At 43.8% G+C, this 288,358-nt stretch overlaps 3 protein-coding genes across 6 annotated transcripts; 1 reads left to right on the top strand and 2 right to left on the bottom strand.

The window, feature by feature from the left end:
- Positions 1-143,084: 143,084 nt before the first annotated feature.
- TBC1D4 (TBC1 domain family member 4) lies at positions 143,085-245,170 on the bottom strand. 3 transcript variants are annotated; one of them, XM_087967418.1, is made up of 20 exons: positions 244,243-245,170; positions 202,234-202,824; positions 200,673-200,762; positions 197,451-197,555; positions 191,212-191,344; positions 183,910-184,001; positions 183,255-183,365; positions 181,128-181,247; positions 178,227-178,301; positions 175,710-175,936; positions 170,172-170,321; positions 163,816-163,976; positions 160,009-160,218; positions 154,774-154,932; positions 153,312-153,470; positions 152,267-152,511; positions 149,914-150,073; positions 149,003-149,172; positions 146,875-147,051; positions 143,085-146,332 (listed from the first exon to the last, which is right to left on the bottom strand). In XM_087967418.1, the coding sequence occupies exons 1-20, from the start codon at positions 244,696-244,698 to the stop codon at positions 146,120-146,122; spliced, it is 3,804 nt and encodes a 1,267-aa protein (XP_087823544.1). In that variant the 5' UTR covers positions 244,699-245,170; the 3' UTR covers positions 143,085-146,119. The 3 variants fall into 3 exon arrangements, with proteins under 3 accessions (XP_087823544.1, XP_087823546.1, XP_087823545.1); XM_087967420.1 differs by having other exon boundaries at positions 244,592-245,083; XM_087967419.1 differs by lacking the exon at positions 170,172-170,321.
- A 5,474-nt stretch (positions 245,171-250,644) lies between these two features.
- COMMD6 (COMM domain containing 6) lies at positions 250,645-258,146 on the bottom strand. Its single transcript, XM_026691832.2, has 6 exons — positions 257,989-258,146; positions 257,721-257,786; positions 255,902-255,978; positions 254,817-254,985; positions 252,392-252,544; positions 250,645-251,288 (listed from the first exon to the last, which is right to left on the bottom strand). The coding sequence occupies exons 1-6, from the start codon at positions 258,073-258,075 to the stop codon at positions 251,238-251,240; spliced, it is 603 nt and encodes a 200-aa protein (XP_026547617.1). The 5' UTR covers positions 258,076-258,146; the 3' UTR covers positions 250,645-251,237.
- A 48-nt stretch (positions 258,147-258,194) lies between these two features.
- UCHL3 (ubiquitin C-terminal hydrolase L3) lies at positions 258,195-285,457 on the top strand. 2 transcript variants are annotated; one of them, XM_087967417.1, is made up of 9 exons: positions 258,197-258,328; positions 259,968-259,979; positions 260,140-260,268; positions 261,097-261,253; positions 263,399-263,484; positions 266,699-266,746; positions 280,178-280,253; positions 284,803-284,861; positions 285,248-285,457. In XM_087967417.1, the coding sequence occupies exons 1-9, from the start codon at positions 258,287-258,289 to the stop codon at positions 285,329-285,331; spliced, it is 693 nt and encodes a 230-aa protein (XP_087823543.1). In that variant the 5' UTR covers positions 258,197-258,286; the 3' UTR covers positions 285,332-285,457. The 2 variants fall into 2 exon arrangements, with proteins under 2 accessions (XP_087823542.1, XP_087823543.1); XM_087967416.1 differs by lacking the exon at positions 259,968-259,979 and having other exon boundaries at positions 258,195-258,340.
- The last annotated feature ends 2,901 nt before the right edge of the window (positions 285,458-288,358 follow it).

The following is a 288,358-nucleotide window of genomic DNA, read 5'->3' as shown; positions in this document are numbered from 1 at the left end:
CGAGTTTCCACTTATCATTTTGAAGGTGTCTAACTTCTTTGAAACAATTCTGAAGGTGGTTAGCAAAGGAAGTGCAAACATAATGTTCTTTGAAGGTTCCAGCTGCCCCTGGGCAAGAATGGCAAATTCTCTTCCCTGGTTTTCCCATCCTCTGGACACTCACTTTGTAGTTTCTTTGTGAGAAGCAACCATATGGGATGCCACTTGGGCAATCTCAAGTCCTCTCTTTCACCCATGAGGCCCCAAGGAGCCAATCTACTCATCAACTCCTTAGAAAAATATTGAGCCCTCTGTTGTCTGTCATCCCCCCACCCTCAAAGTCCATATAACCTAGCACCTGAATCTCTTTTCCAAGGCTACCCAGGGAAATATTTCTTGATTTCTGATTCTTTTACTATTGATAGTTGATCCTTAAAAGCAGAAACTATCCACCATTTCCATGTCTTCATTGTTAATTCTAAGACTGGTTGCTGTACCTATGGTTATGCATTTGATCTTTAAAGTTAATGTTAGTACATTTTTACTGTGCTCCTTGACTTTTATTACTAAAGCTTGCAGAACATTTGTGTTTTCGGCTAACAGGGTAATATCATCAGCACAGTGAGGCTACTGTTGTTTCTTCCTTTTGTGTCAAAACCATGGTTATTTTTTCCAATTCAGCTTCTTTGAACATATACACACAAATATACAAATCTGCAATAGGACACATAAAACGTAGGGAAAGTGTATACAGCCTTGTCTTAATCCCTTGCCCGCCTGGAGCCAGTCTGTTTTTCGATGTTTTATCTGCACTGTGGCTTCCTGACCTGTATATAGATTTTGCATGAAGACAATGAAATGTTTTGGGATCCCCATTTTTCTAAGCACATTCTATAGCTTGACATGATTGATATAATTTAAGGCCTTTTTATAATCAACGAAGTTCCTGTTGAGCTTTGTGGGGGGAGGGAGTATTCTTTGGCTTTCTCAATTTTCTAGTGTGCATCAGCAATAACAAGACTCAAGTTCCTTACTTTTTCTAATGTCAACTTAAACATCTAGCACCTTTCTCTCTCTCTCTAAGTAGGCGCAAATCTTTTGTTGGATGATTCTAAGCATTATAAGCCACAATATAGTGGCCAGCAGGTTTCAATACCAAAACAAGAAGAATTAATAGAATGAGTAAACTATCACACTGTATCTTAATTTCACAAGATAGCAAAATTGAAATTTACTTTGTTCGAACCCTTACTGATTCTTCTTGTTTGCCATATTTTTGTAGATATTCTATCAGTTCTTATAGCCTCCTGATCTGGTAATGAAGTCATTGAACTTTAACTCCTACCGTAGTAGTAAATATCCTTATATTTATTCTATTTTCTAAAGTATCTTGGATGTTGACATCTCTACTGTATAGAATACTAGTACACTCCTTCCATCTTCTTTGAATCTGCTATGATCTGTCCTCTGAATTGTGGTGTAGAAAGATAATAAGGCCTCATCCCCATGATGATTGAAGCAGCTACATGGTAAAGGATTCAGGCTATGATTGAAGCAGCTGCATGGTAATGGATTCAGGCAAGAGTGTGGGAGCCTTCCCCGACCCAACAAGGGTCAAATTAGTGACCAATCCAGATTACAGATGTGACCACATGACATGGACTACATTTCCCAGGATACCTTAACTACATTTAGCATGATGCATTCCCTTAAGGGAACAGCTCACAATTCCTAACTAACTGTCCCAAATCCCATTAACTCTAAACTGTCTGGACAGCACACTTAGGAAGCTCTTATCCAAGATTGTGGACACTCTTGGATGGTCCTATGACCTGGAGAATCACCAGATAAAATGCTGTTTCTCAGACAGTTCTGGTCACCTTATCCACATCCAGTTCAATGTTTTCTTGAGAGTCTCTGTTCGGCACATTGAATGCTGCCCTCTTCATATTTTTTTTCCTGTCTCTTTCTTCTATTTTGTAATGGATAAAATATTATTTAGTGTTTTTTTTAATGGAATAGCAGTTGTGGTATTTGGCATCCTGTCAAGAAGAAGTGCTAACAAACGTCAAGATAATATCCGTGGCAAAAGTGCACTAAATTACATTTAAATTTGACTGGTTTGAAATGTCAAAGGTAGCTACTCTCTTCCAATGACAGAAAACGAGCTGGGTTTTTTCCCCTTTAAATATTAGGAAATGGAATGGCTAGGAGCACAAAGGTTTACTTATTAAATGCCTCCATTTTCATCTGAACTGGATAAAAAGGTCCAGGTATGGCTAATGGAGCTATCATTCTGAACTGAATTGAAATCATACACCATATAGCTTTTAGAAATCCTTACTTGATTCTTACACCTCACATATTATGTTGTTAACGTTCATGGCACGTGTACCATATTGGTAGGAGATTACAAAATGTCAGGGAAAGAAAATATTTTCCAGTCCAGTTTTTCACCAAAGTGGACTATCGGTGCCTGTACTCAAACCAATAGATATATGTGAGACTTAGTAGTGGGAGAATTTCTTGTCAAGTAGGAAGGAAATGTCTATCAAGTTTCTCATCATCCAGGTTATCCCAAGAGTGTGTTTTCAAGAGGCAACTGGACTTTCTTGGTTTCTTTGAAGATGCTTCACTTCTTTGAAGATGTTCTAAACAGCCCTCTGCACCTGCTGCCGGCTAACCACAACACTCACGCTGATGTATTGCTTGTGAACACCACTCCTGAAGGGGATCCAAATGGGGAGGTGAATTTTGATAACCAACTATAGATGGATATTTGGCTTGAAAAATCAGGCCACTGTATGCCAGCTTTTAAAATTATTTTCCATAAAAGTTCCCAAATGGAACACTTTGGAAAACTCTGGGCAGCCCAAATGAAAAATTATTCTTTTGTCTGTAAAAGCTTTAATTTTCTCTCCTGATTATTTCCAAATCTGTCTCTCACCGAAACCAGTGCACATGTAGTCCTCGGCTTATGACCATAATGGAGCCCAAAATTTATGTCGGTAAGTGAGAAATTTGTTTGACTCGTTGGATGACGTTTCTTTGTGTAGTGAATCACTGCGGTTGTCGAGTTAGTCACCTGGTTGTTAAGTGAGCCTGGCTTTTCCATGGACTTTGTTTGCCAGAAGGTTGCAAAAGAAGGTCACATGACCCAAGGAACATTGCAACTGTCATAAATAGGAACCAGTCAGGGGTGGGATCCGACAGGCATAACAACCGGTTGTTGTGGTTAGCTGGCTGCAGGTGCAAACGGCTGAGGAGAGCGAGGACTCAGATGAGGGGCCAGGACCATTAGGGAGTGGACTGCTGCCTTCAGAGATTGTGGGGGCCGGCAGCAGCGATGAGGAGGTTCCTGAGGACATTTTTATATTTTAAAAAACATCTCTGGGTGAACAATGTGGTTCCAGGTTTTTACATTTCAATACAAACATGACCAGGATTACATATTCAGCTTTCATATCCAATTTCATATCATATTATTACTTGTTTCATTTTTCTTTAAATATTCTCATGCCTTATTTTACAATATTATCTATATTCTTATTCAATTTCTATATTCATTACACACATTTTCTTATTGCAAGTTTTATCACATATTATTATTCCAGTTCATTGTTTAATAAAATTCATCTTAATTTTTATTATCCAAAAGTTATCCCCTTTCATTGTCAATTCTAGCTTGCCACCTCTTTACCTTATACATTTCCCCCATTTTACTGCTTTTGCCCCTTTATAAAAATGTATAAGAATATAGCCATTTTAATTCTACATTAACAACAATTATCCCTTAACTACCATATATCATACACATATACATATACATAGCTAAGTTGAAAATTACAGACCAATCTCCTTATGCTGCGTCACCTGTAAAGTCATGGAATCAATTATTAACCAATCCATCATCCTCCACTTAGAGACAAACAACCTACTCTCCAATAAACAATTTGGTTTCAGAAAAAAACTATCCTGTAATCTGCAACTCTTACACTGCAAAAACATATGGACGACACAACTCGACCAGGGCAAAGCAATAGACGCAATCTACATAGACTTCTGTAAAGCCTTTGATTCAGTGGTACACGACAAACTACTCCTAAAAATAAAATCCTATGGTATCTCTGGACAACTGAATAACTGGATAGAAGCATTCCTGGCAAACAGACAACAAATGGTCAAAATTGGGAGCGTCCTATCAAATTCTGTACCTGTCAATAGTGGTGTCCCCCAAGGCAGTGTTCTAGGACCAACTCTCTTCATACTCTACATAAATGACCTCTGTGATCATATTAAGAGCAATTGCGTTCTTTTCGCTGATGATGTAAAGCTGTTCAATACCACAGACAATACTGCTACCCTACAAAAAGATCTTGACTATGTATCAGAATGGTCAAACAAATGGCAACTTCAAATCTCAACAAATAAATGCTCTGTCTTACATATTGGCAAAAAAAATCAGAAAATAAAATACAAGCTGAATAGTCAAGATCTTGTTGATGACCCAAGCTCTGTAAAGGACCTTGGAATACTCACCTCTAATGATCTAAGTGCTAGAGCCCACTGCAACTACATAGCCAAAAAGGCATTAAGAGTTGTTAACCTAATCCTACGTAGCTTTTTCTCTGGTAATATCACACTACTAACCAGAGCATACAAAACACTTGCTAGACCAATACTCGAATACAGTTCATCAGTCTGGAACCCACATTACGTATCTGATATTAGCACAATTGAGAAAGTCCACAAATATTTCACAAGAAGAGTTCTCCACTCCTCTACTCGTTGTAGAATACCTTATGCCACCAGACTTGAAATTCTAGAACTAGAAAACCTTGAATTACGCCGTCTTCGGTCTGATTTAAGCATGGTATATAAAATCATACATTGCAATGTCCTACCTGTCAATGAATACTTCAGCTTCAACCATAACAACACAAGAGCACACAATAGATACAAACTCAAAGTTAACCGCACCAAACTTGATTGCAGGAAATACGACTTCAGCAATAGAGTGGTCAATGTCTGGAATACTCTACCCGACTCTGTAGTTTCTTCCCCAAACCCCAAAAACTTTAACCTTAGACTGTCTACTATTGACCTCACCCCTTTCCTAAGAGGTCTGTAGGGGGCGTGCATAAGCGCACCAACGTGCCTACCGTCCCTGTCCTATTGTTTCTCTTATTCTTCTTTTATTTTTCTTATATGTACCCATTTCATGTATTCACAACTATGTATACACTTATACTTATTATCTTGTAAACAATTGGCAAATCAAATAAATAAATAAAAAATAAATATAAATAAATAAATACACACACACATCCATATATACCTATATCTGTATCTCTCTCTCTCTCTCTCTCTCTCTCTCTATCTATCTATCTATCTATCTATAAAATCAGATTCCACATGGTATTCCCTTTTTACATATCATATATTGATTCCATACTCCATATTTACTTTATTAATCATATTGTTAAAAATTAATTAATATTCTTATGATAAATTCTTATTTCCATATCTATTCCAGTTAAATTTGTATCTAGTTTAACAATGATTCTTCATAAAATATCAATTCCAATCTTTTCCATTTTTATATCTATATTCTTAAACACCGTGATATGTTTCCATGCAGAATCCCTTTTCCTAATCATCTTCTACTCATTGTCTCTGGCCCTCCTGACTAATAAGAATATAAGTAGGCCTTGATTTGTGCAAGCCGCCCTGTGAGGCAGCAGAGACCTTGGTTGAGATGTCTGTTCTATTAATGCCAGAGGTAAGTTTTCACGTACTTAAGATTTCCAGGGAAAACGCGGTGGTGGTGGACAACTCATTCAGCACCCTGGCCAGCAACTCAGAGTCCACATCCCCAGCTTTGGCCTTCTTTGGAAAAGTGGTGGCCCCTTTACAATTGTTACTCACAACTGGATCATCCTAAGAGGATGCCCACAATGCCCACCTTAGACTATCTACCATGGACCTCACCCCATTCCTAAGAGATCTGTAAAGGGGTGTGCATAAGCGCACCAATGTGCCTACTGTCCCTGTCCTAATGTCCCCATTTATTCGTACCCATTTCATGTAATCATAATCATGTTTTAATTATATCTGCTATCTAATACATACTTGATAAATAAATGAAAATAATAATAAAATAAATAATGCCTGGGCCACTTTAGCAAGATTCTAGTTGTGTCCTCATTCAAACACAGCGAATGAATGTCTCACTCAATGCTCTAATTCACAGAGCTTGTTGTTGTTGTTAGTCACAAAGTCATGTCTGACCCATCACGACCCCATGGACGATGTGCCTCCAGGCCTTCCCTCTACCAGATGTGTCCTCTACCATCCCTCAGAATCCATTTAAGCTCACGCCAACTGCTTCAGTGACTCCATTCAGCCACCTCATTCTCTGCCTTTCCCTTCTTCTTCTTTTGCCCTCAATCGTTCCCAACATTAGGCTCTTCTCCAGTGAGTCCTTCCTTCCCATGAGGCGGCCAAAGTATTTGAGTTTCATCTTCAAGATCTGGCCTTTTTGAAGAGCAGTCAGGATTGATCTCCTCTAAGACTGACCAGTTTGGTCGCCTTGCAGTCCAAAGGACTCGCAGGAGTCTTCTCACAGAGCTAGGAAGTCTTAAAGGCAGAAGCTCACCCTTGTAATGAGCAAAATAAAAAAATGGCTGCTGAAAAATACCAGCCAAGGGGGAAAGCCACCACCCCCTCCAGGGTACCCTGGAAGAGTGAAGAGGCTCCCATTTTCCATCCCAACAAAGGGAGGTTCCAGGTTGCAAGGGTGCCTCCTTCTCCCCCAGCCTCTAAAACTCACTCTTGGGTTTTTGTTTTTGTTTTTGCCTACTTTGTATGCACCATTAATCCCCTGAATGGTGTTTTTGGCCTTGTGCCATTTCCTATTAAACCTGGATCTTAATGAGCGTTTGTCTCGAAGGGTTCTTTTTTCCTCCTTGCCATGTGTGCGTGCTCCAATCTCACCCAGCGCAAGGAGCATTAGCAGACTTGATTTCCGACTGCTGAAAGCTGGGGATTTTGCTAGCGTTGTCTTCCCGTACATCTGTCACACACTGCTTCTATTTATCCTGCTGCACACAGCTGCAAAAGGGAAGGAAAGGGAAGCTGGAGAGAACATGCCTGCACACTGGGGTGTGATTTAGCACTGTTGCCTAAGCACAGTGTGCTGCCAAGGGAGGGGCCTGGTGTTGCCCTCAGCTTCTGTTTGGAGGACACCTGCAGGCAAGCAGGTGAGCGACTGGAGGCAAACTCTGGGCAGAAATCCTATTGCCTGCTAATTCGACCCAGGGCACACAAAGGATTCAGGAGAGAGAAGAGACCATGACCCAAAAGGCGAAGGGCTCCACTAAACCATCAGGGAGTCTCCTCTTGCAACCAGGCATTTGCACCCTGATTTTTCAGGCAGAACAATGGAACAAGGGTGTAAGCCAACATCTCTAGGAAGATATTGGCCACTGCATCACTTTCACAGAAATTATGTGGGTATATTTTTGCTCCTGGTATGCTGCGGATATCTTCTGCTTTCTCAAAAGTATATTTATTGAAAGCAGTCATGCCCTGCCTTTCGAAAAAGTTCAACGATAAATCAGCTTTTTCCCATACGTGCAATCGAGCTTTTATGAGTGCAAAAAAGTCATATATTCTTGCTTAATAAATATATCTTTGCCTTTATACTTGCCATTGGGGAATATGACCATTTTTCCTTGAACAAGAGCCTGGAGGAAGAAAAAAACACCCTGAAATGGATTTCAGAAAAGAAGTGATAGCAGTCTGTTTTTAAAAAGGGGGTTCCTCTTTTTAAATAAGCACTTTTGCTAATCTCAGCAAAAGATATTTTTATTCCGCTTTCATGGTGGTTGGTTTTTTTTAAAAAAAAACATAAACCGAATGCTTGTAAAATGGGAATAATTTGAGAGGGGTTTGCTGGTGGAGATTAGAGATGTTGTAAACGACTTCATCAGTACATCTTCAATTGTGTGCTGCTGTCACAAAAAGCACTACTGAAGGAAGAAAGATCTGAGACGATACCAATAATTCTGTCTTTCCAAGGCATGGGAATTCGGATGGGACAGCAGAGAGTTTTTGTGAAAGCAGGGATATCAAACTTGATTTAATTGAGGGCTGCATCAGGGTTGGGTTTGACCCCGGAGGGTTGGAGGGGGGCTGCCTGGGGGGGCATGGTAGGCATGGCAGGGGTGGGCATGGCACTGGACTCGTGTCGGGGGACACCTGTGGTGGCCAAGTGCTAAGGCAGGACTTCCCTCAGACCCTCCCTCATTGACATTATAATCTCCTTCCTTCCTCTCTTTCCTTATTTTTCCTTCCTTGCTCTCTTCCTATCTTTCCTTCTTTTTCTTTGTCTTTCCCTTTCTCCTTCTTTCTTCCTTCTCCTTTCTTCTTCCTTCCCCTCTTTCCTTATTTTCCCTTCCTTGCTCTCTTCCCATCACTTCTTCTTTTTCTTGGTCTTTCCTCTTCCCCTTTCTCCTTTCCTGTCCCTTCTTGCATGCTCAAATGCAAAAGGGGGGAACGTTTCTCCTCTTGTTTTGTTTTTAGTTTGTTTTGATAGCCCTCTGCCGGTGAAAAGGAGCTCAAGGGGGGCACATATGCTGGCAGAGGGCTGCAGGAGGCCGTCACACCCAAAAACAGAGCTCCATTTTTGCTGGCAGAGGCACGGGGGGCTGGTTCTTTGCTGTTTCCAGGCTGGCCCTGTGGCCCTAGGCACCCCGTGGGCTGGATCTGGCACGTGGGCCTTGAGTTTGACACCCTTGTGTTAAAGGCTGTCCATGTCACCTCTACCATGTAAAGTGAAACATTACAATCTCAATGGAAAGATGGACCCATTCTGATGCTTTCTTCCACAAAGGTAAGCCCATAATTTTTCATGTAGTTCAAAAGAAAAGGGCACTTTTTCTTGAAAATAGATGGGTGCAAGTTGGTCTGAGTGCCAAGTGGACCTGCTTTTCTTTTCTTGATAGACATAACTTCCTCTATCCCACCAAGCATCAAAGTTTGATGCCTCGTTCAAAGAAAACTGTACATACCATACAAAAGAGACAATCAACAAGCCAAAAAGGGAATGGCAGCAAGATTACTTTATGTACAAAAATGGAAGGATGCCAAGGATAGTGTGACAATTGGCTTATCCCTTTGCCTCTGTTGTCTTCTTCTTCTTCTTCTTCTTCTTCTTCTTCTTCTTCTTCTTCTTCTTCTTCTTCTTCTTCTTCTTCTTCTTCTTCTTCTTCTTCTTCTTCTTCCTCCTCCTCCACCACCACCTTCTCCACTTTCTTCTCCTCCTCCTCCATCTTCCTCTTCCCTGCCTTCTTCTCCTTCTCCAGCCTTTGGCTGTCTACTTTACTCTCCAGCCTCAGCGTGCAAGAAAGACCTAGCAGACAAAACATTTGCTTTCATGATCAATAAGCTGTTGGCTGAGTGGAAACATTTAACTTCAGTCCCCAAAATCTCTTATTTCCAAGCAGTTAAAGAAATTTGTCCAACCGATGCAACAATGGCAGTGGACTGAAATCGATGCTTACAGCCCTCCATGGGATATGGTTTTTTTCAGTGAACAATCCGTTAAAATTTATATAAACAAGAAACAATATGGTTATGTCTTTGTTTATTTCCCTTTTTCTCAATCTAATGTAGTTTTCATATTGCCTTCAAAATTAATAACAACTTGTAATATGATATGGATGTACAGGTGTGTTGCACGGACAGGCTCCTATAGGAAGGGGCTAAAAGGCTGGAAATCTCACTGTTGCCACTTAGATTGAACTTCAGCAACGTGACGAAGGGGTGACATTTTCTGATCTAGTTGACTTTTCCTAGTCCGCTTACCAGTGGTGGTATTCTACTGGTTCGGCTCAGTTCGGCTGAACTGGTACTAAAAAAAATGCTAGTTAAAAAAAAATTAGATTTAGATTAGTTAGAAATCAGGAAATCATCAGATTTCTTGCTTTCTAGCTAATCTAACTCATGCAGCACAGCTGATCCCCTCCCTCGTTGTTGTACTTACCTTCAAAATGCTTCTTTTTTCAGTACCCAGGAGGCTTCCCTGAAGCCCACTAGGCCAAAAATGGGGGTGATGCAAAAGAAAAAAGAAAGAGGAAGAAAGAGGAAGGGATGAGAGAAAGAAAGGGAGGTAGGGGAGAAAGAAAGAGAAAGAAAAAGAAAGAAAGAAGGAAGGAAAGGAAGGAAGGAAGGAAGGAAGGAAGGAAGGAAGGAAGGAAGGAAGGAAGGAAGGAAGGAAGGAAGGAAGGAAGGAAAGAAAGAGAAAGAAAGAAAGAAAGAAAGAAAGAAAGAAAGAAAGAAAGAAAGAAAGAAAGAAAGAAAGAAAGAGGGAGGGAGGGTGGGTGGGTAAAAGGAGAGGAAGGAAGGACCACAAACCTTGGCACGAGACACAGCTTCAGATGATGCTTTGAAACAGCACAGCAATCCAGGGCTTGAAGGTACCAATCCCCTGCTCCAGAAAGTGACTTTCTGTCTTTTGACCCCCAGTCACATGACCATATAGCCATGCCCTCCCAGTCAATTACCACATAGCCACACCCACCCAGTCACATGACCACATAGCCATGTCCATCAAGCCACATCCACAGAACCAGGAGTAAAAAAATTTGAATTCCACCACTGCCTCCTACCAATAACTTTGGCTGTGCAATAGTCCTTAGAATAATTCTTCTGAACCTCAGAGGCTATTCAGATTTTGCATTTAAGATGCAGCATACACCGTCCATAAAACATTAATAAACCACACAGCTCACAATCTCTCCTGTGACTTAAAGCCAATGATTTCTATAGGAGGATACAGGATACAAATGGATCAATTTATTAAATCACTCATCATCCTTTTTGGAGGGGAGGGGCTTAATGCATTTGCCTTAATCTAATCTAACAAAGATTTTTTTTCTTGTCTGCTTTTAGTACAAATTGTAGTAGTTCATTTTTATCCCCCTCCAGGAATGAAATTGTAATTGGCAATTGAATGCATAAATAATTATATGGTCAGCCTCAGTTCCCTGAACAAATGAACTGGTGATGGGTCACACAATTTGTTGGCACTGGTTCTCATTTCTTCTTCTCCTGGAAGAATCTTTGCAATGGAAAATAGCCACTGAACACCCTGAGGTATAAATTAACCTGTAGATGCATATTAATAACTTCGTTTAGGATGGGGCTTCTAAAATTCCAAGGTTATGAAGGAAAAGGCAAAAATGTTACATTCTCGTTTCATTCTTGTTCATTTCCTGAACATGATTAGAAAATGTTAGTAAAACAGCAACTCTGTTGTTATCTCCATTGTTAGGAATGTTTCATATTCTTGTTGAGAAACTGGAAAACTATAGACTATAGACTAAAAGGCTCCAACTACAGGACTGATGGACTGTATCAGGGTGGGCTTCAAAAATTTTAGCAATGGGTTCTCTGCCCAGTTGCTGGGTGGGCGTGGCCATGGTGGGTGTGGCCTAGTCTGATGATGGCGAACCTATGGCACGCGTTCCACAAGTGGCACGCACAGCCATTTGTGTTGGCACACGAGGCACAGGCAAACTTACCTCACTGCATATGTGCACACCTCACAGCTGATTTTTTTTGTTGTTGTTGCTTGGTTTGAGGCCTTTTTCGGCCTCCCAGAGGCTTGGCAAAAGCCTCTGCAAGGCTTTTCAGGATGATTATAGGCCTGTTTCATCGCTTCCTGTAATACCGGAAGTGACCAAATGGGCCTATAATTCATCCTGAAAAGCCTTGCAGAGGCTTTTTCCAAGCCTCTGGGAGGCCGAAGAAGGCCTCAAACCAGCCGGAAAATCAGCTGTGAGGCACAATGCAGGTAAGAGAGTGGCAGGAGGGTGGAGATTGCGTGTGCATGGGCAAGAGGCATGGGGTGGGGACGCGCATTGCATTCTGGGTGCTGGCATGCAAGTGCCTGCACCCTGGTGCAGACGTAATTTTTGGCACAGGAGCCCAAAAATGATTAACCACCTAGTCTGGCCTAGTCAGCCTCCTGCACCACTGCATGGAGGCATTTTTGCCCTCCCCGGGCTCCAGAGGCTTTCCTCAAGGTGAAAATGACCTCCCCGGGCTCCGGAGGCTCTCTGGAAGCTGGAAAAGGGCCCATTTCCGGCCTTCCCAAACTTCCGGGAGGCCCATTTTTCGCCCTCCCTGAGCCTCCGCACATACCCGGCACTTACCTGCATCCAAAACGGGCCACATGGGGACTCCTGGGAGGGGTGGGATGGGCAGGGCCAGCCAGGAGTGGGATTTGGGGGTTCTCCGAGCTGCACAGAATCTTAGCTAGGGGCTCTCCCAAACCCCTGCGAACCCCCAGCAGCCCAGCCCTGGACTGTATCCAAAGTACCCATTGAAGTCTCGCTGCAACTAGGAGATAAGGAAAGTAGTATCTGCCAGGTTTGGGCAGAGCCATCTTTATAAATAATTCAAAATAAGAGGTGAGATTCTGCATTTCAGTTTTACTGGCACTATTAAAAGAGGAATTAATATGAATTAAGACTGGATCAACATTCAAAATATTCTTGGCAGGGTTCCAAACGAGCACATTAATTTCACCATAGATAAATGTAAAGTTTGCTGATCTAGGAAATATTTGTTTGATCTGTGCAATACATCACTTGATCACAGTCCGAGTGAAAAGGATCTTGGGATTTAAAAAAGACTAGAGGAATGCAAGTTGCAAGAGAAAACAAAACAAAATCAGGTTAACTCAATAAAGAATCATATTCAGATCTCAAGAAATATTAATAATGTCATCTATGGTTTATGCGGGTCTCATTCAATGCAATGTGTCTAAGTTCTCAGGACCACAAGTTGAAGACAATATTGACACCTGGAATCTGGGCATCAAGGATGCAAGACTGAGAGAAAAAAAATAAAAGACAGGTGATTGTCAACCTCAAATACATGAGGAAATGTCCAAAAATAATGAGGTTGTAGAATATTTCTCATCAATCATATAAGACGTGTAGAAGTTTACACTGGGGTCCTGAATATAGGAGAAAGGATTTATTAGGGAAAAAAATTGGAGATACCAGAAGTTTCATGATGGAAAGATCATGAATATGGTGGATTCCTGTAGATATATTTTGGGATGCTGAAATAAAAGACCACATTAATAGACAGCCTGATGATGATGTGTCACAGAAATTGTCATGCCCCAGCATATAATCTTTATATACTGTTGTTGCTCTCTAGCTCCATCTAGTGGTTGGAGGGACAAATACCAAGTATATTGTTTGAAGCTGACCCAACCCCAAAGCCCATCAGCCCGCACTCTCAAAGCAAGTGCACACTGGGAAGCCAGACTCCATTTCCTTTAGCATTTGGAGAAGGCAGAAGCAAAAAGAAGAATACATCTTAATCTGTGGGCACATGGTCATCCAAGGACAAATCCACATCCCACACACAGAGCATCACTGGTGAGATTTAGATTGCTTGTATTTATTCACTGTTATGTTCAGCAGTAACTTAATACTGTCAATCTTGTATTTGGTTCTCATTGTATGTATCCTTATTTTCCACAGTTTCACCACATCCTGTTCTTTCAATAAAGCATTCAAATCTTTGCACATAAATCTCTGTTTTATTGGAGGATAGGTGGGCTTAGTTGCATGTCAAACTGCACACAGACTAACATACAGTGAGGACAGAACAGAAGTTTTGAGAGGAACATAACCTTGGAGTTCCCTTTCAACCGTTGGTTATCAGAAGATTGGACACAGATATTTATCCATAAAGAAGATATCATCTAGGAGGAATCTAAAAGAACTTTGCTCTCACAATGTAGCAAAACAGAACAATTTTCTTAAGTCCCCCTGCCTCCAAGTGAAGGACACATTCCCTCACAGGAAGAGAAAATGAAGGGAAGTAATTAAGAGGCAAATTAAACTTGTACTCTGTTTTGCTTTCTCAATCTCAGTTATCTTTCTTGGCCACAAGAGCATAGGACTATGGTGGGGAAGCTGGTGGCTTGAGATCTAGTTTTTATAGCATAAATATAAAAGGACAACTTGCACTTCGGCTAACAGAATCCATCTGAGTGACATTAACTGAAAGGCAAGGTTTGTTCCTCAATCCAGAAATTTTGTTTTATTTAAGTCAGATGGCAACTTCATTGAGTTTTTATAACTCAATGATGTGTCAAAGTTGAAAATGAAACAAATGAATATGTCATAAAATTAATTGCCATACACTGACAATCAGGAAGTGAGACATCAAACAGGGAAGCAAATGTCTGGATTTGTTTAATCTCCATTATACATGTTAATTATGTTGCCTGCAGTTGGCTGATAATGAGCCACATGCAGAAGAGAAGAGCTACTTGATTGGACAACTCATGAATGGAAGACTCCAGGGGTCTTCTAAGTTGGTTTGTCACCGTTCTTCATTAGTTTTTACAAAGACTAATTAAATGAATTAAAGGTACACGAGTAGAATCAAAATAGATTCATTGAGTAGAAATACTGACAAAGATTAGAAAGGATATCCTTGCTGATCTGTGTCAATCTTATTGAAATATACTGAAATCAAAGGCATGAATTCAAAACAATGTAACTCTCATTTAGTCCAGGGGTCACCAACTTTTTGGACCTCAGGGACCATCAAACTCATAATTTTCCTAGAGGCCCTGGGAAAATCCCCCAAAAAGTGCAGGAAAATTCCCACCCCGTTTTCCTACCGATCAATCATTCTTTATTTAGGATCGCAGGATACCATCTCCAGCTCCATTCTCAGGGGGAGAGAGAGAGAGAGAGAGAGACTTTTGGCTTCATGCAAGGAAAGCAGCAGAAGCAGCAGAAGTCTTTCTTTCTCTCTCCCAAAAGTCTGCCAGAAATGAGTCTTTGTGAGACTTGTTGCACCGCCGCAGCCTCTTGGAGCAGGATGCCTTGCAGGGTCCCAAAGACTAATTTCTGGAGAAGTTTGAGGGAGGGAGAGAAAGACTTTTGCTGCTTTCCTTGCGTGCAGCCAAAAGCAGAAGAAGAAACAAGCGGAAAAAAGCAGCCCGGTGGCCAGGCAAATTCCACCCTCCGCCCTTTCCCCTCACTACCTCATGTTGTTCGCAATGCAAGCAACGCAAGCCTTGTGTTCCCATGGACCATGTGTTCCCACACAGCCTGCATTAATTGCTTTGGGGAGTGCTTTGGGGGTGATATTTCTCTGCGGACCACCAAAATTTTCTCAGGGAGCACCAGTGGTCCCTGGCCCACAAGTTGGTCACCAGTGGTTTAGTGTCCCTCTGAAAACAGCCAGGTTGGAATAAAGCAAACATTTCTAAAATTTCCACTCCAGGTTTCTAAACATTATGTTAGATATAATATAGATCAGGGGTGTCAAACTTGATTTCATTGAGAGCCACATCAGGGTTGTGTTTGACCTCGGGGGGGCTGGGGTAGGTGTGGCCTGGGTAGGTGTGGCTTGGGTGGGCGTGGCCAGCTCAACATCACTCGTGTCACCTGTGGTGGCCAAGTGCTAAGGCAGGACTTCCCTCAGACCCTCACTCACTCTCATTATAATCTCCTTCCTTCCTTTCTTCCTTTTCTTTTTCCTTCTTTCTTCCTTCTCCTTTCTTCTTCCTTCCCCTCTTTCCTTATTTTCCCTTCCTTGCTCTCTTCCCATCACTCCTTCTTTTTCTTGGTCTTTCCTCTTCCCCTTTCTCCTTTCCTGTCCCTTCTTGCATGCTCAAATACAAAAGGGGACACGTTTCTCCTCTTGTTTTGTTTTTAGTTTATTTTGTTAGCCCTCTGCCAGTGAAAACGGAGCTCGGGGTGGCCGTGCACATTCCTCCCCAAGCTCCATTTTTACTGGCAGAGGTACCATGGCCCCAAGGGCAGATCTAAGCACCCTGCGGGCTGGATTCAGCCTGCAGGCCTTGAATCTGACACCCCCGATATAGATAATATCACAAGGGCAGAAGGCTTCTCGCTTTCATGGACATCACGTTTTCCAAGCATGTCTTGGAACATCAGATTCTGAGTATCATTTAGGGCTTCCACCTACCCTCTTGTTGATGTGCTTTTCATGTCACTCCCTGCTCCTTAGTTTAGGAGACTTTCAGCTGAGCTATATTGTGTTTCCGCAGACACAAAAGTGTCAAGTTAGAAGAGAAATTCAACAGGGTTCCTCCACTGAGTTATGACTTCTGTTAACTATCAGTCCCTCTGTTTTGGGAACTATACCAGCCTGAAGGTCCTATCCTTGGTTTATCACATGTCACAAAACAAAGTTGCTAGATTTTGTTGTTTATTCATGTCAGAAGCGTCACAGTTGAAATAAGGCATCTGTGGACACGGAAAAGGTCCTTTGTGGGACACACATAGTACCAGAGGTTGAAATGAGCACTCCCTACACTTCAGATGCTTCTGGATCAAAAGGATTAGCCAGCTATAAGCTGATGCCCAGAGGATGCCCGAATATGTTAACAGCACACATTCTTCACGAAGGCTCCTTTCATGTCTCCTGATCTTGTTGCTAAGAGTCCATGTCATCTAAATAGGTCCCTGGATCCTTCTTTGATCCAGCCCTGATCCTCCCAAAGCAAAGATAGCATTGGAAGCAAGAGAATATATAGGCACGTGCCCCATCTTCTCTACAATCAATGCAGCTGTTTCCACCAGATCTTCTGAAGTAGACGGGAAGAGCACAGAACTGGAAAGTTTTAGGCATGGAAGGCAATAGGTTCGGCGAACGAGATACTGAATTGCCTGTAAATTCTGAAGAACTCCAGCATGTCAAAGATGACACTAAAAAGTCCAGCTTTTGTTTGTCTGTCTGTCTGTCGTTTGTTTCAAATAGAATGTAGCTGATCCAAAAACAAATCAGCACTGGCTCTCAAATGTCATGGGTTCAGGAGGTGATGGATTGCTTTCAAACTCCTGCAACAGACTTGTGTGGCAGGCCACCGGGTTATTATTCATCATTATTTTATTATGAACAACACAGTAAAAGATGAGAGACAAAAGACAATGAAAAAACTCTGGTAATGTTCTGAGAGAACCCCCTATGGAATGGTAGACTACACTACACACAGGGGTGGGATTCTACCAGTTCGGACCAGTTCGGGCAAATAAGATGTTAAATTTGCATCTGGTTTGCCAAACCAGAATTTGAACCGACTGTCTCTGCCCACTCCACCCTTCCCCTCACAGAGTCTCCACATGGCTCATTTTCGATGCAGGGTCCATGCAGAGGCTCTGGGAAGGGGAAAAATGGGCCTGTTACTTTTGAAATCCTTGAATTGCAGGGATCTTTTCAAAGAACAGAATCCATTTAGCAGGTCCATGAAGAATCAAAAAGCTTTTGCAATCAGGACCTTCAATCCTGTTAAATTACAAGTGAGAATTTTCAAGATGGCGAGAGAAAAGCATCCCTTCAGATTGTACTACTTATTTTTTTTACAAAAATCTGCATTACATATCCATTTCAGGTCCATGCACTCGTGTTGTTTCTTGTTAGTTGTAATTAATGGCACAATAATCACAAATCTACCATGACTCAGATATTTCCCCTTTAGCATGGCTGAAGGGGGAGGAAGGCTGGGCTGGAGACAGAAGGGTAGGAGCAGATCTACAATTATTCAAGAAGACAAGATGTCTTCCCACTGTGATTTAAGATGTCCTGATTTCTCCGGGTAGGAACATAATGAGAAGGAGGTGACCACAGAATATCAAAACAGAATGGGAAGAGAAGTACAAATCTGAGGAGAGGAGTAAACTGTGCCCTTCCTAAAGCATACCTTGAGGCAAACATCTTGAGGTCCTACCTTGATGATTCATCACTAGGATTTCTGAAATTGGGTGTTTCTCATTAGCTTGCTTAAACACTTTTCTGTGTCTGAATTTTAAGAAGTGCTAAATTTCAATAATGATATTCTACTCAAGGAATAACAAACTCAACTGATGTAAAATAAACGTCAGTTTTAATCTTGTATCTACTCATTTGGGAGTCTATCTTTTTAGCTCAGCAGTAATAGACATTTATCTAAAAGTGGCAAAAATAATAGCTATGATTATAACATGGCAGGCTTTTCAGGACCAACTCCAAGTGAGACACTTCTTGGATCAGGTCATGCCATGAACTTAGAACATAGAACAATAGAGTTGGAAGGGACCTTGGAGGTCTTCTAGTCCAACCCCTGCTTGAGTAGGAGACTCTATATTATTTCAGACAAATGGTTGTCCAGTCTCTTTTTGAAAGCCTTCAGTGAATAGGCACCCATACCTTCCAAAGGTAAGCTATTCCGTTGGTTAATTGCTCTCACCATTAGGACATTTCTCCTTACTTCTAGGTTGCGTCTCTCCTTACTTAGTTTCCATCCATTGTTTCTTGTCTTGCCTTTGGGTGCTTTGGGGAAATAGTTTGAATCCCTCTTCTTTATGGCAGCCCCTCAAATATTGGAACATTGCTATGATATCCCTCCCCCCCAGTTTTTCTTTTCGTTAGGCTAGTCATACCCAATTTCTGTAAGTATTCTTTCTATATTTCAGCCCTAATCATTATTGCTGCTCTTCTCAAGACTCTTTCCAGAGTCTCAACATCTAGGACTGAAGATGTTACCTAGTTTGGGTAACGACACACTTGCAAGAAAACCACCCAGCTCAGAGAGCACCAAGGACCCCAAAGTCTCAAGAAGAAGAAGAATTCTTTATTGGCCAAGTGTGATTGGACACACAAGGAATTTGTCTTGGTGCAAATGATCTCAGTGTACATAAAAGAAAAGATACATTCATCAAAAGTCAAAAATCATAAGGTACAACATTTAATGATAGTCATAGGGTACAATAAGCAACCTGATTGGTTGGGAGTCTTGGTCTGTGTCTATTGGTCTTGGAGGTTGCTGTGTTCTGCTTGATTGGTGTTTCTAATATCTTCTGTCTGTTTTGTGGCTTTTTTTGTCTTGATTGGCTGGCAACATTGTGTTCCTGTATTGGAGGCTTTTAGTGCAGCTTGGCTCCGAGTAAACAGATGGCTATCATTTATTAGGAAGCTAGGTTTCATCTGGGTGCCTGGTTGGGGTGTGTTTGAGCTGGAGGTATCAGGGGGAGTCTGTTTGTGCCCAGGTGTTTGCCTGGCTTGTGGTGTGGAGATTTTTTTTGTTTGTGAGTGCAGGCTTCCAGATAATTGACAGTCTGGTGGAATCATCTCTTCTATTCATGCTTTCAGATCTTTTTTTCAATCTCTATGGCTTCTCTAATAATTCTGTGGCTGGGGTTTTCTAGAGTGGCTAGGGTTTTGGTGCCATTGAAGTCGATGCTATGACCTGTTGCTTTCATGTGTTGGACTAGTGAGGAAGTGTGTTCCAGCTTTTTTACTGCATTTTTGTGTTCATCTAGGAGGGTGCTTATTCTTCTATTGGTCTGTCCAATGTATGTGGCAGTAGTAGTCAGACTTTCACAGCCATTTCTGTTTTAAATTTGATGTTTTAAGTTTTAAATCCGACTCACAGACGAACACAATACAGAAGCCTGATGACGGCAGATGAGATTCTGCCGAAACATTGCTACAACTTTAAAAGCACAACTATAATGATGTGGGAAAATACCCGAACAGAGCATTCAGCTTTGTTCGGGTATTTTCCCACGTGTCATAGTAGTGGTGCTTTTAAAGTTGTAGCAACGTTTCAGCAGAATCTCATCTGCCATCATCAGGCTTTTGTATAGTGTTCGTCTGTGAGTTAGACTTTTGAGTGGTTTCAGATTTAAATTTGGGGCAGCCTATTGCTGTGCCAGAATGGTTTTTCTTCATCCTGATTGGTTGAGAGTCTTGGTCTGTGTTTATTGGTCTTGGAGTTTGCTGTGTTCTGCTTCTAATATCTTCTGTCTGTTTTTTTGGCTCTTTTGTATCTTGATTGGCTGGCAACATTGTGTTACTTTATTGGAGGCCTTTAGTGCAGCTTGGCTTCGGGTAAATGGACGGCTATCATTTATTAGGAAGCTGGGTTTCATCTGGGTGCCTGGTTGGGGTGTGTTTGAGCTGGAGGTATCAGGGGAGTCTGTTTGTGCCCAGGTGTTTGCCTGGCTTGTGGTGTGGAGATTTTTTTGTTTGTGAGTGCAGGCTTCCAAATGATTGACAGCCTGGTGGAATCATCTCTTCTGTTCATGCTTTCTGGTCTTTTTCAATCTCTATGGCTTCTCTGATGATTCTGTGGCTGGGATTTTCTATAGTGGCTAGGGTTTTGGTGCCATTGAAGTTGATTCTATGACCTGTGGCTTCCATGTGTTGGACTAGTGAGGAAGTGTGTTCCAGCTTTTTGACTGCATTTTTGTGTTCATCCAGGCGGGTGCTTATTCTTCTATTGGTCTGTCCAATGTATGTGGCCGGGCATGATGCACAGGGACTTCGTATATGCCTTGGTTTTCCAGGTCAATTTTGTCTTTGGGGTTTCTGAGGATGGCTGCTATTTTTCTGTCTGTTTTGAAGGCAGTCTTGATGTGGTGTCTGTATAGTATCTTACTAATTTTGTCTGTAGTGCCTCTTATGTAGGGCAGGACAGCTGTTCCATGGGTCTGTTCATCTTCTGGGTCTCTATTATGTCTCAGTGTGTTTTTGTGGATCAAGTTGGTGATTTTGCTTTTGTGGAAGCCGTTGGCTGTCAATATTTTAGTCAAGGTGCATAGTTCAGTCTTAATGTGTGTCTTGTCTGCCAGGCGTTTGGTTCTAGTAATTAGTGTTTTAGCCACGGAGTTTATCTGTGCTGGGTGGTGGTGGGATTGGGCATTGAGGTAGCGGTTGGTGTGTGTTTTCTTCTGGTATATGGTGTGTCCTAGTGTGCCATCTGTTTTTTTGTAGATTAGTACATCTAGGAATGGTAGTTGTTTGTTTGTTTCTGTTTCCATGGTGAACTTGATTTTGGGGTGTGCGCTGTTTAGGTGTGTTAGGAAATTGTTTAGGTTTTCTTGTCCATGGGGCCAAATCACGAATGTGTCATCGATGTATCTTAACCATAGTTTTGGTTTGAGGATGGCATTGGCCAGGGCTCTGGATTCGAATTCTTCCATGAACAGGTTTGCAATGACAGGTGACAGTGGTGATCCCATGGGGGCTCCTTCTATTTGTTTGTATCTTTGTCCTTTGTATATGAAATATGTGTTGGTTAAGCAGTGTTCTGTTAGTTCCATGAGGTGTTTAGCTGGTTGGTATTTATTTTTGATGATTTCAAGGGTCTCTTTTATTGGGACTTGAGTGAATAGTGAAACCACGTCAAAACTTACAAGCAGATCTTCTTGCTCCACGTGTAGATCTTTGATCATTTCCAAGAAGTGGTATGAGTTTTGTACATGAGAAGCTGCTGTTTCAGCATGGGGCTGTAGCTCTTTTGCTAGGTGTTTAGCTAGGTTTTGTAGTGGTGCTCCTCTGGAGCTGACTATGGGTCTGAGAGGTATGCCTTCTTTGTGTATTTTTGGGAGGCTGTATAGTTTGGGGCATCTGGAAGATTTCTCTCTGGGTATGATCGTGTGTTGGATCTCTTTGCTTATGTGGCTGGTTATAATTTTCTTCTTGGTTAATTTTTCCAGATATGTGGTTGGGTCTGTGTTTATGGGTTTGTATGTGGAGTCTTGGAGTAGGTCTGTCAATTTTGTTTCATAGTCTTTTCTGTACATTACTACAGTGGCATTCCCTTTATCTGCTGGGAGGATGATTATGCTGCTGTCTCTTTTCAGGGTTTGTAGCGCTTTAATTTCATTTTGCTGCAAGTTGCTTTTGGGTGGTTTGCTTGTGCATAGGATGTTGGTAACTTGGTGTCTTATTTTATCAGCTTCATCTGTATTTAATTTAGTTAGGCTGGATTCTACTGCACATATGATGGATTCTGTGGGGATTTTTTGGGTGCTATAGCATAGTTGAATCCTTTGGTTAGGACTTCTGTTTCTGTTTTGGTGAGTTCTCTGTTGGAAACATTGTACACTAATTGTTTCAGGTGTTGTTGTGAGTTGTTGGGGTTTTCTTGTCATGTTCTAATTTCTTTAATTTTTTCAAGAGCTTTTCCTGTTTGTAAGTGCTTGCAGATTCAGCTCTCCAAGTTGTGAGTTGTTTTATCTTGTCCCAAAGTAGAGGGTGGATTTTGCTGCTCAATTCCAGGTGTAGTGCTAGCAAATCTTTGTTTAACTGATCTAATTGGAATCTCTTACTGTGGAGCTCGTTCCTTAGTAGAGCCATTTCAGTTCTTTTCAGGATACGTTTATTGGCTGCTGTGCTTTGATGAAATGTTAATTTGAAGCAGGTTGGTGTAGTATTGTTGTCTCTGCAGCTGCGTAGGAATTGGAGGTCACATAGTATTCCTGCTCTTTTAATTTCCAGTTTCTCGTAGGTTTTGATCTGGCTGTTTAATCCCTCCCGTAGAGGTTTGATATTTGTTTTCTTAAGTTTTCAGGGTACTTACATGTATGGCATTCAGCTTTGTTCGGGTATTTTCCCACATCATAGTAGTGGTGCTTTTAAAGTTGTAACGTTTCAGCAGAATCTCATCTGCCATCATCAGGCTTTTTGTATAGTGTTCGAACACTATACAAAGCCTGATGATGGCAGATGAGATTCTGCTTAAACGTGCTACAACTTTAAAAGCACCACTACTATGACGGGGGAAAATACTAACAAAGCTGAATGCCATACATGTATACCACAAAAACTTAAGAAAACAAATATATATATATATATATATATATATATATATATATATATATATATATATATATATATATATATATATATATATATATACACACGCACATACATACATATATACATACTATGTTCATATACTTAATTTCTAATTTCATTTTTCTTTTCCAACCATTGATAAATAATTCCCATATCATATAAAATTCAGTTTGTTCTTTTTCTTTTATTGCCAGTGTTAATCTATTCATTTCTGCACATTCCAATATTTTCCTTATCACATTCTCTTCTATCGGAATCTTTTCACTTTTCCACTTTTGAGCAAATACTATTCTAGCTGCAGTTAATACATGAATAATTATATATTTCTTTTCTTTACTATAACTTTCAGGTATCATCCCTGACAAGAATATTTCAAGCTTTAAATCTATATGTTGCTTTATCATCTTTTCCAAATACATATGTATTTTTGTCCAATATCTCTTAGCCTCTACACATGTCTACCACATGTGGTAATATGAACTTTGCATTTTTGAAATCTGCATAGTTATGCCAAAAGCAAACAAAACTCAAACTCAACTTTATTTTGTGACTCAAAACAAAGAAGAGATAGAAATGGAATTGGGATGGTGGTGTCTATTTGGTTTCCTTTTTGGGGTAGTCTCATTCAGACTTTACAAGAAGACAAACCTCTGTCTCAAGCAGAGTTTGTCACTGTATAAGAGTTCATGAATTGGAATGGCCATGGTAACAGGTCAGCCAATGGGAACTGTTTGGTGACTAAGAAACAGCACCTGTTGTGAGCCATGCCAGACAGCTTGGAGACTGGATGTGGCTTAGGGTCACATCCATTCTGGTCGTTCTGATTGTTTCTGCTTCTTGTCCTTGTACTTGCTACTGGTTGCAAGAGCTGCATGGGTATTGTATACATGCATCCTGTTTTGTATTATTGTATATAAACAAGTTTCTTCTATAAATGAATCCTGCTGAACTATGCTGGTTGGATTGCTGCAAATTCTGACAGAGTTCTGAGTTTCTGTCAGACAGGTGAGAACAAGTGAGGTTGCTGCATTCCAGTAAAGGCAAGATAACACATTTAACACTAAAACCCTTTTTACATCTTTCATGTTTTTTCCCCAGCAAAGGAAATATTGCTCATAACCTTTACAAGACAGGGATGTAAAGTATAAGTGTTCATAGCATGGCAGTAATTGATCTTGGTCTCAACCTAATTGACATCGCTTAGTGACATCAAATATATGAAAGTATTAATTAATTGATGCAACACTACCAGAAGATGTTCTACATCCAACAGGGATAATGCATTATTCATTTATCCACTATGTTAACAAATGCATTTAACTAGGAAACAATAATGCTGCAACATGGCTTTATTTTTAATAGCACTGTTTCATCAAATCTAAGTTTAAAACCATTTGCAAATTTATCTTTTAAGGAAAAACAAAACAAGACAAATGTGAGAGAGAAATCAGAGTGGAGAAAATGCTGGGAATATGGTGTTTTCAGCGTGGTTCATGTATGCATAGGTGGTTAAACAATGCAAGTTTCTTCTCTGACTTGTGTACAGATGATCAGAGTACAGATGACCTACAAGGAAGGGACCTTGTAGGTCATCTAGTCCAGCCCCCAGCCCAAGCAGACCCTACACCATTTCTGACAGATGGCAGTCCAGTCTCTTTTTGAAAGCTTCCAGTGATGAAGCCCCCACAACTTCTAAAGGCAAGCTGTTCCATTGATTGATTGTTCTCACTGTCAGAAAATTTCTCCTTATTTCCAGGTTGAATCTCCCCTTGATCCATTATTCCTTGTTTGGCCTTCAGGTGCTTTGGAAAATAGCTTGACCTACTCCTCGCTGTAACAGCCCCTCAAATGTTAGAACACTGCTATCATGCCTCCCTTGGTCCTTCTCTTCCCCAGACTAGCCATGCCCAGTTCCTGCAACTGTTCCTTGTTCAATTTAATACTTCTCCACATAAAGATTTCCACACATCCAAGGCCCTCGTAAAGTAATTTCATGCCAATTTCTCTCTCCTTCTCTCCAATCCTTGTGCAAAGGCTGGGATTGAGGGAGAAGGTTTTTGTTTTTTTTAAGAGAGGTGCCAGAAAAGGAGGCTAAGAATTTTGGTGAAGAATCCAAGTTTTCAGCAGTGAAATAAGCAAGACAGGATGGCTGTAGGTGGTAGGATCTTCTGAATTTACTTGTTTCTGAAGCGAGTAACAATGCCTGCCATGGAATGGATGGATGACCTTGAGAATCAGGGAGAGAGATGCTGCTCAGGAAGCAATTAGAGAAGGGAGGCATGAGCCTCCAAGGGGTTAATGGAGAAAGGAAGAAACCCAGGAAGAAGTGCAGAGAAGAGCAACCAGGATAATTAGGGAACTGAAGAACGGTTGCAGGAACTGGGCATGGCTAGTATAGTGGAGAGAAGCACCAGGGGAGACATGATAGCAGTCTTCCAATATTTGAGGGACAACACGTGAAGACCCAACGTTGCTGTATTCCTCCATGAGATGCCTAAGTTTAACCCTCTGGCTGTGAATCTCTGTGCCTCCCCTGGATGATATGCACTCTGAGAATCCATCTCCAGCATAAAGGTCAATTCGTTAACCCTTTAGAAATGACACGAGCTTGCTTAAAAACCCTCTGAAAATAATGAGACCTGACAATAGCAGTTGATTTCTTCTCACCTTGGACTCTCCTCTTGTTCTCCTTCTTCACCTCCTTGGTAATTCTTAATGATTGCCAGATAATGGTAAGGTTGAAAAACAAAACCAGACTTTCCAGCCCCTTTCTCTAGCTTTAGAATTTTGGAAGTTAAAACCCATCCCACTCCTAGGAAAATGAAATATTTAGGATATACTAAAAAGGCAGAATATTTCTCCTAAAGAGAGAAGTGGAAACTCAGAAGCAGAAACTTACCTCAGAAGCAGAAGTTCACCCCCCACCTTTGTTAATGGGTGGGCCATTAAGGCCTGGGCCAGAGTATTCCACATAACAAAGCCCTCTACCCATCTCACCACCTGGCCTGGGAAGATTGCATCAGCCAGCACTCCGGGGAAGCCATGTGGTCCAGCTAAAAACCCCGCCCCTGGGAGTCTGACAGCCAATGGGATACATTTCTTGTACAGGAACAGGAAACACTAAGGTGGTACCCTACAGAGGGTGTATAACCAGAGGTGGTATTCAGCAGGTTCTGACCAGTTCTGCTTCATGCTTAATGTGGAAAAGAATGTAATTTTGACTTTGGGTGTTACAGGTTAGACTGGTAGATCTTTATAGAAATGACTCGTTCATATTATTATGGAAAAACAAAAAGCTGTGATTTGAAGTTAATGCCCTATTCTACTGCAACAGGGAGAGTCGAAACTCAATGCTTCTTTTTGTTTTCTTTTCCCTACCTTTCCTCACTTCTCTCTCCCCCTTCCCCTCTCTTTTCACTGCTCTTTTATTTCCTTTTGTATTTTGCATTTTATAATATTTTATAATCTGATTAAAATGTTTGGGGGGGTGGAAAGGAAATCAGGAATTTCAGCACGGAAAACTTAGGGATGCTTCCATCTGTTCTGTTGGCCATGTTATATCATGCCATTGTCTACATCTGGGCAGGGTTATTTCTGTCTCATCTACAGGGTGCCAAGAAGACTCAAAGGCCATTTTTCACCTGCTGTGCTGGAGCTGCTGTATTCGTTCATTCATTCATTCATTCATTGACTTACTTACTTAACTTACATTCATTCAACACACAACTCCAGGCAGCTAACAGTCAACTATTTTTTTAAAAAAGAAAGAAACACAATTTAAAATAGCCAAATGTGGTTGGAGTAATTGAACAATTTACATCCAGAAACATCAGGGTCTTTGATGTCTTATGAACAACTGGCAGAGTCAGGGCCATTCTGGATGACAGAGGTGGATTGTTCTTTCTTGAGGCTGGGGCCACAACTGAGAAAGTCAGCTTCCTAGGCCCCATTGGATGGCCTTCTTAAGGGACAGGACTCGAGAGTGTGCCCTACCTCCCAGAACTTGTGGGGCAAGTGGGAAGGACTGTAGAGAAGCACTCAAACAATGGCTCCTTGGATGTTGTTTAAATTTCATTGTGTATTGTTATTGTTTTGAAATGCTGTAAGCTGCTCAGAATCTCTGTTGTGAAATGGGCAGCTGTATAAAGCAAAGGTAAAAGGAAGGAAGGAAGGAAGGAAGGAAGGAAGGAAGGAAGGAAGGAAGGAAGGAAGGAAGGAAGGAAGGAAGGAAGGAAGGAAGGAAGGAAGGAAGGATAATGAAAGGAGGGGTAAAGAAAGGACGAAGGAGGAGGAGAAGGAAGGAAGGATAATGAAAGGAGAAAGGAAGGATAAATGAAAGGAAGAAGGAAGGAAGGATAATGAAAGGAGAGGTAAAAAAAGGAGGAAAGAGGAAGAAAGAAAGGATAATGAAAGAAGAAAGGAAGAATAATGAAAGGAAGGAAGGATAAAGAAAAGAGGAGGAAGGGAGAGAGGCTTAAAAAGCCCAAATCAGATCTTAATGTTCCTGATCTCAGGCAGCTTTAATCATTAACTGAGATCTGGAACATGAAAGATAGAAATAAATACACTTGAAGAATAAAATAAATAAGATGAAGCCTGAATAATAATTTCTCATTCTCTTTGGAAACCACTTCTCTTCAGCTGTGGAAATAATTTTAGCCTCATCTCTTGGGATGTGGATGCTCTTACAATCCAATCTTTGGGATGGAGAGGGAGACCTTTTCTGCTATTTATGGTCTCCTAGAGAAGAAATCATCACAGAGCTTTTATCATCTTCAGACAAGAGAATAAAAAGCTATCTCGTGAATTCATTTTATAATGAAATTGTATCTTTCATGAGAGCTTTAGAAAAATAATTGCAATGAGGGCGTTCAGCTAAAAGTCTATTTCAACAGAAAAGGACATCTTGTTTTCTAATTCTGTTATGGAATCCTGTCCACCAGTAAGAATCTCTTTCTTTTGCACAATCTTTTCAACTCTCTTGCACCTATACTGGATAATAGTTCTCAAATACATACTGAATCTCTCTCTCTCCTTCCCCTCTTTCTTATCCATCCATCCATCCATCCATTATCTATCTATTATATATATAAGGGTCTTCATCACTTGAGACGTTCAAGAAAGATATTGGACTGCCATTTGTCAGAAATGGTGTAGGGTCTCCTGGTTGAGCGGGGAAGTTGGACTAGATAACCTACAAGGTCCCTTCCAACTCTGATTAATTGTTTTCTGTTATCTGGTCAGTGTTTTCAGAAATGACAAAGGAATCATCAGAGAGTTCAAGACAACCAGGACTGAATCTAACTGAAGACCAAACCTGAATCTAGAATGAAAAGAATTGAAGTTGTGAAAACCCAGTGAGTCCTTCCTAAGAAATGGAGAAAAGACATATCCCTCCTTTTCATTCATGGCCTGCTTGGAGAGCTTCCAGAAACTAGCTGAAGATCCAAAGCAGAGCAGTTCTGCTGCAGGGAAATGGCCCGTCCCAGTTGGTTGAACAGCTCCACTTCCTTCTCAGAATCCCGGGATAGTTCCTCCATAATCAAAACACTACCCTTCACCTTCTCTGTGCCCATTAGACTTCTCCTGTCAAGAAGATGCCACTTAGCAGAAAGATAAAATGATCAGTTCAGGTGCCGGATTGATTTACTTGGTTGCAACACCTGATTCTGGCTAATGGATTTTGTTTGTTGTCAGCCATGTGCGTAAATCCTTTCCATATCCAATCTTGCATGCATTCCTCCTCGGAGTCGGAAGTGACCAGGAAAAAAATCCCCATGAGCTCAAAGCAAGGGCTGTCAATTTTATCTGTGCTACATCATTCGCATAGTAAATCACTCAATACTTTCCACTCACTCAACTGTCGCAGCCGCTTAGATCTTAATAAAGCATGAAAACATTATTGTTTTTACATGCTTCTTTCTTGCTGAATTTATTTCCAGAGCTGCTGTGGCTGCTGCCACAACGTTAGACTGAATAATTTGATATGTATCACTTGTGTTTTTCTCAAAGCTGGGAGAATGAAGAGGAACACAAAGGAGAGGCGGCCCAGAAACTCATAGGATTCATTCAGGGCCTGTTTAAACTACAGCCTCCGCTGTAGTTCTCTCTCTCCTCCCGTGGCAATTGTTGTCTTCTTTCTTTCAGACTTCTTTCTGTTCTTCCTAGAGCAGGGGTGTTAAACTCAAGGCCCAGGGGCGGTGGGGTGCTTAGATCTGGCCTGCAGGGCTGCCCTGGAAACAGTGAAGGACCATCCCACAGTGCCTCTGCCATTGAAAACAGAGCTTGGGAGAGCTGTGTGTGGCCCTCCTGAACTAGGTTTTCGCTGGCAGAGGATTGCAAGAGGCTGTTGAAGCCAGAAATGGAGCTCACGAGAGCCACATGTGGCTCTCCCAAGCTCAGTTTTTGCTCTCAGAGGGTTGCAGGAGGCCATCACAGTTGAAAATGGAGCTTGGGAGCCCGATTTCGTTGACAGAATGCTCAGGCCACCACAGGCACCCCGACATAAGTGAGGTCAAGTTGGCCATGCTCATCCTGGCCATGCCCACCCCAGCCATGCCCACCCCGGCCACGCCCACCCTGGCCATGCCCACCCCAGCCACGCCTACCCCAACCCCCTCAAGGTCAAACACAACCCTGATGCGGCCCTCGATGAAAATCGAGTTTGACATTCCTGTCCTAGAGCAACCAACAGCTCCATCTGTTGAACAATGGATGGATAGGGCACTAGCTGTTAGGAAGGCTGCCTTAAGCAAAGGGTTTCAGGTTATAACCATAGAGCTTTTAGAACAGTTGCAGCCTTTGAGAACAGTTCAGCCCTCCGGGTCCACCCCTTGCTCAGAGTAGTGCTATTAATTAAGGCATTCTATGCAGAAGCTCCCTGGTCAGTGGTGGGATTCAAAAATTGTTACTACCGGTTCTCTGGGCGTGGCTTGGTGGGCGTTGTGTGGCTTGGTGGGCGTGGCAGGGAAAGATACTGCAAAATCTCCATTCCCTCCCCACTCCACTTACCTGCTTTCCAGCTCCATTTTCCTGTGCAGGGCAACAAAAGAAGACCCAGCCAATCAGCTGGAACTCAGGAGGCAGAGAATAGATGAATAGGTGGGGCCAATCAGAGGTGGTATTTGCTGGTTCTCCGAACTACTCAAAATTTCCACTTCCGGTTCTCCAAAACTGGTCAGAACCCACTGAATACCACCTCTGTCCCTGGTGCTGTCAGAGCTGGCTTGTTTGTTTGCCAAACCAGACAACATCATCTGTGCATGTGAGTGTGTTACCTAGATGGGTTATGAAATGCCTGCAGACAAAACACCAAGTTCAGCGAGGACCAAGAAGTCCACTGATTAAGCCTGAAGTACATATATTCTCTTGCATCTGCCAGAAGACATGCAGCAAAAGAGACTTCACTTCTCTGGGTCATTGGCTGCACTACCAAACTAATTTTACTCTTAAAACCTTTTTCTCTTTCCCTCCCTCCTTCCCTCTCTCCCAAGAAGCAACCTAGAACTAAGGAGAAATTTCCTGTCTGTGAGAACAATTAATCAGAAGAACGACTTGTCACCAGAAGTTGTCGGTGCTCCAAGCTTTTAAGAAGAGATTGGACAGCCATCTGTCTGAAATGGTATATGGTTTCCTGCCTGAGGAGGTAGGACTAGAAGACCACCAAGGTTCCTTCCAACTCTGTTCAGAAGATGTTGGTATGGTTTCTTGCTTGAACAGAGGGTTGGATTAGAAGACTTCCACAGTCCCTTCCAACTCTATTATTCAACCATTTTATTATTCTCCCTCATTCCCTCCCTCCCACCTCCTCTCTCTCTCTTTGCCTCTTTATAGGGATCCCTTCCTGAATGAGGCCATGAAGATCCTTGAAGATATTAGTAGGAAGATGATCCATGTGAAGAACTTTTCACTTGCTTCTATTGAAATGTCCCTGTGCTGCTTTTAATATTATTTTCATCTAAGATATTAACCATCCTGCACAATTTTGGGATGTCTACAAATCTGATTCCTTCCACTTCTCCGACTAAATATTTCATAAGAATATTGGACAGTAGATGATCTAAGATGGCATCTTTTTGATCTTCTCTACACTGAGGATCCACTGATGAGGATTTTTTTTAGTAGGATTTTTAAGCCAAATATGTACCCAGTTAATGGGCATTATAGCAGTAGCACTTCTGGGGAAAAAGTTATCTCCACAAAGACAATTCTGGGCATAAGACTATATATTACCTTACATTCTGCCTTTTTGACTGTCAGACCATTCCTTTCTGGATATCAAATATTTAAATCACCCACAAAATCTTGAACTATATCTTCTCTCAATCAAATACTTTCATAGCATTTAAAAAGCATCCCTTTCTGGCATATTGAGTTTCTAGAATATTTACAGCTCTGGGCAGTAATAGAAACCTCTGGCCATTTAAAAGTAAATTCCAAGTAATTGATAATTTGATGTACTATTGATGTCATTAATATTAATGTTTACTCTTTTAATCATAATTTCTAAGCATTCTGTGCCCTAATTTGAAGATAAGTCAAATGTATATATCTGCCAAACAATGTTTTATTTTATTTTATTTATTTGATTTGTCAATTGTTTACAAGATAATAAGTACAAGTGTATACATAGTTGTTAATATATGAAATGGGTACATATAAGAAAAATAAAAGAAGAATAAGAGAAACAATAGGACAGGGACGGTAGGCACGATGGTGCGCTTATGCACGCCTACAGACCTCTTAGGAAAGGGGTGAGGTCAATAGTAGACAGTCTAAGGTTAAAGTTTTTGGGGTTTGGGGAAGAGACTACAGAGTCGGGTAGAGTATTCCAGACATTGACCACTCTATTGCTGAAGTCGTATTTCCTGCAATCAAGTTTGGTGCGGTTTACTTTGAGTTTGTATCTGTTGTGTGCTCTTGTGTTGTTATGGTTAAAGCTGAAGTATTCATTGACAGGTAGGACATTGCAATGTATGATTTTATATACCATGCTTAAGTCAGACCGAAGACGGCGTAATTCAAGGTTTTCTAGTTTTAGAATTTCGAGTCTGGTGGTATTGCCATCATAAATAAATGACCAGAAAAACAAAATTTTAAGTGATGGTCAAAGTTTGAAAAAGATTGGAGTAGAGTACTGCCAAAGATGCTTTTTTTTCAAAAGGCAACTGGAATTTCTGGTTTTTCTTTGAAGATGTTTCGCTTCTCATCCAAGAAGCTTCTTCAGCTTCAGAGGGTTGGTTGCTTCTCCCTTCACACTCCAGACCCCAATTCTTGCATTTTTGGTTATTTTGGGTTGAGAAGCTAAATTCAAAATCACTGGGAAAATGCTTGCTTTGATTGAGTAAAGGGAACATACAACCTGATAGTGTGCTAGCAGTGTGTGGCACCAGCCAAAAAACCTAATGCAATCCTATATTGCATTAACAGGGATAGATTCAAGATCACATGAAGTGTTAGTATTGCTTTAATAACGCCTTCTTAACACCACACTTAGAATACTGCATCCAGTTTTGGTCATCACAACACAAAAGAGATGTTGAGACTCTGGAAAGACTGCAAAAAAGAACCACAAAGATGATTAGGCATACTGTATATAGTTATACCTATACCTATAAAAGTCCTCAAGGTTAAAACATATGAAGAACACTTGCAGGCATTGGGTTTGTCTAGTCTAATGAAAATAAGAACTGGGGTGACATGATAGCATTGGTCCAATATCTGAGGGGCTACCACAGAGAAGAACGGGTCAACCTATTTTCCAAAGCACCAGAAGGCAAGACAAGAAACAATGGGTGGAAACTAATCAAGGATAAAAGCAACATAGAACTAAGGAGGAATTTCCTAATGGTGAGAACAATTAACCAGAGGAATGGTTTGCCTTCGGAAGTTGTGGGTGCTCCATCACTGGAGGGTTTTAAGAAGAGACTGGACAATCATTTGTCTGGCATGGTATAGGGTCTTCTACTTGGGCAGGGGGTTGCACTATAACACTTCCAAGGTCCCTTCCAATTCTGTTATTCGGTCTGTAGGAGATGCACATTTACAATCTGCGCTATTTCTACCATGTCTTCAAGGCACAAGTAGCTAGTATATAAATGAAAGTGCCTAATACTTGATAAGGTCATTAACCTGGCAATTTTCATTATACATGACACCAAACCAGGAGGCCTCAGGAACCTCAAGCCATATATCTCATGAAGGCCACATTTTTATGTGTTGAAGAATAGATATTGGCTGCAAAGATCATCTGATTTATGGCTGTTTTTATGGGTCTTCTGCTATGTTAGCACGATGGTTCCTTTCATTAATATCCCATGATAGAATATTTACGATGCCACCATTGATTCACGGAAATGTATTTTATATCTCTGCATAGAAATTTAAAATGTAGGTAAACAGGAGTTTATTGCAGGGGAATTATAATAATATTAACAACAATAATTCCATTTAATTAGACAAGCCCAAGCAAAGAATATGTTTTTTTTTAAAAGAACTACAGGAGACACTCAAAATATACACAGAAAGGTAGCAAGTCAAGAACTGGAGATTACAGAATGATCCCAACCAGGAAAATAGGAATTCATCCAAGGCTGCACACCTTTACCTTTTACAAACATTTTTTTTTAACAAAACACAATCTGATGCATGTTTTTGCCCAAAACAAGAACATCCCATCAACATGCTTCCCTGTGATTGAAACCCTACCGAGAAATAGGGGCATTTCCATGAGGTTTCAGCTATCATTTAAAGCAGAGGGTTTTGCTCATAATCTCTGTTCTTCAAAAATACAAAGAAGGGTTGTAGATACAGGAATAGAATAACAGAGTTGGAAGGGAACTTGGAGGTCTTCTAGTCCAGCCCATTACTCAGGTAGGAAACCATATACCATTTCAGACAAATGGTTGTCCAATCTCTTCTTTAAAACTTTCAGTGTTGGAGCATTCAAAGCTTCTGGAAGCAAAAAGTTGATCTTGTCAACTGATGAAATTGTTCTGTCAAGAAATTTCTCCTTAGTTCTAGGTTGCTTCTCTCCTTGATTAGTTTCCATCCATTGGTTCTTGCTCTGCCTTTGGAGAATAGCTTGACTCCCTCTTCTTTGTGGCGGCCCCTGAGATATTGGAACACTGCTATCTTTTCATCAAACTAGACCTACCCAATTCCAGCAACTGTTCTTTATATGTTTTAACCTCCAGTCCCCTAATCATCTTTGTTGCTCTTCTCTGCACTCTTTCTAGAGTCTCAGCATCTTTTTTACACTGTGGTGACCAAAACTGGATGCAGTATTCCAAGTGTGGCCTTACCAAGGCATTATAAAGTGGTATCAACACTTCATGTGATCTGTGTTGGCTTTTTTGGCAGCTGCAGCACACTCTTGACTCATATTTAAATGATTGTCCACTAGGACTCCAACATCCCTCTCAAAGTTACTATTATTGAGCAAGGTACCACATATATTGTACCTGTGCATTTTGTTTTTCTTGCCTAAATGTAGAATCTTACTTTATTCACGATTGAATTTCATTTTGTTAGATAGCACCCAATGTTCAATACTGTCAGCCATGGGGCATTTCCGAAGGCAGAGCTTTCCCCCCATGGCATCTTTACATGCTAATCTGGAGCTGCCAAAGTCTTGGAAACTAAACGCTGAATTCAGCCCTTTCTTTAGACAATTGGAGAACTGAACACCGCAAGACAGACTAAGCAATGACTCCAAGTTACCTTTTTATGAGACTTGGAGTCTCATTTCTGGATTAACAGAGGGCTGACATGATAGCAGTGATCCAATATTTGAGGGGCTGCCACAAAGAAAAGGTGGTGTCAACCTGTTCTAAGGACAAAAGCAATAGATGGAAACTAAGCAAGGAGAGAAGCAACCTAGAACTAGTGAGACATTTCCTGACAGTTAGAACAATTCATCAGTGAAACGGCTTGCCTTCAGAAGTTGTGAGTGCTCTAATGCTGGAGGTTTTTAATGAGAGATTAGACAGCCACTTGTCTGAAATGGTCTGAGGAGGTAGGACTAGAAGACTTCCAAAGTCTCTTCTAACTCTGTTCAGAAGATATTGACATGATGCTCCTCTGATCAGAGGCACATCAAGCCAATACTTTATTTCATTTAAGTGATTTAATATTTTGATGGCATTTTTATTTCATACATTTAGTGAAAGCCTGATCAAATGGCTCTTCCAGCTGCTGTAAAGAATATAAGAAGGGGTGGGCTTTAAAAAAATTTAGCAGCCAGTTCTCTGCCTGGTTGCTGGGCGGGTGTGGCCTAGTCGACCTCCTGCACCACAGTGGGAGTAGGTGTTTTTGCCTCCCCAGGCTCCGGAGGCTTTCCTCAAGCCTCTGGGAGGGTGAAAACAGCCTCCCCGGGCTCCAGAGGCTCTCTGGAGGCCTGAAACGGGCCCATTTCCAGCTTTCCGGAGGCTCGGAGAGAGGCCCTTTTTTCACCCTCCCTGAGCCTCCACACAGGCCCTGTACTTACCTGGGATCCAAAATGGGCCATGTGGGGATTCCTGGCAGGGGCGGGGTGGGTGGACAGGTCTAACCAGCAGTGGGATTTGCTGGTTCACCAAACCAGACATAAAATTAGCTACCTGTCTGGTATCAGTTCGCCTGAACTGGGGAGAACTGGTAGCAGCCCACCTCCAGATATAAGAGCATCCCCACAGAGGGTTTTTTTTACTGTATACTGCTCCAAAATCGGTTTTGCCTCAATTTCACTTCCATTTGCAGTGGATTAGAATATACTGTAAGCATAATGCTCTATAATCTTTTCTATATATTTTATTTATACATTTTTTAAAATAAACATTAAAAAAATCAATGTTTACATGAACAGTGTGCTGTCTGGGCACAGTTAATTTTGAGAAATAGTCATAGTAATAATAACGATAATATTCATAATTGATAATGATCACATAACAATCCTATTTGCTTTTCCATTTTAATAAACCTTCATTATATAATTAATCATTATCTTAAGCTTTTAAGTTTCTAACTTCTGTTTCTGTTAATTAGCCACTGGTAGAATGAATCCCCTGTTACAAAAATATACTGTTTCTTCCTTCTGTTTAATTTTAAGTGTTCAAATGATCAAATGGGATATAATCTGTGTGTGTCGCCCATAAGATTAACACTGTGATTGTTGTTCTGCTGTGGCTCCTTCTCTTGGTAATAGTGAAATTTAGTAAGTGCCCAAGTGAACAATCACATTTTCAGGATCCTGAAAGTGCAGCGCTTTGAACCAGGAAGAAAACTGAATGTATTTAAATGCTTTCAATTATTTACATGGCAATTTTGTTTTGAGGAAGGTGAGATGCATCAAGGAGGGAGAAAGGGTAAAGTTTCCAGGGTTATTGAGAAATATGTGGTAATGCATTGCCGCCCCGGTTCCTAGAATACACAGGAGAAATGTTGGGCATATCTGGCTTCCCCCTCCACACCGGAGAACTGGGAGGGGTTGCCATAGCAACCCCGTCTGGGTAGACACAAGTCCAAGGCAAGGCTTCAGGTATCTTGACTCAAACAGGTTCATCTTTCTCTGTGGGCCTCAAGCAGATTCACCTTTGTTAGAACTGCTTGCATTTCTCAGGGTTAAAGCTGCCAGACTTTTCATTCTGCTAAGGCCGAGGGTGGCTTTGTTTTGGTTACACAATGAGACACCACATCAAGAGCAGACGAAAGCTTTGGTGGGAAGCCTTTACACCCTCAGCCAAGAGGAGGTCCTGCTGAAAATTATCAGGCTTATCTAAAAATAAAATAAAACTTGCAAAGGGAAGAATCTCTGAGAAGATCACATTCTTTATACATGAGTACAAGTCAGAGGTAGTATTCAGAGGTTCTGACTACTTCTGGAGAACCGGTAGTGGAAATTTTGAATGGTTCAGAGAACCAGCAAATACCACCTCTGACTGGGGATTTTACAGTATCCTTCCCCTGCCACTCCCAACAAGCCATGCCCACAGAATCGGTAGGAAAAAAAATTGAATCCCACCACTGGTACAATGAACATAAATCCCTTCGGGGCGTCTGCTATCCTGTGTTTCTGGGGTGAACCAATCCAGATGTTGGCGAAGTTTACATCATCCATCAACTTCGACTTTGACTTAGAACTTAGAATAACTTTACTGTGACTTTAAATGCATACTAATCGGCATACATTAAAATGAAATTTCATTGTATGTAGCTCTCATATAGGGTCTTCACCTCTAATATACACTATGTAAACATGACTAAATAAATAAATAAAAACTGTGCATATACGCACATATATTATGGCATGGAGAAACAACACAGTCTAGTGTACATGTACATGTCGAGAAAAACTAATCTCATGAGTTTACCAGACGGATGGCCTAGGGCAGGAGTCTCAACCTTTTGGACCTCAGGGACCACCAAACTCATAATTTTAAATCCTGTGGACCACTAATATGAATTTTGACTGAGGGTGGTTTGCTGATGTTGGTGGGAAAGTCAGTCCCATATTCCAGAGCTGCAGTAGTCACAGGACTTGTGCTTTGGTCATCCCGGAGCAGCTGCTCCTCCATCCGGGTGCACCAGTCTGCCATGGACTGGAGGAGCTGTTACTGCAGCTCTGGAATATGGGACCGACTTTCCCACCAATGTCAGCAAGCCACCCCAGGGCAGATTTCCCTCCCCCGCCATTGGTCTTACCTTCCAGTCCCAGCTCGCATGGCTCTACTCAAGGTAAGGTTTGCACTTGGCCAAAGGGTGGGGGCCAGCAGGTGGGCAGGCCATGTGGGTGGCACAGCCTTGTGTTCCCGCACAGCCTGGATTAATTGCTTTGGGGGGAGTGCTTTGGGGTGGACATTTCTCTGAGGACCCCCAAAATTTTCTCGTGGACCACCAGTGGTCCCTGGCCCACCAGTTGATAACCACTGGCCTAGGGAACAAAGCTGTTACAGAATGTGGTAGTCCTGCTAGAAACATTTCATGAAACAAAAAGAAGACGTAGTATCTTCACATAAACTCAGGAGATGGATGGTGACAAGAAAAACCTTTCATGCCCTGGTCCTCCATATGATAGAATTGGACTGGAATGAGAGGAGAAAAGAGTTAGTCCTCCTGCAGCACAATCTTATTCGGATCAAACAACAAAAGACAATGCAGAAGGCCTTTAAAAGAAACCTCCTTACAGAGGGGAGCAACAGAAACAGACCGTAAAGTGGGTGTGTGGGGTCTCTAACAATGCTTTGAGCTCTAAGCACATAGAACTTCTAAGCAGTATCCTAAATGAAGCGAAGTGAGCTTCCTATAGTCTTCTCCATTGTCCTCACCACTCTCTGTATGGAGTTTCTATCTGAGGCACTGCTGCCACCAAACCAAATAGTGATGCAGTTTGTAATCATGCCTCTGTAAAAAATGGCCAGGACAGAAGGAGACACAGGAAATGCTCTCCTCCTCCAACACAAGAAATGCAGATGCTGGTTTACACGCTTCACTAAGGATGATGTGTGGAGAAACCAGTTCGGATTGTTAGTTATCTGCACCCCCAGATACTTAATACTGTTGATCACCTCTATAGCTGCATCCTTGATACTGAGTGGAGTATGACCATGCTGATTTGGACAATAGATATAATTTTTAATTAGTTTGTCAGAATATAAACTACAAAGAAAATGAAAAAGAGAGGAAAAGTGGAAAGGGAGAAAGTATGGGGTAGAAGGAGAAAAAGAAAAGGAAGGCATTGACTTCCGACTCTTTTTAGCCCAGTCGAAGATAATAACATTACAGTTTCAATGTTTTACTTTCACACAGTAATATAAACTAGCCATTTCTTTGACAACAAGTCTATCTAATCAGCAAAACCAAAATCAAAGTGTCATTTTTTCCCTCACAAGCATAAAACTCAGAAATGGTTTCCAAATGTAAACAAAATTAGATATGTTCTTTTCTTTGAATAAAGCAATCAATTTAACCATTTCAACTCTTTTTTTCTTGCTGTGGGAAATAATAGATATTCTGTTTACACTTAAATAATCTTTATAGACTATCGTAATTTATGTTGACAAAATTTACTATGCTCTCTCAGAATCTTCAAACTTAAAAGGGAAAGGCCAACTTGCAATAATAGAAGTTGCATCTGACAATATCTGGAATGCCCTGTAATCTCCTGCAGGTTTACTTAGAGACAAATGAAAATAATCACTTTTTTTCCAGATCAATGGGCAAAGAAATGCTGAAAGTGAGCCTGCAAGTATCTTCCAATGACCTTCACTTATGCCAAGTTCTTTGTTCCTTCTTCTTCCTTCCACTAATGTCATTTGAAGAAGTTTTCCTCAAATTTATGCGAGAAAAGAAATGCACATGTTTATTTTGGCAAACTTGTGCACATGAAGACCATCTTTCTTACCCAGGCATATTGTATTGTTGGCACTATTTTTTTGGATTCAGGACCCTCTTCCATTTTGGAGACTTCATTCTTACCAGTTGCAATCCAACTGGAATCCCAGATTCATTCTTCTTCATGATCTTTGCATTGGTTGGCATGTCAATGAGACTGTGAAGAATTTGTAGACTTTATGGCAGCTTGGCGCTGTCAATGAATACTTCAGCTTCAACCATAACAATAGAAGAGCACACAATAGATACAAACTCAAGGTAAACTGCACCAAACTTGATTGCAGGAAATACGACTTCAGCAACAGAGTGGTCAATGTCTGGAATACTCTACCTGACTCTGTGGTTTCTTCCCCAACCCCCCAAAACTTTAACCTTAAACTGTCTACTATTGACCTCACCCCTTTCCTAAGAGGTCTGTGCATAAGCGCACCAGCGTGCCTACCGTCCCTGTCCTATTGTTTCTTTTTTTAATTTTTCTTATATGTATCCATTTCATGTATTCATAACTACGTTTATACTTATACCTGTTATCTTATAATCGCTTGACTAAATGAATGAATGAATGAATGAATGAATGAATGAGATGTTGAAAGATGTGAAACTCAATAATGGACTTGAAACATTTTCCCTAAATGAAGCTAGGCTATCTTAATGTAGGAAAAAATCCCACTTGAATATAGTGAATAGTTCTGTGTAGTCCAATGTTCTACTAATAGTTAGCTTTGGCTAAGTTCAGAAAGTCAGTGCTATCCTCCTGTTTTCCACCAGCTCTTCATGTTTAGATTCCCCTTCTGTTGAACTTGATGATCCCATTTAGGCACGATGAAGGATTGTACCAATCATCAATCTCTTTCCCACAAAGAACATAATTTTTCTAATCTTGTCTTGGTTGCAGCACTGAGTTGTGAATATATTCAGTAGAGATGTGCTTTCTTATCTCTGTCTAATGGGGCCTCCATCTCCAAGTTCTAGCATTATGGACTGAATGTATACTTAGTCATTCTCAAAATAATACAGATTCAAATCAGTGGGATTCAAGCTTATAATTAATTAAATTCCATTGGTTTCAATAGGCCTTCTCTATACAAGGTTCTACTCCAAAGGTGTCAAACTCATGTCATCACGGCAGCATCATGTGATGTATTGGGACTTTTTTCCTCTTTGCTAAACAGGGTATGGGTGTGGTATCCAGCCCAGGGGCCAGGAATTTAATAGCCCTGTTCTACTCAATGAGAAAAAGATAGCATCTTAATCAATGGTCCTCCTTTTCATGACGGTAACACATTAGTTACACACACCCACACACCCACACACACACAGGGAGGGAGGGAGAGGCAGGCAGGCAGATCCAGGAGAGATGATAAATAGATAGATGATAAATAGACAGATTATACATAGATGGTAGGTAGGTGGGTGGGTGGGTGGATGGATGGATAGGAAGGTAGGTAGGTAGGTAGGTAGGTAGGTAGGTAGGTAGGTAGGTAGATGAATGATGGAAAGACAGACAGATAATTCACACACACACATATATGCTTACTTACTTATCTTTGGCTACATAGAAAGGGGGAGAACACATTTTTATAGATATGACATGGACATGTATTTTAAAAGTGAGCTTCTTGGAAGTAAGGAAGAATATTCATTTGGAAAAATGAAACAAGATCTTTGTTATAGCTCTGTAAAACTAGCAATTAGACAAGATGCAGAGGAATGGCAGCCTCCATCACTTACTCCTTTTCTTTCCTTTGATCCCGCTGCTGACTGCAAAACAAGCAGTCGCTGGAGGTAAGGTCCCTGTAATCAGTGGCCCTCCAGAGACAAAGCTATTGTCTGGACTGTGTCCTGATTGTTCTACTCAGAAGACATAACTTTGAACTACAACAAATCCTGCACACCAGCAATAGAAGAATTCCATCAAGGGTTCAATGCAAGGATGGGCTGCTGGGGGTTTGCAGAGGTTCAGGAGAGCCCCTAGCTAAGATTCTGTGCAGTTCTGAGAACCCCCAAATCCCACTCCTGGTTGGCCCCACCCACCGCCACCCTGCCCCTCCCAGGAGTCCCCACGTGGCCTATTTTGGATGCAGGTAAGTGCAGGGCACTTGCAGAGGCTCAGGGCGGGTAAAAAAGGGGCCTCCCAGAAGTTTGGGAAGGCTGGAAATGGGCCCGTTCCCTGCTTCCAGAGTGCCTCTGGAGCCCGGGGTGGCTGTTTTTATCTTCTTGGAGGCTCAAGGAAAGCCTCCGGAGCCCAGGGAGGGCAAAAACGCCCCCCCTTGCCATGGTGCAGGAGGCCAACTAGGCCACACCCACCATAGCCACGCCCACCCAGCAACTGGGCAGAGAACCCTTTGCTAAAAATTTTGAAGCCCACCCCTGGTTCAATGCTGTATTAAGAATAATTCGTTTGCCTTGTTTCTCCCCAGACATCAAGGCAGTGCCACAATCCAAGACTGAAAAAACCCACTGAACTCCTCTGGGAATAATTTGAATGCACAATTGAATGATGAGATAAGAGCTGGGGAGGGGAAAAAGCAAAAACAGATTCCAGGTAGAAAATATTCAGCAGGGAAGAATTTTAGCTAACCTAAAGAAAGAAGAAAGAATTGTCCAAAACACAATGCAATGAAATGAAATGAAAACGAAATTGAGCTTGCCCAAGACTGGAAGCGTGATAAGATAGCAATAGAGGGGGAAATAATTGAAAAACTATTTGAATACACAGAAATGAATAGATTGACACTAAAAATTAAAGAAAAAGAAGAATCTGAATATTATATAGTATGGAATTTGTTTTATCAATGGATAGAAACTTGTGATGACCCAGGAAGCAGCATATATGTAATAAATTCCCAAAAGTAAATAAATTTCCTTTAATGCCTCCAACTTGGCCTCACTGTTCAATTGTTCGCAGATGGAGATTAAACTCTTTCCAAAATAGTCTCCAAATGAAAGAAATGCAGTCCAAACTCAAAGAAGAGATAACGGAGAAATAAAGAACCAAAACAAACCGCACTGAAGGAATTTCCACAACAGAGCAGGATAACTAATTACAAACTTCCAGAAGATAACAAGGCACAGTCCGTTGGAAGAATGCCAACTAAGGTAAACCTCAGCCAGAAATAAAACACACTTTGCTTCTAGCAACGCTGTGTTTTAAACGACCCTCCTTTATACTCTTCCCCCCAGCTGCAGCCAATGGGGGGATCATGGCCGCTTCCTCTCCCGTAAGCCGTGTTGTTCCCTTCTCCGTTCCTCCCTGCATGCCCTAGGATGAAGAGAGGATGAGCCTGGGTCTTCCTCTGACTGCCAGCTGGCCTGTGCCCTTCCCCAGCCTCCTCCACAACCTCTGGAGCCGAGCTTCCACTCCCTGTCAACTGTTCCTCCTGTCCCTCAGAGTCAGCCTACAACAGGGGCTTGACAGAAAATAGAATAAATTAAAAGGGATTAGATGTATTCATAGAATAATGGGAGGAATGAATGTAATAGGTATATTGGATTTCATTTATACTATGTATATGGAAATGTGATTATTGTTTATGTTGTTAAGATGAATAAGAAGAATGCTATTAATAATGGACAAGTAATTTCTAATATGTAATCGACACACGATTGATATGGAATGGATATTTTTTGTATATAAAAAATTAAAAGAAGAAAAAGAAGAGGAAATTGAGCCAAAAATGCAATTGAGTCATCATGCAAGCTGCAGACTGAAAGACAGAAGGCTCTAGGAAAATGAGTCTTGCAGATCTGGGGTGGCAAAAAATAAAAATAATAATACCATTAAAAAAAACAGAATTTGGTCCTGGCAAATGGAACAAAAAGTATCTGCGTTAATGGCAGCTCTTTTCTCATAATGAAGTGCTCTAGCAAGCAAATGTGTTTTAAGATAACACTCTCAATAAACCAGCTTCAGATAAGAAATGTTAATTACTATATCGCCTCCTGAATTAAGTCCATGTAGCTGTTTATCCCATTATCACTGTATTTTTTTTTTTTTTTTGAAAGAAAAGCAATAAAAATCGTGATTTAATTTTTTTTCCTTTTCAATGTATAGACTGCACCGACATCTAAAGTAAAATCGTGCAGGGCTTTTGAAGACCTCTTTCCAAACCCATTAGAGAACACCAACTTTAGCCAAAAAAAAAAAAAAGAAGGAACGTGACCAATCTGTGCAAATTCCAAAGCAGATTTTGAGGAGGAGTGCATAGCAAAAAGCATAAATAAAAATATTGGTATTATTTCCTTGTTTATGATGAGGGCTTCCATGCTGTTTTACTCACTGGAAATCAGATGATCAATCTGTCGGACAAAAGACATAACATTTTTGCAGAAGGAGAACAGGGAAATTGCAGGAAAAAATGAATGAATCTTTCACACACACACACACCCTCGCTTTCTCTTTCCCTCTCCCTCTCTCCCCTTCTGCCTCTCTCCCTCTATGTCTCTGTCTCTCTGTCTCTCTGTGTGTCTGTCTGTCTGTCTCTGTCTCAGTGTGTGTGTGTGTGTGTGTGTGTGTGTCTCTGTGTCTCTCTCTGTGTCTCCCTGTCTCTCTCTCTGTCTCTGTCTCTCTCTCTCTCTGTCTCTCTCTGTGTCTGTCTCTCTATCTCTCTCTTTCTCTGTCTCTCTGTCTCTCTCTGTGTGTGTCTCTCTCTCTCCATGCTCAAGCTGGCTTTTTCAGGAGGCAGATATATAAGCCGAGACAGATATAGGTGCCAAGAGATTAAGTGACAGGTCTAATGCACAAATGAAAAATAAATGAATGCCCAAGCCCAGTAATATCCATCCAGTAGTTATATTTTTTTTAACCAAGCTTGTTGAATTAAGAGCCTACCTGTGCATCCTTTTCCTAGTTTAAATTAAGCTCTGGTGTCCATCGTGGGCTCATTTTGTTAAGGCTTTTATGCTAATTCAATTGTTTCAACCCCAAGCAGCAATATACAAATACACAATAATGCAGCAATCAAAGATACATCATCCCATAAAAATGTAATCAACAGTCATAATGCTATAATCACGCTATTGCATAAATCAACTCCCAAGTTGTTTGGGATCGTAAATGCTGTGGATTTACGTCCAACTTTCCAACAGCTTTTCTCGCTATTAGAGGCACACTATATCATTATTTTTTGAAGAAATTTTGTCAAATCTGGTGAAGATTTTCCGCAATTTCAAGGGATTCCTTCATGACATACGGTTCACAGTAAAATAACTTTTACTAGAAGCACATAAATGTGTCCCAGCATAACGTGGCAGGATCCAATCTGGGTGGATCACCAGAACCAGAGGTTTAATCTTCTGAGCTTTCAGGTGCATGCTGGATCCCATCCTCAGGGAACTTCTCTCTTGACAGAATGTGCATTTGGGGCTATTCTCTTCCTTTCTTGTGAGCGCCCTACTCTTCACTAAATGAGATTGGCTGAAAAGATTCCCGTCTGGAGAAAGAAGAAAAGGTGAGAAAGAGACTGGAGAGACTGGCACGGGAGGGATTCCTGGCACGATCTCAGTTACAGGCAGGTAGAATCACAGAATCTTGAAACCTGCCTTTTCCCCCTTGAGGCCAGGTGATTTTGAGGTGTTATTTTTTTCTTGTCCTCTTCTTCAGTCTCAGGACTGAGCAAATTTTATATGAAGGCCTCTCTTTCCTTTCTCTCTCACAGTTCTCTTCCCTATCCACAAGATCTTTTCTAAATCTGTCAGTCATCCAAGTCATGGTTGTCCCAAAGGTGCTTTTTCAGGAGGCAACTGGACTTTCTTGTTTTTCTTGGAAGACTTTTCACTTCTCATCCAAAAAGCTTCTCCAGCTGTGGCTGGATGGTGGGGAATGGAAGCAGTGATGGTATGCTACCGGTTAGGCCCGGTTCAACTGAACTGAGAGTAAAAATAACTACCAGTTGAGCCAAACTGGTAGTAAAAAACACTATCCGTTTTGGCCAAATCAGTTCCTCTGATGATCAGCTGAGAGGATAAAAGAAGCAACAAGCGCATGGATGGGTGTGTCGTGGTTCGCCAGCAGCAGGTACGGATGGCTGAGGTCTCAGAGAACGAGGACACAGATGAGGGGCCTATGTGTGAGGCAGGGATGGGGCCAGGACCATCAGGGAGTGGAGTGCTGCCTTCGGAGATTGTGGGGGCTGGCAGCAGTGATGCAGAGGTCCCTGAGGAGCCTGTGCCCAGGGCGTGTGCATGCAGGGCTGCTCAAAGGAGAGAACAGCTGCAGCAGCACGGGCGACTCAGGAGTAAGGCTGCAAGGTAATGGCCCCTCCCTTAAGAGATAAAAGCCAGCTGAGAAACTGGAGTTCTTTGCAGGAAGCAAATAAGTTTTTTGCACTCAAGCCTTGTGGACATTCAGAATATCTTGGAGACTCTTTGTGTTTGAAATCTTTCTTGGTAACTTTATGTAGTGTTCTTGGCAACCTTGCACCACCTTGGCAAGGCTTGTTCTTATCAGAGATAATTAATTTGAAACACCCTTTTAACTATGAAGGAATGGAATTCGTAAAGAATCATTAAAAGGTTTTGCTGTTACCTCTGTTTCGTGTTTGTTTCCTTGGAACAAGGTTTGGGTCAGAATAGGGTGGGAGGGTCACTCCTAGCTTTTTGTTTGTTCATTCTCTCATTAGCGTCGTGCACGCACACATGTTAGGGGTGCATGCACGCACAGATAATCACCACTAAACCGGTAGCGACCAAGGTTGAAACCCACTACTGAATGGAAGGAGTTATATTCCTTGAAGACAGCTTGTCATTTGCATTCTTTTTAGAGTCGTTGAGGCCACTTGGAGGTCTATCTGTGTCCTCAGGATCACCTGAGGAGTGCAAATGGGTGTGGAGCCTTCTTGGCTGCAGGATGTTTTCTGCCCTGTGTCCCTTCGCCCCAAGCAGGACCCAACTATAGCTAAAGTCTAGAGCACAGGTATGATTGTCCAAAGGTGTTTTTTGGGGAAAAAACCCCCCCCCCCCCCCCCAACAAAAAAAAAACCTTCATTAAAAAAAAAAAAAACTCATCCAAAAAAAAAAGAGCAAGTCCAGTTGAGCTGAGACTGTTTCCTCAAGAGCCCCTACATTGAGATCATCGTGACTTGTTGAATGCCTCTCTTGTGTAAGATTTCTCATTCTCAACCAGATCCTTGCCTCAGAAGGCTGGTTTGCTAGGAACGTCCGCTGACCTCAAAAAGTATTATATAACTTTGTCAATTGCGGTGACACTGTTTTGGAATTCTATCTCTACTTTGTACAAGTGAAGTAAATAGGGAACAGATTTTGCAGAAGTGAAGCATATAATTCAGAGGTGGCATTCAGCCAGTTCTGACTAGTTCTGGAGAACTGGTAGCAGAAATTTTGAGTAGTTCGGAGAACCGGCAAATACCATCTCTGACTGGCACCATCCCCATCTATTCCCTGCCTCCCAAGTCCCAGCTGATCAGCTGGTCTTCTTTTGTTGCCCCGCACAGGAGAACAGAGCTGGAAAGCAGGTTAGCGGGATGGGGAGGAAATAGTGATTTTACAGTATCCTTCCCCTGGAGTGGGGTGGAAATGGGGATTTTATAGTATCCTTCCCGTGCCACGCCCACCAAGCCATGCACACCAAGGCACACCATGCCCACCAAGCCACGCCCACAGAACTGGTAGTAAAAAAAAAATTGAATCCCACCACTGATGTAATTCAAATGTGAGAGTGTGAAGGTTCATTCTCCGAGCTTGAGGGTTGGTTTCCAAATGTTTTGTTTACCAGGCTCGGTGGGCATGGAGTTTAGGGGAGGTCAGTGTCAGAGTTCTTCTGTCACAATTAAACACAATTAAACACAATTAAACTGCAGGGCTTGGTGAAGCACGATTTGAAGGGTAACATGAGTTTAATGGGGTTGAAAGATTCATATAAGCTCTGTACAATGTCATAAATGTTTCTGTACATATAGAAAGTGGTGGCTACAGAGTCATTAGAAGAAGTTCCTTTGAAGCTCATGCTAAGTGTTGCAATTCCTCATGCACCAACATTAGATGACGGAGGTGCAATTTTACAGCAGGGCGATCTAATTGTAAAGTAGTGACTGGAAACCCCTTACGGATTTTTTTTGCTGAAAAAAGGAAAAGAATAAACTGATGATTTATGGATTTGATCATTCGAAAGGGAAAGAAGGAATCTTTAATGTACTCTTAGCAAGAGAGAGGGAGGGAGGGACGGAGGGACGATAAAATTGAAATATACTTATAAGAGTTGTTAAGAATAACAGACGCCACTTCTTTATTGCTTTTTCTTTTTTCTATCTCTTTTTCTTTATTTCGTCTACACCTTTCTATTACTTTGCTCTGTTCTCCTTATCTTTAACTTATTAGTATTGTTTTTATTCTGTGGAAAACCTCATTTTAATAAGAGTGTTAATCTCTTTGTAAGGTAATAGAGATAAGCATTTGCTCAGAGGGCCTAATCATTTTTTTTCTGTTCTGTTTGGCAAATGCAAGTAGAAGTTACCAAGTGAAGATAAGATACCTGGACTTGTTTTACCGAAGAAAGCTTCATTATGGACAGACAGCAGCATAAAATAAACTGTGTTATCTGTGTATTTGGTTGTAAATACTACCACATGGCTAAAATCTCATGGTCTGCCCAAGATCTCTATGCCTATAAAACAAGATGTCCACAAAGGGCTACTTGAACAAGAATGTGGCCTTCAAACTCTGATGGAGTGGAGAAAGCACCTTCATTTGAATCCACAATTGGCTGCCTGTCCAAAATTATGCTGCTGCTTGTAATCTATTAAATTGAGGCACAATGGTTAGAGTGTAGTACTGCAGGCTACTTCCACTGCCTGCCGGCTGCCTGCAATTTGGCAGATCAAATTTCACTAGGTTCAAGGTTGACTCAGCCTTCCCTCCTTCTGAGGTGGGTAAAATGAGGTCCCAGATTGTTGGGGTCAATAGGCTGACTCTATAAACCACTTAGAGAGGGCTGTAAAGCACTGTAAAGTGGTATATAAGTCTAAGTGCTATTGCTATTGCTGTAGTTGATTGGATGTTGAATTAGGAGCCCTGGTGATGCAGTGGTTAGAATGAGGTATTGCAGGTTGACTCTGCCTGCAATCTGGAGTTTGATCCTGATCGGCTCAAGGTTGACTCAACCTTCCATCCTTCCGAGGTGGGTAAAATGAGAGCCCAAATTATTGGGGGCAATAGGCTGACTCTGCAAACTGCTTGAGAGGGCTGTAAAAGCACTATAAAGCGGTATATAAGTGCTATTGCTATTGCTATCCCTCTGTCCCAGCCAGATTTGATTTAAATCAAGTACAGGAGTTCTCAACTTATGAACATTTTGCTTAGCAACCCAGAGTAACACTGGTGTGGAACACAGATAGTCCTCGACTTACAACAATTTTGTATAGTGACCGTCCAAAGTTACAACCACACTGGAAAAAGTGACTTATGACCATTATTTCACACTTACATTGCAGCATCCCTGAGGTAACGTGCTCAAAATGTGGACACTTGGCAACTGATTCATATTTGTGACGGTTGCAGTGTTCGGAGTCACATGATTCCCCTTTCGCGGCCTTCTGTCAGGTCATTTCAATGGGCAAGCCAGATTCCCTTGTCAATCGTGTTAGTCATTTAATAAGCACCACGGTTCAACGACTGAGGCAAGAAAAGTCATAAAATGGACCCAAACTCACTTTACAACTGTCTCACTCAGTAACAGAAACTTTGGGCTGAATTATGGCCGTAAGCTGACGATTTACCTGTAAGGCCAGGTCCTTGCACTTATATTACTACCTCATAGTGGCCACAATTCACTATCAGGTGACCAGAATTCAGGCACTTGGCAACCAACTCTCAATTATGACCAATTGTATGGTCCTGTGATTGCCATTTGTGATATATTTTGCCAGTTTCTGACAAAAAAAACCCCCACTCAATTTAGAGAGGGCTGTAAAAGCACCGTGAAGCAGTATATACAGGTGAAACTTGAACAATTAGAATATCGTGCAAAAGTTCATTTGTTTCAGTAATGCAACTTAAAAGGTGAAACTAATATATGAGATAGACTCATTACATGCAAAACAAGATAGTTCAAGCCGTGATGTGTCATAATTGAGATGATTATGGCTTACAGCTCATGAAAACCCCAAATCCACAATCTCAGAAAATTAGAATATTGTGAAAAGGTTCAATATTCTAGGCCCACTCTACTCAACTAATTAAGCCATAACACCTACAAAGGGTTCCTGAGCCTTTAAATGGTCTCTTGGTCAGGTTCAGTAGGAATCACAATCATGGGAAAGACTGCTGACCTGACAGTTGTGCAGAAAGCCATCATTGACACCCTCCATAAGGAGGGAATGCCTCAAAAGGTAATTGCAAATGAAGTTGGATGTTCCCAAAGTGCTTTCAAACTGCTAGGTGAGAAGTAGCTGGAGCAAGGAATGGGAGTTCACGCCATTGCACAGAGCTTGGGTCTTGAATCCAGCCTATCAGCTTTCCAACTGACAAACTCAGCATCTTTAACCACAGAGCCATCTATAAGAAACAATGGATAGAAACTAATCAAGGAGAGAAGCAACCTGGAATTAAGGATAAACTTCTTAACAGTGAGGACAATTAACCATGGAACATTTTGCCTTCAGAAGTTGTGGGTGCTTCATCACTGGGGTTTTTAAAGAAGTGTACAGTCACTTGTCTGAAATGGTATAGGAGGTATATCCTGCTTGAAGAGGGGTCTGGACTAGAAGACCTTCCAGCTCTGTTCTGGTTCTGATTCCTTTTTTGTATGCATAATGTGTTTTATTAGTGTTGTGTATCAGGGATTGCAAGACCTCTGTAGATGCCACATGCTAAATAAAACAAATAAATATCCTTACCACCATTCAGAAATACATTCTTCAGGGATGGACCTCTCCAGTGGTGGGATTCAAATTTTTTTTACTACTGGTTCTGTGGGCATGGCTTGGTGGGCATCACAGGGGAAGGATACTGTAAAATCTCCAGTCAGAGGTGGTATTTTCCGGTTCTCCGAACTACTCAAAATTTCTGCTACCAGTTCTCTAGAACTGGTCAGAACTCATGTCTGAGCCTCTCGCTCTATAAATCTTCAAGTTTTTCAGTCTCAATGCCCCAGACATCTTAGACTATGAAACATAGTCTTGAGGTAGATAAGATCTGTCCTTCAGATTCTAAGGAGATCAGAAGGTTAGAACATTATTATTTTTTCTTTACCAAATATTTATTCAGTCTCCTGACTGTCCCAATCTGATGAGCAAAGAACACAACAGTATTTTGCTGTGGCTGATGATGATGTCTCATTAGTAGAAAATCCAATACAGCTTCTGGATCACAACCCTTGACCCAGGACTTATGATCAAGTGGAAATAATCATGTCACTCCTTGGAAAATAGTATATTTTCTTGGGTAACTTTGTTCCAATTGTTATAAATGGAGGGTTTCAATTGTTTCTAGACTCCATTGGAAAGAATTTGCCACTGATTTGGTTTTTCTTTATCCTTCCCACAAGAAGGGCCATAAACTCTGGTTGATTGATTGCACATTTAACATTATTGGAGGCAATGCTTTCTCACAGATGTCAGGCAACTAATTTCTCCAATTACTTCTGTATCAGTGTCATTCTTCTCATGTATAACTGTCATTGACTACAATATGCCTTCTAATGTTGCTTATTATCAACTCCAAGCACAGTTAGCTCATTTGTTTCTCCTGGTTTAATCAAAACCGTCTTGGGTTTTTCCTCTGACTGACGTTTCCTCAGCACCCAGATACATTATTTTGGATTAATTTCTGCTTTGTTAGCCATCATCTCTCTGTCAGATTGTTTTGCTTTCTAAATAATGGCTAATCATTTGTGCGCTGCCCCTGGGATTTAAATTAGATTATTCAAATTGGGTGTTTGTTTTTCCTCTAGCCTCTCCCTGGTTAAATTCACGGTGTCCAGTTTTTCCTAGTTTTCAATAGAAGATGATGTTTTCCTTTCTTATAATCTAAGTTGTGACATCAAATGACTTAAATAGTAGCAGAAAATACTGAGGAAATTGTCAAATTGACTACTAAGACTGTATTAGCAGTCTTTTTCTCATCCTTACTAGCACCTATCTCTTCCCACTTATGGCTATATTCATGTTGCTTGTATCTTTACAAAACTTATATTGTTTTTATTGTTTCCCAGTAAGATTTGATTGCCTATTAGTATCCTATGGCTATTACTATGTGTTGTATCTTATGATTCTTGATTAATATGCTTTCTTTTTTCTTTATGTACACTGAGAGCATATGCACCAAGACAAATTCCTTGTGTGTCCAATCACACTTGGCCAATAAAGAATTCTATTCTATTCTATTCTATTCTATTCTATTCTATTCTATTCTATTCTATTCTATTCTATTCTATTCTATTCTATTCTATATATTGCAGGGGTCAGAAAGAGGGCTGAGAAAATATCAACAGACCCCTCACATCCTGGACATAAACTGTTTCAACTCCTCTCCTTGGGACACCATTATAGAGCACTGAACATCAAAACAAAGAGAGGTGGTTTTTTTCCCTTCTTTTATCCCTCTGCTGAATACCTAGTATTCGCATAGTACTGTCTTATCTCTAAGTATATTTACTCATGTAGTATGACTGCATTACTTTAATCCTTCTCATCTTTTCCACTACCTTCCCTTATTGGCATTATTATTACTTTGATATAATCACCATTACTTTGTTGTTTTGAATATACACTTAGAGCTTCTACTGTACTCTTCTATTCTATTCTATTCTATTCTATTCTATTCTATTCTATTCTATTCTATTCTATTCTATTCTATTCTATTCTATTCCATTCCATTCCATTCCATTCTACTTCTTTTGTGTTCTGTTCTGTTCTGTTCTATTATATTTATCCTATTCTACTCTATTCTTCTGGGAATCAAGCTGATGTTCAATCTTGGGAAAGAGAAGAGATTGTTTCCTAATGCAAAGGGCACCAGCAGTTCCCAGGTCAAAACATAAGAGTTGAATATTGTGAATCCTAGCTATATTTCATTGAGAAGAAGGAAATCTATAACGATTCTAGCCAGCCTATCAGATACACATTTTCTCTGTTTTTCAGGGGTTCGTGGACATTCTCTTCACTTCTAAGCCCATATAGATAAGATACCACATAAAGGGTTCGTCCTATTGCTTATTTCAGTGTTTGTATCACACTGTGAGTTTACTTGCTAAACTTTTCCCACTGCTAGTTTTATTTCTTCATTCTCGAACCCCAATCTCTTGATGTTGCTTTATAGTATGCTATCAATTCCGACTGGTTTGACTGAACCGGTAGTACCGTGTTTCTCATATAATAAGGCCGGGTCTTATTTTTTTTTGAGCCCCGAAAAAATGGCTAGGCTGTCTTTTCGGGGTGACTTAATTCCCCCCTTGCATCTTTGGGTGGGCGGGCAGCGACAGCTTGGATGTTGACCTCGGCATTGGTGAGGCACTTAGTATCGGGTCAACGCAGGCAGCAACATATCCGGTGTGCAACAAAAGTACTTCCTAACGGCAAGCCCCCCACCATTCCCCCCATTTCGCATGTTTTAATATAGGCCTTAATTTGGGAGGAGGGGCTTAATTTCATTTCATGCCTATAAAACATGCTAGGACTTCCTATTGGGGGAGGCCATATTGTTGGAGAAACAGGGTAAAAAAAAGCCTCCCAGCTGAGAGGAGAGAAAAAAGCGTCGGATCAACGATGGGAAAAAAAGCCTCCAACGATCAGCTGATTGGAAAAAAGGACCGAAAAGTCCATGCGAGGGTGGAAGGGGTCACGCCTAGCTTTTCATTTCTTCATCCTCTCATCTGACTGGCTTGTTGGGCTGCATGCATTAGGGGTGCACAGGTGCACGCGATCACCCACCGAACTGGTCGCGATTAAGGTAGGATCCCACCATTGCTTCAGAGGTCAAGTCAACTTCTCTAGCAGTGATCCTGAACAGAAGAATCCTAGGAAGAGCAGGTGACCTAGTGGTCACAGAAGGAAGAAAGCCACATCTCCTCCTAACTAGTAACACCCGATTGGTCAAAAAGCAACAGCATAAGAGAGCTTCTTCTATCACGGTGCCCATTCTTTGGAACATCAGCCCTCGGGAGATTATGTCCCTGATCCTGCTGGCTTTTCTTAAGATCTTAAAGATGTGGTTCTGTCACTTTGTTTGGGGATCCACACATATCATAATGCCTCTGCAGTGGTTATGTTGATTATGGTTGATGGGTTTCGTATCTTGGCTGCAGTTGGCTGCAATGGATTTTTTTTATATCCATCATTGTGTTTTTGTCGTTTTTAAATAGCTCTTAAGTGTTGATAGCCACCTATACTCATGTACCTGAGGTGGTGGCCATAAAAATTGGAATAATATATAAATAATGAATTAATCCCTGGGACTTTTATTATGGGCTCCGGAGAACTGTATTGTCACAGAACATTTTTTTACTGCTAAAACAACACCCAATGCTGGTTGCTTTATTGTTGCATTTTAGGTGTTGACATTTATAATTGTTTTTGTTATTATTGTGTGATTTGACTAATGTAGCATTAAGAATTTAACTCCTGTGCTATTTCTGCATTGGCTTTATTTTATATTGTGTAAAATGATTTAGCTGATTTGTATGCTTCTCAGAAAACCAGGCAGATGAACAGTATAATGCATAAACATTATCTAAAGTGAGTATCACAGATCTACATAACATGATAAACATAAATAACAGGAGTACACCAGTAATTGCTACTTTATAAAACAAGATTGTGCACATCAATTGTAAGTCCTATCAAAGCCATCTAGATCTCATGGTGCTGAAATTCTCCCATGAACAGATAATTAATATTTTAACCATGAATAAAAGGTGAAAAACTATATCTGACAAGAACAGAAAGAGTGTGGGTCTCTCTCCCTCCCTCTCTCTCTCTCTCTCTCTCTCTCTCTCTCTCTTCTTCTCTCATTCTAACTGCGCTCTGAAAAAAGAAGCAATTTATTTTGAATGGATGTGAACCAGGTATTTTCTTCTCTGTGGTCTGGGATAATTTTCCTCTAGCAAATCTTATTTGTGTAGCTGCTTATTGAATTCCTGGGTAAAGAAAGATAGACCTGAGGAAATTTGCTCTTCAAGCAAATATTTGATGCAATTGGCCAACCCTTGACTAGGTGGGATCAACAGTCTCATAATGATCCATAAAATACATTTGGAAGCAAAGAAATGTTAGGGCAAGTAGATTTCACCCCAATTCCTGGATATTCTAGATTGCCAGAGTAAATTTGTAAATGGTGCCTTAGACACAACACTCTTCTAGGGGATTCATGGAGATCCAGATTGGAGAGATATGTAGGTCATCCTGTTATTCATGTTCAGGTTTTCAGGCAATGTAACTGACAACTTTAAGACTTGTGGACTTCAACTCCCAGAATTACTGAGCTACCATGACTAGAGGAGGAATTCTGGGAGCTGAAGTCCACAAGTCTTAAAGCTGTCAAGTTTGAAGACCCCTGCTTTAAGAGGACCAACCAAGGAATCTTGGCTGATTGTATGCTGGGTTCCAGCTGTTTTGACAGGCTGAAGGAAAGTTATCTGGTGGCACAGTGGTCAGAATGCAGTACTGTAGGCTACTTCTGCTGACTGCCAGCTGACTGCAATTTGGCAGTTCAAATCTCACCAGGCTCAAGGTTGACTCAGCCTTCTATCCTTCCAAGGTGGGTAAAAATGAGGACCCAAAATTGTTGGGGGCAATATGCTGACTCTGTAAACTGCTTAAAGAGGGCTGTAAAGTGGTATATAAGTCCAAGTAGAGTTGATTATGGGGAGAAAACATATGTGTAAAAGAGACAGGCTTTAGCAGGAAATGAGAATATATTATGATATCAGCCCACGACAATTTACTGAGGTGGGTGACCGGAATCAAAGAGTTGTAAAATGGAATTGAGAAGAGCATTGCAAAGCATCATCTCTGGAAATCTGTGGAACATGCCTTCAGAAGTTTTGGGTGCTCCAACACTGGAAGTTTTTAAGAAGAGTTTGGACAACCATTTGTCTGAAATGTTATAGGGATTCCTGCCTGAGCAGGGGATTGGACTAGAACAGGGGCCGCCAACCTCTTGGACTTCAGGGACCACCAAACTCATAATTTTAAATCCCGTGGACCAGGGATCATGGGTAAAATCCCCCCAAAAGTCTGCAGGAAAATTCCCCACCCTGTTTTCCAACCGATCAATCATTCTTCATTTGGGATCGCAGGATACTGTCTCCAGCTGCATTCTCAGGGGGGGGAGAGAGAGAGAGAGAGAGAGAGAGAGAGAGAGACTTTTGGCTTCATGCAAGGAAAGCAGCAGAAGCAGCAGAAGTCTTTCTTTATCTCCCCCAAACTCCACCAGAAATGAGTCTTTGTGAGATTTGTCATGCTGGCACAGCATCTTGGAGCAGGATGCCTTGCAGGATTCCAAAAACTCATTTCTGGTGGAGTTTGGGGGAGAGAAAGAAAGACTTTTGCTGCTTTCCTTATGTGCAGCCGAAAGCAGAAGAAAGAAGCAGAAAGAAGCAGCCCGGTGGCCAGGCGAGGTGCGTGGGGTGAGTGGGGCAAGTTTCCCCCTCCGCACTTTCCCCCTTCCCCTCACTACCTCGTGTTGTTCACAATGTAAGTGATGCAAGCCTTGTGTTCCCATGGGCCATGTGGGCGGTGCAGCTTTGTGTTCCCGCACAGCCTGGATTAATTGTTTTGGGGGGTGCTTTGGGGGTGATATTTCTCTGAGGACCACCAAAAAATTTTCACGGACCACCAGTGGTTCCCAGCCCACTGGTTGGCAACCACTGGACTAGAAGATCTCTGAGGTGCCTTCCAACCTTGTTTTTCCATTCTGTTCTGTTCTATTCTGTTCTATTGTACTCAACTCCACTTCTATTCTATTCCATTCTAGTCTATTCTACTCTGTTCTACTCTACTTTAATTCTATTCTATTCTATTATTTCTGTTCTGTTTCTATTCTATTTTATTCTGTAGTTTGGGCAGGCATAAACTGTCTTGGAAAGCAATGTGTGTTCATGTTCCTGGTCATCTATGAAGCCAACTGGGTGTGGTTAACTCAGGTGTTGCATCTTCTGAATGCTTCTGGGAAGGCAAAGAGACAATTGGATGTGGATTACCAGGCCTGGAAGAATGGAAGAACATAATGATCCTAAATATAAAAGGTTGGCCTGCATTTCAAACAAGTTATTTCTTTAGTTAAGAACAGGAAAATAAAAAGGGATGGAATCACTTTGAAAGAGAGGGAAACAATTGGCTTTGCATTAAGCATTTGCTTGAATCTCTAGCAATAAATAATTTAATATAATAAAGCTATCATTAAGATACTGTGGTCATAAATCAGTGTTTTACTGTTCAAGGCTAAGCGAACTTTTAAAATTTATTTACTGCTCGAGTGTTGTTTTAAATTAACCGAATAAGATTTAAACACTTCCCTTGGGGAAACAAGAACAAGTACCAAGCTCGGTTTCCAGTGTTACCATAAAAAGGCTATTCCCAGCTGCTTTGAAATAGCTGTTATGTGTGAAATGTGGAAAAATTTCCTCTAGAAAATATGGCAGTTCTAACCAGCCCTGCAGAAAGACAGAAATGAAGGTACAATAGACAAACGCCAACAGTGACTGCCTTTCTGCACAGAGCATACCGAGAGATATTCAGATTGACAAGTCATCAGAAGGAACTCTGACCAGGCTGAGAAGTTCGCATTCCCTAATGCTCCAGAGATGAAAGATACAGTGCTGTCAAAGTGAGAAAAGGCAGGACCAAAGATCCTGTGTAAATATGCAGATGGGACCGTGTTCTCCAAGTCTTCTTCTTCTTCTTCTTCTTCTTCTTCTTCTTCTTCTTCTTCTTCTTCTTCTTCTTCTTCTTCTTCTTCTTCTTCTTCTTCTTCTCCTCCTCCTCCTCCTCCTCCTCCTCCTCCTCCTCCTCCTCCTCCTCCTCCTTCTTCTTCTTCTTCTTCTTCTTCTTCCACTTCCACTTCTGCCACTTCTGCCGCTTCTTCTTCTTCTTCTTCTTCTTCTTCTTCTTCTTCTTCTTCTTCTTCTTCTTCTTCTTCTTCTTCTTCTTCTTCTTCTTCTTCTTCTTCTTCCAGTTCCAGTTCCAGTTCCAGTTCCACTTCCACTTCCACCTTCTGCCTTCTTCTTCTTCTTCTTCTTCTTCTTCTTCTTCTTCTTCTTCTTCTTCTTCTTCTTCTTCTTCTTCTTCTTCTTCTTCTTCTTCTTCTCTTCTCCTCCTCCTCCTCCTCCTCCTCCTCCTCCTCCTCCTCCTCCTTCTTCTTCTTCTTCTTCCACTTCCGTTCCACTCCAGTTCCACTTCCGCCTTCTGCCGCTTCTTCTTCTTCTTCTTCCTTCTTCTTCTTCTCTTCTTCTTCTTCTTCTTCTTCTTCTTCTTCTTCTTCTTCTTCCACTTCCAGTTCCACTTCCGCCCTCTGCCGCTTCTTCTTCTTCTTCTTCTTCTTCTTCTTCTTCTTCTTCTTCTTCTTCTTCTTCTTCTTCTTCTTCTTCTTCTTCTTCTTCTTCTTCTTCTTCTTCTTCCAGTTCCAGTTCCACTTCCGCCGCTTCTGCCGCTTCTGCTTCTTCTGCTGCTTCTGCTGCTTCTGCTTCTGCTTCATCTGCTGTTTCTGCTTCTTCTTTTGCTTCTGCTTCTTCTGCTTTTTTCTTCTTCCTCTTCTTCTTCTTCTTCTTCCGCTTCCACTTCCACTTCCACTTCCACTTCTGCCGCTTCTGCTTCTTCTGCTTCTCCTGCTTCTCCTCCTCCACCAACACCTCCCTCCTCCCTTCTTTCTTTTGGTGGTGTTAGGGAGTGGAGGAGGATAACAGCTCAATATTATGTTTCTTTGTCATCCAGAAGCCATCTCAACTTTCGGTCAACAGATGTTGGCCTTGAAATCCAACCTGAGATGTGACGCAGTGGGATTCAACTTTTCTACTAATGCGTGGAGGGTGCCCTTTTTCCACTTACTTAAAATTCCGGCCAAGCTACTCCCATGCACAGAATGGACTGAATGCATAAATTAAAGTTGTGGATTTTGTTGTAAGGAATTACTTAAAGACATATATCAATAATTGGCTCACAATTGGGCCACTGTATTCTTTTCATCAAGTAGAACTATGAGTAATCATTCAATAGACCTTGGCAAGAACTGCAGGGTTATGAATCAGAGAAAATTAAAAATAAAAACACAGTCAGGAACAGCACATTTCTTAATGCTATCCCACAATGACTCAGTTGGGAACAAATTGGCATTCGGTGATTCACCAATCCATCTCTAATATTCCTGCTTTCTCTTGAGAAGATTTTCCAAGTGGTGATTCATCCAAAAGTAGGCCGCCAGCAAAATCTGATCTTCCAGAATTGTATCTCCCACTTCTGAGACCTAATATCTTGAGTTGGTGTGGCCCAAAGCCAACATATAATAACATACACTGAGAGACGTGTGTGTGTGTGTGTGTGTGTGTGTGTGTGTGTGTGTGTGTTTGCCAGATATGCCCTAACCAAGTATCTTTTGTGGCTCTGAAACATTTTTTGCTCCTGGGTGTCCATGAAGACTCTACATTCTGTACTACCATCTTCAGTTGTTGTTGTTGTTGTTTTGTATCACCTGTTCAGGAGTGCTTTCAATCTTGTGATCGAAAGAGCAGTTATTCACTTACCATCTACCCAGTTTCACCCCGGGAATGTCTGGAGAGAAGAATGGTTCAAGGTACCTTCTTTGTGGCCTGACCATTGGTGAACCCTCTGCCAAACCACCTGGTTTTGTCCTGCCTCACTTTGTCTGGTTCAGGGGCAGGGAAACTTGGCTCTTTTATCACTTATGGACTTCAACTCCCAGAATTCCTGAGTGAGCCATAAAAGGTTCCCCATCCCTGGCCTACTGGTTTTTCAGTTGTGGGGGAAATCAATTTTTGACTTGAATGGGACTGTTTAATATACAAATGTAGGACATATAAAGAATAATGGGACTGTTTAATATACAAATGTAGGACATATAAAGAATATATCCTACATTTGTATATTAAACAGTCCCATTCAAGTCAAAAATTGATTTCCCCAAATGTAGGACATATAAATGTAGGACATATAAAGAATAATGGGACTGTTTAATATACAAATGTAGGACATATAAAGAATATGTCCTACATTTGTACATTAAACAGTCCCATTCAAGTCAAAAATTGATTTCCCCCTCAACTGAAAAAACCAGTAGGCCAGGGATGGGGAACCTTTTATGGCTCACTCAGGAATTCTGGGAGTTGAAGTCCATAAGTGATAAAAGAGCCAACTTTCCCTACTCCTGGTCTGGTTGAAACTGAACAGGATTCGGTGTGACACTGGAATAAGTGCCTCTGCCCCATATCAGTGGGGATGGAAAGATTCCCCTTGTTGCAATTGTGGTGGTGATATAAATACTGTTAAACCTATTGTGCAAAATTGCCCACTCTCTGTCCATTCTCTGGTTCCCTAGAAGATCTGCATAGTCATCTGGATAACTGATGATCCAGATTACCCATAACAATAAGGAAACTTCAATCCAAAAAGAGATCACTCTGGGAAAAACAAATCTGGTCACGTTGCCAATTTCAAAAGCCGATACAAAAATTTATGCCACCAGATAAAGACCGAATGCATCAATTATCACATTAAACAAGAGAAAACCTTCTAAGCACCAATTCCACCCGTGCTTTTTACAATTTTGTAAACAACAAACTAAAAGACTCAAGGTCCATCCCACCCTTGATAGGACCTGATGGTAAAGACTGCAACGACACCACTAAAGCCAACATCTTTAACACATTCTTCAGCTCAGTATTTGTAAACAGCAATGGATCATGCCCAGTATTTCCTAGCCGTACCACAGATAACAACAATGATCTAATACATATCGATTTTACAGAAGACAATGTTGAAAAAGCACTACGCAATCTAAAACCATCTCTATCTATTGGACCGGATGGAATATGTGCCTACTTCTTAAAAAGCTATCCACTGCCATAGCCAAACCTCTAAGCATAATCTTTGAAAAATCTTTCAGGACCAGCTCCTTGCCAAAACTATGGTCACAAGCCACAGTCATCCCCATCTTCAAAAGGAGACCCAAGCCTAGTTGAAAATTACAGACCAATCTCCTTATGCTGCGTCACCTGTAAAGTCATGGAATCAATTATTAACCAATCCATCATCCTCCACTTAGAGACAAACAACCTACTCTCCAATAAACAATTTGGTTTCAGAAAAAACTATCCTGTAATCTGCAATTCTTACACTGCAAAAACATATGGACGACACAACTCGACCAGGGCAAAGCAATAGATGCAATCTACATAGACTTCTGTAAAGCCTTTGATTCAGTGGTACACGACAAACTACTCCTAAAAATAAAATCCTATGGTATCTCTGGACAACTGAATAACTGGATAGAAGCATTCCTGGCAAACAGGCAACAAATGGTCAAAATTGGGAGCGTCCTATCAAATTCTGTACCTGTCAATAGTGGTGTCCCCCAAGGCAGTGTTCTAGGACCAACTCTCTTCATACTCTACATAAATGACCTCTGTGATCATATTAAGAGCAATTGCGTTCTTTTAAGCTGATGATGTAAAGCTGTTCAATACCACAGACAATACTGCTACCCTACAAAAAGATCTTGACTATGTATCAGAATGGTCAAACAAATGGCAACTTCAAATCTCAACAAATAAATGCTCTGTCTTACATATTGGCAAAAAAATCAGAAAATAAAATACAAGCTGAATAGTCAAGATCTTGTTGATGACCCAAGCTCTGTAAAGGACCTTGAAATACTCACCTCTAATGATCTAAGTGCTAGAGCCCACTGCAACTACATAGCCAAAAAGGCATTAAGAGTTGTTAACCTAATCCTACGTAGCTTTTTCTCTGGTAATATCACACTACTAACCAGAGCATACAAAACATTTGCTAGACCAATACTCGAATACAGTTCATCAGTCTGGAACCCACATTACGTATCTGATATTAGCACAATTGAGAAAGTCCAGAAATATTTCACAAGAAGAGTTCTCCACTCCTCTACTCGTTGTAGAATACCTTATGCCACCAGACTTGAAATTCTAGAACTAGAAAACCTTGAATTATGCCGTCTTCGGTCTGATTTAAGCATGGTATATAAAATCATACATTGCAATGTCCTACCTGTCAATGAATACTTCAGCTTCAACCATAACAACACAAGAGCACACAATAGATACAAACTCAAAGTTAACCGCACCAAACTTGATTGCAGGAAATACGACTTCAGCAATAGAGTGGTCAATGTCTGGAATACTCTACCCGACTCTGTAATTTCTTCCCAAACCCCAAAACCTTTAACCTTAGACTGTCTACTATTGACCTCACCCTTTCCTAAGAGGTCTGTAGGGGCGTGCATAAGCGCACCAACGTGCCTACCGTCCCTGTCCTATTGTTTCTCTTATTCTTCTTTTATTTTTCTTATATGTACCAATTTCATGTATTCACAACTATGTATACACTTATACTTATTATCTTGTAAACAATTGGCAAATCAAATAAATAAATAAATAAATAAACTGAATTGAACATCCAGTCATGAGACCACTGTGATACTCCCAAAAAAGATTTACTGATAATTACGTAGACTGGGTATATATAGTATGTTTACTTCTCTTCTGTCGTGTTCCCATCATATGCTAAATGATAAATGATAAAAAGTAGTGCATTAAGCATTATTATCCACAAAAGTCTGTTGAGATTCTCAGTCATCCAGGTCATGGTTGTCCCAAAGGTGCTTTTTTTTTTTTTTTCCAGGAGGCAACTGGATTTTCTTGTTGTTGTTTTTTTCATTTTTTGATTCGACAAACTTTTGTACAATTTGGGATGAACATTCTTTGAATGGTGTGGGAGTAGGAATGGATTTCCAGAGAAAGAAATTGCAGACTGCAGGAACTATTAGAACTACTCAGGTAACCCTGAGGACACAGATAAACCTCCAAGTGCTTCAACTACCCTCTAAAAGGATGCAAATGACCAGCTGTCTGCAAGGAATATAAATCCTTCCATTCCCCACTATCCTGTCAGAGCTGAAGAAACTACTTGGATGAAAAGCAAAATGTCTTCAAACAAAAAAAAAACCAAGAAAGTCCATTTGCCTCCCAAAAAAGCACCTTTGGGATAATCATGACTTGGATGACCAAGAATCTCTACAGACTTTTAGCTATACAATTTGGGATGAACACCCTTTGGATGGTGTGGGAGTAGGAATGGATTTCCAGAGGGAAAAATTGCAGACTACAGGAACTATTATCACTACTCGGGTGACCCTGAGGACACAGATAAACCTCCAAGTGCTTCAACGACCCTCTAAAAGGATGCAAATGACCAGCTGTCTGCAAGGAGTATAAACCTTTCCCACTATCCTGTCAGAGCTGAAGAAGCTTCTTGGATGAGAAATGAAACATCTTCAAAGAAAAAAACAGGAAAGTCCATTTGCCTCCCAAAAAAAGCACCTTTGGGACACTGTCAGAAGTTGCACTGATGCTGTCCAAGGCATGCTCTTGCTGGCACTGCCAAGCCCACTGTTATGATGACAGGCAGACAATAGGGGGTCTCTCTTAATTCTACTTCTGGGTCTACATCTTTTGGTGGAAGATCAGACTGCTTCCCCAAGGTGCAAAAGAATCCATAAGTCATAAATTCCCAGATGCAGGCAGTCAGCAACTTTGTAAGAGTACATAACTTTGAGCTATCTCTTCGATCAGACTAAACTTTAACTTGTTATTTTGCACAAGAAGGAAGTCGATCCAGCCTAGTAGAAGGTGGACTTAAGACTTGCCAGTCCAAAGAATGTTTCTTTTATCCCACCTTCTGCAGGACGAGGGTTATTTATTTCTCAAGTGGTTTTCTTTTGTTTATCCTGAAAGATTCATAGGGAGGTGGAATTTCCAAGACAGAAATGTAAATAAGGAATTGCCTCCAGCACAAGCCTTTTTAGAAACACAGAGCAGTCCTTCCTGATGTATTCAGGAGGGCAAGGAAGGAAAATCTGTTGATTCAAAAGCTTGGTATAAGTTGTTGGTAGTGCCCTTTCCTGTCAGATATCAATCAGTTCTTTGAAGTGGCTTCCGTTCTCATACGCCAGGCATTTTCTTGACAAGCCCTTCTGCATCAGGTTTCTGAAAAGCTTCTGCCAAGCAGGAGCCACTGAGAGAAGCCTGATAGCTTGATTTATGTCGTGCAGGGTTGGGGAATGTAAACAGAAAACTGCAAATAAATTCAGTAGGTAAATGTGTTGTCAGCTTAGGGACAGATTGTCCTGGAGAAAATCTATCTATGTGCTTGTTAAGAGCTGACACTGACTCAATGACATACAATTAATCTATCAATCAAATCAATCAACATGCATTGGAAGGTAAATAAATAAAAGTTATTTTCTGGTGCACCTGTCAAAGGATTTGCTCTGGAGTGAAACATGCCAAATTTCATTGCAAACTTAATCTCCTAACCATTGAGACAAGAATTAGAACGATGCATTTCATGAAAAGTCAATTGCAAGTACGGCAAAGGACCTTTTGAGCTGGTTGGTCATCGTGTCTTCCTCTGCGGAAACATCCTTCCCTTTGATTTTTGTTCTTTTGCAACACATTGACAAGCCATCCAAACAGCTCAAAGAATCTCTGCTGTCTGCAAGGAGTATAAATTCTTCCAGTCCCCGCTATCCTGTTAGAGCTGAAGAAGCTTCTTGGATGTGAAGTGAAATGTCTTCAAAGAAAAACAAGAAAGTCCAGTTGCCTCTTGAAAAAGCACCTTTGGGACAACTCTAGCCAAAGGACCCAGCATTGTCCAAAGACACTTCCATGGTTGTGTGGCCAGCATAACTATACTGTGAGGCACATGGAATGCTGTTACCTTCCCACTAAAGTGGTACTTATTTATCTACTTGTATTTGCATGTAGAATCAGTTGCATTAAGGAATCAATTCTCAACAAATAAACCAGCAAACACGTGGAAAATTCTTAAAAACATCACTGGCTACAGCAAACCTCCTTCCCAGGCAGAAGGAAGTCAACAACTAGCAGATGACCTGAATGTGTTTTACTGCAGGTTTGAAAGGAAACTACAGCCACCTATCTCCACAACCCACATCTCAAACACAACAACAACAGCCAAGCCTCCTACAACTGGCCCCAACCCATTGGGTTCACAACCTCTGGTGATCACAGAAAAAGAAGTGCAAGATTATTACACAGAAAAAAAGCCAGGTAAAGCACCAGGGCCAGACAAGATAACTCCTTCTTGCTTAAAATAAGTCTGTGCTGACCAATTGGCCCCCAACTTCACCTGAATCTTCAATAGAACACTAGAGAAGTGCTATGTTCCTTCTTGCTTCAAATGCTCTACTATCATCCCAGTGCCAAAGAAGCCCTCCATCAAGGAACTGAATGACTACAGACCAGTTGCTCTAACATCTGTAGTTATGAAAATCTTTGAAAGGCTTGTGCTGTCCCACCTGAAAACCATCACAGATCTGCCGTTAGATCCCATGCAGTTTGCATACCGAGCAAATAGATAGATAGATGATTCTGTTAATATGGCTCTGCATTACATCCTATAACACCTTGAATCTCCAAATACCTATGCAAGGGTCCTCTTTGTAGACTTCAGTTCAGCATTCAATACCATCATTCCAGACACTTTTCTAAGTAAATTAAACCAACTAGCGGTACCTGAACACACTTGTAAGTGGATTATAAGCTTCCTAACAGACAGGAAGCAGCAGGTGAAGCTAAGCAGAATCACATCTGATACCTGTACAATTAGCACAATCCTTGCCCCTAAGGCTGTGTGCTTTCTTCACTTCTCTTCTCCCTATATACCAATGACTGCACCTCAAATGATCCATCTGTTAAAATGCTGAAGTTTGCTGATGACACAACAGTGATTGGTCTCATTCGAGACAATGACGAATCCACATACAGACAGGAGGTTATACAACTTGCCTCGTGGTGTAACCAGAACAATCTGGAACTGAACACACACAAAACCGTAGATATGGTGTCTGTAGACTTTAGAAGAAACCCTCCTATACTACCACCTCTTACAATATTTGACAACACAGTATCAACAGTAGAGACCTTCAAATTTCTACGTTCTACTATATCACATAACCTAAAATGGACACCTAACATCAAAAACGTCATCCAAAAAGCACAACAATGTTTTTTCTGCGCCAACTCAGAAAGCTCAAACTGCCCAAGGAGCTGCTGATACAGTTCTACAGAGGAATTATTGAGTCTGTCATCTGCACCTCTATAACTGTCTGGTTTGGTTCTGCAACCCAACAGGACAGACACAGATTTCAGAGAAAAATTAGGACTGCAGAAAAAACAATTACTACCAACCTGCCCTCAATTGAGGACCTGTGTACTGCACGAGTCAAAAAGAGGACTCTGAAAATATTTACAGACCCCTCACATCCCAGACATAAACTGTTTCAACTCCTTCCTTCAAAATGACGCTACAGAGCACTGCACACCAGAACAACTAGACACAAGAGCAGTTTTTTCCCGAAAGCCATCACTCTGCTGTACAAATAATTCCCTCAACACTGTCCAACAATGTACAAAGTCTGCACTACTATTACTGTTAATCTTCTCATCACTCCTTATCACCCATCCTCTCCCACTTGTGACTGTATGACTGTAATTTTGTCGCTTGTATCCTTACAATTTATATTGACTGTTTCCTAGTATGATTTGATTGCTTATTGTACCCCATGACTATCATTAAGTGTTATACCTGATGATACTCGACTCTTGACAAATGTATTTTTTCTTTTATATATAGAGAGAGTATTTGCACCAAGACAAATTTCTTGTGTGTCCAATCACACTTGGCCAATATTCTATTCTATTCTATTCTATTCTATTCTATTCTATTCTATTCTATTCTATTCTATTCTATTCTATTCTATGCTTTCAAACTGCTAGGTTGGCAGGAGCTACAGCAGGATCAGAAACTCATCCCATCCTGCAATACTTGGTTTTGAGTTGCCAACCTTTTGGTCAATAATCCCAACACCTTCACCATTAGAAAAAGTGTTGCTTTTACCTGGGCTTTTAGTTCTGGGCTTTATTTTTAACTTCTATAGTATATCTTGGGGCCAAGGTCTAAATATTTGTCAACCACATTAGCTTCTCTTCTCCCCAGATGATGGTGTGACTTGTTTTATTCATCAGAATGTTTGAACAGGCGTCTCCAACTTTGGGCACCTTTAGAATTGCAGACTTCAACTCCCATGCTGGCTGAGGAATTCTGGGAGTGGAAATCCACAAGTCTTAAAGTACCTAAGGTTGGAGGCCCCTACTGTAGAACATGGGACTCTGTGACTCTTTAGAAGATCTTATTTACATCAAGATTGTCAAGATATTTGGTGAATAAAATTTAAAAGTCTACCACCAAAAGCTTGAGGGGGAGGAAAGTGTGACTCAGAATTCACTCCTGGCAGGAGCAAAAAAGAAATACATACAAGCCATCAAATTCCTTGTTATGGCATAAATGTAACATTAGTCCAAGTTTGACATAAGTTTGAGTTGCACTTGAAACGAATGGCAAGAATTGTGGCAAGAGAATGCTTTTTCTGCCATGAGTGTCAGAGGATGTAAGTTCAAAGCAATGGAGAACCCACTATAACTTGGGTTAAGCTTTAATTATGCCGGTTATGATCCAGCCTTAAATAGTCAAAGAGATACTGTCCTCCTGTAAAAATTCTCTTACATTGAAAATTGTAAAGATATATCATTATGTCAATATCATCTTACAGTCTTCCCAGTCTTCTTTTTCTAAATCCAAACCTATTTGGTTATTTTATATTTTGCTTTATTGTATGCATTTTATTTTAGTGTAAGCATATGAAACAAAAATGAATTTATTAAAGTTGCTTTTTCTGTGATAACAGGCGGCAGTTGGGTAATCAGGGAAGTATATCCTGAAGTCCAGGGCCTGCAGTAAAGCTTGACACTCCTCCATAATTCTCATTTATGAACTGCCAGGAAATTATCTTCCTGGAGAGTGGATCGTTATGTATCATCTCTCCTGTCATCCTGCTGCCCTACCCTTTCCATCCACGCATTATCAAATATTGTATATCTATGTGACATCAATCAGTGATGTCTGAAGACATGAGATACATCCAGAATTAATACTTCTACTTATACAAGGAGGAAAAATGTCTACACACAGTTTAAAAAGTGGGATTTTATCACACTTGTATTTTGATGGTATTTGAGAGCGCCCACATTGGCATTGCATTATTCCTATTCTGTTCTATTCTATATCATCCCATCCTATCCCATCCTATCCTATCCTATTGGCACTGGATTCTCTTGGGAAAGAGAGACAAGAATATCTTCACTGACATTACCCACTCAAAAGCAGATGAGTATTTTCTGTTTTCCGTGATAATAATTGACTTTTTCAGTGATGTGTATCCCACACTGGCAGTAGATTTTTGGTTGATGTGGAGCTGGTAGTTCTGAGGTTTTGAGTGCCTCCATTGCCATGGAGAGATCATTCCTAGATAAGCGTCCAATGCAAACCCTGCAGGACCAAGATCCAGCTCAACTGATTGATGGAGCCAGTTGGTTCTTGTATGTAGCAGAGAAGTTTCCTAGCTTGTTGGTCAATGACTCTGAACTCTACAAATCAGGAGAATATGGGAGAGCCCATGGAGAGATAACCTTATTGGCAATAGCGCTTAGACTTATATCCTGCTTCATAGTGCTTTACAGCCCTTTCTAAGTGGTTTACAGAGACAGCCTATTGCCCCCAACAATCTGGGACCTCGGTGCACCACGGTGGCTATTACTTATTAGAATTGATGGTAGAATTGAACCAGACTTTTTAGTAGGCCCTGTGATGGATGAACTCATGTGGAACACAATGGGAAGAACTGCCAAAACATTATCAGATGATCTATGGGAGCAGGTCCATTTAGAAGGCCTACCCTTTGCCTACTTGATGGAAGCAAAGAGCTACCCTTTGAGCAGCCAAACATGCCAGGATCCATACAACCTATAAAGATTGTGGCAGAATAATTTCCTCATTTTCCACATTGATGGACTTTTTAAAAAATCCTGCAATTGATTATTTTTTCTCTCGTATCTTTAACCAAGGGTAGTCTCTTGCTACCTTATTTTACTCTGTTGTGGAAGACTCGAGCCCTGAGAGAGAGGGGGGGGGTGTTGATTATGCACAGCATGTGATGAAATCAACATCAGCTTCGTTTCATGGTGAGACTTACTGCAAAGTATTTACCATAATCATACAACAATCATTTCCAGAGAAAGAGAGAGCTTGATTTTTGACTGGGGGTGTGTGACTTCTTGAGATTGCTCTTGTTTTAGTTCAAGCACTTGGGAAATAACCCATTTATCTTATTTAGCCATATTGCTCCCACAAATGTCATATAAAAACATAATAGGAAAAGCCAGATGTTACATTTCAAAAAATGATAGTGAAACTTGTTCACATTAAAAACGATAGGAAATAATGTTCACCCTATTCTATATTTCAGAGTCCTATATGACCAGGTTATACGATGACAGCACTGGCTTCTATATTTATGAAAAGCCAAATTGTTTGTTTTCTGTAGTTTTCCCCACAGAGACTGTGTTGTTTGCGCCCTCAGAATGAAAGATTTTTCTCCAAAATTGCTGCAGGCACTTTTAAGTGAAAAATGAAATTGGGGTGTTGCCAAATTCACAGACTTTTCGGTTGCAAAGTCGCAGGTGAGTATTGACAAAATTGAAGAGATTATAACAGAAGTTATTTCAGACAGACAAAGAGGGGTTAAGATAAACAGTTACTCCTCGCACTGCACGTTGTTCCAGAAAAAAAAAAAGTTTCATTGGGAAAAATAGTTATGTAAACGCAACATTACATTTTGGATAAATGATCGGGATATTTTCAATCAGTTCCTGAACCGCTTTCAATGTCTTGAATAATCATTGAAAATGGAGCTAATACATATTCCCCGCAAGCAAGGAAAATAATTTCTTTTCTTACATGAATGAAGGCAAATATACATGTCCCAGGATCCAATCTGGGTCAGTCTGTCAGAGTGTGCACAGTGTGACTATGTGCAAATACAGTAAACAGAGGTTTGCATTTTAAATCATGGTTTTTATCTACAAAGAATATATTCATTCGTTCTTTCTGCGCCAACTCAGAAAGCTCAAACTGCCCAAGGAGTTGCTGATCCAGTTCTACAGAGGAATGATTGAGTCTGTCATCTGCACCTCTATAACTGTCTGGTTTGGTTCTGCAAGCCAACAGGACAGCACAGACTTCAGACAGTAATTAGGACTGCTGAAAAAACAATTGCTACCAACCTGCCTTCCATTGAGGACCTGTATACTGCACGAGTCAAAAAGAGGGCTGTGAAAATATTTACAGACCCCTCACATCCCAGACATAAACTGTTTCAACTCCTACCCTCAAAATGACACTATAGAGCATTGCACATCAGAACAACTAGATACAAGGACAGTTTTTTCCCTGAACGCCATCACTCTGCTAAACAAATAATTCCCTCAACACTGTCCAACTATTACAAAGTCTGAATTACTATTACTATTAATCTTCTCATCATTCCTATCACCCATCCTCTCCCACTTGTGATTGTATGACTGTAACTTTGTTGCTTGTATCCTTACAATTTATATTGACTGTTTCCTAGTATGGTTTGATTGCTTATTTGTACCCTATGACTATCATTAAGTGCTGTACCTTACGATTCTTGATGAATATATCTTTCTTTTTATGTACACTGAGAGCAAATGCACCAAGACAAATTCTTTGTGTGTTTAATCACACTTGACCAATAAAGAATTCATTCATTCATTCATTACATACACGTATTTTAGTCAGACCTCAAACAAACAGCAATCAGCAATTACAGGACGGAAGCACACAAAGAGAGAGAGTTACAACCCAATAGGGCCTCTTCTTATTACAGATTACTCTTAAAGTGATATCAACCCAAAAACCTTGCTGACTCATTCCCAGCATTACATCACCATAGCAGCTGGTCAGCTCTTAAATCATTATCTTGACACAGTCACAGGGATCAGAGGTTTTGTCTTCTGAGCATTTGGACTTGTTCTGTAGCCCATCCTCAGGGAACTTCTCTCTAGCAGAATCTTTTCTTCAGTGTTCATCCTGGCGGCAATTAACTTATTTCTCTCAGAATAATTTGTTCTGAATAATGCAGGACAGCTTCTTAAAATCCAAAACCAAATAAGTGGAGAAACATTTATTAAGAATAATATTCTATCTGCAACATATATTTTACAAACGTCAATCTATTTATCCTGGCAAAAAGTCATGCCTTCCGTTGCAGATGTTGTGTGGCCTACCCTTTTCCTAATGACCAGTTTTCTTATTTTTTTAAAAATGGCCCCGCATGATCATAATGAGGCAAAGTAATTATGAAGAACAAGAGTGTGAATTGAAATGATATGTTATCCATCTTCTTGGAGTCAAGAGGCACGTTCTTTAGAGGATGTCCTTAGCAAATGTTTACAGCTCATGGAAAGGTCAAAATGATTGTGATGGCAACCAAGTCTATCCTTAAAAAGGCTTTTAATAGAAAGAAACTTCAGCAGTGATTCTAAATAACGACAACAATAAAAAGAAACCATATCCCCAAAGCTAAGAAAAATAAGGGGTCAGTAGATACCTTCAGAAGTAAAATCCCTTTTTGTTCTTCTGATCTTCTACTCCAATAAGCATTTTCCAGAAGACAAACTGTGGAGGCTCAGAGTATGTGCACACACACACACACACACACACACACACACACACACACACACACACACACAAAGAGAGAAAGCTCAAATCACCCCAAACATCAAAGACACAGCCCATCATCACACCTCTTCCAACCCTATTTCTAAAAGTATCAGAAATACACTTTTAAACTAAAAGATGTTACTCTCAATTCAAGTTCCATGCCCCTTTCTTTTTAGGAAGGATTCTCCTGCCTAAAATCACCAATGGGTTTTTATTTTGTGGGGTGTTTTGTTCTTTAGCAACTAAATTTGAGCACGCTAATTAATTTTATTTGACTGCTCTATTTTTATTTTAAAACTTTCCCAAATTCAATTTCCATGACAGAACAGCAGCAGAATTCCACCCTTTCCTTACTCTCCAGTTCCACTTTTGGTCCTGAGATACTTTTTTTTTTTTCAGACAAGCCAGGATTCCAATGTTAAGTCCTTTCCTACCAAAGGTGTTTGATTTAGCATTGCAACCACCAGGGAAAAAAAAACTTTTGCAAAACAATAAAATTTCACATCTAACAGAACTTTGCAGGACATTGCCTGCAGAGACATGAAAGTTATTATTTTTTAAATGTCATTATTCATTTTACGTTATATGAACTCAAACATTTCTAGTAATTATACATTCTATGATCTTATTAGCCCTTTCTCTATTGTTAGTGGCTGGCTGGTAGCAATACACATACGTGAGAAATTATTATTTCAATCTCTTCATTAAACCATTATCTGCTTAAGAGTGATTGGATCTGGGCACAATTCAGTCTTAGATTATATGCCCAAGAATGCACAACAACTGGAAGTCCACAACAATATTGCATTTCTGCATTTTTCCAGATCCCATTTCTTAAGAAGAAGATTATGCAATGCATAAAGTCAAAGGTCAGCTGTTGTGAACATGGAAAATCAGTAAAGAGATTCTTTTTTAAAATGCTTTGTCAGCATGGGTGAATAGGGTTCCCTCTCTGGAAAAAGCTTTTGCCTCATCCTACCTCCCAACCAGTGGTGGGATTCAAATTTTTTTACTATTGGTTCTGTGGGTGCGGCTTGGTGGTCATGTCTTAGTGGGCGTGGCAAGGGAAGGATACTGTAAAATCCCTGTTCCCACCCCACTCCTGGGGGAAGGTTACTGGTAAATCCCATTCCCTCCCCCACCCCACTAACCTGCTTTCCAGCTCCATTCTCCTGTGCAGAACAACAAAAGAAGACTCAGCTGATCAGCTTGGACTCCGGAGGCAGGGAATAGAAGTGGGCAGGGCCAGTCAAAGGTGGGATTTGCTGGTTCTCCGAACTACTCAAAATTTCTGCGACTGGTTCTCCAGAACTGGTCAGAACCTGCTGAATACCACCTCTGCTCCAAACCTCTGGCTTTTAGCATCCCTTCAAAGGGGAAAGGTGGCTTGGTGACTTGGCAGCTTCTCCTTGTAGGAATTCCTGTTATTTCTGATGATGATAAAGAAGGAGGAAGAGAAAGAAAGAAAGAAAGAAAGAAAGAAAGAAAGAAAGAAAGAAAGAAAGAAAGAAAGAAAGAAAGAAAGGAAGGAAGGAAGGAAGGAAGGAAGGAAGGAAGGAAGGAAGGAAGGAAGGAAGGAAGGAAGGAAGGAAGGAAGAAAGAAAGAAAGAAAGAAAGAAAGAAGAAAGAAAGAAAGAAAGAAAGAAAGAAAGAAGAAGAAAGAAAGAAAGAAAGAAAGAAAGACCCAGATAAATACCACCAACAGAATGTGGCCAAGACTTACATAATATGCACGGGTGAACATGGTTTTTTCTTTAAAAAGAGTCCATTTATTGATTTTTTTTTCATGTACACAGCAGTGAAACCATCCAGATATGAAGAAGCTCAGCTATAGAATGAAAATAATCCCATGAGATGAAACGGGTATGAATGGATGTTATATCAAGCAAATCCCCCATTGAAGTGTTCAATTCCTGAAAAATGGGCCACTATCAATGGCATCACTCCTATTCTTCCATGTAATTATTTTTGTTGCATATATGTGTTGTGGTCCATAGGCAGACTGTGGAGACAGCAGCAGAGTCGGACAGTGGGAAGGAACTTGGACCAATCTGGGAGTCTGGGGAGGACTTGGATGAGGGTTCTGTATCTGAAACAGAGATGGGGCCAGGGCCAACTGGGAGTTATGTGCTGACTCCAGAGCCTCCAGAATCTGACAGCAGAGAGGCAGATGAACAAGGGGAGCCTGTTTCCAGTGCACGTGTGCCCAGAGCTGCCAGAAGGCAAGAACAGTTAAGACAAAAAGGGTGACTTGGGAGTAAGGCTTGGAGGTGATTGGTCCTCCCATAAGACATAAAGGAGGAGCAAAAGGACATGAATCTTTACAGGAAGCATTTCAAGGAAGATAAAGGTGCGTGCTTATCAGACTTATCCTGAAAGACTTTGGCAGACTTCCACGAGACTGTTTAGAAACTGTTTCAGACTCATTACGGGCTGTGAATGACTAAAATTCACAGCTGTTGAAATAAAACAAAAGGTTTTTGGGACTAACATGTATTTGTTAGTGTCTCCATAACCCTTGATCAGAACAATATGAGTGTCAGTACTCCCTCTCTATCTTTGTCAAGTATGCTTTTTATTTGTGTATAGTACATCTGGATCTTTGAGTTTATCTCCTTCAATTCCTCCACCTACTGCAATGAAACTCTATGTTATTTCCTGGAATAGAAGTGTCAGAAATAATAATGATAATGCACCTTTGGGGGCAACCCCAAAACCACAGAAGTACCTCTTGAATACCATCGGCATTGACAAAATCACTATCGGTCAATTGCAAAAGGCAGCTTTATTTGGCACAGCTTACATTCTTTAACACCATCAAGCCACAACGTCTGACTGTCTCAGTCCTTGGGAAGGACTCGAGAGGTAGATTAAAAATGCCAGCTCCGGTCTAATCTGGTTGACTATGCAGCCAACCATAATAGACATCTGTTCAATGAATATTAATTTCAAATATTTGCCCTGAAACGTGCTTGAAACATTGCAAGATCATATATATATTTTCACGCTGTGGAATAGTTCTGTGACAGCTTCAATTTTTAAAATGGACCTGATCTGCTATTTGTGAAACTGTTGAAGAGCCGGAGACACAAAAAAGGGGAATCTCATAATTTTCCTCAAAGGGCTTTCCACAGCCCACACATTAGCAACTCATTCAATTACATCTTCCTACCGAGCTGCTAGTTGTGATTAACGGACTGATGGGGATCAATGCACACCCTTGAATGTCAGGGTCTTGTGCAGCAGTGCATGAGAACTTGGGCCAACATGATTTAGACTTTGAGACCTTCCTTTTGTTCCAAGAAATCATCTTGTTAACGATACCCAATTATTTTATTGTGACACGCTTATGATAGGCTCAAGGTGAACTCTTGGGGCGCAATGGTGCAGACTCGTGAATCAAAGGATGGAAAATGTCTTCTTAATCATAACAAATACAAAGAAGAAAAAGATTTGATTCTGAGCCAGCCAGGAACTAAATTTGCATGAAAGCAGAGCATTTTTACAGCCCCGGCAATTAACCTCCCTTCTGTCAGCCTTGAAATGGCCAGATCATGTAAAATAACCTCCAGCTGATCAGTAAGAAAGTGCAAAATATAAAACTCCAAAAAGTTAAAAACACAACCCTCCCCTTTGGCTTCCAAAGATCTTGAAATAACAAGATGGCTGTCATCTCTCAGGAAAAATAAAATCAATTGCTTTTTGTGTGTGTGTGATTTTAGGTATTTTACAGCTGGCTCAGAAATAAATCGTCTCCCTTTCTATACCGCTTTTATTTCCACCCCCCACCCCACAAGGAGTTTGGAAGTTGGCCGTGCAACCAACTTCATCCCTGCCAATCCTCAGTTTCTGGAGACAGACAGGAAACTCCTGTTCTGAGCTGCAGCAGCATCTGAAATAATAGAAATTCTGTCCCCCAACTACAAGAGCTATCAGAGAGGTTTCTTGAATTCAGTTAGATTCCAGGGTGTTTAAGGAATATATAGCTTTATTCATTGGTGGGCTTCAAATAATTTAACAGCGGGTTCTCTGCCTGGTTGCTGGGCGGGCATGGCCTAGTTGGCTTCCTGGGAGCAAAAACAGGCTGTGGAGAGCCCATTTTCCACCTCCCCAGGCTCCAGAGGCTCTCCGCATGCCAGAAATAGGCCCATATTTGCCCTCCATGAGCCTCTGGGAGGCCCGATTTCCACCTCTCCTGGACTCCACACGCCCCTGCACTTACCTGGGATTCAAAATGGGCCATGTGGGGACTCATGGGAGGGAAGGAGAGGGGTGGGGCGGGGCTAGCTAATCGTCAGAACTACCGGTTCACCAAACCAGATGTAAAATTAACATCCAGTTCACCTGAACTGGTGTGAACTGGCTGAAGCCCACCCCTGGCTTTATTTCAATCATATTTGTGCTTTGGGGCAACTCTGTGAAGTTGGCGCTATGGAATGAATGAGAGAAAATAAACTCTTTGGGGGGTTTCCCTTCCAGACAGAGCTGAGGAAGCTTCTTACATGAGAAGCAAAACATTTTCAAAGAAAAAAACAAGAAGAGTCCAATTGTCTCCTGAAAAAGCACCTGTGGGACCGCCATGACCCGGATGATTGAGAATCTCTATAGACTTTTAGCCTGGCCCTTTGGGATGAACGCTCTTCGAATGGTGTGGGAATATGAATGGATTTCCAGGAATAAAAGATTGCAGGCTACAGAAACCATTTGCACTATTCGGGTGACCCTGAGAACACAGGTAAATCTCCTAAAGGTTCTGTCCTGTCCTTAGAATTTGGGTGAGGGAACGTAAATTCTTCATCCCATCAGCTCCAATGGGAACTGTGGCTGAAAGCATTCTGTTTATGAATTGATTGGCCCGGTCTTTCTGAATGGATACCAAATCTGCATTCCTAAAGATCAGCCTCTTCAAGCTTCTTAGTTTGACGCTGTTTTCCTATGGCAGGAAGGCTGCGGCTGCTTTCTGCCTTTGTTTTAAAAAAAATTCTCCTTTGGGGTAATACTCTGCCTCTTTTAATATTCCCCAAAATATTTCATTCTCTTTGGGGTGGGGGGAGTTTCCCACAAAACCAAAATCATTGGCAATGACAATCCATTGATTTAGCATAATTCAGCCAGTCTGGCATGCGTCCATCTGGTGCCCTTCAACCTCCAAAGTCCTCATCAGTAGGATTGTGGGCAAACCGCAGGAACATTCAGAGTCGGTTTTCACCAGCCTGTGCTAATATGATATGTCCAGAAAAACTAATGTTTGAGGAACCTGCTTGCCTCAGAGTCCTGTTTGCTATGGGCATATTACTTGGAACCCTGACAATCCCATCAACACATCTGAAGGACTGATGTGGTGCTGAAGCAGGGGTGGGATTCTACCTGGTTGGACCAGTTCTATAGAACCAGTTGTTACAATTCTGTGCAGTTTGGAGAACTGGCAAATTGTGCCACTGGTTGGCCCCTCCCCACCCACTCACTCCTTACCTGGCATGCACCATCAAACTTGCCTGTGTTTGGTAAGTTGCTATTTTTCCTTTTTTCCCCCCCCACCATCAGCTGTTCTACTGTGCAGGGGGATTTAAATTAGCTAGAAAGCAGGAATTCATTGGATTTCTTGCTTTCTAGCTAATCTAAAAGTAGAGCTGAACCTTCCTTAGAACTGAAGCTTCTATTTTTCAATGCAGACTCAGGTAGCAGATTGCAGAAAGATAGATCTCTGAATGAATCTGTGATTCTGCAAGCAACTCAATCTGCCTGCTTGCTTTGCCTGATTTTGGGAAAAAGTTGCTCTTTTTTTTATAACAAATTCAATATTTACATAAATATTTATAATATTTACATAGAAGCCATGTCCAGCCAGTCGAATGACCACCAAGCCATGCCCAGTCAGCAAGCCATGCCCAGCCAGTCACATGACCACCAAGCTGCACCCACAAATTAGGCCACACCCACAGAACCAGTTGTTAAGAAATTTGAATCCCACCCCTGTCCTGAACATACTCGAAATCTGGGCAAACCCAAGTCCTGATCACATACCTGATCATATATTCCTGATCACATATCTTTCATCTCTGCTACAATGCAATTTTCATACAATTTTCTGGACTACCTCAAAGCTGACATGGCTCCTCCACTGGATCAAGCCACCCTTTCAAGCATAGTGTCAGAAGTCTGTAGATATTCTCAGTCATCCAGGTCATCGTTATCAGGAGGCAACTGGACTTTCTGGTTTTTCTTTGAAGACGTTTCTCATCCAAGAAGCTTCTTCAGCTCTGACAGGATAGTGGGGAATGGAAGGATTTATAGTCCTTGAAGACAGCTGGTAATTTGCATCCTTTTAGAGGGTCGTTGAAGCATCCTTTTAGAAGGTCGTTCTTGAATGAGAAGCTAAACATCTTCAAAAAAATAATCCAGGCATGTTTGGGACAACCACGACCTGGATGATTGAGAATCTCTATAGACCTTTAGCTATACAATTTGAGATGAACACCCTTTGAATGGTGTGGGAGTAAGAATGGATTTCCAGATGAAAAATTGCAGACTACAGGAACCGGGAGAAATACTCAGGTGACCCTGAGGACACAGATAAACCTCCAAGTGCTTCAACGACCCTCTAAAAGGATGCAAATGACCAGCTGACTGCAAGGAATATAAATCCTTCCATTCCCCACTGTCCTGTCAGAGCTGAAGAAGTTTCTTGGATGAGAAGCTAAATGTCTTCAAAGAAAAAACAAGAAGGTCCAGTTGCCTCCCAAAAAAACACCTTTGGGACACTGTCAGAAGTTACACTGATGCTGTCCAAGGCATGCTCTTGCTGGCACTACCAAGCCCACTGTTATGATGACAGGCAGACAATAGGGGGTCTCTCTTAATTCTATTTCTGGGTCTACATCTTTTGGTGGAAGATCAGACTGCTTCCCCAAGTTGCAAAAGAATCCATAAGTCATAAACTCCCGAGTGTAGGCAGTCAGCAACTTTGTAAGAGTACATAACTTTGGGCTAACTCTTTGATCAGACTAAACTTAAACTTATACCTACCAACATGGAGTAAATCTGCATAGATTTGTTTTGTTCTCAATATATACAATATCGCAGTTCCAATATTTGATTTCTGTAGTAGTTAGAGCTTTACACTTAACCGCTCAACAAAAAATGTTGAACTGTGAGCTTCGTAGTTCTAGCCCAGATTTAACCACTATGTATACAGTACATTCACTGAATCTCTTCTCCAAATTTGCAAGCTTTTTTAAGCACTAACATAAAGCAGATTTCCTTCTGTGTGATATTATCTGACTCCAGTTTGAGAAGGATTCAGTTCCCATCTGTCTGCTTCTAAAAACAGCAAAAGATAAGTCACAATGACTAATATTTTCAAAATCTCTCCAAAAAGAATGTGGGGGTTTTTTTTTTTGTCTGGAAAAATAGTTCTCCCCCCCTCAAGTCTGCAAATCCAAAATGGACTTCCTCTCCTCTCTGTGTCCTGCTTGTTCTGCCTCTAACGACTGCTTTAATATGCGCACAAAATTGTTGTGGATTAGAGGATTGCAACAGATAGACTTCCTGTGTTCAAATAAGACTAGAGCAAAAACTTGACTGATTCACTGCAGGTCAGCATACTGGGCCAAACTTGGTTAAACTTATGGTTACTTGAGAGTTGAGCTAGATCAGTGGTGGCTAACCTTTTTGGGCTCCCGTGCTGAAAATTGCATGCGCTCTCGTGCTCACATGCCAGCACCCAGAAGGCAATGCATGCAAGCCCCCCCCACACACACACACCCTGTGCATGCGTGCAAGACCCCCATGCATCCCATGCATCTCTACGCATGCACTCTCATCTCCCATGCATTCCTGCCCCCTGCGCATGCATGCCAGATACCCGACAATTAGCTAGTGGGCGGGCGGTGGGCGTGCATGCACAGTGAGGATCTTCCAGGTGACCTCTCGCATGCCCGCAGAAGTGGCTCTGTGTGCCACTTCTGGCACGTGTGCCATAGGTTCACCATCACGGAGCTAGATTATGAGTAAGCATGCTATATGAAATAGGACTATTTAATATATAGGTTGCAAGCATTTAGATGGTCACTAGATGGCAGCAAGGAGACATCACTTTATGCCACCTAGTGGTTGCCGTGACATCTGCATCCCTGGTGCGGTAATGCTAAATTTGGCACTGTTGATTTAAAAGATTATCAACTTCCTTCAATGGAAACTAATCAAAGAGAGAAGCACTAAGGAAAGGATTAGTGAGAACTAAGGAGAAATTTCCTGACAGTTAGAACAATTAATCAGTGGAAGAACTTGCCTCCAGAAGTTGTGAATTCTCCAACACTGGGAGTTTTAAAGAAGAGATTGGACAACCATTTGTCTGAAATGTTATAAGGTTCACTGCCTAAGTAGGGGTTTGGATTTGAAGACCTCCAAGGTCCCTTCCAACTCTGTTATTCTATTCTATTCTATTCTATTCTATTCTATTCTATTCTATTCTATTCTATTCTATTCTATTCTATTCTATTCTATTCTACTCTACTCTACTCTACTCTACTCTACTCTACTCTACTCTATTCATCTTGACTCTATCAGCAAGTGTATCCTAACCAACCTTTTAAATGATTTTGCAATATTATTGATAGCAAATAGAAATGGCTGAACATTTACAGCCAAAAATATCCATTTGTTATTCTCATGGCCTAGATGACAACTTTTGGTTTGTCTGGAAATTCCATGAGGGTTTTTGTGACTTTCTGCTATTAGCATCCTTCCAGCTATAGCTGACCTCTCATCTAAAGCCAATCCAGGTTTTCGTGTCCCAAAATATACAGCTGAAAGCAAGATGGTTAATGTCAACTTTGGCCATCATGCTTTTCATTTGTCCATGAACACCAGCTGCTTTCTAGGTGAGAGGCCAGCAATGCTGCATTATAAGCTTAGAATTTCTTTGCATCCATAAGCAGCCCCAGAGAATTCTCCAAATTCAAGAAAACTCAATGAAATCTGGCATTAAGAACCACAGACGCCATTGTGCTGTGGTTACCATAATTAGAAGATGGGGATAAAGACAATTAGATAGCCGTTAACACACCTTCAAATGAAAGTTGATCTATTCTTTATTCCAGGGAAATGGGATGCCGTTTTGCATAAAATGGTGTGGATATGACTTATCGGTAATCCTCAGTCTGTTTACTCTGTAATATTCTCATTAATTCTTAATTACGTTGCAGAACAGAACTGCTGAGAAATCTCTGCTACAAAATTACTTAATCCAATTTGCAAATATAGGTAATTCGGCTTTAAGAACCACGTACTGTGGCTGAACTTCACGGAAATAGTTTCCGCAGGCTGATAGCAAAAGGAAGTGTCAGAATTGCATTGAATCAGTTTCCCTTCCAAGCAAGAAAACTGCCCTGGGATGACAATTTCTTGGGGATGCAAATGGCAGAAAAATCTCTCTGCCCACCAAACCAAGAGTTAGAATTAGAATTCTTTATTGGCCAAGTGTGGTTGGACACACAAGGAATTTGTCTTGGTGCAAATGCTCTCAGTGTACATAAAAGAGAAGATACATTCGTCAAGAGTTAAGAATCATCAGGTACAACACAATGTTAGTCATAGGGTACAATAAGCAATCAAATCATACTAGGAAACAGTCAATATAAATCGTAAGGATAGAAGCAACAAAGTTACAGTCATACAGTCACAGGTGGGAGGGGATGGGTGATAAGGAGTGATGAGAAGATTAATAGTAATGCAGACTTTGTAAATAGTTGAACAGTGTTGAGGGAATTATTTGTTTAGCAAAGTGATGGCGTTCAGGAAAAAACTGTCCTTGTGTCTAGTTGTTCTTGTGTGCAGTGCTCTATAGCATTGTTTTGAGGGAAGGAGTTGAAACAGTTTATGTCCAGGATGTGAGGCATCTGTAAATATTTTCACAGCCCTCTTTTTGACTAGTGCAGTATACAGGTCCTCAATGGAAGGCAGGTTGGTAGTAATTGTTTTTTCAGCAGTCCTAATTATCCTCTGAAGTCTGTGTCTGTCTTGTTGGGTTGCAGAGCCAAACCAGACAGTTATAGAGGTGCAGATGACAGACTCAATAATTCCTCTGTAGAACTGGATCAGCAGCTCCTTGGGCAGTGTGAATTTTCTGAGTTGGCGCAGAAAGAATATTCTTTGTTATGTTTTTTTGATGACGTTTTTGATGCCTGGTGTCCATTTTAGGTCTTGTGATATGATAGAACCTAGAAAATTGAAGGTCTCTACTGTTGATACTGTGTTGTCTAGTTTTGTAAGAGTTGAGATGACGTGTACCAATTTGCATCCTATTTCCCATATTGGCAAGAATCAACATGCCACATCAATCATTTCCCTCCAGGCTATGCTGATTGGACCCATTAGATGTGGCTCTGCCTGGCTCCAAGTGCAGGGACCTACTTTTGAAATAACTGTACTGGTAATCCTAACATCGTCCAACCAAGCACTTGTCAAGGCTCCGACTAATGAACCCAAGCAATTCAGAACTCTGAGACTGGGATCCTCCTCAAAGGTCTTCTTTACTGAGTATATCATAACAGCAGAGCTTCCAAGGAAAACCAATTCCAAGTCTTTCCGGCAGTTTCAGTATAATTAAACTAGGAAATAATCCCATCCCCAAATGTCACAGGTCATGTTAGTCAATTGGGTTAATTGGTGGGCTCTTCAGGCACTCCTTCCCCAACCTTATTCATTGCCAGTAGTGATGACCTTGGTTCTCAAGAGAAAGTTCTCTGTTGTGTCTAAGATATGCATTCCAACCTCCTTCCCTCCTTCCCCCTCTGTGTGGCAACAGAGGAACAGAAAGATGTCTGCTGCCAGGTTTGCTTCAAAGTTGACAGCATTCTTTAAAGGTAGCAAGCTCAGCTCCCATCATCTCACACCTTGACATGACACCTGGCCTAAGGTGATGGGTAGCAGCATCTGGCACAATTAAGAGGGCACTGGAAGCAGCTGTTACAGGTAGTCTTGGACTTAAGATCATAATTGGGATTGGAACTTCCATCACTAAGAGATAGTCATTAAGTGAGTTGCTCCCAATTTTTTTTTATTTTTTGCCATGGGGGTTAAGTGAATCACTGCCATCATTGAGTGAATCCACTTTCCTCTACTTATTTAACTTGCTGGAAGCCTCCTGGGAAAGTTGTAAATAGCAATCATATGGACATTGCAACCATCACAAATACATGCCAGTTCCTAAGTGCCCAAGATTTGATCCCATGACAGTAAAAACACTGTGACAGTCATAAATAATCAGATAATCAGAGTTGGAAGGGACCTTGTACGTCATTCTAGTCCAACCCCCTGCCCAAGCAGGAGATCCTACACCATTTCTGACAAATGGCAGTCCAATCTCTTCTTGAAAGTCTCAACTTCCGAGGGCAAGCTGTTCCATTGGTTGATTGTTCTCACTGTCAGAAAATTTCTCCTTATTTCCAGGTTAAATCTCTCCTTGTTCAGTTTCCATCCATTTTTTTCCTTGTCTGGCCTTGGTGCTTTGGAAAATAGCTTGATCCCTTCCTCTCTGTGGGAGCCTCTCAAATATTGGAAGACTGCTATCATGTCTCCCCTGGTCCTTCATGAGTTCCTTTTTTTTCAGTGCTGTTGTAATTCTGCATAGTTGTTAAATAAATGGTTGGTAAATGTCTTTGGAGATTCTCACTCATCCAGGTCATGGTTGTCCCAAAGGTGCCTTTTCAAGGGGCAACTGGACTTTCTTTGTTTTTTCTTGAAAACATGTCACTTCTCATCCTCAATTCTGACTGAATGCTGGGGAATGGAAGAATTTTGTGCTAAAATAGCAATAGCACTTAGACTTATATACCACTTTATAGTGCTTTACAGCCCTCTCAAAGCAGTTAACAGAGTCAGCCTATTGCCTCCCACAATCTGGGTCCTCATTTTACCCACTTTGGAAGGATGGAAGGCTGAGTCAACCTTGAGCCTGGTGGGGTTCGATCTGCCAAATTGCAGAAGAAGTAGCTTGCAGTACTGCACTCTAACCACTGTGTCACCGAGGCTCTTTATGGTAACAACTAGATGACTGCAAGGAATATAAAGCTTTCCATTCCCCAGCATTCAGTCAGAACTGAAGAAGCTTCTTGGATGAGAAACAAAATGTCTTCAAGGAAAAACAAAGGGAGTCCATTTGCCTTTTTGAAAAAGCACCTTTGGGATAAATGATGGTAAGTTGAGGGCTATCTGTCCACCCTGTCCTCTCAGTACTGTAGAAAGTTAGCACCCAACCCTCTCCTAGAACAGGGGTCGCCAACCTTTTGGACCTCAGGGACCACCAAACTCATAATTTTAAATCCCAGGGACCACTAACTGGTTCTGTGGGCGTGTCCTAATTTGTGGGTGTGACTTGGTGGTCATGTGACTGGCTGGGCATGGTTTGTAGGTAAATATTATAAATATTTATATAAACATTGATATTTCTTTTTATTAAAAAAGAACAACTTTTACCCAAAATCAGGCAAAGCAGGCAGGCAGACTGAGTTGCTCACAGAATCATTCAGTGATCTATCTGTCTGCCATCGGCTACCTCAGTCTCTCAAATTTGCTTGCCATGAGTCTGCACTGAATAATAGAACCTTCAGTCCTAAGGGAGGTTCGGCTGTGCTTAAAAGCAGAACTGAAGATCTAAAGACTAGCTAGAAAGCAAGGAATCCAACCATTTCCTGCTTCCTAGCTATTCTAAATCTCCCAGCACAGCAGAACAGCTGATGGTCGGAGAAAGCAAAAATAGCAATTTAGCAGGCAAGTTTGCCGGGTAAGGAGTGAGTGGCCAGGGAGGGTTCCCGCGGGCCATGTGGGCGGCGCAGCCTTGTGTTTCTGCACAGCCTGGATTAATTGCTTTGGCGGGGGGTGAGATTTCTCTGCGGCCCACCAAAATTTTCTCACAGCCCACCAGTGGGCCGCAGCCCACTGGCTGCCAATTGCTGTCCTAGAAAAATAAAATATTCTAGGAAATATTAAAAAGGCAGAACATTATATTTCCCTGGATGAGAAAAGGAGAAATATGTTTTAAAGACAAAACAGCTTCCTGCAGCTCCCTGTCCCCCCCTCTTCAGCACCAGGGTGATGGGATCAGGGCCTGATAGGATTAGCCATTTACCCATCTCACCACATGGCACCACATGGCACCAGCAAAATTCAACCAAGCTAGCCCTGCATGGCCCCATGGGAGTCTGACAACCAATCAGGGTACGTTTCTTGCCACAGAAGCAAGTTCAAAGCCCAGAGAGGGCATAAAACCTAGGGATTCTTTTTTCGCTCAGGAGCTCCAAGGCATGTGGTCCCGTCCCACCATTCTTCTTTCCGAGCAACTTCCATGAATCCAGTGTCTTTTCCCCCACTTGGAACTGAACTCAGAAGGATATTTCTTCCAACAGTACCATCCCAGAGGTTGTACTCTCAACTCTAGAAAGGAATCCCAAAGGTGCTTTTTTTCATAAACATATGGGAGAACAAACACAACCTGACCAGATTCAGGACTCTACCTGCATTTAAAACATACAGGCTACTCTTTTGAGGACAGCAAAGTCTACATTTTGGACAAAGAAGACCACTGATTTCAAAGAGGGCTCAAAGAGGCCATCTATGTCAAAATTAAACAGCCTTCTCTTAACAGAGGAGGAGGGATGTCTGTCACCAATCTGCAACAGAGTCTTGACAGCAATTCTAAGACAGCTCCACACCCATTTGCACCATTCAGGTCCCTGAGGACATAAATAAACCTCCAGGTGACCTTAACAACTTGCTAAAAGAATGCAAATAACCAGCTGTCTGCAAGGAATATAAATCCTTCTATTATGTAGTGGGCTTCAGTAGGTAAGAACCAGACCAGCATAGATACAATAACATTAATTGACTCAAAACTAGAAACTGAGGAACAGCAGGCAAATGCTCGTAATTTATACTCTAGGCCCACAGGGTTTTAACCAATCATAATGCTTGAAAAACCTGCCCAAATATTAATGTTCAAAGTTTCCCTCCAAAAGCGGAGCTAACAGTGAGGGACACCTAAAGGTTAGTTTCACTTTAGCAGGGCTTAGCACAACTATATATATTCAATACATAATACCTTCAGAGGTGGTATTCAGCAGGTTCTGACCAGTTCTGGAGAACCAGTAGCGGAAATTTTGAGTAGTTCGGAGAACTGGCAAATCCCACCTCTGACTGGCCCCGCCCACATCTCTTCTCTGCCTCCCATCGAATCCCAGCTGATCATCTGGGTCTTCTTTGGTTGCCCTGCACAGGAGAACAAAGCTGGAAAGCAGGTTAGTGGGATGGGGAGGGAATGGAGATTTTACAGTATCCTTCCCCTGCCATGCCCACCAAGCCACGCCCACCAACCCAGACCCACAGAACTGATAGTAAAAAAATTTGAATCCCACCACTGAACACCTTCTATTCCCCACCATCCAATCAGAGCTGAAGAAGCTTCTTGGAAGAAAAGTGGAAGTTTTTTTCAAAGAAAAAAAACAGAAAGTCCAGTTGCCTCTTGAAAAAAAAAAAAAAACACCATTGGGACAACCATGACTTGGATGACTGAGAATCTCCATAGACATCTAGAAAGTAATGTTGGTGCCATGGTCAGGCTGATCTTCCAGGTCAGGAAAAGGAACTTAATTAAATGAATTTGAATCGCCAAACAAAGAATCAAGATGATGATGATTGTTGATGATGATGATGATGATGTTATCCATTCAGTCGTGTCCAACTCTTGGTGATTCTTTGGGCCAGGTCTTTCCACATCTTCCCATCTTGCACTACTTCTTTGTTCTATGCTCTGGTTGGTGTCAGCTTTGATAGTGTGCAGCCACCATGTTCATTGGCAGCCTGGTTTCCTTTTACCGCTTACTCTTCCAAACATAATTGCTTTCTCTAGTGAATTTCCCCACATGATAGTGTTCAAAACCTCTCACTTTTGAAGAGGCAGCTGGCCTGCAAACATGCTCCTTCCCTCCATTGCCTGTCCTTGATTTACAAGGAAGCAATTACCCCCAATGACCATTCTGTCCTCTCCAAAGAGCAAATATTGCCATTGCCAACACGTCCTTCAATCCATTCCACCTTCAGCCGAACCTCAGCTGACTTTCCAGCCCTGCTATTAATCCTTTCCAAAATGCTGCAGATTGAAAACCCCCAAAATGAAAATCTTTGTGTGTCTGTAGGAAGACAATCACCTCGCTGGAGTTTTGACATTAAACAAACTCCACTTCCAATAATATAACAATAATAGAGACTTAAGAAAATCAATGGCCAACTTCAGTAGCACTTAATCTCCCAGAATTATGATGTCATTCACGGTCACCTTGCCAGAGAAATCCCAGAAAGCAATTTCCCAAGGCACAAGAGCACGCTGGTTTATGCCTTTTCTATCATATTGGAAAGCAGTGACTCTTTGTTTAATTTTTAAGGAGTTTCCACTGGCAGCATTCAGTCTTTCTGATGGATGTTGGCTGAGATTCCTGGGACAGCGCAGATAACTGTCAACCCTGCGCCAGATTCAGCCTTTGAATCTCAGGAGCAATTCCTTTTCCTTCACCCCCACAACTGCAGCCTGCCAGTTTCAACCTCACTTGGTCAGGAACATGATTTATGCATTGCTTTGACACATTTATGCTCTCCTCTGCAGCCAAACACCTCGGGGTGGAAACTTTTTGGGGAGCAGAAAAAACACATTTTTATTTCCTAAAACCCATGTGTAACAAACGAACACAGCCAAAGGAAAGGGGATAGATTGAGGGGGATGAAAGAAAGAGCATCTGCACATATATTTAATCAAAGAATTAATAAGTGGGTACAGTAATGTCTTTAGCTGTTTCCAGTGTAATGTTTCCAAGAAACAAACAGAATATGCAGTTAAGACAAACATTGAATAGCCATCTGCCTTGGAAAGATGGACCAGGTCCACCAAATTAATGTGACAAAGGTGAATTTCAGAATATCTGGCTAAACGTTGATCTGTAAGGCTTTCATCCATATCATTCTGGATGTTTTTCATGGTTTCCTTTTATTAAATCCAAACGTAACATTTCATAGAGAAGGTTTCCAGAAAATTACTGATGAGGTTGGATGGCCAGTTACAAAACCACTACATTTCAGTGGCAAAGGAGTCAGGCATTTGCCAACAGTTGTTAAGCTAACAAATTATTTTGGAGTGGGAGGAATGGGGGGAGAAAAGCAGATCTTTGTATCTCTATCTCTATACTGCATTGATGTTTCAAGAAATTCTTTATTAGACCAGTGTCAATATAAGATTTTTTTTTTGTCCAGAATATAGTTACAGTATGTGCCATTAAAACAAGACAGACAACCTCTGTATTCTGCTCTCTATTTTAACTTTAGGGCATCTTCATTTATTTTTTTATTTCCTGGAGCTTCTTCAACCTTTCAGGAAAGGGAGGGATGGAGGGTGAAGAAAGGAGGAAGGGAGAGAGGGAGGAAGAGAGGGAGGGAGGGAAGGAGGGAGGGAAGAGGAGAGAGGGGAAGGAAGGAAGGAAGGAAGGAAGGAAGGAAGGAAGGAAGGAAGGAAGGAAGGAAGGAAGGAAGGAAGGAAGGAAGGAAGGAAGGAAGGAAGGAATGAATTTCCTGAGTTCGTTTCCCAGCTGGGAAAAATCACGGACACTGAAAAGAAATGAATTCCAAAGCCGCTGCCAGAAAGTGGGGTTCTTTCATGAAGGAAGGCAAAAAGCAGGTGTGACACTGATGCGTTGCTGGTCCCACTGCAGGGATGGGGAGTCAGCTGGCAGCCCACGCCCGGACCGACTGCCCGGACGGGCTTCTCTCGCAGATGCAATGATGACAAAGACACAAAGGCATGTCCTTGGGGGAGAGGAAGCCCCGAGCAAACTTTGCTCCTCTCTTTTATTGTGCAAGTTTAGGGTGGGGTTTAGGGTGTATGAGGAAACATTCCTTTTGGGTACATTTGACCATATAAGGCTATGTATTTGCATAGTTGACCATATAAGGTAACTGACCATATAAGGCATACTGACCATATAAGGTAATACCTATGTTGACCAATCATAGCTTTACACATGTTGTTGGTTGTTTTGTTACCTGGCTGACTATGTTGACCAATCATAGCTTTACACGTTACCTGGCAGGTATGGTATCATTGGATCATTGGGTGATATCGCAACATCTCCTCTGTTTTTATTTTATTTTAAGGGCTATATACTCACCATCCTCACTATTATGTCCAGTCTAGGTCCTCCGACTCATCCTGTCATAGGTTCATGAGAATTCGTGGTTCCCCTTTAGCAGCATCTTTGGTGAACTCGTTATCAGAGTTATCGGAATCCGAGGAGAATTGTAAGAGGGCCTTTTTCTCTATTAGCGCATTAATTTGTTTTTGTTTTGAGTTTAAATCCGAATCAATTTGGCCAAATTTTCTTTTAAGGATTTCTAAGAATTTACCTATCACACATGGTCCAATGGTACATACCAATAAGAGAAGGATAAGTGGACCAGCTATAGCAGATAACAATGTTGTTAACCATGGGGAAAGGTTAAATAGTCCTTGATACCAGGTATGTTGTGAAGCTCGTTCCCTTTCTCTTTCCTTTAATCTGGTGTCTAGTTCTTTCATGGAGTCTAGGACAACTCCTGAGCTATCAGCATAGAAACAACACTCTTCTTTAAGAGCAGCACATAGTCCCCCTTGTTTTAAAAACAAGAGGTCTAGGCCTCTGCGGTTTTGCAAGACCACCTCAGATAAAGAGGTAAGAGAAGTTTGCAAGGCAAGAATGGATTTTTCGACCCTTCTAAGATCTTCATCTATGGTGGCACTTAACTGTGTTATGCTTTTATCATTTACAACCAAAGCTGATATGCCTGTTGCTGCACCTGTAGCACCTAAACCTAGCAGCACAGATAAGGTAAGAGCTGTGACAACTTCTCGTTTAGCTCGTAGGTGGTATTGTTGAGGTTCTAAAATGGAAACAAAATCTTCGGAATCATATACATCAATTTTTGGCAACAGCTGGACCTGAATACAGAATGATTTTTTTGCTAATAATACATCTCCGTGGACACATGCAGTTAAACCTGTAGAGCAAGCCCAAACAGAGTTATTTCCCGGAATAAAAAATTGGCCTTGGAGGCGTTTTGTGATATTGCCACCAGATGTGGTGAATACCTGGTTGTAACCTCCAATTGAAAGGCCGGTTCTTTCTTTGGGTAGATAAAGTTCACATTTGTGTCTGTGGGTGGCATTAAGGCAGTATTGTGAATAATTAGTAGGTATGTGGCCAAGACAGCAACCTTGACCAGTGATGGCCGTGATAGTGAGAGAGCTATTCCTCCATCGGCAATTATTATCAGAAGTAGAATTGGAAATAGGTTGGGAAGAGCCGATGGCTTCATAAAAAGGGGGTTTGAAGACAAGCAAAGCCAACAGTGCTGAGAAATGGAGGAATCTTGAGAGTGATTCAATAATGCGTGAGCAGAAGCAATGAGGATACCAGTGGGTTCTGGGCATTTGTTAGGGGTTTCAAAAATCCAGATTGGATTTGGTTAGCATTGGGTCCTATAGATAGGGATGGGGAAACATGAACATGGCGTTGTATATAGAAGACATTCCCATAATGATATCCAGGCCACCTGGCATAAATGCGACCTCCCACTTTGCCCCAGTGTCCCAAATGTTACTTCGTTTTCCTTCGGCCGTAAAGGAGACAGTCACTGGATTACATTTGGACCATTTGTTTTTGTCTGCCGTACATCGTATATCCTGGGTGGTTCTGGTAAGTGTGATGAGATCATTGTTCAAAGGAGGTGTCCAAGAGATGTAACCAGTTGAAACACAGGACCAGGATTTACAATAGTAATCAGAAATTCCTCCACAGGTGTAAATATGTTCTGCATCAGCAATATGTCCTGGGCATACATACAGGTAATGGTATTTAACAACACTATGGCTAGGGGTAGGGGCATCAGTGAGACGAGAGTAGGCAATCTTACCTAGAATCATTTCAGCAAAATCAAAATGTAATTTAGGAAAATAGGAAAAAATCATAGTGTAGTTAGTTGTGGAGCTGAGTATTTGTCCATAAGCGTCCTTGATTGTCCATGTAATATTGTAGGGGCGATGAGCGTTGTCATGAGATGATGAAAGTATGACTTCAGGAAGGAAGCAGCAGCAAAGAAGCAAGAGGATCTTCATCCTGGTCAGTGGAGGCGCCTTTTGGAGAGGAAGTGGAGAGCGAGGGGTCACGGTGGTAGGGACGAACACACCTGGCAGGGATCCAGAGTACTCGTTCAGGGAGTTGGACAGCGGCGTAGCCTCGTCCCCAGGTGATCAGCTCAGCAGGTCCCTTCCACGCAGGATCAGGCAATTGCCTATAATAAACAAGTGGTCTCGAAGCGGGAACAGGTGGTTTAGTAAAATGTCAAGATGCAGCAGACAGGGGAGGGGTGCCAGTGAGATTGAGGAAGTTAAGTGTATACAGACAAACATTCAAAACATTTTGTAATGCCGGGAGGCTAGGGGGGCCTCTAAGGCCTTTTGACCCCATGTATCGTTGTAATGCCAATTTTAAGGTTTGATTACCTCTTTATGGATAATGGACCAATGATGGCAAAATTCAGAGAATTGAGAGCTGATATAGGCTGGTCCATTATCTGTTTTTAGAATTTTAGCGATCCCAGCACTACGAAGGTCCGAATACAATGATTAATAACATGCTTTGACGCCTCTCCCCTTTGAGGGGTGGCCATAATAAACCCTGAATAGGTGTCAACAGACACATGAAGGTATTTCCAGGGTGCAAAAGGCTGAAATTGCGTGACATCCATTTGCCAGGTGTCACAAGCATCAGTCCCTCTAGGGTTGATACCTTGGGGGTAGTTCTTTGCTTGAAGACTACATGTGGGACATTGTTGTATAATTGCTGTCGCTTCTGCCAAAGAAATGCCAAATTGTTTTACCAGAGCCTTTTTGTTTTGATGAAAGTAACTATGACTTTCCCCTGCAGTTAGAGGAAAGGTTGGGGTGACTTAACAGTGATAGGAAGTAATTTACAAGCAGCATCAGCTACCTGGTTTCCTTCTGAAAGGAAACCCGGAAGCTGCTGGTGACTGCGTATGTGGGCCACGAATAGGGGGTGCGCTCTGGATTGAATGAGTGTTTGCAGTTGAAGTAACAGTGTCATTAATGATGGTTGTAGAGAAGGAGACAGATATGCTTCAAAAATATGCAAAACCAATTGGGAGACATATAAACTATCCGTTATGATATTGATTGGTTGAGTGGGAAATGACTCTAAGGCTAAGTTGAAGGCAGCCAATTCAGCTTGCTGTGCTGATGATTGTGGCTTAGTCAATTGTTTGTGCCAGGTAGTTTGATCGAACCAGACGCAAGCACCATGAGTTTTAGAGCCATCAGTAAAAACTGTGATGGCTTGAATTAGTGGAAAAGCAACTACTGGAGAGGAAAAGGTAATAGGTACCGTTTTAATTAGCTGTAGACGGGGGTCAGAAGGGAGATGGCAAGAGATGGGACCAATCCAATTCTCCAGGGCGTCCTGTAAGACATCAGATGTCTGAAAAAGGGGGTCCCATTGAGACAGTTTGAAAGGAACATGTATTGCCTGGAGATCATGGCCGATTAGGGCCTTAGCCCGGTGACGCCCCTTAGTACAGAGCAAAGCGAGCTGAAGGGCCCGAGAGGTAATAGTTGCCCTAGGAGTATGGGGAAGGTGAAGCCATTCAATGATGCACAGCTTCTTTGTTTTGGGGGGTGTTTGGAAGAGAATAGCTGTGAGAAGAGCTGGTGTGGGCAAGATAGCCAAAGATAGCAGACAGTTGGGGATGATGCGATCCACCCACACTTGCTTTAAGGTATTGTTTACTTGGGCTAGTGCCTCCAAGTGCTGGCTTGTAAGATGGACCACATCTGAAGGATGTTTCAAGCCCGTGAGGGCATGGAATAGAGGGGAAAGGGTTGCAGTAGTGACAGAAAGATAAGGCCGTGCCCAATTGAGCGTGCCGAGATATTGTTGAAGTTGTACAAGGGTTGGAGAGGGAGGGAGAGTCAGAGAAGGTAAGGCAGGAGTGGCAGCAGAAGACAGGAGTTTGTGACCAAGATATTGAAAGGGATAGTGAGATTGTATTTTTTCAGGGGCTATGTGGAGGCCTGCTGTGGTCAAGAGTTTGGTGAGAATGGGAAGGGTTTTTGCAACTGTGCCTTTAGGGCCTTCAGCTGCGACCAAGATGTCATCCATGTAATGATATACAAGAAAGGAGGGATATAGGTTGCGATATGGTTGGAGAGCCACGTCAACATAGTGCTGACACATAGTGGGAGAGTTTAGCATCCCTTGAGGAAGGACTTTCCACTGATACCTTTTGGTGGGTCTGGAGTTATTCAGTTCTGGGACAGTGAAAGCAAATAGAAGCCTATCTTGGGGTTGAAGAGGGATGGAAAAGAAGCAATCCTTAAGGTCAATAACTAAAAGGTCAAAATGCTGTGGGATAAGGTTTGGATTGGGAAGTCCACATTGCAAAGCACCCATTGGTTGAATGATAAAGTTCACGGCCCTTAAATCCTGAAGGAGGCGGTATTTCCCAGATTTCTTTTTTATAACAAAAACTGGAGTATTGTAGGGGCTGGTAGAAGGTTCAATATGACCAGCACTTAATTGTTCAGAGACAAGAGCAGTCAGAGCAAGCAGTTTCTCTTGGGGGAGTGGCCACTGATCTACCCATACAGGAATGGATGATTTAAGGGTAAGAGGGAGAGAAACAGACATGATGACAATCAAGGGATGTGAAAGGTAGCTCCAAGCTGTTCTAAAAGATCCCGACCCCACAGATTGTAAGCAAGGGGAAGGATATAAGGTTTGATGAGAGCAGAAGCAGAAGCATTAGGGGTAATGGCCGTAAGCCAATTAGAGCTGACCTGAGCGCTTTGAACTCCACCAACACCTTGGACAGAAGGTGATTGTTCAAGGGGCCATTCTGGGGGCCATTCAGTCGTTGAAATAACCGAGGCGTCTGCTCCAGTGTCCACCAGTCCTGTAAAAGGACGACCATTAAGAGACACTGTTAGCAGAGGTTTTGAGGCTTCTATAGAGCAGTCAATAGCCATGAGGGAGGGGGAGGAGGAGGTGGGGATGGAGGAGGGAAGAATAATAAGAGTGGCTATGATAGTGTTAGCAGGCAATGAGAAAGGTCTATCACCTACTGCTGTAAGAGAGAGGCAATTAAGAGCGGATGAGTCATAAAGAAAGGGGGCGGCGATCACCCCTTCCATGATCAAAGAGGAGTTTGGGATGAGCAAGATGGGCGTGTGAGGTGAGAGTGGGCGGGGAAGTGTAACTTTGAGGGGAGGGTAAAGACAGATCCAGGATCCTCATAGATAATAGCAGTTGAAAGCAGAACAGGGAAAGCTGTTTGGGACGAAGTAGGTGCAGCCTTGGGGGCGGGGCTAGCTGCTGGCCCCGAAATTAGTTTTCCGAGGGGGCATTTGGAGAAGGATGTGGATTAGAGCGACATTGGCTAGCCCAATGGAAACCTTTACGACAGCGAGGGCAAACTGTTTTTGGCTTAACAGAGGGAGGAGGAGGTCTCCTTCCCTTGGGTGCACTGCCACCTCCTGGCGAACGGCACTGAGACTTAAAATGACCGGGTTTGCCACAGTTGAAACAATTCCCTGCACGGGGGGTGGTCATGGCAAACGAGGAGGTAATGGCTGAGGCAAGGGCAGTGGCTTTATGCGCCTCAGTTCCCACGTTCTGGCATGCTTTAATATAGTCAGCAAGGGTCTGATGTGGAATGGACTGAAGAGGTTTCAGGATTTGTTGGCAATCATCATTAGCATTAGTCACTGCAAGCTTTGAGAGAAGCTCAGCTTGCGCTTGGGGGTTTTCTATCTGCCGGTTAAGTGCATCTGATAGACGGTCAATGAAAGAGGTATAAGGTTCAGAAGGACCCTGAAGAATTTTATGAAAAGACAAAGAGGGTTGAGATGGGTCAGGAACCCTACGAAAGGCATTAAGAGCAGCATTACGCATGATAGGATAGCCCTCAGTAGCCATTTGAATCTCATCTTGTGGGGTGATCACAGCTCCTTGGCACAAAAGGTGATCCAGGGTGACACCCTGGGGAAGCCCTGCTGCAGCAGCCATGGAGACGGCCAAGCGATAATCGTTGTGCCAAGCTGCAAGCTGGGAGGATGTCAGGAGCATCGAAGCCATTGTTTGCCATTCAGAAAAGAGAATATTATGGTTGTTAGAGATATTCTCCAGCATGGCACGCACATAGGGTGACTTTAGACCGTAGTTGGTGGTGGCAGATTTAAGATCTTTCATAAGATTCCATTCCATGGGGGCATACTGAGCAACTGGATTGCCTCCTGCCGCTGGGACTTGAAGGATCATGGGGAAGCAAGAAAGATCTTCAGCATTAATCTTCCCATTAGCTAAAGCTTCCTGAAAGGTGTTACGAAGCAAGGGGGGAGGGGTATTAGAGGGGATGGAGTCAGGTTTTGTAAGGGAAGATTTTGAGGCTGAAAGGCTGTAGGGAGGGGGAGGGGGGGAGGAGGGGGAAGAGGAATGCGAGGAATGTAAGGCAGGATATAAGGTTTTTGTTGAAGGGGAGGAGGGAGCGGGGGGAGAAGAGGAGATGGGTGAAATTTCTGCTGGAAGAGGAGAGGGGGAATTAAGGGGGGAGGAATGAGAGGAATGTAAGGTTTTTGTTGAAGGGGAGGAGGGAGGGGGGAGGGGGGGAGCATTTGAAGACAAAGAAGAGGTGGGTGAAATTTCTGCTGAAAGAGCAGGGGGGGAATTAGAAGGCAAAGGAGGAGGAGGGAGAGAATCCTGTTGATTCAAAGTTGAATCAGAAGGATAAAAAATGTCGATCGCAGCCATGAGCGCTCTCCAGGTACAGAGAATATGTGGCGCTGCCCGAGGAGGTTGATGGATCCATTTCCCAATTTTCTCCCATGTGGAGCGTTTAAGAGTGCCATCCTCGGAGTAGGCTGGGCAATGTTTTTGAAGATAGAGGAGGAAAGATATTATAGCTTTCCTTGAAAGAGGAAAGACTGTCATGCCATTAGTTCTTTGCAGAGCATTGGCCTTCCTGACTAAAAAATGAAGTTCATCCACATGCTTGGACAGAACTTTGGAAATTGGAGAGCCCATACTTACAAATGCGCTTTACCGTTGCCCGGTGTTGTAGTACAGGAGTCAGGGCAACGCCTCCCTAGAAAAGGAGCGCGTTGTGAAGGGGACGTATCGTAGAAGCGATCACGTCGGGGTCACCAGTTTGATGCGTTGCTGGTCCCACTGCAGGGATGGGGAGTCAGCTGGCAGCCCACGCCCGGACCGACTGCCCGGACGGGCTTCTCTCGCAGATGCAATGATGACAAAGACACAAAGGCATGTCCTTGGGGGAGAGGAAGCCCCGAGCAAACTTTGCTCCTCTCTTTTATTGTGCAAGTTTAGGGTGGGGTTTAGGGTGTATGAGGAAACATTCCTTTTGGGTACATTTGACCATATAAGGCTATGTATTTGCATAGTTGACCATATAAGGTAACTGACCATATAAGGCATACTGACCATATAAGGTAATACCTATGTTGACCAATCATAGCTTTACACATGTTGTTGGTTGTTTTGTTACCTGGCTGACTATGTTGACCAATCATAGCTTTACACGTTACCTGGCAGGTATGGTATCATTGGATCATTGGGTGATATCGCAACATGACACAACTCCAGTGTTCCTGGGTTGCAATGTAGCTTGGGGTGTAGGAATCTGAGCTTTTTATGCTTAATTCTCCTTTGAAGCTCCTGCAGCTTTATGGGTTTATTTGTGTGCCTCTAGTTAAAGTGATTGCCCTGGATCCTGTCTCCCTGCCTTAATGAATTAATCCTGTCCCAGGACCTTTGTTTTTCCTGGGGGTTAATCTTGTCAGGGGGCAGGAAAAAGGGAGTTTAGGTTTTGCCTTGATGAGTTATTGTTAGCCTGATTCTTCTTATCTTAATGGTTCTACTAAGTATTTCTATTCTCAGTTCTGTTAGCAGGGCTGCTCTGAGTTTTCTCTTTCAGCTGGTGATTCTTGGTTTTCTTAAAGGGGGAACGGCTGGCTTGAGTTTCTTGGCACTGTTTTCTGAGGTTTCTGGTGCTGTGAGGTTTCTGGCACTGTCCTTTTGGGGTATACTTCCCACAGAAGAAAGGAAAAAAGAGGTTTCTACCACTTGCACATGATATGATTCCAAGAGAGCTATTGCTCTTCGAATGTTCTTCAATTGCCTTCCATGCCCTGCAGTCCACATTAACTGACTGCAGACTGAATTATTGCTGCAGTAATGCATGAGAAGTGGTCAAAATAATCTTGTTTACAGCTAGTTCCAAAAAATTGTTTAAGGGAGGGCATTGTTGGCTAAGAAGGGGCATTTCTGTTCTAGTTTAAAAATAAACTATTCTTGGATAAAGTCATTGATTTAAAGATTTCTGTAAGAAGTTTTCCGAAATGTTTTCTCTAGCATGCCATTTTATTTTTTTGAATAAATTTTATTAGACTTTTATTAAATTAAAAACATAAAAAATATATTACTCAATAACAACAATTTGTAGTGCTTATCTTATAACAATAATCCATGCATTATTTACAGGTGTTAAGCTATGGTTGATGACATTCTTATCTATTACTTATATTTGATAGCTATCTAGCATGCCATTTTAAAAGGAAAGTGGATGTCAGTTTTAGCAGCCTGAGTCAGATGAAAGGGAATATTTTGAGCTGCTTGGTGAGTATCTCGCCTTCTTGAGAAAGAACATGGCCAATCTTCAGCTGGCCCTGTTCCTTGGAGCAGAAGGGAGAGTTAAGTGGGACAAAAACATGCTGAGACAAAGAAGTTCAAGGCTAAGATGCCAAGAGATCTCTCATCAACTTCCTAATCAGGAAAATGCTTTGATGTATTGTTGGATAGGATTCAGTGACTTCAGCCAGACCAATAGAGAAAATGGCTGTCTTCATGAAATGCTGGCATGAAACGAAGAAGCAGAGGACACCTTAAACACCAAAGAGAGCAGTTGACAATGCAGATTCTCAACCATCCAGGTCATTGTTGTCCCAAAGGTGCTTTTTCCCATAAGGAAACTGAACTTTCTTGTTTTCTTTTTCCCCTTGAAAACATTTCGCTTCTCATCCAAGAAGCTTCTTCAATTCTCTCCTTCAGTTCAGTTCAGAACTGAGGAAACTTCTTGGATAAGAAGGAAAAGATTTTCAAGGGAAAAAAGCAAGAAAGTCCAGTTGCCATTTTGGGAGGAGGGGGAAGCACCTTTGGGACAAAGAAGGCAGTTCCTTCACTACAAGAGTCACATGCAAGTAAGATGCATGGCTTGAGTTGGGTAGAAAGTCAACAAATAAATCAACACCTTCAGGAGCTGTAACTGCTCCTACCAATTGTTGGAAGCTCTTGACCCAGCCAAGATTAGCTTCCTGTTTCCTTCTTTCTACCATTCCAAGACCATTCACAAAAACCCTCTTTCTCCTGAGATGGCCTTGCCAGATTTCCCCACCCTCACATGGTCACCTGGATATGCCCAAAGGAGTATAGGAATCTTGACTCATTTGGTAAGGCAAACTCCCTCCCTCCCTTCTCCCTCCTTTTCTTGTTTGACCTTTGGTTTCTTTGCTCTGCCCTGCTCACCTGACCTCTCCACTACCATCCAGATAGTTTTTCTCCCCCCCCCACCAAAAAAAAAATATGACTGCTCCAGGGGAGCTCATCCTTGCAAATCCAAGATCCTTATTCTTCCTGCTCTTTCAAGTGCATCAAGAGTGCTTTGTCCCTTACATATATAGCACAGAAATCGCTAATCATGCTACCAGCTAAGAATCATAGAGTTGCAAAAGACTATGAAGCGGTATATAAGCGTAAGGCTTATTGTTATTGCTATCCAGTCATGTAGAATAGAATGAGCTGGAAGGGACCTTGGAGGTCTTCTATTCCAGCCCCCTGCTCAAGCAGGAGACCCTATCCCATTTCAGATAAGTGACTGCCCAGTCTCTTCTTAAAAACCTCCAGTGATGAAGCACCCATAACATCTGAAGGCAAGCTGCTCCACTGGTTAATTGTCCTCACTGTTTAGGAAGTTTCTCCTTAGTTCCAGGTTGTTTCTCTCCTTGATTATTTTCCGACCATTTTTCTTGTCCTGCCCTCTGGTGCTTTGGAGAATAATTTGACCCCCTCTTCTTTGGGGCAGCCCCTCAAATACTGGAATACTGCTATCATGTCACCCCTAGTCCTTCTTTTCTCTAGGTTAGCCAAACCCAAATCCTACAGTCTACTTGAGGAAATATCTCACCTTGATGGGACTGGCTCACTTCACTCGAATCAGCAAAGGGGGCCTACTGCAGATTCTGTCAACCAAGGAATTTCAGCTGGTGGGATCCAGAAACAAAGCCTTCTCTGCTGTGGTTCCTGCCTTCTGGAACATCTTACCCCCTGAGGTGAGATTGGCTCCCGCCCTCCTGATGTTTCAAAAGAGATAGTTTGGGGATCCAATGATGGAGCTTCATACCGAGGTAGTTGATGAATTAAAGTTCAATAGCAATAGCACTTAGACTTAGCAAAAGCTTTACAAAAGTGCTTTACCGCCCTCTCTAACTGGTTTACAGAGTCAGCATTTTGCCTCCAACAATTTTGGGCTCTCATTTTACCCACCTCGGAAGGATGGAAGGCTAAATCAACCTTGAGCCTGGTGGGATTTGAACTGCCAAACAGCAGGTAGCCAGCAGGCAGCAGAAGTAGCCTGCAGTACTGCACTCTAACCACTGCACCACCGAGGCACCACCAATGCCACTTTTCCTCCCTCCTTGTGTCTGGCTCCCTTCTTTGCCTCCTTGATTTTTTTTCTATTGATTTTTTTTTATTTGCTGTGCTTTTATAATGAATGATTTTAATGTTTTTCAATGTTTTTATTTTGTAAGTTACCCAGAGTCATTGCATACGAGGTGGCCAGCAAATAAACTTTATAAATAGATAAATAGAAAGAAAGAAAGAAAGAAAGAAAGAAAGAAAGAAAGAAAGAAAGAAAGAAAGAAAGAAAGAAAGAAAGAAAGAAAGAAAGAGAGAGAGAGGGGAGAGAGAGAAAGAGAGAGAGAGAGAGAAAGAGAAAGAAGGAAGGAAGGAAGGAAGGAAGGAAGGAAGGAAGGAAGGAGAGAGAGAGAGAGAGAGAGAGAGAAAGAAAGAAAGAAAGAAAGAAAGAAAGAAAGAAAGAAAGAAAGAAAGAAAGAAAGAAAGAAAGAAAGAAAGAAAGAAGGGGGAGGGAGGGAAGGAGGGAGGGAGGGAGAGAGGGCATCTGAGGGTGGGATTGGGGCCTTCAGGACCAGGATAAAGATCCAGGACAGGAATCTAACTTCTGCTTCTTTGCATACCCAGTAGAAAACAGAGAACAGGGAAATGCTAAGATAGAGCGTGCTAGTCCTCAAAGAGAAATGCAGACCTTTGAGACTTCTTTGCCGAGGCTACTCTATAGGTTGGCATGTCTTATGGTTTAGGGAAGTTAGTTGACGCTGCCCATCTGTGGAAAGAAGACCACGGAGCCCACCCGATGCAGAGCAGAAGCTCTACCGCCCCATGAATAAACTCTTGAACTGAAAAAGAATCAAGGAACAAAGCGAAATGATGAGCAGTGGCTGGGAATGAGGCAAAAAGACCCTCCACCAACTTGTGTGCCCTTAAAACAAGGGGAGACTTCCTAAGATTCTCCCCGACCACCATCTAACGTTGTCGCTTTGCAAAGGCACGTTTATTGGCTGATAACAAGAGGCCCGTGGGTGTGAGAAAAAGAACAAGCCTGACAAAACTCTCAAGGTTTGTGTTTTTGGTCACAAATATGACATCCATATGGAAAACGTCATCTTGTTGGATGTCTTTTCTGGCTCTGGAAAGGCATGTCAATGAATTAAGAGGCTGCTGGAAGGAAACAAGATTGAGTAAGGGAGGGCAGAGGAATAAATACCATTTCACAGGGAAAGACTTAATTGTTGTTAACTATTTATGTAATTCCAAAGTAAGTCGCTTTCTTTCTTGTGTCAGAATGTTTGAAATCTGATCAACTTTGTTAGGTATAACATTGATACCAAATATGGTTTGGGTGAATAAATATATAAAACTTAGATATCATGGTTTAAGTGCTTATCACTTTAAGCACAATGCAGCAGGCAATTAGCCGATTAAGGGTGCGGTTAGAAGTTACAATATAAGGAAGCATTAGAAGCAGGAAAGCTTACTGTGAGTTTACTGTCTGGCTGTAACTGTGTGCTGCTGCGACTAACTGATATTACTGACTGTGAGTGCCTGTTACTGAACTGTTATTGTTTGCTACTGTTTGCTGAATATCCAAGGTTTTGTTTCTCTGGAGAGTGAAACCGGAGGAGGAGAAGATATCTTTATCGGCTGATAAAGATATTGCAAGGACTCTTAACTTGGACTATACTAGTGAGTCTTACTGGATGGAAATACTGTGAATGACTTAATGGACTGAATGACAATGCTTAAACTCTAACTGGATTAAAAACTATTTAAACTACAAACAGTGTTTGTGTTCAGTGTGTGTATACTCTGGGGCCCTTCCGCTCTCGTTTGGTTGCCTGGCTTGACTACTGCTGCAATACTCTGCTAGGGGTTTAATTCTCCAAACCCTAACATTGGTTATGGGCCCAGCAGCATAGTCTAACTAACCAGGATATAGCAGAGAGAGTTGGTGTGAGTTGCACATTACTGTAAAAACAAACTGTTTTAATTAGTTTAAAATAGTTAAAATATCTGAAGAGTAATGGCACAAGTAAATTTGTCACAACTGTCCATGATATCCAGGCTGGATGAAACAAACTATGTTTCATGGTCAATGAAATGTAGTTTACTTCTACGCAGAGAAGGATTGTGGGACATTATAGCAAACCCACCAGATGTGAGTAGCTGGGATCCTGCTAATGATGATGATAACGAAAATTACAAGACTTTAAACTGAAGAATGAGCAGGCTTTATGCATCATAGGACTGACTCTCTGTGATCAGCAGCTTGTCCATGTTCGTGGAGAAGAAAATGCTGCAACTGCTGGGAGAACCTCAGGAAGATTTATGTTCGGGACAGTGTAGGAGCACATATAAATCTTACACGGAAGCTTTTTCGAACGCATCTTCAGAGGAATGGAGATATGTTAGTTCATTTAAACTGTATGAAGAGCATTTTTCAAGAATTGCAAGAAAAAGAGCTTATATTTAATGAACTGCAACAAGTCTACATAATATTATCTTCATTAGATCAAAGCTATGATGACTATGTGACTTCGTTAGAGGTATTGCCAAAAGAAAGCCTCTCATTAACCGAGATTACAGGCAGGCTACTAGAAGAAGCCAGAAGAAGGCGTGAGCGTGACGAGCTGAGAGAAGATAAGAAAGAAGAGAAATTATCTTCAAAGATTGAAAGAAACCAGCAAAGCAAAGTAAAGCACCGGAAGAAGAGAATTTATCTTCGACGGCATACACAATTAAAAAGTGTTTTAATTGTGGAGGCAGAGGACATTTGGCAAGGTTCTGCAAAAAGAGAAAAAGCCAGAATGTAAAAAAGCCAAAGAAAGCATTTGAACTAGCCACGATTAGCAACTCTGATGTGAAGAATAATTTATGGGTGGTTGACAGTGGCGCATCCCACTGCATCACAAGAGATAAGACAAAATTTATAAAATGTCTACAAGTTCTCAACATATATCACTTGCCAATGGCTGGAACCTGAAAGCGAAAGGTCAAGGTTTTGCACGTTGTCCGTACATAAACCAGGATATAAAAATGTTGTATGTACCGCAACTAAAGTTTAATTTGCTTTCAGTAAGGGTATTAGATAAATTAGGTTATGTAATTACTTTTAAGGATAATAATTGCATAGTTGAAAAAGATAACAAAAGGGTAACTGCAGCTTTAAATGGAACATTATATGTATTAGATAACAGTAAGAAAGGGGAGGCTCAAACTGTATTTAATAATATTAAGCCTCATGATGAATGTATCCATTTATTGCATAGGCGCTTGGGGCATGTAAATTTTAAAATGCTAAAACGTACAGTTGAGTTATCTGAAGGAATAAGGTTAAAACCTTGTGATAAATATTTACGTTGTAATGTTTGCTGTGAAGATAAGAGCAAGGTATTGCCTGCAAATAGGCTAAATGGTTTCAAAACAAAAGAACCTTTAGAAGTAGTATTTGCAGACATAATAGGTCCAAAGAAACCCAGTATGGGGGTGCTAGATATATACTGAGCATTATGGACCATTATTCTAGATATGGGTTTTGCTATTTAATGAAAAGCAAAACTGAAACATATCAACATTTTTTCAATTGGCTTAGGTTTGCTGAAAGAAAGTCTAAACGGCAACTGATAACCCTGGTGACAGATAATGGCACGGAATTTATTAATAACAAATTCCAGAACAGACTTAAGATAGCTGGAATAGAGCATAAGAAGTCTGCTCCATACAGGCCAGAACATAACGCTTTTATTGAAAGAAGAGGCCAAACACTACAGGCAATGGTTAGAACAATGTTAAATGATTCTGGGTTACCTGATACTTTGTGGGGGAGGCTACAATGTGTGCTAATAACATATTGAACAACGTTGTTAATACAACAACAGGTGAAATACCATTCACCAGATGGCATGGCAGGAAACCTGATCTAAGTTACCTGCACACATTTGGTGCACCAGCATGGGTGCATATTCCTGCACAACTCAGAAAAAAAGGGCAACATAGAGCTAAAAGATTTTTCTTCGTTGGTTATCAGGCAAACCATAGGGCATATAGATTTTGGGAGAAAGGCACATCTAAAGTGTTATGTAGTGCTAGTGCCCAATTTCTAGAACATGAAGGATGGGAGAAATTAGAACAGGATGCCAATAAAGATGTAATTATTGAATCCTATAGAAATCCCATTAGTTATCCCTGTAACTTTAAAAATGAAGTAAAGAGACAAATACAGGATGAAATAGTGCCCATAAAGGAAGAAACAGATTCAATAGCTGAACAGGATGAGGAAGATGAACAGGTAGTAGTTCAAGAAAGTCCTCCTGTAAGCCCTGTAATTCCCAGAAGAACTACACGTGTATCTAGACCGCCTGATAGGTACCAGGCTAACACAGTGTGCCAGATTAATCAAGTTCCTAATTCTGTTGAAGAAATTAAAAAGTATCCTAATAAGGAAAAAGAAAAATGGTATGCAGCAATGAATAAGGAACTGAAATCATTAAGTGATATGAAGGTGTATGAAAATGCTAAATTACCTGTAGGAAAGAAATCCATTGGCTGCAAATGGATATTTAAGGTAAAAATAGATAAAGATGGTAATTTAATCCATAAGGCAAGGTTAGTAGCCCAAGGTTTTAGGCAGAATGCTAATGACTATGATGAGGTGTTTGCACCTAGTCTTAAGGCAGCAACCTTAAGGGCAGCTTTAGTGTGGGCAGCTAGTAAAAACTATATAGTTAACCATTTAGATGTGGAAACTGCTTACTTGCACGCCCATTAAAACATATTATTTATATGAAGAAACCTGTTGGTATTAAAAGTGAAAATAAGAATAATAATGATTGTTGGTTGTTAAAGAAAAGCCTCTATGGTCTTAAACAATCAGGCTATGAATGGAACCAGTATATTGTAAAGGAACTAGACAATATAGGATTTAAAGCTGGTTTAGCCGATCCATGTCTGTTTAAGAGGGAGACAAATGGGAAAGTATCATTATTATTACTATTCACAGATGACATTGCATTGATAACTGAAACTAATGATGAAGCAAATAAAATAATAGCATCATTAGGAAAGAGAATAAAGATCAAGCAATTAGGGGAGATAAAGAAGTATCTCGGTTTGAATATAAAGAAAACACGGAAAGGTTTTAAGATATCTCAGGAAGATAAGATAAGCAAATTACTAAAAGATTACAAGATGGAGCTTTGTAAGCCAGCTAAGACTCCAATGAGTCAGGAGTTTAGCAACACTGATGTACAAAGCCCTGAGTTTGATAAGGTGATTTATCAATCTTTAATTGGTAGTTTGAGTTATATTAGTAATTGGTCTAGACCAGATATATCGCACTGCGTGAATCAGTTGGCTAGATTCAATTCTGCACCATGTGAAAGACACTGGAATGCAGCTAAGAGGATATTAAGATATCTTTAAAAAGACAATGAATTATTCATTGTATTTAGAACCAAAGGGTGATTTAATTTTGAGTGCTTATGCAGATGCTAGCTTTGCATCAGAAAAAGACACTAGAAAGTCGACTTCAGGAACAGCCATAATGCTGGGTAATACATTAATAGGCTGGAAGTCAATAAGACAACAGCATATAAGTTTGTCTACTATGGAGGCAGAATTCTCCTGTTTATCATTGTTATGTACAGAATTAATAATGTATAAACAAATGTTAATTGATATAGGTATAACTGTAGATTATCCTATAATTATACATGAAGATAATCAGGCAGCAATTCAAATGGCCACAAATATTGGAGTAAAAACAAGGAGCAAGCATACAGATCTAAGATACCTAAACGTGAGACAATCTGTAAGAAGTAAGATGATTCAGCTAGAGTACTGTATGTCGGAGGACAATTTAGCTGATAATTTTACTAAAGCCCAAGGTGCCAGTAAGCACCAGGAGAGTTGTGAAAAATATGGGATTAGATTGTAAAGTATTATATATTTATTTCACCCAAAAGGGGAGTATGTTAGGTATAACATTGATACCAAATATGGTTTGGGTGAATAAATATATAAAACTTAGATATCATGGTTTAAGTGCTTATCACTTTAAGCACAATGCAGCAGGCAATTAGCCGATTAAGGGTGCGGTTAGAAGTTACAATATAAGGAAGCATTAGAAGCAGGAAAGCTTACTGTGAGTTTACTGTCTGGCTGTAACTGTGTGCTGCTGCGACTAACTGATATTACTGACTGTGAGTGCCTGTTACTGAACTGTTATTGTTTGCTACTGTTTGCTGAATATCCAAGGTTTTGTTTCTCTGGAGAGTGAAACCGGAGGAGGAGAAGATATCTTTATCGGCTGATAAAGATATTGCAAGGACTCTTAACTTGGACTATACTAGTGAGTCTTACTGGATGGAAATACTGTGAATGACTTAATGGACTGAATGACAATGCTTAAACTCTAACTGGATTAAAAACTATTTAAACTACAAACAGTGTTTGTGTTCAGTGTGTGTATACTCTGGGGCCCTTCCGCTCTCGTTTGGTTGCCTGGCTTGACTACTGCTGCAATACTCTGCTAGGGGTTTAATTCTCCAAACCCTAACAAACTTCAGTCATTTTTTTTTTTAATCAACTGCCTACTCTACTCACGGAGAAAAACAGATACTTTAAATCTAGAAGTTCCATGGAAGAAAACACACTAATGCTGAGTCAAAGGAAGAGCAAGTGACAGGATGGCAATTTCCAATCATGCTTCCAAATCCAAGGAAAATGAAACTTAAGAAAGGCATCTTTTTGCTCAATGAATTGTTAGAGGTTAAAACCCACCCCTCTCCTAGGAAAATGAAATATTTTAGGATATATTAAAAAGGCTGGATATTTCCCCTAAAAGAGAAGTAGAAACTCAGCCCCCCCTCCCCCACCTTTGTTAAAGGGCCATTAAGGCCCGGGCCAGTCTATTCTACATAACAAAGATCTACCTCCTTCAGGCAGAGCCATTTAAATACCCTTCATTGCACCACCCACCAAGTTTCAACCAAACTTAGCACACAGACAACCTACAAAGCTAGCTATGACCTCTGAGAACAACCAATCAGGATATTCTTCCTGTGCCCCAGGAAGTTCAAAGCCAGAGAGGGTATAAAACCCAGGGACTCTCAGTGTCTCTTCCCTTTTTCTTCACCCAAGAGCTCCAAGGCGTGTGATTCTGTCCACCATTAAACCATCTTTCCAAGCAGCCTCCATGTTTCCAGTGTCTTTCTCCCCACTTGGAACTGAGCCCAGAAGGATAATTATTCCAACAGTATGCATTATTCAGAGATTCGCGAGCGAAAGGTCAAAGATGTTGGTCTCAAAAGCTAATGAAAGATTCAGAAGGTCACCCTTCCCTCTAGCTTTCATCAGAGCCCTCAAGACTCTTCTGGCAAACTCCAACACGAGTTTGAAACTAAACTTGGAATGGATCTCTGCTCCAAGAAGTTTTGAGGCCAACCACCAACCACTTTCCCAAGCATCTTGATAGAAAGTTATTTACTGTAGCTATATAGGAAGTTACTCCTTCTGTCTCATAGGTTCTGTTCTGTTTGAAAGAGATCAGACTCACCTCCTTCAAGGTAACAGATACCATGCATGACATAATAAAGTCTTCTCCTTCTCTTGCCTCTGTAACCCTTCAGGGGATGGAATGGACCAATTTAAGTACCTCACGCAATTTCTTCTGAAGGAACAATGATGGAACCTGGGATAGAAAAAGTGTCTCAGCTGAAGAGGTGGCATTCAGACAGTTCCGGCATCCGAGTAGGGAAAATTTTGACTTGGTTCAGAGAACCAGTAGGAAAAATTTTGACTAGCCCCGCCCACCCACCCCCATTCTTACCTCTCACCTCTTTTATATTATGTTGTTTATTACCTCAGCTGATTCGCAGGGCAGAGCAGATGGCTGTGCCTCAGCTAAGCTAAGAAACAGCTGACATCCAGGCTTAAGTCTCATTTGCCCACACGTGTGAATCACACATTTGGTGCGCCTCAGCAGTTGTAAGAAACAGCTGATAGTCAGTGTTTGTCTGATTTGCACACATGCGAATCGCACATTTGGTGCACCTCAGCGGTGGTAAGAAACAGCTGATAGTGTTTGTCTGATTTGCACACGCGTGAATCGCACATTTGGTGCACCTCAGCGGTGGTAAGAAACTGCTGATGGTTGTTGTTTGTGTTATTTGCTCGTGCGCGAAGCGGCGGTAGGAAACAGCTGATCATCGGAGTGTTGGTTAGAAACAACGAATGGTCGGTGTTTGTGTGAATTGCATGTGCACATAGAACCGTGCATAGAACTGTGAGGAAAAAATGTGGAAACCCACCACTGCTCAGCTGCTATCTTCTGGATAACTCCTGTGCTACAACCATGACTTTCCAATCCATCTGGGCATGAGTGGATCCATTCAGTATTTTTATGTTGAACAGAGATATCGGCAAAGATGTATTTTCTAACTTCTAGGCTATTTGGCCAGCAAAACTAGCATCTAACTAGCATCACAATATCAGTTCTCAGAAAGAATAGCCTCAAGTCTTTGGTGCACTGCAGATGTTTTGGGACTACAGCTCTTTAAATTCTTGAATGTTTAGTCACAAATAAATGGCAGTGGAATGAGTTGCTACCATCTGCTTGGAGCTGTCCCTCTCTACTTATATATGGGAATGTTGCCATGACTATGGATAGTTGAGCTATAGGATCACTCTGGATGTTTTATAATGTACTGGAAATTGATGTTTTATAATGTACTGATGTAATGTATCTCTGGGAAGAAAAATATTTCAGTATGACTGAACAATCTAATTTGATGCATTTGGACTATAGTGGGGCTGCATATTCTCCAGGATAATTTTTCTGCTCAAACCAAAATGTGAAGATTTTGACAGTAGCTGGTAGAAGCCAAAGCTTTGTTCCTTCACACAACTTCTTCAGGTCATTCCAGTATTTCTGGCACCAGAAAGGGCAATGAAGTCAGTGTTGGTTCTGAGCCATTTCCCTCATTCATTTGGCAGTTCAAAAACAGATAATTACTCTTACAATGAACTCTGAATGTGCACCTATTTATTTATGAATTTGGCAATTGACATAGCTACCTCTCTCACCAAGGTGACCCTAGCCAGTGTACAGGATTAAACCTAGTAACGATTCCTAAAAACAATATTTGGAAGCCATTTCATAACACAGGCCTAGTGTCCATTCCTTTGGAAACAACTGAAGCTATAACAGTCAGACAGAAGGATTCGCTTAACTTCTGGCCCAAATGCCTATGAGGACAGCCAGTCTTTAAAGGTTTGGGAAAGGCTGACAGGATGGGAGGCCAACTAGATCCCAGATGCCAGAGGAAGGACAGCAGCAAAGAAACATGAGTCTGACTCCCACAAAGTGAGGATGCCAAATCAATAGGATCTGGAGAACGAAAACAACTCTGCCAAGTCTGTTGAGATGAAAAGAAAGACATTTCCATCTTATCTTCAACCTACCCTTAGCTTGAGTGGCATTCCAACAATGGATCTGAGGTGCAGAAGAATTCAAATGTTCAGGAGGGAAATAGTTTTATCCACAGTAGAGATCTAGGTAGCCTTCATTGACAATTATTTTTATTATTATTATTATTCGAGTAGTCATGATTCAAAAACAGATGAATCACTTTACATCTAAGAGAGGCATTGTTTTGTTTAAATGAGGGACCACAAGACATGGTCAAAAGGTCAAGAGCTTTGATCACACCATTGTGTGTGGCTGCCATCTTGAATCTTTGGGTCACATTCTGTGGACTCCTCTGAGGGGTCCGTGGTGCTCTCTGAGCTTGTTTGTTTTCCGGCAGATCTTTCATTATCCAAACTAGGTAACATCCTCAATACTCTTTCACCTCTGACTCTGCAGATTCCTTTGGGATTTGGTTCTGGTTTATGTTTAAGTGATAAATTCAAAAGGTGGTCCTCAGTAAAAGATTTAAATCTTCAACTTTTACTCTCCTATCTGTGCTAGTGCATGTGTGATCATTCGCAGACAGAAAAAATAAGTATATGCAGGATTCATATATGTCTTTCAAAACATTGTGTAAATCATAGCAATGGAAATACAAAGCAATGTGACCAATAAAGCACAATAAAAATATTATTACGTTTGGAATGAAGTCAACTAACTTGACATAGCAATTGTTCTCTCTCTCTCTCTCTCTCTCTCTCTCTCTCTCACCTTCAACAGAAGTCCAAGAAACCTATTTTTTTGAACAGTTAAAAGTGAGCTCTTCAGAGCATTTGCAGTAGTTCTAACAGGCAAGCTTTTCTCTTTTGTAAATTGGGCTCCATTTCTTCTGACAGAATTCTAACCTTTTACCAAATCAAAGCTGTTCTTTTCTTGCTGTCATTTGAATTAAGGTCCTTTCTGTGTGCTGAGAAATCCTATTACCACAGAATTTCAATCTCTGCTGTTCCTGGAGGTTTCCAGAAGTTCAGAATGATAAAATGCAATGTATTCTCAATTAAAGGATTAAAAGATGTAAAATGTATTGGTGGCATGAACAACTGAACCGAGAACACTGCCATATGAAAATATTAGAAGAAAAAGAAGAAAGTCCAGTTGCCTCTTGAAAAAGCACCTTTCAGACAGAGATGGGGAAAATGTTTCAAATATTTAGTATCAACCTGAGCTAAGGAAAGACTGCTAATCTAATGGATCATTCTGAGTTATTTGCAGGTGTCTCAGCTACCAGGAAACTGGGTCTATCTAACTCAGCTTCTTAATGCCAGGTGCCTTCCCTACCTCTTCAGACAAAAAGGTATATATTAGATTTGATAGGAGAGGTTGATAATAATACCTTCAATAAAAATGGTGAGTAGCATCCATTATGGTCAAAGGAGAGTGAAGAAATAACTGCAATCAGTATTTAAAGCACCTTGGTTGTGATAGGCTGAGGTATAATTTGATCTGAGATTTACTTAGAAAATTGCGGGTTTTCACACAACAGAGTCGTTCGGGTAACAGGAATACCGTATTTCACACCCGAATGCTTTCTGGACAGAGAGGAAACATCACACATATGTTTCTATTATTAATCCAAACTATCTGAATAGGATGGTGAGTGGATTCATTGCCTTCCGAGGACAGCCTGGTTCATTTAAGGTGAGGGCAGCAAGGCAGAAAAAGAGACTTTACAGGGTATCTCACCCTTCAAGTCAAGGTGTCAGGGTTGCAAATAATAGATCCATAGCAAGCAAAATTCCGAAGCAGGTAGATTCCTCAAAGAATAGCTTTATTGGATATATCATATTGGCACAGATCTGGTAAAAAACGACTCTGAAGATTCCTGCAGTTTTCACCTAGTTAAAAGAGAATTTTTTTCTCCCATCCCAAACCATCAATCCCATGGTCCAATCACAATGCTGTCTGGTTTCTGGGCAACATCACTTCTCTTTCCATGGTCCAGGTGTGGGAATGTCCTTGATTCTCAAGAGAAAGTATTTTGTTTTGGCTACACAAACCCCTCGATCTCTAATCCCCCCTCCCTTTTCCTCAACTCCAGTATGGCAGCGGCACTGAAGCTCCAATATGGCTCTGGTCAGGTCAACTTCAGAGTTGACACCAGGAATGGTACCCAATTTTGGGGAATGGATTCTGTCCAGGTACTGATCAGCCTTGGTCCTGAAGAGGTTGCCTGGCCATTCCCAGAAGTGCCAGTCAATGTTAACAGCAAAAGTTACCACAGGTTCTGCTTAAACAATCAGGGAGTTTTACTCTTCCTAAGCTGAGTGCAGCTGAGAAGACAAATCTTATCCATGCCCCAAGAAAGAAATATGATAAGCTGACATCTCCATATTGAGTTTCGGGGAAAGAAAAAGTAAATTGTGTTTCATCAAACATTCAAATTAAGACTTTTTCCCTTTCCTACTAGTTTGGATTTTTAAATAGCAATAGCACTTAGACTTATATACCATTCCATAGTGCTTTATAGCACTGTCTGAGCAGTTTACAGAGTCAGCATATAGCACCCCCCAACAATCTGGCTCCTCATTTTACCAACCTTGGAAGGATGGAAGGCTGAGTCAACATTGAGATGGTCAGGATTAAACTCCAGGCTGTAGGTACAGTTAGCCTGCAAGACTGCATTCTAACCATTGCACCACTATGGCTCTTATGAACTGCTGTCTTGATTGGCTGGCGGGTTGGTTGGGTTGGTTGGGTTGGTTGGGTTGGTTGGGTTGGTTGGGTTGGTTGGGTTGGTTGGGTTGGTTGGGTTGGTTGGGTTGGTTGGGTTGGTTGGGTTGGTTGGGTTGGTTGGGTTGGTTGGGTTGGTTGGTTGATAGGTTTTCCTACCAGTCTGGAAAATGGCTAAAAATCTGAAATGGGGTCCACTAAGGACCCCAACTTCATCAAGAGAAGTAAGCAAGTCATACTTCTTTGTCCTTCTCCAAGCTAGTTGCAACTAAGGGACAACCACAAGAGTCAAACAGAAAACAGAAGGCAGAAAGTTTCTCTGCCATAATCTCCAGAATAAAATAAACTTCTGTAATCTTTCTTCCTTTCATTGAGGTTGAGCTGGAAATGAAAAGGTGAATCCTTATTTTCAATACAGCTGTTCAAGTGACAGATTCACCAGTCTATGTTGAGTTGTGGTTACAGGAGAAAGGAAGGTCTCTGGGGAAACCAGATCTGGCATAGACTTTTAAAGGAACCATAAGAACAACTTCTCAGGGTTAAGGAGACAGCAGCAGAGCACTCCCATGCCTATAGTGGCCTCCTGAATAGTTTCAGCCCAGAGATCTCCAGGAATGGCAAACCAGGAGTGGTCAACCTGTCCAGGCACAATTCCAAGCAACCAATGAGATGCTTGAAGGACTGCATTTCACCATATAGTCCTGCCTATTTTGCTTCCTAAATACTTCAGTTCCTAACTCCTTGGAGCACAGTAGTTTCAACAGTCATTGAAGATGAAAAAAAAAATCTTCCGGGACTGCTAATACTATTTATAATGGTTAATACTCCAGCACTGGGCACTCTTACACATTTATCCTCTGAAACACATGAAAAACTTTCCCTCTAACAACGAAGCCAAGAAAAATTCAGTTTCACAAGAAAGACAGTAAATCAGCGGAGGAAAACAAGGAGTTGCACATTTTCTTAAGTTCGACAAAATTAATTCATTCAAGAGTGATGCAGTCAATTGTTCAATCAAGTTAACATTGCTCATGTCGGCTTAACCAAATTATTCCAAACTGACTTCTCTGTCTAACGCATTCCCAATTGCATTACAAGTCACATCAGGGCAATTTTGGTCAAGAATCTTGGTCAATTGGCCCTCGCAGCTAATCTTACAACCTTTTTGTGTCCAAATCAGGACCCAGGACAACATAAGGAAGGTTACAGCAATGTGTGTTTGCAGGACTGTAGTGTTTAATTTTATGCTTCAGTTAATACATGGTAAGCCCAATGATAATTCTTCCTTGGGGAATTTATTAAAATGTGACCCGTATTTATATTTCTTTTGTGGTTTGGGTTAAAGTGTTGTATTTTGTGGGTCTTGGCAACTCATAGTATCAGGGCTGTGTCCAGGGGTGCGATTCAACCAGTGTAACAATCGGTTTGGTGAGCGTGTGCTTTGTGCACCAAATGCACACTTTGTGTTTGCTACTGACCTTCTCCAGCAATCTCTGTGTGTTAAACAGCAGGTGCATGGCAATCCACTGTGCCACGTGAATCAGTTGAGCTTGAAAACCAGGATATAAAGCACAGACTAGAGCCAGGGCGAGTAAGCCAACCAGTTCACTCACAGCTTATCCTCAGAGATACCGGTTCACAAGAGCTGGGCCGAACTGGTAGAATCCCACCCCTGGCTGTGTCTTGTTTGACTGGGAAGTTAAGTAGAGGTGGACGAGTTATTGTTGACATGGAATACCATCGGAGCTGGAAGCCAGACCAGGAAGTCAAAATGTTGTGGTCTACAGGAGCAGCGCACATCCACTGCATTGCTGAGCCATGAGGTCATTAGAAAATAAGTTCAACTCAGAGAGGCAACCAATGGTTTACTTGGTGGAAGAAGTCCATTTCTTAAATGCAACCTCAACTTCCCCAGGATTAATGTTCATTTTTAACACCACATGTTGTCACTTTGCCTTGAATGTGTGTTTCTGTTCACAAAAATAATTTACCTTCACTATAGTTAAAGGTGATGTTTCCTAGAGGAGAATCAAGAAAACCCATTTCCTTTCCATTTTTAGTTCTTTGTTCCCTCCAGTGTCTCTGGCTAATTCAATGGTGGAATGACTCCATGTGAAATTTATTTATTTATTTATTTATTTATTTGATTTGCCAATTGTTTACAAGATAATAAGTATAAATGTATACATAGTTGTGAATACATGAAATGGGTACATATAAGAAAAATAAAAGAATAAGAGAAACAATAGGACAGGGACGGTAGGCACATTGGTGCGCTTTATGCACGCCCCCACAGACCTCTTAGGAAAGGGGTGAGGTCAATAGTAGACAGTCTAAGGTTAAAGTTTTTGGGGTTTGGGGAAGAAACTACAGAGTCGGGTAGAGTATTCCAGACATTGACCACTCTATTGCTGAAGTCGTATTTCCTGCAATCAAGTTTGGTGCGGTTTACTTTGAGTTTGTATCTATTGTGTGCTCTTGTGTTGTTATGGTTGAAGCTGAAGTATTCATTGACAGGTAGGACATTGCAATGTATGATTTTATATACCATGCTTAAGTCAGACCGAAGACGGCGTAATTCAAGGTTTTCAAGTTCTAGAATTTCAAGTCTGGTGGCATAAGGTATTCTACAACGAGTAGAGGAGTGAGAACTCTTCTTGTGAAATATTTCTGGACTTTCTCAATTGTGCTAATATCAGATACGTAGTGTGGGTTCCAGACTGATGAACTGTATTCGAGTATTGGTCTAGCAAATGTTTTGTATGCTCTGGTTAGTAGTGTGATATTACCAGAGAAAAAGCTACGTAGGATTAGGTTAACAACTCTTAATGCCTTTTTGGCTATGTAGTTGCAGTGGGCTCTAGCACTTAGATCATTAGAGGTGAGTATTCCAAGGTCCTTTACAGAGCTTGGGTCATCAACAAGATCTTGACTATTCAGCTTGCATTTTATTTTCTGATTTTTTTTGCCAATATGTAAGACAGAGCATTTATTTGTTGAGATTTGAAGTTGCCATTTGTTTGACCATTCTGATACATAGTCAAGATCTTTTGTAGGGTAGCAGTATTGTCTGTGGTATTGAACAGCTTTACATCATCAGCGAAAAGAACGCAATTGCTCTTAATATGATCACAGAAGTCATTTATGTAGAGTATGAAGAGAGTTGGTCCTAGAACACTGCCTTGGGGGACACTACTATTGACAGGTACAGAATTTGATAGGACGCTCCCAATTTTGACCATTTGTTGTCTGTTTGCCAGGAATGCTTCTATCCAGTTATTCAGTTGTCCAGAGATACCATAGGATGTTATGGAGGTTTGTTGATCGATACTCTTAACAACAACCAAGTAAAGTCAATAAATGTTTTTGGAGCAACTGGTCCTGAGAAATGTCATGCTTTTGACACCAGTTTAAGATAAAGCCATTTTAACACATGGTTACAGTTGTGTTTGTCCTCCATCATCTTCTTCTATATATAAAAAATGGGTGGGTGGGTGTATGTGTGTGTGTGCTCCAGCATGCGTGTGTGTGTTCTGGAATGGCTCGAGCAGTTTCAACCAAACTTGGTACACAGATGACTTACCCTCTGGAAACAAATACTGCGGGGGTAAGACACCCCTAATACCCCTCGGGGTATGTGTGTGCCTTAAAATGGCTTCTACTGTACAGCACAGTGGACTTGCCATGGTAATGGCTTCACAGTACTCCAGCACCCCACAAGGGGGCTCCTCTCAGCCCTCCAAGGAAACGTCAGGCATTTGGCCCAGTGCAATAAAAAAATAATGAAACACCAGCAAGAAACTCCCTAGGAGAGGCATAGAAGACTTGCGACACTGCACGAGAGACAGTACAACAGAGTGAGTCCCGACTACAGGATTTTCCTGTCTAATACAGGATTGGGATAAATAAATACCCAGGCAATGCTGGGTTATCAGCTAGTTAATTTGTATAATCAACTTTCAAAGCCATCTTTTTGTCTTTGGGAGACAAAAAGCTCTTCAAAACCTTCATTTTTCTTTTCCAGGATTTCCTATTCAAGGACTTTGAAAGAAGGAATAAAAATGCCTCTTTATCACTTCTATCTTACTAGCTCTATTCCTAGACATACTTGTGGTTTCATTTACTTTCTGGGGCTTTTTTTGGTGGTTTCAAAGGCTGAAATATGCTGACTTTCTTCCAATTTGCTCCATGCCTCGATCATTTCAATTGGTCTTTTCTGCATCAGTTCTAGTTGCTCACATGAAATACATTTTTATTTTTGTGTTCTCTACATATTGTTCTCCTTTGCATTCTTTCTCTCTCTGTGTGTGTCTCCTTCCATGTCTGTGTATCCATCTATTATATTCTTTGAGACTGGCTGGCTGGCAATGAAAGATGTAATTCGACTGACCCCATGCGAAGCCATTACATGGAAACAAAATAAAGAAAAGATAAAAGCATCTTCTAACATTTTTGCGCTGTCTTGTCTTTTTTAAAAAAAATGTCCTTAATGGCCCTCCATGTGGGATATCCCTTTATCATGACAACCCCACCATGGATCGTGTTTTTTTTCCTGGGGTTTCCATCAAAAGAATTCTTTATCTGGTAATTTCCCATCTCCATTCACATTTTTGAATTATTGGTCTTCATGCTGTGAAGGACATAGTCCTCCTTGTCCCTTATTACCCCCCTTTAATCTATTTCTGAAGTTTGAATTCCTTTTTGTTTCTCCTTGAGGTAGACACCCATTCTCTAAAGAAACCTGTTTTATCTTATTGCTTTATTCTTCAAAGAAAGCAGTGAAAAAGAAACCATTTCCAGGAAGACAATGTCATCTCTAGAAGGAGCAGCCGGCCGCATCAGTCAATGGCTGGGCTGTTACAAGAGACTGTGACACAGACAGATTTTGACTGGAGACAGGGTACGCCTTTAAAGGGCTGTCTTATTGATCCCCAAATGAGAGGTTTGTTAATTTGGGTCTTTACCATTGCCTGCTGCAATCTCAATGGTGTTTTTTCAAAAGGCGACTGGACTATGTCTTTTCCTTGAGGAAGAAAACGTTTCTCTTCTCATCTAAGAAGCTTTATCAGTTGTGACTGGATAGTGGGGGGAATGGAAGGATTAGTTCCGAGAGGATCAGTGGTGGGATTCCAAATTGCGCACTACCAGTTCTGCAGGCTTCGCATGCGCAGCACTCAAATATCACCCTCATGCAGCACTGATAGATCGCTTGAGCTGTTTGTTTGTTTTTTAGCTTAGCTGAGGCTTGGCAATCCCCTCTGCCTCTGGAATCAGCTGAGCTAAGAATCAATGGAATAAAGCAGTGATCCCCAACCTTTCTTATGCCGCGGCCCGGTATCCCCAACCTTTTTTATGGCACGGCCCGGTACCGGCATTAGCTGGGTGCCGCCATCTTTTTTTGATGAAAAGTGCTTCCGGTGACCTCACCGGAAGCACTTTTTCATCAAAAAGATGGCGCACGCTAGCTTCGGTGAGCTTTCCGAGTAGAAATGGCTTTCTACCCGGAAAAGCTCACCGAGCGCTAGCGCCGCCATCTTTTGATGAAAAGTGCTTCCGGTGAGCTTTCTACCCGGAAAAGCTCACCGGAAGCACTTTTTCATCAAAAAAGATGGCGGCGCCCAGCAAACCAGCGGCCCAGTAGGACTTGTTCCACGGACCGGTACCGGTCTGCGGACCGGTGGTTGGGGACCCCTGGAATAAAGGACTGGAAAGAGCAAGGATGGGAAAGAGCAGTTCAGACTGGATGGTGGGTGGGTCCAGCCAGAGGTGGTATTTGCCGGTTATCTAAACTGGCTGAAATTTCCGATACCAGTACACCAGAACCGGACCGAACCGGCTGAATACCACCTCTTGAGAGGATGATGGGGTGGTGGATATTTCTTAGTAGTCATCTGGTTGTTAACACTCTCTCTGAGAGTCCTTGAGGCCACTTAGGGGTTTATCTGTACCCTTAGGGTCACCTAAATCAGAGTGAAAATGGGGGTGGGATTTTCTTGGAAGTACTGAAAGGACTGTGTTGTAGAGAGGAGATAGGTGATGTTGTATTCCTCCCATTCTGTTGAGAGAGGGGTTGTTCTATTCTAACATAGGTGACCCCTTTTTACCCCTTTTGCAAATGATCCTCTCTATCTAGAATTTGGACTTTGCTGTCTTCAAAAGGCCTTTGTCTTTCAAAGTAATCCTTCCATCCCAGCCACCGTCCAGTCCAAACTGAAGAAGCTTCTTGGATGAGAAGTGAAATATTTTTGAGAAAAACAAAAAAAGTCCAGTTGCCTTTTGGGGAAAAAAAAAAAACACCTTTGAGACAACCGTGACCTGGATGACTGAGAATTTCCATAGACATGCTTGCTGGGATGTTTTCTGTAGCACATCAAGCCCAAAGTTGAGTGGGAAAATCCGTGTTTTAATTTATGTGTTCAACTTCATAGCTCACCTTTCATGAAGGGGCCCAAGGCAATTCATATAACTACCCATTCATGTTATCTTTCCACAACCATTATCACATGACCCAGGCCAAGCTGGAGGACACTGAATGTCCCAAAATCCCACAAGGAGCTCACCTGGATGATGATGGCCTTCAACTCCAGTTCTGACCCAGGGATGATCACCTTCTTCCCCTGAATTCACTGAACTTCTTTCTCTTAGCATTCAATGTGGCAACTGTTCCTAAGCCATTCCAACCTTTTACTTCCTGTTCTGTCCTCATTACACATTAGTCTGTGTGCAGCTCAACATACAGCTAAACCCACCTATCCTCCAATAAAACAGACCGTGTGTGTAGATTTGAATGCTTTTTTGAAAGAACAGGATAGCGTGAAACTGGGGAAAATAGGAATACATACAATGAAAACCAAATACAAGATAGACAGTATTTATTAAGTTACTGCTGAACATAACAATTAATAAATACAAGCAATTTAAATCTCACCAGCGATGCTCTGTGTGGGATGTGGGTTTGTTCTTGGATGACCGTGTGCCACAGATTAAGATGGATTCTTCTTCGTGCTTCTGCCTTCTCCAAATGTTAAAGGAAATGAAGTCTGGCTTCCTAGCCTGCACTTGTTTTGAGAGTTCAGGCTGATGAGTAAAGGGGTGGGGTCAGCTTCAAACAATATAATTGGCAATTGTCTCTCTGGCCACTAGACGGGGCTAGAGAGCAACAACAGTATATAAAAGTTATATGCTGGGGCATGACACTTCCCTTTAGTTATGTTGAACTTGGCAGAGTCATTCACACTGAGATATCAGCCTCCCAGAAATCTTCCATCAGTCACACGGGGGTCAGTCTTGTACTTTTCCTAGACCAAAAGCAATTTTACAGACATTTTGGGATGAGGGAGGCCTAGAAAAAGTAAGGTGCCCATGATGTGACAGATAGAGACAGAGATAAGGAGACGCCCAGAGTTTCTAAATAACATTCTTCACATGACTCTGGGAAGAAATGCCAGCCATGCAAAGTAGCAGAATCTTTCTGCAAGATTACCTTATTTATGTTAACTTGCCTTCAGTTTTTATCCTCGAAGCATACATATTTAAACAGCCAATTTTCCTGCATGCCTTTATATTTGAACTCAGAATGACTAATATCCAAGTTTATATGCCATTTTCTGCCAGGACAACATGATAATGCTCAAAGAACTGCACGTCTTCTTCCTGTCATTTGGGGAGTAGTGACTGGGTTCCTCAGATCTACCCTTTTTATAACAATGCTGAATTTTGTTTAACAAACTGGTGGGTGACGCTTGGTAGGTTTTCGGCTTCATTATGCTTGGAAACATTCCTGTTACCAGAGCTATGCCTTTCTTCCACAGACAGGAGGAAAGCTGCATTTCAACTGAATTTGACCCAACTGTTGCCTTGTCCAGAAATGATGGTTGCAGATGCAAATCCTGCGCACCTTCAGAAAGACCTTTTGGGCTGGTCCGTGGGATACACTTACCCGTGGTTTATCTAATTCTCGATTTGTTAAACGAAGACCGTACAATTGATACAGATAGCACATTCAGAGGCAAGGAATTAGAGAAGAGTATCAGCTTTCTCAGACCTGGAAGGAATGGATGAAAGATTCTGCAGGAAGTTTGCCTGAGAAAAGTGTACATTCGAATGAAAGCATTTATTTTATTTAGATTGTTCAGGAGAGTTTACTGGAGTGTATGAACTGTAAACTCTCTCCTTCTATGAGGCCTGAAGATGAAACTGAAAGTGAAACAGGCTGTTTGCTGTTTGCTGCAAGGAGGCAAACTGACGGGAGGCAGAGGCCAAAGGGTGGAGCCCAGCGGGTTGACAGGGCCAGTCAAAATTTTCCCTGCTGGTTCTCCAAACCAGTCAAAATTTTCCCTACTGGTCCACAAGGACAGGTCAGAACTGGCTGAATACCATCCCTGACTAGGGCGTGACCTGATAGCAGTGTTCAAATATTTGGGGGAATGCCACAAAAAAAGAGAGGTTCAACCTATTTTCCAAAGCATCAGAAAGTAAGAGAAGAAGCAATGGATGGAAACTACTCAAGGAGAGAAGCAACCTAGAACTAAGGAGGAATTTCCTGACTGAGAGAACAACTAACCAGTAGAACAGCTTGCCTTCAGAAGTGGTGGGTGCTCCATCACTGGAGGGTTTTAAGAATAAACTGGACAGCCGTTTGTCTGAAATGGTGAAGGATCTCCTGCTTGAGTAAGGGGTTGGACTAGAAGACCTCCAAGGACCCTTCCAACTCTGTTATAAGACTCTGGGAAGTGTCCAAGGCTGAATGTGGGCTTCACACTATCACTATCACCTTATGATGCTTGATGAATGCATTTTTTCTTTTATGTATACTGAGAGCATTTGCATCAAGACAAATTCCTTGTGTGTTCAACCACACTTGGCCAATAAAGAATTCTATTCTATTCAGTCTGGGATGCCCCAGTCTTGGTCTAATCCTCTCGACCCAGGCAAGTTGCTCCATCCCCGTTCATGACAATTTCAAGAGGCCCCAAAGAGCTCCAGGCAAAGCCATTCATATCATCCTGAGGATGTCATTGCTCGATACAATAACAAGGAAAATGCAATCCATGTCTTCAAGTACGGATGGTGTCAAAAATAAACTGGATCTTGCAAAAGTCTTACTGTAATTGCAAACGGAGAGGTCCAATTTCATCCTGTGACAACTTAGCGAGAGTGAAGTCACTTTCCCAATGAGAAAACGTGTTCAGGTCAGGCATCGGCTCTGGATCTGGCCTTTCAGTTTTCAATGGTGTCCCAGAATCAGAGGGAGAATTTTGGGTGGACCTTCCTGAAGTCCCTTCTATTGGACAGCCAAAGTCTATGGTCCTAAACAGCTTTTCTGTTGCCTCCCAGCATCTCCCCCTGTCTTACAAAGATATCAACATTATCCATGTGTATTGCCAGGGGTATTTTAAAGAATATTAATGGCTATACCATAAGACAATGGTTTTATTGCCTGCCAAGGGTTCAGGGGAGGGGTGGGCTACAAAAAATTTAGCAACCGGTTCTCTGCTGGGTGGGCATGGCCATGGTGGGTGTGTCCTAGTCAGGGAGTGTTTTCACCCTCCCTGGGCTCTGGAGACTTTCTGGACGCTGGAAATGGGCTTGTGCTTCCAGCCTTCTGGAGCCTCCGGGACAGTGGTGGGATTCAAATATTGTTGCCACCAGTTCGGTGGGCGTGGCTTGGTGGGCACGCTTTGTGCACGTGCACACATTTTGTGTGCATGCATGCATAAATGCGCACTTTGCACAGGTGTGGAGGTGTTCTAAGTCACCTCCTGCAAGCCTGCACGATCCCGGTCACTTAAGTAGCTGCCGCACGGCACTATTCTGTGCCACACAAAGCAGCTGCACTTCAAACTCAGCAAATAAAAGTGAATATGGGAGCCAGGGCAGGTGGGTGGGCCCAACAGCAGAGCAGAGGAGAGAACCAGTTCAGTCTCCGCTGCTCATCGCTCCTACCAGCTCACCAGAACCGGGCCGAACCAGTTGAATACCACCACTGCTCCGGGAGGCATGTTTTTCACCCTCTCCGAGCCTCCGCGAGAGCCCTGCACTTACCTGGGATCCAAAACGGACTGCATGGGGACTCCTGGGAGGGGCGGGGTGGAGTGGGGCAGGTGGAGCCAGATAGTTGTTGCAACTACCGGTTTGGCCAACAAGTTGCAAAATTCATATGGTGCGAACCGGTAGCAGCCCACCCTTGCTTTAGGGGTGCTACGTTATTTTGTTGATGATTTAGCTTATGAAAATCAATAGGGGGAAAGTTCTCAGGGATTTGGATACAGCTTCCAGGGTCCAGGGAACAGTTACGGTTTTTAGGCGTCAAGCCATCCTATATTTGGAAGAATTGATAGTAAAAGGAAACCAGGTCATCAAAGAACATGGTGGATGGATGCCATCAAAGCTGACACCAGCCAGAGAATAGAAAAACTCAAAGGATCAGGATCAGAAGATGTAGAGGGAGCTTGGCTCATAGAATCGTCAAGAGTTGGGCATGATTGAATGGATAAAGTCATCATCATCATCATCATCATCATCATCATCATCATCATCATCATCATGCTATCCTAGTCGACTGTGGATCCAAAGTGCCTTCCTTCCTTACTTCCTCTTCTTCTGCTTCTGCTTCTTCTCCTCCTCCTTAATCTCCATCTCCATCTTCATCTTCATCATGCATCCTAGTCAACTGTAGATCCAAAGTGCCTTCCTTCCTTTTACTCTCTCTCTCTCTCTCTCTTTCCTCCTCCTCCTCCTCCTCCTCCTCCTCCTCCTCCTCCTCCTCCTTCTTCTTCCTTCTTCTTCTTCTTCTTCTTCTTCTTCTTCTTCTTCTTCTTCTTCTTCTTCTTCTTCTTCTTCTTCTTCTTCTTCTTCTTCTTCTTCTTCTTCTTCTTCTTCTTCTTCTTCTTCTTCTTCTTCTTCTTCTTCTTCTTCTTCTCCTGCTCCATCTCCATCTCCATCTCCATCTCCATCTTCATCATGCATCCTAGTCAACTGTAGATCCAAAGTGCCTTCCTTCCTTTTACTCTCTCTCTCTCTCTCTCTTTCCTCCTCCTCCTCCACCACCTCCTCCTCCTCCTCCTCCTCCTCCTCCTCCTCCTCCTCCTCCTCCTCCTTCTTCTTCTTCTTCTTCTCCTGCTCCATCTCCATCTCCATCTCCATCTTCATCATGCATCCTAGTCAACTGTGTATCCAAATAGCCAAACAAAGTTTCCCTGACTTCAAAACGTTTTCCAGAAACCTTGCATTCACTTGGAAATGTCAATTTTTATTTTTATTTATTTAAAACCTTCATACACCATAGCCGCCTCTCTGAAAAACAATTTTTGACTGGCTTACAACCAATACTGAGGCACGCAGAGTGGTCTCAAGATCCTGCTGGGTCCGATTATGGCAAGACTTGTTGACATAGAAAGGGGCAAAGAATGACATTCTTTGGCCTTTCAGGAGAGGCACCTTGTTTCAGCACCCTCAGTCCAATATGGCCAGAAACAGGAAGGCCAAATCAGAAGAGAAGTTTGTTCAGATCTTCATCAATCATGCAAAGAAAGACAAATGATGGGAAATGGGACAGAACACAAAGAAGGCCAATGCAGAGATGCTCATGCAGATCGGCTCACTGACAGCTGTCCAGCCCTGATTTACTGCCTGGGAAAAGAGAAGACCTTTAAGCACAGGATGGCAACTATGACAGCTTGAGCAGAAGAGTTGAAGATGCGACCAAGGTAGAGAAAACCCCATCAAAACCACCAAACAACTGAGAAAAACCTGGGATGAGCTGTAGTCTGTTGTCTCTGGAAACAATGCTACTCCACATCTAAACTTCCATGGAGTCTTGTCTCAATTAGGGCTTAAGGACACTTCCCCAAGACAGGTAGATGCAGCTCCATAAGGCTGAGGAAAAAACTTGGAATTAATTAAATTATTTAGTGGGTGTCTAAACCACTTGTGGGGAGGAGGGCAGCTGGCAAGGTCCCTGTAAGCCACCCCATTGGAGCCATCCTGTGCTTCAGAACGGCCAGATCTCCATGGACCTGCATGCAGGTGGCATCTCTATACTATAAACAATAAACTTGAACAATTATTGTCGCTCTTTGATCCTGCCCATTCATCGCATTGTTAAAATTCCACCTATTAACCAAGTGGTAGGATTTATGAGATCAATCCTCTGATTTTTCTGGCTTGATCCAAGGGATTTTGCAGGATCTTTGTGACTAATCTCTAACGTGTGCTTTCCAGTGCTGAGCAAGCCTGTCCCTCGATTAACAGTCAAAACAGCTCTTGGAGGAAAAGCACTCTGGAAAGGTTCACCCACTAGCTAGAAGTGTGTGTGTGTGTGTGTGTGTGAGAGAGAGAGAGAGAGAGAGAGAGAGAGAGAGAGAGAGAGAGAGAGAGAGAGAGAGAGAGAGAGAGAGAGAGAGAGAGAGATGGTATTCAGCAGGTTCTGAACCGGTAGCAGAAATTCTGAGTAGTTCGGAGAACCAGCAAATACCACCTCTGACTGGAGATTTTACAATATCCTTCCCCTGCCACGCCCACCAAGCCACACCTACAGAACCAGTAGTAAAAAAAATTTGAATCCCACCACTGGGGGGGGTGAGAGAGAGAGAGAAAGAGACAAGGAGGCAGACACAGAGAGAGAGAGGGCAGAGACAGAGACAGAAAGAGAGAAAGAGAGACAGAGACGGAGAGAGAGAGAGACAGAGAGAGAGAGGGAGAAACTGAGAGAGGCAGAGACATAGAGTCAGAGAAAGAGAGACAGAGAGAGACAGAGACAGAGAAAGAGGGAGAAACAGAGAGACAGACATAGTGTCAGAGAAAGAGGGAGAGACAGAGACAGAGACAGACAGAGAGAGAGAGAGAAAGGGAGAAACAGAGAGACAGAGACATAGTGTCAGAGAAAGAGGGAGAGACAGAGAGAGACAGAGAGAGAGACAGAGAAAGGGAGAAACAGAGAGACAGAGACAGAGAGTCAGAGAGAGAGAGTCAGAGAGAGAGACAGAGGGAGTAACTGAGAGAGACAGAGACATAGAGTCAGAGAGACAGAGACAGAGACAGAGAGAGACAGAGACAGAGAGAGACAGAGACAGAGAAAGAGAGAGAAACTGAGAGAGGCAGAGACATAGAGTCAGAGAGAGAGAGAGAGAGAGAGAGAGAGAGAGAGAGAGAGAGAGAGAACCACGGAGTTTGAAAAGAAAGGAACAAAAGCAGACAGCAGCAGTGAACATCCTAATCTAATGGAGCCAGGAAACTAGTCAGCTGTCAGTGCCGCTGCGTGACAACATGGGGAGGGAGGACCGGCCCTTTTCAATTCTACAGGCTCCACTCTGGGGTTAAAACCAAGACTGGTTGCCATGGATATCCTTGGATCCTGTAGCTCAGGGAGGCAGCCGTTAGCGAGGTTTCCTGGGGAATGTCTGGACAGAAGATGAAATGCAGGCTGGTGGGTGCGTGTTGGGAGTAGAGACCAAGAGGTCAGCTTCCAGCCATGCTGGATCTGCATTTCCATTTCCAGGCTCTTCCTTCTGACCATTGCATGCCAGGTCTCATTTGTCCCTCTCTGCCAAAAGGATGACTTTGAAGAACCTCAACCCAACCCTTCTCTCCGGATGTTCTCGGCTGTGAGCCAACCAATGTTCGGGCAATTCCCCCCCCCCCCAGTGACCTCCACACACTTCCATCTGTCCTGGGACACTGAAATCGAATTCCTAATTTTTAAACACAAGGCCGGCTCAGCACTACCTGGATTACAGCCACCTGGGATGCTCACATGTTTAGTGCGGAAAACAGCAGGCATGAGCTCCAAGGCTTTATTTGCTAGTTGTGCAAGACAGCAAAGGAGCCACGTTGTTTGTTTTGACAGACACAAGCAGGAGTGATAGATTCCTTTAAAGGATGAGCTACAGCCTCAGAAACACTTTTAGCGTGATTCATGCAGAGAGAGACTTGGGCAGATATTTGCAGTCTCTGCGTTTCTTCTCCCATTGTCAGAACCAGAGGGTTGTTTTTTTTTAATCCAGGGAGGCTCTCCATCTATACATGCAATTTTTCCAATATCAATAAGGTAAAGGTAAAGTTTCCCCTTGCACATATGTCCTAGTTGTTTCCAGCTGTAAGGGGCACTGCTCACCTTTGTTACAAAGCCAAAGAGCCAGTGCTGTCCGAAGACGACTCCACAGTCATGTGGCCAGCACGACTAAATGCCAAAGATGCATGGAACGCTGTTACCTTCCCACCAAAGTGGTCCCTATTTTTCTACTTGCATTTTTATATGTTTTCGAACTGCTAGGTTTAGTTTACTTTACTTTACTTTATTGTCATTGCACCTCGTACAATGAAATCAAACACCATCTTCAGTGCACATCATGACCATGAAAATAAACACAAACACACATCCTTCACCCTTCACACATTGAACCAGAAAGCCCCAACACCACACCAACACTGCACTATACAGCAGAATTCAAAAGAGCTACTGCCCTGGGATAGAAGCTGTTTTTCAGCCTATTTGTCCTTGTTTTTATTATTCTGTACTGCCTGCCAGATGGTAATAGTTCAAAAAAAGGGTTCCCAGGATGAGATGGATCTTTGAGAATGTTTTGAACTTTCTTAAGGCAGCAGGAGCTATAAAGCTCTTCCAAAGAGGAGAGAGGGCAACCCATGATCTTCTGGGCAATGACGTTAACCCTCTGGAGTGCTGTCCTATCTGCCACTGTGCAATTGGCAAGCCATACAAAGGTGCAGTATGTTAAAATGCTCTCTATGGTGCAGCAGTAGAAGGTCACCAGCAGTTTTTCATTCTTTGGTTGGCAGAAGCTGGGACAAGTAATCATTCTGAGCTCATTCTGTTATGCAGCGCTAGGGATTCGAACTGCCGAACTGCTAACCTTTCTGATCGACAAGCTCAATGTCTTAGCCACTGAGCCACTGCGTCCCTCCAACTATCAATAAAGGAGAATATTTGTTAGCTCAGAATTGAAATGAGGGGGTTCCTTGGGGCTCTCTGAGCTTCGTCGTTGTCTTGCAAACACTTCATTACTCAAACGAAGTAACACAATCAGTGCCGAGCACTGACGGCTAATGAATCATCTGCAAAGAAAAGAACCAAGCTCACAGGGCACCAAGGACCCCTCCAGTTTCTCCAATACCCCGCTATCGAGATGGGGTAAGAGGTATGATTCTGAGCAAGCTAGTTTCCCAGCTGATGAAGAGCTTTTATTAAAGTGGAGACCCCACCAATCAGCAGTTCCAAAACATATATAGAGAAGTGGAGAAGCGGGTGGAATTTTGGAAGGTAGAAATAAACTCTAGATCTTCATCCCAACACTCTCTTTTTTACATAAAACTTCCTATATTAATTTTAGGACAACTGTTTTCCCCTGCCAAATTTTACAGACGAGGAGTGATATTTATTTATTTTATTTATTTATTTTTACTTGATTTGATTTGTCAATCGCTTACAAGATAATAGGTATAACTATATACATAGTTATGAATACATGAAATGGGTACATATAAGAAAAATAAAAGAAACAATAGGACAGGGACGGTAGGCACATTGGTGCGCTTATCAGAAGATTCTGACCAGTTCTGGAGAACCGGTAGCGGAAATTTTGAGTAGTTTGAAGAACTGGCAAATACCACCTCTGACTGGATAATTTGCAGTATCCTTCCCCTGCCACGCCCACCAAGCCACGCCCACAGAACCGGTAGTAAAAAAAAATTGAATCCCACCACTGTTACAGACCCCAGAATATTTTGGGACATTCATATTCTAACCTCTGACATGTGGACATCAGGTACTCCTCCTTCCACAAGGAAAATGGGGTCAAGCAGGCAGAGGACCCCTCCCCGAATCATGAACAAAGAGGCCTTAGCTCAGTAGTGGAATTCAATTTTTTTTGCTACCGGTTCTGTGGGCGTGGCTTGGTGGGCGAGGCAGGGGAAGGATACTGCAAAATCCCCATTCCCTCCCCACTAACCTGCTTTCCAGCTCCGTTCTCTTGCGCAGGGCAACAAAAGAAGACCCAGCCGATCAGCTGGGACTCAATGGGAGGCAGAGAATAGATGGGGGCGGGGTCAGTCAGAGGTGGTACTTGCTGGTTCTCCAAACTACTCAAAATTTCCACTACTGGTTCTCCAGAACTGGTCAGAACCTGCTGAATAACCACCTCTGCCTGGCTCTCCTCTGCTGCAGAGTTAGGGGAAATTTAATTAGGGGATATTTCTTAAAATTAATTAACAGTTAATTATTTAACAATTAATTAACAACCCATTAATTGCATTTTTGTGTTGTTGTTTGTTTTTAAAAAGCTGCTGTCTCTGAGTCCCAGGGAAGCCCAGAAAATTTCTTCCAGAAAGGAGAAATCTCGAGATCATGTACTAAGTGCCCCTTTCCCTGATCCCAAGGGGTACACCAGGACTTCTGCCATGCAGACGCTGAGGGTCTTTGTTTGTGAATTCTGGGAACTGCTTTCCCAACACCCCTGCAGGGTGTGAGTTGGGAAAAGCTGTTCTCCCATGTTAACATCTTGCACAGCAGCTTCCAAAGCCGGTGTGCAAAGACGAGTTTTTCCCCAACAGCCAGATTGCGCCAAACAACAATGAGGTGCCACTGGATTTTGTATACAATTAGAGCCAGCTGTTCCCTGGAAATCTAGCCAGGTGCCCTCAGCGCAAAGTCGTGGCTGAGATGAGGTGTAAATGCTTTCCCTCCCCCCATCCAGCCCCTTCTCTAAGCAAAGGTTTGGAAAGGACCAGGAGATGGTGGGTGTCCTCCTACCATCACTGAACAAAAGCTCGGCAAGCCACACCCCTGCAAAACACACAATCCCAGAGTGAGGGTGTGGACAGAGAGGCAGTTCTAATATTTACATCTTTATGGGAGGGTTTCTGGAAAAGCAGCTGGAGAAATAAGCTTGCCAGCGGGGCTGTGCTGGGCATTGCTAGGTTGAGTAGGGAGGGAGGTTGCCATCTACTGGCGCTTCCTGTCTACATAACCTGTTCCCATGAACAGGTGAATGGACTGAAACAGATAGGAAGAGGCTTTCCGGATATCTTTGACTGCATCCTCCTTTTGAACCATTCAGGGGCCATTCTTTGTGTTTAGATCTGGCTTGTGGGGCCAACGTGGAACAAACGAAAGATGGTGCCCCTGCCAGCAAAAAGAAAGCTTTTTGCACGGCCCTTCCAGGCTCCATTTTCGGCTGCAATGGCCTCCTGCAGCCCCGTGCCAGCAAAAACAGAGCTTGTGTATGCTCCCCGCCAGCTCCATTTTGCCAGCAGAAGGCCGAAGGAGGCCGTCGCAGCCAAAAACAAGTGACATCGAGCTAATACAATTTACATTGAGTCGGCTACACAGCCCCTTGCCCCTCCCAAGGTCAAACACAACCCTGATGCAGTCCTCAATGAAATTGAGTTTGACACCCCTGGGCTAGAGAAACGAACCAAGGTTAAACACTTGGGCTTTTGCTGGTTTGGTTTTGCCTAAACACGGATTTATGCAAATAAAAAGAAACAGGATCTGACGTGTTAAAGTAATAATTAAAAAGCGGAGTTAAATGCCTAGTGAAAGATGATGGATGGTTTTGTGGGCTGAGTGATTGCAAAATGGAAGTCTGATGCTTTTCATCAGTCTGCAGATCACTTATCTCTAACCTCTTCCTGGTTGAGTCCTCTGTAAGAGTCCCATTAAGTCCTGTTTTAATTATTACGTTGCAGGGCAAGTTCTGGGAAACTTCTAAGGTGAAGTTGCTTAAACCAACCTGCAAAGATGGACAAATTATTCTTTTAAGTCTAAGTCAACTATCCAGACAATACTTTGCCCTTGACTGCCAGACAAGAGAGAGGAATACTCTGAGTTTATAGAATAGAATAGAATAGAATAGAATAGAATAGAATAGAATAGAATAGAATTCAATTCAATTCAATTCAATTCTTTATTGGCCAAGTGTGATTGAACACACAAGGAATTTGTCTTGGAGCAAATAGTCTCAGTGTACATAAAAGAAAAGATACTTTCATCAAGAGTCAAGAATCATAAGGTACGAACTTAATAATAGTCAAAGGGTTCAATAAGCAGTCAAATTATACTAGGAAACAGTCAATATAAATTGTAAGAGTACAAGCGACAAAGTTACAGTCATACAGTCACAAGTGGGAGGGGATGGATGATAAGGAGTGATGAGAAGGTTAACTGTAATAGTAATGCAGATGTTGTAAATAGTTAGACAGTGTTGAGGGAAATATTTGTTTAGCAAAGTGATGGTGTTTGGTAATTTATTTATTCTCATGCTTGCTTTTAGAAGATCCCTCCCTCTCTCCTTGTGTCTTGTTTTACAGATTGGGATTGTCAAAATTTGTCTTTTTCCAATTAATACACCAGGAAAATGAATGATACGGCACTGGAATAACCACAAAGAGATGTGCTGGTCAAACCAGGATGTTGTTGTTGTGGCTCGCCAGCAGCCAGTGGAGCTGGCAACAGATTCGGACAGTGAGGAGGTTTGGGAGGAACATGGGCCAGTCCTAGAGTCTGGGGAAGGCTCTGATGAGTTATCAGCTGCCTTCGGAGTCAGACATCAGTGGGGCAGAAGAACAGCTGGAGCCTGTTCCCAGTGTGTGCATGCACAGAGCTGCCAGGAGAAGGAAACAGCTAAGGAACAAGGGTCAACTCAGGAGTAAAGCCACAGGTGGATGGTGAATGGCCCCTCCCATAGGGAATAAAGAGGAGCGAAAGGGGAGTGATGTTTGCAGGAGACAATTAGTTCAATTCATTAGGATGAAGTTCTGTTCCTGACTCCTGGCCAAGTATTGTCTGCTACAGAGTGGTGTTTGGAAGATATTGGCCTGGCAGTTCTCCAAGCCTGATAAAGGTCTGTAGTTGTGAAATCTCTTTAAAGACTGTTGGCCAGGACTTTGCTGGAGAAGAATTTACTTTAAACTAAATAAAAAAGGTTTTATCGGGATGAGGAATCAGCTTTATGCTTTTGGGAAGTCTGGGTCAGAACAATTGTGTTGTTTTCCTTCAGGGGCCCACTCTTTCCTGGGCAAAGGGAACCCCAATTCAGACCTCTGAACTTTGCCTCAACCACACAAGAGTACACATACAGTCCAGATTGCAGAGACCTGGAACCTCCAGACTCCATAGTGCTTCTCCGTGTGCAAATAACAGAGCATCTCTCTTCCTGGGATAAGCCCATCCTTATTTCTCCTCCACTCCGTGCAAGGATCTCGTCCTGCTTCTGCAGCCCTCCCTGGTCAAAGGATCCACGTTTCACTTTAGCAGGTAAATGGTTGTGTGAATGAAGGTGGAATATACACGTCCCAAGATAACGTTGCAGGATCCAATTTGGGTTGCTGGAACCAGAAGTTTAGCCTTGCGAGCTTTTGGACTCAGGGTGGAGCCCATCTTCAGGGAGCTTCTCTCTAGCAGAGCTTGTATGCTGCCTTGCAAAGTGTACGTGGTTGATTTGCCAGAGCCCCGGGGGCAGATCAACCATCACCAAGAAGCACTGGATCTTTCCTCCAGATCCTAAAAAAACCACCTTCTGGTGTTTTGAAGGAAAACCTCCCCGAATAGTCAAGCATTCCACAGGCAACTGAAAGCTACACACACAGGATGAAACCGTGAGCACTTCCCAGTTCCACAGAAAGGTAGTCCTTAATTCCTGCCTGATTCAAAACTGCAGAGGGGTATTTCTACCAGGAATAACACTAGCCCAGAGATCTCATGGGGACCAGTCCAGTGGTGGGATTCAAAAAAACTTACTACTGGTTCTATGGACGTGGCTTGGTGGGCATGGCAGGGGAAGGATTCTGCAAAATCTCCATTCCCTTCCCATTCCTGGGGGAAGGTTACTGCAAAATCCCATTCCCTCCCCACCCCACTAACCTGCTTAACAGCTCCGTTCTCCTGTGCAGGGCAACAAAAGAAGACCCAGCCGATCAGCTGGGACTCGGGAGGCAGAGAATAGATGGGGGCGGGGCCAGTCAGAGGTGGGATTTGCTGGCTCTCCGAACTACTCAAAATTTCTGCTACCGGTTCTCCAGAACTGGTCAGAACCTGCTGAATACCACCTCTGGACCAGTCTATTTTAAGCTTGTGAGCAAACCTCTCCCCATGTTATGAGCTATATTTTCATGGAAGATCAATCCAATCTCCATTGCCATCAATAGTATTTTGAAGGAGGACGTTGCTCGACAGCCTGTGTCAAGCCCACAATATCTCTCTTTGTGGAGCTGACACTCATCAAAAGAGAGACTCAGTAAAGAGCTGCCTAAACTTTTATGGTTGACTCGATTCTGAAATGCAAGACGGAGTTGAGGACTAATGAAAGCAATGATGAAGGAGTTGAATAGCCCCAAGCCAGGCAGGTCCCTTCAATAAAGCCCAAGTTGTTGGTCATTACAGCCATATTAATGGCTTGCATTTTGAAGGGAAGAAGGCCAAGCGATTTAGCCAGATGCCTTGAAGGAGGAGGAGGACAATGATGGAAAAGGGAAGATCCAACCCCACAGCATCAATTGGTTCCTGCTGGACTCCGTGGACAAGGAAATGAGACACAGAATGATGCTGTGTGTATTCTAAAGCTTGAAAGTGAAAATAATGAGAAATAATGGGTGTTTTTCCTTGCAGCAGCCACTAGACAAGGTTATCTAGCAGATTGACCAAGACAGGGATGATTTGCATAACAAGAACTGAGGAATTAGAAAGACACACTGAAGTAAAGAAAAAAGAAAAAAATACCCCTTCAATCTACTAGCCTACGTTATTGTTTCCTTATAGTTTTCTTAGCAAGTGAAGGCTGGCTGAGCACAAGAAAATATAAAATTGTAGATGGCGAGGCTGACACTTCTGGGTTGTACAACAGCGGGAGTGCAATGCCTGTTTTTTTTTGCCAGCCCCCTTTTAAGGTTGGGTTCCCATGTGTGAAAACAAAAGGGAGGCAGTCTTGGGAGACCTCCTGCAGTAGGCCAGTTGGCCTGTGAAGAGGTCAACAGCCTATTCTCCTTTGTCCAGAGGACAGCTTCCCTCTCGGGGCTGTCTTGGCTGGCTGCTTTCACAAAGGCTCTCCTGCTGTATTCAGAAGATTTGGAAGGCAACGTGGAGGTTCAGCTAGGAAAGACCCCCCACCCCCTCTTCTGAATGATATTCCCTGTGTCTGTTCCCAAGCAGGTGGAGGAAGGAGCTCCGGGGCCAGAAGATCAAGGGAAGAATAGTTGTGCTTCTCCTACCTGACCTTGGAAGGAGTTTCCACCAGGCTCTCCGGCCCCCCTTTTCTTCCCCCCTCCTCTAAATTTTTTCATTCATTTTTTTTTTTTTTTTTTTTATTAAACACCCCACCCCCCCCCCCCCCCCCTCCCATCCGGTTTTTTCAGGTCTTCTCCCACCTTCCAAAACCCCAAAAACCAGGTAATAGGAGCTCTAAAAAACCCCCCCCCCCCACCCCCCCCTCCCCCCCCCCCCCCCCCCCCCCCCCCCCTCCCCTCCTCCTTCCTTTCCCTCCCTCTTGGCCAGGAAGGCTAAATGGGGTGAGGTGGGGGTTTGGGAGTTTATTTATTAGAAAAACTTTCAAAAGGATATGTGGCAGAGGAAGGATAGTGTAAAATCTCACAGCAGAGGTGGTATTTGCCGGTTCTCCAAACTACTGAAAATGTGTGGCGATTCTGTCTCAATATTTTTCCATAAGAAAAATCTTGCTTAGCACGTATACCTCTCAGAGCAAAGTTCACTAAACTGACAGGAAAATAACTGACAGGAAGAAGCTAAATTGATAAGATTAACACAGAGGTCTGTGTCAGATAAAGTAAAGACATATTTCACAAAAGCCTGTGAAAGGATGTATATTCAAAAGTCTGTCAGATAAGATGTGTATTCTGTAAAGACATGTTTACCGGAAAACTATTAATCAATAAGTTCGTTATTTGTATCACTTGTAGCCTGGTCTAAAAGATAAACTTTGTAACTTCTTTGTCTTTCTGTAAACCCCCTCACCCCCTCTTTTCAGCATAATAAAAGAGCACAGCGTAGAGCAAGCTAGCCAGCCTAAACATTCCATCTGTCTTAGGCTCAAATGAGGCAATCCCATCTGCCTCAAGCAATGCGCTGTCTCACCTAAAGAAATCTTCGTCTTGTGTTCTTTTTCTTTTAGCTTTGCAATCACTCTTGCGAGAGTCCCTCAATCACCCTGGCTAGGGTTACGCTGCTTAAACTCACCCTGGATAGGGTCCTGCTTTTGCCAAACTTCGCCCTTGCGAGGGCTTCTCTCTATCTCACCCTTGCGAGGGTCCCTTTCTGAGAGGAATTCAGCAATCAACCTGAAGATCTAAACAACAGACCGGTCGCTCAACGCAACAAATGGGGGCTCGTCCGGGATTCCTTGATTTGTCCGGGATGCCTTGATTTGTCAGGGATTCCTTGATTTGTCCGGGATTCCTTGATTTGTCTGGGATCTCTTCGATCTTCAGGTTCCAAGGTGTGACTTCTGTCTAGAGGTGCATCTCCTTCACTCCCATTGCTACGCACCTGGCATAGGTTTCGTACGAATCGTAAGTAATGGGCTCCTCACTTTCTCAAGTTTCGTCAGGGCACAGGGACGAACTTTATAGTCTAGTGAAGAAGGCTAATTCCTTTCAGAAAATTAATGGTACAACTGTGTACCCAATTTCGAAGAAATCTTTAAATAAATTTATAATTTATATTGAGGCGCACTGTCCAGCCTATCCATCTGCTGGAACTCTTAGCCATTCTCAATGGGAAAAATTAGGAAAATATTTACATGAAATTCCCAGAGCTCCCATGGATATACTTATCTCTTGGAGAGCAATAATGGCTGCTATAACAATTGTTTATCCATCTTCTAGTCTTCCTGAAAAATCTTTTTCTCTTGTTTCCTCTGATTCCCCTTCTTCTAATTTAAAAACTTCCAAGCCTCTTGCAGCTCATTTTGATACAAATTCTTCCTTATCTCCTTATCCAGACATTTCTTCCCCTCCTCCTCCTCCTCCCTACAACTCACCTCACATTCCTGATGTTAACCCTATCAACTCCACTGATTCTCCTGTCTCCTTGCCTGTTTGTAATACCTTTCAGAAGGCACTGATTAAAGGATTCTTTTTTCTGACATCTTCTCAACTTGCTGCTTGGCACAATGACTATCGCTTAGCAGTTCAATTTGTTGCAACAGCTGGCATTCTTCAAACTGTTACCCTAGACCATCTTCTTTGTCAGGGAGCCATCCCGTACTCCACAGGATGAGATTCAGATGGGGAAAGGGGGTTATCCCATCATGAGAAAGGTCCTTCTCAACCTTCTTTGTCTTTTAACAAAATTCTTCAAGGACCCCACAGATTTTTCATTCTTATTCTCAGTATGTTCCATCTTAGAACAAATCATTTAACTGTCTTTTATAACTTCTTTGTTGTGTCTGTTCAACATGTGGGGCCGTGATCTTATGTCTCAACTTAACACAAAACTTATTATTGATTAATGGAATCTTTTGCTAAAACTCTACCATGTGTCAATACTATGTAAATAATGTCTTGCTACTCTATTGTTCTGCTTTTTCACAATTTCTGATGTACTTGAGAAGACAAGAGTGGGAAGCTAAGATTATTTATTGCATGTAGATTTGATGATAAAGATGAAGGAAGGAAATGGAAGTAGGAAGGAGAGAGATGGTTTGTGGAAGTGTTGTTTGGAGGAAGGAAAGAGGCTTTGAAGAGGTCTCTGGAGTTAGCTGAAGGGATTGAAGAAGAGGAAAGATTGTGTATGTGTATGTCTGTGAATGCAATGAGGGAATTCTGGATGTTTGTTTGAAAGTAAACAAGAATTACTTATAAAATTGGCTTTTTCAAATGCAAATCAAGATTGTCAAAAAATTCTACAGCCAGTTGCTAATAAGCCAGGAGTGACTTTGGCTGAGTTTTTACAACTCTGTAGAATTGTAGGAACAACCACTCATAAAATGGATATGCTTGCTACTGCAATCACTGCTTCATTACCAAATCCTAATTCTGCTTCCACTTTTTCTCCTGATGCTTTTGCTGTAACACGCAATGGCAATTGTTTTAACTGTGGAAAGCCAGGACATTTTAAAAATCAATGTCGTTTGCCAGGGGGTGGAGCTGCCTTTCGTGGCCAAACCAGAGGTCCACCTTCCTCATCTAAGCCAAAAACTATCTGTCCTCGCTGCAGGAAAGGCTATCATTGGGCTTCACAATGTCATTCTAATCCTTCTCCTTCTCAGCCTTCGGGAAACTAATTGAGGGGTCTTCAGCTAGCCCCGCTACAAAGGCTGAATTACCTGTCACAACATTTCCTGTGGTGCTGTTAGAGGATCTTGTGTATGAGGATCCTGGTGCAGTTTTTACTCTTCCTTTAACTACAACATTTCTCAAACCTTTACCTCCTTCCACACCTGTCTTGCTTATTCCCAATTCTTCTCTTACAATAGAGGGTGTGGTTGCAGCTCCTTACTTATATGATTCTTCTGCTCTTAATAATCTTGCATTGGCTGCAATAGGAGATCGTTGCTTTACTTTAAAAAGGGAACAGTAGTGGCAACACTTATAATTTTGCCTCTTTTTGAACCACTTTCTTTGTTTGCATTACAGCAGCCTGTTCAAGCTTCAAAACCAACTCTTTCTGTTACACTCAATGGTCGAATTTTTGAAGGTCTGATTGACACCGGTGCAGATGTTTCTGTTATTCGTTCTTCTGAATGGCCCTCTTCTTGGTCTCTCACAGAAGCTTCTTCAGTGCAGGGTGTAGGTGGAGCTCAAGCTGCTAAGGTCAGCTCTCATTGGCTCTCTGCTTCTACTGAGCATTCAACTTTAACTGCTTATCTTAAACCCTATATCCTTCCTCTACATTGCAATCTATGGGGACGTGATTTACTTTCTCAATTTCAGGCTTATATTCAGATACCATAGTTTTTCTATTAAAATGTCTATTTCTCCTTTATCTCTTACTCTTAAAACCTCCCAACGTTGCAAAATATCTTAAATGTTTGTCTGTACACTCTTAACTTTCTCAATCTTACTGGCTCTCCTCCCTCCACAGCGGCTTCTCGCCACTTCACCAAGCCAGTAGTTCCCTCTTCCCGTCCTCTTGTTTATTTCAGACAGCTTCCAGATCCTGCGTGGAAAGGTCCTGTACAGCTCATCACCTGGGGAAAAGGTTACGCAGCTGTCCAACTTCCTGATCGAGTGCTTTGGGTTCCTGCTCGCTGTGTCAGACCTTACCATGGCAAACCTGACTCTAACCCTAATCTTTCTTCTGATATCAATACTTCCTGTCTTTTCTCAATTTAAGGCATCTCCTGATGCTATTTTTGCTTTCCTTACTGATACTGTTACTTTTATTTTTAAAGATAATCTTCTTTCTGCATGTAATTATGTTTTTCAACACAATGGTAGTTTTCTTTCTCCTACTTCTGACATAACTATTTACTATTACTATTCTCCTTGTTTAATATTTTTAACTATACATGTTACTCAACTTACTATAGGTTCTTATTCTTGCTTAGGATTTTTTCACAATCACACTTATTTCAATCACACTGTTCTATTGCTTTCAACTTCTTCAGTGGCATCTACTCCACTATCTTCAGTTTTACTTACATTGCCATCTCAAGCTAATTCTGAGAAAACTTTTCCTGGAGATAAACTACGCTGGCATCTTCGTTGCTGCTTTCCACCCTGTGATGTCACCAAATGCATATTGCATCATTCATCTTCCTGGGTTCCTGATCACTACAAACCACCTGTCGTGCGAAGACGCTACCTCATCCCTGATGACATCCATCGCAAAACTACAGCTCTCATTCGAGCTCGCTATTTTGGGTATCCTGCCTTCATCGCTGACAACTCCATCTCTAAGCAGTCTGCATCTCATGCTGTTCCAAGATTTGGCTATCATCGCATTCCTCGAAGCATGCAATCATCTTCTACAAATGAACATCAACCTCAAACTTACACCTGGACTATCCTTGATTTTCAAGAAAAAAATTTTAAACACCACCACTAACTATATTCATATTACTCGTGCTCAAGCACATCTTCCCTGCTCTCAATGGCCTTGTTGTGGACAGAGAATAAATCCACTCAGAATCACCTTTACTGCAAAAGGAAAGACACTTGCAAGAAAACAATGGATGGTTGGGTTCACTTGGGGAGGACGTCAGTGGGATGGTCAAGGAGATGAAGGGAATATTTTTACAATTCGTCTTTCTATATCTATGTCTCATTATGATGTTGGTCCCAATCCTAATTTGAAATCAACCTTTCTACAAAAACACAATATTCAGGTCAATTCTTCTTACACATTGTTAGCAACTACACTTAATGATTCATCTAAAACTGATAGTTTGAAAACACTTGACAATAAAGTTAGCTTTCTCACATCTGTAATTGAATCAAAAGACCTTGTCAAAAAACCTTTGCAGGAATGGTACTCTGACCAAGAGTCAGAAGAAGAAATAGACACTAATAACTCCTTTTCTCCAAAAGAAGTTAACTCTGCCAAGTCATGATTTGGGGGATGAGGACTTTTCCTCGTATGAGTTGAATCTGCAAAGCACCAACAAACTGAAGGGTTTGTTGTCACCTTGTGGGACTACTCGGGAGGAGAAAGGACTCTACCTAGAATCATGAGCACAAAAAAATAAAGAAAAGGAGGAATTGTGGCGATTCTGTCTCAATATTTTTCCATAAGAAAAATCTTGCTTAGCACGTATACCTCTCAGAGCAAAGTTCACTAAACTGACAGGAAAATAACTGACAGGAAGAAGCTAAATTGATAAGATTAACACAGAGGTCTGTGTCAGATAAAGTAAAGACATATTTCACAAAAGCCTGTGAAAGGATGTATATTCAAAAGTCTGTCAGATAAGATGTGTATTCTGTAAAGACATGTTTACCGGAAAACTATTAATCAATAAGTTCGTTATTTGTATCACTTGTAGCCTGGTCTAAAAGATAAACTTTGTAACTTCTTTGTCTTTCTGTAAACCCCCCTCACCCCCCTCTTTTCAGCATAATAAAAGAGCACAGCGTAGAGCAAGCTAGCCAGCCTAAACATTCCATCTGTCTTAGGCTCAAATGAGGCAATCCCATCTGCCTCAAGCAATGCGCTGTCTCACCTAAAGAAATCTTCGTCTTGTGTTCTTTTTTCTTTTAGCTTTGCAATCACTCTTGCGAGAGTCCCTCAATCACCCTGGCTAGGGTTACGCTGCTTAAACTCACCCTGGATAGGGTCCTGCTTTTGCCAAACTTCGCCCTTGCGAGGGCTTCTCTCTATCTCACCCTTGCGAGGGTCCCTTTCTGAGAGGAATTCAGCAATCAACCTGAAGATCTAAACAACAGACCGGTCGCTCAACGCAACAAAAATGTCCGCTACCGGTTCTCCAGAACCGGTCAGAACCTGCTGAATAACCACCTCTGGAATGTAGCCCTGGGTTTTCTCCATCAAAGTTTAGAAGCAACCTCTGTGCTGCATTGGTTCTCTGCGTAGATACATCAGGTGGACAATATACCTTCCCCAGTCCAAGCAACATGACCAAGGCAAACACAGAAGAGGAGAAACACAAAGTTACCCTAGGAGAAACGATAGGAGCAGGAATAAATCACAGCAACTGGAGGACTGATTGGGTCACATCTGCAAATGACTGAAAATTGGGTTCAGAAATGGCATTTCTTGTTTCTCAGTTGCCTGACAGATATTATGAGGCTCCTGCCAACACTGTGATGCTGGAGACATTCTGAGCAAGAAATTGAAATAATGTTGAGGATAACTGATACTGGACAAGCAAGAACAGGGAGGGAGGGAGGGAGGGAGGGAGAGAGAGAGAGTGTAGAGGTAGAGATATATAGGTATATAGTTATATTTTAATGTGTGCCAGTGTGCCCACAGTAAATAATGACAATAAAGCTCTTCTCTTCTCTTCTCTTCTCTCTTCTCTTCTCCTCTCCTCTCCTCTCTTCTTCTCCCTTCTCCCCTCCTCTTCTCTCTCCTCCCCTCCCCTTCTCTCTTCCCATCCCAAGCCTACCCCATTCCATTTTATAAGATTCCTGAACTAGAAGAAGAGGAATAAAATAACAAGGATGGAAAAAAGGGACATGGAAGGAGAGGAAGAGAGAAAGCAGGGGGAGGGAGGGAGGGAGAGAAAGAGAAAGAGAAAGAGAAAGAGAAAGAGAAAGAAAGACAGGGGAGTGAGAGCTGTGAATCTAGAGACCAGAACTGTCGGCTCAGGAAGTCCAACTAATGGACTGAAGCAATTTCTCTGGGACTTGCCCAAGAAGCAGGGCCCTCTAGTGGCCAACCTACAAGGATGAAGAGAGGCAGGAGACCATCCACTCACTGTTCTATATGGATGGGATTTTGCATCCATCACCCACCTAGATCCAGCCAGGTCTGAGGACAAGAAATGTAAGTTAAGTCTTAATGGCCATTCTTGTTTCAACAAGATGAGGGTCTGCCAAAAGAGTTTTTCCTCCTGACGAAGTTGTTGCCATCAGCAAATTAAAAAAATTACTCCAGAGAAGTTCTGGTCTCTAAGAGCATCCAGGCAGATCAGCCATACACATGGGGGACAAAGATGCCAGTGGACGTTTAATGGCACGGAACCACCTCAAGGAATGGACCAACCAATCAACTAACCAATATCAAATCAAATCAAATGTTTATTGTCAATGCACAACATGTTTACAAAAAAAATGTGTACATCTACTTCCTTTGCTCCAATGTTGTTCAACCCTGAGATATTCCAGATGAATTTCCTCTGAAAAGCAAAATGGTGCTATGCTTATCTCCAGGTGACCTCAATGGCCCATGGTAGGGCAGTAGAATTTGGTGGTCAAATTGTGGCACACAGGCCAGAGAGAAGCAGGGCGGTCTCCTTCGCTGTCAAGCTTTGCCTAAACAGACAAACTTATTATTAGGTCAACACTTTTTTTGCATCCATTATATAGTTTCAGAAACCTGGATTGGTAGTTACTGCAATCTGTTCAAGTTCCGTGCCATTAAACCCAAATAGAGCACCCAAAACCTAGCCTAGATCTGCCTGGTGTTTTTTTTTCCCCTAGCAGAAAACAGCTAAGTAAGGTTTTTTCAGGATCTGGGAATGAACTTTCCTTTCCTCATAAAACATGGGATCAAACAATCCTCCAAATTTGCTGAATCAGAACTGTCTATAAAAGCAACAGAGTTCTGCTTGATCGGGATTTCTTCCCATAATAAAAATAATAAAAAAAAAACCAGCATGTCCCGCAGAGCCCAATTGTAATGACTTCAAGCAGAGGTGAAATTCAAACTATTTTACTCCCCATTCTGTAGGCGCATGCTTTGTGCGCGCATGGAGCATTCTAAAACAGGCAATTTTAAGCATGAAAATTTACCTTATTGTCAGCGCTGGTGAGTAACAGCTGAGGCATGGCAATCCGCCCTGCCATGCCTTATCAGCTGAGCTACAAACAAGGAAATATAGGACAGGAAAAGGATGGGGGTGGTAGGTGGGGCCAACTGCTGACTGGCACTACCGGATCGCTAGAATCGTTGCGAACCGGCAGCATACCACCACTGACTTCATGGTGTAACGTTCTGGGAATGAGTTTGTGGTGTAACATTCACGGTGTAATGTTCTGGGAATGAAAGCTGCCTGCGATGACCCGGGGTGTGGCACAAAAATAACAAAGTCACAAAAGTAGATAAATTCCTTTTAATGCCTCTAACTTGGCCCCCAATATCCAGTTATCCTTGGTGGAAGAACAAACTCTTCCAAAAACAGTCTACAAAGGGAAGAAATGCAGTCCAAACCCAAAGTAAAGATAAATTAGAAATAACAAAACCAACACAAACCACGCTGAAGTAATTAACACGACAGACCAGGATAATAAATTGCAGACTTCCCAAAAAATAATGAGGCACACAGTTGGGAGGACACCAAAACTGAGATAAGCCTCGACAAAGATAATGCACGCTTTGCTTCCAGCAAGGTGTTGTGTGCAAACACCCTTCTTATATCCTGTTCTTCCAGCTGCAATTAATGAAAGAGATCAGGGCCCTTTCCTATCCCATAAGCCACGTTGCTCCCTTCTCAGTTCCTCCCTATGTGCCCTAGGATGAAGAGGGGATGGCCCTGGGTCTTCCTCTGAATGCCCTGTTGGACTGTGCCCTTCCCCCATTTCTTCCACAGCCACTGGAGCCACACTCCCTGTGAGCTGCTCAATCTCCCCCTCAGAATCAGACTCCAACAAGGTCATGACACTGCCTTAGAACCCTTGTCTTCATTCACAAAAACTGAAGGGATTGGTGTCTTTTCTGTTTATTGCTTCAACATTTGTTCAGGAAATCACTCGTGATGTTCCTAAAGGTTATGTCACCATCAATGCATCATGACATCAACTCTCTCAGAGAAAGGCACTTCTGGATGCTTTGGAACAGGGCTGTCATTGTGGCCCGTGAGCCACATGCATCACACATTGGCCACACCCACGCCTGGTTTAGCAAAGGTGAAAAAAGTCCTGATATGTCATGTGACACTACTGTGATGCCACAAGTTTGACACCCCTGCTGTCAGCCTTGGAAGCCATTTTTACTTGGAAGCTTAGAGGCTGCCACATTCAGTGCCTGGGAAATTGGGAGGGGGGGATTTCATAGTGGGGTAGAAGATTACACTCAACAACATTCTTTCTCAGAGAGTCAAGGACATGTTAGCCTGCACCTGCAGGGAAGTGACTGAGGGGGATATCTCTAGTTGGGACAGAGATTTGATTGGGCCGTGTGATGGACTGATGAAGGCAGGGGATGGATCTTTGATTTTCTTTTGGGAAGGGAAAGCCCGGAACTATCTGATTCGGGTTTTCCCAGATGTGCCAATATGACAACTTTAATGAAATGGAACTTTGAGGAATTGTTTGTCTCAATTTATTGGTTTGGAGTTGGTTAGTTGCAACGCTGACACCTGCTTTTGGAGCTTCTGCAATCTTTCCACAGAGAGCTTACCGTTTGACAGATTGTGCAACTCACAGTCTTTTGTTTTGGTTTCTGTTCAGACACAAGAAGTTGTTTTATTTTGTACTGTAATTTTTAGCAGGGCAGGCAGGAAAAGTGACAGCCCTTGTCTAATGACAATTGAGCCCCAAAATCCTGTTGCTAGGCAAGTTTTGCTTCATTTTCTAATCTTTCTTGCCACAGTTGTTAAGAAGTGAATCCCTTGTTAAGATAGTAACCTGGTTGTCAAGTGAATCTGGCTTCCCCCACATTGACTTTTTTTTTTTTGTCAGAAGGTCGCAAAAGGTGATCACGTGACCTTGGAACACGGCAAGGATCATAAATGCATGCCAGTTGCCAAGCATCCGAATTTTGATCATGTGACCCTGGAAGTGCTTGGAAGTGCAAAAAACGGTCATACAGTAGGCCAGGGGTTGGCAATCTGTGGCTCTGGAGCCGCATGTGGCTCTTTCATCCCTCTGCTGCAGCTCCCTGTCGTCGGTTGGCTCCACAATTGATAAGGCGTTCGATTAGGACAGGTAGAGGAAAAAGGCTAGTAGGAGACTCTATGGTGGGGGGAGCCAGATTTCCGGTCGGTAGAGGAAAAAGGATGCTGTGCTAGGAGGAGACTCTATGGTGGGGGAACCAAACTTCTGGTCAGTAGAGGAAAAGGATGCTGCACTAGGAGGAGACTCTATGGTGGGGAAACCAGACTTCCAGTGGGATCCAGAATTGAACGAGGCGGCTTCCAGTTAGGACCCTTGTAGTTCTTTGAGTATTTAAGATTGCCGACCCCTGCAGTAACCCCTTTTTTTTCAGTCTGTTGTAATAACTTTGAACAGTCATTACATGAATGGTTGTAAGTTCAGGATTACCTGCACTGGCACCCAGGTACATCTCTCAGAACATGAGTGTCAACTTGCCATGTCACGTTGCGGTCACGTGACATTTTTCCAATTTGCAGAGTGTGATGCATCTGGCTTGTAGGCCGCCAGTTTGACACCCCTGGGTTAGAACATCCCTCCAACTCCTTCTCTTCCACACAGACAGTCAAGGCTTGTTATCTGTGTGTCAAGCCCTAATTCCAAACCCCAACACCCATCAATCAGCCACTCAGAAAGGTCTGGTGGCTCGTCTGTTCAACTGGGTAACCCTGAGCTCTCACGTTACAAGAGAGCAACTCCAAAAGAACTCCCTGGGCAACCACCCATAGAAATACTCCGGCTGCAAATGAAAACAATACGAGGAAATGCAGCAATGGCATTTATTGGAAAAATTTCCACGTTGACAACATGAACAAGTCAGTGAAACCAACATGGCATGAAACGTTGTGATTTTCTTAAAAAAATAAAAATAAAACTCTCGCGTGCCTTAATAACTCAAGACCACCAGCGCCCAGTTCTCTGGGGCTGCTTCTCCGTGCACAAGGTGGCCTCAAATGAAACTGCAAAGAAACAGAGCACATTTTCCTTCCTTCCGAAAATGTGATGTTTCTGCAACTCTGCCAGGTTTGGTGTGATTCCGTTGATTTGATAAGCAGCAGCAAGAAAATAACACCAGGCACGCAATCTTTGGGAAATCTCCCATGCAAAAAGCTGAAATTAGGGCAGTGTTTTGTCATGCATTTGGCTTTTCCTTTGGGACAGTGCCCAGGAAAACTGAGAAATTATATGATCAAGAAATCAAAAAAAGGGGGGGAGGCGGGTTGGACGGATGCAGCAGCGGCTGGAGGAGAATGGCAACTGTGTCCTTCTTGGTTTTGCTTGTTGTCTGCATAACACAATTCATGTTGCAGTGGAAGCACTTTCGCCCATACCTGTGTCTTCGACAAGGAAGACACTTGGCTGAATTTGGCACAATTTCAAAGAAAGCAGCTGGAGAAATGCAAGTTGTCCCCAGTGCAGGGGGGGAGAACAACGTGTTCCAAAACATATTTCTTGTGTTGGCTGATTGCTATTTTCATCATTTTGATAGATCAAGTGTTGACTTCGGTGTCTGGTCTGCATGGCAGAAATAGCTTCCAAAAACAGAGAACGTACTTAAGAAATAGGCAGAGCAGCAAATGATGATGTTGTTGTTGTTGATGATGATGATGATAATAATAATAAAACCAGTCAACATCATCCAGAAATTGCTAGATTTTTAAGAAGCTGAATCTCTGCTTCTTAACGCTTCTTTAAAAAGAAGAGGAGGGAACAGACATGTTATGCTGAAATGTATAAACTAGCACACAAAGATAACCAGAGGAGTGGGGCTGCTGGGGGTTCGCAGGGGTTCGGGGGAGCCCCTAAGATTCTGTGCAGTTCAGAGAATCCTGCATATCCCACTACTCACTGGCCCCTCCCCTCCCCGGAGTCCCCACACAGCCTATTTTGGATGCATGGGCGCACGCAGAGGCTCAGGGAGGGTGAAAAACGGGCCTTCCTAAAGTTCAGGAAGGCCGGAAATGGGCCTGTTTCTGGCTTTCAGAGAGCCTCCAGAGCCTGGGCAGGCAGTTTTCGACATCCCGGAGGCTCGAAGAAAGCTTCCAGAGCCCGGAGGGGCCAAAAATGCCCCCCGCCATGGTACAGGAAGACGACTGGGCCACGCCCACCCAGCAACTGGGCAGAGAACCCTTTGGTAAAAAATTTGAAGCCCACCCCTGGATAACCACTCCCCTTAGCGTTAATTCTGTGGCCAACTATTTGTTTTCCCATTGCAGGTGCAACGTTGAAGGTTTATGGGATCTTCCCTGTGGAAGAAATGCTCACATTTGGAGAAAAAATACTGGACAACTCTGGAAGCAGGAAGATCTTACAGGGTTTCCTTGGCCAGGTGGAAACAGGTGTCAGGATTCGACCTTCGGCTGAAGGCCATTCCATCTATCCTGTTTAAATGATGGCCGTTCTCCCTCTCGGGCCTTGTAGTGCTTCACAGCATCTCTGAGCCATTGCTGAAGTGACATATGGGCTGTCTTCCTAACGGTGATCTCGGCACAACTAAATCTCAAGAGCCATGGAGAAGCTACAAGGTGCTAAGCTAAGGGCAGCGCTCAACGGTGAGGGCCCCTTCAACCGAAACGGATTCCTGTAGGTCAGAGGAAAGGACTCGATCCCAAGAGTTTCAGATGACTTTCCCCAAGAGAAGAATTTTCTTGGAAAGTCCTACCTGCATTCTGGCACACTCCCGTCCCAGCCACACCTCAAAGAGGGGTGGGATTCAACCGGTGTAACAACCGGTTTGGTGAGCGTGCGCAGCGTTTGCAACTCACCTTCTGCTGCAAGCCCTGTGTGTAAAACTGCTAATGCACGGCAATCCGCTGTGCCGCGCAAATCAGAGCTGAGCTGGAAAATAAAACCCGGAAATAAAGCACAGACTAGAGCTGGGGCAGGTAGGCCCAACAGCTGATCGTCGGAACGAACCAGTTTGCTCACAGCTGATCTACCGGTCTGAACCAGTAGAATCCTACCCCTGACCTCAACCACCCTTTGTTTTCATTCTGTCTCACAAGGAAGGGGGAGTGAAGAGGTCCCTGATACGCCTTCCTTGCTTTTCTGGATAGGGAATGGGTGACTTTTCAGTCAGGCACGGCAGCATCAACCATCATGAGCTCTCCCTGAAGGAGACAGGAGGAAAGGTCCGTTGTGTGTCTACAGGAACACAACTGTTCCTGCACAAAGGAAGGACCAGCGATCTTCCCTGAGGAACTTTAGAAACGGGCCCCCAACATGTAGCAGACCTGCACAGCACCGCCCCCCCCTCCCCCGCAACCCCAGCTATTCCCCTCAGCTGGGACCCGTGCTGCTTTTTGGAGGTGGAAATACATTCTTGATTTTTTTTTTTTTTCAAGTGTTGATCAGCGTATAGAAAAGACCCCGTTGCCTTCCTTTACCGAGGGAAGGGAAGAGTCTTCAACGTCTAAGTTACAAGCAGTCTCCAATTCCACTGGTTTCCCCGTTTAGATCAGTCCTAAATATACACCTGATCTTCTTCTTCTTCATTGGGTCCCATCTTTTGTCCTGGGCACTGCGAATTATGTACACGCGTCATTTAAACAAAAAAAAAAAGAAAGAAAGACAGACATGAACCTGGGATTTGCATATTGAGGTTGAAAAAAAAAGGCCCCTTTGCTATTGCGGCGGCTGCTTGCAGGATCCTGTGAAATGAGGTGGCTCTCCTTTCCAAGCAGCGGCCTCCCTTGTTTCTTTCGTTCCATCGGTGAGAAGAAACCATGTTCTCTCTCTCTCTTTCTCTTCTCCCCCCCTGCTTCCTCTCTCTCTCTCTCTCTCTTGTTGGTGGCTTTCTTCTAGAATTTGTTTGGAGGACAGTTGACTTCTTTCAGCAGCTCTTCACAGTCAGACAGGGCTTCCTGGGGCAGGTAGCTGCAGATCTTCTCCAGGGCCTTCTGATACAGAGCCTTTTCCTCTTCCAGGGACTGGATTAAAGTCATCATCTGGCTCTCCCTTTTCAAGGCCTCTTCCAAGTTGGACTCCACGCCTTGGATCTTAGCATGGGCCACCTAACAAGGAGCAGAAAGAGGAAATAAGAAACGGTCAGAGGAGGTCCTCCAGTTCTGCCAAATCTCACGACTCCTAGAGTGACCAGGCATCTTTTGTTATGAAGGACAGCCCTTCATTTCAGAAAGGGGTCCTTTAGATTTATTTATTTTAAAGAAATACATCGTATTTTATTTATCCCCTTTCTTACTCCCAGAAAGTCAGCAATCTAGCCCCAGGTCATGTTTGTTAATCAGTGATTCCCTATCTCCATCGTTTTTTAAAAAATCCATCTAAAGAATGAAATGGAATGGAATGTATGTAGTGTAGTGTTGTGTAGTGGAATGGAATGGAATGGAGTGGAGTGGAGTGGAATGAAATGGCATAGCATAGCATAGAAGAGAACAGAAGAGAAGTTGGAAACGAATGGCTGTAAGTCAAGGACAGACAAAAGTGTGTGTCTCTGGGGAAGAAAGGTGCCACTGGGTATTTCCTTTCCCTACTTTGATAATAGTCATCTGCTCCCCCAAATTCAGATTGAGCCTGGCTCTTTGTTGGGTTTTACCTGAAGTTTCTCCAAGAGATCCATATTCTGCCTCTTCAGCTGGCTGTTGGCCCGTTCAAGTTTCTCCGAAGCTTCAATCTCCTCACAAGGACTCAGGCTCTCTTGCAATTCGTCCTGCAGAACATGGTACTCCACCTCGTAGGCATGAAGCTGTTTGGAAATGTCCATCTCGAATACCTACCACGGGTAGCAAAAAAGAGGAGGGGGGGGAAAGTTGCCTTAGAATCAGAGGTGGGATTCCACCGGTATAACAACCGGTTCGGTGATTGCTCGCTTTGCGCGTGAACACTCGCTTTGCGAATGTTTGCGCCAAACATGCACTGCACACATGCGCTGTGCGTTTAGAAAAGCTCAAATTCCTACCTTGTAATGCAGTTTGTCAGAGTATATTCATGAACTGGAATAGAGCTTGGTAACAAGGTCAGCCAATGAATAGGCCGAGCAACTAAGTCAGCCAATGAGGACTGTTTTGGAAACTGAAACTAGAAGTAGCCTAGGCTGGAAACTGAAACTAGAAGTAGCCTAGGCGTAGCTCTATATCAAGCTCTGCAACTCTGCAGCTATGTTGAGCTCTGAGTCTCTCTCTTGAAAATGAAACTGCTTCTCTCCTCTGCTTGCTTGCTGAACTAAAGTGAAACTTATGTCTGTTTCTGTGCTGCTGTAAGTTGCTTGCAACCTGTTTCTGTCTGAGTTTGCTCCATGATGGAGAAATCTACAAATGGTTTGTAAAATTGACTTACTATGTTTATAAAGATGTTAAATGAAGCATCGGCCACCTTTGTTTATTTTTCTAGCGCTGAATTAACGCTGCAACAACTCTGAACAAAACTCTGAACAGTTCTGAACTCAGAATCAAACGGCTGAGGCATGGCAAACTGCTCTGCCGCGCCAATCAGTTGTGTTGTGAAAACAGGAAATAGAGGACAGGAAAGAACAGGGATGGGTGAGTGGGCAGTTCGGAGCTGACTGATCGTCGGAACAAGGGGGGTTGCCTGAAAGAATCCCACCCCTGCTTACAAATCCACTGGCTACTCGAGGAGAAGACAAATAACTGAAATCTTTGGACCTCAGAGTGAGAAAGAGGACTACCAACATGCCAAAGCAAAGAGGGAGAGTGGAAGCTTCTCTCACAATCATTTCTGGAAGGACTAAATCAAAACTTTCAATCGGTATGGACCAGCCACAGCCATTCTTTCAAGATGGAAAGAATAACTTAAAGTGCAACCATTGAATCTAGGACATTATTTGCTTTGATGGCCATGCCACCTAAAGGATTTCACTGGACAGATGACAAAAGGGGAGCCCGCTTGCTCTCTGCCAAGTTCCGCTTAGCAATTGTTGTTGTTTTTTTAAGCTCCATGTTTCAAAGAGAAACTACTTAATTCCTAAAACGCCTCAAAAGGACATTTAAATTCCAAAACTGGTGGATGAAGTTATCGCAGCAACTTATAAACACAGGGCGCTTTTCCGAACCAAGCTCATATCACCATTAATCAGGGACAGTTTTAACAGACATAGTAAAAACAATAAACTAAAAGAGAAAATAAAAGTAAGGAATAGTTTACATCTGTTAAAACCTTCATTAAAAAGTTATTTTTAAAAAAAAGAAAGAAAGGAACATTGTGTCAGGATTCCGGCAGTTACCCCCCCATTTAAATCATGAGTCTCAAGCCAAACTTCCAAAACTTAAAAAAGATTTATTGGGAGTTAACATGCTGGCACTGCCTGGGTATAGCTGACTCTGAGACACATCATTCATTGTCACCCTTGACCCTGGTTTCCCCCCATCCATTGGATGTATCGTAATTCATATTCTCCAATGGGACACTTCCATAGCTAAGAGTCATCCATCATGCTCTCCAGTTAGAATTTTGCATGGCAGAAACTTCAGTCACCTAGTTACTATCTTTGAAAACATTTATGGAATGCAGTTTTGGTTTTGCAAGCTGCTGCACTGCTCCCCCCTCCCTTTCTGTTGGCAACTCTAAAAAGACCAGAGAAATCACTTATGAGTTAACATATTGTCATATGTCAAGACTTGGCGCTGTCAATCAAGTGATGGTTTAACAGGATTTCTGCTCCTCAGAAAGGAGAAAGGAAAGGTGGGCAGGAATAAAACCTGTGTTACCTGGGCCATTATCTTCTCCATCTGGGGCTGTGTCATGTCTGGGAGAGTGTTCTTAAGAAACTCCACAATGCCTTCAAATGTCTCACACGACATGATGCTCTCCTCCTGGGTGCTAAGCAGGCATAGTGCTACCTTAAATATGACTTCTGTACCTTGAAGAAAAATAATATCTGTGGAGAGAAAGAGCAAAACGATAGATTACAGGCAGGCCTCAACTTACAACTGAGCCCAAAATTTATGATGCTAAAGAAAGGCACAAATCCTGTTCTGTTCTAGCTGTTCCTGTTGACATTCTCTCTCTCTTTTTTTTTGCAACCATTTTTATTGTTCTTTTTCACCTTTCACATATATTCATCTTAATTTTAACAGTTCTGTGTCATCGTTATTATACAAACCAATCTTATGTAAATATCTACATTTATATACCTTTATATACATTCATATACATTTATCTTTAATTTTCTTATCTCCTTTATCTCCTTTCTATTGTTCAACCATTTATACCATTTATCCCAAATTTCATAATACTCCGACTCTTCTTTAACTTTTAGTTTTAACGTCAATTTATCCATTTCAGCACAATCTAGAATTTTTTGAATTACTAATTCCTCTGAGGGTGTGTTATTTTGTTTCCAACACTGTGCATATACTATCCTTCTTGCTGTTAAAATATGTAGCAAAATATATTTAATCTTTTTCCTATATTTCCCTTTAATTATTCCCAACAGAAACAACCCTGGTTTCAATTCTATTCGATCTTCCACTATTTCTTGTATCCAATTCCATATTTTGGTCCAGTATTTTTGGGCTTCCGGGCATGACCACCACATATGATAGAAGGTACCTTGGTTCTGTTGACCCATTTTCAATGAATGTGTTTCTTAGGACTGCAAGGCAAAATGGATCCTTACCAAAGATTCTGGCTACGAATCCCAGGGGAAATTGCGAGGCAAATAAAGTGAGAAACCAGGGTGCAGCATACAGACTCGGGCTGATTTCATTTTCTTCGAGATGGTGATAAAGATCCCGGTGATAATCATGAAGCAGCCTTGACAGCTGGTACATCTGGATCTACATGAACATATGGACAAAGAGGAGGTTAGGAGGTCCGTACCTGCCTAAGAGCTCCATGCATGGCCATGCCTGGCAAACCATGTTCCTTCAGTAAGTGTTCCGATATCTCAGGGCCTGCCCCAAAGAAGAGGGAGTCAAGCTATTCTCCAAAGCACCTGAGGGCAGGACAAGAAGCAATGGGTGGAAACTAATCAAGGAGAGGAGCAACCTAGAACTAAGGAGAAATTTCCGGACAGAACAATTCAACAGTGGAATGGCTTCCCTCTACACTTTTGTGTATGCTCTACCACTGGAGATTTTTAAGAGACTGGACAATCATTTGTCTGAAATGTTATAGGGCAGTGGTGGCTAACCTTTTTGGGCTCCTGTGCCAAAAATTGTCGGTGAGCTTGCATGCTCGCGCTCGCGTGCCAGCACCCAGAAGGCAATGCGTGCCCCCCAGGCCCCGTACGCATGCGCACTCAATCCCCACCCAGCCCCACCACCTCCTTACCTGCACTGTGCCACACAGCTGATTTTTGGCAGGTTTGAGGCCTTATTCGGCCTCCCAAAGGTTTGAGGAATGCTTCTGCGGGCTTTGCAGGCAGAAAACTAGCTCCGTTTCGTCATCTCTGGTATTGTTGGAAAAACAGGAAGTGATGAAACGGGGCTAGTTTTCGGCCTGCAAAAGCCTTCCTCAAGCCTCTGGGAGACCGAAAAAGGCCTCAAACCTGCCTAAAATCAGCTATGAGGCACGCGCATGCACAGTGAGGTAACTTTGCTTGCAGTTTGCATGCCGGCACAAATGGCTCTGCATGCCACCTGTGGAATGAGTGCCATAGGTTCGCCATCTTGATTATAGGGTTTTCTATCTAAGCAGGGGGTTGGACTAGAAGACCTCCAAGATCCCTTTCAACTCTACTGTTCTGTTCTGTTCCTTTCCTATTCCCATTCCCATTCCCATTCCCAATTCCACTCTATTTAAATATATCTCTGGCCCTCACTCATGGCCAGTGTGAGCCACTCAAAATGTAGGACTTATCTGTGTACAGCCGTAAAGCCTAGTTGATCCTCAAAAAGTGGTCGCACTTCCTTTTGGGGAAGACAGAGTAGCAAGGGCACGGAAAAGTTTGGGGAAAATGAAAGTGAACACAACTACTGCAGTGCTTCCAAAGTGATGGGTGTGTTTTAAGAGAAAACCAACAGTGGGACAGATGAGGAGAGCCATCACCTATAATGACAAAGCAGCCAGGTTGTATCATAAAAAGTGTGGTTCATCCTGAACATTGTAGGTGCCACACAAGAACAACTGATAAACAGATAATCAGCGTTGGAAGGGACTTTGTAGGTCATCTAGTCCAACCCCCTGCCCAAGCAAGAGACCCTACACCATTTCTGACAGATGGGAGTCCAATCTCTTCTTGAAAGTCTCAAGTGATGGTGCTCCCACAACTTCCGAGGGCAACTTCTGTTCCATTGGTTGATTGTTCTCCCTGTCAGAAAGTTTCTCCTTATTTCTAGGTTAAATCTCTCCTTGTTCAGTTTCCATCCATTGTTCCTTGTCTGCCCTATAGGCGCTTTAGAAAATAGCTTGACCCCCTCCTCTCTGTGGCAGCCCCTCAAATATTGGAAGACCTCTATCATGTCTCCCCTGGTCCTTCTCTTCCCTAGACTAGCCAGGCCCAGTTCCTGCAACCGTTCTTCATATGTTTTAGCCTCCAGTCCCCTGATCATCCTGGTTGCTCTTCTCTGTACTTTTTCTAGAGTCTCAACATCTTTTTTATAGTGTGGTGACCAAAATTGGATGCAGTACTCTAGGTGTGGTCTTACTAAGGCTTTATAGAGTGGTATTAGTACCTCACTTGATCTTGATTGTATCCCTCTGTTAATGCAACTTAAGATTGCATTAGCTTTTTTGGCTGCTGCTGCTGCACACTGCTGGCTCATATTTAGCTTGCTGTCCACTAAGACGCCAAGATCCCTCTCACAGTTACTGCTGTTAACAACAGAGAGCCAACTGGCATTCCATGTTTCTTGAGCTCCTGCCTAGTCTTCCCCAACTAATTAAGTATTCAACTCCCGATCATCCAGCTAGCAGAACAGTCCTCCTTCTGCAGCGGGAATTACAGAGGTTTTGCAGGGAACCGGTTGAAGGAGGACCTCCAATTTCACTCTTTCCCACACAGCCTCCTTCCTTTTTTTTGGCCTTACCTGCAGTGACATCATGTCGGGCCTGTACTGTTTCCGGAATCCGAGATCATACATGAGGAATTTCAGCATTTCGAAGGCTTGCTCTTCACTCATGTGGAGGAGCAGCACGCCGGCCACGAAACTGATGCCTTGACAATAGCCCACTTCCTTGTCCAGCAAGGAGTAGGCCTTCAGCAGGTTGAAGAGCGAGAGCTGTCCTGCGCCCAGTTGAGCCGAAAAGTAGGGATGAGTGGGGAAAGTCCTCCCTGGGACAAAATAAGAAAGGGCGAGGTCAGAAGTGAAATGGAGTGCTGTGGCCTGTCGGCCGCTGGCCCCTCCAGTAGCTGAATCAGAGGAAGAGGAGTGGGAGTCAGGGCCAGCATCAAGGCAACTTGAGACCTCCGAGGGGAGGAGAGGGAATGGGGCTGGCATAGAGTGAGACAGAGGTGGAACCTGGGCCATCCGTCAGCCCTCAGATGGTGAGTCCACAGCCCCCAGGTCTGGAGGTAGCTGATGAGGAAGAGGAGGAACAGCTGGGTCTAGTGTCTGATGCACGGATGCACAGAAGGCAGAGGAGAGGAGAGGAGAGGAGAGCAGTGGAAATCTATGGGCTGATCCTTGGGATGGAAGAGCCACCGCTGCTAGCAATGCTGCACCCTATCTCTGGGGAATAAAAGGCAGGCGGCAGAGATGAATAAATGTGGCAGACCACTATTCATCTGCTGGCTGGCCAGACTTGTTTCCCTGCAAGAGAAACTTTTTGTGGGAACTGCCGGCAATCCTAATAAAGGAATCTTTTGAGTTCACGTCAGAGGGTTTGTCATGTTTGGGGTGCTGGGTCAGAAAATCAGGGCTCGGGGAAAGCTCAGGCTGCTTCCTAGAAGAAGAGCTCCAGGGAAAGACCATCATGGAATTCCAACTGGTTTTCCAAAAACAAACATTAGCCTGAGATCTCTTTGCACAATGACCGGCACCACCAATCAGTGCTGCAACCTCATTATTACAGGGGTGCCCTGGGACACCCCCAACCATCCCAGAGCATCTGCCAGCTGAGTCGTGCCCTCACCCAGGTCCACCAGGATGGCATGCTGCTGTGCCGTCAGCTGCTTCAGGAGGTCTTTGTAGGAGACGTCGGGAGGCTGTTGCTTATTGGGGAGCCGGTGTCTGACGCGGTGCTGCACGGCCAGAAACTGCCAAATTTCTCCCCGGCGGCTTTTGGGGACACCTGAACAAAATAATTGTAGAAAGTTAGCACCCACCCCTCTCCTAGAAGAATGAAATATTCTAGGAAATATTGAAAAAGGAAGAATATTTCCCCTAAATCTTTAAGGGACACAGAAACTCAGCCTCAGCAGATATTTTGGTGCCAACTTATCTACAAGACAAAAGACCTTCAGCTCCAGGATGATAGGATTAGCCCTCACTCAAGATCCAAACCAAGACAAAGCTATTAAGCCATAATAGGAATTGCCCAAAGCCCCTTCATTACATCACCCAGTAAGATTCAACCAAGCCTGGGACACAGACATCCTATAAAGTTAGCTAAGACTGCCACCCCACTGGGAATTTGACAGCCAATAGGATATAACAGGAACAGGAAGTTCCGGTTCAAAGCCCAAGAGAGGATGTGTGTGTGTGATGGACATTTCTTACAACACAGTGAAGAGTAGAAAGGTAGAGAGAGAGAGATGCATTATTTCTTTTTTTTCCTTGCAATCACACATATAAATACAGGGACAACCTTGAGTGTGTGCAACAGCTGACGGGGTGAGGCTATTTCTGAACTTAAGAAAATAAGCTTTGCCTTTGATTGGCCTTGAAAGCTGAGCAGGGCTGGATTTTATTAGGATGGTGGGTAGAAGCCAGAGGGGATAGCCAGGTTATATATAGTTCCATCCCTGGAGAAATGCAAGAAAAGTATCTCGGGAGAAGGAACAAATACACCCTGTTGGCAAACACCCACCCACCCACAAACACACAAACCCAACCTGGGTGTGTTCCTGAAGCACCAAGAATTTATCTCCATTCAAGGACATCTTTCCCTTTTCTTTCCCTCAATGGCTAAATCAGGGGTCTTCAAACTTGACAGCTTTAAGACGTGGACTTCAACTCCCAGAATTCCTCCTCCAGTCATGTTAGCTCAGGAATTCTGGGAGTTGCCAAGTCTGAAGACCCTTGGGCTAAATCAAAACTCAATGCCGTAATCAATTCATTAATCCACTAAAAACACTAGCCAGTAGATGCAAAGGAACCCCATTGAGATGTTGAGACACAGCAAAATTTTTGTGTAATGTTCCTCTCCTGCATGGGTGCCATTCCCCTTGAACAGGGGTCTTTAAACTTGACAGCTTTAAGACTTGTGGACTTCAATTCCCAGAATTCCTCCTCCAGTCATGTTAGCTCAGGAATTCTGGGAGTTGAAGTCCAAGTTTGCCAAGTTTGAAGACCCTTGCCCTTGAAGATGCCAAACCTTGGTTGTGACCAATGCCTTTTTTCCAGGCACTAAGTCCTCTCGACTCAAAACTTACCATCTTTCAGGGTGGTATGAATGTCTTCCACATCACATCTGATCTTGGCTCTGCAATTCAACAGTTTCTTGTCCCAGATGTTAATGACATCCTTCTGACAGGTTCCAACTTCCTCATAGTCCAGCTTTATTTTCCTGGATTGGAGCTCATCTCTGCTCGCTGCAAGAGAGAAGATCCATGACGCATCTTCAGATCAGAAGAATCACCACATTTAGATGTGTGTATCCTGGATCCCAGAGATCCCAAGCACAACAAAGATCCCATTCAATGATTCAGTCTAACAGGTTAAGCACAGGGTTCTGCTTTTTGCACTAGGCAGGACACACTGAAGCCTTCCCACAATCCAGTTCTCCAACTAACATTTCCCAAGATATTAAATAGCAGAAGATGGTCTTCCCTGGGCTGGATCAGATATTTCTTCTAGTCAAAAATCAGTCTAACATTCAGAGCTTAGTAGGTTTTCCACCCAATGGGAGCTTTGGTTTAATTCCTGTCCACAGGTATATACAGATTGTGCCACTCCTGTGAGAGATGTTCCTATTTCAGTGTTGATCGTTCGAGTCCCAGTGAATCACAAAGAAGAAGGGGATAGATACACCCACACCCACACCCACACACACTATTTTCAGGACAAAAAGGCTGTTTCCTCCACAATTCAGAACATCAGTCACAAACTGTCATTTGCAATTGACACAGTCAGTGTGAACTGGGTATAATATTGTCAACAGCAATTGAGATAGGAAGCATGCAGCTCCTTGCATGCCTGATTTCACTACATTGTATTTATTTCAGGCTTTACACTGATAGTTAATAAGGGAACTAAATCCATAAAGTCTAAGATATATCAGCAGCCATTTAGCAATTGCGCAACAGAGAGTGATTTTTGATCTTCTCTTAACCAGGGTTATGCCCACATTTAACAACATTGCGACAACTCTTTCTGAAGCAGGCAAATCAGATTAGTTTATCCAGAATCGAATCTTCATTCAGGGGAAGGGCGTGTCATTATTGTGTTCTTTTGCATTTCCACCCACCACTTTTGCACTCCCCTTTCTCTCAGGTTTAATCCCTCAATGGACCTTCAGGACAATGGCCATGTGTTTCATATATGCATGACCCAAATTTAACTGAGGTGCAACCAGCAAGTTGAACTTGAGCGGAATTATTACACAATCAAAAATGGCGGAGTGGGCCTTTTAGGGATGGAGTGTGAGGAAATGGAGTGTGCTTTATCCTCAATTTAACATGCCTCTAAGAATGCTAATAAGCAGGAAAAGGTGGATATCCTGCCCAACCAAAGGAATTCTAAAGCCCGGGTCAATTACAATGTCAGGAAATGTTTTAAGCTTTTATCAACAAAAGGCTACAACCTATTTTTTCTTTTCTTTTCAAAGTCATCTTCTGGACTAATGTTTTTCCTTGTTGGATTTGCTAAATATGGCATGCTTCTCGTGTTAAATGCAACACCTGAAGGACAGTGGTTCCTTTGTCTATGGTCAGAAGGTGGGAGAAGGTCCTCTTTTCCATCGCAGAAGGATGGATCTTCAAGGAGTTCTCTCCCATTACCTGGGACAGTTAGCAGTGGCTGGTCCGATTGCAGTGGTGCTTATAATTAATCACAGATGGGCAAATCCAGAATGGGAGAGGGACTTCCTAAAGCACCCTCGGGATCTAAACCAGGGTTAACACAATTCATTACTTGGTGCACAAGAAGCAACTGAGAAGCATGGCAAGTCCTTCAGGAAAGCATCTCAGGCGGAGCCTGTTCCTAACCATGGTCAGATAGATCAGGTAGCTTTGGAGCACAAATCAGTAGGCTTTTGAGGAGACCGATAGAGATCTTGCTTGGTTTTCTCCACCGATGCTTCAGATGTTGACACAACTCAACAGAGATCTTTAAGCAGTCAACCTCCCAAACACCTGGATGTGCAGGTATAGAATGTGTCTCTGTACAAACCCAGGCACAGGCTGGAATGGGACAACTCACCAATGCCAACTCGCTGCCGCCAATTCACCATGGCCAACTCATTGCTGAACCATTTGCCATGAGCAACTTGCCACGGGACAACATGCCACGGGACCAGGCGGGTGGTATTCTACCAGTTCGGCCCGGTTTGACCGAACCGGTAGTTCCGAGGATCATCTGTGAGCGAACCGGTTTGCTCCGACGATCGGCTGCTGGGCCTCCCCCGCCTGGGCTCTATACTGACCATTATTTCCTGGTTTTGAAGCTCAGCTGCTTCACGCGGCTCAACAGATTGCCGCACATCAGCTGTTGAACACACAGGGAGAGTGCAGGATTTCAGGAGGTCAGTATCAAACCCTCTGTGCGCGTGCAAAGCGCGGATGCACACACAAAGTGCGCCCGCCAAGCTATGCCCACAGAACCGGTGGTAAAAAAAAGTTGAGTCCCACCACTGCATGAGACCATTCAACAATTCAATTTAATGATTCAAAATAATGTAAAAAGTGATTTTCACTTTTGTCATTGACATTTTCCTTTGTCCCTCCTTTTGCATCCTTTCTCTAACGATTCTACCCCACCCTTCCTTTGATGTTAAGTGTTAACTCTCTTCTCGCAGTGAGGCAGTTAAGCTGCGCATCTTACTGTGGTGGCTCAAAAAAAACCACCCCCCTGCGGGGAATGATTAACCCCGAACTACCAGCAGAACAGGCTTCAACTGGGGACAACTTGTGGACCAGTGAAGAGGAGGGGGAGGAGCTGCCTGCTGTGATGGATCTCAGAGCATGCAGAGAAATGGAGGTCTGCCAGATTGCTCGGGAAAAGGCCCTGCTCCTTTTGATGGGCTGCAGCGGGAGCTATTTAGCACGGCAGGCAGAGGGAGGCGTTGCGTCATGGTTGCCTGTTCATTCGTGTTTCCTGAGAGTCTGAATTTCTATAACCTGTGAGCTAACGTGGATGTACTTTTAAATTTTGCCTGGGGGGCGTTATGTTCATTTATTAGACTCACTGTTTGAGCAGCTTGCGATCTATGTTATGGATTAATTGGCGTTTGCCTGGGGAATTAATCTGGGCTTGCTCATGGCTGGCCTCAGTTGGGACAGTATTAAAGCCAGGTAAAGAGAACTGCTGGGGGAAGACCAATTAAACCCTCCATAAACCACACTGATGTGTGAGTGTGAGTGAGTGGGGCAGCACACTTACCTTCTGTAAAACAAAGCTTCCTTCAAACTCCTCGATAGCATTAGGAAGAACAGGAAGCGTTAAAAAGTTGGTTAATCGGTTTCATTAAGGTGGATAAGGTTACAGAAGAAAAGCAGAGATGGGGGAAATTAGAAGAAAAGCAACTTCCAGCTACAGAAACTTTGTCGTTTTCCCACTGCAGCCCTTGGGTTTGTCCTGCACGGTGGTTGCCAAGGAAACAGCCCCGCTGGCCATCAACAAGAAGCCGAAATACCCAGGAGTCAAAATTTCAACTCAGCCAGAATTCCCAGCGCCTCTCTTGGTTATTTTCTCATTTTCCCCCTTTCACATTCATCACGGAGGGAAAGAAAATAAATGGCTTCATGCTTTTTAGTTCATAATGCCCGCCGATTAGAACACCCTTCATTCTCCGAATATATTCTCTGCTTTATTTCCCCTGGATCTCCCTCGACATCAGTTAAATGGTATATCACCCAAATGGTCTTATGCATCACCCAGGCGTTCAAGCGAGATATTAAAGGAGAAATAAAAGGAAGCAACGAACTCTGCAACAGAGGGGAACCAGGCAGAGGTGGTATTCAGCAGGTTCTGATCAGATCTGGAGAACCGGTTGCGGAAATTTTGAGTAGTTCGGAGAACCGGCAAATACCACCTCTGACTGGCCCCGCCCCCATCTATTCTCTGCTTCCCGAGTCCCAGCTGATTGGCTGGGTCTTCTTTGGTTGCCCTGCACAGGAGAACGGAGCTGGAAAGCAGGTTAGTGAGAAGGGAATGGGGATTTTGCAGTAACCTTCCCGTCACGCCCACCAAGCCATGCCCACAGAACCAGTAGTAAAAAAAAATTTGAATCCCACCACTGGAGCCACGGATGCTACGATCAACTTGGCTGGGAAGGCAGGGGAGGCAGAAACTACACTTAGGCTATTGCAAGGTCCATAGTGGGACTTTGACATCATCCCATGGTCAAACTGGGCATGTGCTGGGCATTTGCTGAAGCACACCTTCTCCAGAGTAACCAATTTGGACCCTGCCTTCTGGGAACATCAGAGTCTGGGGAAAGATGCTGGAAGGGCTGGAGAGTGTTCAGAACCCTGCGATCATTCTGTTTCCATCTCTTCTTCTCCCATCTTCAGGTGTGAAACTATCAGCAATAGCGACCATCAGTTTTCCCTTCCTCTTGATGACCAAGTCCAAATTATAATACGCAGGTGAAGCAGCTCTAAATCAAAGTTTCCCTGCTGCAGCTGGGAATGGGTCCAGGATGCAGAGGGGGAGTTTATAGGGAACATGTCCTAAGGAAGGTCAACCTGTGCCAACAACATGTTCTTGATATCTCCTCACTTCATTCTAAGCAAAGGAGGTTGAGAAACCTAAGCAGGTCCCTCATCACTCAACATCTTCAGACCGAGAATATTAAGGGGTTGTCCTCAAATCACGTGGCTGTTGGTACTGCGTTCCTGAAGGAATGAAAAACATCTAAAACAGCCTCTGATGTCTTCCCCTGCTTGGCACTGATGGCCAAGACCAACAAAACAGCCACAAGGACCTCTTCTGCCCGGGCCGACGTGCCCACCACTAAACTAAACATCTGATCCACTGAACCATGTTTAGAAATTGGTATGGGAAGAAGAAGCAAGCAAATAGGCAGATTTTACAGGAAGGAAGGAAGGAAGGAAGGAAGGAAGGAAGGAAGGAAGGAAGGAAGGAAGGAAGGAAGGAAGGAAGGAAGGAAGGAAGGAAGGAAGGAAGGAAGGACCATCAAGATAGAGAGAATAAATAACAGGGGAAGACTGTTTTCTTGAACAGAAACATAATTAAGAGGCAATAGGAAAACAAAAGATAATTTTGAGGTGCTGACCTCCTATAGAGAGATCATACCCAGGCATATCCAACTGCTTTCCATACTAAAATGGAAAGATGAGTTTGTGATTCTTGTAACTACTATTTAATGAGTCATTACAAAAAAAAAAAAAAAAAGATCTTGGAAAGGCCGAGTATGTCCACAAATGCCCCCAGGAAGTCTTCCATCCCCCTCGGGACCCCCTGGCTAGCCCACATCCTGCACCAACCTTCCAGTTTCTGGTTTTCCTTCTCCATCCGGAGGAGAAGGATCTGCTGGTGGATCGCTTTTCTCCACAGGCTCTGCAGCTCCTCCGAGTTCTTCTTCTCTCCGCTCTGATCTTGAACATCCTCATTTTGCAAGAGGGAAACCAGGGGCACTTCGTCAAAGGACGGTGGAAGCGGGGATAACGGCAGTAGTTCTTTTTCATCAAAGCCATCTGGGAAGAACCATTTGGTTAACCACGAATTCAGTAAATGGTATCCAGTATCTGTACTTGGGGTCGGCTTTAAAGAAACACAGCCCAACCCTAATTGTGTATTTTGGATGTTGCCCTATCCACCCCGTTATCTCTGTGTTACACTTCCCCCATCCTAGATAGATAGATAGATAGATAGATAGATAGATAGATAGATAGATAATAGATAGATAGATAGATAGATAGATAGATAGATAGATAGATAGATAGATAGATATAGATAGATAGATAGATAGATAGATAGATAGATAGATAGATAGATAGATAGATAGATAGATAGATAGATAGATAGATAGATAGATAGATAGATAGATAGATAGATAGATAGATAGATAGATAGATAGATAGATAGATAGATAGATAGATAATAGATAGATGATGATAGATAGATAGATAGATAGATAGATAGATAGATAGATAGATAGATAGATAGATAGATAGATAGATAGATAGATAGATAGATAGATAGATAGATAGATAGATAGATAGATAGATAGATAGATAGATAGATAGATAGATAGATAGATAGATAGATAGATAGATAGATAGATAGATAGATAGATAGATAATAGATAGATAGATGATAGATAGATAGATAGATAGATAGATAGATAGATAGATAGATAATATAGATAGATAGATAGATAGATATGATATAGATAGATAGATAGATAGATGATAGATAGATAGATAGATAGATAGATAGATAGATAGATAGATGAAATGATAGATGATGTAGATAGATGAGATAGAAAAGAGATAGATGATGATAATAGATGATGATGATAAATAGATACATAGATACATAGAGACAGACAGACAGATGATACATAGGCAATGGATGGATGGATAGACAAACAGACAGACGATAGATGATGCATAGGTGATATAGGATAGATGGAGGGAGAGAGAACTGTATCCTGTTCAGAAATTAAAAACAAGAAAGAACACTTAGTATTTTTGGATTTCAGATTTCTATTATTTTAGATTTATTCTGCTGTTTTGACCCCTTTTCCTTGCCATGCAGTGCTGGGTCAGCAAGAATGGGTCATTTTCTCACACTTAGTACCCCTAACAAGTACAGATATAGGTGACACCTTTTAACACCAAATAATAACACAAAAGGGGCTTTTTATAACTCTCTGCCTAAAGCGCTCCCTAGCAGGATCTTTTGTTTATCATCAATCAGGCTTTGAAGGAGTTGGAAATAAAAGGAAACCAAGCACACGCCTCTCTCTCTTGGCCAAGGGCCCTTCAGAGGTATGAGCTCATGGTTGAAAAAAGCCTTACATTATGAATCCCTTTCAGTGTAGCCTCCAAAGCAGCTGTTGGCAGAAGCTGTGGCATCATTGTCTTTTATGAGCACCCGCAGCAGAAACACTGACAGTACCCATGTTTTTCTTTATTATCCCAGAAAAGGGACAGATGTAAGATCTCTCACGCTTTACATTTTAGCAAGAAATATAGAAGCATTATTCCTTTTTTTTCTGAGGATCAATCCAGAGGTAAACCTAAGTTTAGATGGTATTCACAAGCTCCCTTCTAAAACTAAAGCCAAATCAACTCCAGGTGCACTCAAGCAGGTATTGTAAGCAGAAATAAGAATACGGATATCACACCTGGAAGAATGTTAGCGTACGCTGGACTTTATTAGGGAAATACCAGAGATGCTACTTTCTGTCCAGTCCTTAATTTAGAAACTACTCTAAACTTTAATGATTGGCAGCTTTGGCGAGAAAAGCATCTTGAGAAGAAGAAATCATTGCAATCATGAAAGCTGAATTTACATTTCAACTTCTTGTCCCTCCTTTGAGATTACTTGATGACTGGCACATCATTCAATTTATTTAACCTAGATCAATGTTTCTCCACCTTGGAGCTCTCGCCTCACAATCAGGAGGCTGTGAGTTCGATCCTAGGTAAGAGGCAGATATTTCTCTCTCTGGGCACAATGAGAATATATCTGCTGAACAAAACTCCACATTGGCAACAGGAAGGGCACCCGGCCATTAAAATGCTCTGCTCGATCCATTCAGTTGCTCAGACTCCACCGCGCAAGGGATAATGGGGGTTGTTAAATGATTATGATGTTTCTCCACTTTGTCAACTTGAAGTGGTGTGGACTTCAGCTCCCAGAATTCCCCAGCCAGCATGAAGTCCACAATGCTTAAAGTGTCCAAAGATGGAGATTACTGTTACGTATTGTAACTCCCAAATGGGTTTTGACATTTTCACTTTGGGAATGTTAAATTCAACCAATCCTAAAGATCATCGTCTTTCTCACTTTCAAATAAACGTGAAAACAGATGAAGGGAAATGGTGCGTTGCTGATCGACAGACCTACGTCTATCTGTTCTTGAATCCTGGCCATTGCCTACAAAGCTTCTGAAAAGTTGAAAGACTCCATCACCTGCAAACAAAGTGGCAGGACCACTTTCCTGGTATCACGGGAGAAAGAATCCATCCCTCATTACTTCACTTTGGTATTGACTAAATGGTCACCCTGGTCAATCATATACTCAGGTTGATGGTTTATACGAAGGCAACCAGGTATTCCACATCCTGGGGGTCATCTAATGAAAGAACACTTTGGAACCTATCCCAAAGGTGCTTTTTCAAGAGGTAAACTGGACTTTCTGGTTTTTCTCTGACGAAGTTTTGCTTCTCATCCAAGAAGCTTCTTGCATAAGAAGCGAAATGTCTTCCAAGAAAAACCAGAAAGTCCAGTTGCCTCTTGAAAAAGCACTTTTGGGACAACCATGAACCTGGATGACCGAGAATCTCCATAGACACTGTCATGCCCCTGTCGGAATCTGATTCGGAAGGGGAGGCCAAACAGCCGACAGGGAGTGGGAGTGTGGCTCCACTGGCTGTGGAGGAAACTGGGCAAGGGCAAAGTTCGGCTGGGTAGAGCAGGGGAGAGGTACAGCAAGAGAGAAGGAATTCAGAGGAAGACCCAGGCCCACCCTCTCTTAATCCTAGGACACGCAGGGAGAAACGGACAAGGGAGTAACGTGAGTTGCATGGCTTATGGGGGAGGAAGGGCCCTGACTCCCTTCATTAGCTGCACCTGGGAACACAGTGTTTAAAAAGGGAAGCTGCTCGCAGTAAGTTGTTGGGAGCAAATCGTGAATTTATCTGGTATCATCGTGGCTTATCTGTATTCCTGGCATCTTCCCAACTGTGTGAGTGTTGCCGTGCTTTCAAGTCTGAAAGTCTTTCTCCTGCCCTGTCAAATTAATTACTGCAGCTTTGTTTGTTTGGATTTTTAGTTACAGTCTGTATGTACCTTGTTTTGGACTGAATTTTCTACAGTTAAAGGCTGTTCCTGGGAGAGTTTTTCTCCAGCTGACGCTAACCTGGCCATTGGAGGCAAAGTTGGAGATAATAAAGGGACTCTTCTTGCTTATTTGACTGTGTTGCCTTTGTGCCACACCACGGGTCATCACAGACACTTCAGAAGCTAGATGTGAATCTTCAAGAGATACCCATCCCTTAAAAGAGAAAAGGCAGCCCAACTGTACTGCCTGAACCATTTTCTCCGAGGTAGACACCAACCTTGCATCTGCATGGCCGAAGGAGACTTCTTCATGGGTGATGCCACCCTTAGGAAGATCCTCTGCCGCCAGGAGATCCGACGGGAGGCCAGGGTGAGACCACCAGCATTTAGAGAGTCACTGCTGCACACCGAGGAAGTCCTCTTCCTTTTCTCCACATCGCTGCAGGAAGGACCAGGAGGAAGAAAACACAACACAGGTCACTAAAAAAAACAGCCCATCTTGGGAACACTGAGCTGTAGCCCATCCAAAGCCAGCAAAAGCATTCATACACCCAAGATTGCATTCAGTCACCAGGCCCAGAGATTTCATGGGGGGACCTGCCATCATTTCAACCCAAGAGAACCTCCAATGGCACATGACAACCACAAGAAAACCTGCTGGCTTGCCTTCTTCACTGCCAAGAGACCCTTCCTTTTTTTTTCAGCTCTTTACAGGGGTGGGCTTCAAAAATTTTAGCAAAGGGTTCTCTGCCCAGTTGCTGGGTGGGTGTGGCCTAGTCGGCCTCCTACACCATGGCGGGGGGTGGGGGGGCATTTTTACCCTCCCCGGATTCCGGAGGCTTTCTGGAAACGAGCCCATTTCTGGCCTTTTTGAACTTCCAGGAGGCCCATTTTTCACCCTCTCCGAGCCTCTGCACACACCCTGCACTTACCTGCATCCCAAATGGACCGCATGGGGAATCCTGAGAGGGGAGGGGCAGGGTGGGCGGGGCCAGCCAGGGGTGGGATTTGGGGGTTCTCTAAACTGCACGGAATCTTAGCTACGGTCTCACCTGAACCCCTGCAAACCCCCAGCGGTCCACCCTTGATTCTTGACTACAATTTCGTGTACTTGAAGTTAACCTACGTCTCAGTCCAGGATTTGATTTTTTCAGTCCTGGAGCTAAAACCCGTTCTATAAAAGGGTCTCAAACCAAAACTAAAAAAAGGAAGCGATCTTAAAAAAAAAAAAAAAAAAGATAATTGAGTTAAAAAGGAGGAGGAATACATGAGTTTGAGAGACGCAACATTTCGGGTATTTTTTTTGTTTTTAAAGGAAGCTGCACTGAAGCATCGAAAAGAATCACCTTTTTTGGTAATTGGAAGAGGGAATTGGTTTCCTCCTACACAATTGTGGGAAGTCGCCAAATAGACCGGGCTTTAACACTTTGGTGGCTCTTTCCATAAAGCAAAACACACTTGTGTTTATTTGCAAAAAGCGAGAGAGACCGGGCTCCCTCGCAAAGGTTATGAAAGCTGAGCGGAGAAACATAAACATTTCAAAAACCCCAGAGAAGCATCAGGGCTGGAAGAGATGGAAGAGATTCAAGGACCTTCCTTCCACGGTACTCCTGGGAGAACTTTTCTGGAGGCCTTTTTCTTTCTTCTCCTCCCTCAAGGGAAAGGCTGGACATGAATAAATAGATGGTTTAAAAAAAAAATAAAGCAAGTAACCAGGGCTGAACCGCCATCTCTAAAAATCTGTCTCTCCTGCAGTTACAACAAGTTGAAGTCCACCTCTTTAGGGGTAAAGGTGCCCAGGTGTGTCTAGGTAGAAGTGCTCAACTCCGTTTCTTAGCCGAGGGAGCCAGTGTTGCCTGAAGACAATTTCCATGGTCGTGCAGCTGGCATGACTATAGGCCAAGGTGCACCAGAACCAGTGATGGGATTCTACCAGTTTGGTAGGGAACCTAATGCACACAAACGCACAGGCAGCTTTCCAAACACCAGTTAAGGCTCTTCCGCACCAATTAGCTGAGAGGATAAAGAACGCGCTTTTTGCGCGTTGGAGATCCTGCGCTTTTCTCTTCTTTCTCCTTTCAGCTGATCATCAGAGCTTTTTTTTACTACTGGTTCAGCCAAACCGGTAGCAGAGGTGATATTCAGCAGGTTCTGACCAGTTCTGGAGAACCGGTAACGGAAATTTTGAGTAGTTCGGAGAACCGACAAATACCACCTCTGATGAGGGATTTTACAGTATCCTTCCCCTGCCACGCCCATTAAGCCACACCCACAGAACCGGTAGTAAAAAAAAATTGAATCCCACCACTGGCCGGTAGCTATTGATTTGGCCGAACTGGGCTAAACCAGTAGCATTTCACCACTGCACAGAATGCTGTTACCTTCCCACCGAAATGGTACCTATTTATCTACTCGCATTTGCATGCTTTTGAACTGCTAGGAGGGCAGGAGCTGAGAAATGGAAGGGGAGTTCACCCCGTCATGTGACACTCGGGGTCTTGAACCCTGGATGTCAGCTGACAAGCTCAGTGCCTTTAACCACTGAGCCATCAAGCCCCCACCAGCTTTCTAATAAAAGTTTAAATCTTCAACAGCCATAGGAATGGTTGAACAAGAACAATAAGGGAGAAAAAACCTATAGGCATAGCTCACCAGTCCTAAAATGGTTAGGAACAGCAAACTTCCAAAAAGGGAATTAGCAGTATCAACAATTTGGCTTTAAATTGCCCCTGAAGCTATAATTCAAACAAGCATTCAGATAAGCTCTTCTGGAAGTTAAATATGTTTACAGTTTAATCATTCTCATTTTTCCTCTGGCAGTACAAAAAAACTCTTAATAGTTGTTAACATAATGCAAAACATTCCTTCCCTTGGGAGCCTGGATCATGGTTGTTGTGTTGTTTTTTTAAAAAATGGTATTAAGTCAAACAGCAAAACCATTAATGCATTATAATAGTAATTACTTCCAAACACAACTTTCTTTGAATACCAGACAGCTCAACATTATTCTTAAGCAAGTGTGTAAGAGGCACAAGGAATTTCCAAAGAATTAGCTCACAATAAAACCCTGTTTTTATTTCAAACAGCTGCAAGACCCTGTTAGGAGTATGTATTCAGACTTGTCTACACTCAAGGGAGAAATTTTTGCAGAACTTTGCTATCCAAAATATATCATACTTACAAAGCTACTTTCTTCTTCCTGTTTCATGAGCTACTCTGAGCTTCTCCAAAAACAAAGTGGGCATTTCTACCACCCTCCATAGACCTTTGCAACAACACTCCATGCCTGTCACCCAAAATTATGTTGTCATTATTTTTCTGTGTTCAACAGCAATACTTCTGCTTTGATCCAGCTGACCCAAGAGAAATTTTTATGCCGATGCTAATATTTGCATTTTCTATTTTGCCTTTGCTTTCAGTTCAACTTCTCTTTTCCTTGGAGGAAAGGCATTAACTTAAAGCATCCAAACCAATGCTTTTGTCTGCACTCTTTGAAAAGAGTCAAAGCACACACATGCGCTGGAAAAAAAAACAGCAGGCAAATGTTCAGTGAAGTTGAGAAAAGCCATGAAAACATTTCTCCCAAGGCTGCCTGGTTAGAAGCAGCTTCAATTCATTCACCCGGCTAGCTTGGAGCTCTCTTTCATCCCCTTATGTTGTGGGGACTGGTGGCAACTGGTGGACTTCAATTCCCAGAATTCCCCAGCCAGCCTGGCTAGCTGAGGTAATTTTGGGAGTTGATGTCCACAAGTCAAAGTTTGCTAAGTTTGAAATCCCCTGCCTTAGCTTGTTTTAAGCTGTGGTATAATCCCACAGGTACATTCTGGGATTGCCCTAAAATTAAGCGGAATGCATGAACCTTCGGTTCAAAACCTAGGCACGTCTCAATCGTTAGCGAGTCCATCAACTTAAGGTGCTTGCAAAATACAAATGTTGTATTTCTTTTCCAAGGCAGGGTGGATCAGAAGGTTGGGTGCAAGGTTTTGCCTTGGATTTGGAAGAGCTGCTTCAGAAACCACAACTTCCTTAACTGTGTTACTAACTTAGCAACCACAGTGCTTCACTTAACAACAAAATGGGGGCAAAACTCACTTAACAACTGTCTTACTTAGCAACGGACATTTTGGCTCAATTTGTGGTTGCACTACCTGTGTTTCAAATGACCTGGAAGAGAAAGAATAATTTTCTACTGGCTTTGATCACCCCAGCAACTTTGGGACAGATGAACAGGCAGTTGGAAACTTTACAACGGGCAGCCAATCCACAATATGTTCTGAACTGCTTCTCCCTGAAAACTGGAGAAACCTTTTTAATGTTCTAGACCATCACCCGGAAGAAAAACGTAGGTTGGAATGACTGCTTGTGGCTCTCATCTTGATTAAATGAATAAAGTTCTTAAATCTTCCCTTAGACTAAAGGAGTAAGGCCCAGTTCAAGAGAAGGTACCATAGATCCCATGTTAAAAACAGAGGTGGTCTTCAGCAGGATCTGATCAGTTCTGGAGAACCGGTAGCGGAAATTTTGGGTAGTTCGGAGAACTGGCAAATACCACCTCTGACTGGACCTGCCCCCATCTATTCTCTGCCTCCCGAGTCCCAGCTGATCGGCTGGGTCTTCTTTGATTGCCCTGCACAGGAGAACGGAACTGGAAAGCAGGTTAGTGGGGTGAGAATGGGGATTTTGCAGTAACCTTCCCCCAGGAGTGGGGTGGGAATGGGGATTTTACAGTAGCTTTCCCCCAGGAGTGGGGAGGGAATGGGGATTTTACAGTATCCTTCCACTGCCACACCCACCAAGCCCTGCTCACAGAACTGGCAGTAAAAAAATTTGAATCCCACCATTGGACTTAAAACTTCAATTGTATGGAATTTTTATGGAGTCCAAAAGGCTTAGTGCAACGGTGAAGAGATTGGCTTACATCTAAACTCATCAAGTAAGGTCAGAGAGAAGCTTACATCTAAACTCATAAACGAATAGAGCAGACTGAATGTCTATCTTCAATTCTTGTTCCTTCAACTTTAACCTTGACACTATAAAGGTCATTCCACACTCCGGGAATGACCCAGAGGCATAAAACCCAGAGAGCTGGACTCTGCCAAGAGCTCAGAGTTGCTCTGAACCATGAGATGGGCAGTAAATAAATTTAATTCAAATCAACTTAATTTAATAGCTGGGTTCATAAGCAAGACAGCCAAGACACACTTTTTTAAAAAGATGAAGACATTACTTTCCATCACCACCATCACACCCCAATAAAAACATGCCTGAAATGTCCCATTGTGTCCTGTATGAAGCTAAGCTGGCTGATTCAAAAGTGCACTGTGAAAATGAGACCCTCGGCCCAGAGTGCATCCCTACCAGGTGGCTGCAGGTGGCTGAAATTGTGCTATTTGCAGTGTTAAAAAACAAAAACGCACACAAAAAAAACCATGCCAAGATTCATCACACTTTGTCACACAGCAAAAATACCAAAATGCTCATTAGTAGACCGTTAAAATGATCAACATTGCCAGTGCTTTCCGTACCCCAAGAAAACCCTGCACGTTTTTAAAAAAACTTTTAACGTTAACCAGCAATAATGTAAATTGAAATTATTTGTTTTTTTAAAATCAAATAGCTTTTTTCAAGGTCAAACAATTTTGCAAACTCTGGCAAGTTTACCTTCACTATTATAAGGTTGTCTCAGCCTTCCGTCCTTCCCAGGTCAGTAAAATGAGGACCCAGATTGTTGGAGGGCAATGTGCTGACACTGTTAACCACTTAAAGACGGCTATAAAAGCACTGTGAAGCAGTACATAAGTCTAAGTTCTATTGCTATTAAGCAACACGTGCTTAAATTAGTTGTGGGAGGGCTATTAGGAACCCTGCCAAATTGTCTGTCCTGACTCCAAACCCCAAAAGGATTGAAAAATTCTCTCACACTTGTCCAGGACAAGTGAGTAAACAAAGAAAGACTTATAAGAAAGCCACAAAGCCTTTAAGGTGAAGGTAAAGGTTCCCCTCGCACATACGTGGTAGTCGTTTCCGGCTCTAGGGGGCGGTGCTCATCTTTGTTTACAAAACTGAAGAGCCAGCGCTGTCTGAAGACGTCTCCGTGGTCATGTGGCCGGCATGACGAAACGCCGAAGGTGCACGGAATGCTGTTACCTTCCCACCAAAGTGGTGCCTATTTTTCTACTTGCATTTTTTTAACATGCTTTTGAACTGCTAGGTTGGCAGAAGCTGGGACAAGTAACGGGGAGCTCATTCCATGACGCGGTGCTAAGGATTTGAACCGCTGAATTGCCGACCTTTCTGATCGACAAGCTCAGCGCCTTAGCCACTGAGCCACCACGTCCCCTTACAAAACAAAGCCTTGCAGGGTAGCTTTAAAATCTGGGTAACCATGAATACTAGGAAGGACCTCCTATGTCTCACCCTACGGTGGGTACGGCAATGTTGATGTGTACCAAAGTGGCATCAGCGTTGATGAGTGGGAGGGTCATGTGAAGCCCAGCCTCCGCCTGCAGCTCTGAAGATGTGCATCAGGCAGGGATGTTCATGTGATGCATCCTAAGCAGCCAGTGAGGCTCTGACAAGCCAGACAGGTGGAAATGCGGTGGGCCAGGCAGGCAGGCAGGCACAATGCTCTCACCTCCTGGGGGGATCACCTTCAGGTAGAGAAGCCATCTTCCCAGAGCTCTGGTACAAGCTTTTCAGGAAAGAAGGGGCAGAGAAAGAAGAAGGGAGACTGGGCAGCACCGAAGACTCACTCTCACTGCGCGTACGTCGGGCAACTGCCGGCCTGGCAGTGGGCAATAAGAAAAAAGGAGAGCAGTAAGTTCTAGTCCAGTCTTTAAGAGAGGCCCAATCAGAGGTGGCCTTCAGCAGGTTCTGACCAGTTCTGGAGAACCAATAGCAGAAATTTTGAGTAGTTCCGAGAACCAGCAAATGCCACCTCTGACTGGCCCCGCCCCCATCTATTCTCCGCCTCCCGAATCCCAGCTGATTGGCTGGGTCTTCTTTGGTTGCCTTGCACAGAAGAACGGAGCTGGAAAGCAGGTTAGTGGGGTGGGGTGGGAATGGAGATTTTGCAGTAACCTTCCCCTGCCACGCCCACCAAGCCACGCCACGCCCACCAAGCCACACCCACAGAACCTGCTTTGAATCCCACCCCTGGGCCCAATCTCTCATCTACATCCACTGCAAAAAAGGCAAGAGTTAACCTGAGTTGCAACGGGGCGTTATCACCGAAAGAGCATGCCAATGAGGTTTAGGACAACTCTCCACAGCCAACTCACTGCGGTCAACACACCGCGGCCCACTTGCCATGGGCCAACTCACTGCAGGGCAATTCAATGCCGTACTGTTTCTTTCGGTTCCTTTTATTATTGGTGACTACATTTTCGTCGAAATTATTGTGAACGCTTGAATTTCTGGGTGGACTTTATTTTATTATTATCATTAGCTGTGGTTCCATTGAAATTAATTTAATTCTTCTGTTTACAAAGATGAATCTTTGTAGCTCAGGATTGAAATGAGGGGTCCTTGGCGGCCTCTTGAGCTTGCTCGTTTTCTTGCAGACGTTTCATTGCCCTAACTAGGTTGTATCTTCAGTGCTAGAAGGAGTGGGATTTGCAGGGAGGAGGAGGAGGAGGTAAGGGGGAATTGTGGAGTCCTTGGCTTGCCTGTTTTCTTGCAGATTACCCAAACTAGGCAATATATTCAGTGCCAGAAGGAATGGGGCTGGCAGAGAGGAGGAGGAGGAGGAGGAGGAGGAGGAGGAGGAGGAGGAGGAGGAGGAGGAGGAGGAGGAGGAGGAGGAGGAGGAGGAGGGAGGAGGAGGAGGAGGAGGAGGAGGAGGAGGAGGAGGAAAAGGGGGGATTGTGGAGTCTTTGGTGCCCTCTGAGCTTATCTGTTTTCTTGCAGACATTTCAATACCCAAACTAGGTTAACATCATCAATGCATACTTGTACTTGTTGAACTGTCCTATGGCGAATTGGCCACGGCAAGTTAACCATGGCAAGTTGGCCATTTGCGAATGAGCTGAACTGGGGATATGAGCGTTTGCTAAACCGAAGAGGGTGGGCACCCCACCAGAACGCAGCCAGAGGATTGATCCCACGTTTAGCTGTGCGTTCCTGAAGTAGAATTAAGAGTTGGTGGGTGGCTTCTTTCGCAGATCTTCAACTTCTCCTCAGCAGCAGAGTGGGTGATCAAATAAATGCCGCCAGGAAGGTGCAGTCATTGCCAAAAACGTTGGTTGAACCCTTGAACCCTCTTTACGGGAGGTTGTCTTGCACTGAATGGAGGACCCGTAAATGACTGCCTAGCTCTCAGATCCATCTGATCTGCAGTCCCTTGGTCATTACAGCTAATCTTCCACTTGCAACCATTCAAATAACGGCCATTCCAAGTTACAACAGCACTGAAAAAGTGACTTAAGGCTGCTTTACAACCCAGGGTCACCTGATCAAAATTCAGATGCTTGGCAACTGGCATGTATTTATGTGTCCTTGGGATCATGGGATCACCGTATGCAATCTTCTGACAGGAAGCCAGAATCCAGAAAAGCCAGATTCTCTTTTAAAAAAAAACCATGTTACTAACTTAACAAATGACTAAGTGATTCACTTAATAACGGTGGCAGGAAAGACCGTAAAATGGAGGAAAATTCATTTAATCACTGTTTCATTTAGCAATGGAAATTTGGCGCTCCGTTGTGGTTTTGGGTCAAGGATTGCGTGTAAATTACTTAGCAGAGTCGCTACCTGGCAGACAGCATATTTCTCAGAGATTTATGTTTATACACACACCCACACTTGGGTTTCCAGATATTGTGCAGTTTGCTTTGTATCGAACCAATAATGTTCGGTTGGGGGTTTTGCGATGTGTTGTGTTTGCAGCGTGCAGGGAGCTAAGCCTTGTTGAGAGAGAACGCACACAACATTCAGTCACTTTCGGCAGGGCGATGAGGTCATTTAATTCTAGGCATATTTACACAATTCCACAGAATAAATATTTCACCACAGGTTTAATTATTATTATTATTATTATTATTTTGCTGCAAAATGCATTTGTTGGGCTTTTTCTGGAGATAGGGCAATGAGATTTATTTCCACTTTTAAAATGAGGAATAAGTTTTTTGGGGGAGAGCATTTTCTTAGCTCCCCCCCACTCCCCCGCTGCTAAGCAATTCTTGGAAGGAACGGTTTCCATGCCAGAAAAACAACCCGTGGAAAAGCCACATCTGACACAGGAATTGCGGCTCTAATTAGGGAATTGGTTGAGCCAGCGAGCACCCAGCTTTGTTGTGACAAAGACAAAAGAAAGAAATGCTGGGCTATTGGGCTATCTAAGCCCTATTCTGGCTCAGGTTTCCTGTGGCGCTGCAAGACTGCAGCCTGAGCTTGAGAAAATATAAACAAAGCAGAGAGGCAGGACACTGACCAAGCGATCACATTTCAAATAAACCGATTTCTCAACTGTTCTGGAAGCAGCGTTCAGGAGAACTGAAATCTGCAGCTCCCCTAAAGTTCCTATTCCCTCAGAAATAGATTCAATGTTTTTTGGATCTGGATTGGACTTCCTTGTTTTTTCTTTTTCTTTTGAAGATGTTTCACTTCTCATCCAAGAAGCTTCTTCAGCTCTGACAGGATAGTGTTGTGTTTTTTTTTTCCAGGATCCTAACATCCCCCACTCTCCTATCAGAGCTGAAGAAGCTTCTGGGATGAGAAGTGAAACAACTTCGAAAGAAAGAAAAAAACCTTCAAAAGAAAAAGTCCAGTTGCCTTGTGAAAAAGCACTCTTGGGTATAACCATGACCTGGATGGCTGAGAATCTATACAGATTTTTACAGAATTTGGGATAAACACTCTCTGAATTCCAATATTTGAGGGGCTGCCACAGAGAGGAAGGGGTCAAGCTATTCTCCAAAGCACCAGAAAGCCAGACAAGGAATAATGGATGAAAACTGAATAAGGAGAGATTTAACCTAGAAATAAGGAGGAACTTTCTGACAGTGAGTACAATCAACCAATGGAACAGAAGTTGCCCTCGGAAGTTGTGGAAGTGCCATCACTTGAGACTTTCAAGAAGAGATTGGACTACCATCTGTCAGAAATGGTGTAGGATCTCCTGCTTGGGCAGGGGGTTGGACTAGATGACCTATAAGGTCCCTTCCAACTCTGATTATCTGTTATCTGAATGGTGAGAAGTACCTTGGATCCTAGTGGATGGTCATTTAAACATGAGCCAGCAATGTGCAGGAGCCGCCAAAAAAGCTAATACAATCCTTGGTTGTATAAACAGAGGCACAGAATCAAAATCACATGACATATTTGGACCACTTTATAAAGCCTTAGTAAGGCCACACCTGGAAGACTGCACCCAGTTTTGGTCACATCATCACAAAAAAAGATGTTGAGACTTTTGGGCGGGAAAAATGCAAAGAAGAGCAACGAAGATGGTTAAGGTCCCTTCCAGCGCTATTCTGTTTGATTCAGAATCTTCCTAGATACTTCTGTCTCCCAAAAGCTGTGTAGCACCTGAACTGCCAAACTCCCTGTGCACTCTCACCCATCCCTGCCCAAACGTGGGGAGATATTTCAGCCTGACAAGGGAGACAATTTTGCCGTTTTAGAGACAAACCTACTTCTTTTGGTACTAAGGGTTTGTGCCCTCCTGAGGTGTAAGAATTAAATATCCACAACGTCTCAGGTTTTCGGCTGACAAAGCCTTGAAAGGATCCCATTGAAGTGAATCCCACTGAAATGGAGATTCCCAGAGGAGACCACAATGTCACAAGAATCTTTGCATACAAGAGTCAACCCCTCTGGGTCTTGTGGAAGCCAGAAGGTGTGTCAACAAGGCAGGGATTAAAACTCCCGCCATATTTCCTCACACGGAGCAGCGTTTGAAAGTGTTCAAAAGTTGCCTCTGCAGCCTGACAAAATAATAGAATAGAATAATAGAAAGCTGACTTCTGGCCAGCTGAAACTGAAATTTAGGTAACCCTACCATAACAGGTGGCCATAACTGACCCCCAAAATTTCTGTTCTTAAGTGAAACATTTAACAGAATCACAGAGTTGGAAGGGACCTTGGAGGTCTTCTAGCCCAACCCCCTGCCTGGCAGGAAACCCTACACCACTTCAGACAAATGGATATCCAACATCTTTTTAAAAATTTCCAGTGTTGGAGCATTCACAACTTCTGGAAATTTCTCCTTAGTTCTAAGTTGCTTCTCTAACATTTTTCATGGCTGAGATTTAAATATATAGAATCTTGGAAATGACTGTTTCATTTTGAACTAGTCACACCTGGCTCAGTGCGTAGAGTCAACGATCAATGTTGAACCTAGACTAATTTTGACCAATTTTGGACTAGGAGACCTCCAAGGTCCCTGAGATTTAAATACATAGGATTTTGGAAATGACCTCTTTCCCCTTCATTTTAAACCAGTCACACCTGTCTCGGTGCACAGGATCAATGACTGATTTTGTACCTCGAAGACTAATTAATGCTGGACCCATTGCTATGTTAAATATTGCAGAATTAATATTAATGTAATGAAGGATGTTGTAATTCTGATTATTGTTTAACAAAGATATTTGTACCGAGACAACACACTGTTCAAAACTGAAGATGAAATGACTACATTAAAAAGTACATATACATATACATACACACACACACACATATATGAATGACTAATTTTGACCAATTTTGCACTAGAAGACCTCCACAACTCTGTTAGTCTGTTATTCGATACTTTCAAGTATCATTTTTATAAGGAGATTAACATATATCCCTCCCAAGAGAGCTGCTGGGAGCTGGGCAACATATATTATTATTATTATTAGAAGGGTACACCTGGCTACTTAAAATACATTACTTAAAATACATTGCAACCATCCCATCCCAACTTCAGGCTATCTGCATGTCTGAAGGCAATCCTGGCCTTCCTGAGCCAAGGACTTCAGGAGGCTTGCCAGGTGGGCATCTAGCCAGCCTATCTTCTAAACCAAGGGGTCTTCAAACTTGGCAAGTTTAAGACTTCAACTCCCAGAATTCCTGAGCTAACAGGACTGGAGGAGGAATTCTGGGAGTGGAAGTCCACAAGTCTTAAAGCTGTCAAGTGTGAAGACCCCTGCTCTAAAGAAAGTCCCTTGGCTCCCCCAGCCTAACTTACCTGCTCTGTTCGGCCGAGTTTTGCCTCAGGAGGGGCGACCGGACGCTTTGAGATCGTCCATTCTGGAAAGTGATCCTCTTCTTGGAGGCGGAGGGCGGGTGGCTGAAAGTATGGGCGCGTCTTCTGAACTGGGGAGAGTCGGAGTCCTCTTCGGGAAACGGGTGTCTGGCCAAGGCGACAGGAGACGCCGGAGGTGTGGAGGGTGGGGATTCCCCAGAGGAGCAGTCCTAGAAGCCCACAGACAAGAATGAGGTGCTTCCCTTGCCACCCACACCGTCTACGCACCTCCCACACAAAACATGAGAGGCGGCTCTCCTCACACAGGCGTTTCTTGAAGCTTAAGAAGAAAACACGCAAACCACTTTGCTCGCGGGAGGGAGAACTCTGCCCACATTCGACATAGCCCAGGGTGTCCAAACGTTTACTAGAGGACCATCTGGGGCGAGGAGAGGAAGAAGAAGAGGAAGCGAGCCAGAAGCCCACCTCCTCACCAAAGCTGGCCCCTCGGCCTGGTTCCTGGATCTGGGGCCCGAGAGGATTTCCCTGTCTTGTCCACACTGCACTCTGGTAAGAGCTCCCCTTCGAATAACCTGGCGGGATCATTGAAAACCACACACAAACAGCCCTGGATTTATATCCTGGGGAAGGGGAGGAGAATGGGAAATCCCTATTGTAGGAGTAACGGAGGAGAAAGCGTTTCCACAGGAAATAAGCGGAAAGGGTACCATTCACACCCTGCTTAGCACAAGATCGTCCCCCTCAGACGCTTTCCATGCTTATGCCGACAGGAGAAAGCCTGGAGTTTTTATGATTTACTTTCGTCCTAGTTATTCTCTTCAATGTTTTAAAAATAATAAACACAGGGAGTCCTCACTTTACAACCACAAAAGGAGCCTGACATTGCCATCTTGCTAAGTAACTCATTAACTGAGCATTTTACTGGTTAAGTTGCAAAGAAGCTGAAGGGGGCCAGACTCTTTCCAGTTTCCCTCAGAGCATTAAATAGCGTTCGGCCATTCCAATAGAAGCCTATGAAATGTGGATTTACTGGCGGCCTGTTACGTATAAGTTGGGCCGATAAAATCAAAAATGAGGAGACGATAAGCCGCCTGGGAAAGCCAAAGGAAATCATCAAAACCATAAAAAAAAAGCAAAAGTTAGAATATTTCAGACCTGTGATGCGACACCTGGAAAAATAAGGCATCCTTCACTTAATCCTCCACGGGAAGATCGAAGGCAAGTGAGGTCCAGGCAGAAGAAGAAGAGCATCATGCCTTCAAAATCTAAGGGACTGGTTTGGACAAAACTCAGATGCACTTTTTCATGGGGCTGTTGATGAAAATAGGATTGGCAACACGATCGCCAATGTCCAATGACAGTGTTGTGGTTCGCCGGCAGCCTGTGTAGACGGCAGCAGAATTGGACAGTGGGGAAGAATGGGGTCCAGTCCAGGAGTCTGGAGAGGTCTCAGATGAGGGTCCTGCATCCCATGCAGAGATGTGGCCCCATGTGGGAGTGGGGTGCTGACTCCAGAGCCTCCGGAGTCTGGCAACAGCAAGGCAGAGGAAGAAGGGGAGCCTGTTTCCAGTGCGTGTGTGCACAGAGCTGCTAGAAGGCAAGAGACAAAAAAGAGGCAACTCGGGAGTAAGGCTGGGAGGTGATTGCCCCTCCCACAAGGTATAAAGAAAGTGCAAAGGTAGAGAAACCTTTGCAGGAAGCAAAGTCGTTCACTCTGTTCGGATTAAACCTTGAAGCTCTGTGTGGACTTGGTAATTCAGTTGGTTTTTTATAGTTCATTTGGCACTTTAGTTGTTGGCAACAATTCAAAGGAGAGAAAGGTGGGTGCTTATCTCGAGGGGATTGTTTGGGACTCATTACAGGCTGGAAAGCGTTGAAATAAAACAAGAGTTGTTTTAACTAAGCGTGTGCTTAATTCCAGTCTCTGGAAGACTTGGTCAGAACAGACATAAGAAGTCCATTCCAGTATTGCTCATATAATACCAAATATAGATTTGGTCAAGTCAGTGAATCCTCCATAAACATATTTGCTTCTAGTCCTCAATTTTCAACCACAAGTGAACTCAAAATTTCTGTCTGTACACCAGACGGTCATTAAGTGAGTTTTGCCCCATTGTATGATCTTTCTTGCTACAGTTGTTAAGTGAATTGCTGCTGTTGTTATGTCAGCAATGTCGTCGCTAAGTGAACCTGACTGCCCTATTGATTTTGCTGGTCAGAAGGTCCTAAAAGGGGACCCCGTGCCCCCCAGGACACCGCTACCACCGTAAGCGTCCAGATTCTGGTAACATGACCATGGGAAGGGCTACGACAGTCATCACTGTGAAGAATGGCCATGAGCCACTATTTTTTTTTTTTAATGCCGTTGCAACTTCAAAAGGTCACTAAGGGAGCAATTGCAAGTTGAGGACTGCCTGTGATTAAAAACAAGGTAAACAATGCCTTTGGCTCTTCTGCAACGGGCTCTACCTTAGGTGCTTCCATCCATTAGGTACTTACTTTGTCGGAAGTGAGATGGTTGTACCTTTCAAAGCTCTCCGTGCTCCCCAGGCGACCACGCATGCGGCTGGCTCCCTGCAAAACACAAGATACCCACTCGGTGGCACCCATTTCCTGCCTCTGCGATTCCTGTGCTGGCAAGAAGGCCCCCAGGAACCAGTTGGGTCCAGTGGTTAAAACACCAGGCTCGAAAGCAGTAGTTATAGTCCCACCTTAGCCAGGGGTGGGATTCAACTGGTACAGACTGGTTCGGGCGAACCGGTAGTTCCAGCAATGAGTTGGCCCTGCCCCCCCCCCTGCGCTAGTCTGTCCTATATTTCCTTTGTTTGAAGCCCAGCTGATAGGCATGGGAGACCGGATTGCTGCGCCTCAGCTGTTTTACTCACTGGAGCTGCAGCGGAAGGTAAAGTTTTAGAGCCGTTTTCAAACGCACCGCTCACCAAACCGGTTGTTACACCGGTTGAATCCCACCACTGACCTTAGCCATGAAAGCTAAGTGGGTGACCTTGAGCCAGTCACTCTCTCACCTGAACCTAACCTCACAGAGATGTTGTTGTGGGGAAAGTAGGAGGAGGAAGGCATTTTGGGATAGGTTCGCCACCTTGAGTTATTTGTAAAAAAATAATCCTGTAAGGGCGGGATACAAATAAATAAACAAAAGTCCTCAAAACAACCCCAAATGGAACAGGGATGCCAACTGGCAGTTCTGAAGACCCTTGTAAATGCTGACTTTTTCATAAGTCTGGAGAGTCTCCCTTCTGGGAACAGAAAGCAAAAGCAAACAGCCACACCACCTGGTGTACAGTCTTGTGAAAAAGTACTTTTTCACAGAACTGTAGGCAGGGCCAAATCACGTCCATTGAGTGTAAAACACTTCCATAATGAATAACAAGAGTTGGAAGGGACCTTGGAGGTCTTCTAGTCCAGGGGTCGCCAACATTTTGGACCTCAGGAACCACCAAACTCATAATTTTAAATCCCGCGGACCACTAATATGAATTTTGACTGACGGTGGCTTGCTGACGTTGGTGGGAAAGTCGGTCCCATATTCCAGAGCTGCAGAAGTCACAAGACTGGCCCTTTGGTCATCCCGGAGCTGCCACTCCGGGGGCAGATTTCCCTCCCCCGCCATTGGTCTTACCTTCTAGTTCCAGCTTGCATGGCTCTACTCAAGGTAAGGTTTGTGCTCGGCCAAAGGGTGGAGGCCTGTGTGTGGGTGGCGCAGCCTTGTGTTCCCGTGCAGACTGGATTAATTGCTTTGGGTGGTGCTTTGGGGGGATGTTTCTCTGCAGACCACCAAAATTTTCTCATGGACCACCACTGGTCCCTGGCTGACCAGTTGGCGACTACTGTCCTAGTCCAACCTTCTGTACAAGCAGGAGACCCTATACCAGTGGTGGCTAACCGTTTTGGGCTCCCGTGCCGATAATTGCATGCACGCTGGCCTGCTCGTGCTCGCGTGCCATCACCCAGAAGGCAATGCGTGTGCCCCCCATGCCTCCTGCACATGCGTGTGCTACCCCTGTGCGCCGCATGCTTCTGCGCATGCGCGAGTGTCTCCTGCACACCGCCGCACATGCGGACCAGATACCCGACAATCAGCTGTCGGGCAGACGGCATGCAAGCATGCGCAGTAGACCTTTTCTGGGCGAGTGCTCGCGTGCTGGCAGTAATGGCTCTGTGTGTCACTTCTGGCATGCATGCCATAGGTTTGTCACCACGGCCCTATACCATTCTGGACAAATGGCTGTCCAATCTCTTCTTAAAAGCCTCCACAACTTCTGGAGGCATGTTGTTCCACTGATTAATGGTTCTCACTGCCACGAAATTTCTCCTTAGTTCTATAGTTTGCTTCTCTCCTTGATCAGTTTCCATCCGTTTCTCCTTGTCCTGCCTTCTGTTGTAGGTTTCTGCTAATTCAATACATTACTTCAAAGCTGGGGGTTGTCTTTCTAGCTAAATCAGCAATTAATGCCAAGTGTTTGGAACTTTAATATTTATTCATTACACTTGTTTTCCACTGTTCCTTTAGTGCCCTTAGAGCTTTCTATTCCTATAGAGACGCAAGGAGAAAAACCAAGTATAATATTTGAAGGAGAAAGGAATCTTGGGGAAAGCCAAATATAATCCATTAAGGAGAAAAGAAGCCAATGTTGTGGTTTGTCAGAGCAGATAGTGCTGTTCAACACTATCCTGAGTTGAGAAGTGCCCCGTTTTTTCCCCACACTCTTTTGAATTCAGAAAAACAGAATATAACAACAGAGTTGGGAGGGAGCTTGGAGGTCATCTAATCCAACCCCCTAGTCAGGCAGGCAATCTATACCATTTCAGACAAATAATTGTCCAATCTCTTCTTAAAAACTTCCAGTGTTTGGTGCATTCACAACTTCTGGCGTTCTACTGATTGATTTTTCTAATTGTCAAGAAGTTTCTCCTTAGTTCTAAGTTGCTTCTCTCCTTGTTTAGTTTCCACCCATCGTTTCTTGGCTTGCCTTCTGTTGCTTTCGAGAATAGCCTGACTCCCTCTTCCTTGTGGCAGCCCCTGAGATACTGGGAGACTGCTATCATGTCACCCCTAGTCCTTCTTTTCACTAGATTAGAGATGCCCAATTCCCACAACCGTTCTTTAAAGCTAAATTCTGAATTTACAGAAGTAGAGCCAAATTCCGAAGTTGTGATTTCAGAAACACTGAGCAGTTTGAAAATAGCAGTTTCAAAGGGAACGGAGCAATTCACAATTTCTAGGACATGAGAACTTTGATTTGGGGGGAAAAGGTGCCGTGAAACATTTGATGTGCCATTTGCTTCCTCATCACCCACAGAGGAACTAATCTGACAAGTGAAAACAGTTTAAAAATGACTTTATCCACCGTTTTACTCCCTCTGAGCAATTTATCTCACCCTGGAGAAGATGTTTTCTAGAGAGCTGGTTAAGGATTTCTTGGCCTTGTTCTTCAGGATATCCAGGGTGAATCTTCCACTGCTAGTGGTGTTTTCTGGGATTGTATTATTAGACGTGTTCTGTACGGTGAAGATAAACCATCGTTATCAATACTGGCAACTGACGGAGATCCAAAATATGCAACTGCCAAACTGATTCCAAGTAGAAAAAAATAATAAACACAGGAAGTGGTCAGGGTTGGGTTTCAAAAAGAGATAAAAGGCTGTTTTGTCCTGCCGTTTTCTCCCTCCATTTCAAATGAAATGGTTTTGTTTTGTTTTTTTGGCTGAGTCACCCGCTTAAATGCAACATCAGGATGACACAAATACAAATTCATTTAGTCATCAACTTTAAGACCAAACTTTGGACTGGAATTTTCATCATTAAGTCCTTGCCGTCAAATCAGTCCCTCGTTCATGACCATTTTTTTTACAATAGTCGCTAAATGTGAACCGTTTCTGCAAAATTGAGTGGGTTTTTTTTTTGGTCAGAAACTGGCAAAATATATCACAAATGGCAATCACGGGACCATACAATTGGTCATAATTGCGAGTTGGTTGCCAAGTGCCTGAATTGTGGTCACCTGATAGTGAATTGTGGCCACTATGAGGTAGTAATATAAGTGCAAGGACCTGGCCTTACAGGTAAATCGTCAGCTTACGGCCATAATTCAGCCCAAAATTTCTGTTACTAAGTGAGACAGTTGTAAAGTGAGTTTGGGTCCATTTTATGACTTGCTGCAGTCGTTGAACCGTGGTGCTTATTAAATGACTAACATGGTTGACAAGGGAATCTGGCTTGCCCATTGAAATGACCTGACAGAAGGCCGCGAAAGGGGAATCATGTGACTCCGGAACACTGCAACCGTCACAAATATGAATCAGTTGCCAAGTGTCCAAATTTTGAGCACGTTACCTCAGGGATGCTGCAATGTAAGTGTGAAATAACGGTCATAAGTCACTTTTTCCAGTGTGGTTGTAACTTTGGACGGTCGCTATACAAAATTGTTGTAAGCCGAGGACTATCTGTGTTCCACACCAGTGTTACTCTGGGTTGCTAAGCAAAATGTTCATAAGTTGAGAACTCCCTGTACTTGATTTAAATCAAATCTGGCTGGGACAGAGGGATAGCAATAGCAATAGCAGTTATATACCGCTTTATAGTGCTTTTACAGCCCTCTCGAAGCAGTTTGCAGAGTCAGCCTATTTCCCCCAATAATTTGGGCTCTCATTTTACCCACCTCGGAAGGATGGAAGGTTGAGTCAACCTTGAGCCGATCAGGATCAAACTCCAGACTGCAGGCAGAGTCAACCTGCAATACCTCATTCTAACCACTGCATCACCAGGGCTCCTAATTCAACATCCAATCAACTACAGCAATAGCAATAGCACTTAGACTTATATACCACTTCACAGTGCTTTACAGCCCCCTCTAAGTGGTTTATAGAGTCAGCCTATTGCCCCCAACAATCTGGGACCTCATTTTACTGACCTTGGAAGGATGGAAGCTGAGTCAACCTTGAGCCTGGTGGGATTTGAACTGCCAAATTGTAGGCAGCTGGCAGGCAGCAGAAGTAGCTTGCAGTACTTCACTCTAACCACTGCACCACAGAGGCTCCTACACTCAAGGAAATCTAGTCCTCCTTCCACCCTTATGGATCCCAGCAGCAAAAATTAACCCAGACAGACACTGCTAGTCTTTCCCCATTGGAATGAGCCATGGTGGCACAGTGATTGGAGCGCAGTACTGCAGGCTACTTCTGCTGCCTGCCGGCTGCCTGCAATTTGGCGGATCGAATCTCACCAGGCTCAAGGTTGACTCAGCCTTCCATCCTTCCGAGGTGGGTAAAATGAGGACCCAGATGGTTGGGGGTAACAGACTGACAATGTAAACTGCTTACAGAGGACTGTAAAAGCCCTGTGAAGCGGTATGTAAGTCTAAGGGCTATTGCTATTCCATCGGGATGCCTTCCCGCATCATCTGTTTCCAGGTAAGAATTGGGAACCGTTAGGAGAATGGAATCGCTGAAGGACCTCCTGGGCCTCTTTGGAAGCTCCCGAGAAGCCGGAGAAGACGGGAAGCTCACCATCGGGGCCTCGTCAATGTGGATGTGGGTCTTTTGCTTCGCCTCGCACAACTGGCGCAAGTGGAAAATCAGCAGCTCATTTTCTTCCTGGTCACTAACCGGTTTCATTTTCTGTCACGGAAGGAAAGAAGCAAATATTTTTGATTAGCCGCCCTGTTCTGACTGCCAGCCAGATTACCTCAGGGTTTCAGAAAGGTTAATACGCTAAGGGAAAGGACCCCTGAAGTGAATTTCTGATTATTTGATTCCCAGGGAGTCAGAGTGTCAGCTCTGGAAGCCGTATTGAGATCCGATGCTCCCACGCTGCTACAATTGAGCCTGGGAAAGTGGGACAGGGGAATTCACTGGAGTATAACTAGTTAGATATAAAAAACATTCTTTTTCTGATTCAAGGTCAGGTAGTGTTGCGCATAAGTGAGAGGAAGTCTTAACTTGGGATGGATGGTGATTGGGTACAGGGGATGGATTTGTAGTTTTTACTTATCGTAAGGAAACCCGGAACTTTCAGATTCGGGATTCCACAGTTGTGCCAATTGCTATCCAAATGAAAAGGAACTTTTGAGAGACGTCTGTCTCAGACTTATTGGGTGGGATGGAGGTTTGGTGGAACGCTGACGCAGAGATCATCTGAGTGGGGAGGGGGATCCCTTATTACCTGAACACGCTCGAAGATGTCCGCCTGCTCGTTGTCGCTGAGAGAAGACAGGTGCCTCTGAATGACAAGCTTGGCTCTTGGTGGATAAAGTCCTTCAGAGGGAAAGAAGAGAGGTCGTTGGGCTTCAAGAGAGGTTTTACTCACTGTAAAGCCCTCACGGGCTCTTCTCTGCAGTCAGAAAGACAAGATTCAGCTAAAGTGTGACCACTGAAATCCACGCAACCTCTACCAAACCTCCAACGCCTTGCCTTGCCCACCAATGCCCTTGCCTCCCAGATGCCCACCAGCCCTTTGAGCCAGGAGACCTTCGTCTCCCCACTTGGCCATTTGTTCTGACCCGGGTCCCAAACACGACTGTTCTGACCTAGGCTTCCCCCCAAAAGCACTAAGCAGGCTTTTCGTCCTGGCAAAACCCCTCTTATTAAATGAAGGTGTACTTATTGCATTCACATTCAGCCAAAGGCCTGGCAAACCAGTCTTTCAAAGGTGTAATTAGGAGCACAGACCTTATCTAGCTTGGAGAGCTGCCAAGTAAATATTTCCAAACGCAGTGCTGGCAAGGAAGGACTCAGCACAGAGTCTCTGAGACAGATCTTCATACTGCTGCAATGAACTAACAAATTAATTGTTTCCTGCAAAAACCCCTCTCCTTTTGCTCCTCTTTTAATCCCTGTGGGAGGGGCCATTCACCGTCCACCTGTGGCTTTACTCCCACGTCGACCCTTAGTTCGTAATTGTTCTTTTCTTTTGGCAGCTCTGCGTATGCGCATGCGTAAGCTTGGAACCGGCTCCAGCTGCTCCCCCGCCTTACTGCTATCTGACTCCAAAGGCAACTGATAACTGCCAGCCTGCCCTGGCCCCATCTCTGCCTCTGACGCAGAGCCCTCATCCGAGCTTTCCTCAGCCTCCAGGACTGGCCCATGCTCCTCCCCAACCTCCTCATGGTCCGACTCTGCTGCCAGCTCTGCTAGCCGCCGGAGGGCCACAACAATGACAAACCCTCTGTAGTTAAACAAATGTTCCTTTTATTAGGAGTGCCAGCAGCCCCGGCAAAAAAAAAGGCTCTTTCTCTCACACAGCAGGCTAACAAGTCGGTTCAGCAGGGAGATAAATAGTTGTCTGCCACACCTATTCATCTCCGTCTCTTGCCTTTTATCCCCAGAGCTAAGTTGGAGCTTCGCTAGCAGTGGTGGCTCTTCCATCCCAAGGATCGGCCCCTAGATTTTCACTGCTCTCCTTTCCTCTGCCTCCTATGCATCTACGTGTCAGGCACTGGACCCAGGTGTTCCTCCTCTTCCTCATCAGCCACCTCCAGACCTGAAGGCTGTTGACTCTCCATCTGTAGGCTGACGGACGGCCAAGGCTTGCCTCTGTCTCTATCTCAGACAGCTCCACTCCCGCTTCACCACTGGAGCTCTCAGGTTGCCTTGGGGCTGGCCCTGACTCCGTGCCTCCTCCTCCTTCTCTGATTCAGCTGCTGGAAGGGCCGGAGGCTGACAGGCCACCCCGCCATTCAAGGCCTCTGACCAGAGCTCTACGTCCCTCTTCCTCGATGGCTTGGTGGGAGCTCAACCCAACCCTCTCCCCTTCCTCGCTAGGTTGATTTGGCTACCAACAAAAGGTCCCCAGAGGTGGGTGGGCATTGCCCTAAATAGCATGGCACCTTCACTCCCAAAGAAGGAATTGAGGAGACGGTGATTGGGAACAACATGCACAGATATCTCCGCAGTATTGACCATCAACTCTGGAATGGAAGGGCCTCTGCTGACAGAAACCATCCAGATGAGCCTGATCAGGTCCTGGAACAGGTTTTAAGAAGATCTCCCACCCCACATGCATTCCTTGTTTATCTTTAAAGTCATCGTTTTTATAAATCCAATCAGACAAGAGAGGAGGAAAGAATATGGTTTTTTTTAATCGAGCTATTTCCATCTAAGAATATAACTGGACACCCAAAGAGCCCGAAGCCACAAGCTAAAGTTGCTTGTTTTACAGACCTCATCTTGGCCAAGGTGAACTCTGAGTTTGGCTTATACTGAAGTATCTTAATTATTTGGGGCATACTTCAAAAATCTGGGAGAGATTTTTGAAGTATGCCCCAAATAATTAAAATAGTGTTTTAATTGTGTTTCTATGCTCAGAGCCCTGCCCAGAAGCAGATATTCTTATTCCAGTCCTTAATTCAGAATACAAAGTTCTTTGCAACGTTTGCATACAGGTGAACACACCTGTCATCACTACCGCTCTTTGACAGAGGAGCCTTTGTCCAAGTAGATCTTATGTGAAATGACACAGTACTTTAAAATATCATTTAGTGCCAGCAACTGAAACAAGTTTTCAGAAGCACGTGAAAACTTTCTTAGATATTTTGGCATTCTCTTCCTCGGAGGCTGCAATCTATTTTAACTTTTTTTTTTTTTAAGAAAAAGAATGAAGCCCTAGCTTTGCATCTTTTCAAATCTGAGAAAACCTGGCTTTTCTCTTTTTTGTTGGAAATCAAAGAGAGCTTGTCACTAGTCTGTCCCTTCTGCAAACACATTTTATTGAAGAACAAAACATAATCCGTTTTGAACTCTGACTCACTAGTGCAGAGGTCTCCAAACTTGGCCACTTTAAGACTTGTGGACTTCAACTCCCAGATTCTACAGCCATGCTTGGCTATGAGTTGAAGTCCACAAGTCTTAAAGTGGCCAAGTTTGGAGACCTCTGCACTAGAGCAACAACTATTGTTTCTTTTATATATATATATTTATTTTTCTTATATATATCCATGTATTCATAACTATGTTTTTACTTATACCTATTATCTTGTAAGCAATTGACAAATAAAAATAAACTGGAAGCTTCGGTGGGGAACATTTTTCCCCTCTCAATGCTGGATTTTTACACAACCTGGGTGGCTTTATGGCTTTGCCCACCAGAGGGGGCTGATCACCAAATATGTGCTTTCCGAAATAAACATTGATAATTATAGGAAATAAAGGAAGTAAACAGAAATAGGTAAACATTCCTGCTTCATTGGCAAAATACTTTAGATGTAGTTTTATCACTGAGACCTGCTACCCATACAGTGGAAATATAGGTTGTTCTCAACTTAAAACCACAATTGAGCCCTGTTTTAAGTGAGTTTTGCCCTATTTTATGACATGTATCGCCACTTGGTTAAGTGAATCCCTGCAGTTCTTGAATTAGCAACACGGTTGTTAAGTGAATCTGGGTTCCCCATTGACTTTGCTTGTCACAAAAGGCAACCGTCATAAATATGACTCAGTTGTCAAGCATCCAAATGTAAGTCACGTAACCATGGGGAGGCTGCAATGGTTATAAGTGTGAAAATAAGTTGCTTTTTTTCAGTGTTGTCGTAACTTCAAACGGACACTAAATTAAACTGCTGTAAGCCGAGGATGGCCCGTATGACTAAAAGGCATCTCTCAAGTTGAATTAAGTGCTATTCTCACACTTTTACCAAAGAATGATGATGTCATGCCCTTGTTAGAGTCGGACTCTGAGGGAGAGGAGAAACAGCTGACAGTGGAGTGGAGCCGACAGTGGAGTGGAGGTGTGGCTTCAGAGGTTGTGGAGGAGGCTGGGGAAGGGCAGAGGCTGGCTGGGCAGTCAGAGGAAGAACCAGGCCCATCCCCTCTGCATCCTAGAACATGCAGGGAGGAATGGAGAAGGAAACAACTTGGCTTATGAGAGAGGAAGCGGCCATGATCCCCCTCATTGGTTGCAGCTGGGGAGAATAGCATATAAGAGGGACGGTTAAAACACAGTGTTGCTAGAAGCAAAGCGTGTTTTATTTTGGGCTGAAGTTATCTTGGTGGCGTCCTTCCAACAGACTGTGCCTTGTTATCTCCTTGCAGTTGGTAATTATTTATCTTGGTCCATTGTGGAATTTTGTAGTTTGTTTGGGGTTTTTATTTCACCTCTATTTGCTCATTAAGTTCAGACTGTATTACTTTCTTTTGAAGACTATTTTTGAATAAGTTTTATCTCCAACCGAGAATTATTGAACAGTGGGCCAAGTTGGAGGCATTAAAAGACAATTATTTATGTTCTGGATTTTGTTATGTTTGTGCACACTCTGGGTTATCACAGATGAAAAAAAATCTATTGATCCCATCACCCATCAGCTAACCAATAAAGAATGTTTTTACTCGCTCTGTGATGACCCCGGCTGTGGCACAAAGGCAACACAGTCAGATAAGCAATAAGAGTCCCTTTATTATCTACAACTTTGCCCCCAATATCCAGGTTACCTTCTGGCTGGAGAAAAATTCTCCTTTGACTGCAGAAAATTAAGTCCAAAACATGAGCAACACATACTGTAACTTAAAGTCCAAACAAGCCAAAGTGAAGTAATTAGTTTGGCAGGGTAGGAGCAAGAATTTCAGACTTGAAGGCACGGCAAAACTCACACGGTTGGGAAGACGCCAGGAACACAGATAAGCCACGACAACACAGGATAAAGTTACATTTGCTCCCAGCAGCCTGCTGCACGTAGTCTGTCTTTCTTATCAACTGTCTTCCCAGTTGTGGCTAATGAAGGGAATCAGGGCCCTTTCCTCCCCCATAAGCCATGCAACCCACGTTGCTCTCTTCTCCATTCCTCCCTGTGTGCCCTAGGATGAAGAGGGGGTGGGCCTGGGTCTTCCTCTGAACTCCCTCTCCCTTGTTCTATCTCTCCCTTGTTCTATTTCTCCCCTGCTCTGCCCAGCTGGACTTTTCCCTTCCCCAGCCTCCTCCACAGACAATGGAGCCACACTCCCGTTCCCTGTCAGCTGTTCGTCTTCCTCCTCAGATTCAGACTCTGACATGGGGCATGACACACTCTCCGAGACAAACCAATCAGCACACAAGGAAATTTCTGTGGACTGTAAGAGATAACCTTTCTCTGCACACTTCACACAAACTCAAGGCTCAAAAGGATATTTAGGATAATCAAACATGATAATGAACATTAAAGCCCTTGCATTAAATGGATGATGTGGCCGTATTTGGATAACATTCATGTTTCTAGTCCACAAAGCAAGCATGTCAGAACTGGGAAGGGAGAGCAAATCTTTGGGGACCTCTTAGTAAAAGAAAATAAAAAATAAACAATGGCCCAGTCCTTCACCAACAAGTCAAAAGAGGAGAGAGGTCCTTCAAAGAAAGTTAGGCCTTGATTTTTCGATTTATTCTGTTACAATTTTGAATGAAAGCTGTAAAAGCAGTTCATAAAAATGTACGCTATGCGTGTCACGCTGTTATTTAATTAACACAGCTAGTTAGTGAAGCCCAGACTAAAGCATGAACTGAGCTAGGAAGACCTGGTCTGATCTTGCAAGAAGAGCTTGTAGGGAGAGATTATCACACCGTCTGCACACAATTGCTGTGACGGTGTGAGAATGTTCTTGCAGATGCTGGACCCAAACACAATGGGAATGAAAGACATCACTTTCTTTTGCTAAGAGAGCAGAAGCACCTCTATTCTTCTTACATTTATCCAAACCAGCACCTGCATTTCCTGCATCGGATGAGGAGAGCACCTTTCTCCTTCTGTCCCGGCCACTTTTTATAGAGGCACATTTGATAGCGTTTTAACAAACTGCATCACTGTTTGGTGGCAGCAGCGCCTCAGATAGAAAGTCCATACAGAGAGTGGTGAGGACAATGGAGAAGTCTATAGGAAGCTCACTTCCCGTCATTCAGGATACTGCCTATAAGTGCTATGTTCTTGGAGCTCAAAACATTGTTACAGACCCCACACACTCACTTTAAGTTCTGTTTCTGTTGCTCCGTTCTGGGAGGGGAGGATTTTTCTAAGTATTTCTACCGTGTTTCTCCAACAATACGGCCTCCACCAATAGGAAGGCCCAGCATGTTTTTTGGGCATAAAATCAAATTAAGCCCCTCCCCAAATTTAGGCCTATTTTAAAATATGCAAAATAAGGGGAAGGGCGGGAAGACTTGCCGTTAGGAGCGCCGGCGGGCCGGAATTCCTCGCCACCAGCCGCTCCTAACGGGCGATCATGGCCAAGCACAGAGAGCTCCCTACTCCCACCTTTGCTGCAGACACCTTTGGCACCCGCCGCTGTTGCTTTCCTTCTGCCCATAACGCCGCCATGTTTGGAGCTGCCGCTTCCGTGTTTGGAGTGCCGTCGCCATTTGGAGCTCCAAACGCGAAGTGGCAGCTCCAAACATGACGGCGGGCGATCTTTTATTTTGGTCCGCGCAAGTTCAAAGCGAGCAAGAGAGGGAGACTGCGATGCCTCCATCCGAGATGGCAACCTCACTAGTGGATCACAACATGGCTGGAAGCCCGAATCGGCGGGATACGATGGCGATCTTTTGGAGCGAGAGGAAAGGGAGAGAAGAGTTGCGAGGCATAATTTGCAGGAGGAAGTGGGTGTACCCCACGGCAGGGAGCCCAAGGAAGAAGGGCTGGTAGGCAACGGAGAGCGTCCCGTAGCTCCGGAAGCAGCCTAGAGACGCGCCGGGAAGAGGCGCAGATGCTGCCTTGTAGTCCCCAAGCCAACTGCGTGCGCCGCCTTTAGTTATGTGCGCCCGCGCTTTGGGCATCTCCGTGTGATCGCGACCCTGTTCTTTCCACCTTGTGCCCTTGCTGCTTTCTGGCTCTTTAGCAACCAGCTTTGTGTTTGGAGCACTGCCGCTGTTTGGAGCTCCAAACAGCGGCGGAAGCTCCAAATGCGGAAGCTCCAAACATGACGGTGGGCGATCTTTTTATTTTGGTCCGCGTGAAGTTCAGAGCGAGCATGAGAGGAGACCGCAATGCCTTGCTAAAGAGCCAGAAAGCAGCAAGGCGCCAGGTGGAAAGGACAGGGTCGCGATCACACGGAGATGCCGGCGGAGCGCCATAACCAAAGGCGGCGCACGCAGCTGGCTTGGGGACTACAGGCAGCATCTGCGCCTCTTCCGGCGCGTTTAGGCTGCTTCCGGAGCTGAGGGACGCTTCCGAGAAAGCTCACCGGAAGCACTTTTTCATCAAAACAAGATGGCGGCGCGCGCTCGTGAGCTTTTCCAGGTAGAAAGCCATTTCTACCCGAAAAGCTCACAGAGCGCGCGCGCCATCTTGTTTGATGAAAAAGTGCTTCCGGTGAGCTCACCGGAAGCACTTTTTCATCAAAACAAAATGGCGGCGCCCAGCTGATGCCGGTACCGGGCCGCGGCATAAAAAAGGTTGGGGACCACTGACTTTGAGAGCTGTATGCCACAAAATGTCATTTTAATATATGCCAATTAGTGTGCATTCAAAGGGACAATCAAGTGACAATATGCAAGATTTAAAACCTGGCTAACCTTCAATCCTCTCGCATAGCTTGTGAAGGGAGTGCATCGGGCAGGCCTCGCAGAGTTTGACCTGGGTTTTGGCATTCTGCAAGGCAGCTGCCGTGCTAAAAGCTTGCTTCAGCGTCAGCATGATCTCATCCACCTAGAAAGAGAAATTTAAAGGTTAAATTTAAATCCTGGGTTTTTCTTAAGACCTAGAAGAGTGGGGTTCCCCCCAGGTCGAGCCAGGCTCTCAATCCAGCCCATAGAAAAGGGCACAATAGACCGGGCGGCTTTTTCTGCTGCTGGGGCCATGAAGTGGGCCGAGTTCCCGTGAATTTAAATGACGCTTCCCATTGGAAACCAGATCACATCCAGCCCTCCGCGCGTTATCTAGCCTGCAAAGAGGACCCTCTGAGGAGCTCCAAATAAACAGTTTGAAGCTAAAGCATGGAGCTCCTTGCGTGTCAGAATGTCCATTTCTTAGTTGTTGTTTTTGATCAGTCAAACTTTTGGAAGTTCCGCTGGTGTCCTGCAGATTGGAGGCAAACTCCCAGCCCCAGGCATACAATATTCCCACCACCTCCCGCTGGAGACGGACTTAAGCTTCACATGCTCGGTGGAAACAAGGGTCAGAGGTTGCAAGTCACTGGCATACAGATTCAAATCCATTTCAGGCCTGAACAGTAGATGAACAGATGGGACTATTGAAGGAAACCTGCTGAGAGTCTGGAAGGCATGTCAACAAGACAGGAAGCTCCAAGAAAAAAGCAACTTGGCTCTGAATCCTTTTGACTTCTCTGAAAAGATTTGGCATTCCTCCTTCGGTTTCTCATGGCAAAGGTTTTCAAAGAAAAGAGAGAGCGCCTCCTTCTTTATCTGCGACTGATAGTAGCTTGCAACAACATTCAGAAGCTGCAGAATATCTGCTTTTTCTAAAACCACTCACTGTAAAGGGTTGTTATCTAGTATCTGCTCAGACCCAATGGACAGAGAATTATTGCAGTCAGAGCTCTGTCAAAACACTGTGAGATGTTGGTCCCCACAGCTTTTCCAAAAGGCAACTGGACTTTCTTAAGTCCCGTCCCCGTCCCCGAAAACCTTTCGCTTCTCATCCAAGAAGCTTCTTCACTTTAGAACTGAAACTTCTTGGATGAGGAGTGAAACGTTTTCAAGGAAAAAAAAACCCCAAAAACTCCCACTGACTTTTGGAAAAGCAACTTTGGGACAATCATGACCTGAATCAGGGGTCTCCAACCTTGGCAACTTTAAGCCTGGAGGACTTCAACTCCCAGAATTCTCCAGCCAACTAAGCTGGCTTGGGAATTCTGGGAGTTGAAGACCTGGCAGGCTTAAAGTTGCCAAGGTTGGAGACCCTTGACCTGAATGATTGAGAAACTCCATAGATACTATGAGCTCCTGAGCCCAAGATGTAATAGAATAGAATTCTTTATTGGCCAAGTGTGGTTGGACACATAAGGACTTTGTCTCTCAGTGTATATACAAACAACAAAGTGATAGACCATACAGTACATCATAGATCATAGTTTCAATCATTAATCGTAAGATACAATGGCAATTCTGAATAATTGTTCAAAGATGACTTCTGGCTAGCTGAAACTGAAATACAAGTAACCCTAGACTTAGGGCTACAATTGAGCCCACAATTTCTGTTCTTAAGTGAAACATTTAACAGAATAACACAGTTGGAAGGGACCTTGGAGATCTTCTAGTCCAAACCCCTGCTTAGGCAGGAAACCCTATAGCACTTCAGACAAAAAGTTGTCCAATCTCTTCTTTACTTCCAGTGTTGGAGCATTTACAACTTCTGGAGTCAAGTGGTTCCACTGATTAATTGTTTTAACTGTCAGGAAATTCCTCCTTAGTTCTAAGTTGCTTCTCTCCTTGATTAGTTTCCACCCATTGCTTCTTGTCCTGCCCTTAGATGCTTTGGAGAATAGCTTGACTCCTTCTCTTCTTTGGGGCAGCCCCTGAGATATTGGAACACTGCTATCATGTCACCCCTGGTCTTTCTTTTCATCAAACTAGACATACCCAGTGTGATGGCCCAGGGTGGGATACAAACAAACACAGTCACAGAAAACAGGTGAAGCCCCTTTTATTCCTTCAGTTTGCTCTGAATATCTTTGAAGGAAGACAAAAAAAAAAAACTCCCACACAGTTACACGAAGAAGGAAAAAAGCAACACGAACAAGGCAAGGTAAGGGCTGGAGGATGTCCAAGGATAACACACACTGGGAAGGACGCCAAACTCAGAGAGGAACTATAAACTAGAGATATTTACACGATTTATTTCCAGCATTTGCCAGTACGCAGGTCCAAACTCTTATTCAGTTGTCACAGCTGCAGTCCGTGAAGAGGCTCAAGGCCCTCTCCTCCCAAGGGGACCACATTTTTCCCTTATCCTCTCCTCCCTGCAATGGGCCTGGGTCCTCCTCTGACTGCTCAGCTGGCCTCTGCCCTTCCCCAGCCTCCTCCACAACCTCCGGAGCCACACTTCCACTCCCTGTCGGCTGTTCCTCCTCTCCCTCAGAGTCAGTCTCCACCAGAGGCAGGACACCCAGTTTCTGCAACCGTTCTTCATATGTTTTAGCCTTCAGTCCCCTAATCCTCTTGGTTGCTCTTCTCTGCACTCTTTCTAGAGTCTCAACATCTTTTTTTACATCGTGGTGACCAAAACTGGATGCAGTATTCCAAGTGTGGCCTTACCAAGGCATTATAAAGTGGTATTAACACATCAACATTCATGAGTTTTGCCCCCATTTTACGACATTTCTTGCTGCAGATGTTAAGCGACTCACCGCAGTTCATAAGTTAGTAATCTGGTGGTTAAATGAATCTGGCTTATCAATTGATTTGGCTTATCGGGAAGGTCGCAAAAGTTGATCCCATGACCCCGGGATGCTGCAACAAGGGCTGGGCTGCTACTGGTTTGCCTCAATTCAGGTGAACCAGCATCATCGAACAGGTAGCTAATTTTATGGCCAGTTTGGCAAACCAGGAGTTGCAACAACTGGTTGGCCCGGCCTGCTGTCCCTCGGCCCTCCTAAGAGCCCCCACACGGCCCATGTTGGATCCCGGGTAAGTACAGGGTCCACATGGAGGCTTGGCGAAAAACAGGCCTCCCGGAAGTTTGGGAAGGCCATCAAGGGGCCCGTTTCTGTCTTCCAGAGGGCCTCCGGAGCCCAGGGAGGCAATTTTTGCCCTCCCAGAGGTTCGACAAAAGCCTCCAGAGCCCGGAGAGGGTGAAAAACAGGCCTCGCAGACGTTCCTGAAAGCCAGAAACGTGACCCCCCACACACACATTTGTGCAGGAGGCCAACTAGGCCACACCCACCATGGCCCGCCTACCCAGCAACTGGGCAGAGAACCTGTTGCTAAGATTTTTGAAGCCCGCCCCTGGCTGCAATGGTCGTAAGTATGAACCGATTGCCGAGCATCTGAATTTTGATCACATGATTGTGGGGATGCTACAAAGGTTGCAACTGTGAAAGGCGGTCATAAGTCACTTTTTTCAGTGGGCGTTGTCAACTTTGGTTGCTAAATGAAGTATTGTAAGTCAAGGACTGCGTATTAAAACTTCCCACGGGGAGTGTCTCAGTGCTGAAGGCTCTCCTGGATCCATAACCCCAGAGATAACTCCAGAGTTCTCATAGGAAGCAAAGTCATCAACCCCAAGCTCAAACTGCCCAAGGAGCTGCTGATCCAGATCTACACAGGAATTATTGAGTTTGCCATCTGCACCTCTATAACTGTCTAGTTTGGCTCTGCAACCCAACAAGACAGACACAGACTTCAGAGGGTAATTAGGACTGCAGGAAAAACAATGGCTACCAACCTGCCTTCCATTGAGGACCTGTATACTGCACGAGTCAAAAAGAGAGCTGTGAAAATATTTACAGACCCCTCACATCCTGGAAATAAACTGTTTCAACTCCTACCCTCAAAACGATGCTATAGAGCACTGCACACCAGAACAACTAGAGACAAGAACAGTTTTTCCCCAAAAGCCATCACTCTGCTAAACAAATAATTCCCTCAACACTGTTCAACTATTTACAAAGTCTGCACTACCATTAACTTTCTCATCACTCTTTATCACCCATCCTCTCCCACTTGTGACTGTATGACTGTAACTTTGTTGCTTGTATCCTTATGGTCTATATTGACTGTTTCCTAGTATGATTTGATTGCTTTTTGTACCCTCTGACTATTATTAAGTGTTGTACTTTATGATTGTTGACTCTTGACAAATATATCTTTTCTTTTATGTATACAGAGAGCATTTGCACCAAGACAAATTCCTTGTGTGTCCAATCACACTTGGCCAATAAAAAAAAAAAGACAAAGACGAAGAAGAGAAAGAAGAGAAAGAAGAAGACAAAGAAGAAGAAGAGCATAAAATACAATCCAATTGAAATGGGAAGTCATCCCCAGCTGGTGTCCTGATTGCAAATATGAAGAAGGGTGTTCAGTGTCTCATTCTCATCCTTCAGCTTGCCTGGGAGGTCCAGGGAGAGAATCACCCTTTCTAGCAACGGCTTCTTCTTTCAGTTGAGACATCCGTACTTCCTGTGGTGGTGACACCACAGCTAGAGAGGTTACAAAATGCCTCAACAGAGACATCTTCACATCTACTAGCTCTGGTTTGGAAATCACTGCCATGGGACTTGGAAAGAGTCTAGAGATGAGAAGGATCTCAAGGTAAAGGCTGGTCACCTGTCAAATCCAAGACTAGTAGGATTTTGGGTGGCAGTAGCTTGTCGATCAGAAAGGTCAGCAGTTTGGCGGTTCGAATCCCTAGCTCCCGTTACTCGTTCCAGCTTCTGCCAACCTAGCATGTAAAAAATGCAAGTAGAAAAATAGGGACCCCTTTGGTGGGAAGGTAACAGCGTTCCGGCGTCTTCAGCGTTTAGTCATGCCATCCACATGACCTCGGAAACGTCTTCGGACAGCGCTGGCTCTTCGGCTTTGTAACAGATGAGCACAGCCCCCTAGAGGCTGGAAACAAGTAGCACGTATGTGCGAGGGGAACTATTACCTTTACGAGAAGTGTAGCTTCAAGTCCCAGAAATAGCAAGAGCACTTAGACTTCTATATTGCTTTGCTTTACAGTGCTTTACAGGCGTCTCTAAGCGGTTTGCAGAGTCTGGGCCCTCAACAGGATGGAAGTCTGAGTCAATCTTGAACCTGGTGGGATTCGATCTGCCAAACTGCAGGCAGCCAGCAGTCAGCTGAAGTAGCCTGCAGTACTGTACTCTGACCACTGCACCACCGCAGCTCAGAAATAATTCTTCTGCTCCAGTTCTGCACTGAAATTTGAATTGGAGTATTTTAAAGGAAATACCCGTGGCGTGGGTTCAGCAGATGGCACAAAGATAGCCCAAAATAAATTCATTGAGAAAAGGTTGGGAACTCCTGGGGCTTTTGATGGAAGGAAGACACCCAAGATAGCCTAGAAAGAGACTGGATCAAACTGGAGGGTACAGTTGAATTAGGAGAAACATTTTAGTGGGTCTAATCAACCATCATGTGGATCTCGTTAAAACTCTGGAAGGTAGAAACTGGGCAACCATTGTGGGAGGCTGGTGTGGTATGTACAAATCATTAGAGATAATTGGTTCTATTTCTTTCTTTCTCTGATATAAAAACAGTTCCAAGCTGAAGAAGCAATCAAGGCTACCCCAAGGGTCATATGCAGCAGTGGGATTCAAATTTTTTAACAACCGGTTCTGTGGGCGTGGCAAGGTGGGTGTGGTCATGTGACTGGGTGGGCATGGCTTTTTCTTTTCTTTTTTTGCAGCCACCTGCCCCCTCCCCCTTTGGTTTTTTTTGCCTCCTGGCCTCGGGGAAGCCTCCTGATGGGGGGCATTTGCTCCCAGAAGGCTTCCCTGGGGCCCAAGAAGGCAAAAAACGGAGCTTGGGGGGTTACCAGCACACACACACACCCCGTGACCCCCCCACCTGCCACACCCCTTTTTGCCTCCTGGGTGACTGGGCGGGGGAGAATGTAGTCAGCGATGTCATGTATGTGCGCAGGCAGAGAGGGGCGGAGTCAGCCAGGGGCACGATTTGCCAGTTCCCTGAACTGCACAGAATCATAACAATCAGTTCTATAGAACGGTCTGAACCAGTAGAATCCCACGCCTGGTCATATGGCTCCAGAAACAGGCAAACAGCCTTATCTCATTATTTTTGTCAGTCCTGCGTCAAATAGATAATGAAAATGGTATTTTAAAGAGGCTTACCAGAGACTCGCTTGCACACTGGAAGACATAGCACGCATACTGGCTTATTCCAGGTTCAGTGGATTCCCGACATATAAAGCCAAAATGATCGATGTATTTTATGCCCTAGAGGGAAGGAAAGGGAGAAATGGAACACGTGATCACCTTTTGACAAGCAAAGTCAGTGGGGAAGCCAGATTCACTTAACAACCGGGTTACTTTGCCAGGAGTCTTTGCAAGCCAGAAAGTTCTTTGTTTCCTCCCCACAAGAGTCATCCACCTGGTGGGGGATATTATCAAATACATGACTGGAGAGGAGTCTATGACAATTTGCCACAGCCAACTTGCCATGGCCAACATGGAGAGTTGGCCATGGCAAGTTGTCTTGCAGCCAGTTGGCCATGCTGAATTGGCTGCAGCGAGTTGGCTATGGTGAGTTGGCCATGGTGAGTTGGTCATGGTGAGTTGACCATGGCAAGTTGGCCATGGTGAGTTGGCCGTGGCGCATTGGCTATGGTGAGTTTGCTGCAGCGAGTTGGCTATGGTGAGTTGGCCATGGTGCATTGGCCATGGCACGTTGGCCATGGTGAGTTGACCATGGAGAGTTGGCCATGGCGAGTTGGCCATGGTGAGTTGGCTATGGAGAGTTGGCCATGGTGAGTTGGCCATGGTGCATTGGCCATGGCACATTGGCCATGGCACATTGGCCATGGTGAGTTGACCATGGAGAATTGGCTATGGAGAGTTGACCATGGAGAGTTGGCTATGGAGAGTTGGCCATGGTGAGTTGGCCATGGTGCATTGGCCGCAGCAAGTTGGCTGTGATAATTTGCCCCATTCCCACTGGAGAGTAATCCAATTTAAGAAATTAATTCCATTCTTAAAAGGAAGGCTACCTCTTGCCTTAACTCCACACATATTTTGGGAGTGGTCCTCACCACAGAAAGGAAGTAGCTTGGGAAAATCGTGCCTGGCAGTCAATTACTTCTGAGGAGACCTGCCCAGTGTTTTCTTCCCTGACCTGGTCTAAAGGCTCTGGGGCTCAGCGTTAGCTGCTCAGTCGGTCCTTTGCTCAGAAGGAGCTGTGAGATGCCAGAATAACACATATCCCTTTGTTTATTGTTCTCCAGGGAACAAGGAAGCATAGAGGGGCCCTTTCATGGGCCATGTGCTGCTTTTCTTGTTTACATTGCCTGTCAACTTGCAGACTTTACAAATGAACCTTCCTGTTTAAAAATCAAACCGGCGCAGTGCACTTCCCCCACCCGAAACCCGTTTCAAGTTGTGCTGCTATTTCAGTCCAAAAAAACAGAAGAGAGTAAGTAGTAGGATGCACGTACGAACCCTAATTGCACAAAAACCCTAGAAAAACAGAATTGAAGAATATTACGGAGGTGAGAAAACAACAATTTTTAAAATTTCATTTTCCCCCCAAGAAGGTACATGAAGGAGGGTGCTGACTTATTTAACCACTGGCCAACTTATTTAACAGTTGGCCCAGACGAGCTAAGGAGACTCATACTGTGGAAACTCAACCTTCTTCTATGTTACCACCTTCCAGAATTGGTTCATTACGAATCCCATCCTTCTGGCTAGAATGAATTGTGGGGTTGAGCTGGAAGCCCTGAGAGCCGTAACTAAGCAGATCTAAAGAAAACCAGACTGGAGAAGACCAGGAGTGGGATTCAAATTTCTTAACAATCGGTTCTGTGGGCGTGGCCTAATTTGTGGGTGTGGCTTGGTGGTCATGTGACTGGGTGTATGTGGCTTGCATGTAAATATTATAAATATTTATGTAAATATTTATTTATTTTTAATTAAAAAAAAACAACTTTAACCCAAAAAGCAGGCAAAGCAGGCAGGCAGATTAAGTTGCTCGCAGAATCACAGATTCATTCAGAGATCTATCTTTCTGCAATCTGCTATCTGAGTCTGCACTGAAAAATAGAAGCTTCAGTCCTAAGGAAGGTTCAGCTCTGCTTTTAGATTAGCTAGAAAGCAAGAAATCCAATGATTTCCTGCTTTCTAGCTAATCTAAATCTCCCAGCACAGCAGAACAGCTGATGGTGGGGGGGGAGGAAGGAAAAACAGCAACTTACCAAATGCAGGCAAGTTTGATGGCGTGCATGCCAGGTATGGAATGAGGGGGTGGGGAGGGGCCAGCCAGTGGTGCGATTTGCTAGTTCTCCGAACTGCGCAGAATCGTAACAACCGGTTCTATAGAACTGGTCTGACCAGGTAGAATCCCAGCCCTGGAGAAGACGGATTTCCTCATGAAAGAGGAGGAGCTTCATGACTGGAGACTTTCAAGAAGAGATTGGACTGCCATTTGTCAGAAATGGTGTAGGGTCTCCTGCTTGGGTGGGGGGTTGGACTAGATGACCTACAAGGTCCCTTCCAACTCTGTTAATCTGTTTGCTGTCTTAGGAAGAAGTCTTTGGGGTTTGGCCTCTTGTCATGCTTAGGAAATCAGGATTTGGTTCGCCGAACTGGCCATAAATTTAGCTAATGGTTCGGTACCAGATCGCCTGAATTGAGGCAAATCGGTAGCAGCCCACCCCTTGTTGTAGTGTCCCGGAGTTATGTGATCCTCTTTTGCAACCTTCTGACAAGCAAAGTCCGGGGAGGGGAAACCAAATTCACTTAACGACCGGGTTACTAACCTAAGAACTGTAATGATTCACATAACAACTGTGGCCAGAATGGTTGTGAAATGGACCAACATTCACTTTAACACGTTTTGCTTAGCAACAGAAATGTTGGGTTCAGTTGCTGGTCGTTGTCGGGGTATGCTATGCTGTGCTTCTATAAGAATCTGAACTACTAACAGCCAAAGCAAATTGGCGGTAGATAAGAACCAATGGAATTCAAGGTGGGCTGGCCGTAGATCTCTGTGAAGGGACTTGAGACTGATGACGCGCTTGACTCCTCCCTCAGGCTCAGCCTGGTCCTCTCCTGCAGCCCCCTTTGTGAACACAACCTTCATCTTGGTGGTCATCTAGAAGGCACCATTCCCAAATACCAAATGTGTCCCCTGCTCCCCCTCCAAAATTGGGTTCCATAAAAAGCTACATTTGCCAGCATAAGCCAAATCCCACAGCTAAAAGAAGAAAACTGGGGGGGGGGCGGGGAATCTAAGGTCATCTAGCTTCCTTCACAATCACTAGGTCTTAAAAATGTAGGCCATTCAAAAACCTGTCCAGCCTTGTTTCTCCAAGCTGGGATTCCAATTGTCCTTCTTACCTGAGAACATGAGGAGATGTCTTTGAAGTTCTTCTCCAACACAACTGATTTGGAGTCTGGACTGATGAGGTTAATTTCAAATCGACCAACCTTGGAAGAGAGAAAAAAAAAACACATGTCAAAGCAGGAGGTGATGCAGAATATCTCGGGGGGGGGAAAAGCTGCTCTGAAACCTGTGGGCCCAGCACCAAAATATTTCCTCACATAGTTTACCAAAGGCACGTAAAAGGGAAGCTTCCCAAACTGATGTTCTTCCAAGAATGAGTCAGAGATGCTGCCAAGGAGCTGCTTGACTAACCCTCTAAAAAATATATATATATGAAAAAGTCTTGCAGAGACATTCTCCAGCCCTTGGCTTCGGTTTCACAGATCAGGAGCTGCACCGAGATCTTCCACACTGCGGTCCATTTTTCTCGTAACTCCCACCTTAGTATTTATTGCTGGGAAAAGTAACTGGTACCAACTTCTGCCCTCCACCAAAATACAAAATGGCAGTGGTGGGATTCAAATAATTTAACAACCGGTTGTCTGCCCTAAGGACCGGCCAGGTAGGCGTGGCTGGGTGGTCATGTGACTGGGTGGGCGTGGCCAACTTGACGTCACTCACATCGAGGGGTGCATTGCCTCCTGACCTTGCCTGACCGCTTGCCTCGCTTCTTGGCTGCTTGCTGGGTGGGGAGGGAGGCAATTCAGCTGGTTCGCCAAACTCCACAAAAAAATAGCCACCGGTTCGAATGAACCAGTGCGAACCGGCTGAATCCCACCACTGCAAAATGGTCCACCAACTAGGTTTCCAAATGTTTGTTGCTTTGGGCCTCTCCACAGAGCATAAGAGCCCTTTTACTTAATTCCTTACATGTTCAGGGCAACTGTAACACCTTCTGTTGACCACTGATCAGAGATGGAGACCTGCCAAGCCTCGGCTATAAAAACATATCCAACTCTTTTCTCTCCCTGTCTCTCTCCCTCTTTCCCTCCCTCCCTCTCTCCCCCTCTCTGCATCACTCGCCCTCTTTTGTTCTCTCCCCCTTTCTCTTTCTCTCTTTGCATTCTTGTGTTTACCTCACAACAATGCAATTTCACCCCATCTTGGAGGTCTGAACAGTCAGAGCAATTTGCTTCTAGCAACTCTCTTCCTTTCTTCTCTTTCCATCTTTACTCTTCAACACCCCAGAAGATACAAACGCCTCAGGCATTTATGTAGTAATACCTCTTATTTTGACTCTCAGATATCTCAATCCCATAGGCGACCTGGCTGCAGTCATTAAGAAATTTGAAGGGGCAAAATTAAAACTCTTTAAAAAGAACCCAAACGAAAATTGTGGTCAGTCAAAAGTGCTCACAGCCGCCAGGTCTTCCACGAAAGCCCACTATGTCCTCCCAAATGGCACCCACCAGCTCACAACTACTGAAACATCAAAGCACTTATAGCTGTATATCCAATGGCTATTATCCATTTCAGCCAAATGGACATAACATTGTGTTGTGCAAGAGCACTCAATCATCAAGACCAAAGTAGGCCCAGCAGGACTGTCCATCCCCACATCAGAAATGTCCCTACCTGAAACAACATTGTCCTGTTTTTTTCAGAGTCGGAGGGCTGGACGTGGCTCGGGGCGCTGGCATGGCGCCTTCGGGATAAAGGCTTGGAGTTATTCTCCTGAGCTCTCCTTTGCAGGCTGGCAGCGCTACTGCAGCGAGAACGAAATTCCAGCTGCTCCTCCACTCCCGAGTCCTCCAGGATCCGCTCAGGGAAAGTGGTCCGGCAGCTGGCCAAACTGGCCAGGTTGGTCTGGCTCCCCACGATGAACATCCCCGGGGTGCCTCCGCTGGAGCCCTCCGTCTCCTGAAATGGACTGTCCAAGGGGGAAGAGGGGCCATCTTCCCATGTCATGAGGTCTGTACTGGACTCGGAGCTGTAGTGCTCGCTCAGCAGTTTCAGGCGCTGACGTTCGTGGAGGTGGAACTTCTCGATGCAGTCGTCGATGAGGGAGGAGGGGGCCTTTTTGTGGGCCACCGTCACCTTCCCACAATACAGAACCTCAAATTTTTGGGAGTTGTAGAAGGCATCTTCATTTTCTTTATTGGGCTTGACATCTTCTTTGAGGGCCGCTTTGGAAGCCTGTCTTATACTACTGATGACATCTGGAACCTTAAAAAGAAAGCAAAAGGAACAGAGAGAGAGTGACATAATGAAGGATGCTGAAAATGCGAGGGATAAACCCAAAGAAGGAGAGAGACAATTCCCATAGCTGTGCTACAACAATGCCCAGAAATAATTTGTGGTTTCTATGCCTAGTTTAATGAAAGGAAGGGCTGCGAATAAGATGATAGTTGTGTTCTGATATCTCAGGAGTTGCCACAAAGAAGAGGGAGTCAAGCTATTCTCCAAAATAACAGAAGTCAGGTCAAGAAGCAATGGATCAGAGGGGGTATTCAGCAGGTTTTGACTAGTACTGGAGAATCGGTAGCGGGAATTTTGAGTAGTTTGGAGAACTGGCAAATACCACCTCTGACTGGCCTCGCCCCCATCTATTCTCTGCCTCCCGAGTCCCAGATGATCAGCTGGGTCTTCTTTGGTTGCCCTGCACAGGAGAACAGAGCTGGAAAGCAGGTTAGTGGGGTGGGGTAGAAATGGGATTTTGCAGTAACCTTCCCCCAGGAGTGGGGAGGGAATGGGGAGTTTACAGTATCCTTCCCCTGTCATGCCCACCAAGCCACGCCCACAGAACCGGTAGTAAAAAAAAATGAATCCCACCCTGCAGTAGATGGAAACTAATCAAAGAGAGAACCAATCTTGAAATGAGGATAAATTTCCTGACAGTCAGGACAATTAATCAGTAGAACAACTTGCCTCCAGAAGTTGTGAATGTTCTAACACTGGAAGTCTTTAAGAAGAGATTGGATAAACCTTTGTCTGAAATGCTATAGGGTTTCCTGCCTGAGCACAGGGGTGGACTAGAAGATCTCCAAACTCCCTTCCATTCTGTTATTCTGTTCTGTTTTTCTGAATTCAAAAGTGTGTGGAGAAAACAGGGCACTTCTCAGCTCAAGATACTGTTAAACAGCACTATCTTCTCTGACAGAACCACAACACTGGATTCTTTCCTCCTTAATATATTATATTTGGCTTTTCCCAATATTCCTTTCCCCTTAAAACATTGCATTTGGCTTTCCTCCTGGCCTCTCTATAGGAGTAGAAAGCTCTAAGGACACTAGAGGAACAATGGAAAACAAGCCTAATAATGAAGATTAAAGATTCCAAACTCTTGGTATTAATTACAGATTTATCAGGAAAGCCCAAGCTATGAAGTAATGTATTCAATTAGCAAAGATCTACAACATTGTAAGGAAAACTTTGCATTTCTATATTTTATTCATTTTATTTTATTTTTATTTGTCAATTGCTTACAAGATAATAGGTATAAGTAAAAACATAGTTATGAATACATGAAATGGGTACATATAAGAAAAATAAAAGAAGCAATAGGACAGGGACGGTAGGCACGATTGGTGCGCTTATGCACACCCCCTACAGACCTCTTAGGAAAGGGGTGAGGTCAATAGTAGACAGTCTAACGTTCATGTTTTTGGAGTTTGGGGAAAAAAACCACAGAGTCAGGTAGAGTATTCCAGACATTGTATGTATTATATGTATGGCAAATGAATGTGTGAAGCTTCTGCTTCAGTCGAATGTCAAAACCCAGAGGCGGATGTTTGAATACCACTGAAACGCCATTTCCTGTTACCAAAAGAACCCAAAACAAACCCTGAAAAAAGCAGATAGGAGAAAAATGCAACTGTCCCGCGGTCTATCCTTCCAGTCATGCCAGATCAGCATTGCAAACATGCGACACTGGCTTTTTAAGATACAAAGGAGAGAGGGAGGGCTTAAAACTTGGAGGCTCTTCAAGGGACAAGATTGTGCAAGGCAAAACTCTCCCTTGCCGTCTCAACAAGAACGCAAGGGAGTGGAAAAATAAGTGAAAGCTTTCTGGTCTTGGAGTTGATTTGTTTTGAACACGACAACAGCAACCAGCAGAAAAATCTTTCCAGATATCGTTAGATCTAAAGCCAACGTCAAAATATTTGTAAATATTTCATCTGAAGTTGTACCCGTTTGGGAACAAAAAGATACCAAAAATGTAATTATGTAAAGTCTATGCAAAGTTGACAGCTTTGTTGTAACTCAACTCTACTTCTAAAGAGCGTGTGTGTGTGTGTGTGTGTGTGTGTGTGTGTATTACAAACTATTCTAAAATTACAAGTTCCAGGTGTACTTGTAAAAGAAGAAAAAGACATCCTGCGATCTCCGGAACTTAAAATTATATTTATTGTACTTACTAAGCTTTTGTCAGCCTCTGCTGACATAGTCAGAGTATTAAGCTAGAATACTCCTTGGAAGGGCCTATCATGCGGGCAAGGGCTAAATTGATTAATGATACATAAAGGCAGAGATCTCTGTAATGGTAGCTTAATACTCTGATGATATCAGCAGAGACTGACAAAAACTTAGTAAATAACAATAAATATAATTTTAAGTTCTGGAGATCGCAGGGTGGCTGCTTCTTCTTTTACATATGTGTGTGTGTGTGTGTATATGTATGTACATATATGTGTGTGTGTGTGTGTAATTTGTCCAAATAAGAACCTGAAAGGGCCATGTAACTAATTACACTGATTTTATCTCTTCACCATCCATCCTGAGTCATGGTGGAATACAGTATTGCAGGCAAATTCTCGATCTTTACTTGTACGGACCTTTATCGTCCCATCTGATCACCGTGGAAGAGCGGATTGCCGCTCCTCAGCTGTGTTACTCCCCCAAAGTAACATAGCAGGTAAGGATTTTTTTGCATTGCTGTTCACGCACGTGCAGCTCGCGTCAGGTGCGTGTGCAAAGCACGTGTGCGTGCGATCAACGAACCGGTTGTTATACCGGCAGCATCGCAACCCTGCCCCACAGACTATGCATGCCATGCTTCGAAATTACAACATCTGGATCAGTTTTCAGAAAGCAGCCGGAGGCTCAAGTGTGACGGAAGAGCAAGTGCAATTAAAAAAAACAAAAAACACCACATATACTTCCTGCCCTGCAAGTGCACGGACAGACACCGAGGATGGACGCTCTTTATCAGTTCCAGATTGTGCATCTGTCTTCCTCCTTGCACAATTGCTCAATTCGCACAATTGCAGGAGGATTTCAATGGGCAGGTTTTGCCCCTTTGAACGCAACAGCTGCTGAAAGCACAGCAGAGATATAAAGATGTTATGTATATACGGCGGTCTGTGGGCAAGCACGTGACAGCATTTATCTTGAACGGTTGAAAATCCAATAAAGAATGGCTTTATTCGGAAAGGTTAATAGATCTCATCATGCTTCCATTTGGGAAGCACTTTTGGGTTCCGGGCTTGTGATGGAAAAAAGTGAAACTTTCATTTGGGTTTTGCCAATTGGATAGATTGGTTGCTGCGGAAATGATGTGAATATAAAAGTAAAAAACTGATGCTGTAATGTTGCTGGTTTCTATTGTGCTAAAGAGAATCAACACCTTTTTTCCCCTCCTTTTCCTCAATCTATCTCACATTTTCTCTTCCCTTCCCTTTTTCCTTTCCCTCTTTTCTTATTGTTTTTATTTTCCTTTGTATTTTATATTCTGATAAACTAATAAAATTTGTAAAACCAATAGAGACCAAAACATAAACAAGCTATGTGAAATATTTAAAAACCCAGCAATAGAAGATTACACCCCCAGAGGCGATCTGGGTCTGCCACAACAGGTTCTTCAGCACTAAAAAATGAAGTGAGAACAATAAACCAATGAAACACCTTTCCCTCAGAAGTCGTGGGAGCTTCATCACTTGAGACTTTCAAGAAGAGATTGGAGTGCCATTTGTCAGAAATGGTATGTAGGTTCTCCTGCTTGGGTGGAGGGTTGGACTAGATGACCTATAAGGTCCCTTCCAACTCTGATTATCTGTTATCTGTTAAGTTGTAAACATTCACACAGAGATATACAGAGAGAGAGAGAGAGAGGGAGGGAGGGAGGGAGGGAGGGAGGGAGGAGGGAGGAGGGAGGAAAAAAGGAAGGAAGGAGAGAAGGAAGGAAGAAAGAAAGAAAGAAAGAAAAAAGAAAGAAAGAAAGAAAGAAAGAAAGAAAGAAAGAAAGAAAGAAAGAAAGAAAGAAAGAAAGAAAGAAAGAAAGAAAGAAAGAAAGAAAGAACAATTCTTGAAAGAAGCAAGAGTCAAATTATTTTTCTGGAGAAAAAAAACTCTATTACCTGTTAAGGCTGTTTCAGCTTTTGATAATTTTTACTTTTACAAATAGTTTGGGCCCGTAAGGCAGATTTGCAATTTTTCAGAGCCCTGAAGGTGCCTTTGCAAGCTGACACAAGATACAGCGATATCCAATGGGAAAAGGGTCTGCTCCATTTGGGAATCTACCAGAAGGGGAGAGGCAGGTGGGCCTTCAATGCAAACTGGAGATTGTTCCATTCATAGCAGGTTAACTTAGGACAGAAGAAGGCAATCGGAGAATCGAATTATTTTCCTGGGCCCCCAGGAACCATCTCTGACCAGACTGGCTGAAAACCTGGACAAGGAACTCTCAAATGTTATACTGTACACCCCAAGCTTTAAGTTAAGCTTGGAATGTACAGTATAACATTTGAGAATTCAAAGAAATCTTCAAAATTACTTCCCCAAACTTAAAAAGTCTTGAAAACTCTGGGCTCTCTTACTGTGCGCTATCACCTCACTCACCTTCATTCCAAGACATTTGAAAAATCTTAAACATGACTCCTGGGTATCCAGGATTATGGGATAGAGAGACAATTTGCTCTGCCCCTCAAATGCCTGCATTAGGGAGATGCTTCTTTCTGCGTCCCCTGAGAAAACCTGAGCTCTGGCAAACTTCTGCCACTCCTGTGTCCAATGAAAAAGTCATCAATGACGGTGTTCTGGGTAGATGATCACTTAAGTTGGAGAGGTTCTACATCATCTCAAGTCTATTGTGACCTCTCTACCTTCCAACATGCAGCCTGAAAGTTCTCTCTCGCTCCACTTAGGATGCTCTCTTGGGGAACGTGATATCTTGCTAGATAATGCTCTCCGCATTTGTTGGACAGAAGCAAACTTGTGCCCGCTCAAAAGTTACTTCAACTACAGGCAGTCCTTGACTTATAACCACGATTGAGTCCAAACATTAGGTTGTTAAGTGAGACATTTGTTAAGTGAGTTGGCTGGTATCCATTGGCTGGATACTATAAAGCAAAGGTCGCCAACCTTTTGGACCTCAGGGACCACCAAACTCATAATTTTAAATCCCGCACACCAGAGACCCTGGGAAAATCCCCCAAAAAGTCTGCAGGAAAATTCCCCACCCCATTTTCCTACCAATCAATCGTTCCTTATTTGGAATTGCAGGATACTGTCTCCAGCTCCGTTCTCAGGGGGAGAGAGAGACTTTTGGCTTCATGCAAGGAAAGCAGCAGAAGTCTTTCTTTCTCTCTCCCAAACTCTGCCAGAAATGAGTCTTTCTGAGACTTGTCACATCGGCGCAGCCTCTTGGAGCAAGAGGCCTTGCAGGGTCCCAAAGACTCATTTCTGGTGGAGTTTGGGAGAGAGAAAGAAAGACTTTTGCTGCTTTCCTTGTGTGCAGCCAAAAGCAGAAGACGAAAGAAGCGGAAAGAAGCAGCCCGGTGGCCAGGAAAGGCATGTGGGGCACATGGGCGCATTCCCCCCTCTGCCCTTTCCCCCTCCCTTCACTACCTCGTGTTGTTCGCAATGCAAGTGAAGCAAGCCATGTGTTCCCACGGGCTATGTGGGCGGCACAGCCTTGTTTTCCCGTGCAGCCTGGATTAATTGCATTGGGGGTGCCATTTCTCTGCAGACCACCAAAATTTTCTTGCGGACCACCAGTGGTCCCTGGCCCACTGGTTGGCGACCACTGCTATAAAGCATGGGTGCCATCACATGACATTCCGCAATGTTTTTCCCCTTTGTGGAGCTAGGGTGGACGGGGCCTATGCGTGACGCATCCGATCCGCGGGCCGCCATTATAGACACCCCTGCTATAAAGGATGACACCAGGATGACCATGGTCGATCTGAAGGATATGGTGCAAAATAGTGAGGCATGGAGACTGTTGATCCATAGACTGGCAGAAGGTAAGACACAACTGAATGGCCATGGACGACTACAAGCCAACCTGAGTTTATCTCTAAGCAAACCATTTAAATTATGGCCATAATGATGAGCCACAGTTGGCGCAGTGGTTAGAGTGCAGTACCTGTAGGCTACTTCTGCTGCCTACTGGCTGCCTGCAATTGGGCAGTTCAAATCTCACCAGGCTCAAGGTTGACTCAGCCTTCCATCCTTCCGAGGTGGGTAAAATGAGGACCCAGATTATTGGGGGGCAATAGGCTGACTCTGTAAACTGCTTAGAGAGGGCTGTTAATATAAGTCTAAGTGCTATTGCTATAATGATCACCGATGATTGTCCTCTGCATTAGCAGAGTCCTTTGCTCGCGAATGCTTGTTACTTGCTTTGAGGAATTCCAACACCTTCATTAGGCCAAATAAACCTACATCCACAGTGTCTTCCAACATGATATGCCTCTTTTCTGGACTGGATGAAAGCAATGTGGCAGTTCCAATCCAACACTTAATTCCACTCCACAGACATTCCAATCCAACACTTCATGGCTAATGCTCGCTGCATTTTAATGAGAAGCTTCAAGAAAGCATTTCCTCCTCGAAGTCTACAGTTGACAGGGAAGAATGATGGTGGCGAATAGTTACCTTTTCTTAACATTTAGATTAGATAAGAGGAATGGTGTGCTGGAGAAATAAAGCAGAGGTTCATTCTGGGAAGAAGGCAGTAAAATCCTAGACAAGATGTATAAAGATATGACAACAAGGACCTGAAGACATCCAATTAAAGTATTTCTGATGGCAACCACACCCTGACCTGTGACATTGGGAGTGGGATGAAAATGACAGATATCTTCCAACTAATCAACCAGTCTTGGACTAGAAGATTGAGTGAGGTACCATCACCAACTAGAGCATCATACAGTGTACTTTGAACTGATGAACATGGATAAAGGACCAGAAAAAATTATGCTTGGCATGGTTGATGCGAGGAAAAAAACAGCAGGTGGATGAATGATGTCAAAGAAATCTCATTGGTAGAGTTCTTCTTTTGCTATATCCGTCATTGGACATTGGCGATCATGTTGGCGATCCTACTTTTATTAACAGCCGCACGAAAAAGTGCTTTGAGTTTTGTCCAAACCAGTCCCTTAGATTCTGAAGCCATGATCTTCTGCCTGGACCTCATTTGCCTTCAATGTTTCCCTGGAAGATTAAGTGAAGTATGCTTTATTTTTCCCTGAGTCATCACATGTCCGAAATATTCTAACTTTCACTTTTATATGGTTTTGATGATTTCCCTTGGCTTTCCCAGGAGGCTTATCACCTCCTCATTTCTAGTTTTGTCAACCCAACTTATATGTAACAACCGCCTGTAAATCCACATTTCAAATGCTTCTAGTCTCTTCAAGTGACTTTCTGTCAGTTCTGATAGAGTACAACTTACATTATTCAAGTCAGATTTGAATAGCAAACAATGGTATGCACAATCATCACGAGTTGATCCAATTTGATTGCCTATGCGTTTAAATTGCCATATGCAGCATTATGCTTTTGTGTAACACTCGATTAATTTGATGGGGCTTACCGATTGGTTTGAAAAGTGGCTGATCAGGGAGCTGAGCAAATATGCCAGGTGATATGTATGAGATAGTAACCATTTGTGAAACTAGATCTCAGGATCTTGCAAAACAACCTTGAATTGTTTGAACAAGAACACAAATACCTAAGCTAGGCAGGTGTTTTTCCACTACAAAATTTTTGGCAAAGCAGGATCTGTACCTTCCATATTTTGCTGCCTTAAGATAAAACATCAGATAATTCGCTGCACCAACTTTTGCTTTATTTTTAATTCCATTTTTTGAAAAACGCAATGCTCCCTGACAGATGCTGTGCTTACAAAATTACAGATGTGTATGAAGTCCAGACTGCTGTCAAAAGCTCTTTGCTTTTTAAAGCTATTCCTGATAAGCACTGCTATTTGGACACAGGCTTAGAAAGGAATGCAGATTGCAGCCTCTACAGAACTTCTGTGAACTCAAATGCCAAATTTAAAAAATACTGTATAATCTTACCCCACTAATGAGTTAACATAAGGCAAATAAAGTCCTTGAGTTCTTGGAGGTTCAAGTACACTGAAGAAAAGCGAGGGCTTTCATTTTTACTTTGCCAAAGCACTAGAAAGCAAGAAAAGAAACAATGAATGGAAATGGGCGTTGGTAGAAGTTACCGTGAATGTGCTGCGAGAGAGCCCAGGATGGGTTGACTCCTTCCTATGACGTCATAGCTGAGTCTGTACTAAGATATAAAAGCCAGCCCCCAGGAGAGACCCCAGCTTTGGCGAAGACACTTGACAGACTGAAAGGTGTCTCTGAAAGCCCAAAATAAATACAGAAATATGTCTTACCCTCTCTGGACGAATCAAGGGAGGGGCTGGGCTCTCTCGCAGCATAGATAGAAAGGGCGTTCACGGTAACTTCTACCAACGCTCATTCTCCTCCATGCTGCATCGAGAGCCCAGGATGGGACATACCAAAGCTTGCATGTCCACGGGCGGGTTCTCGTCTGGCTCATCACACCAACTGTGGAACCACTCGTTGAAGCACCCGTCTGCCGAAGGCTGCAGTTGCCGAGGCAAAAGCATCCAGACGGTAGTGTCTGATGAAAGGAGACGGGGATGGTCACGTGGCCGCACGACAAATCTCCTCCAAGGATGCTTGGGTCGCCCAGGCAGCAGAAGTGGCCGCGCTTCTGGTAGAGTGCGCCGTCAGACCTCGGGGAACTGGAAGGGCCGCAGCTTTGTAGGCCTGCCCCATGCAAGACCTGACCCACCTGCTAATAGTAGGAGAAGAGGCCTTGTGCCCCAAGTGAGAAGGGAAAAAGGAAGCAAACACGGCTTCCGACTTCCTGAAGGAGGAAGTCCGCTTAATGTATATTCTAAGAGCCCTTCTTACGTCTAGCGTGTGCCACTGCCACTCTAAGTCATGGTGTGGGAAAGGACAGAAGTCAGGCAAACCAATGTCCTAGGACCTGTGAAACCAGGTGTTAACCTTCAGAATAAATGAGGGGTCCAGATGAAGAACAACCCTATCATCGTGAAAGGAACAAAGGTCCTGTCTGATGGAAAGAGCAGCAAGCTCGGAAACCCTCCTGGCAGAAGTGATGGCAACAAGGAACACTACCTTCAGAGTCAGGAAACGGAGAGACGCTGTTCTAAGGGGTTCAAAGGGGGGCTTTGTAAGGGCATTAACGACCAAATGAAGGTCCCAGGAGGGATACCTGTGAACCATCGGAGGGTGCAGGTTGGAAGCCCCTTTCAAAAACCTCCTGACTGAAGTGTGATGGGATAAGGAAGGAAGCGAACCCCATGAAAGGACTGAGGAGAGGGCCGCAACCTGCCTGCGTAAGGTGTTGGGGGCCAAACCTTTCTCCAGCCCATGCTGAAGGAAGCTAAGAACTTCTGCCAACTGGGCTGAAGCAGGAGAAAGACCCTCCCTGAGGCACCATTGGGAAAAAGTCTTCCAGGTGGCATCATAGATGCGCCTTGTAGAAGGTTTGCGAGAAGCCAGAATAGTGAGGATGACCCCGCTGACTACAGGAAAACAGGCTCCAAGATTGAAGAATCGCTCCTTAGGCTATACAGAGCCCCGAGCGAAGTCAGCAAGGAAAAACACAGCAACCAGCTACACGATCAGCTGGCTGGAGCTCTTATCAGTTTGCCGATCGTGTTTACGATCCCTCCAAACTGCAGGCGTGGGGGAGGTCTGCAGACGCTGCCCAGCTTGCCTGCACAGAGCTCTGTAAAGCTGCTCCCAATTTGCAGGAGAGAGGAGAGAGAGAGAGAGAGAGCCCTGCTCTCTGGAAGAGCAGCTGCCCAGATCCCTGGGAGCTGCTTGAAGAGAGGAAAAAAGTACTGAAGATCCCTGGTGATTGCTATCGAACAGAACACTTTCAGAGACACAGCTACTGACTGAAAGGAGCTGAGTCAAAAGCGGGGGTCTCTCCCGGGGGGCTGGCTTTTATATCTTAGTACAGACTCAGCTAGGACGTCATAGGGAGGAGTCAACCCATCCTGGGCTCTCGATGCAGCATGGAGGAGAACTAATCAAGGAGAGAAGCAACCTAGAACTAAGGAGAAATTTCCCAACAGTGAGAATTAATCAGTGGGATGACTTGCCTTCAGAAGTTGTGGATGCTTCCAACATTGGAAGTTTTTTAAGAAGAGGTTGAACAGCCGTTTGTCCGCAGTGGCATAGGGCAGTAGACGGCAAAACCTTTTTGTTGTGGTGTGCCAAAAGCGAGCGCATGTGCCGGCACCCACAATGCAATGCACCCCGCCCTTCTGCGCATGTGCGTGCAACACCCTCCCCGCCCCCTTACCTGCACTGTGCATGAATGTGCCTCCCAGTTGAATTTCATCCCGTTTGAGGCTGTTTTCGCCCTCCTGGAGGCTCGAGGGAAGCCTCTGCAGCCTCAGGAGGCTGAAAACAGGCCCGTTTGGGCACTTCCGGTCTTTCTGGAAGACCCATTTTTCGGCCTCCCGAGGCTGCAGAGGCTTCCCTCGAGCCTCCAGGAGGGCGAAAACAGCCTCAAACAGGCCGAAAATCAGATGGGAGGTGCACGCATGCACAGTGCAGGTATGTTTGGCTGGGGCTTGCGTACCCTCACAAATGGCTCTGCATGCCACCTGCGTGCCATAGGTTCACCGTCATGGGTATAGGGTCTCCCTGCTGGAGCAGGCGGTTGGGCTAGAAGACCGCCAAGACCCCTCCCAACTCTGTTATTCTGTTCTGTTAACCTATGAAATCTAAAAGGAATTCCTGCCTGCCCGGATCTGCTGATGTCCATCAAGTTCAGAGACCAGAAATGTAATAATACTCTGAACAGAATCAAGCCATGCCGATTAACTTTGCGTATGTTCAAGGCTTTCGTTAATTAAAATGGCAGCTCTTCTTTTAACCAACCCATTAAACGGGTTTACCATCAACACCTCAAGATGAGTGCTTTGTTAAAATGCTGAAGTGTAAATCAACTGCTAAAAAAAATATTTCCAAACATTTTCGAGTCGTATCTCTTTTTTCCTCTTTTCTCCTACATGACTGGCAATGCCTGAAGACCTCAGTTGGGTTTCACACGGCAATCACCACAATTTAACCTGAACGAACGGGAGACCGTCCTAGCTCCAGTGAAGGTGTTTTGGTCTTTGGGACTCCTTCAAGACTAAAATGTTAAGTCTTGATACAATAAATTGTCCATGGAAGCTCCTACTTTAACATGCAAAAGGACCAAAAAGCCCTCTTTGAGGAAGTTCCCTTCCGCCCATCCTCCCCTCCCCTGGCTTTTTATGTTTCACTTCCCATAATGCTGGATCCCAGGCACTCTGGTGTGTACTTTGTGGCCTTTGGCTTCGTTTTGGACGATCTCCAAATTGCAAACCATGTTAAAACAAACAAGAGCGTCCGTTTTTACTTATTCAACAAGCCATAGATCAGTGGTACATGGATAGGTAACAATAACAACAACACTCAGACTTATATACCACTTACAGTGCTTTACAGCTCCCTCTAAGACTATGGCCCCCAACTGGATTCTACCAGTTCGCACCTATTCACTGGAACCGGTTGTTAACATTCTAAGAAGTTCGGAGAACCCGTTGTTAGAAGAAATTACTGGCCTAATCCTGTAAGGAAGGCAGGAAGGAAACATTCTGGTGTTGCTTACAGAAACTGCCTCTCCGTTATCCCTTATTACATTCTTAGCAGGACTAGACTTCCTGTCTCAGGAACTTCTCTAGAGTCTTTTTCCCCTCCTTTGCTGGTACTTTGCTTGTGTGGAGGGACCATTCAAAGTTACAATGGCACTGAAAAAAGTGATTTATGACCATTTTTCACACTTACGACTGTTGCAGCATCCCCACAGTCATGAGAGGCCAGGCGAGGAGATGTGTGCCTCGATGTGAATGATACTGAGTTGGCCACACCCAGCCAATAACATGACTACCAAGCCATGTCCACCACCTAAGCCACCCCCACAGAACCGGTTGTTAAAAATTTGAATCCAATCCCTGCCCCCAACAATCTGGGAGTCCTCATTTTTTCCCACCTTGGAAGGACGGAAGGCTGAATCAACCTTGAGCCTGGTGGGATTCGAACTGCCAAATTGCAGGCAGCCAGCAGTCAGCAGAAGTAGCCTGCAGTACTGCATTCTATCCACTGCACCACCATGGCTCTTGGTTGGATGGTTGGCTGATGAATCCAAATTGGTTTTTTTCCCCCAATGATAGAGGCATTCAGCAACAATGTGCATTTAGGTTCTATATACTGCATAACACTGTTTCCAATCCAGAAATGGTCCAAAGATTTGAAATGCTTAAGCAACAGAGGTTGGTTTGAAGGAAGATTGTTGGCTGTTTCTGATGGGTGGCTGTTTCCAGTTTATTTCAAGCCCAGAGTTAGCAATACTGCACTTAGACTTATATACCGCTTCACAGTGCTTTACAGCCCTCTCTAAAGCAGTTTACAGAGTCAGCCTATTGCCCCTCAACAATCCGGGCCCTCATTTTACCCACCTCTGAAGGATAGAAGGCTGAGTCAACCTTGAACCGGTCAGAATCAAACTCCTGGAGTGAGCAGTGACTTAGCCTGCAGTCCTGCTTTCTAACCCCTGCGCCACAATGGCTCTAATTCAGCCACTGCCAGCAGTTCGATTCTGACTGGCGCAAGGTTGACTCAGCCTTCTGTCCTTCCGAGGTCAGTAAAATGAAGGGTCAGATTGTTGGGGACAATAGGCTGACTCTGTAAACTGCTTAGAGGGGGGCTGTAAATATCTATCCATATGTTTATTTATTTCACAGCCTTCATTGCCGGAGGTGGTTTGCCTAAGTCCCCAGCTTTACCCATTTTAGGAATGAGGGCTTGGCATGTTCCAGTCAAGGACTGTAAGAACTTGTCTGGAGCACGTTCTAATAAAAGTGATTTTTATCTCTGACCTTGAAGGACCAGCTGGTCTGATTTCTAACCTGCCCAGAGGCACAAAGAGGTACGTGTAGTAAAATCCTCTGTTAATGGTTAATATAGGAATGTGGGCTATTTCTAATGCCAAAAGGAGCCCTTTTGCTAAAATTATTATTTCAGAGGGTGGGGTTTAACCCAAGAGAGAAGCTAACAGACCTTCATTAGCAAGTTCTGAAAGGCAAATATAAATCAGATCGGGGTTAGGAGCTAAATAAATCTGGAATGCTCTTCCTAAACAAGAAATGGGTTCGTTGTATTTAAAAAAAAAAGATTACAAACAAGAGAAGGAATAGCATGGACGCACACAAACACAAACACACCCATTCCTCCCCATGCTCTTCAATCCCACTTCACAAACTCCAGCAGGAAGTTTCTTTCCATACTTAACTGGACTAAAAATAAAGCAGCTTACAATTAACCCTGTGGATCCCAGGAACTGAGCATGTACACCAGGGGTGGTGTTCAGCAGGTTCTGACCAGTTCTGGAGAACCGGTAGCGGACATTTTGAGTAGCTTGGAGAACCGGCAAATGCCACCTCTGACTGGCCCCGCCAACCCCATCTATTCTCTGCCTCCCATTGAGTCCCAGCTGATTGGCTGGGTCTCCTTTTGTTGCCCTGCACAGGAGAACGGAGCTGGAAAGCAGGTTAGTGGTGTGGGGAGGGAATGGGGATTTTGCAGTAACCTTCCCTTGCCACGCCCACCAAGCCACGCCCACAGAACCGGTAGTAAAAAAAAAATTGAATCCCATCACTGCAGTGGATGGAAACTAATCAAAGAGAGAACCAATCTTGAAATGAGGATAAATTTCCTGACAGTTAGGACAATTAATCAGTAGAACAACTTGTTTTGAACGTTCTAACACTGGAAGTCTTTCTTCCTTCTTTCTTTCCTTTCTTTCTTTCTTGAATCCCCCCTCTGATGTACAGATTGTCCTCGACTTACGACCACAATTAAGCCCCAGATTTTTGTTGCTAAGTGAGGCATTTGTTAAGCGGACCTTTGCCCCATTTTACGACTGCTCTTGCCACGGTTGTTAAGGGGAATCGTTGCAGTTGTTCAGTCCATTAACATGGTCGTTAAGCGAATCTGGGTTCGCTTTGTTTCCCCCATTGCCTTTGTTTATCAGAAGGTCGCAAAAGGGGATTGCATGATCCTGGGACCTTGCAAACTGTCATAAGTATGAACCAGTGGTCAAGCATCTGAGATCACCTGACGTTGGGGATGCTGCGATGGTCATAAATGTGAAAAATGGCCAGAGGTCATTGTAACGTGTCACCCTAATGCAAGGGCCAGGTGAGCTGGTTTCCCACTGTGAGGCCCTAACCAGCCACGCAACTCTGAGGCCTGTACAAAATGGCTGCCCGCCACGTGCTCTGGGCCTTGGATCAAAATGATGCTAAAAGCCCATCCTTTTGCAAACCATAAAACAAGAGTCTTCAAACTTGGCAAGTTTAAGACTCATGGTCTCCAACTCCTAGAATTCCTGAGCTAATATGACTGGAGGAGGAATTCTGGGAGTTGAAGTCCACAAATCTTAAAGTTGCCAAATTTGAAGACCCCTGCCATAAAAAGTTAATAAATTATTCTTGGAAGTCAGCAAACAGCGAGTTAAACTCAGGGCGGATTCCTTGAAGGCCAGAAAGTTCCTTCTCAACTGAAGTTGCAGAGTTTAATAAACCAACAGCATTTTGTAATGTTGTGGTTTACTCTCCTCCTTCATAAAGGCCACAACCAGAAGACCTCATCCTTACATAATAACAGAAAATGTATATTTTATATCAGGCAGGAAATGCAGAAGAAGGGAAGGGAAAGGTGGTTCTACCATTTGAGTGTGTCCGTTTATTTGCACCTCCCAGAATAATGTCCTCTTTCTGATCATGCCCTAAAGTGGTACAGCTATTAAATCAACACTAGAAATCCTGGAAAAAAATATTGGAAAACAAATCACGTTAAAATGGTAAGGCACACACTTTGTTAATCAACCAATTAAATATGAGCCAACAGTGTGTGGCGGAAGCCAAAAAAGCCAGTCCTAAATTGCATTAACAGAGGGATACAATCAAGATTAAGTGAGGTACTAAAATACCATCTATAAAGCCTTAGTAAGATCACACCTAGAATACTGCATCCAGTTTGGGTCGCCATACTATAAAAAAGATGTTGAGACTCTAGAAAGAGTGCAGAGAAGAGCAACCAGGATGATTAGGGGACTGGAGACTAAAAAATATAAAGAACGTTTGCAGGAACTGGGCATGGCTAGTCTAGTGAAGAGAAGGACCAGGGGAGACAGGATAGCAGTCTTCCAATATTTGAGGGGTTGCCACAGAGAGGAGGGGGTCAAGCTATTTTCCAAAGCACCAGAAGGCCAGACAAGGAATAATGGATGAAAACTGAATAAGGAGAGATTCGATCTAGAAATAAGGAGAAATTTTCTGACAGTGAGAGCAATCAACCAACGGAACAGAAGTTGCCTTCAGAAGTTGTGGGAGCTTCCTCAGTGGAAGTTTTCAAGAAGAGACTGGATTGCAATCTGGCAGAAATGGTACAGGGTCTGCTTGGGCGGAGAGTTGGACTAATCTGTAGTTAATCTGTACCTGTATCTGCCAAAAAGGAAGGCCACACTGATACAAAACCCTAGCTCCCCGGTACATTAATTTGGGGAAGTAACCTATAGTTTGCAATTTCTCCCCACTTTTTGCCATATCTTATAAAACATCTGTACCCTTTGAAGGAAGTTGGCAGGGGGAAGGAGACAAATAGAATGTGAACGGAGGTTGTAGAGGTGAAAAGTAAGTCTGTTGGACCCTGGAGGAAGTTAGATAAACCTGCAAACAAGAATACTTGCTGCCAAAAAAAAGTGAGCTTGTCCTCCAAGACTGAATTCCCCCTGCAAGGAAGAGTTTAGGGGCCTGCAGATTAAAACATAAGATGAATGGTTGCAGGAACTGGGCATGGCTAGTCTAGTGAAGAGAAGGACCAGGGGAGACAGGATAGCACTGTTCCAATATTTGAGAGGCTGCCACAGAGAGGAAGGGGTCAAGCTCTTTTCCAAGGCACCTGAAGGCCAGACAAAGAATAATGGATGGAAACTGATCAACCTAGAAATAAGGAGAAATCTTCCGACAGTGAGAACAATCAACCAATCAGCCTTCGGAAGTTGTGGGAGCTTCATAACAGGAGACTTTCAAGAAGAGATTGGACTACCATCTGCCAGAAATGGTGTAGGGTCTCCTGATGGGGTGAGGGGGGGTTGGACTAGATGACCTACAAGGTCCCTTCCAACTCTGTTAATCTGTAAAGTTAAATTCCTCCAGTTTCATCTCAGAAACACCATCAATTATCTAACTGAAAACTAAAGGCAGTTTATCCTTCATCCGCGTCCTTCCTTTTCCTCTTGCTATTTTAGGATTGTGCTCCTCTGGGCCTGTCATTTCAAGCTCTTTTCTGAGATGGATCCTCAAAGAATGTGTCATGCAGAGAAACACAAGGTTATTGAGAGCCACGATGGCGCAGTGGTTAGAATACAGTGTTGCAGGCTAACTCTGCCCCTAGCCAGGAGATCGATCCGGATCAGTTCCAGATTGACTCAGCCTTCCATCCTTTTTTTGTGTGTGTATAAAGTACAAAAAGAAAAAAGAAAAAAAATAGGAAATTAAGGAAAGGAAAGGGAATGGGAAAAAGGAGTGTGAAACGCAAGGAGGAAGAGAAAAGGAAAGAAAGGGGGCATTGACTTCCAACTCTTCCTACAAGATAAATACACTCCAACCTTAACTTTTTGTTTTTACACATTAATATATATCTAGCCATTTCTATAACACCAAATCGTTCTTTTCAACAAAACCAAAATCAAAGCTTCATTTTTTTTCACAAGCGCAAATTCCAGAAGTGATACCTAAATAAGAATATATTTTCCTCTTTAAACCAAGTATTCAATTTAAACATTCCTGCTTTATCTTCCTTACTACGGAAATAGTATGCCTTTCTATTTGCATCTAGTAGTCTTTGTAAACTGTCACTCCTCCCCAAAAAGAGATTCCCCCCCCCTTCAGCAAGGCCAAAGAATTTGAAAATAAATTTTGTAAATAAAAACAGCCCTCCGTCCTTCCGAGGATGGTAAAATGAGGACCCAGATTGTTGGGGGTAATATTCTGACTTTGAAAACCACTCAGAGAGGACTAGAAAGCACTATGGAGCGGTATATAAGTGTAAATGATATAGCTATTGCTATTAAACATGCTAGGAAAACTCTTTATGGAAAGCCCTGTGCAAAATACTGGACCACAGTTCTAGTTAAATATCTGTCCAAATCTTAGTTCAGCAAAATTTTAAGGGAAGAAAACTTCAGAAATGGAAGATACTAAGTGGCAATGGAATTAATCTGGTTTTGTCTGGAATGCTGTGTGAACCCAGAACACTGTGCTTTGCAGAGTAAACCATGGTTGAAATCTCTGTTTTGGTCTGTTCTGGCTGCAACAGGCCAATGTAGAAATTTGAGAGAGGGAGAAAAAAAAAAATCCCAATTCCAGGACAAAAATTGCAGTTTTCAGCAAGGTACCCACCAAAGGCCCAAAATTGGACCCGATTTTCATATCTGCAAGGTATTTTTTAAAAAGAAGAAACGGGACCAAACACCATCTCATCTTGCAGCCTTAAATAGGAACCACTCTTGCAGCACAGAACTAAAGATAGCTACAGTCGCAATATCTTCAAGGGAATTACTTTACAGAGTCAAGTTGGGCCAATCCTTCTGAAAACTGTTATCTAGTAATCATTTCTTACCTTCCCATGTACTGGGTTAATGGCCTGCACAATTTGATGGCCACTCTGTAAGCAGGAGGTGCGCTGCTACCGGTTTGCACCGGTTCAAACGAACCGGATGTTAATTTTGCATCTGGTTCGCCAAACTGGTAGTTGCAACTACTGGCTGGCCCCTGCCACCACTCCCCTCCCCTCCCTGGTAAGTGCAGAGCCCGCAAAGAGGCTCAAGGAGGGTGAAAAATGAGCCTCCTGCAGGCTCCGGAAGGCCAGAAATGGGCCCGTTTCCAGCCTCCAAAGAGCCTCTGGAGCTTGGGGAGGCTGTTTTTCGCCCTCCTAGACGTTCGAGGAAAGCCTCTGTAGCCTGGGGAGGGCGAAAAATGGGTCTCCTAGAAGTTCCAGAAGGCAGGAAATGGGCCCATTTCCGGCCTCCAGAGGGCCTCCGGAGCCTGGGGAGGCCATTTTTCACTCTCACAGAGGCTTGAGGAAAGCCTCCAGAGCCAGAGAGGGCAAAAAATGGGCCACCCAGAAGCTCCAGAAGACTGGAAATGGGCCCATTTCCGGCCTCCAGAGCGCCTCCGGAGCCTGGGGAGGCCATTTTTCACCCTCACAGACGCTTGAGGAAAGCCTCCAGAGCCAGAGAGGGCAAAAAATGGGCCTCCCAGAAGCTCCAGAAGACTGGAAATGGGCCCATTTCCGGCCTCCAGAGCCCGGGGAAACTGTTTCACCCTCCTGGGGGCTCGAGGAAAGCCTCTGGAGCCCTGGGAGGGTGAAAACAGCCCCCCCCCCCTGCTGTAGTGCAGGAGGCTGACTAGGCCATGCCCACCATGGCCACGCCCACCCAGTAACCGGGCAGAGAACTGGTTGCTAAATTTTTTGAAGCCCTCCCCTGTCTGTAAGGCTCCCTCAGGCTTAGTGAAAGTGCTGAGGGAAACAGGTTAGAATTACAGGAATAAGTGGCAGTGACGTTTATAAAAGTTATACAAGGAAAATTCTTTCCTCAAAGGCCTTTTTCTCTCCCAAAGAAAAGGACTTCCGAAGAACATAAACCAATCTGAAACCCTCTTTGTTTGCAAAATTAATGGTCTGATACAGATGGGTATGTGTGGGCACTCAAAGCACCAAACTGACTAACATTCACATGATATAATCAACTATATTTGTGTTAATCCGTTGCAGCTCATATGGGTTTATTGCTCTGGGAAGCTGCCAAAGGGAGCTTGGGGCAGGGTATTTTTGTTATTTTAAGACTTCAAAACAAGGCATCTGAATTTGCAGGAACCAAGCACCTCTAAAAATAGGGGGAAAGCCCTTCATGAAGATGTTTCCATAATGAGTTCAGACTACATTCTACAGACACCTGCAGAATATCCAGGATTCGAGACAAAAATCTTCCTTCTGAGTCTCCACAATGCCCGGGGAAGTGTTGCTAAAGAGGAATGAATTATTCAGTGAAGGGAGGATGCAAAAAACCAGAAGGATTGGAACAAGAGGTCCTGTGAAGTAAGTAGAGGAGAAACAACTACATGTCAACCATCCAAATGATTCCTTCGTGAAACTTGGCCACATGTTCAACCACAACAGCACCATAACCATAAGGAAAAGCATAGCCCAACACCTCTGAAGTTATAGAAAAGTTGCTTAGCTTAAAAGCATCCTTTATTCCCCCCAACACTGTACCTTTTCTGATCTCTAGAGTAAAATTAAAAGAGTGATTTTAGAAAATATTCATAAGGTTGAAATAATAGAAAAGACTTGTAACTCGGGTTTTAGATTTTGGCAGTGGTTTGCTCTCCAAGCTTGTTTCAATTTAGTTTCTGGACATTTCATTACCAGACTAGGTAACATTATCAGCAGGATTTTATTGTCCTATTTCTCTTTAGCTTATGAATCTCCAGGCATTTATATCCTGATGATGATGTTACCTAGCCTGGTAACAAAACGTCCATAAACTAAATTGAAATGAGCTTGGACAGCAAACCACTGCCAAAATATTCATGCGGATTCCATCTTCTCTACAAACTACTCTAGGACCTGCTGATACAGTTCTACAGAGGAATTATTGAGTCTGTCATCTGCACCTCTAAAATTGACTGGGTTGGTTCTCCAACCCAACAAGACAGACACAGACTTCAGAGGATAATTAGGACTGCAGAAAAAACAATTACTACCAACCTGCCTTCCATCGAGGACCTGTATACTGCACGAGTCAAAAAGAGGGCTGTGAAAATATTTACAGACCCCTCACATCCCAGACATAAACTGTTTCAACTCCTTTCCTCAAAACGACGCTATAGAGAACTGCACACCAGAACAACTAGACATAATAGTTTTTTCCTCGAACACCATCACTCTGCTAAACAAATAATTCCCTCAACAGTCCAACTATTTACAAAGTACCTTATGATTATTGACTCTTGATGTATGTGTCTTTTCTTTTATGTACACTGACAGCATTTGCACCAAGACAAATGAAATCACACTTGGCCAATAAAGAATTCTTTTCAATTCTATTCTACATCTGATATCTTTTCTCCTTCCTCACAACTTAACGTTTGCTTCTAGGTTATTTATGCATATTGCTATTTTTCATATTTGTTGGGTGCCCCATCTGAAGACTTGATCTACCTACTATTTATAATCAAAACGAAAGCCGTCAAGACTCCATTTGAAAGGGGGAAAAATAATTTTTATGCTTTGATCAATATCGTGTGTCTTTCGCTTAAACTGCAGGTAGCCCAAAGGGTTGATTCTGAACAACAAATAAGATGGAATAGATATCAGTGATATCATTAATATCACAATAGATATCAATGGTCTTCTTCCTGCATCAACTCAGGAGGCTCAGACTGCCCCAGGATCTGCTCATATAGTTCTACAGAGAAATTACTGAATCTGCCATTTGTACCTCTATAACTGTCTGGTTTGGCACAGCAACCAACAGGACACGCACAGACTTCAATGGATAGTTAGGACTGTAGAAAACCGAGTTGCAACCAGCCTGCCTTCCATTGAGAACCTATACATAGTGTCCAAAACAGAGAAGACTGAGAAAATATCTACAGACCCCATGCATCCTGGACATAAACTGTTTCAACTTCTCCTCTCAAAACATCATTCTAGGGCATTGTGTGCCAAAATAACTAGACACAAAGATAGTTCCTTTCCCCGTGCCATCACTCTGCTAAACACCTAGTACCCATAGCACTGTCTTATGATATTTACCCATATAGTAGGCTGAATTGCTATTATCCTTGTCATCTTTTCATCTTTCTCAACTTCTCATCTTCTCGTCATTGTCACTTCTCATCTTTCCTCTTGGTATATTACGATTGATCAATTGTTGTTTGTATCTTATGATTTATGAGAGCTTGTGCACCAGGGACAGATTCCTTGGGTCCAATCATACTTTGCCAATAAAGAATTCAATTCAATTCAATTCAATTCTATTCTATTCTATTCTATTCTATTCTATTTCTATTCTACTCTACTTTACTCTAAATTCCTATTCTATTCTATCCTATCCTATCCTATCCTATCCTATCCTATCCTATCCTATCCTATCCTATTCTAATGCCTATTCCTATTCTACTATACTTCACTCTAAATTCCTATTCCATTCCACTCTACTCTAAATTCCTATTCTATTCTATTCTATTCTATTCTATTCTATTCTATTCTATTCTATTCTATTCTATTACGCTACGCTACGCTACAGTACGCTACGCTACTCTCTATTAAAAATAAATGCACTGTGCAGCTGGGTTGCTGAGTCCCAAAACTGTAGTGGCCGAAACTATGTTTTCCTTGCCTGATTGTTGCCCAGACTGGTATCCTTCCCCCACTCTCGATAAGGTAGAGACCAGCGAGTCTAATAAAGGGGACAAAGAAGATTTTATACACTATCAGTAGCAAAACAAGCGGACTGGCAAAGCAAGGGCAGAACAATTTGATTAGTCTCTGCCAACAGAATCCCAGCTCTCTTTATCTACACACACTTCCTACTCACAACAACCTCTTACTACATGAACCGCTCTGCAAATGACTTAAGTTAGCAGCATTCGGTTCTCAACAGCATTCGAGTAGCTCAGATCTGAAATTTCAAGGCACCATCCCTGCCCACCAAAGGAAGAACTGAATGTGCCTTATGCCAAGATGTTTATTCCTCTGAAATATTACATATTACAAAATGGGTGTGTTTGCTGCAGCTCCTTCTCTAGTTCTTCTTCCTTTGGCTGCAGGGTGTTGGATTAGTCACTCTCTGGCTCTCAGCCCACCACATGCCAAGCCCTGAGGGATGGGGTGTTCTGGGAATACTAGAAAGGGATTAAATGACCAACTTCCAAGGGGGTGTGTGTTAAAATTAACCCCAAAAAAGAGCCAGGTCGTGTTTCCAGATCTCTCCCTCCCTCCCTCTCTCTCTTTTTAAGGCAAATGCAGAAGGGGCTCATGATGTCACGAAGCTCTCCTGCCTGGAGGCCCCTAGGGCCGTGATGGTGAACCTATGGCACGCGTGCCACAGGTGGCATGCAGAGCATTTGTGCGGGCACGCGAGTCCTGGGCAAACTTACCTCACTGTGCAGGTGCGTGTGTCTCACAGCTGATTTTCGGCCGGTTTGAGGAAATACCGGAAGTGACAAAACGGGACCATTTTTCAACCTGCAAAGGCTGCCGAGGTTTCCCTCAAGCCCCTGGAAGGCCGAAAAAGGCCTCAAACAGGCCGAAAGTCAGCTGGGAGGCGCAGTGCAGAAAAGGTCGTGGCATGGGGGGGGCATTGCACATGCATGCGCAGAGGGCATGGAGGGAGTGCATACATTGTCTTCTGGGTGCTGACAGGTGAGCACAAGTGCGCGCAAAATTTTGGGCACAGGAGCCCCAAAAGGTTAGCCACCACTGCCCTAGGGTAATGCCCGTTGGAAGAAAAATCCATCTGGTTTAGTTTCAAGCTGGGAGAAAGACACTGGAAACAACATGCAGGCTGATTGGAAAGAAAGTTTATTGATGAACAGAACCACACTCACAGAGACGGCATGCAGTTCTGGGTCAGCTAAACAACTGAGTGAGGGGGTCTTATATGGTTCTGTGTTTTTGAAGTTTAGGATTTGTGCAATGTGGGGTTTGTGTTTCTAAAGGGTGAGGGGTGAGAGGCTGCTTGTTATAATCCTATTGCTCAGCCTTTGTGAGCTGTCAAAACTTTGCTGCAAGAAGTTTTGAAATATCCTGTCTTGGATAGGCTTATTTGCTTTGCTTATGAATGGGGCCATTTACACAGTTGGCTCCCTCTTTCAATAAGCTCTTTATCTCCTTAAGTGCTGGCATTTGCTGTGGGCTATTAAGAAAGAGTGGGGGTGCTTTCTGCCTCTAAAAGCACGTTACTCCATTTCTCCTTTAGGGAGAAATAATGTTCTCCCTTCTTAATATTTCTCAAAATATTTCATTCTTCTGTGGGGGGGGTGCTTCCCACAGCCAATGGACTCTCAACCCTTCCTGAAGAAAATGGGTGGAAATTTTCTATATCCAAAGGTTCTGACCTGTTTGTGGGACTGGAGGAAGCCAGAATCCTCCCTAAGATGACTCTACTGGATTGGGGGCCGATTGAGTTACCGAATTTATTGGATTATAGAACAAAATGCAAAAGCAAATTATAAGACACAGTGGGGAGGTGAAGGGAATGACAAGTGAGGAGGGTAGGAAGAAAGGAAAACACTTTGACTCCCTCTGTTGCAGTGGAATAAAGCATTAACATCGAACCTCAACTTTTCATTTTTCCGTAATATTATAAACTAGCCATTTTTATAACAACATAATCAATCTAATCCGTAAAAACCCAAAATGAAGTGTGAAAAACAGCCATAAGTCACTTTTTTCAGCCGTTGTAACTTCAAACGGTCATTAAACGGATTGCCAGTAAGTTGAGAGCTACCTGTAGTAAAGGAGGAGGAGACTGGCCTGTCTAAAACTAAGAAAGCGTATAGTGATGGCGGCTGTCTGCTCTCAGTGACAATGTAGAGCAGGGGTCTCCAACCTTAGCAACTTGAAGACTTGTGGACTTCAACTCCCAGAATTCCTCAGCCAGCAAAGCTGGCTGAGGAATTCTGGGAGTTGAAGTCCACAAGTCTTCAAGTTACCAAGGTTGGAGACCCCTGATGTAGAGGTTGTGACTCTGATCAGCAAACAGATGAGCTAAGAGGATGTTTGAACCTGCATGTTTGAAAAGACAGCTCTACCACTGCTTGAATTCCCATGGAGGTGGTTTCTGAGCAACAACCTGAAGGAGACTCCACAGAAGAAAGTTTACATATCAAGCCTTCATTTCGGACACACCATCAAAAGCCTCTTCGGTTTTATTCTGTCTGAGATTTCAGCAATGGAGACGTTTGGCTCAGGTTTCCATGCATCAAAACGATTTGGACCGCCTGAGCTGATTCATAAGAACGAGTTAAGTCAGGGAGACGCCAGAGGAAACATCAGAAGCAGCATTATTGTTCAGAATGAGAATGGGGTGATAAGGAGGCAAGAAAGCAAATTGAGACGACCCTTGGCTAGAGATCCCTGGGGAGAAGAGAGAGCTTTAAACATTTACAAACTCTGCCTGGCCACCAAGAGTCAAGGGTGACAGGTATTTGTACTAAAAAGGGCTGGTTCGGTTGATTTAAACACACAACTTACAACTTACACGATAGAGTTGGAAGCAGTGGTGGGATTCAAATAATTGAACAACCAGTTCAGCCAGGGTCAGGTTGGCTGTCGTGGGAGGCGTGGCCCACCCCCATCCTCCAGCTCCGCCACACAGGTGGGATAAGCCTCCCGCAAGGGCCAACCTGACCCTGGGTTGTGAATCAGTTGTGAAATTGCACCCCACCCACCCCCGCTATCAAAGTGGATCCCAGATACTGCGGTGCAATGGAGAAACAGAAATGGAGAAGCTGGCATGAGGAGGGGAGGAGGAGCAGGGAGAAGAAAGAGGGAACGTGGCCTTCTCCTTCCCTTGCACCGGTTGCTCCGTTGCCTGTTTCTTCACTGCAGCGTAATGCCCAGGATCCATCTTGATAGCGGAGGTGGGTAATTTAACAACCAGTTTGCGAGAACCGGTGCAAACCGGATGAATCCCATCACTGGTTGGAAGGGACCTTGGAGGTCTTCTAGTCCAAGTCCCTACTAAAGCAGGAGACCCCATACCATTTTAAACAAGTAGCTGTCCAGTCTTTAAGGGCGGGGTTCAAATAAGTTGAACCCCCCTCCCCTTTTTTATGTTCCCAGGCCTTAAAATTCAGCAAGGCTGCAGTTTGCCACATGAGGGACATGATTAATTTCTTCTAGTCTGAAGGGGAAGAGCTCTTAGCCGACCTTGGAATAACTCACATGACCTGCAACCCAAACAGAAAACAGCTGAGACTCCTCCTGCTTCAATTCACCCAAACAGTATTTTTCCATAATAATGCAGATATTTTGCAGGGGCAGACAATGCTCCAGCACAATGGAGAATTTCTTTGATGTAATTATTTTAGTCAAGATTTTGGCGCAAATTTTAAATTGTTCCAAATTTTTAAAAGGGCCCTTTGGTGAAAAGCTCTGATTGCTGAATTCTGACAATTTCAACCAATGATGCTCGCTCTCACTAAATATCTGGAGAGGCCCACTGCAAACTGTATAGGTCTGGTCATCATGATAGAAAAAAGATGTTGAGATTCTGGAATTAGGAGGCTGAAACAAAAGTGGCATTCAGCAGGTTCTGACTAGTTCTGCAGAACCAGTAGCGGAAATTTTGAGTAGTTCACAGAACCGGCAAATACCACCTCTGACTGGCCCCACCCCCATCTATTCTCTGCCTCCTGAGTCCCAGCTGATTGGCTGGGTCTTCTTTGGTTGCCCTTCAGAGGAGAACAGAGCTGGAAAGCAGGTTAGTGGGGTGGGGAGGGAATGGGGATTTTGCAGGAACCTTCCCCTAGGACTGGGGTGGGAATGGGGATTTTGCAGTATCCTTCCCCTGCTATGCCCACCAAGCCACGCCCACAGAACCGGTAGTAAAAGAAATTGAATCCCACCACTGGGCTGGAAGCAAAAATATAGGACGAACAGTAGTAGGAACTGGATATGTCTAGTCCAGGGGTGTCAAACTCAAGGCCCGCGGTCCAGATCCGGCCAACGGGGTACTTAAATATGGTCCACGGGGCCACCCTGGAAATAGTGAAGAACCAGCCCGTGGTGCCTTTGACAGCAAAAATGGAGCTGGGGAAGACTTTCCTCCCTCCCGAGCTCCATTTTGCTGGCAGAGTCCTCAGGCCACCACAAGCGTCCCCAACACAAGTAACACCGAGCTGGCCATGCCCACCCTGGCCCAAGGTCACACAAAACCCTAATGCAGCCCTCAATGAAATCAAGTTTGACACCCTTGGTCTAGTCTAACGGAGAGAAGTACTAGGAGTGACATGATAGCAGTCTTCCAATGTTTGAAGGGAGGGAAAATCTATTTTACAAAACACTGGAGCAGGGGGTCTTCAAACTTGGCAAGTTTAAGACTTGTGGACTTCAACTCCCAGAATTCCTGAGCTACTATGACTGGAGGAGGAATTCTGGGAGTTGAAGTCCACAAGACTTAAAGCTGTCAAGTGTGAAGACCCCTGCACTGGAGGGTGAGACAAGAAGTAATGGGTGGAACCTTATCAAGGAACGCTCTCCAACCTAGAATTAAGGAGAAATTTCAAGACAGTGAAAATAATCAATCAGTGGGACGACTTGCCTTCAGAAGTTGTGGTTGCTCCATCACTAGAAGCTTTTAAGAAGAGATTGGACAGCCATTTGTCTGGAATGGTTTAGGTTCTCCTGCTTGGGCAGGCGGCTGAATTATCCCTTCCAACTCTGTCATTCTGTTAAAAGCTTTTTGGACTGTGGTATTTTTAATGAGGGAAAATGATGAGCGGAGCAGCCTTATTGTATTCAAGTCACCCTGAGCAAAGTTTCAAAGTGTGGCTTCGCAAAGATTATCATTCAAAACGCATCCGTAATAAAACATTTGGAAATAAACCAGCAGGATGGAAACTAATCAAGGACAGATCCAACCTAGAACTAAAAAATAAATTTCCTGACAGAACAATGAATTAGGAACAGCTTGCCTCCTGACTGTGGGTTCTCCATCACTGCTGGCTGAGGAATTCTGGGAGTTGAAGTCCACAAGTCGCAAAGTTGCCAAGGTTGGAGACCCTTGGACTAGAAGACCTGTAAGGTCAGGGGTGGGCTGCTACCAGTTCGCTCCCGTTTGAGGGAAACGGTAGCTAATTGTATCATTTTTAATGGCCGGTTCAATGAACCGGTAAACCCAGTGGTGGGATTCAAAAAAGTTTACTACCGGTTCTGTGGGTGTGGCTTGGTAGGCGTGACAGGGAAAGGATACTGCAAAATCCCCATTCCCTCTCCACCCCACTAACCTGCTTTCCAGCTCCGTTCTCCTGTGTAGGACAACCAAAGAAGACCCAGCCAATCAGCTGGGACTCGGGAGGCAGAGAATAGATGGGGGCGGGGCCAGTCCGAGGTGGGATTTGCCGATTCTCCGAACTACCCAAACTTTCCGCTACCGGTTCTCCAGAACTGGTCAGAACCTGCTGAATACCACCTCTGAATAAATCCCACCCCTGACTGGCTCCACCCACCCCGTCCTACCCATCCCAGGAGTCCCCACACAGCTGTTTTGGATGCCAGGTAAGTACAGGGCTCGCACAGAGTCTCAGGGAGGGCAAAAAACGGGCCTCCTGGAGGCTCCAGAAGGCTGGAAATGGACCCTTTTCTGGCCTCCAGAGGGCCACTGGAGGCCAGGGAGGCCGTTTTTGCCCTCCTGGATGCTCGAGGAAAGCCCAAGGAGGGTGAAAACAGCCCCTCCCCCCTTGATGCAGGAGGCCGACTAGGCCACGCCCACCATGGCAACGCCCACCCAGCAACAGGGCAGAGAACCCTTTGCTAAAAATTTTGAAGGCCACCCCTGTCTAAGATCCCTTCCACCTCTATTATTCTATTCTATTCTAAAACAATTTCCATTCTGGTCTAAAGGCTCCACTTTCTTGATAGCGTTCCAGGTTCTTATTTTCTAACACGCCGCCTATTTTCTCCCCTCTCGTTCTCAGCCTTTGAGTAGTCTTTTCAAGAAAAAAGATAAAAGGAAATGCTGGAGAAATTAACCCCTTCCATGGCAACACAGTAATTTCAGACCATTTGTTTATGGAAACAAGAGGCCAGCATTTTCCCAGTAGCAAATTGTGTTATGACCTTTCATCTGTTTTCCAAGATTTGCTGAAGTTGTTGTAAAACAGCAACTGCAAGTTTCCCTACAGCGCTATGCACAAAATGGAGGTCAATATAGCGTGCCAATCAAGAAGGCCTCTGTTTGAAAACGCAAAAACTGCCATCGAAAAGCAAGTGTTCAAAAGTCTATAGCTTCTCCTTAAATTTGAGGATAAAGGACCGCGTCTGGGTGGTCTTCCTGGAAATTAGACTTTCATGGCCCAGGATGGGCAAGTTCAAATATTATACTCACTCTGAATGAAGTTGGTTTTACCTAGTGAAAAAATTAACCCCTGATGGTTTAAAAAAAACATCCATTACTTCTTGTCCTGCCTTCTGGTGCTTTAGAGAATATAGGTTGACCTGCTCCCTTTTCTTTGGGGCAGCTCCTCAAATATCCGAAGACTGCTATCCCATCTCCCCTAGCTGGTGGGAATAAAACCCTTCCAACCACCTCCTCATTTAACTATTTATAAAGTTTAATATTGTCACCCATCTTGCATGTAATGATTCTGGGTAACGTAAACATAAAAAACTATTTAGGGAAAAAAACATTTAAAATCATCCATTATAAAGTCATAGCAAATAATAAAAACATCTATATCTATATCTATATCTATATCTATATCTATATCTATATCTATATCTATATCTATATCTATATCTATCTATCTATCTATCTATCTATCTATCTATCTAATCTATATCTAATCTATATCTATATATATCTATATATCATTATCTATCTATCTAATCTATATCTATATCTAATCTATCTATATATATCTATATATCTATATCTAATCTATATCTATATCTATATCTATATCTATACATATACATATACATATACATATCTATATCTATATCTATATCTATATCCATATTTTGTGTGTGTGTGTGCGTCATCGCAAAATCTCCAGAACCATAAAGTCTACAACCTTGAAATTTGGCACGTATGTTCCTCTTGGCTTCTAGGTACTTGCTAACAAAGGATTTTTCAAAATGCTCATCAGAGCATTAGTATTTCGTATATTATTATCAACATGCTCTGATGCTAAGGAGTTCTACTCCCCCTCCTCACCTAAATAACATAAAATTGTCTGCTACAATATCCTACCTGTCAATAACTACTTCAGCTTCAACCACAATGAAACACGGGCAAACAATAGATACAAAGTCGAAGTAAACTGCTCCAAACTCGATTGCAGAAAATACGACTTCAGCAACAGAGTGGTCAACACTGGAACTCACTACCAAAAGTCTGTTGTTACATCCTCAAACCCCCAAAACTTTAACCTTAAACTGTCTACCATGGACCTCACTCCAATCCTAAGAGGTCTGTAAGGGGGCGTGCATAAGCATGCCAGCGTGCCTACCATCCATTTATTCGTACTCATTTATTATGTATATACCTGTTTATATGCTATATTCATACTTATACTTGTTTTCTCATACATGCTTGACAAACAAATAAATAAAATAAATAAAAAGAATCCAAAACTGAGATAGAACTTAGAACTGAGAGAACTTAGAATGACTTTGTCACTTTGAACGTACACTCATCGGTGTACATTAAAATGAAATTTCATTGCATCTCAAAGTGTCACTACCGCCAATACACACTACAAAAACATGACTGACTGGCTGACTGACTAAATAAATATGCACAGACCCACATCTGTTATTATGCACACAGAAAAAGCATAGTCTAGTTTGGAGGTATATGTGTGTACATGTTGAGAAAAACAGAAGTTAGCAAGTTTATCAGACCAGATATATGTTTGAAGAGTTTAGCTTTCTCTTGAACTGATTTAATCTAAAGATTTGTTTGCAATGCTACGGAACCACGGGCTTTAAAAAAACCCTGTGCTCAAGTACAGCGGCCTTAAAGATGTATTTATTTATTTTAGTATCAAGATGTATTGACTATATCTATATCCTGCTTTTTTGTCTGGAGTACAAGGGACTTCCCCTCCTTTGATGTCTGTTATAATGCAATTTATGAGGCTGCAACCAGCCTCCCCGCACTGCTAGCAAATATTTATATCACGACACGTGCCAATGGCACAATGGGGCAAAGTTTCAAGGGTGGAGTCCCCAGTCAAGAGAGAGAATGATCTTGGGATGAAGAACAGGTGACCCACAAGCCTTCCGAGGAACAACTGAGGGTAGAATAGAATAACAGAGTTGGAAGGGAACTTGGAGGTCTTCTAGTCCAACCCCCTACTTATGTAGGAAACCCTACACCATTTCAGACAAAAGTTTGTCCAACCTCTTCTTAAAAACTTACGTTGGAGCATTCGCAACTTCTGGAGGCAAGTTGGTCCACTGATTCATTTTTCTAAAAGTCAGGAAATTTCTCCATAGTTCTAGGTTGCTTCTCTCCTTGGTTAGTTTCCACCCATTGCTTCTTGTCAGATGCTTTGGAGAATAGCTTGACTCCCTCTTCTTCTTTGTGGCAACCCCTGAGATCTTGGGACACTGCTATCATGTCACCCCTACACTGGACATACTCAATTCCTGCAACCATTCTTCATTTGTTTCAGCCTCCGGGCCTCCCGGATCTTCTTTGGAGCTCTGTGGGCAAATGGCCATCACCCTGTTTTAAGAGCTCTTGAACAGGCCCTTCTCTAGTCCTTGTTTGGTTAATTAATAATCTCTTGGTCCTGACCGGTTGTAAGTGTTTAGCATAACAAAGAGAGAGGTTAATGAGACAGTCAAGGTCCAGGAGCAGCCCTGCTACTTAAAACCTCCTAAGTCAATATTATGGTAACAGGTAACAGGGTTGGGCACCTTTCCCCCGATTTGGGTGTTGGTGCAAAAGAGATTCAACAGGAGTTATATCTGATTTGCTGATAGGGAGGGGAAAGAGGTACCATTAGGCTTCACAGCCGAGGATCTCGAATTGCCAGTAGAATCTCAGATAGGATTTGGCTAGATGTGCAGGAGTTGGGTATGCCCAGTCTAGTGACAAGAAGGATTCTAGGGGTGACATGATAGCATCTTCCAATATTTGAGGGGCAGTCACAAAGAAGAAGGGGAGCAATCCATTCTCCTGAAGGCAGGACAAGAAATCCCAAGTTAGTCTACCGCAACCTGCAGCTCTGGAGCCACATGCGGCTCTTTCGGCCCTCTGCTGTGTCTCCCGGTCGGCTGATCCCACCCTGGCTGGCTCCTCCCCTCCCCGTCACTCCTCGCCTGGCCTGAGAAGGTAAGGGTGATGGCGGGAGATGGAGACTCGCTCCATATTCCAGAGCAGGAGGTGGGAGTGAGTGACGTCGAGTTGGCCACGCCCACCCAGTCACACCGGTTGTTAAATTATTGGCTCCCGGTGTTTTCTTTTCCGTGGGAAACGACTCCAAATGGCTCTTTTGAGTGTTTAAAGTTGCAGTCCCCTCGTCTAGAGAAAAGAAGGACTAGGGATGACACGATTGCAGCATTCCAGTATTTGAAGGGCTGCCATAAAGAAAAAGGGGTAAACGTATTTTCCCAAAGCACCACCAGAAAGCAAGACAAGAAACAATGGATGGAAACTAATCAAGGAGAGAAGCGACCTAGAACTAAGGAGAAATTTCCAAACAGTGAGAACAAGCAACCGGTGGAATGGTTTGCCTTCAGAAGTTGTGGGGGCTCCATCACTGGAGGCTTTTAAGAAGAAACTGGACAGCCGCTTGTCTGGAATGGTTTAGGGCGGTGATGGTGAACCTATGGCACGCATGCCAGAGGTGGCACGCAGAGCCCTCTCAGCGGGAAGCACGCCGTCACCAGCTTCTCTTCTGGTTTCTGGCACGCACAATTAGAAACAGGACAAATGAATGAACTACGTGGGGGAGTTATCATAGCAATGGATTAATTAGTAAACTGAATCTACTGCAGACTCAGTCTGTACTAAAAGAAATCTCAGCTGTGAAGAGAGAGTAAAATCACAGCTGCATATTTGCTTTTATGTGCTCTCCAAATTTCCTTCAGTTCTGAAGACCTCTGAGATGTCATCCGGAAGGAACTTGTCCCCAAACATTTTGGGTGCAACCTGGTTCACCTCTGGAGTATAATCTAACAAGGCAGGTGGAACCCATAATTTGATTTAATGCTTAACACTTTAAATTGCCTTATTCAATGCACAGCATAGCCAGGCTTTAAAACTTGAAATTTAAAGACTTGAACTCTTTCTTTTTCCCCTCCTTCGGCCTAAAAATGACTTGTTTCTTGCTTATCCTACCTCGGCCCAATGCTGCGAGTGAGCAGGCTTTCTTCCGAACAGAATTTAAAATGGAAGTGAATGCGGAGGAAATGGGAGCTTTCTTTATTAAGGGTTCCTGCATTGTTTGATTTTGCTTAACTGGGATCAAAACTCTGTTTTAAGAGTTTGGGGGGGGGGATGTTCTCTGGTCCCTGTCCCCTCCCACCAAACATCGGAGAATGTACCTAAACACAATTTCCATCCTTGAAGTGGTCCGTGGTTTATTTCTGCCGCAGCTTCCTGATGCTTTGAACTTCATTTGGAAATGCTGTTCCAGCTTTGTTCCTATCTGTTTCCCCCAAAAGCAACAACCCCTGAAATTGTCTTGCAGCTTAAGGATCTCTGTCTCTTAGAGCACTTCCCATAGATGGGCTTAACTAGGAAACATAAGAGACCCAAACATTGCAATTCGCAAAACCAAGCTCTTGTTGTTAGGACATTATAGCAAGAGCCCTTAGACTTAGATAACGCTTCACAGTGCTTTTACAGCCCTCTCTAAGCGGTTTATAGAGTTCAGCCTCTTGCCCCCAACAATCTGGGTCCTCATTTTACCCACCTCGAAAGGATGGGAGGCTGAGTCCACCTTGAGCCTGGTGAGAATCGAACTGCCAAATTGCAGGCAACTGGCAGGCAGCAGAAGTAGCTTGTAAGTACTGTATTCTAAACCACTGCACCACCACAGCTCATTCTAATTAATTTTATGAAGTACCCGTGTCCAAACAAACTTCTCTCACCTGACTAACCAAGATTATAACAGACCTTCGTCCCGCTTCTTTTGAGATAGAGAAAGCCATCACCCATATTCCATGCCATCACCCAAGGCTGAAGGACAAACTCCAGGCTTGCTTCTGGCCTTCCTTGTGCTGCTTCCACAGGAACTCCTTGGCCAAGAGGCCCAAAGCCCCCCAGGGCAGGAATGGAGGGCCCAGATCATTAGCCAACCTGGGGGAGAATACCCAGAAGCTGCCCCTTGACCCTTGGCCTCTCTGCTGTTACAGCACCGCAAGGCCGAGGCAGTGTGTTCAAACTACCAGAGAAATTTCAAAGAAGTTCCAGTTTTGAATGCCGAAGGCAGGACATCTAAGCGAACGCGTGCTTGACGGTTTCTTTTGAGATGGTTCTTAAGCGGCAGAAATAAATGATTTGAGTTCGCTGGCCCAGAGCTGCCAAATCTGTTATTGCAAAACACTGGAAAACTAAAATCCTTCGTTTGTTTTGAAACAAAGACATTTAAAAATGTGGGACGTCACTCCAGCTGCAAAATAAAGGGATGTCAAAAGCTTGGGATGAAACTTGTAAGCAAGGGAAGGTTTATCCTCAACCGGATGTGATCTTTTCTATCTCGAGAACATGGAAAACCTGGATTAGAATTGCAGGAAATGCTGGGCGAGAGGGTGGCATGTAGCCAAGAGAGGCAGGGAACCCCCTTCCTGGGTGCCATAAAGCAAAAGGATACAGAGCCATCAGTCCTGGTTGCTTTCCTTGGATTCCCCCAGTGAGCATGAGGTAGAGGCTGGATTCCAAGTTTTTGTTTATCTATAAACATTTCTGCTTGGAAATAACAGAATACTGAGAGTCGTTCCTGTGTGCACCTCTCCACGTCTCTTTGTTTGCTTTTGTTGTTATTTCCATTTTTTGTGTGTGTTATGGGAGGGAAATTGACTTTGGTGGTGTGCTCGCACTGCTAAAAATAAAAGCCAGTATCACCAATACGATTTTTGAAGAAGCTGAGGGTTTTTGATTTGTTCCTGTTCTTTTAGCTCAGTATACATTCGTCAAGGGAAGTCTTGAGGGATCTTCCATGAAAGGGCACCTTAAGACAATGTACACGTACATGTTATTCTGTAGAATAAGACAGTCAATGCAATTCTAAGTTGCATTAACAGAGGGATACAGTCAATATCCAGTGAGGTACTAATACCACTCTACAAAGCCTTAGTAAGGCCACACCTAGAGTACTGCATGCAGTTTTGGTCACCACACTATAAAAAAGATGTTGAGACTCTAGAAAAAGTGCAGAGAAGAGCAACCAGGATGATTAGGGGACTGGAGACTAAGGCATAAGAAGAATGGTTACAGGAACTCTGGGCCTGGCTAGTCTAGTGAAGAGAAGGACCAGGGGGAGCATGATAGCAATCTTCCAATATTTGAGGGGCTGCCACAGAGAGGAGGAAGGGGTCAAGCTATTTTCTAAAGCTCCTGTAGGCCAGACAAGGAATAATGGATAAAAACTGAACAAGAAGAGATTTAATTTGGAAAAAAGGAGAAACTTTCTGACAGTGAGAACAATCAACCAATGGAACAGAAGTTGCCCTCGGAAGTTGTGGGAGCGCCATCACTTGGGATTTTCAAGAAGAGATCGGACTTCCATTTGTCAGAAATGGTGTAGCGTCACCTGCTTTGGGGGGTGTTAGACTAGATGACCTACAAGGTCCCTTCCAAATCTGATTATCTAATCTAATTTAAGAGTCCACTGGCCTTCAACCTTTTGAGCACCAGGGACCAGTTCCTTGAAGAGGGGTTTTTCCGTGAACGGGAAGGGGCGTGATTTTGAGCGCTGCCTGTATCCTTTGCTTGTTTGTGCAGACCAGTTTCTGACATACTGTAGACTGGTGCCAGTCTACAGGCCGGCAGTTGTGGACCCCTGTTCTAGTCCAAAACCTATACCAGGGGTGTCAAACTGGATTTCTTTGAGGGCCGGATCATCATTGTAGTTCTCCTCCTCGGACAAGCCGGGAAGGAGGGAGATGTTGTGGATCACTGGCAGCAGGTGTGGATGGCTGAGGTCTCGGAGAGCGAGGACTCAGATGAGGGGGCCTGCGTGTGATGTAGGGATGGAGCCAGGACCATCGCATCTGTAACCCACACAAGCTGCGTTCCAGATTTGCCTCTGGAAGAAAACTCCAGCCCACAGCTGGATGACAGAAAGGAAACCCAGTCAAGAGCCGGATTGGTCTAGTGGTGAAAGCACTAAGCTAGAAACCAGGAGATGTGAGTTCTAGTCCCGCTTTAGACATGAGACTCAGCTGGTGGTCAGTCACTCTCTCACTTCACAGGGTTGTTGTGGGTACAACAGGAGGAAGGTGCATGGGATATGCTTGCTGCCTTGAGTTGTAGGCAGAGGTGGTATTCAGCAGGTTCTGACCAGTTCTGGAGAACCGGTAGCAGAAATTTTGAGTAGTTTGGAGAACCGGCAAATACCACCTCTGACTGGCCCCCACTCCTATCTATTCTCTGCTCCCGAGTCCCAGCTGATTGGCTGAGTCTTCTTTTGTTGCCCTGCACAGGAGAACGGAGCTGGAAAGCAGGCTAGTGGGGAGGGAATGGGGATTTTACAGTATCCTTCCCCTGCCATGCCCACCAAGCCATGTCTACAGAACTGGTAATAAAAAATTTTGAATGCCACCATTGCCGAGGAGCCTGGGCCAAGGGCGTGGGCGTGCAGGGCTCCTCGAAGGAAAGACCAGCTGCAGCAGCACGGGCGACTCGGGAGTAAGGCTGCAAGGTAATGGCCCCTCCCTTAAGACATAAAAGCCAGCCTGAGAGACCGTATTCTTTGCAGGAAGCAAAAAAGTTCTTGCACTTCAAGCCTTGTGGAAGTTCGGACTGTCCTGGTTTGTGTTTGGAGACTTTTTGTTTGGAATATTTCTTGGCAACTTCATCTAATGTTCTTGGCAGCCTTGCACAACCTTGGCAAGGCTCCTTCTTATCAGGGACAATTACTTTTAATAGCCTTTTAACCGTGAATGAACGGAATTCACAGAGAAGGTTTAAAGGGTTAAAAGGTTTTGCTTTTATCTCTGTTTGGTGTCTGTTTCCTTGGAAGAAGGTTTGGGTCAGAACAGGAGACAGGATGGACACAGGGCTGGGCTGCTGGGGGTTCGCAGGGGTTCAGGAGAGCCTCTAGCTAAGATTCTGTGCAGGACCCCCAAATCCCACTCCTGGCTGGCCCCGCCCACCGCACTCCTCCCCTCCTAGGAGTCCTCATGTGGCCCGTTTTGGATGCAGGTAGGTGCAGGGCATGTGCAGAGGTTCAGGAAGGTCAGAAAAAGGCCTCTTTCCAGCTTCCAGAGAGCCTCCAGAGCCAGGGGAGGCCATTTTTGCCTGGTGTGCTATTAAAGGACTTAATTGAGGAAGTTTTTTTTTTTTAAAAAAAGGAAGTGATATTTTGGGTTACAGAAGCATTTGAGGGCAATTTGAATTCTTCCCAGAATATTTTTCCATCTCTCTCTCTCTCTCTCTCTCTCTCTCTCTCTTGCAGCATTTAACAGTGGGGTCCCTGCAACCACTCTGTAAAGCCTTAGTAAGACCACACCTAGAGTACTGCATCCAGTTTTGGTCACCACACTATAAAAAAGATGTTGAGACTCTAGAAAAAGTAAAGAGCAACGGAATATGTGCCTACTTCTTAAAAAAGCTACCCATTGCCATAGCCGAACCTCTAAGCATAACCTTTGAAAAATCTTTCAGGACCAGCTCCTTGCCAAAACTATGGTCACAAGCCACGGTCATCCCCATCTTCAAAAAGGGAGACCCCAGCCTAGTTGAAAATTACAGACCAATCTCCTTATGCTGCGTCACCTGTAAAGTCATGGAATCAATTATTAACCAATCCATCATTCTCCACTTAGAAACAAACAACCTACTCTCTAATAAACAATTTGGTTTCAGGAAAAAACTATCCTGTAATCTGCAACTCTTACACTGCAAAAACATATGGACTACACAACTCGATCAGGGCAAAGCAATAGATGCAATCTACATAGACTTCTGTAAAGCCTTTGATTCAATGGTACACGACAAACTACTCCTAAAACTAAAATCTTACGGTATATCTGGACACCTGCATAACTGGATAGAAGCATTCCTGTCAAACAGACAACAAATGGTCAAAATTGGGAGTGTCCTATCAAATTCTGTACTGTCAACAGTGGTGTCCCCCAAGGCAGTGTTCTAGGACCAACTCTCTTCATACTCTACATAAATGACCTCTGTGATCATATCAAGATGTAAAGCTATTCAACACCACAGACAATACTGCTACCCTTCAAAAAGACGACTATGTATCAGAATGGTCAAACAAATGGCAACTTCAAATCTCAACAAATAAATGCTCTGTTCTACATATTGGCAAAATAAATCAGAAAATAAAATACAGGCTGAATAGTCAAGACCTTGTTGATGATCCAAACTCTGTCAAGGATCTTGGAGTACTCACCTCTAATGATCTAAGTGCTAGAGCCCACTGTAACTACATAGCCAAAAAGGCATTAAGAGTTGTTAACCTAATCTTACGTAGCTTTTTCTCTGGTAATATTACACTAATAACTAGAACATACAAAACATTTGCAAGACCATACTCAAATACAGCTCATCAATCTGGAACTCACATTATGTATCTGATATTAACACAGTTGAGAAAGTCCAGAAATATTTCACAAGAAGAGTTCTCCACTCCTCTACTCGTTGCAGAATACCTTATGCCACCAGACTCGAAATTCTAGAAAACCTAGAACTACGCCATCTTCGGTCCGATCTAAGTATAGTATATAAAATCATACATTGCAATGTCCTACCTGTCAATGAATACTTCAGCTTCAGCCATAACAACACAAGAGCAAACCATAGATACAAACTCAAGGTTAATTGCACCAAACTTGATTGCAGGAAATACGACTTCAGCAACAGAGTGGTCAATGTCTGGAATACTCTACCTGACTCTGCAGTTTCTTCCCCAAACCCCAAAAACTTTAACCTTAGACTGTCTACTATTGACCTCACCCCTTTCCTAAGAGGTCTGTAGGGGGCATGCATAAGCACACCAACGTGCCTACTGTCCCTGTCCTATTGTTTCTTTTATTTTTTTAATTTTTCTTATATGTATCCATGTATTCATAACTGTTTTTACTTATACCTATTATCTTGTAAGCAATTGACAAATAAACCAGGATGACTAGGGAACGGGAGATTAAAACATACGATGAATGGTTGCAGGAACTGGGCCTGGCTAGTCTAGTGAAGAGAAGGACCAGGGGAGACAGGATAGCAGTCTTCCAATATTTGAGGGGCTGCCACAGAGAGGAAGGGATCAAGCTATTTTCTAAAGCACCTGAAGGCCAGACAAGGAATAATGGATGGAAACTGATCAACCTAGAAATAAGGAGAAAGTTTCTGACAGGGAGAGCAATCAACTAATGGAACCGAAGTTGCTTTCGGAAGTTGTGGGAGCTTCATCACTGGAGGCTTTCAAGAAGAGATTGGACTGCCATTTATCAGAAATGGTGTAGGGTCTCCTGCTTGGGTGGGGGATTGGACTAGATGACCAACGAGGTCTCTTCCAACTCTGTTAATCTGTAAAATGATGAGAGAGGGCAGGCAAGAGAGTTCCTTCCTTTCTACGCTCACCCAGTTCACATGTCTGATTTTATTCCAGGAAGAGAATAAGGATCTCAGCTTGCTTCTCCTGCAATGCCTCCATGTCAAAGGGCTGAAACTCAGCTGTTTTCCTCAAGTCATTAAAGAAAAGCCACTCCCCAAACCCATCTGCCTTCCTTTCTGCACATATCCTGGCCAGCAAACAGATCCTGAAAGATATCCCAGAGAGGGAAAGGCCACCATTTTGCTCTCAATGGAACAGGAACACTAATGGATGGACCCGTGGAACCTGTGTTGGAATACTGCATCCGGCTTTGGTCACCGCGATATTAAAAAGTTGTCGAGACTCTAGAAAGAGTGCAGAGAAGAGCAACGAAGACCATTAGGGGACTGGAAGATAAACCATATGAAGAACGGTTGCAGGAAGTGGCTAAGACGCTGAGCTTGTCAATCAGAAAGGTCAGCAGTTCAGCGGTTCGAATCCCTAGCGCCGCGTAACAGAGTGAGCTTCCGTTACTTGTCCCAACTTCTGCCAACCTAACAGTTTGAATGCATGTAAAAATGCAAGTAGAAAAATAGGGACCACCTTTGGTGGGAAGGGAACAGCGTTCCGTGTGCCTGTGGCGTTTAGTCATGCCGGACTCATGACCATGGAGACATCTTCGGACAGCACTGGCTCTTCGGCTTTGTAACAGAGATGAGTACTGCCCCCTAGAGCCGGAAACGACTAATACATATGTGCGAGGGGAACCTTTACTTTTAGACCTTTAGCCCAGGGGTCTCCAACCTTGGCAACTTTAAGACTTGTGGACTTCAACTCCCAGAATTCCTCAGCCAGCAATTGGCTGAGGAATTCTGGGAGTTGAAGGCAACAAGTCTCAAAGTTGCCAAGGTTGGAGACCCCTGCTTTAGCCTAATGGGAAAAAAAAGGACTAAAGGAGTGACATGATAGCACTGTTTCAATATCTAAAGCAACGGCCCCCAACCTTTTGGGTACCAGGGACTGGTTCCATGATTTCCAGAGGGGGCGTGGCTTGCATGCATTTTGCATTTGGATGGGGCTTCACTTGCTTGTGCAGCCCGGTTGTTGGTATGCCACTGCCCAGTGTCAATCCATGGATCGGGGGGGTTGGGGACGTCTGATCTAAGGGGCTGCCACAAAGAAGAGAAGGTGAAGCTATTCTGCAAAGCAGAGGTCTCCAGCCTTGGCAACTTTAAGACTTGTGGACTTCAACTCCCAGAGTTCCTCAGCCAGCAAAGTAGAACTCTGGGAGTTGAAGTCCACGTGTCTTAAAGTTGCCAAGGTTGGAGATGGAAACTAATCAAGGAGAGAAGCAACCTTCCTGACAGGGAGCACAATTAATCAGTAGAACAGAGTTGTCTCCAGAAGTTTGTGAGTGCTCCAACCCTGGAAGTTTTTAAGAAGAGATTGGACAAGTATTTGTCTGGAATGGTAGAGGGCTTCTTGGACTAGAAGACCTCCAAGGTCCCTCCCAACTCTGTTATTCTGTGTTTCTTTTACTTGAATATATGCAAAACACAACCGAGACATCTTTTTCAGTCTGTTCCAAGATGCAGCTCCTTTCTGGTCTAAGGAACCCTGTACAGCGCATTCCAAAGATTCTCCGGTTTAGAGAATATTCTAATGCAAGGGTCTTCAAACATGGCAAGTTTAAAACTTGTGGACTTGAACTCCCAGAATTCCTGAGCAGGCATGACTGGAGGAGGAATTCTGGGAATTGAAGTCCACAAGTCTTCAAGCTGTCAAGGGAAGGAACATCTCACCTGCCAGCCAGTTGGTATACTCGGCCAAAAAAAAGGAGAGGCCTATCAGGAGAGGCCTCCGTGGTTCTTGAGCTCAGAGCTACAGGCAAGCAAGAGTAATGATATAACCCAGTCCTACTTCGGTTTGAGGAAGGGGAGTTGCAGTCCGGGTGAGACTAAGCACAAAAAATGATACCCAAGTGTGAAGCCACCGTTCAGGTTCAACTGAACCTGCCTTCCCTCTGCCTTCCTGCTCATCCAGCAGGTGAAGAGGCCGCAGGGAGGTTCCTGCCTTGCTCAAGCCATCTCCCTCAAGCGTGCTTGATTCCAGGAATCACAGGGATGTGCATGCATCCAACTTTCTGGGCAACAGTTCAAGGTAAGTTTCCTCTGCCTTCTTCCAGCAAGGTTTTGCCATGTTCCCATCTAGCTAGCCTTAGAGACCTTGGATCTCCTGCTCTCTCCATCCAAGGGCTATTTGGGTCTGTCTTCCTTCCTCCCACCCCCTCTCCCTCACACACTCACACTCTCTCCCTCCCCTCTCCTCTCCACTCTCTCCCTCCCTTCCCTCTCTCTCTCCTCTCCCCCCCTCTCTCTATCCCCCTCTCCCCCACTCCTTCTCTCTCACACACACACACACTTGTCATTGGGGGGAATCTGCCACCATTGGCCAAGACTCCCATAGCCAGGTCATCCTGCTATCTAGGCCCACACCCATCTCGCCGCCCTCAAGTCTCCTCACCCCACCTATAATTGTGGGGGGTGGGGTGGGGTCTGGTCCACAGCAGCCAGGGCATCTGGTTTGTCTCTAGCTCCAACCTTGCCCCCTGGGGATGCTGGCCAGGAAAAAGAAAGAAAGAAAGAATAAAAAAGAAAGAAACTAATTGGGAAGCTAAAAGCTCAGAAGGCCACAATCCCATCTGGAAAGCGGAGGGGTGGTGCTCGAGGACCTCAAGGCGCCCCGCTCCCCTTCCTCTCCCCTGCTCCCACCTGGTTGGGGTCGGTGGCTCGGAAGACGTGGCAGGCGACGGGCGAGTCGGGGTCGTCGGGCTGCGCCTTGATCAGGTAGGCGAAGTAGGTGAGGTCCTGGCTGTTGTGGACGAAGCGCGAGATGTGCTGCGCTTTGTGCTCGAAGATGAAGACGGCCGAGCCGGGGGCGCCGCCGGGCGAGGAGGGCACGCAGCGGAGGGTGGGCGCGCCCAGGAGCAGCAGCACCTCCCGAGCCGCCGCCACCGCCGCGCCCGGTTCTGGCTTCTGGCTGCGCCGACGGACTTCGGCCATCAGCCAGGGCAACATGGGCAGCGTGGCTCGCCGGTCCAGGCTGGTGCAACCCACGTACCAGAGTCGGAAACGTTTCTCGCCGCCCGGCCGGACCGGACCCAAACCGGGATCGGGTTCGGGAGCCAGAGGATGCGGGAAAGGCGCCGCCGCTGCCGCCGTCTCCATCGGGGCTCCGACTCCCGCGGGGCGCCGCTTCGCCGGAGTTCGGCCTCCGCCACCCCCCTTGCTTCGCCCAGCCACGCGTCCACCACGGCCGCTTGAACCCGGACCGGGAGGCAGGCAAGGTCCGCGGACGCGCCGCGCTGCGCCTTCGCCTTCGGGCGGTGCGGCTCCGCTCCAAGGGGCTCCGGAGCTCGCCCACCCCCACCCGCCAGCGTTGTCCGAGCGCCCTCCGCAAGGCTGGGACTGCTGCTCCCGGCCCGCCCGAGGGTGGCCGGGTTTCCTGGCCCTGCCCAGCCGGGGAAGGCAGCCAAAAGAGCTGCTGTTGCTGCTGCTGCTGCTGGCGCTGTTTGGCAAGGGGGCCGCGGTGCCTGCGCCTCCCTCTCCCTGCCCCCTTTTGCGCTGCTGCTGCTGCTGCCGCGGCTGCGGCGGCGACGGGTGCTGCTCGTGTTCGACTTCTGACGGCGCTTCCCGGGTTCCCCTCCCCGGGTGAAGCTGGCGGGCCAATTAGGAGGAGAGACCTCGTTGCTGGGCGCGGGAGGGGAGGCTCCCCAGCCCCTGCAGGCTCGTCCTTGCAGGGGGCTCAGCCGCCAGGAAATCCCGAGATTTGGGAGGTGGGGTGGTGGTGGTGGAGGAAGGGGGTGCTTGCTTATACTTTTTTAAAATAATGCTTTATTGAATGTTTTTTTCCATTTATACATAATACCAATAGTTATTAAACAGCGCTGTGACATTAAATATACGTTTATGTGTCCTATCAAAACTTACAATGCAGAGTACTTTCATACCTTCCTATTTATTATATACATTATTTACATTTTCTATTTTTATATCTATTATCTATCCAAATAAACCATGTTTCCCATACTGTGTTGTATTCTGTGTCTGTTTTCCCTTTTAATTCCATAGTTAGATTAGAACAGAACAGAATAGAACAGAATACTTTATTGGCCAAGTGTGAATGGACACACAAGGAAATTGAATTTATCCATTGCCACACACTAATTTTTTATTATTATTAAACTTTCAGGTGGTATAGAGTTTTCCTTCCAGTACTGAGCATATGAAATTCTTGCTGCTGTTAATATATGTAATATATTTAATCTTTCTGTTATAGGTTTTTTTTTATTATTCCTAAGAGGAATAATTCCGGGACAAAATCAATTTTGTTTTTAGTTAACTCTTCAGGTGCTTTCTTATTCTTAAGTCTGCCAGCCTTGTTCTGGGAAAAAGGGGGCGGACAGAGCTGAGTCCGACTTGCCACCCCCTACTCCCCCCAATGAGCTAAGGAGGCAGGGCAGCCAAGATGGGGGGGGCTGGAGCAGGAGCCCTCCCCCCCAGTGAAAGCTTTCGAGGCAACCCCATCCCTGGGGTCCCCCATGAGAACCCAGCCCCTCTCCTTCTTTCAGTGTTAAATGTAGAGTGCGGGTATCCTGCAACTACTAGAATAACGGAGTTGGCAGGGACCTTGTAGGTCATCTAGTCCAACCCCTTGCCCCCCTGCCCTCCGACTTCCAGCCCAAGGAGGAGACCTTCCACCATTTCTGACAGCTGGAAGTCCACTCTCTTTTTGAAAATTTCCAGTGATGAGGCAGTGCCACAATTTCTGAAGGAGAGCTGTTCCGTATGGATCGATCGATTGATCCTACTCATAGGAATAGAATAGAATAATAATAGAATAGAATAATCATAGAATAGAATAATAGAATAAAATAAGGATAGAATAAAATAAGAATAGGAATAATAATAGAATAGGAATAGAATAAAATAGAATAGAATAGGAATAGAGTAGAATAGAATAGAATAATAAAATAAAATCAAAATAATAATACAATAGAATAGAATTATAGTTGGAAGGGACCTTGTAGGTCATCTAGTCCAACCCCCCAGGCCAAGCTGGAGACCTTCCACCATTTCTGACAGATGGCAGTGCAGACTCTTCTGGGAAGCTTCCAGCGATGAAGCTCCCACAACTTCTGAAGGCAAGCTTTTTATGTCCTGCTACTTTTATATCCTGAGAATTCGGGACTCCGCTAATTACAAATGGAAATATATCGATTAGGGCAGAGGTCTCCACACTTGGCAACTTTTAAGACTTGTGGACTTCAACTCCCAGAATTCCTCCTCCCAAGTCATGCTAGCTCAGGAATTCTGGGAGTTGAAGTCCACAAGTCTTAAAACTTGTCAAGTTTGGGGAATCCCAGGATTTGAGCAAGACAACGCTTTGAAAATGCCTTGGACAGCCCCCCCTCCGCGGGGCCAGCTGCTCCGAGCTGGAACGCAACTCGAGACTCGCCCGGGGTTGCATCTAGAAGAGCGAAGGATACATGCCCGGGCTTGCTGGGCAGCCCCACACAGCTTGCGCGTTTGCCTGGGAAACGGCAGCTGTGCAACTCTCGGGAGCTGCGCCTTGCTGGGCTGAGGTGCAACCGAGGCCAAACACCTGACTCTCGTGCAGAGCCGTCGGGAGCCAAGGGCGTTGCACACCTTGGGCTAGGTCTCCGCGCCAGACACCTGCACACAACGGGAGCTTTTGGGTTAAAGATAAAATGCCTTTTTTTCTTTTTCTTTTTTTTTGGGGGGGGGGGGAATCAAATATGCATCTCTTCCCAGCCCCGTTGGGGCAGCAAACCTCCTTTGCCTCTCTCGTTATTGTCAGCCGCTTGGAACGAAGTCTTCTTCCAATTCTTTGCAGTTGTGGTTTCGCAACTTCAGCAGCTTTGTTAGGGTCTGTTGGACTTCAACTCCCGACATTCCCTCTGCCAGCCTCCCGAGGGATTCTGGGAGTTGAAGTCCACCGATCTTAACAAGCGGCTGTATAATATGCTACTGAGCTATATAGGGCCAAGCTGAACCTGGGGCTTCCCCAAGTGAAATGTGCTTTTATTGCCTCTTCTTGGATAGCGTTAGAGTTAAATAGGTTTATACTGAGCGTTTTGTGTGGACTGTTAAATTCTGTCCTAACAAATTGAGTTACAAATGGCTTCATAACAGCTTCATGGATAGCCATGAAACACAATGACTTAAAAAAAACAACACCCACAACCCTGCCAATTCTTTAATTTCCAATTTTAAGTGTAAAAGTTTGGCCTCTCTTTTTGGGGTGGGGTTCAGAGGCTACTAAGAGCCAGTGCTCTTAAGGGTGGTGCTGTATCCCTGAGGCTGTTGTTGTCCTTGGATAAGGAATGCTCTGTCACAAGGCCTCAGTATGCCAGAGAATGGGTGGTGGGAGAACTAGGCCTTTGTCCTCAGGCCAGGGGTCACAGCTTAAGGAAGGAAAGAAGAAAAGGAAGGAAGGGGAGAGGAACAGTAGGAGGGAGGGAGGGAGGGAGGGAAGATGGAAGGAGAGGGGGAAGTAGAATGGAAGGAAGAAAGGAGAGAGAGAGAGGGGCAGTAGAAGGGAAGGATGGAATGAGAGAGGCATTAGAAGGAAGGGAGGGAGGGAGGGGAAAGGGGCAGTAGGAGTGAGGAAGGGAGGAGAGGGGGCAGTAGAAGGGAGGGGAGGAATGAGGGGGGCAGTAGAAGGGAAGGGAGGAATGAGGGGGCAGTAGAAGGGAGGGAGGAAGGGGAGATGGGCAGTAAGAGGGATGGAAGAAGGAAGGAAGGAGAGGCAGTAAAATGGAAGGAAGGAATGAAAGAGGCAATAGGAGGGAGGGGAAAAGGAAGAAATGAAAGGGAGTAGGAGGGAGGGAGGGAGGGGGAGTAGAATGGAGGGAAAGGAAGGAAAGGGAGAGGCAGTAGAAGGGAGGGAGGGAAAGGAGGAGGGGCAGTAGAATGGAAGGGGAGGGAAGGAAGGAAACAGATGGAGTAACTTTTCAGTCAGGCTAATCATGCAAGGACCTGTTTTTGTGTTATAATATCCAAAGCTACTTATATTGACTTAGCGTCAAGGCAGAGCAGTGCAAAACAACTGAAAACCAGGAAGAATGGTGGGCTGGGCCAAGTAAGTAGGTGATAAAATACAATGCGTCAACCTACTCCTATCAGTTTTCAAGAGAAACTACTCCAAAGAGGGAAACTCTGGATTCCCCCTTCTACTCCCCCTCTAGAAAAGATGAAAGTGGAGGGGAGGGGAAACAACCTTTAAACCTGAATTAGAAGTTGCAGCTGGTGTTGGTTTGAAAGCCAGGGCAACAACGCCTTCAATTTATTAGAAGTTCAAGAGACTCGACAACTGGAATCCAAAGTCTTCGGAGCATCTGCTTTTCTCCCATCTCCCCCTCTGAGAATCTGGATCCTGCCTGCTCCGTTTCACAAACCTCTTCCTTAATTTCAACCCTCCGTCCTTTTCAGCTTTCATCCAACGGTCTTTGGCTGCCTGCAGGAGTCATCCTCAAGGGCACCAAGGAGAAGCTGCCAGCCCAGACACTTGTGCATTTAGATAGTGAGAAGCATGACAAACAGAGGTGGTATTCAGCAGGTTCTGACCAGTTCTGGAGAACCGGTAGTGGAAATTTTGAGTAGTTTGGAGAACTGGCAGATACCACCTCTGACTGACCCCACCCACATCTGTTCTCTGCCTCCTGAGTCCCAGCTGATCAGCTGGGTCTTCTTTGGTTGCCCTGCGCAGGAGATTGGAGCTGGAAAGCAGGTTAGTGGGGTGAGAATGGGGATTTTGCAATAACCTTCCCCCAGGAGTGGGGAGGGAATAGCAATAGGACGTAGACTTATATACCGCTTCACACTGCTTTTACAGCCCTCTCTAAGCGGTTTACAGAGTCAGCCTATTGCCCCCAACAATCTGGGTCCTCATTTTACCCACCTCAGAAGGATGGAAAGCTGAGTCAACCTTGAGCCTGGTGGGATTTGAACTGCCAAACAGAAGTTGCTTGCAATACTGCACTCTAACCACTGCGCCACAGAGGCACCTAATTTTGGGGGGTTTTACAGTATCCTCCCCCTGCCACACCCACCATGCCATGCCCACTGAGCCACGCCACACCCACAGAACCGGTAGTAAAAAAAAAAATGAATCCCACCACCGATGACAAAGCATCTGTTGGCCCAGGACTGGGCTGGGTGGTGGGTGAGAGACACACCTTAGAAGGGTCTGCTTGCTTATTGCCAACTGAGAACCACTGCCTCCACCTCCACCTCCACCTCCACACACACACACACACCAGGCATACCCTGCTGTTTCTGCTGACCCAAATCTTGGCTTTCCGCAGGCGTTTATTTATGGTTCATGGGGGGAAAAAAAAACTTGTGACAAGAATAGAGCTTCTGCTTTTCTAAAAACACACAGATGCTCTCTTGCACCTTGAAGATTTCTCCACCACCACCCCTCCCTTTGGTGGAAATAACTTAATGGTGACAGCAAGAACCCTTTTCTTGGCAGCATAGATGAGGTGAGCCAAAGGATTTCTTTTTTAGTTAACTGTTATTTTAAAAATTATACTGGTGGCTATACAACGACCCAGGCCTTTCCCCCTCATACTTTTGTCCCATTGAATCGGGGGTGTCTCCTGACAACTGCCTGGGCCATTTCTTGGCAAGGTTTACATGAGTTGTTTGTCCTTCCTTCCCTCCCTCCTCCCACCTCCTTTCCTTCTTTCTCCCTTCCTTTCTCCCATCTCCCTTCCTTTCCTCCCACCTCCCTCCCTTCCTTCCTTTTCTCCCACCTTCCTTCCTTCCTCCCTCCCTCCCTCCCTTTTCTTCCTCCTTTCCTCTGACAGAGCAGCTTGCTTGTTTTGTGCCAAAGGCAGGACTAGAACTCACGCTCTCCCAGTTTCTAGTCATACACCTACACCAATCTGGCTTTCTATGTCTGGGGTTAGGGTAGTATGTCACCCGACCAATGTTGTTTATTCAATAAAATGTGTTCAATTGACTTAGTCTGACAGACCAGGCTAGAGCCGTGGTTTAAGAAGAAGGGTCCTTACCTTTGGTGGGAAACACCCAACCCAAAGTTGGCAGAACGAAGGCAGCTGAGAGACACAAAGAAGCCTCACACATTCTCCATCCTTTTATTAAGGAATTGAAGGTTGCCTTCCACAGTCCACAAGATGATCCATGCAGAGTTCTAGATGGCGATAATACCACTGCTTTCCCCAATATTGTTCTAGTTGTAGAGATGGGAAGAACTAAGCCCTTAAAGCAGGGGGTCTTCAAACTTGACAGCTTTAAGACTTGTGGACTTCAACTCCCAGAATTCCTGAGCTAACATGACTGGAAGAGGAATTCTGGGAGTTGAAGTCCACAAGTTCTTAAACTTGCCAAGTTTGAAGACCCTTGCCTTAAAGGGAGGTATCTCTTGGGTAGTTCTAAGGACATAATTGGGTTTATTTCTCCTATGCAGCCACTTCCCTGGTGGTTGTCTTCTTCTGAGTGGCTAAGATAGGTTCCACCTAAATTCTGGGGTGAACCAGGAAGTCCATTTTGGGAGGCAGACTCGTATGGAGAAATTCACTCAACGCAAAAGTTTGCAGCTGGGGAACGTCACGTTGGAAACCCCAAAAGGAGAATAAACCTTCATCTCTTTCTGGAAGACTCATTCTGTAGAACGATCTTTTAGGAAGGGGAAAAGGAAGGTCAGATCACTTGATTCAAAATGTCTCAAGAACGCTTGCCATCTCCTTGAATTGGCTGTGGAAATTCTGAAGGGGGAAAAATAAAAGAGAAATAAATTGGCATCAAGGGTACACCAACAACGGAAGGTTTGCTCATGCTCAAAATCCCATGCTAGAGACGCAATGCGTTGCAGTGTGCCATACATGGCCAAGACACCCCTCATTTCTTTTGATACCTGCTGCCTCTTTAGAAGATCATGGGTTGCCCTCTCCCCTCTTTGGAAGAGCTTTATAGCTCCCGCTGCCTTAAGAAAGCTCAAAAAGTTCTCAAAGATCCATCTCATCCTGGGCATCCTTTTTTTTTTTAACTATTACCATCTGGCAGACAGTACAGGATAATAAAAACAAGGACAAACAGGCTGAAAGACAGCTTCTATCCCAGGGCAGTAATTCTACTGTATAGTGCAATATCCATGAAATATCGGTGTGTGTGTGTTTCAATTCAATGTATAGAATGTGAAGGATGTGTGTTTATTTTCATAGTCATAATGTACACTGAAGATGGTATTTAATTTCGTTGTACGAGGTGCAGTGACAATAAAGTAAACTAAACTAAAACTTTAGGCAGCCAAGCAAGGGCTGAGTTATATCTGCGTCACCAGCGTGTTCACCTTAAACTCAAAGGGCCACATTGCAAAACCCACCATAATAGGTTTCAAGTCTGAAAGATTACTTTTTCAAATGGTGTGGGAGGAGCATGAACGGGATTTCCAGAAAAAAGGGGGAAAAATATTGCAGGCTAGAGGAACCATTTGCGCTTCAGTTTGTGATACAGGCATTACTCAGCTGATCCTGATGACACAGATAAACCTCCAAGTGGCCTCAACCAGTCTCTAAAAATTAAAGGATGCAAATGACCAGCTGTCTGCAAAGGGTATAAATCTTTCCATTCCCCACCATCCAGTCAGAGCTGAAGAAGCTTCTTAGAGGAGAAGTGAAACGTCTTCAAAGTAAAAACAAGGAAGTCCAGTTGCCTCTTGGAAAAAAAAACACCTATGGGACAACCATGAATTAGAGGACAGAGAATCTCCGTTGACTTTCGACCGACGGAAACCATTTCTGCCTGAAAATGTTAAACTACACGTCCACTTTTCCAAAAGAGCAAAAATCAGGAAGGACCGTTTACCAACCTGGAACTGAGCGATTGTCATTTCAAAGGTTTTGCAGGTGACGTTCCCCAACCCATCGGCCACTTTTAACACCACCGTAACGCAAGGCGATTTCAAGGATTTACAGCTGTCGGCACTCATGGCGATTCCCAGCTTCCACTGAAAATCTATCAGCTGCAATGGCAAGGGATGAACATATGAGCTTCGGGCACCCCTCGACGTACGACCACAGTGGAGCCCAACGTTTATGTTGCTAAGTGAGACTGTTGCTCAGTGAATTTTTGCCCCTCTTAACGACCTTTCATGCCAACTGTTAATAAGTTGTAACCTGGTTGTTAAGCGAACCTGGCTTCCCGCATTGACTTTGCTTGCCAGAAGGTCGCAAAAGGGGATCACACATGACCCCTGGGACACTGCAACCATCATAAATATGAGTCAGTTGCCAAGAGTCTGAATTTTGATCACGTGACTGTGGGGAATGCTGCAAAACAGCCATAAGCCACTTTTTTTGCAGGGCCGCTGTAACTTTGAACAGTCACTAAACCAACTGTTGTAAGTCAAGGATACCTGTAGTGTTGGAACAGGCCTGGGAAGACACAGGTTATATAGTCCAGGGGTCCCCAACCACCGGTCCGCGGACCGGTACCAGTCCGTGGAACAAGTCCTACTGGGCCACTGGTTTGCTGAGCGCCGCCATCTTGTTTTGATGAAAAAGTGCTTCCGATTAGCTTTTCGGGTAGAAAGCTCACCGGAAGCACTTTTTCATCAAAAAGATGGCGGCGCCCAGCTAATGCCGGCACCGGGCCGCGCCATAAAAAAGGTTGGGGATACCGGGCGCGGCATAAGAAAGGTTGGGGATCACTGATATAGTCCACCCTCCAGCATGGGAGATCCCTGGGAAGTTTGGGTCCAAACAGGGCAGTTCTGCAGTTCTATTGAGTCTCTCATCTGCACCTCTATAACTGACTGGTTTGGTTCTGCAACCCAACAAAGACACAGACTTCAGAGGATAATTAGACTGCAGAAACAATATATGTATACTCCATGAGTCAAAAAGAGGGCTGTGAAAATATCTACAGATTCCTCACATCCTGGACATAAACTGTTTCAACTCCTACCCTCAAAACGACGCTATAGAGCAGTGGTGGCTAATCTTTTTGGGCTCCTGTGCCAAAAAAACACATCTTATATTATAGGAAGTGATGAAACGGGCCTATTATTCGTCCTGCATAGCCTGCAGAGGCTTTTTTCAAACCTCTGAGAGGGCGAAAAAGGCCTCAAACCAGCCAAAAATCAGCTGTGAGGTACGCACATGTGCAGTGAGATAAGTTTGCCTGTGGCTTGTGTGCCGGCACAAATGGCTCTGCGTGCCACCTGTGGCATGCGTGCCATAGGTTCGCCATCACGGCTATAGAGCACTGCACACCAGAACAACTAGACACAAGGACAGTTTTTCCCTGAATGCCATCACTCAGCAAATAATTCTCTCAACATTGCCCAAGTATTTACAAAGTCTGCACTACTATTATTATTAATCTTCTCACCTCTCCTTATCACCCATCCTCTCCCACTTGTGACTGTGTGACTGTAACTTTGTCGCTTGTATCCTTACTATTTAGATTGACTGTTTCCTAGTATGATTCGATTGCTTATTGTACCCTATGACTATTATTAAGTTTGTACCTGTGTTGTTGATGAATGTTGATGATAACTTGTTTACCCTAACTGGTTTGGGTAAAAATAATAAATATGGTATCATGGTTTGTTAGTTAAAGTGTGTGTAACTTTAACTGCAGGAATGTAATTAAGGGTGTGGTTGTAAAGCACTATATAAGAAGCGAGGCAATTGCAGCTCTCTCTCTTGCTTACTGATCCCTAATTACTGGATGGATTGATGACTGCTTTTGCTGGAAGGGGAGTGAAAAGGAGTGTTGATTTTCTCAACGGAGAGAAGATAAAGATTGACTGATTTATTGTAAGTGAACTGACATTGGCTATTCAACACGGACTTTGCAAATAGAGTATCCGACAAGACTTGGACTAAATTGATATATGACTAATGGACCGTTTATTTGACTATGCTATAATTCTTAAATGGAATAAACTATATTTTTGATAGCACAAGCGTATGTATTTTTACTGCATGTTAACTAAAAACTTATCTCACACATTTACCTGTCTTCCTATCTGACTTCGCTGCACGTTCTGTTTAGTTTGTTTTCCTTAACACCCGTTGGGGAATCCAGGCTCAACACATATCTTTTCTTTTATGTACACTGAGAGCATTTGCACCAAGGCAAATTCCTTGTGTGTCCAATCACACTTTGCCAATAAAGAATTCTATTCTATTCAGTTGTTGGGGAGAAAACCCAGGGATATTTGCCCGGGAGCAAGAAAGGAGACCCATCTAATATGCAGCATTTTTAAAACTTCCTGTCTTCCTTACCTGTCCGGCTGCTGCCACAGGTTTTGCATTCTCCAATCCCACCAGGGATTCTCTTTTCTCCTTCCACACCTGTTGGATGACCTGGCCAGACTGTTGTGGCAGAAAAGCGAACCTTCTGCCCAATTCGGCGGAAAATTCTTCCGAGGAGAATTTATTTTTCACTGCTGTGCTGTAACACCCCCCACCCCACCCCAAAAAAATCAAAATCAAATCAAATTGGCCTCTTCGATATGAATTATTTCAGCAATTTTTGTCAACTTTAAATCCCTTCATGGCTTGGGACTGGGTTATCTGAGGGAACGTCTCTTGCCGGTCACATCTACCTGACCCATTAGAACAGGGAGGCAGGGAATGCATGCAGGTCCCATCCCTGGGGGAGATACACCTGGTGGGACCCAAAAGAAGAGCCTTCTCCATGGTGGCTCCCTCTCTCTGGACTATCATTCCCCTCAGAGAATGGCCTCACTCTAGCACTCTTCCGGAAGGCACTGAAAAAGACCTGATTCTGCCATCAGGCCTGGGGAACCCAGAGCGGGATGGAGACCAACAAATGGCTAGTGAGATCTGCTGTCATCGGGGTGGGTGTGGGTGATTTCTTTCTTTCTTTCTTTCTTTCTTTCTTTCTTTCTTTCTTTCTTCTTTTTTCTTTCTTTCTTTCTTTCTTTCTTTCTTTCTTTCTTCTTTCTTCTTTCTTTCTTTCTTTCTTTCTCTCTCTCTCTCTCTCTCTCTCTCTCTCTCTCTCTCTCTCTCTCTCTCTCTCTTTCTTTCTTTCCAGATTTTGTTCTATTGTACCTTATTAACTTACTTGATTTGTTTTGTTAGTTTTATTGTTTTTTTATTTTAAATATGGTTTTTACATTCTGTAAGCTGCCTCGAGTGGCCATGGGCAAATAGGCGGCAATATAAATTCAATACATAAATAACAAATAAATAATTTTGTCATCAATCTTCCCTCCCCACACCCTCCGTTGGGCTGGGGGAATGCCTGCCTCCTTCCCCTTCCCCCAAGAGTCCAATGGCCCAAAATAAGGGGCAGGGAGACCCCCCCAACCTGGAGGAGGGAGGGAGGGAGGGAAGAGACTTACCCAAAAAGCCAGGAGAGGGTCTGGAGCACCTGGGACAGGTCAGCTGGGGTTATTTCCACGCCGGCCACGCGGCATCTCTAGGAGAGAAAAGCAGTTGTGAGGCTGGCCCTTTGACAGCCCACTCCAACACCCACTCCGCAGGACTGTCTTAATGCAGGGGCCTGATGGTCCCTTGCCCATGGGCCCGAGTATAGGGGCCCCATACAAAGCTGTGTATGTTAACCCTTCAATGGACCTTGTATCATATAAATACAGAATTACTACTACTGTTGACTTCACCCCATTCCTAAGAGGTCTATAAGGGGGCGTGCATAAGCGCATCAGCATGCCTACCATCCTGTCCTAATGTTCCCCTTTTATTTGTATCCATTTCATGTATTCATAATCATGTTTATACTTATATCTGTTATCTGATACATGCTCAACAAACAAAAGAAAAAACAAATCAATAAATAAACATACTTATGACATTTGTTGGAAGTGCCAATGAAATAAATATAGGCTTAGTTTTTAATTTTTTATTTTGAGGATCAACTACATTTTATTTCCAACCAAAAGTTTTAAAATAATCAAGTAATTTCTTTCATAAATTACAAATAAAAAATTAAGTTCAAATTATGAATTAGAATTTCACTACACTTATATTTCTTTTTAAACCTTACATTTCATATCAATCGTTTTCTGAACTTTCTGCAAAGACAGCTGTATATCAAGCTACCATTTTGATTATAAACTTGCTTTTTTTACTCTACTTTTCACAATTTGGATTATGATATAACACTATATCATTATATTATATAACATTATATAATTACATTAGACCTGTATCCTGCACCAGTCAAAAGGAGGGCTGTGAAAATATTTACAGACCCTCACATCCCGGACATAAACTGTTTCAACTCCTTCCTCAAAACGACGCTATAGAGCAGGGGTCCCCAACCTTTCTTATGTCCGCGACCGGTATCCCCAACCTTTTTATCCGTGGAACAAGTCCCGGTACCTGCTGGGCGCCGCCATCTTGTTTGATGAAAAGTGCTTCCGTGAGCTTTCCCAGAAAAGCTCACCGGAAGCACTTTTTCATCAAAAAGATGGCGGCGCCCAGTGTAGGGCACGTTCCACGGACGGTTGGTGATACCGGCCGCGGACCAAAGGTTGAGGATCACTGCTATAGAGCACTGCACGCCAGAACAACTAGACACAAGGACAGTTTTTTTCCTGAATGCCATCACTCTGCAAATAATTCCCTCAACACTGCCCAAGTATTTACAAAGTCTGCACTATTACTATTAATCTTCTCATCACTCCTTATCACCCATCCCCTCTCACTTGCGACTGTATGACTGTAACTTTGTTGCTTGTATCCTTACTATTTATATTGACTGTTTCCTAGTATGATTTGATTACTTACCCTATGACTATCATTAAGTGTTGTACCTTATGATTCTTGGCTCTTGTCGAATGTATCTTTTCTTTTATGTACACCGAGAGCATTTACACCAAGACAAATTCCTTGTGTGTCCAATCATAGTTGGCCAAGAAAGAATTCTATTCTATTCTATTCTATTCTATTCTATTCTATTCTATTCTACTCTTATTGTACCCTATGACTATCATTAAGTGTGGTACCTTATGATTCTTGACTCTTGACAAATGTATCTTTTCTTCTATGTATACAGAGAGCATTTCCACCAAGACAAATTCCTTGTGTGTCCAATCACACTTGGTCAATAAAAGAATTCTATTATGATATATAATATAGGCTTACATTTTAATCGACCACCCTGCCACTCCTCACTCTGCCCTGAGTCGCCCCGCTCACCTGGCACATCTGGGGGGCATCGAAAGCGACCCTCCCGGATTGCAACCGCTGCACGGCTCGCTGGCACTGCGGAAAGAAGGCAGATGGAGAGACCCTTCCCCTGCTCTCCTGCAGAACCCCAAGAAGAGGAGGTCGGCGGGGGTCCCGGGACCCCAAGAGGAGGCTCTAAAACCTCTCCCACCCAGATCCTCGGCAGAAGAGGGAAGGGGGTGGAAAGGAAGACCCCTTGCCTTCGAGGGTCTGGGGGTCTGCAAGGAAGGGGGCTCACCAGCTCCGCCAGCAGGTCCTGCGGGAGGGTCCCCAGCGGGGCAAGGGACGGCGCTCCCCCCGCCTCTCCTGGCGTTACGGGCTGCATGGCGGAAGCTGCGCAGCGCTGCCAACGCAGCCGATCGGGAAGGGCGTGGCGTGGCGTTTGGCCCCTCCCACCAGCCCCGCCTCCAGGCGTTTCGGACGAGCCCACGCGGCCGGGGCAGAGGGGGCGGGAAGCGAACGCCGCCCTCCCCGCCTCCCCGCGCTTTGGTACGGCCGGGGCGGGGCGAGATCGAAGTCAATCGAGCCGGTCTGCCATGGAGGTTCCGCGCTGGCTGCCGCTGGAGGCGAACCCCGAGGTGGGTGGGTGGGTTAGGGACGGGGCGCGTGGGTGAGTGGGCAGGGACGGAGGGGGTGCGTGGGTGGGAAGAAGGGACGGAGAGGGGGCATGTGGGTGGGAAAGGAGGCACGGAAGGAAGGGAAGGGACGGAGTCTAAGCCCCTGTTCAAGCCGGGAAGGGACGGAGGGGCGCGTGGGTGAGTGGGTGTTATGAAGGGGGGGCGTGGGTGGGTGGCTTAGTGGGAGGGAGGGGCGGAGAGGGGGGCATGTGGATGGGAGGGAGGGAGGGAAGGGATGGACTATGTATCAGAATGGTCAAACAAATGGCAACTTCAAATCTCAACAAATAAATGCTCTGTCTTACATATTGGCAAAAAAAAATCAGAAAATAAAATACAAGCTGAATAGTCAAGATCTTGTTGATGACCCAAGCTCTGTAAAGGACCTTGGAATACTCACCTCTAATGATCTAAGTGCTAGAGCCCACTGCAACTACATAGCCAAAAAGGCATTAAGAGTTGTTAACCTAATCCTACGTAGCTTTTTCTCTGGTAATATCACACTACTAACCAGAGCATACAAAACATTTGCTAGACCAATACTCGAATACAGTTCATCAGTCTGGAACCCACATTACGTATCTGATATTAGCACAATTGAGAAAGTCCAGAAATATTTCACAAGAAGAGTTCTCCACTCCTCTACTCGCTGTAGAATACCTTATGCCACCAGACTTGAAATTCTAGAACTAGAAAACCTTGAATTACGCCGTCTTCGGTCTGATTTAAGCATGGTATATAAAATCATACATTGCAATGTCCTACCTGTCAATGAATACTTCAGCTTCAACCATAACAACACAAGAGCACACAATAGATACAAACTCAAAGTAAACCGCACCAAACTTGATTGCAGGAAATACGACTTCAGCAATAGAGTGGTCAACGTCTGGAATACTCTACCCGACTCTGTAGTTTCTTCCCCAAACCCCAAAAACTTTAACCTTAGACTGTCTACTATTGACCTCACCCCTTTCCTAAGAGGTCTGTAGGGGGCGTGCATAAGCGCACCAACGTGCCTACCGTCCCTGTCCTATTGTTTCTCTTATTCTTCTTTTATTTTTCTTATATGTACCCATTTCATGTATTCACAACTATGTATACACTTATACTTATTATCTTGTAAACAATTGGCAAATCAAATAAATAAATAAATAAATAAATAAATAAATGGAGGGGGCGTGGGTGGGTGGCTTAGTGGGAGGGAGGGACGCAGGGGGCCTCGTGGGTGGGAGGGAAGGGAAGGGATGGGGTGAGTAGGTGGCTTAGTGGGAGGAAGGGACGGAGACGGGGGGGCATGTGGATGGGTGGGAGGGAGGGAATGGACGGAGGGGCGTGTGGGTAAGTTGGAGGGAGGGACAGAGAGGGGGCCTCGTAGGTGGGAGGGAAGGGATGGGAAGGGACCGAGGGGGAACCTGGGTGAGTGGGTGTTACAAGGGGGTGCCTGGGAGGAAGGAACGGAGGAGGCCTCATGGGTGGGAGGGAGGGGAGGGGTGATTGGGGGAGGGGTGGGTGGGGTGCATGGGGGAGGGTGTGGGGAGGGAGGTCACGCGTGTCCTGTCTCAGATTGACCCTCTTTCCCCCCCTTTCTGGCTTTCAGGTAACGAACCAGGTGAGCTGCTCTGCCGTCTCTCCAGGGTCCGCATCCCCCTCAGGTCGGAGGTCATCCCCGGGTGGGGGAGGGGTGAGGAAGAGGAGGAGGCGTGGGTGGAGGAGGAGGCGGTGGGCAATGATTGGCCCGTCTGCCCGTCCATCTGTCTGTCTCCCGGCAGTTCCTCCGGCAATTGGGCATCTACCCCAGCTGGCAGTTCGTGGACGTCTATGGCTCCGACCCTGAGCTGCTCGGCTTGGTGCCTCGGCCCGTCTGCGCCCTGATGCTGCTCTTCCCGGTCACCGAGAAGGTAGGTAGAATATGGGGGTCTTCCCGCCCCTCCCCCGGGGAAGGGCGCTCCCCCTTGAAAGTCCTCAACTTATCGACCATAACTTGAGCCCTTAGGTTGCTAAGGGAGAAATCTGTTGGAAGTGAGTGTTGCCCCATGTTTGGCTGGGGAATTCTGGGAGTTGAGGTCCACAAGTCTCAAAGTTGCTAAGTTTGGAGATCCCCGCTTTAAAGACTGCTAAGCAGAGAGAAAGGCAATTTTTTAATGGTCCACAGCCTTTCTATATGGCCTTCCATAGAAACTGAATTTTTCTAGTGTTCTGGAAAACAAGATGAATTTTTTTTCCTAGCGAGACAATGCATCATGAGGAAGGTGGGAGAATTGTGCACTGGGTGTGCATTTTGGGTGCAAACCAAGGAAGGGCATTGCAAGGCCTGCAGAACCTTCTAGTTGATAATTAAAAAAAAAAAAAACCTTCCTTTTTACGACCCTTGTAATCTTTTAATTTCGGGGTAGATTCGATGGAACTGAGTATTTACTGGCTGGTGCCCTTCCCGGCGCCTGCGTGGAGTTCACAGCAGATACTTTTTCTTTGCGCCCTAGGAGAAAAATACTTGTTGTTACCTAGGATTTAACTCTCAACTTTCCACATGGGAGGCAAGTGAATCTTCGCTGCTAGGCCACCACGTTCTAGCTGATAATTGTCTTAGAGCAAAAATTTATTCCCAGGTCCTGAATGGGTTTTTTTCTTTCTTTCTTTGGCAAGCGCTGTTTATTTTGTAAAAATGGATGGTTTGAAAAGGGGAATTTGAAAGAAAAAAAAATCTCCCCCTCTTCCTTGCTACCTAGTATGAAACATTCAGGATGAAAGAGGAAGAGTCGATCAAAGCCCAGGGCCAAGAAGTCAAACCGGGTGTCTATTTCATGAAGCAGACCATTAGCAACGCCTGCGGAACCATCGGCCTCATTCACGCCATTGCGAACAACAGGGATAAAATCGACTTCGGTAAACCTTTCCTTTCTCCCAGGTTACTCTTCAGCGGTTGGTGTTCTGACCTAGGCTTCCCCAACAGCACGAAGCTGACTCCTTGCCCCGATAAACCCCTTTTATTTAGTTTACAGTGAATTTTTTCTCCAGGAAAGTCCCGGCCAACAGTCTTTCAAGATATTTCGCAATTACAGACCGTTATCAGGCTTGGAGAGTTGCAAGGCCGATATCTTTCAGATGCCACACTGTAGCAGATAATACTTGGCAAGAATGCAGGAACAGATCTTCACCCAAATGAACTGATTGTCTCCTGTAAAACCTCACTCCTCTTTTATTCCCTATGGGAGGGGCCATTCACCGTCCACCTGTGGCTTTACTCCCCAAGTCAACCCTTATTCCTGAGCTGTTCCCTTCTTCTGACAGCTCTGCGCATGCGCACACTGGGAACAGGCTCCAGGTGTTCTTCTACCTCACTGATGTCCGACTCCGAAGGCAGCTGATAACTGTCAGACGGCCTTGGCCCCATCTCTGCCTCCGACGCAGAGCACTAGTCAGAGCCTTCCCCAGGGAAGATTGTTGGCAACTTTTTATGACCCATGGAAAAGTATTTACAGGGTACAGGTAGTCCTAGACTTACAACGGTTCATTTAGTGACCAAAGTTAACAACAGCCCTGGAAAAAAGTGACTTGTTTGACCCGTTTTTCACACTTGCAGCGTTCCCAGGGTCACAAGATCAAAATTCTGATGCTCAGCAACGGGCTCCTTTTTATGACGGTCGCAGGGTCAGGCGATCCCCTTTTGAGACCTTCTGATGAGTAAAGTCGATGGGGAAACCCATTTCCCTTAACCACATTACTCACGTCACAATTGCGACGATTCGCTTAATCGTGGTGGCAAGAAAGGTCTCAAAATGAGGCAAAACAGCGCTTAACAGATGTCTCACTTGGCAAGAGAAGTTTGGCCGTAAATCAAGGACTACCTATACTAGCCAAAACCACGTTATCTTAACGCTGTTGATGGTGATCATGATGATGTCCATTCAGTTGTGTCCAATTCTTGGTGATTCTGTGGGCCTCTCCACATCTTCCAATTCTGCGCTACTACTTCTTTGAGGAAGTGTTTTTTTTTTTTTTTAACCAGGGCAACCTGGTCTACCCAATTATTGGACGGAGCATACTGCTTCTGCTTTTGCCTTTCAGCCATGATCCAGGAGCCTTCGCAGGCAGTTGTTTTCCCAACCAACTATTATTGTGTTAAATTTACATTTTTTTACCGACTTTTTTGAGTCTTTCTATGCTCTGGCTGCTGTCAGCTTTGATGGTGTCCATCTATCACAGGGGTGTCAAACTCAAGGCCTGGGGGGCCAGATCCCACCTGTGGGGTGCTTAGATCTGGCCTGAAAGGCCACCCTGGAAACAGTGAAGGACCGGCCCAGGGTGCCTCTGCCAGCGAAAAATGGAGCTCAGGAAGGCTGCATACGGCCCTCCCAAGCTCCGTTTTCGCTGGCAGAGGGTTGCAGGAGGCCATTGCAGCCAAAAACGGAGCTTGGGAGCCCGTTTTTGTTGGCCACTACTGGCGCCCTGACATAAGTGACGTCGAGCTGGCCACGTCCCCCCTGGCCACACCCATCCCAGCCCCCCCCCCAAAGGTCAAACACAACCCTGATGCTGCCCTCAATGAGTCTACCATGTTCTTTGATGGCCTGCTTTCCTTTTACCGCTAACTCTTCCAAACATTCTTGCTTTCCTCCAGCGAATTCCTCCACATTACACTTCCGAAATAAGTGAAATGCAGTTTTGTGATTTTCCATTTTAACAAAAAGTAGCTTAACTCATCCTGGTATATGTTCTGTAGGAACATCTCCCTGTTTTTATGTTCTGTTTACCAAGTGGATAAGCTAGAAAATTCCTAGAAACTTCTTCATTTGTTACACGGGTGTCCTTTAGGTGACATTGAGGACTCAGATTGTTGGGGGCAACATGCTGACGTTGTAAACTGCTTAGAGAGGGCTGTAAAACACTACTTAAGCCGTGTTTAAGTCTAAGCGCTGTTGCTATTTTACCTGCAACATAAGAAGCAGTGGAAAGCGTCGTGTGCCATCGTGCAAGCCATACCTTTTAATGTTAATTCTTCTTTCTTTGTATTAATGCTGTCTATTTTAGAAAAAGATTCTTCCCTGAAGAAGTTCTTGGACGAGTCGGTGCCCATGAACCCCGAGCAAAGAGCCAAATACCTAGAAACTTATGAAGTAAGTGGGGAGGTATATTTGGAGGGCAATCTCTCTTCTGTTGCAGACAGTCGCCACTAGATTAGATTAACAGAGTTGGAAGGGACCTTGTAGGTCATTTAGTCCAACCCCCCCCCCTCCAAGCAGGAGACTTTACACCATTTCTGACAGCCCAGTCTCTTCTTGAAACCCTCCAGTGATGAAGCTCCCACAACTTCTGAAGGCAAGCCGTTCCATCGGTTGATTGTTCTCACTGTCAGAAAATTTATCCTTATTTCCAGGTTGAATCTCTCCATGTTCAGTTTCCATCCATTATTCCTTGTCTGGCCTTCAGGTGCCTTGGAAAATAGCTTGATCCCTTCCTCCTCTCTGTGGCAGCCCCTCAAATATTGGAACAGTGCTATCCTGTCTCTCCTGGTCCTTCTCTTCACTTCATTAAATGGGACAGGCCTCCCAGCCACAATTATAGTGACATCACCATAATATTAGTACTTTCAGGGTGAACTTTCAAATTAGTAGAATTCTTTGCTGGCGACGCTTCACACAAAGCAAAAGTCTATGAAGATTCTCAGTCATCCAGCTCACGGTGATCCCAAAGGTTTTTTTTCAAGAGGCAACTGGACTTTCTGCTTTTTCTTTGAAGACATTTCACTTCTCATTCAAGAAGCTTCTTCAGCTCTGGAGCACCTGAAGAACGGATGAGAAGCGAAACGTCCTCATAGAAAAACCAGAAAATCCAGCTGCCTCTCGAAAAAGCACCTTTGGGGAAAAAAAGCAAAGTTGTTTTTTTTTTAACCTGCACGTTTTACTGTATTTCGTGATACCGTGTTAATACAGATAGTCCCCAACTTGCAACAATTCGTTTAGTGACCATTCAAAGTAACAAATGGTGCTGAAAAAAAAAGGACTTAGGACCGTTTTTCACACTTAACGACCGTTGCTTTATCCTTACGGTCACATGATCAAAATTAAGACTCTCGCCAACTGGCTCGTATTTTATGATGGTCACAGTGGCTCAGGGGTCATGTGTGATATCCCCTTTTGTGACCACCTGACAAAGTCAATGGAGAAGCCAGATTCCCTTTTAACAACCATGTCACTAACTTAACAATTGCAGTGATTCACTCAACCGCTGTGGCGCATAAAACAGGGCAGAATTCACTTCACAAATGTCTCACTTAACAGAAATTTTGGACTCCGTCATGGTCATAAGTCGAGGATGACCTGTATCATGCCAAGGAGACTGTCATAAAGGCACAGGCTGAGATGTCTCCTATTTAGAGGAACACCAGTTTCCGTGAATTGTCCACAACAAGAAGCCACCAAATGGTTCATAAGCCCAGTGATGGTTCATTCATTGGGCTTGCCTAAAATCCAAATAATATTTGCCTTCATTCATGAATATTATTACCTTGGTTATCATCAGTCATTTCACCCAAGTCCCTGGTTCAGTACAGCTTGCAAACCCACCTGTCCATCAGCTTTGGGAGGGAAGTTATGTTCCGCCTTTTTAGGGCGGCTGGCTGAGAGAGATTTTATTTTATATTTTATATTTTAAGTTTTGTTTTATTATTTTATTTTAATTATTTTGTTTATTTTAATTTAATTTAGTTTATTTCATTATTTTACTTTACTATTTTATTTTACTTTAATTTTAATTTAATTTTATTGTTTTACTTTACTATTTTGTTTTACTTTATCATTTTATTAATATAATTTAATTTATTTTACTTTATTATTTTATTTTAATTATTTTACTTTATTTTATTAATGTTATTAATTTTATTTTATTATATTTTACTTTACTATTTTGTTTTACTTGATTAAATTAAATTATTTTATTTTATTTATTTACTTTATTATTTTAATTTAATTATTTTTATTTTACTTCACTTCATCTTATTCTTATTCTTTATTTGCCGTTCATCTCCTCTCAGAACGATTCTTTCAGTCGTTTTGGTCTCCAGTCAAGGCTTATCTGCCAGCAGGGCCTGAGAACCTGCCAGGACCTGCTTGTCAGGGTTGCTCAACTCCATTTTTGAGCTGGCACAAGAGAGAAACTCCCTGTCCTGCCTTTGCACAACGTCTGAGAACAAAAGGTGCTCTGCTGAGTGGCCATTTATCTTGACTGCAAAGAGGCTTCTCTGAGGAGGCCGGAGTGAGGGATGCAGAAGGGACCTTTTCCCAGGAAGAACCCTTATTGGGCTCACGTTTGTTGGAGAAGAGTGTTTGCTTCAGGGGACGTTGTGGCTCTTTTCGGTCATGGAATCCTTTGGGAAACAATTTGGCAAAGTTTCTAGTCCTTTGAGAAAACAGAATTGATGTTTTTATGTTTTGTTTGCTTATGTTTGTCTTAAAAACCAATTAAAAAAAACCAGAATTCTTCTCTGTTAAGAAATGGGTGTTTCGTATTATCATATGTAGTGGACATGTCCAAAAGCAAAAAAAAAAAAAAAAAAAAAAATTGGATGAAAACATATATGTGGTTAGAGAAAACGATAAAGCCAGAAATATTTTTGTTATATGCATATGTGGTTAGAGAAAACGATAAAGCCAGAAATATTTTTGTTAGATATATTGCCAGAAAATTCTGACAAAGGGAATATTACATGTTTAGACAGCAGCAAGAATTATATTTGCACAATACTGGGAAAATGAGGAAACTCCTACAGATGAAAATATAATCATATATCAAATATTAGATTGTGCGGAAATGGATAGGTTAATATTATTAACGATAAAGGATAAAGAAGATATAGAATATTTTTTAATTTGGGATTTGTCATCGATGGTTAGATAATAAAGGTAGAAATTAGAAAACGGAAGAACACTTATTATATACAAGTAAAGAATATTGTTGTTACTAGAATTATGTATATGTAAAATGACCCAGACAATACACTGTTTACTAAATACTTATATATGTTAAAAAATGTGTGTGTTTGTGATAGAGATAGATAGATAGATAGATAGATAGATAGATAGATAGATAGACAGACAGACAGACAGACAGACAGACAGACAGACAGAGACAAAAATGCATATGTGGTTAGAGAAAACGATAAAGCAGCCTATAGATTTAAAGCCAGAAATATTTTTGTTAGGTGTAGTATGTATGCGTGTGTGTGTTTAGCAAATTGGTGATCTGTCAGATGATTGGGGCAGGATGGCTGATGGCCTTTGAATTGAGATGCCCAAACTTACAATCTCTTAACGCTCCATTTTGAAATTTCAGGCCATCCGTGTGACGCACGAATCCAGCGCTCATGAAGGTCAGACTGAGGTACGTGGCTTAATTTTTTTTCCCCTGAGTAAAGCTTTTGATAAGATTTTTAAGAACATGGCAGTTACCCTTAGGGATGCTCTTCTATCCTGCCATGGTCCTGAAAGAGAGCGGGCTGGAAGAAACTTTTAAGAACAGCACTTGGTTTAATTCACTTTCTTCCCGATACTGTCTCTTGAGTTGCATTCACAGCTTGTTTTTTGTTTTGTTTTTTAATAAAGCCGAATTGATCCAGGGCAAGGCTTTGCCTAAGGCCTTTAAAGAGATTCTTGGAATTGGGCTTAGCAAAAACTCCATAGTAGATCCCTGTGAATGTTCTCAGTCATGGAGGTTATTCTTGTACCAAAGGTGGTTTTTATTTTGAAAAGGCAACTGGACTGATTTTTCTTTTTGAGGAGGAAGAAAACCTACAACTGAGGAAGCTTTCAGACTAGGAACCAAAATGTCATCTTCCTCAAAAAAAAACCCAAACAAACCCTAATCCTGTTGCCTTTTTCAAAATCAAAAACCACTTTTGATTCTACCTTGGATGCTGGCTTCATTTGGGCTTGGCTGTGTTTCATGGAGGAGTTGTGATCTATTTGTGGGATGGTCCTGCCCAAGGAAGGAGATGCTACCAAGCTAATTCTGTCCTTCTGGCTCAACAGCCTTTTGGGCTTCACCCTGTGCACACACCAAGCAGATGGAAAAGACTTGTTGGGACAGAGGGCAGAAATACGTGGACTATGTGCAAATTTTGTGGACTAGCCTCTCTGTACCTGAGATGCAAACTTGAGTTAGAGGTCTCTGCTGCCTGATCCTTGTGACCAGCATCTAAATGACTTTGCAAAGAAGATCCAGGAAGTTCCCTCAACAAAGGAAGAATTATAGCTCGCAACATTACCTTTTAGCATTAACCATGCATTTTGCTTTGAAACTGGCTCCTTTCCGTATCTCCTTTTAAGCTCAGATTCTGCTTTGCATCTGTAAGACTCTCGGCCATTTTTAAATCTTTAATTAATCTTTAATTGATCCAGAAGGCTCTTAATCATCCTTTAATCCAGGACCATCTGACATTTCCCCCCCCTAATAGCATCTAAACTAAAACTGTACAGCTGTACTGTTTGGAAAAGATATATTTCAGCATCCCATTATTTTGTAGGTCTTATGTGACTGCTTCTCCAATTGTTTTTCTCCATTATTTTTTTTCTGGCTGGAAAAGTTTGCAGACAAAAGAACCTAGGAAGCAGCTATGCAAAACTTGCAAGAATGCAGCTTTTGGACAGGAGTGCTTTGTTGGTGCTTCCTTGCTTTGCAAATCAGTAGCCTATAAAACTATAGCTTGTGGCCTTGATCAATATTTGTAGTTCTGGCCCTAGGGTTTTTCTTTTTTTGTTCATTTGTTTGTTTTTACCCTTTAGTCCCTTAATTCAGGGTAGGGTCTAGATGGAGCTGAGCATTTGCTGGCCAGATGCCTATGTGGAGTTCGCAGCAGATTTTTTTTTTCTTTGCGCCCTAGGAGAAAAATATCTACTGCTACCTAAGATTAAACTCTCAACCTTCTGAGTGGGAGGGTTAGGGTTCATTTTCCTTCTAGCTTGAAAATGTCTGGAAAAGTTTGCGGTTCTTGTGGATGAAAGAACCTGAGAAGTATCTATGCAAAACGTGGGAGAATGCAGCTTTTGGACAGGAGTGTTTTGTTGGTGCTTCCTTGCATGGCAAATCAGTAGCTTATAAATTGTAGCCTGTAGCCTGACCAGTATTTATAGTTCTGCCCCCAGTTCATACCTGTAGCTGTCCTAAGAGAGTGACTGGTCATTCATATATTGTTCACCTTACTTATAGCTGAAAAAAACATGATCATCTCAAATGCAACATCTGAAAGCAGAGCACAAAAGTTGATTTAAAAACCAATGAGAATAGAACAGAATAGAATAAATATAGAATAGAATAGAATAAATGTGGAATAGAATAGAGTAAATGTAGAATAGAATAGATGAAGAATAGAATAGAATAAATGTAGAATAGAATAGAATAAATGTAGAAAGAATAGAATAGAATAGAATAGAATAGAATAGAATAACAGAGTTGGAAGGGACCTTGGAGGTCTTCTAGTCCAACCCCCTGCTCAGCAGGAAACCCTGTCCTATACCACTTCAGACAAATGGTTTTCCAATCTCTTCTTGAAAACTCCCAGTGTTGGAGCATTGACAACTTCTGGAGGCAAGTTCTTCCACTGATTAATTGTTCTAATTTTTCCCTAGTCCTAGGTTGATTCTCTCCTTGATTAATTTCCATCTGTTGCTTCTTGTCCTGCCCTCTGATGCTTTGGAGAATAGCTTGACCCTCTCTTTGTGGCAGCCCCTGAGATATTGAAGCACTGCTATCATGTCACCCCTAGTCCTTCTTTTCATTAGGCTAGACTTCCCCAATTCCTGAAACTGTTCTTCATATGTTTTAGCCTCCAGTCCCCTAATCCTCTTTGTTGCTCTTCTCTGCATTCTTCCTAGTCTCAACATCATTTTTCCACACTGGTGATCAGACTCATACAGTAGAGTATGACAGTCCTGTGCAAAAGATGGTTTTAAGAATTGTCCTTTTTTGGGGAGGGGTGGCCTCTGTAATTTATTGGTTGAGCAACAACACAAAAGAACTAGGATCAACTCCTTGTGGAACAAAAAGCTTTTGAAGTTTGTTAATATCCTGGGAATTTTAGGGCATCATCTTTGCTTCTTTGAGAATATTTTTTTCCTACTGTTTCTAATATTTATTTTTATTTACATCTGTTATGTTATTTTATTGATTTCTTTTGTCATTCAGTTAAGCAATTGCTTTTTAAAAGCTTTACGACTTTTAATCAGTAAAATCTACTCAGGGTAATGTAGGTAATGAACTTTGGGGCTACATCTGAAAAAAAACTATATCCTGCTTATGTTTGTTTTCCCACATGCATTTTTTAAAATAAGTGATTTAAAGATGCCATTGCTCGAGTGTTCAAGTATTGAAGTCTTTTCCAACTTCCTTAAAATAGAAAGTGGAGCTTTTTCAAAGAGTCTCTGGGGCAAAGCTTACTGAGAAGGAAGGGATGGAGTCGCAAAAATTTCCAGCCTCTGAGCTATTTCCTGTCTGAAAACAAGGTCTCCCCAAGGTACTTTTGAAGGGGATAAATTGTTTATTTTCTTTTTAACTACCTTCCTGGAAAAATTATGGATCTTTTCACTGACTAGGATGCAGGATTCAGAAAACTCAAAAAAAAAAAAAATTGGTTTGCATCGTTAGCAGAGCCCTCAATTGTTCAACGTGCAAAGACTCATTCAAAACCACCGCAATCATGTCACCCTGAAGCCTCTCACACATCCAAGTTCAGAGGATGTTGCATTATGCAAGACTGTTGCCGAAGAAAAGAAACAGATATGTCAGAATTAGATAAGAGGTACACTATTAATCTGCTGCCTCTCCCAGCATGGGCCACCTAAAGACCAGAGGATTCTGCCAATCTGACCTAGGCTTCCTTAGAAAGCATAAAACACAATCTTAGTCCCGGCAAAACCTCTTTTATTTCCACAGCTGTGAATTACGTTCATTCACAGCCTAAAAGGCTTCACAAACAGTCTTTCAGGGGATGTTCATAAACACCCACCTTATCGCACTTGGAATGCGACCAGAGAACTAATTGCCAGACGCAGGGCGAGGCCAAACACGACACAGAGTCAAACAGGATTTTTCAAAGCTTGAATCGACCAGACGAGCTAATTGCTTCCTGCAAAAGCTCACGTCCCGTTCGCTCCTCTTTTATATCCTATGAGAGGGGCCAATCATCTCCGGGGTGTGGCCTTACTCCTGAGTCGACCCTGCTTTCTCAGTTGTTCTTGTCTTCTGATAGCCCTGCACACGCGCAGGGTGGGAACCGGTTCCAGAAACTCCTCCGCCTCACTGTTGTCTGAGTCTGAAGGCAACTGATGACTGCCAGCCTGCCCTGGCCCCATCTCTGCCTCCGATGCAGAGCCCTCGTCTGAGCCTTCCTCAGCCTCCAAGACTGGTCTAAGTTCCTCCCCAACCTCCTCACTACTATCCGACTCTGCTGCCAGCTCCTTCAGCTGCTGGCAGGCCACAGCAACAGTCAAGGTGATAGCTATTCTAATGTGATCATGCAACGCACATTAAAGATGGTGGTCTTGTGTTTTCCTGTCTCAAAGATTCTGTCCTTGACATCAAGGATGGAATAGCCTGGATGAGGGACGTTTGTCTCCCCCCCACAGCTCTGAAATTTTGCCTGAGTTGTGCCCTTTTGGTTATTTTGAATGGAACTGGCTGGCGTGGGCCATGTCCATTTTGGTGGGCATTGCAACTTACAATATAGACCATTTTACAGATGACAAGGTGGCTGTATCTTGTGCTCAGATAGAATTTATGTCTGAGTCTTTTAGAACCGTCGTTTGCCGACATGGAACTTCCTCCCCCAAATAATGAGAGCGTTGGTGCCGTGCGCAAGTGCAATAGCATCATATTCTGTAGCGACGCAGTGGTTAGAGTGCGGTACTGCAGGCTACTTCTGCTGACTGCCAGCTTCCGGCAGTTTGGCAGTTCGAATCTTACCAGGCTCAAGGTTGACTCAGCCTTCCATCCTTCCGGGGTGGGTAAAATGAGGACCCAGATTGTTGTTGGGGGCCATAGGCTGACTCTGTAAAGCACCTAGAGAGGGCTGTAAAGTGGTATATAAGCCTAAGTGGTATATTGCTAAATCTATATTCAATAGAGCAAAAGGCTCTGGGTTTGGCCGGGGTTTTTGGATCTGTGGAAATTGGACTTCGGTCCAAAGAAGCATCTATAACATCATTCCTTGGCAAACTGTCTAGGCCTGGGATATCGGAAGATACTTATGTTCACAGTGGCAGCAAAAATAGCCCTCTCTGGGTTTGATAGAATAGACAGGTGGAACAATAGATCAGTAGAAGAGAAGAGGCTTCTTGGGTGAGGAGTGAAATGTTTTCGAGGGAAAAAATCACCTGAGAAAATCCAGTGGCCTTTTGAAAAGCAACTTTGGGACAACCATGACCTGGACGATTGAGAATCTCCATAAACATTTAGTCTTCTCTGGGGTTTCTTTGCAACTGGTTCTTCAGCAGTTTAATGACAGGGATTAAATTTTGGAAATGAGGCAATCATGATAGGTTGTTAACTGTGGCTAAGCCAGATCAGGTTTCCCAGGTTGAGAAAAATAGAACAAGTTTATTTCTTGATTAGATTTCCTCCTTACTTTACTCCAGGCGGAACAGGTGCCATTCATCTCCCTTCATCTTATCCCCTACAAATAATTACCTGGAGAGATAGGCTGGGCCCAGAAGGGTGACCTAGAATCTCCCAGTAAGTCTGCATTGCTGGATTTAAACTGGTTCTGACACTTTAGCATCTACACCCGACCAGCTGCAGCAGATTGAAAGCAAAACTTTCCAACTCTTATCTTTAAAAGATTGTAACTAAAATACCAGAGTTTTTACCCGTGAATATATTTACTTGGAGAACGTGAATGATGACACCCAGCCCGTGAACAATTGGAGAATCTGGTTTATGAGACACCTGGGGGGGAGAGGGAAAACAGGATTATAGGTGACTGTAAATTACGTATGCCAGGTTGGCTTCATACAGGGCAGTGCCAGTATGTCGTCTCAATTAAATCCTTTGAAGTTTGGCTTGAGAATCATGATTTAATTAGAGCGATTGCTGGAATCCTGACACAGTCTTTTTAAGATAATGGTGAAATATACTTCTGGTTTTACTGCTGTACTAGTCCTTCAGATTTTCCCACCCACCCTTGTTTATGGCAATTTGAAAACAGGCATAAGAATGTTTTACGAGTTGACAGTCAAAATTGACCTCAAAATATGAGGGTTTGGGTCCAGTAGCTGGAGGGGTGATCTGAGGACCCTAAATGGCCCCCCCTGTTGCTGAGCCTCTAGTCTAGGGCTCAGGGCCGAAAAGGTGGATGCAGCTCAGGTGTGAAGTTTGGAGCAATTCCTATTCTAGTCTCTGGGTCTACTTCCATAGTTACCGTGGTTACATGTACCAGGTATAGGCAATCCTCGACTTGCGACCATTTTTCACACTTGCGACCATTGCCGCATTCCCCACAGTCACTTGATCAAAGGTCAGGTGCCTGGCAAGCTACTCGTACTTATGATGGTTCCATTGTTCCGGGGTCACGTGATCTCCCTTTGCAACCTCCTGACAAGCAAGAGTCAATCGGAAGCCAGATTCACTGAACGACCGCATTGCTAACTGAACAATGGCAACGGTTCACTTCGCTGCCGTGGCAAGAGAAGCCATGGGGCAAAACTCACTTAACCCCAGTTATACTTATCTACAGCAATTTGAGGCTCAGTTGCGGTTGTAACTCGAGAACTACCTCTAAAAGCAAATTAGATTAAAAAGATATTTTAACACAGAGGCTGCTAATATAGTTTGGCACAGTAGCCAGCTGTGAAGCCCTAAAGAAATTAGATTGGAACGATCTAGAGCCGTGGTGGCAAACCTATGGCACACGTGCCACACAGAGCCATTTGTGCTGGCACGCGAGCCGTAGGCAAACTTACCTCACTGCGCATGCATGCGCCTCACAGCTGGTTTTCGGCTGGTTTGAGGCCTTCGGCCTCCCAGAGTCTTGAAAAACGCCTCTGCAGGCTTTGCAGGACAAATAATAAGCCCGTTTTGTCACTTCCTGTAATACCGGAAGTGACGAAACGGGCCTATTATTTGGCCTGCAAAGCCTGCAGAGGCCGAAAAAGGCCTCAAACTGGCCAAAAATGGTCTCAAACCGGCCGAAAATCAGCTGTGAGGCGCAGTGCAGGAAAGGGGGTGACGGGATTGCGTGCGCATGCACAGGGGGCAAGGGGGAAGCGCATTGCCTTCTGGGTGCTGGCACGTGAGCCCAAAAAGGTTATCCACCACTGATCTAGAGGGTCAGGAGACAGTAGATTGGAGCTGAATTTCTCTCTGTAGAATTCTTACAGGAAACAAGGGCTGGGTCTTAGTTCCCACCCAAAGGATTTGCCTATGATGTACAGCTATGCAATAAAATGACCAGATGCCAGAAGAATAGGTGTTTATCCTGATTGACTTCCGATGAGATTTGACCAGAAAAAAACTTTGTCTTTGAACCAAATGGATAGAAGTGGAGCAAAATGACACTGCTTTTCATGAGCTTGTAGTAAAAGCAGCCGGAAGTTACACCTTCTGCCAACCTAGCAGTTTGAAAGCATGTAAAAAATGCAAGTAGAAAAATAGGGGCCACCTTTGGTGGGAAGGTAACAGCGTTCTGTGCGCCTTCGGCGTTTATTCATGCTGGCCACATGGCCATGGAGACGTCTTCGGACAGCGCTGGCTCTTTGGCTTTGTGACGGAGATGAGCATCTCCTAGAGCTGGAAACGACTAGCACGTATGTGCGAGGGGAACCTTTACCTAAAGTTAAACCAGTTGCAAAGATGCTGCGTGCCTTGAGTATAAATGTACTTTCTACCTTCAGTTCATATTCAAATTGGCAGACATGTATTATTCATCATTTTGACTATCCTTATCATCATGGTAAACAAAAGCAGGTTTTATCATGGTCTGAATAATCAACCCGAATCAGTCTACTCTAGGTTGAAAGCCTCTTTGTAATGGTGAGAATTGTCATCTATCCAGCTGGTGCAGGATGGATTTTGTGACTTCCCAGCCTAGAGATGTTAAATTAACAGTGTTGGAAGGGATCTTGTAGGTCATCTAGTCCAACCCCCAGCCCAAGCAGGAGACCCTACACCACGGGTCTTCAAACTTGGCAAGTTTAAGACTTGTGGACTTCAACTCCCAGAATCTCTGAGCTAACATGCCTGGAGGAGGAATTCTGGGAGTTGAAGTCCACAAGTCTTAAAGCTGTCAAGTTTGAAGTCCCCTGCCCTACACCATTTCTGACAAATGGCAGTCCAATCTCTTTTTGAAAGTCTCCAGTGATGAAGCTCCCACGGCTGTGAAGTGAATCTGGTGAATGTGTGAGAAACCAGCCTAGATTCCCCCGTGAGGTGGGTCTTCCATGGCTGTTGGGTGAGGGACTAGACTCCTTTTTCAGCATCTTCACCCCTTCCTCATGGCATGCTTGTATGGTTGTGTGTGTGTGTGTTATAGGGGGACTTATAAATATTTTTTTGTTTATTGTTCTTGCATCAGCAACCTACGAATGGCTCCCTTGCCATTAAACCGTCCCAGAGTTATTTTCGTACAGCTGATTGTCCGCAAGAGAACCTGCTGGAATTAGGGAGCAGTTAGAAAAGGGTGACACGACTTCAGCTGAGATAGCAGAGAAACCTCATTGCCTCTAGTTGATAAAGAGCAAAGAAGAGCAACTAAGACGGTTAAAGGCCTGGAGACAAAAACATACGAACAAAGGTTGCAGGAATTAAGTATGTAGGCCAGTCTAGAGAAATAAGGACTAGGGGGGACATAATAGTGGTATTCCTCTATTCGAGGGGCTGCCCCAAAGAAGAGGGAGGTCAACTAATTTTCCAAAGCAACAGAAGGCAAGATAAAAAAAAAACAATGGATGGAAACTCATCAAGGAGAAAAGCAACCCGGAATTAAGGAGAAATTTCCAAACAGGACAATGAACCAGTGGAAGAGCTTGCCTCCAGAGGTTGTAGGGGCTTCATCCCTAGAGGTTTTTAAGTAAGGCCTCCTTTCTCAAGTGGCCTAGGGTCTCCTGCTGGATGGAGCAGGGGGTTGGACTAGAAGACCTCCAGGGTCCCTTCCAGCTCTATTCTGATTGATGGATCGAGGGGACGTGAGGGACCCTCCTTTCTTGATTGTGCTTTCCTGGCACGTCCAAAGGCCCAGGGACTTTTATGGCCTCCCTTATCTCTCGCCTCCGCCTGCATTCCTGAGCCTTGTTTTTCAAAGCGAAAGTTCACCTGCTGGAAAAGCCATTTCCTCCTAAAGGCCACACCAGAACAGCAAAGGCAACACTCGAAAATGCCTTTGGGTCGACCATCGCGGGAGAAGGAAAAAACAAGAGGGATTGAGGAAGCCAAGCCCTTCCCCCCCTGGAAGCGGGCCAGGGTGAAGGAATGTAGAGCTTCATTCAGCCTTGGCATTTTCGCTCCGGGGAGGCCAAGCAGCTGCTGCCAGATGAAGAGGGCCTGAGTGCCCTTGCCTTCAGGATGATGGGAAAATGCTTCCTGCTTCTGGGAAGGTTCATGAGCAGCATTGATCCTCAATCAATCAGAATAGAGCTGGAAGGGACCTTGGAGGTCTTCTAGTCCAACCCCCTCAAGCAGGAGATCCAGATAAAGGCCTTTCAGGCTCCAGAAGGCCTCACCTGGGAGGAATTCACCCCCTATTCCCACATCACACTAGGCCAGAAGTTGGGCGGGGGTGAAGCAGACTTTGCAAAGGATTGTCCAGTCATAGCTCGGATTTGGAGGGGGACGCAAAATGGCCTCCCTCACAGCCAGGCCTCCTGATTTGGTCTCCAGCCGGCAGTTCAGCAGATAGATTGGGGCTCTCTTTGACCAGAAGAGCCAAGTTACGGTGGCCATGCGGCTGCCCTCTTCGCTTCGCAGCTGTTTTTACACCCTCCCAAAATGCAAAGCACACGACGTAGTATGAGGGAAATAAGAGAAGCTCGGTCAGAAATGGCCACCAAGTGGGAAATCCAAGCTCGAAGTGGGAGGAAGGTCCAACACCCTGGGAAGGTCTTCCTTGGACACGAGCAAATTAATTTTGACTGATTGCGGATGATATCAATAAAGGAGAATGTTTGTTAGCTCAGGGTCGAGAAATGAAGGGTCCTTTGATGCTTTCTGAGCTTGCTTCTTTTCTTGCAGACGTTTCATTACCCAGCTAGGCAACATCATCAGTACTATAGGGCAAGCCACTTGTGTGTGTGTGTGTGTGTGTCTGTGTGTGTCTATCTATCTATCTATCTATCTATCTATCTATCTATCTATTAAATGCTTACAATATAATAGAAATAAGAATAAACATAAATATAAATACATGAAATATGTACTAATAATTGGGGATAATAGGACAGGGACGATAGGCAGGATTGTGCATTTATGCACAATATAAACACAATGGACCTCCTTCTAGCACTGATAATGTTACCTAGTTTGAGTAATGAAACCTTCTGCAAGAAAACAGAGGGCACCAAGGACCCCTCATGCCTACAAATCGGTAGGATTAAAAAAAAAATGAGTACTGGTTCTGTGGACTTGGCTTGGTTGGCGTGGCAGGGGAAGGATACTATAAAATCTCCCTTCCCTCCCCACTCTTGGGGGAAGGTTCCTGCAAAATCCCATTCCCTGCCCGCCCCACTGACCTGCTTTCCAGCTCCGTTCTCCTGTGCAGGGCAACCAAAGAAGACCCAGCCGATCAGCTGGGACTCGGGAGCCAGAGAATAGATGGGGGCAGGGCCAGTCAGAGATGGTATTTGCCGGTTCTCTGAACTACTCAGAATTTCTGCTACCAGTTCTCCAGAACTGGTCAGAACTTGCTGAATGCCACCTCTGCTACAAATGCCTGTCCTTAGAAAAACATATGATGCTGGTTTTTGTGGGGTGTAAAATGGCAGCCGGTCGAGAGCCGCTTGCTTTGGGCTACGTTGCCGAGTACAAACTCCACTTGTAAAGTGTGTCTTTTTTCAATATTTGTATAGTCTTTGCCTGGCTTCTCCTCCTCCTCAACCCAGCCTGAGTTTAGCCACTGCAAAATGAAAGCCTCGGCCTTGCGTCGCTCCGCCTCCCTGACCCTGATCAGACACAGCCCCGTGGCCTGTGCCAAAGCCACCAGCCCCATAGAGGCCACAAGCCCTCCCGTCTGCCTGCAGTGTTGGCGGCCTACGGTCCCATTCTCGTCTGTGGGGAACCCCCCGGCCGTAAGTCTGGTTCCTCTTCCCTCTCTGCTCGCAGGGGCCATGCTGCAGCTCCCCTCCCTCCCACCTCAGGCCTCTGGGAAGCCTCCCTCTGGCCTTGCTTTTCGTCCTTCAGGGGCCCAGCAAGCCCCAATCTCTGCAGCTTTGCTGCCTTCATGGAAACCTCCATGGGAGCCACCCCTGAAACATTCAAGGAAGTAACGGCTGCTCCAACTTCCTTGGGATTTCTTTTCTCCCTCCCGGTTGGCGCTTTTGTTGGCCTTGCAGACCTTCCGTGGCTGGTCTGCTTGGTTTCTTGAGCTTTGGCTTCTTTGGGTTCCCTGGTGGTATCTCTCCCATCCGGGCTGCTTCGTCGGGGTCTCCTCTCCTCCTGTTCTTCAACCGAGGTCTTTTTTAAGGAGCGGTGCAAAAGGTGACTTCAGGATTCTGAGCTGTTCTTGGTGTTCTCCAAACGCCAGCAGCAGCCTTCTTTCTGTGCCAGTCAAGAGGATCGCTCCTTCTTTGGCTTACGGGTTTGTTTGGGTTTTTTTTCTCCACCTTTCAAGTAATTGGGAAGAAGTCTTTCACTGTTGATGGAGTTGCTTAATATATTATGTGCTTCCTGTTTTTTTTTTACAACGTGAGAGTCAGGATTTCTACCAAGTAGTGAAATCTCCAAGAACAGTTGGCTGGGCTTTTTTTGCAGAGCAAATGGCAGAGGGAAGGATGGAGTGTAGATAGAGAATATGATCAGGGTAGAATAAAGATAGGGGGAAACTATCCCTTATTCATTTATTCATGCAGCGAGTCACATGGTTAAAACACTGGGTTTGGAGGTTAGCGAGCCTGCGTTCGAGTTCAGAGTGCTGTGTGGTGTGGGGTGAGCTCCCGTCATTCGCTCCAGCTCCTTGATGGGGATATGAAAGGAGCCCCCATGGGCATTTCCCATGCAACAAGAGGTCTGGTATACTGTCAGGTGAGGCGCCATTCAAAATCCACAAAAGAAGACCTTAAGACTCCATTGTTACAGAGGAAAGGACTTTGACTGAAAATTGAAGTGGTGGCATCAGAAGAATACAAGATCTAAGGCAATAGGCACAAAAATCACATATAGAAAGTTATGTCAATGTTCCCACCCCCAATAGTTGAAACTGGCCATCCAATCTGAGATGTATATAATGTCAGTTGGGGCATCTTCAGGTGGTGTTTCAGACATCTGGCACGCCAGGATGGTTGACCTGGGCCTGAATAGATAAGAGGCTACATCTGCACAGTAAGCAAGAAAACATAGTCAAGAAAGCTCCCAACTTTTTCATTTCACCAACTCAAACCTCCAGCACTCTTCCCCTCACGAAGCCCAATTAATCTTCCCTCCACCCCATTTCTATGGCAGTTGGAAAGACAAGCAGAAGAAGGATTCTTGGAGGCTGACTAGTGATGTCACCAGCTAATCCTTTCAACCCAGAAGCACCTTAACCGGTGACTCTGACATGAATGGGATGATATTTTATGTTCTTTTGGGCTGCAAGTCCCAGCTAAGTTCCGTGGTGTCTGACTTGCTACTGTGCTTCTTCCAATAATCTTCATAAACCACATCTGCAGTCACAAGTTTCACGTATGTGTGCTGCAGAGTAGGATAAATTTAGACCACAGAGACCTTCTTGAGATGTTTCATGTCTTCATGTTTGAGGGTTTCCTGGAGATGGATATTGGGCATTTATCAATCATGTGCAAGACAAGGTGACAGAAATTCAGTTTATATGGAAGGGTGGGGGGTGGAAATCCTTTGGGTCTATACATTTCCACACGTATATTTATTTACTGAGATTTCAAAGCAGCTTCATTCCACTCCAGGCAGCTTCCAATTCATTGAAATAATGCAAGAGAGCAAAAATGGAAACTAGTGTAGGAAGAAAAAGCACGTCACTTGATAATGAAACTACAGTTTCCGTCATCAACAAGAATGCATTGGATGTCTATAGAGATTCTCAGCCATCCAAGACATGGTTGTCCCAAAGATGTTTTTTTTTTTCCCCAAAAAGGCAACTGGACTTTCTTTGTTTTTCCTCGAAGACGTTTCACATCTCATCCAAGAACTGAAGAAGTTTAATGGATGAGAAGCAAAACGTCTTCAAGGAAAATCACCAGTTGCCTTTTGAAAAAGCACCTTCGGAACAACGCACTAGATCAGGGGTCTTCAAACTTGACAGTTTTAAGATTTGTGGACTTCAACTCCCAGAATTCCTCCTCCAGTCATGGTAAGCTCAGGAATTCTGGGAGTTGAAGTCCACAAGTCTTGCCAGGTTTGAAGACTGTTGCACAAGATGATGTAGCCCCAAACCAGAATCTCTTCCCCAAAGGCCACCTGGAAAAAAAATGTGATCTTTGTGGGTCACCAAAATGCCAGTAATGAAGGAATTACCCAGCACGGGAGGAGCAGATATGCTAAAACTCGGATCTAGGTTTTTTTCTGGGGTTGGAATGAGTTTCTGAATAGAATTAATTTCTTTTTCAAGTCTACAGGCAAGCGTTCTGCTGATCACTTGTACGAATCTCGTCTTCTTTCTTGCAGGCACCAAGTATAGATGACAAAATAGATCTTCATTTCATCGCTTTAGTGAATGTGGACGGCATTCTTTATGAACTAGGTAAGAACCCTGGATCCAGTACCCTCCACAGTCTGTGCTGGCTGACTTCAGTGCCATTTATTCAAGTGTTCGCCTTGTCAGTGGAGAAGCAATAGCACTTAGACTTCTATATGTGCTGTACTGCAGGCCACTTGCTGACTGTTGGCTGTTCAAATCCCACCAGGCTGAAGGTTGACTCAGCCTTCCATCCTTCCCAGGTGGGTAAAATGAGGACCCAGATTGTTGGGGGCAATAGGCTGACTCTGTAAACTGTAAAGCAGTACAAAGTGGTATATAAGTCTAATTGCTATTGCTATACTGCTTCACGGTCCTTTACAGCCCTCTCTAAGTGGTTTACAGAGCTAACCCCTTGCCCCCAACAACCTGGGTCCTCATTTTACCCACCTCGGAAGGATGGAAGGCTGAGTCAACCTTGAGCCTGGTGAGAATCGAACTCCTGGCAGTGGGCAGTAAAGTCTGCAACATTGCACTCTAACATTGCACTCTAACCACCACGCCATCACAACCCAATCCAAATGGCTTTGTATTTTCACTATTGTTTAATCAATAACCTTTAATCTAAAATGGTCTGTCTGTCTCTAATGTTTTGATCTGTGCAATCACAGCGCCCAGGAGCATTTAGGTGTCCAACATCTAAGTGGTGGTTAGAATGCAGTATTGCAAGCTAACTCTGGACACAGCCAGGAGTTCGAACTTGACCGGCTCAGGGTTGACTCAGCCTTCCATCCTTCCAGGGTTGATAAAATGAGGTAAAATAAATTGCATGGCCAAGTGCCAGGGGAAACCAATTGGGGGGGGGGGGGAATCAGTGTGTGGCCTTCTTTTGCAGAAACCTTGCAGTAATTTATGATCCAAATTGCCTTCATTATACTTCTAGAATCTGGTTTCATTTCATTCCAGCGTCCTAGCTCATCAGCAAGAGAAAGGACCTCTTGATGATCAAATTGCAGGCAGTCGGCAGAATTAGCCTGCAATACTATTCCATTCCAACCCAACCCAACCCAACCCAACCCAATCACAATTGGCCAATAAAAGTATTCCTATTCCATTCCATTCCATTCTTATCCAATCACACTTGGCCAATAAAAGTATTCCTATTCCTATTCTCACCCAGCTTTGAAGTGGTCATGTGAAAGAGGAGTGTTGGGAAGAGAAGAGAGTGTGTCCCCATTCAATTTTGGAAGAAGACTTCAAGCATGCACAATCTCGGGTTGGGAGGTGGACGTTCAGGTCAGGCCTTAAGCATCTGGTACACCATAGCTAATGGGGACTTGGAGAGAAGTTCCAGGTTAAGCCTTCAGATATCAGAAAACGGAGCCACCCAAATAAGGAAACAAGACCATAGGAAGAAAAATCTTAAAAGCTTGTTGCTTCAGATGTGTCCGGATGATGGGCTGGTTCTTAACAGAATAACAGAACAGCAGAGTTGGAAGGAATCTTGGAGGTCTTCTACTTCAACCTCTCGCTTAAGCAGGAAACCCTATAGCATTTCATGCAAATGGCTGTCCAATCTCTTCTTAAAAGCCTCCAGTGATGGAGAACCCACAACTTCTGAAGGAAAGGTGTTCCACTGGTTTATTCTTCTCACTATTAGGAAGTTTCTTCTTAATTCCAGGTTGCTTCTCTCCTGGATTAGTTTCCATCCGTTGTGTTTGGTCTTGCCTTCTGGTGCTTTGGCACCTCGTCTTGCTTTCTGGTGCTCTTTGGTCCCGGGGTGGGTGGGGGCTGAGTTCAGAGAGAAGCTTCAGCTGCGTTATAGAAAGTGGGCAGTTTGCATTTCTCAATGGCTCGTTCAAATGCCATTTCCCAGAATATACCGGGAGAGGAATTCAGAGGCACTTGGTCTGCGCAACGGGGTGAGTGTGTGTGGCGCTGCTGTTCAGCTGGGCTGCTTGTAGGATAGTCCCTCCTTTCGGAGGTTAGCCACGTGAGTAAACGAAGCGTTTGTGGCATTTTCAATCCGGTTTCAGATTCACCTGTGACAGAAAGATAAAAAGGGTTGCCCAGTTAAGTGATTTGCAGGACCTGGAAATGGTCACAGTCTGGCTTGGCAGAATCAGTGCTTCTGCAGTGGTAGAAAACTGGCTTCGTATCCTTGGCTGCTAAATTAAGTTGGGTTGGAAAAAGCAACGCCATGAAGTATCCCTTCACATGGTTCAGTTACAACCTAGCCTACCTCTGGATTTCTCACACAGAAAGGATGGGCCTCTTGTTGGCTTTAAAGGGAATAACTGGACCTGGAGATGTCCTTAATAATATCCTCATGACTCCTTTATCACCCATCCCCTCCCACGTGTGACTGTATGACTGTAACTTTGTCTCTGGTATCCTTACGATCTATATTAACTGTTTCCTAGTATGATTTGATTGCTTATGGTACCCTATGACTATCATTAAGTGTTGTACCTGATGATTCTTGACTCTTGACGAAGGTATCTTTTCTTTTATGCACAACTGAGACCAGCAAGACAAATTCCTTGTGCGTCCAATCACACTTGGCCAATAAAGAATTCTATTCTAATTCTAATTCCCTAATTCTCTTCCCTTCCCTACCCCTACCCCTTACTTCTATTCTATTCTATTCTATTCTATTCTATTCCATTCCATTCCATTCCATTCCATTCTTTCTCATTCTATTCTATTCCATTCTTTCTCATTCTATTCTATTCCATTCCATTCCATTCTTTCTCATTCCATTCTGTTCTATTCTGTTCTGTTCTGTTCTATTCTATTCTATTCCATTCCATTCCATTCCATTCCATTCTTTCTCATTCTATTCTATTCCATTCCATTCCATTCTCTTGTTCCATTCTATTCTATTCTATTCTATTCTATTCTATTCTATTCTATTCTATTCTATTCTATTCTATTCTATTCTATTCTATTCTATTCTATTCTATTCTATTCTATTCCATTCCATTCCATTCCATTCCATTCCATTCCATTCCATTCCATTCCATTCTTTCTCATTCTATTGTATTCCATTCCATTCCACTCCACTCCACTCCACTCCTATCACACTTGGCCAATAAAGCTATTCTATTCTATTCTATTCTATTCTATTCTATTCTATTCTATTCTATTCTATTCTATTCTATTCTATTCTATTCCATTCCATTCCATTCCATTCTATTATATTCCATTCCATTCCATTCCATTCCATTCCATTCCATTCCTTCTCATTCTATTCTATTCTATTCCATTCCATTCTTTCTCATTCTATTCTATTCTATTCTATTCTATTCATTCTATTCTATTAAGAATAGAGCTGGAAGGGACCTTGGAGGTCTTCTAGTCCAGCCCCCTGCTCAAGCAAGACCCTATACCATTTCAGACAAATGGTTATCCCATCTCTTCGTAAAGACCTCCAGTGATGAAATACCCACAACTTCTGGAGAGAAACTATTCCACTGGTGAACTGTCCTCACTGTTCGGAAGTTTCTCCTTAATTCCAGGTTGCTTCTCTCTTTAATCTGTTTCCATCGTTTCTTATCTTGCCTTCTGTTGCTTTGGAAAATAAGTTGACCCCCACTCCTCGTTGTGGCTACCTCTCAAATACTGGAGCACTGCTATCATGTCATCCCTATCCTTCTTTGCTGTAGACCAGAGGTGTCAAACTCAAGGCCCGAGGCCCGAATCCAGCCCCCGGGGTGCTTAGATATGGCCCATGGGGTCACCCTGGAAACAGCGAAGGACCGGCCCACGGTGCCTCTGCCAATGAAAATAGAGCTCGGGAGGACCGCATGCAACCCTCCCGAGCTCCGTTTTCACGGGCAGAGTGTTGCCGGAAGCCGTCGCAGCCAAAAACGGAGCTTGGGAACCCGTTTTCGCTGGCAGAGCTCTTGGGTCTCCATAGGCACCTCCCACCACCACGATATGAGTGGTGTCGAACTGGCCCAATACGAGTGATGTCGTCCCCTGGTCACGCCCTCCCCCAAGGTCAACCACAGCCCTGCGGCCCTCAATGAAATCCACTTTTGACACACCTGCTCTAGACCAGCCTGGGACTTTTCAGGCATTCATAAGATCAGATGCCGAAGAAATTCCAGCAATTTGGAATCACCGTATTTAGAATGCAGATAAAGATAAGGAAGAAGGAGAAGACTTTCCAATCTTGGGTCCCCTGCATCGGGAGCGGGCTTAGAGGTGCCAGGTGCGGTTTTTTGTTTTTAAACAAATTTTATTGATTTTCAAAGACAAAGACAAACAAAACATAAAACATGGAAACATAAAACATCTTTTCTGAAAGCAGCCTGCCAGGTCTCCCCTGTCTTCACCACCTCTACGGGGTGGCTTAGCCCCAAAGTCGGCTGGCTCGGGGCACTCCAGCGGCAAGCGCAGGCAGAAACCGCGCACGATCGCGGATTCCTGCCTGCCCCAAAGCGCTGCAAACCGGAACTCCCCCAGGTGCCGTTTTTAAAGTGATGGTAATTGGTGGATGGCATGACCTTATAAGTTGGTTTTTTTTGGCTCGGGATTAGTGGGAGGCATCTGTGGGAGTTGGGTTCTTTTCTGAGCAATGAAGTATGGCTTTTCTCCATCCCAACAGATGGACGCAAGCCTTTCCCGATAAACCACGGGCGGTCGAGTGTCGACACGTTTTTAGAGGTAGGAATTCTCAGCCGCTTTATTGGGTTTTATTGGTCATTTTATTGGGTTTCCTTCCAGAAAGCAGCAGGGAACAACGGTGACGAAAAAGGTTGTGAAACGGGGCAGAACTCACTCCACAAATGTTTCGCTTAATCCCCGAAAACGTTAGGTTCCATTGTGGCTGTAATTCGAGGACTACCTGTATAGGAAAACTACAGTTCCTGTTTCCAAAAGCGTTTGTGAGAAATCGTGAATTTAGTTATGTGGTTTATGGAGACAGCATAGGTATCTCAAGGCCATGTAGCAGAGCCCCTTAGAGGCAACCTGGTATCAATGAAAATGGTTGTGTAGGCAGAGACGATGATATTGTGCATGTGGTTTATCTCTTTGTGTGTTCTTCCTAGGATGCCGTAGAAGTATGCAAGAAATTCATGGAACGCGATCCGGATGAATTGAGGTTCAATGCAATTGCTTTGGCAGCTGCCTAAATCTGTTTGTTGTGTAAGAGGAATTGGCATCTCATGTACTGTAACAAAACTATATTTTATCCGCAAATCAGCAACGATCAAATTTTGATAACATTGATGTGAATTAAATTTCAGATTACCCTTTGCTTCCTGTGACCTTTTCTCCGTGTTTCCATGATGGAAATTTACATAATGAGAAGCTGTTAGGAAGACTCTGATTAATGCCACACGTGCAATTGGCTTATTGGAAGAGGGGTGCTGTGTGCATACACACAAGAAGGCACCCCCAGCTCAGTGAACTGACCACCCATCCTAAGAATGTTAGTTTTAGCCCCATATTGATGACCCAGATTTTATAAGGTGTGTGTGTGTTTCCTTGTCTGGATAAAGGAGAATATTTGTAGGTCAGGGTTGAAATTGAGGGGTCTTTGGTGGTCTCTGAGATGGATTGTTTTCTTGAAGACGTTTCAATTATTAGCACTAGAAGGGAGTAGGATTTGTAGGAAAGAAGGAGGAGGAGGAGGAAGAGGGAGGAGGAGGAAGAAGGAGGAGGAAGAGGAGGAGGAGGAGGAGGAGGAGGAGGAGGAGGAAGAAGAAGAAGAAGAAGAAGAAGAGGAGGAGGAGGAGGAGGAGGAGGAGGAGGAGGAGGAGGAGGGGAAGGGAAGGGAGGAGGGAGGAGAGGAGAGGAGGAGGAGGAGGAGGAGAAGGAGGAGAAGAAGAAGGAGAAGGAGAAGAAGAAGAAGAAGAAGAAGAAGAAGAAGAAGAAGAAGAAGAAGAAGAAGAAGAAGAAGAAGAAGAAGAAGAAGACTGTGAGGTCCTTGATGCTCTCTGAGCTTGATGGTTTGCTTGCAAACATTTCATTACCCAAACTAGGTAACAACATCAGTGCTAGAAGGGAGTAGGGTTTGCAGGAAAGAGATGGAAGAGGAACACTGTAAGGTCTTTGGTGTGAGCTTGGTTGTTTTCTTGTACATATTTCATTACAGGTAACATCATCTGTCCTGGAAGGGAGTAGTTTGCAGGAAAAAGGAGGAGGAAGAGGAGGACTGTGAGGTCCTTAGTACTCTCTGAATTTGGTGGTTTGCTTGCAGACGTTTCATTACCCTAACTAGGTAACATTACTGATGAGCTGTTGATGATCTTACTTATTTTGGGTAATGAAGCGTCTGAAAGAAAACAACCGAGCTCAGAGACTACCAAGGACCCCCTCAGTTCCTTTTCTGTTGTAATAGAACAGCAGTCCCCAGCTTGGCCATTTTAAGACTTGTGGACTTCAACTCCCAAAATTCCCCAGCCAGGAATTCTGGGAGGTGAAGTCCAGAAGTCTTAAAATGGCCACGTTTGGGAGCTCCTGCAAAGGAAGGGAGGGGAAGGACTACCCCAAAATGAAGTTGTCAGAAATGTGAAACAAGAAAAAATAAATAAAAGTAACATTTTAAAATGGATGTACAACAGCAACTTTGATTTTAAAAAGAAAATTAAAGGGTATTACATCAGCCTTTTAATTCTGGTGCTAAAACAGCCAAATCCTAAGGCAGAGCGGGGAAAGATATTTCAGGCCAGGATTTTAATCTTAATTCTGGAGAGGAAGAATGCAACCCAGCAGAGCCAATCTGTTAGCTGTCTTCCAGGCTTAAGAAACCCACAGGTCTCCTTCAGCGTGCCAAGTTCTCAGGATGTAATTCACCACCACTCTTCTCTCATGGGTTAGTTTCTCTAAGGAAAAGAGATTCAAGAATGTGCGTGAATTACTCAGGGAGGAGAGAGTCCAGGAAAATAAAAACAGGGTATTGGGCTCTTGGTTATTTCGTCACTCAGCAGGCTTTCCAGACTCCTCCGGCCACTTGCAAAAGACTTAAAAGAAGCAAGGAGGAGCTACCTCAGAAACCTGGCCTGGGGTCAGTCTTCTCTTTCTAGTTCAGCCTGTCTGGACGCCGCTGAAAGCAGGCCTTGGGCAACCTGAAGAGGCCCTACTGGAGGGATGGCCCCTGAGCGGACAGGATCAGGACTGAATTGGAAGGGGGAAAATAGCCGAGTCCCCTTATGATGAACGAACGAGAGGGCTATTTTCAGGGCTGGGCTTCCAAAAATTTAGCAAGGGGTTCTCTGCCCAGTTGCTGGGTGGGCGTGGCCTAGTCAGCCTCCTGCACCACGGCGAGAGGGAGGCGTTTTTGCCCCCCCCCCCCCGGACTCCTGAGGCTTTTCTTGAGACTCCAGGAGGGCAAAAATGGCCTCCCCGGATCTGGAGGCTCTCTGGAAGCTGGAAAGTGGCTCAATTCCGGCGCTTGCCAAACTTCTGGGAGGCCCGTTTTTTTGCCCTCCCTGAGTCTCCGTGCGCGCCCTGCCCTTAGCTGGCATCCAAAACGGGCTGTGTGGGGAATCCTGGGAGGGGTGGGGTGAGGTGGGCGGGGCCAGCCGGGAGTGGGATTTGGGGGTTCTCTGAACTGCACATAATCGGTTCTCCTGAACCCTTGCAAGCCCCCAGCAGCAGCCCCACTCCTGGTTTCTGTTATGGGAGTTGTAGTCCAGTCCTTCTGGAGACTGGCTGGTCTAAATAACCAGGAGGCCTTGTGTGTGTTTACTGCAGCTGGACAAAATGTTTAAAGGAGCGGCTTTCCCGGCACACTTGGGAGACTGAAATCAGGGGTGGGATTCAAAAAACGTTACTCCCAGTTCTGTGGGCATGGTTTGGTGGGCGTGGCAGGGGAAGGATACTGTAAACTCCCCATCCCCTCCCCACTCCTGGGGGAAGGTTGCTGCAAAATCCCCATTCCCTCCCCACCCCACTAACCTGCTTTCCAGCTCCGTTCTCCTGTGCAGGGCAACCAAAGAAGACTCAGCCGATCAGCTGGGACTCGGGAGGCAGAGAATAGATGGGGGCGGGACCAGTCAGAGGTAGTTTTTGCCAGTTCTCCGAACTACTCAAAATTTCCACTATCGGTTCTCCAGAACTGGTCAGGACCTGCTGAATGCCACCTCTGAGTGAAACGTCTCTTTAATTTCAATTTAATTTTGCAGCTACTAAGATTGTGGAACGAGCAGGCCTAA

This window comes from Notechis scutatus, chromosome 5, assembly GCF_049901735.1.
Source record: "Notechis scutatus isolate UNSWTSFEM ecotype Mainland chromosome 5, rNotScu1.2, whole genome shotgun sequence".
NCBI lineage: Eukaryota > Metazoa > Chordata > Lepidosauria > Squamata > Elapidae > Notechis > Notechis scutatus.
The sequence above is the reverse complement of the archived record's forward strand: the minus strand, read 5'-3'. Positions and strand labels throughout refer to the sequence as shown.

Coding starts and splice junctions, on each gene's coding strand:
- UCHL3 (XM_087967416.1), top strand. CDS start 258,287: ATGGAGGTTCCGCGCTGGCTGCCGCTGGAGGCGAACCCCGAGGTGGGT. Junction 260,269..261,096: donor TCTTCCCGGTCACCGAGAAG/GTAGGTAGAATA, acceptor CTTGCTACCTAG/TATGAAACATTCAGGATGAA. Junction 284,862..285,247: donor GTGTCGACACGTTTTTAGAG/GTAGGAATTCTC, acceptor TGTTCTTCCTAG/GATGCCGTAGAAGTATGCAA.
- TBC1D4 (XM_087967418.1), bottom strand. CDS start 244,698: ATGGAGACGGCGGCAGCGGCGGCGCCTTTCCCGCATCCTCTGGCTCCC. Junction 184,002..191,211: donor GCTATGCGAGAGGATTGAAG/GTTAGCCAGGTT, acceptor TTCCCTCTGAAG/GACTTTATCCACCAAGAGCC. Junction 147,052..149,002: donor TGGAGAAGATAATGGCCCAG/GTAACACAGGTT, acceptor TACCCGTGGTAG/GTATTCGAGATGGACATTTC.
- COMMD6 (XM_026691832.2), bottom strand. CDS start 258,075: ATGCAGCCCGTAACGCCAGGAGAGGCGGGGGGAGCGCCGTCCCTTGCC. Junction 252,545..254,816: donor CTGTGGCAGCAGCCGGACAG/GTAAGGAAGACA, acceptor TTGCCATTGCAG/CTGATAGATTTTCAGTGGAA. Junction 251,289..252,391: donor TGACAATCGCTCAGTTCCAG/GTTGGTAAACGG, acceptor TTCCCCCTTCAG/AATTTCCACAGCCAATTCAA.